Source organism: Trachurus japonicus, chromosome 14 (genome assembly GCF_045865225.1).
Source record: "Trachurus japonicus isolate A0001 chromosome 14, Traja_1.0".
Lineage (NCBI taxonomy): Eukaryota > Metazoa > Chordata > Actinopteri > Carangiformes > Carangidae > Trachurus > Trachurus japonicus.
Genome location: NC_140920.1, coordinates 9,868,252 through 10,112,044, shown reverse-complemented (window position 1 = coordinate 10,112,044; position 243,793 = coordinate 9,868,252). Strand labels below are relative to the sequence as shown.

General features: G+C 42.1%; 7 protein-coding genes across 18 annotated transcripts; 1 reads left to right on the top strand and 6 right to left on the bottom strand.

Annotated features, from left to right (window-relative positions):
• Window positions 1-648: 648 nt before the first annotated feature.
• srrm3 (serine/arginine repetitive matrix 3) lies at window positions 649-72,946 on the bottom strand. Of its 3 annotated transcripts, none has more exons than XM_085797369.1 (14): window positions 72,728-72,946; window positions 33,941-34,263; window positions 24,275-24,376; window positions 17,406-17,507; window positions 16,800-16,880; window positions 16,212-16,280; window positions 13,388-13,423; window positions 13,075-13,125; window positions 12,357-12,464; window positions 11,371-11,533; window positions 4,114-4,415; window positions 3,726-3,977; window positions 3,491-3,616; window positions 649-1,579 (listed from the first exon to the last, which is right to left on the bottom strand). In XM_085797369.1, exons 2-14 carry the CDS (start codon window positions 34,249-34,251, stop codon window positions 1,312-1,314), a joined length of 1,971 nt encoding a protein of 656 aa, XP_085653495.1. In that variant the 5' UTR covers window positions 34,252-34,263; window positions 72,728-72,946; the 3' UTR covers window positions 649-1,311. The 3 variants fall into 3 exon arrangements, with proteins under 3 accessions (XP_085653495.1, XP_085653496.1, XP_085653497.1); XM_085797370.1 differs by having other exon boundaries at window positions 4,114-4,412; window positions 72,728-72,855; XM_085797371.1 differs by lacking the exon at window positions 13,075-13,125 and having other exon boundaries at window positions 72,728-72,855.
• A 1,360-nt stretch (window positions 72,947-74,306) lies between these two features.
• On the bottom strand, window positions 74,307-90,896 carry mlxipl (MLX interacting protein like). 4 transcript variants are annotated; one of them, XR_015037598.1, is made up of 17 exons: window positions 90,392-90,896; window positions 88,806-88,912; window positions 88,545-88,627; window positions 88,304-88,393; window positions 87,864-87,905; window positions 84,668-84,842; window positions 83,523-83,603; window positions 80,642-80,793; window positions 79,899-80,517; window positions 79,723-79,796; window positions 78,672-78,936; window positions 77,574-77,689; window positions 77,266-77,388; window positions 76,946-77,073; window positions 76,386-76,509; window positions 74,961-75,085; window positions 74,307-74,837 (listed from the first exon to the last, which is right to left on the bottom strand). XR_015037598.1 is itself a non-coding variant. In XM_085797366.1 (17 exons), exons 1-17 carry the CDS (start codon window positions 90,745-90,747, stop codon window positions 74,668-74,670), a joined length of 2,838 nt encoding a protein of 945 aa, XP_085653492.1. In that variant the 5' UTR covers window positions 90,748-90,896; the 3' UTR covers window positions 74,307-74,667. The 4 variants fall into 4 exon arrangements, 2 of the variants coding, with proteins under 2 accessions (XP_085653492.1, XP_085653493.1); XM_085797366.1 differs by having other exon boundaries at window positions 74,961-75,090; window positions 78,672-78,939; XM_085797367.1 differs by having other exon boundaries at window positions 74,961-75,090.
• A 989-nt stretch (window positions 90,897-91,885) lies between these two features.
• c1qbp (complement component 1, q subcomponent binding protein) lies at window positions 91,886-94,463 on the bottom strand. The gene is made up of 6 exons (XM_085797387.1): window positions 94,112-94,463; window positions 93,429-93,579; window positions 93,249-93,342; window positions 92,992-93,087; window positions 92,779-92,904; window positions 91,886-92,631 (listed from the first exon to the last, which is right to left on the bottom strand). Exons 1-6 carry the CDS (start codon window positions 94,362-94,364, stop codon window positions 92,482-92,484), a joined length of 870 nt encoding a protein of 289 aa, XP_085653513.1. The 5' UTR covers window positions 94,365-94,463; the 3' UTR covers window positions 91,886-92,481.
• A 994-nt stretch (window positions 94,464-95,457) lies between these two features.
• On the bottom strand, window positions 95,458-104,263 carry dhx33 (DEAH (Asp-Glu-Ala-His) box polypeptide 33). The gene is made up of 12 exons (XM_085797368.1): window positions 103,893-104,263; window positions 103,226-103,386; window positions 102,119-102,346; window positions 101,731-101,901; window positions 101,237-101,422; window positions 100,629-100,740; window positions 99,805-99,964; window positions 99,583-99,671; window positions 99,366-99,493; window positions 99,010-99,213; window positions 98,839-98,925; window positions 95,458-97,310 (listed from the first exon to the last, which is right to left on the bottom strand). Exons 1-12 carry the CDS (start codon window positions 104,101-104,103, stop codon window positions 97,002-97,004), a joined length of 2,046 nt encoding a protein of 681 aa, XP_085653494.1. The 5' UTR covers window positions 104,104-104,263; the 3' UTR covers window positions 95,458-97,001.
• A 4,319-nt stretch (window positions 104,264-108,582) lies between these two features.
• On the top strand, window positions 108,583-122,618 carry p2rx1 (purinergic receptor P2X, ligand-gated ion channel, 1). 4 transcript variants are annotated; one of them, XM_085797381.1, is made up of 14 exons: window positions 108,583-108,908; window positions 112,436-112,580; window positions 114,908-114,979; window positions 115,346-115,403; window positions 116,678-116,765; window positions 116,950-117,030; window positions 118,095-118,236; window positions 118,349-118,494; window positions 119,340-119,430; window positions 119,515-119,580; window positions 119,663-119,758; window positions 120,134-120,223; window positions 120,351-120,395; window positions 120,482-121,107. In XM_085797381.1, the coding sequence occupies exons 1-14, from the start codon at window positions 108,772-108,774 to the stop codon at window positions 120,485-120,487; spliced, it is 1,263 nt and encodes a 420-aa protein (XP_085653507.1). In that variant the 5' UTR covers window positions 108,583-108,771; the 3' UTR covers window positions 120,488-121,107. The 4 variants fall into 4 exon arrangements, with proteins under 4 accessions (XP_085653507.1, XP_085653506.1, XP_085653510.1 ...); XM_085797380.1 differs by having other exon boundaries at window positions 115,346-115,415; window positions 120,482-121,103; XM_085797384.1 differs by lacking the exon at window positions 120,134-120,223 and having other exon boundaries at window positions 120,482-122,618.
• camkk1a (calcium/calmodulin-dependent protein kinase kinase 1, alpha a) lies at window positions 121,117-177,911 on the bottom strand. 3 transcript variants are annotated; one of them, XM_085797372.1, is made up of 17 exons: window positions 177,468-177,895; window positions 157,533-157,986; window positions 150,140-150,187; window positions 149,127-149,180; window positions 145,955-146,006; window positions 144,900-145,033; window positions 139,452-139,488; window positions 139,028-139,049; window positions 136,684-136,772; window positions 133,244-133,443; window positions 131,995-132,048; window positions 131,711-131,784; window positions 129,981-130,068; window positions 128,610-128,738; window positions 127,488-127,591; window positions 125,925-125,972; window positions 125,250-125,528 (listed from the first exon to the last, which is right to left on the bottom strand). In XM_085797372.1, the coding sequence occupies exons 2-17, from the start codon at window positions 157,863-157,865 to the stop codon at window positions 125,456-125,458; spliced, it is 1,539 nt and encodes a 512-aa protein (XP_085653498.1). In that variant the 5' UTR covers window positions 157,866-157,986; window positions 177,468-177,895; the 3' UTR covers window positions 125,250-125,455. The 3 variants fall into 3 exon arrangements, with proteins under 3 accessions (XP_085653501.1, XP_085653498.1, XP_085653500.1); XM_085797374.1 differs by lacking the exon at window positions 177,468-177,895 and adding an exon at window positions 166,661-166,796; XM_085797375.1 differs by lacking the exon at window positions 125,925-125,972 and having other exon boundaries at window positions 121,117-125,528; window positions 177,468-177,911.
• Window positions 177,912-183,673: 5,762 nt separating this feature from the next.
• atp2a3 (ATPase sarcoplasmic/endoplasmic reticulum Ca2+ transporting 3) lies at window positions 183,674-226,763 on the bottom strand. Of its 2 annotated transcripts, XM_085797365.1 has the most exons (22): window positions 226,356-226,763; window positions 215,261-215,278; window positions 214,822-214,904; window positions 210,238-210,342; window positions 209,709-209,847; window positions 205,148-205,228; window positions 204,841-204,926; window positions 204,090-204,554; window positions 198,813-198,901; window positions 197,789-197,891; window positions 196,946-197,077; window positions 194,893-195,009; window positions 194,564-194,782; window positions 193,509-193,844; window positions 192,350-192,570; window positions 192,052-192,254; window positions 191,178-191,263; window positions 190,672-190,805; window positions 189,781-189,898; window positions 187,973-188,090; window positions 187,760-187,794; window positions 187,240-187,637 (listed from the first exon to the last, which is right to left on the bottom strand). In XM_085797365.1, the coding sequence occupies exons 1-21, from the start codon at window positions 226,471-226,473 to the stop codon at window positions 187,790-187,792; spliced, it is 2,976 nt and encodes a 991-aa protein (XP_085653491.1). In that variant the 5' UTR covers window positions 226,474-226,763; the 3' UTR covers window positions 187,240-187,637; window positions 187,760-187,789. The 2 variants fall into 2 exon arrangements, with proteins under 2 accessions (XP_085653490.1, XP_085653491.1); XM_085797364.1 differs by lacking the exon at window positions 187,760-187,794 and having other exon boundaries at window positions 183,674-187,637.
• Between the last annotated feature and the right edge of the window lie 17,030 nt (window positions 226,764-243,793).

The following is a 243,793-nucleotide window of genomic DNA, read 5'->3' as shown; positions in this document are numbered from 1 at the left end:
AAATAACCCCAATAAATAAACTTATAAATACAGTAGATCCATAAATAGCTGTGGTCAACACAAATGTGTGCATGGAGGCTTTTTGCAGACAGTTTTTCCTGTACAGTACCATACAGTAGCCATAGACCCAGGCTACGGAGGATACACATGAACTATTACCTCACTGGTCATTGCAGAGGAGGTACACACACACACACACACACACACACACGCATACATACACACATACATACGGATGCAAGCACTCACACAGGCACCCATACACTCACTCAAAGAATTAGCAGAATCAACATAATCATTTAAACGGGGAAAAAGAGTAAAAGTACATAATTAATGTTTTCTCATCATCCCATTCTCCTCTGTATACAGGCGTCTGACATACTGTACAGGTCAGAGGTCAGAGGGAGCACAGATGCAGCCCGGCATCTTTCACTATGACGACGACGACGACTCTCTCTCCTACGAGCAGCAAGTCTCTCCTGATGCATCATGCTAATAAACAAACAAACCTCCTCAAACTATATGGAATATACAGTGCATAGTTTACAAAGCCAGAACTTAAAGGAGTTTACATCTATACAGACAAACCTATACAATACAATTTTCATCATAAAAAAAAGTTCCTGTTTTTTTTTCTCTTCTTCTTCCTTTTCTTTTCTTTTTTTTTTGCTTCCTTTTTCATCCACCGACTTTTCTTTTTCTTTTGTTCTCACGTCTGTTGATCTCTGTGCTTCAGTGAAATGGAAGTCTTTGGGGAGATGAGCACATGATAAGGGGGAAAAAAGTCTCTGAAATGTACAGTAAGCAAATGATGTGTCCTCTTTTTGTCTTCCACTCAGCTCCTATTTCTAGGATATCTATATATATATATATATATATATATGTATGTATATATACGTATATATTCATATAGTGTATAGTTTCTCATGATTTCATTTTTGGTTGTAATGTGGAAGAAGAGAAAGAAAGTGCTAACATACAGCAAGATTTGTTCTTTGGGCTCCACCAAATAATTTCTGACATGTGGTAACCAATTTCCTCAAATATGTTGGATATGTGAAGACATGAACAGTGACACCCAAATTCAAATGTGCTCTATCGAAATACGTCTCTCCTCTTTGATCCAGGCTCTGTCTGTGTTAGAGAGGGTTAATGGTCGTGGGTCGAGGAGTTTGAGCCCCCGAACTGTAACAGCAGTCAGCAGTGTGTGGCCGCTGACGAGAGCTCGTTAAAGATAACATGATAACTGGACTGGAGCACAGTCAAATAAACAGGACTTCTCATCTTGCTTGTGTCGGTTTCCCCCTCCATTCAGAAGCCGGGGCTGTCGTAGCTGCTGCGGCTGTAGTAACTGTGGTGACTGCGGGAGCGACTCCTGCTGCGGCTCCAGCTCCGGCTCTGGCTGCGGCTGCGGCTCCAGCTCCGGCTGCGGCTCCGGCTGTGGCTCCTGCTGTGGCTCCGGCTGCGGCTGTAGCTGCTGTAGCTGCGGCTGCGGCTGCGGCTGGACCGAGGCGGGCTGCTGTCGTAGCTGGACGAGGAAGGGCTGGGCCGGTAGTACGGGATCGGCCGCTTCCGAGCACTGGAAGCAGGAGGAGAGAGGCGGTAGAGGGAGCGTTAATGTCAGACAAAGACGACAGATTGACGAGTTAGTGTCGATGGGATTTTTAACAGATGTTAAATGTGCATCGGATGTGGATGTGAATCACACGAGAGCGAAAATCAGAAGGTTGGTAGACCTAAGATGACAGGATCTGAAAGAGAGCAGCTATAAGGGATTAAAAAAGCTGTTCAGCCACACACACACACACACACACACACACACACACACACACACACTCACACACACACACACTCACACACACGCACACACAGAAGAAGAAAAGCGTGATGTTAGTTTAAGCTAAAGCTTAGATTGCCTTGTTAATAGCCACTCTGGAGGTGCTTCCTGTAAGATAATTAGCTGTTAGCTCCCAAAACAACCTCCTTCTTCTCAGCGGACGCCAACAACACCCAGAAGAAATCAACAGTCAACAGTGCAGGGAGAGATAAACGCTATCAAGGTATCCCTGCTGCTACAAGGTGCGCTCCACCTTGTCATTTGAGCAGCCTGGAAGATAACTCTGCCTCAGCTTTTGTCTCCTGTATCTGCCATGGGAAATCCACAGCCTGTGTGCACTAGGGGGTATCCGCTTAAATAAACCTTGATAGCGTTTTAATCTCCGTGTCCCTGTGTTACAACATTAGTGCATAACCACAGTGGGGTGCGGCATTAGAGTTGGTGTGAGTTTCTCTGTGTGAATTTCAGGGGAAGCAGATGAAGGAGCAGAGAGAGAGAGAGAGAGACGACAGGGTTACTCAGGGGAGCTCTGACGGGTTTTTGCTGTTCAGCCGAGCTTCAGGGGTCAGAATAGAGGGGTCCTGCTGCACGGCAACTGTTACCAGGGTAACAAGCCTGCAACAGCTCAGATCAGCAGCCTCCCGTTGTCTTGGCATCGGGACCTTTAGGAGGGGAGTAAAAGATGACAAGGTACACACATTTCACACATGACTATTTACACTTGCATGAGAAAGTACAGAGGAGACGCTTGAACAAACATGTTGTCACCAGCAGAGGAAGAAACAAAATACAAAATACAAACATACGCTCAACATGGAGGAGATTTGTGAATGAGTACGAAGCAATTCATTAAAATCAAACAGATTAAATAAATCATCATCATCTGAGACCTCACCATTTGATTTATTCCTGCTTATCTTTGATCTTATGGCCAATATTGGGATGAACAGTTTTGCAGCTTTTTATTACTTCAGTACCTATAAAAACTTGTTTGTTGAATTTATACAAAATAAATATACTGTACATGCAAACACACATACACATACTGTATATATACAAAGATACACTTATCCAATATATATCTAATCTGTGTCGCTGCCAATCAAACCAAATCTGCCAACCAGACATCCGCATCATCACCATATCCATCCTTCAGTTCCTCATTCTAACTTAACACAAGGAGTTCAATACATCTGAAAGTGTTTTGTTTTTTTTTAATTTCTGTGTTTTAGTTAGAACTGGAGCAACTTCCCACATTTGATTCATTTTGCTTGTCATTTTAGTTATTTAAAAAGAGTTTAAAAAAAAACACAACTTCTTCACTAACATGAGAGTACTGTTAAAGTTGTACAGAAAAGAAAATTGAATTTGATTCCACTCTGGGTCATAAAATTAGTGTAATAACTCATCTATCAGACGATGTAGGCCGAACTTTGTGCAAAATTCTATTTTTGATTAACTCCGGGATGAAAGTGTGATATTTTCCTTACCTTTAAATTATGGGAAATATCTAAACCACAGAGAATAATAAACTGTATATGAAAGTGTGTCATGTGTAAGTGCAGTTCATTTTCACCTGATATAAAAATCACTGCAGCTTGTTGTGTATACTGTAAATCTACATCCACCTCTCAGTCTGGACCACTGTGTTACCTGGTGATCCTGCGAGCTTCCATGAAGCTGGGTGAATCTCTTCTCCTTTTACGAATGGGCGAGTAGCTGCGTGAGCGGCGGCGAGCTCGACTGTCGGTGTCAGAGCGGTTTGGGCTGTCCCTTTCTCTGCACGGCACACAGACACAACCACCAGGAGTCAGAACAAAAATGGAACAAATATATAATCTGACAGAGAAGTGGAACAGGCAGGGAGCAGAGCGCCGGTGTGTTTCACCTGGAGTTGTTCTGTCTGTTGTGTGGGGACTTGGCCTTGCTGGGGCCTCTGTCTCTGGACGCGGAGTGTGAGGACGACCGCCCGCTGCTCCAGGAGCTGCTGCGCTGTCGGAGGTTGGGTTTGCTCCGCGCCTCCTCTTTCTTCCTGCCTGACGTGTGCGAGTGTCGTCCAGGAGACGCTGACGGGCTCCGGTGGTGCGCCTGACCTCGACTGGAGCGGTGGTGGCGCTTGGAAGAGTGTCCTCCTTTTGTCCTGGGGGTAATTGGTGGTATAAAAGAAAAAAGAAAAAAAAATCAAATAATTTTCCTCTCTCAGTGGCAGATCTGAGGTTGAGCCTTCCAGCAGTGATAAGAGCCGGAGAGATGTCGGCTGCGTGAAGAATACTCACTTTCTCTGGTGCCGAGAGTTCCTCCCTTTGTGAGCGTGGTTGTGCTGGGAGTGGGTCGAGTCGCTGCTGTGGGCAGGGGAGTGGGAGCTCTTGTTCTGGCCTCTCTGGCTCCCTCTCCTCCCGGGCGTCTGGGTCACAGAGCTCCCTACAGCCGCGCTCCTGCCGTCCACACTCCCAGCCTCTGCTGCTGCTGCCGCGCACGTCGGCCCCGTTTGGCTCCTGCTGGGGGCGCTGTGGAGCTTGTGCTCTCGGAGCAGAGCGGGCTGGATGCTTGCAGCACTAGCGGTCAGGAGATGGAGCTTCTGTGGAGAAATGATGACCAACAAAGGAAAAAAAGAAAAAAAAGAAAAAGGACAAAAAGAGCATTAGAGTGTTTTCTGGCTGGTGATTGAGTGCTACGGTGTACTTGCCAAAAGAAGGTAAACATCTAAAAGAAAAAGATCTAGGTTTTCTCCATATGGCTTATAGATAGTCCTCTATGGTGCAGCGCATGCAATACTTGGCATGCAAAACCATAATGAGTTGAAGAAATCATAATCGCAAAAACAAACAAAAAAAACTAGGAAGAGGAGGAAGAGAGGGAAAAAGTAAAAACAAAACTGTGAACCAAATAAGTTAAAGAGCAGAGGCAGAGAGTACAGAGCTACAGATTTTGTAGAGTAGAAAAAGAGGACTTCTTCAGTTATTTTAGTAATGGTTGAAAAAATAAACAAAACAGAAAGAGAAGACAACTTGACAGAACATCACAGAAATGGAAGGAACAAAATAAAGATCACAATTATTGAATCAATCGAATCAGAAAACAAATCGTCTGCTACTCAATTTTCTCTTTCTGGATTTTTTTTCCTGAAGACAATTGCTGAGATGTGAACAGCGACCCATTTTCTTTGTTTTTTTTTTAATGGTTACTCTTGTTTAACTCCCTTCTGGTTAACATCCACTTACCAATAAAGTGGTATTCCCTCCTTTAGTAGGTAAGGTATGAAGAAAAGGGAAAAGTGGGGCAACATAAGTGCATCATTAGATTCACAAAATGCAAGAGAAAAAGACACAAAACCCTTCCCTGCCAGTGACTCATGAGACAATGCATGGAAATCAATGGAAAAGAACTCAAAAGCAAAGAGGAAAACCACAATGTGCAGGGCGTCCCTCACACAGAGAGTAAATCCTCTGGGCCCAGTCGCCTTCCTAAACATCAGAGAGCAACTGGCTGGTGAGAGTAAAAGGTATTTTCTTTACCTTTTTTTTTCTCTCTCTCCGTGTCGTATCTAGAACTGGGAAGGTGTTATTTTACTCCCTGACATGTTTACAGGATAACTACCTCTGCTTTAGTGGTTACAATCAGTGCTTGTGCTCGTGGACTCTTGATACCAGACACTTACAGTTATCACAGTTAGTTTCCAGTAATGTAGTTCCAGGGAGCTGCTGCTTCATAACAGCACAGTGTGTGAGGTTATTACTGAGACTGACTCAGGTTCAGCCACATTTTATGGCCATCAGAGGTTATTCTGGGGGGGAAAGTACTAACATAAGAGAACACCCAGAAACACTTGAAAGCCCAGTGAAACTGCATTTAACTTATAAACCAATAAGAGTGTGATCGGATCCTTTTTCTTTTCTTTTTTTTTTTTTTTTTTAAATATACGTGTCATGAATAGACTCAATTAGCTTGAAGCTTGAAAATGAGCAAGGCTGGAAATATTCTGTTTTTCTTGTTCTCAATAAATCCCATGAAAGACCAAAATCAGCAATGTACTGATTCTACTGTGATGATGATACAATAGATACCTTACAGTACAGTCAATACACCTCACTAACACAGAGCTCCATTGTTTCCAAAAAAGTGAGACATGCTTTTCACACTGTGACACATTCTTTCAATTATAAAGGTGCTGTACACTCTGGTTCTGTAAATAATTCACTATAGCACCAAATGTGTATCGGTTCCCCATTAGCAGCCCCCTAGTACTGTACATGCTGCATTATGGTTCTGGATGGAAACATCGGCCTGTCAGTCAGTCCACTGCTTTGGTCCAGACTGAAATCTCTCCTCCACTATGGATTGCCACGAACGTTGGAAGAGATGTGAGTTTGCCAGTCCTCACAATCGTTAAACTTAACTCACACATCGATATCTGCCTCAGAATAACATCTGCAAACTTTGGTTTTCCGGCACCTTTATGAGACCAGAATTCTAATTTCTTCAATTCCTGCAAAATGAAACACACTCTCATCAGCCTCAGTTGTATTTTATAATTCTGGCTAGCAGACATGAGCGTGCTATAGCTGGTTAACAACAAAACTTCCGAATGCTAAGTAACATTAACATTAACTCACAGCATGTCTGTATCTATTATAAGTACAGCCCCACAGAGCTCACTGGCTGCTGATGCTTGTTTAAACATGAAACTTGCCTTTTAAAATATTCCATCTGGGCACTGACACATTGTTGATTTAGGTCTTTGCAAGGGAATTATTAACAGTTAGAAAACAGAGTATTGTAAGCCTTATCCTTTACACTGTGTATGGTAGAGAGGGTCAAACCCTATTTTAAGCATTCGACCAAAAAAAAAGAAGAAAAAAAAAAGAAAAACTTGGCTGTGTGATAAAGCAGGAGTTTAGGGACTGAAATATGATGCACAGTTCTACACTGCTCGTTCCAAGCAGGTCAGAAAAAGAGAGGGTGAATGTCCAAAAGGCCTTTTATATGAAACCAAACACAGCTGGCTCTTCCACATGCATTATCATGTCTATCTGAACTGCTCTGTCATCTACGATACAGCAAAAGCGCCGACTGATCGTTGCAGAAAGAAGAGCCGTTCTCCACCTGGGAGAAGACAACTAAAGCGGTTTTGTAAGAAAAGACACAACCACTGGTGTTTATGACAGTTGTTAGAAAAGGTTGTGGAAATCAATATGGTGAAAATCATAAGACGGATGTACCAATTCACCAACAAACAGAGAGATGCTGGACAAACAGGAATGCATTCTACCAAAACAGAAAGAAAAAAGGAAAAAATGGAAAGAAATGGACCTGGATAATAGAGCGGGATATTGGACTTCAGAATGAAGTTAAGGAGGAAAGAGAAAAACCAGAGATCTACGTAATCCAATCTTTCAAGAGTCAAATCATAATTGATGAAGTCAAATTAATTTGGTTAAAGACCATTGGTAAACAACAGAAAGAGAGAGAGAAAGAGAAAGAGAGAGAGAAACATTGACGTCACTCAGGCTAGGGTGCTTGTCACATTCTCATCTGCATAAAGATCACGTGCGTAGGCAAAGCATTACCTACCTTCCATTTCAATCAGTGACACGTATGCAATATCAACAAAAAAAGGAAAGAAAGAAAAAAGAAAAAAGGGAGAAAGGAATGTTCTCCGCAGCGAAATGGGAAAAAGACAATGACCTCTTTTAGTATCAAAGCTACATATTAGTCCAGAGACTAAGGAGAACTAAACAAACCAAAAAGTGTAAAGAAAATAGAGGGGGGAGAAAAACAAAAAAAAAACAAAAAAAAAATCCACATGGAATTTAAAATTAAAGTAAAATTAGAAACAAAGGATGAAACTAAAAATTAAAAAAAACCTACATGATTTGCTTTGTCTTTTTCGCTTGTACAAATGCAGCCATATTTGTATCAAAACGGGGTGGGGGTGGGTGGGTCAGTGGGTGGGGGGAGTAAAGGTAAGCGGATAGAGTTAATTGTCATATTAGTGGACATCCATGTAGAGTAGAGTAGCTGAAGGGAGGAGGAGGAGGAGGAGGAGGAGGAGGGAGGGGGCATGCAGAGCTGGCAGATATAATATGAAAGATAAGTGGGAAGAAAAATGCCAGGACAACAAGAGTGAGACGTGAGTCACACAGGACACAGATGATGAACAGGTAGGAGAGGAGGAGACGAGGGCAAGAAGAGTGTTGGAGGGGGCAGTCACTGCTAAGATGGAACAACTAAAGAAGAGTAAAAGCACATTTGAAAGGGACCCCAGTCACATTTTGGCCTGGGTCTTCTTCAGCAGCAGCAGCAGCAGCACCACCACCACCTCTTTGTTTCATTTGTTACATCGACATAAACCACAGGTACGGTGAGAGGGAGCCTTAAGGAGCTTTGTCAAATCTGCTGTTTAAACTCTTTAACAAAAAATGAAGAGGAGCTTACATTCAAAATGGCTCGGGTCCCTTTAAAATAACAGTCACACTAACAAAAGGTGTGAGTTGTCGTACTGTAGCTATTTTTTTTTTCCAAGAGTCCGTGTGCTTGTGTTTCAAGTGTCTGAATAAATCTTTTAATAATGGGCATGAGGATGACTGGCCCCATTTGGCGCTATCTCAACAACTGCGTGGGAGACGGCCTCAGATGCTTCCCATAGACAAGCTCAGTCCTCATACTGGAAGCTTTGTCATACGGCCTCACAGGAAGTGGATAACTTCACTGGGAGTTTTTTTTTTTTACTTTTAAAACATGTACTTTCTTGCATTTTGCAGATATAAAACATTTGATTTCAATCCATCTCACTAACTCGTACTTCTCTGGTGTAATCCAGCCTTGAGTGGTTTGGTTAGACAAGTACAAGACAAGGCTGCTTCCCTAAGCTCGTCTATGGGGAGCATCCAGGACCGTCTCCCCCTGTAGTGGATGACACAGTCCCGAACGGGGCCAGGGGGACGACTACAGGAACACAAACTGAGCTGATAGATAAAGAACCAGAGCTGCTATACAAAAAACATTTGCTAAACCACACAACTGCTGCAGTCAAATCAGACTTCAGTTAGATCCAGGATCTGTCACACATGACCACCCTCCTGTGCAAAGACTGAGGATTAATATGACATGTTTTAGTCTTTGGTGTAGATTAACGAGAGCGTGGGAGGGAGGGGGCCGCAGCATCACCTTATGCTACAGTACAAAGATGCTGTTTAAAATAATCGAGCCAATTAAATGCTCCTCTTTCACTATGTCCCAACCTGAATGGCTGAAAAAAACACATGATCTAACAGAGATCCCTCGGCATTCTCCACTGGCCTGAACATATAGACTAGAAACAAGAACGTCAGGAACAGAACAGATACTGCCACCTAGGGGCAACATGCACATCGACATGGTAAAGTAAAGCAGTAAAAGAGGAGCATGTGTTTTAACCCCTGGTGCTTTTGCAGGAGCTGTTGGACGTCTGGAGGAGAAGAGGATCTATCACTGAGCAGAGCATGTGCTTGAGAAGAAAGACAACTGTATTGACAAAAAGAAACTATTTCACGTACCCTGTTAACCTACTTGGTCCAGTTCCAAAGCAATTGAGTGCTTTTTATATAAATGAGACAGAAAGATTTGGGCATTTATTCATTGGTAAATACCACTTAAATCGAGAAGGGAAAAAAAAAAGAATCAGTAATGACAGAGAAAAGAGAGAAAGAGAGAGAGAGAGAGAGATCAGATGAGACCTCATAGACACATGCAAGCTGGAGTGGAAAATAGGAGACATCAGTTCTCTGGAGGGAGTGTTTACAGGATGTCTGCAGCCCGTTTAGATGTTTATTCATCAGAAGAAGTCAGTTCCCTTTTGCCGAGGCGAAGTCTTTTGTTTTAATCCAGCATATTGGCTGTCATCCTGTAGCAGCTCTTCACTATTTACAGTACGGAAGTTGTTTTCATTAAGGCAGAAAGTCATGTAAACTCATCAGAGCGTCTTTTAGAGGCTGAGAAACAAACACGGAGCCGTTCATCTATGATTTGATTAAACTTATGGCTTTATGAGCATATTGTGAATCATGTACCGCTGCTTTCTTTTTCATTTTTTCTTGAAACCCTTTCAGTATAAAAGGTCCGCTCTGCTCCCAAGCTGTGACAGGACAGCTGATTGGCTTTCGTTTCGGCATGAAAACTAACAATGGTGCTTTCAAGGCCCGACTAAATCTATGAAAGACTTAAAATAATGAAATAAAAAAAACAAAACATCAAAGAAATTAGGTGAAACTTGATATGCTAATATTAGGTAAAAGCACAGTTGTCTAGCTTTTACGGTCTTTACACATTGAGACCTCTCTGTAGTGTAGTCAGTAGTCGTCACTTTAACGGCTGTGATTGTTTCTTATTTTTGCATGTATGATGCATCTCATGAGAACTATCTATGGTGGTTTGTACTGACAGGTCTATGCCGCACTTTCCTGAACAACACTGACATGCTGTAAACCTCGCTATCTTGATTTCTGTGTTGTGATTTGATTTAGGAGACATTTTTAAGTCCTAATCCCCTGTTGATCATCACTTTACTTCTAGTAGTTCTATCAAAATCTTTTTTTTAACTGTGAAACAACATCTTTAATAACTGGATGATGAGATCTAATTAGCTCCTTTGCAATTTGTTGATTTTCATCCCCTCCCTGAACTCCTCAATGCAGGAGACGATTACTGTAAATGTCACAATATCTCTGCAGGATAAACCACATTTTTCCATTCTTATTTAAATATATATCACATTGTGTTTTTGTTTTTGTTCATGTATTTAAATGTAACATACATCACAGCAGAATTACAATTCATTTTTTAAAGTTTTGGATTAGTCAGTTCAAGAAGCAGCTGTAAAATGTTACCACACGTGTTGCATACTTTGGCTAATTAGGACTTTATGAAGTTTTTATTCCTAGTTCTTTGATATTCTTGATGGGCATAGACCTGAGAGGGGGAGAAAATGTTTGAAGTAGACGTACCTGCACCTTGTTCAACTTTTTAAAAAATGTATTTGTCTTATTCTGTAGAACGCACCCGCTTGGAAGAAACAACAATCTTTTTGCTCATTCATTTGGAAACACTGTGCCAGTGTGGCTCATATTTCCATCCATGGTGCGGTATGCTAATGCTGCACTCTAGACTGAGAGGATGTGTGCTGAACAGAAACACTAGAGCCTTGGTTGTCTTTGCTCCCTCCCTCCGTTACCGGGAAACAACAAGAACAAACAAAAAACAAGATGGCGGAGGAGTCAAAGAGAGCCAGAAACAAAGCAGCAGGAGCGGCAAGTTTCACACAGGACAGGAAGTGTCTTTTACACGTCAGAAATAATGAGATTAATAATAAAGACTGTCCTGGAAGAACTAATAAAAGAACAAAAAAAATCTTTCAGTATCAAAGAGGATGAGAATTCATGTCAACCAACACAAAAGAGCAAGATAAAACTCATCAGTCAAGACTGTGGAAGATACCGTTGGGAGTGGGTGAGGGGGGAGGGTGGGGGTGTGGGAGCAAAATAGAGGAGATTACATACATCGTGCCCTTTCTCGCCCTCGGCGTGGTTGAGTCTGCTGGCTTTGCCGTTGCGGCTCCGCTGGGCGGGGTCCCCGTTGTGCCACGTGGCGGGACTGTTGGGGCCCGGGGACAGCAAGGTGCCGGACGCCTTTTGTCCGTCCATCTTGTGCTTGGAGTTCAGCCTGGAAGAGCAGAGAGAGAGACACGGCGACACATGAGGTGAAGCGCCGTCAGCCAGCCCACTCACTTCCTGAGGAACAACTTTGTAAAAGATGTTCATTGTGACTTTGTTGTCGGCAAAGTGCTTAAAGTGAAAATGTGTACTTGAAACTTGAGTTTTACTCCTACTCTTAAACTTACAATAATTCACTTCTTCTTTTTATTCTTAAAAGAAAAAAGCTATTCAGACCTCAGAACTCAATACCTTTAGAAGGTCATTTTAGTTGGTATAGAGCATTAACTTTAAGCTTTAAACAACATAGAAGAATCTAAAACATACTCAAAAGAGAAATACCTTTGTTCATGCTGAATGTTATGGCTAGTTTCAGCTTGGTGTGTCTACTTACAGATATAATATTTCACAATTTTTTGACTCTTAAAGATGGTTCAAAACATTTATAGAGAAAGAAAAATGTGAATCAGAAAATTACATCTGAGTTGTTAAACAATACTGTATGTTCGGCTCCTTAAATCGAAAAATATCGTGAATTGACTGTGTTTCTGTTGATTGTTTTTCCATCAGACTCTATCTAAGTGCAGAATGAGACTTCACATTCATTTAAGAGGGAGCAGAGCGGTGGGAATTATAAGACACGCTGTGTGGAGCCCCATTTGTAAACTAATCTTTTCCCTCGAGCTGAAAGGAAATGAGAGAGAAAGGGACTGACAGTCCAACACACTTGACAGTCAACAGAGCAACACCGGTGTGTGACCAAACGAAGCATGCGTGTGTGTCTGTGTGTGAGAGAATGTGTGTGTGTGTGTGTGCTGAGGAGGGAACAGTACCTGGCAGGAGATTTGGAGGTGCTGCGGGTGGACGACAGGGAGGCGCTGCGGGAGCTGCAGCAGCTGCCTTGTCGCTGTGAACTCCTACCTGGGGTCTCACCGGGGGACCTGAGGGATAACAACAAACGGACCAACACATCACACACACACACACACACACACACACACACACACACACATGCATACATATACATAAACAAACCATGTGTATGTATGCATACATCACAGGGAGACACGCATGCGGCAGTGAGCTCAGCAGTCGATCCACTGATGTGTAAAACAGTTCATGCACAGCCAAACTATTTCAATCTATATCTAATTAAGAAAGGTGTGGCGCTGCTACTGTGTTGACGTAAAGCTGTAAAGCTGTAAAGCTGAGAGATGCGCCCGGTGCTTTACGCTTGTTACCGTTCCCTGTGCGTCTGAGCCTGAGATAATGAGTGTAAAATACCAATATAAATTTATGAGGGACCGAATGTGATTCAGTGGTCGTCGGTGAGGACCGAGATGATTGTTCTCTGTTTGTTTTTACTATGTGCAGAGGACAAAATGTGCTGAAATTATTCTTTACGCATCACCTTCTATATCTGTACAGAACATCAGATAATGAATGTGACGCTTCATTTCACAGGGGAAAAGCAGACATATACTGTAGGACGGCGTCTGTCGGCTCAGCATTAACATGTAAATGGTATTAGAGGGATTCTGCGAGTCTCACCTCTTTTTCTGTTTATTCTTGTCTTTGTGTTTGTTCTTTGGGCTGCCCGATCTGAAACAGACGTCATGTGTAAGATAATGAAGCTGTTGCACTTTAAAGCAGTAAAGATTCCCTTTTTGTAAGAGCAGAACTCACTGTACGGCTCGCCAGTATGGATTTTTTGCCCCAAAAAGGGAACAGTGAATCAGGCAGCAAGGACAATAACACACCTTACATGAGAAAACTAATTTGCAGCGTTTGCTTCGCTGCGCACTTTCACACTCAGGGTTTGTTAACAGCGCTGTGGTTGTGTGTTCTCATCTCTCATACACACCTGTATCTCCTCTTTTTCCTGGAGCCAGAAGCAGATCTACGAAAAACAAAAACACCCACAATCATTATAAGGATGATAACATGACAGATATATGAGTGGTGCATTTACACTGGACGTTGGATGTTCCAGATTTTGATGGTGGTTCTGGGAAAAGTACTAAACCTGCTTCTTGGAATAGTTTCTAGGACAAGGTTGTATTTTGAACAAATGCTGGAGGCTGATCCCAAAAATCGAATCTCTGCTGTCATCAATCTGTGCAGCACCTTGATTATACTTCCCCTTTATTTCACATCATATTTTCAGGGTCATATTTTCACATTCACCCCCCAAGAATATTGAGACTACATGAAGCTGCGGTGTGAGCTGACCTTCAGTGTTTTTACACCGAGGAAACACATGCAATAGTACAATAGTTCATATTTTGCACAAGGTCATTTAAACTTTTGTGTAAATACGCCTCTACATGTGAATAGTGCTACAAATATAACAAACACGTAATATTTATTCACAAAATATGAACATGCTGAAGGCGCTGCAAATAAATACCAAAGATAATTCATATTTATGTGCCAACTTAGAAATGGAAATATTTCTGGATGTGTTTCTGCAGTTTTAACGTTCTGCACGTGACACCCCCCTCCCTGTGCAAGACAGTCTGAATCTAATGCATACATCTTTATGTGCAGAGATGTCACCAAGGGGGGTCTCACAGCAGGTTTTTCCAATTTGTATTCCACAGGTGCAGGACTTCACACTTATTTTATTTTTTTATTCTTGGCTGCTGCTGCTTCCTGCGAAAAGGCAGGAGTGAAAAAGAAAAACCCTGAGCTTCTGTGGCGCGGCTTCTTTTTTGACCATGTATTATAACATAATGATGGGGAGGCCAGCCATTCCTCAGTCCTCAGCAACTGACACATCACCTCCGTATCACTTTCACCCTCGTTGCAGTTTCCATGGTGATTAGTCAGACCGGGTCTGTGAGAGTTGTTGCTATTTTTCCTGAAGAGCCCTCCATCTCCTCTGCTGTTTTTACACACCTACAGCATGCAGCATGGAGTGGGAGGGAGCGGCAGCACAAAGTGTGTTGATTCACTGAAAGGGGAGTAATAAAGCTGTCACACGGTAATGTATGTGGCTGATGTGTGACTCAGAGAGCTGTGGCCCCGGTACGGTAGCAGCCCCTGTTTCCCCACTGGAGGGAGTCGTCTGGGGACCACTGAGTATGAAGGGATATTTCTGAAGGTTTATTATTCTTCTCCTCTCATACACACACACACACAGTCTGGTCATGGCTAAAATCCCTCACTGCTCCTTCAGACACAAGGACGTTGGTTGGTAGAAGATGAGAGACGAATATGCATCAAAGGCGGCAGCGGCCCAACCTGGAGCTATTACTTTACACTGGGCTGTATATTACAAACAGGCAGCGTTATGAATTTAAGCAGGACAGGATCGCAATGCCCCCCACCCCCTACTCTCTCCTCCACCTACTTAAGTGCACCTTAAAAAGGAGAATCAAAGGAGGCCGTCTCTGGGGGGGGAGAACCCTGCATGCTGCTCACCCCCTGCCTCATCTATACATTATTCATATAAAAACAGTACCTGCAATGCAGAGCAGCTTTGGAGGGAGGCGTGGAGAAGATGTTGGGGTGTGTGTGTGTGTGTGTGTGTGTGTGTGTGTGTGTGTGTGTGGGTGGGTGGGGGGGTTTGGGGCATGAGGGGGGAATTGGGATGTGCGTGGATGGATGAGAGGTGGGAAACAAGAGCGGGGCAGTGCAGTGATGCTCAGCAATTTGGTGAGAGGCTCATTTTTCTTGTGTTGTGCCCCCATACAGGCTGGGTTATTAGAGCAACGCCCCCCCCCCCCGAGTCAGGAGGAGCAGAGCAGAGAGCCAGAGGAACCGAGGGAGGGGGACGCTCCCCAATTGGTATTATAATAACCTGAGGCTGCACAGGTATCTGCTGATGAGCTCTTGTTCGTTTCCTATCTCTTCTTCTTTCCCCTTTATTGTCTTTTCAGTCCTCCCTTCTTTCTTGAACTATTTCATTATTTTCATCCTTTAGACATCCTATTTGTTTTTCCTTTCTCCTCCTCCTCCTCTTTCTTCCAATGTTTCTTACCTTCTCCTTTCTGTCTCTCTTTTTTCCTCTCTTTCTTTCTTTCTTTCTTTCTTTCTCATTCTTATTGTTTTATTTATCTTTCCACCTTAGCTTCCTTTTCCTTTTATACTGTACCAGCCTTTCTTCATTTAAGTTCTTTCTTTCTTTCTTTCTTTCTTTCTTTCTTTCTTTCTTTCTTTCTTTCTTTCTTTCTTTCTTTCTTTCTTTCTTTCTCATTCTTACTGTTTCATTTCTCTCTTTCCACCTTACCTTCCTTTTCCTTTTTCCTTTTTATACCAGCCTTTCTTCATTCAATTTCTTTCTTTCTTTCTTATTCTTACTGTCTTATTTCTCTCTTTCCACCTCACCTTCCTTTTCCTTTTTATACCAGCCTTTCTTCATTGAATATCTTTCTTTCTTCCTTCCTTCCTTCCTTCCTTCCTTCCTTCCTTCCTTCCTTCCTTCCTTCCTTCCTTTCTTCCTTTTGCTCCACAAATACGTTATATGGGCCATTCACATAATGACAGAAAAAGGGGCAACATCCCTCCCTTTAGCTCCTTCACTCTGCTTTTCCAGTAAGTGAAACATCAAACGCGTGACTCTATCTCTCTCTGAACATCCACCGCTATGATGGCAGCTGCTGACAAACCCTTGAGAAGTCAAAGTGTCTTTGTTGTGATGACAAATCACTGATGACTCTTGCGCATGTTATTTACACACTCACCTGTCTCGCTTGTGTTTCTTCCCACTCTTTTTCTTCTTCTCTCTGCGAGTGGGTGAGGAGCTGCCAAACCTATTGATGGAGAGACATCTTTTTCATGCCATGACTGTAAAATGCCTCAGATTGCTGCAAAATTCTGGCTTTTCACTTGTTCAAAGTGTTACATTAAATCTCATCTTTGTACAGAGGTGAACAGAGGTGTCATCCTATAGTAGCTCAGCTGACTCCTCTTACCGAGCCTCTTTGTGCTGAGCTGTATTCATGATCGTGCCTTTCTGCTTTTTATTCTTTATTCTTTCTGACCAGCAATCTACCTCCTCTTTCACACTTTCTCCTTCAGTCTCTCCTTTTGCTGACCTTGTCAAAAGAAAATGGAAGACGAGACTATGCTTTGCTAATCACTCACTACAGATTATTCCCCTCTTCACAACGTCAGTATCTGATGGCTTGTTTCAAATATTCACTGGAAAATAATTGAAATTCTGTGTCAACCAAAACCACAGTGTAATTACTTTGTCAACGAGGCTGGGGGAAAGAAAAAAAGAAAAGAAAAATCGAACAACTTCATCAGAGGAAGCCGTTTCCACTCACCGACTCCTTCGTCGGCCAGATTTCTTCTTCTTCCTTTTCTTCGGACGTGGGGATGGAGAGCTGCTTGATTTCCTCTTCACTCTGCCACGTAAAAGAGAGAATGAGAGGGCGATTGAGATGGAGAGCAAGACAGGCAGATATAATTTGCAAGTGATTGTTATAATAATCATTTTCAGAAGGAATAAATTTCTGATTATAGTTATTTGCTGCTGTGTCAATAACAAGACGTCTAAGTGTATACTTTCTCATTTCCTCAGTTCATTCTGCCATCACACACAATATTCATGCAATACATCTCACAATGGAAACAGGAAATTGCCTCGTGGAAATTACACTTAGTCCTATTGGAAAAGTGACACAAGCAGAAAGCGCAATCTAAATGACCGTCTGCATTATGGTTTTCAAACATCAGCAACATCAGCTATGATGGTAGATTGAAGAGCAGCTTGGTCCAATATCAGTTTTATGTTTATGGATATTATCACAGGAAACACCCAGAGGCCATGTGAAGGAGGTAATAGATGATTTAACTGCATCACTTGAGGGACGAGAGCTGGTCAACAGTGTGTGTGTGTGTGTGTGTGTGTGTGTTAACATGTGTTTTACCTGTTGTCACTGTGATAATCGTGGTCATAGTCTCCATCTTCATAACCAGCCAGCGCTGGGTCTTCTTCATACTGGTCAGGCTGATAGTGCAGGTGGTTAACCCTGTAAACAAAATGTGTTGAGGATCAGTAGATCATGAGGAAACCAGGTTTTTATCATCATCATCGTCATCATCGTCATGGTCAGTTCTCATCTTAAAGTCAAGTTCAACCTGTATCAATGCAATGTATGTCAACACATATGCAATTACAAATTATGTATATTATATATTGGTTAGTGTATACTGTATCTGCCTGGGTGGATTTAACAGTTTAGCTCTAACGCTAACATTTCCTAATTAGTACTAAATACAAGGAACAGTTGTGGCTATTTTTGTGTGTTTTTAGTTGAACAAATGAAAAGATTGACCTTGTAATGGTGCTGAAAGCAGGACAGTTAAATTCAGTCATAACCCACAGGGGTAATTTTAACCTCTGTTGTGAGATTGTGCTCTTGAGAAGATTGTAGTGTCGCTGAGATGCTCATTGTGAACTCTTCTAACTGGAGTTTGTCATTCAGAGCAAAGACGACGCTACGACCTTGTCCTCACTGCAGGTCGGTGGAGGATGCCGGTGGGGGAGGGGAGGGGGGCACTTGAGGCAGACTCTGTCCTGCTTCTGATGTGTGATTCATTTAAGAAGAACTAAGTCTGACTAGTTTCTTTACTCACAAACTAAACTTTTTTGTGTGACTGCAATGTGTCATCCCTTCGTCCGTCACCGCATCCGTGAGAAGATCAGGATTTTTCACACTCTGACAGTTCAGCTTTTGGGAGTCATAAATTGTTTTTCACACATACTGTGTTGTATATACAGGCAACAGCGGCATCCCAACTAATCCTACTTGCCCCACTGTCCGTTCTGCTCTTAGGTGCCCCCCCTCTGATCCACTAAATCCAACCTTGCTGAAAACCCCCATGAAACACAGATTTTATTTTTTACCCCCCTGCCGACCCATCTCTGACCTTGACAGTTTTGTTATAATCTCAGCAGGTCAAGTTCTGGGCTTTCTGGTAATTTTCACACAAGTATCCAGTACATATGAGTCCATGTGGAGGTGGGGAGGTTATTTGGATTAAAGTGACAATGGCTGAGGCCGTCCTTGATGACTATCCATGCAGGCTCAATTAGTTAGACTAAGATAAAAGAAGCAGGGGGAATGAGATGAAGAGGGCTGAAGTGCAGCACAAAAGCAGGTTAAAGCAAAAGATAGTGCGTCTGAAATTGGGAGATAAAAACCCATGGGGAAACACTATCAGAGCAAAATTTAACATCAGATCGGGATCGAGAGGAGGGGTGATGTTGAAAAAAGACAAAATGAACGGTGTAAAGTGTCTGGAAGGACAAAGTGGGGCGGCCTTGAGCAGGAAACAGGCCTGATGGTTTGTTAGAAGGAGACGAGGAAACAGAGAGTCTTTAATTGGCTCGGCACCAGTGGGCACAGCAGGGATCCCAAGCACCGGCAGAAATAACCTCACTTCCCAATGACAGCCCTTTTTGCACACATGCTCCGAAAGTTATTTGGATGAATACACAAACACACACTCACACACACACACACACACTGCAAAACTCAGTCTAATAAATACAACTTGCATTTAAAAAACAAAAAACAACTCTGAGGAGGACAGAGGGAAACAACTATCGGCCATGTGGGTGTGTGACAGAAAGTTAAAAACACATTAAGTCAGAAACTGCCGAACGAATGAATATTGACTAGATGTTATTTTAGATAAAGGATGCACTGCAAGATGATGGAACCAATTTTCTCACTATAAAAAGGAAAATTTGAAACTTGTGAATATTGCTCTAAGGGGAGGGAGACACACACAGCGCTCTGCAGTAGAAAATCTTCTACCCCCTACCTCTCTCTTTTTCAATAACAGCTACTCACTTAATTCTCTTGAAACTCTATCTTTTGGATTTTGCCTCTCAGCGTGCACAAAGGCTCGCCTGCAGATACAACTCAAGGTTATACAAAATACTTTTAAATCCTCTGCACCTCGCTGTTTTGAATAAACGATAATATATTTTTCAGTCATTTAGTTCTTCCAATAAAACGTCCAACTCGATAAAACATTAAATATGGCAGTAAAGGACAGTGACAATATTTATCTATCACATAGGAAAAGGTCTCTATCAACGAGAGCAACATGGGATATGAAGTAGAGTGTGTTAATAATGCAGCATTTACACTGCATTCCTAATGTGTTTCATTAGACTGCTGTTCATTTGTTTTCTACACTGATAAACTGAATGTGTAAAATGTCACTGATTGCATTCAATACATATTTTAAAATGTATTTTTGCCCTTTGCATTTGTAATACTTATTGAATTTATGTTTACAATCTCAGTTTGGCATTTTAAAAACCCAAAGAGGTTCATTTCTGCAGCTGTTTAGCCTTTTTGCCTGAGACTTGCGTCCCTGCAGGCCGGGAATGGAGCTGGCTGCCAAAAAGAGCAATTAACAACAATTGAAACTATCTAGTGGTTTCCATGCTTAGTCATTAATGATAAATCAACTAACTCCCCATCCTGTCTCTAATCCCTTAATTGATGCTATGCGTCAATATGCCGTTGACATCTGTCCAGCCTGGTCGTGATCAAGACAGCGTCCCCCGTTAGGCAGATGAGTGAGTGTCCCAATGCTTAATGGTGCCCTGGTGGGGCAGGAGACTCCCTAATTCAGCCACTGTCCGTGGGACCTGGCAGTGATGGACTACTGCCAAGGCCGTCCTCAGGGCTGCGGCGCAAAGTAGTGCAGCTCATTCGTATCCCCCCCCCCCTCAGACAGCCACTCTGCCATGGAAGGCTGGGATGTATTTCTATTGCTGTAGAGAGTCATGGTTTGTTATTCTGGGAGGAGGAATGTGGAGGTGGGATTGATTACTCCTCAGGATGAGGGTGGGGCGAATCTATTGGCTGCTTTATGTTGGTCATGTTACAATAAGATGACAGCTTGACTGGGCTGGGTTTGAGCTGAGCTGATCAATGCTGTGATATGTATGCGCCTAGATTAGATTAGGTGTATTAGGCATTACAGTCCTTTCTATTGAAATGAGATATATTTCTGTTTCATAATGAAGAAACTAAGTCTCAGGCTTTTCATTAGATATTGAACAACCATGTGAATGCCTGGCATCAGATTCCCCATTGATTCTACTCTGATGGGACAGTCTTGGTCTGTAATCCTGAACAGCTCTGGGAGGCTTTCACACACTGCATTCCTCCTCTCGCTTCATGTTCCCATCCATTCTGCAGGAAATCAATGAGAGACATTTGGTAAACAGAATTATGAGCTAGCACATCCATGCTCACTGCTGGCTGTTTATTGCTGGTGTGTAAGAGTATTAAGCTCCAGCTGAGGGGCCTAGTCTGTCAATAGTACCAGTCCCTGTGGACAAGATGGCATCTGAATGAAATCTCCCATCTGAGCAAACTCAAACACACTGAAGGCAACAGTACATGTCAGACTGGGATGAAGCCTCCGTTCCTTCAGCTAATCTGCAAATCAATGCAGCGTTATGTTGATGTACATCTTTTTTTTTTTAGCATAGCAAGAAATACAACAGAGAGAGGGCCAAGTTATTAAGGGGATAGTTCAACATTTTTGGCAATATTTTGGCAAAGGGATTGCCATAATCCCTATAGTCATAGCAGTAGGTTTGTTACCTTTATTTGTCAGTGCAAGCTGTTTTTAGAACGGTAGAGCAGAGCCGCGAGCTGCTCAGAGCTACAGAGGGTAATGGGATTTCTTGGTTTCCCTCATCAAACTCATCAAATACACAATCCAACAACTCCAAAACGCTTTTGTGACCTGCACATTCACCACGCTATGAGATAATAACAGAACGTTACGAGACCGAGTTGTTTTAGAGGTAAATGCAGAGACTGCTTGCCGAAAAACTGCCCCCGATAGGAACGCGCATCAGCGGTTTTGCATGATTTTACGTCGAAAACAATTAAAGGTAACGAACCTACTCCTAAAACTATAGGGATTATGGCAATGACCAATTTGCCAAAATGTGGAACTATCCCTTTAATATTAAATCGGTACAACGTCCGTGCTCACTGCTGTCTGTTAATTACAGTGACTGTAGGCCTCATAAAGCCACATTAACTGACATGTGAGCCCAGTGAGGAGTCAAGGTCCGTTAGGTCTTTTTCTACAGTTCTGACCAGTGAGACAAAGGACATCCTTTATATAATCATGCTGGACATTTTATAAGTTCACTTGAAAAAGTCACAATGTTGAGCTGAGGGACACACTGTGGATTTCACAGGGTGTGAGATTCAGTGTGTGTGTGTTTGGCCTGTCTGAGAATGGACGCTGTGGAGAAGTGGAGGGATAACAAGCCTGCAAATTACAACCTTCTTCAATTTTCCACATCAAGGCCTTTCTGCTAAGGGAAAAGTTGCAGAATTTGAGGCAGGTTGTGAAAATCCTAAATTGACCTGACTCAGAAGTGTCCTTCACTGTGAACTCATGTAAAAAAAAAAAATCAAAACAAACAGAACTTGCTCTGTCTTTATGCAAATCTGGACCATGATTGTTTATTATATTCATCCTCCTACATATACACATAACCTTCCTCCTTCCTCTGCAGCTCGCTCCTCCACCAGCTCTCCTCAGAGCGGTCTGGCTTAATGTCAGACACCAGCTGAGAGGTGGAGGTGCAGAGGAGGGAGAATCATTAGTCCTGTCTGTGAGACATTAAGCATCAACGTCATTACCAGTCATTAGTTCACAGACAGCGGGGTCACGTTGCCGCCACCATACGGCCTCGCTCAATCATTCACACATAGAGTATGAAGGACTGACTCTGAAGTGCCACCACACCCACATCCTGCTGTTGCAAACTCTCATGTTTTTCAGAACTGATGCAATGGCCTCTGTGTGTGTGTGTGAGAGTGTGTGTGCATCTTTTAGGGATCAACTATACATGTATCCATGCATTGTGATTACTTTGATTCCATCTGTGCTTCCCTCTGATGAGGCGTTCTCCCTCCCACCTCGTACTCAAAGCTGCACTGTGGCTTAATGCTACACAAATTGACAATTATCACGCCAATCTTCACCTCATTGGCCTCCAGCAGAGTTTGAAATAAACTTTAAAATGCTGCTGCTTGTTCTAAAAGCACTGGGGTTTAACAGTTCCCTGTGTACTCAGAAAGAGGCATTACCAGCAAAAAGCCAAGGATTCAAATGAAAATGTATTTCACCTTTACAATTACTGTACGATCCATATTCTTTGTAATTGAGTTCACTAAGATACTATTGGGCATTATATTCCCTCAAAAACAGTTTCTGTTTGCATTTGTTATTCTGTGCTCTCTAGTTTTAGTTCTTGTAAGCATTTTGCAATTAGATCCGATACAAACTCTTTGGGTTCCTACATGAATAAGATGAAAATAATGCAGTAAATAACCGGGGGGAGGCAGGGTGAATAACCGTACATGCACATTGGGGGTAAAAAAATAATATAAATACATTATTTGGATTTGCACAGATAACATGCTCTGGACAGATATGAAATTCATCTCCTTTTTTTCCTTAATAACCAGTCTTTTCCATTAGTTGTGCAGTGGATGAAGCGTGAGGGATGTTTCAGCTGTGTTATTTTCTACCTCGAGATCCCATTAAACTCTGGCTCCTTGACGGCAGACTGGAAACTGACAAGCTGGAGTCAGGGACCTTCTCTGCACTGCACTGACACTTCAAACACACTCTGCTTTCATCTGGTCCTCCTCCAATAATTTCTGACTTTTTCCACCGAACTGCTGCTGCTGTTTCCACCTTCACTTTTCACACTCACACAGGCTTTAATTAGACTCCCTTCTGACTTAGGAGGGACTGAGACAAACTATGTTTAATTTTTTGACTGATCTAGGTACATGGTTATGATTTTGGCAGCTGTATATAGATATACAGAGAACATGTGAGTAGGAAGATAGGAAGAACATTTCCCATCACTTTGCAGACAAATAACTCAACAAAAAATATAATACAGTATAATTAGGGTTGCAAAATTCCGGGAATTTTCAAAGTTGGAAACTTTCCATGGGAATTAACGGGAATATATGGGAATTAACAGGAATTAACGGGAATATATGGGAATACATCCGAAATTTACAAAATTGAAGGTTGGGAACTTAAATACTGTATAGTTGGGGAAAATTTCATTTTACTTTTTGATTGTTGTTGTTCAGTGAAAGAATTGATTGTTCATACAAGAATTAAAACTTGATAGTTCTACTCACAAATAAATCTGTTGAAATGTCATGTTTTTTAATTGTTAACCCAATTATTTTGCATGGATGTCTGCTTATGACAAAACTAAATATTTACATTTATGTTTGGACATTAACACCAGTTAATTCCCATAAATTCCCGATAATTCCCATAAATTCCCATAATTCCCATGGAAAGTTTCCAATTTGGAATATTTCCCAAATTCCCCAGCTTAACTTCCCATGGAAAGTTTCTGGAAATTTACCGGAAATCTTCCGCCCCTTTGCAACCCTACTGTAAGTGTAATACTACTCTGAGAATTGAATGTATCTGCAGTGCAATATTGCTACTTTTACTTCAATAAAACACTTGAGTATTTCCTCCACCACTGCACTACAGTTAAGCAATATATCACGACAGGCCGTGGTATATGCTCATTATACCACGGCTAAGGGGCGTTGTTCGGCCCGACGCGAAGCCAACCAATCAGATTGCGGGATTTCACCTTTCCGTTTTATAAATACAAATATACACACATAATCAGATAATTCCTAATGCACACATCACATTAAACCTGATACTGTATGTGGTGACTTACACTGGTTGTGTGTGTGAGCCTTCTCTGGTGATCACGCCCTCTTTGTCCATCAGCATTTGTCTGAATGTGCTCACTTTCTGTCGGATCTCTTCTTCTGTGTACCTGAGGACATGAAGGACACAACGGTTAGTGAAGGAACACAGACAGACGCTCACCGACAGCGATCATCTGCAGCTTCAGTGGAGCCCTGACAAGGGCGAAGTGAATTTTTCTCAGCGTTAACCAGAGACGGTGTGACGACCTGTGAAGCTCCTGCAAATTAAAGCAGCGGTTTTTAATGACGGGCCCGAATGCAGCGGGAGGCACCGGCCGAGCTAATTGTCATCCGTCATAACTGCCAGTCGCTCATGGAGGAGCCGTGTCATTCTCTGCTCTCACACAGAGTCTGAGCAAAATGTCAAAGACTGTCTCCTGACCGTGTCCCGACCAAACATTACACTCAGCCGAATGATGTATGTATGATGTTCTGATGACTCACTGTCAGCCTCTCCTGACCCGGGCTGGTTACTTGTTCGGGCTTGGACTGCATGTCATGTTTTATTCTGCAGGCAAGTGCTGTATAACTGGCTGAGCTGAGAGGACCTGGGGGGCAGAGTGAGGAGCTTTCAGCGAGCTGACACAGACAGAATACTGCCGACCGCCGCAGTGGCACACGAGAAATTACTGTCGGTGTCACATTATAGATTCATATCCATATTTTCAAACTGAAGAAAATCGTTTTTCTTCTTTTTTTTCTCTTGGGTTTATTGTGGATGCAGCAGGAGCATCACAATGAGCAATTATACTTTAATAAATGATGATTATACTCAGTGAAAAGCATGGTAAATGAATCTTTAAATTGTTTGGGCTACATCTTCCCTGTTTGTGAGCAACACAACCACCTCTGACCGTACGTCTGCCACTGGAGACACACTGACAGCTCTGCAGGGACAGAGCTATAATTCAAGCAGCCGGTCTGAACACGCACAGCAGAGGGACTGAAGTTGGTTCTGCCCTTTTCTATACAACAAATACTCAGAGGATCGCTGCAACTTTGTGACAGTACACGGCCCCTTTCAGTGCACCGTCCTCCAAGCTGAGCCTGGCGGAGGCTATTCATACCATTTTACACTATCACCACATTCTGCTCTGGCCCTGGTAATGAGCTGTAATGAGCTAGAGAGACACGGGAACATGAAGGGAGAGGGGAGGACTGAGGAGGGAGGGGAAAAGGCAGAGAATTAATAAAGCTGTGAGTGTGTGGCCAAGAGCCAGACATAACAGAGTTAGACTGACTGGAGGCCTCCGCCATTAATAATATACTGTGGTATTCAAATCAAATCCAACAAAAAGAGTTGTAGCTTCATATTTAGAGAATAGAAAGAGTGGTATCAATCTTTAAAGACAGTAAAGAAATACATTTTCCATACACTGAATATTATAAAAGCTTTAAAGCAGCAATATAGGTAACTATCTATCTCCACTACACATTAACCAATGTTTAACATGTAAGGACAGCTGCATATAATTACTGAACATTTCACTCCCTTGTGAGGACATTAAATCAACAGCCTCCTCTGGGCGTGTTGTCTTATCAACACATTCAGCAGTAGAGCTGCAGTAGAGGACGTGACACACGGAGGCAATTTATCCACCTGATGCAATTTACTATTAAAATTAGTCCTCAGTCAAATCTGAACACACATATATTATACACATCTATCTTAAGATCTGGTGCGACTTCCTGAGGACATTATTGATAGGATTATCTCTGTCGCCAGTATGTTTCCATCATCTGCACCTGAATAAATGCCTGTTTTGACCCAGTCTAGACCCACAAGTGCACAAATAACTCTTAGAAGTGCAATTACAGCTCCTATTAAGTAAGAATAAACATATCTGACTATTATAGGGGAGCTGTTCGTTGCTCAGTGCTAAAACTTAGACTTAGACTACATGACTACAGACTACAGATGACTACTGGATTGTAAATGAACCAGTGGCTCATTTCAGCGTGGAAATTGCATTAGTCTGAGGAGTGTTTACTTTTCCCAGATTAAATATAGCAGCCCCGTACTATATGTATCTTGAGCTGGGTGCTATCAGCGCATTGACGGTGCAAAAAATGAGATTAGGAGAAGCGTGATGGAGGGCTGTAATAGCTGGAAGATGGCCCAACAGAGACGGAGCCAGCCGGTGTGACAGCACCATCGGGTCCCGCTGTATGGCAATCTCTCAGCCCAGCGGCTGTCAGCTCTGCACAATGGAGGCCACAAACACACACTTTATATCCGGGGCTTTTCCGTGCACGGCGGAGGAGCCATCACCATACGTTAGCTGCTTCCTATGGCTGCTTTCTGACAACTCTGCGGCAGTCCCTGCATGCGTTCAGCTGTCTGTTGTGGATCAAAGGAGGCTGTACAATAGATAAAAGGAGTGAGGAGGCTCAGAGAGGATACCGGCTGTGAAAACGAATGCGTTCTGGCCAAACATGCTCCATGACTGTTGGGCTTTTTCCTTCACATTGTGCTGATGACAGTAAGAATGTTAGCCCCAGCAGCTTCCTCTGTTGACACTGCAGTCAAAGCAAGAAAAAAGGAAGGGGGTCACAACTTGTGGGGCTCAGGGGTCTGTTGACTCGTGGCCTTCAGAATCCGTTCCTCCTCTTCCCTGTGAACTGATCGACTCTGAAGCACAGCACAGCTTCACAGCATGAAGCAGCGCAAAGTTTGTTTCTTTTTGATCGGTTGAACTTCCAAAACAAAGTCAGAGATGCTGCTTCAAATATAGAGGCCCCCCCACCCTCTCAGAGCACCTGCAGGAACCTGGCGAATGGTTGGAAGGATCACCCACGGAGATTAACATGTATAGGGACAAAAAGAAGCCTGTGTTGATGTGAGACTGAATTTTTTTTTTTTTTTCCCATGATGGCTGAACTTTTGAGTTGCACTTAAAATAAGTGAGGAAAGAAAAATCCATAATGAGCTCCGAATCAATCTGTGTAAATGGCCACATATTGGACATTTGTCAGAAGCTATTAGCAGAAGTAGGCTAAAAAAACAACACATCTCTCTTCTGCACATTTTAATTAGCACTTCTTGCAGCTGTAAAGGTAGCGGCTCTCTGCCTAACGCGCCATCTGTTCTGCCCTGACACCACGCAGAGGAGGGAATGACTGGAGTGGCTGCTCTCAGGAATAGCCTGGGTAACACCGAATTCAAATTACGATGAATGTTAAACTGTACGGTGCACTTGTATATTTTCATTTGCATGTGTGTATGTGTATGTGTGTGTGTGTGTGTGTGTGAGGGGGGCACATCAGAGGTCCAGCGCTGGCCAAGTGGAGCCAAATGAAAGTCATTTAGCCCCGCCCCATTGCTTACAGCATGCAAAGTCCCAGTGATTTGGACAGAGAGAGACAGGGCACATCGATCAGAGCGAGGGGGGGTTCCCCACCACCCAGGCATGAAAAATCACCATGATTAAAGAAGTTGATTGGAGTAATTAGACAGCTCCGAGCACCCACAGATTTCGCCCATTAACTCGTGATGCGGGAAAATGAATATCTGCGGCCCAGAGACCATCCATGCGCTGATAGTCATCGATTTTGGTGAGGACATGTCTATGTGCAGGGGATCGTTCGTGTGTTTGTGTGTGTTTGTGTGTGTTTGTGCTCCTCCCGTCTGCCTGTGATGTCGTTGCATTTGGTACCCGAAGAGCCTTTTTCCACAAGTTGTCCCCAGGCGCTGCTGTACACCTATGAAACTCTGCAGCCATCAATCCTGCTGCAGAGAGCACAGAGAGGCAAAGTGACGCCAATGTAGTTAGTAAGATTGAATGGTGCTGGGAACACGGGAAGGCAAGCCCGAACACCCCCACATTTCTATTTCAGGGGCAGAATTAAAAAGACTTACCGAGTGCCACGGTGACGCTGCCACTGTGGTTTAGCTCTCATGTGGAGAGGATTTTCAATTGATGCTCACTGGATTCAGATTTTCTGGTTAGATAACGTACAGACCAGGCAAAGAGAAGCAAAGAAAGAGTCCACCTCTCTCTCGCTACATAAAGCTGCCCTCTTCACCTCCTTCACAGTGCAAGCAGATCAGTGTTCACGACACCACAATCCGCCGCATGCCTTCTGATTGCTCATCTTCGCACAGGCCCCTCTGTACTGTAGGCTTGGGAGCCCCACAGTGTAAAATGGGTCATTGTTCCTGAGATGCTTTCTCCTCCAATTTTCAGTCTTATAGGTCACAGGCTTATCGTCTTATGACGCAGGCTCTGGCTTGCAGAAAAAGCGCCATCAGTGCAGAGATCGTTATGTGGCTCTGGTCTTAGAGGCTCCGGGAGCAGCTCTCTTAATAAGATCCTATGGCTACTCATATCTCTTGTGTCACTGCAGATGTCACTAAAGCAATACAGTGGCACTGTAGTGGCCACAGTGCCGCATCACAGCTCCCAGGCCATGAATGAATTTAAACTGTGGCTCCTCTTTCCCCCCCGTGTAAATGTATAAATTCATTGAGACGTCACTGTGTCTTTTTATACTTGTGCCAGGTTACACCCCTCCACTCAGCTATAGATATTTAGTCTTTAATGCAAACTTGAGCATCTAATTTTTATGCTCTGCGAAGCGGGAACAACAATATTTTCTCTCTTCCTGTTTATTTACACTGCTCATACACACCATTTTATGTATGCATGAGACAGGCACACACTCTGTTTAATGAGTGCATGCATTGTGGAGATGCATATTCGGTGTGTGTGTTTAAAGGTAGCCTGCCGATTGGTGTGTGCGAGAGAGTGAGCGAGGAGGTCCTGTGTAGAGAGCTCATTAAAGAGCGGGAAAAAGGCTCCGACGCCACAGGAGTTTGAATCATGCACAATCATTATGGCTCAATTAGCATGGAAAAGTGTCCATGAAATAGAGTCTGCATCCTCGTATGCGGAAAAGGCAGAGTAGACCTTGAGCCTAATATAACTCAGTGAGTTATGTTATCGTTGGGTAGCCAGATTTGTTTAAAGGGATAGTTCAACATTTTGGCAAATTGGCCCATTTCCATAATCCCTATACTCATAGCAGTAGGTTCGTTACCTTTATTTGACGGTGCAAGCTATTTTCAGAATGGCAGAGCAGAGCCGTGGAGCTGCTCAGAGCTACGCTACGGAGGCTCATGGGATTTCTTGGTTTCCCTCATCAAACTCATCAAATACACAATCCAACAACTCCAAAATGCTCTCGTGGACAAGTTGTGACCTGCACATTCACCACGCTATGAGATAATAACGGAACGCAGAGTTGTTTAAGAGGCAAATTCATGCAAAACCGCTGATGCGCGTTCCCGTCGAGGGGCAGTTTTTTTGGCAAACAGTCTCTGTATTTGCCTTGAAAACAACAATGTCTCGTAACGTTCCGTTATTATCTCATAGCGTGGTGAATGTGCAGGTCACAACTTGTCCACGAGAGCGTTTTGGAGTTGTTGGATTGTGTATTTGATGAGTTTGATGAGGGAAACCAAGAAATCCCATTAGCCTCCGTAGCGTAGCTCTGAGCAGCTTGCGGCTCTGCTCCACTGTTCTATAAACATCTTGCACCGACAATTAAATGTAACGAACCTACACCCAAAACTATAAGGATTATGGCAATGGGCCAATTTGCCAAAATGTTGAACCATCCCTTTAGCAGTACAGTACACATTTAGCTTTTTTTTCTCCATCTCCTTAACGAGCTGTGCCCACAGCTCATGCCTCACGCTCCTCCAGACAGATGTCATGTATAAATGACCTCATGTTTGTGACCTCCAGCCCGGCTAATATACACAAAAAGCCAGTGTTCCCTGCAGCGGTGGAGCATTTAATGTGCCAGTGAACAGGAGATGCTGCCTGGTCTTGGATAGCTAAATGAACAGACTCCTTTAATGGCTGAGCTTGTCTAATTGGCTCCCAGAGTGAGGCCATCACTCATGACGGGCTATTTATCCTGGTCTTATCTCTGGAAAGAGAGCAGGGCAGGATTGGGGGGGCGGGGGTCGTCGTGTGTCAAAGAAAGGAGGGGGGCGTCCGCCCTGCTGGCAGGACTACAGAGAGAGGCAGACGGCCAACTCGCCCCCCAGCCTAATCCTCCACGAGGCCTCAGTCAGGACGGGGGCTCATGGGTGACGTAGCGGCTGTGCCCTCTGTCTCAAATCCACAATAAATGAAAACAGACTCCTGCCACCAACTTAATTGTGTCTAATGCCTGGCATTGCTCTCCCTCTCTACCCTTGCGTTTCATCCCCCCACTCTATCCCTTAATCCTGCACACATGCACACACACTCTCATTTAAAGAGGCACATTAGAAATTGGAGAGGCAGGGTGAGCTGTGCTGAGCCAAGCTGGCAAATGAGATTCTCCTTTTATTATAGCTTAACAAGATGAGTTGAGTCTGTCCAGAGTTTTAACACTCAGCTGAGTGGTTGCCGTCCTTCAAGTGCGACCGTCTGCCAGGCGAGCCGGTGCAGTCTGAGGAGTGTGTGGAGTTGCTCACTCTGGGCCTCTGGTCTGCTTGTATTCTGTCATCATTAGCCAAGCTGCTGCTGCCTGCTACTACGCTGCTCCACTAGACTCCATGGCTCTTTTACATCGCTGTCAAACCAGGGGCAACTATGTCCACTTCAGCCCAGCAGATGAGTGGACACTGACAGATGGCAACTGTGAACATCCCCTCTCCACGCGGACGCACCCACCCGACCCCCCTCCTTTTCAGCTGCTCCAGTTTGCCATAGCCTCAACCATTACCCTGCAGTCTTAATGAGCCCCAACTGCCTGACAAGCCCAGTCATGCTCAGGGAAGGAGGGTTAGGGTAAATGAGTGGGCAGACAATGAAAGGTTCATCCATCCATCTCCATCTTCTCAACCCCCCTCCTCCTTCCACTTCTCCACACTACAACGGAGCGATCGGCAGCAGAAGTGGTGGTTTTCTCAATTACTGCTTCTGAAGTGAACACAGGGAAAATAGGGCTAACCTTTCAAAATATAAACAACGCAGATCCCTCATCCTGACATTCAAGTTGGTGCCCATCACCACCTAAGGCTCATATCCTGCCTTTAAAAAAAACCCTCATTAATTAGCTTGCCCTTTTTTCAATTAATGCTCCCTAATCTATCAACTGGCCTTCTGTTATGACAAATGTGATGTGGATAAAATGTCACCAGGTATCAGTGGGGGAAGTGAGTTTCCACTGTATCAACACAAGATCCCAGAGCTTGTCATTAATTACAGTCTCAGTAAGCCTGAAGGTTGCCTGCAAGCTGTAGTTATTCAAGCAGCACTGGGTACTATGTACGTGTGTGTTTGTGTGTTTTTGTGTGTGTGTACAGATCAGCCGGGAGAGAAAAACCTCAGATTGTGGATTAGGAGCGACCGCAGTCACTATAATTTCCATGGACGCGCTTTAACGCAAACCGAGCTCTCATAACTTTGCGCTGGAGGACAGATATCATGCTAATGAAACAGACGACGCCGGGGTCGGCCTGCATTCTTATCGCAGCGCCTCTATGGCAACCTCACTAATAACTATTACTGGAGGACAAGGCCATTATTCAGAGTTCAAGTGTTGGCTGCAAACACGCAGAAACTTCAAGGATGAGTAATGCTGCATCTGAGACATAACCGAGAGACTGTGAAGCCCAATGGCTGCAGTCGGATGACGGGTGAAGCTTCATGGATCTTTGTAATGAAAGAATGGTTCAAGGGATTACCAGGATTTGTTGTTCCCACCTACTGAATCATCATCATTTTCATGGTTTTACCAAGCTGCACTCAACCACTTGAATTCCATAAGGCCAACTCTTTTTTTTTTACCATTAGATATTTCTGTTTTTAATTTCAAAGGTTGATTTCCCATTGCTCCGTGCTCTGGTACAGTAATTCCTGCCATAACTAACTCCCACTATTGGTTTGGGTGCAGTGTAGAGATCCCTGACGCACATACAGCTCTTCTCTCTGGCTGACACTGAAAACCTTCATCACCTCGCTGCTTCTCCGCAGACGCCCGTTGCCACCAGTCCAGTGAGAAGGACATGATGTTTTACTGGGTCGCTAATTGTGAACACTGTCAATTATATTATATGGAGCAGGTGGCCGAGGAGGATGTGAGCAGGTCTCTGCTGACTGCCTGGAGAGTCCCTCGCTTTGTACGAATTAGTTTCCTGTGCTGGGAAACAGACAGTTATCATAGCAGCAGAGCAGCCTCCCACATAAAGACATTTAGTTTAATGCATGGCAAACCTATCAGAGCATCCCAGCATGCACTGCTATAAAACAGGAATAAAAAAAAGTCCATTGGTGAGATCACAGACACTAAATTATATTATATTTCCATAGCATGGTGCTAAAAATAGCCATGTCACCAACACACAACCTCTCTGCACCATTTAGCAACAAAAACACAATGTCTTGTGTTTACTCTCCTCCTCTGCGGGGGTTTGTTTTTTCTTCTTCCCTGTGCCGCGATGAAAATGACTTTTGGCAGGTAACAGATTTTGAATGTAATGTTTTGGTGCAGCTTGTGAACTCAGCAGCCCTACAGGTACATACCTGTCAATGTCAAGCTCTCTACAGCACATACAATGTTTTCATCGGCGTGCGCTCCAGCCGGCAAGTGGATCGTAAAGAAAAGATAAACAACGGTTGTTTCAGTGGAAACAGTTTATGTCACTTGACATTAAATACCCACTACAACTGGAGCGCTCAGTTTCATGTTGAAACAACATTTATTCAGTGCAGCTTAAATGTGTGTTTGGTCAATACAAAGTTGGCATCATGAAAAAAAACAACAATTCTGAAGTCTTTTCCCTAAAACTCTAGTGATTGTGGTAAATTGCATGGCGCGCAGTACTGTATAAGTAGGGGTTGCTCCTAAATTACCTTCACAAAAGTGTCACCTGAGAATAAAATGTCAAAAACAAGAGATTGTTGTATTATAGGAATCATAACAGCTGCAGAATATCAATAGAGATGTAGACGGCATGTCAACAGAGCAGCACGGTTCTACGAGAGAATTACTGTGAAATGGTTTGACGTGAAGTCAGATTACTTCATATCTAAACAGTGTCATTCAGATTAAGGCCTTATCATCTAGGAAGTCAAACAGTTTTCCCATCTAGTATCTTTGGTATTTGTGCATGAGCCATGTGACTGACCTGGATCATTCAGGAGTTTTATTTACGTCTTCTAAACAGGAAACATTTCAGCCATAAGTTTCAGTCGTCAGTCTCACAAACCTCTGACAGAGCATCAATCCAGCTGTCTACACAGGCCGTGTAACAGCTGATGTTTCACCAACACTATGCAGCTGTTAATGGTGTCAGGTGTATTTTTATGAGTGAGGTCTATTTCCTTCTGAATCCTGAACGTAGCTACAGTGACTGCATTTAAAGTTAACTTTTTCCTCCGTTGCCTGTGGCAGCCGAAAGTGGGAAAAAATGAGAGCAAATGAGAGAACAGAGAGTCAGAATGATAGGTTGAGGGCTGAACAGTTTTACAATGAGCTGAAGCTCACGGAGCTCAGTGAAGCTGCAGAGTCTCTGTGGGTTCATCATGATCACCATCTTTTACATGATCAAATAATTATGTTATTATAACAATACTAATATCAACAGCTTTAGGTGTTATTGTTATCGGTTGCGTATCCTTTCCACTTACCCCTGCTCCTCCATCATCTCCTGCAGCTCCATACATTTCAGCTCTACCCTCCTCTTCCTCTCGTGGTCCAGGATCTCTCTGTGTGGCTTCTTCACCAGGATTGGCTCTGCTTTGGGTTCCTCATCCTCCTCTTCCTCCTCCTCCTCCTCGCCCACACCTGGCTGTCCGTCCTCAGCTTTAGCCTGTAGGACTGCGGTCGGCGTGGGCGCTCCCGATCCTGTGGCTGCTCCTGCTCCCGCTCCGGGGACCACTGGCTGGGCCATCCCATTAGCACCATCTTTAGGAGACGGCACCCTCGCTGCATCGTACATGATTACTGAGCTCTGTGGAGACACGGAGGATGGAGAGAAAACACATCAGGTAAAGGAGGAGAAGACAAATTGTCAGAGCAACATTAGGTATTGCAGTGGATTAGAAATCTTAGTTTCATTTCAGATAAATGATTTAATGTCCAATCTTCCCCAGAACCCCCATTTGGGAGGATTTTCATTGTTGCTGATTTATTACTGCACTGCATGGTGGTGAGAGTGAGTAATTCTTATACACATGGTGCATATTTAATAACACAGAATGTGAGTGAAGAATATTCGTCATTTTGCAGCATACAGCTCCGAGACGGAAACATTATTGTCCCCACAAGCCTGTTTGGCAGTTACGAAGCAGACAATTGATTGCAAATCACTTCTCACGTACACACACCCAAAACTTGTACGACAGCGACGAAACAATAAGCTACAAACGCTTTTGTTGAAAGGTGAGCTGTTTGTGGTTTGATGGAAACACATGCGGACAGGATGCAGCGTTTCTGCCTGAACTGAGTAGCGCACTTTGGAAATAGTCACACACATCAGCATACCGTTCTCTTACACACACACACACACACACACACACTGGATCTTGACTACATGTAGACATGCATTGCCAGCGACAGCACTGACAGCAACTTCTGCTCCATGAGTCAACAACCCATAGTGCCTTGAGGCGGGATGATGGGAAGGGGAGGAGGGGGGAGATAAATTCCTCTTAAAAACTCTGTGATCTCCTGGACCCAACTGAAGCTGTACAACAAGGACATGTACCACACACACACACAAACACACACTGTACTTTAGGTAGGAGAGGAGTAGCAGACTTAAAGGAATAGTTCACCAAAAAATGAAATTCAGTCATTATTGACTCACCCTCATGCTGATGAAAACTGAGCAGTTTTTTACTCCTCAATGTGCATCTGGAAACCTGGGAGGGCGGTTTGTAGTCCAACAAAATTCTTATATGAGAGTCAAATAGAGCCCGGCACAAAAAGGTCCATAAAACTACACAAAAACCTTGAAATATTCTTCCATACTGCTCGTCCGCTGCAATCCAACTGTCCTGAAGGGATATAGTCCAGAGTTTACTCGAAACAACGTAATTTAGGACATTTTTACAGCCTAAACAGTCCTGTATTGCGCTAGCGTGCCCCAGGCAAATTCAATACAGGACTGGATTGCAGTGGACGAGCAGTGTGGAGGAATATTACAAGGTTTTTGTGTAGTTTTATGGACGTTTTTGTGTTGGGCGCTATTATTCTAATATAAAGTTGCCGTTGGACTACGAACCGGCCTCCCGGGTCTCCAGATGCACTTTGAGGAATAAAAAAACTACTCCGGAGTATTCATCAGCATGAATTTCATTTTTTGGTGAACTGTTCCTTTAAAGCATGCAAGGGACTGTGAGTAGCAACAACACGTGTGACTCTGAAGAACATGTAAAGTATCGATTCATCCTTGATATAACCTGATTGATTTCATCGTATCGACCGTGAATGCACTCTTTATGCTTGACTTTTGCAACCTTTCTGTTTCTGGCTCGTTTACTCGTGAAATGATGAGCTTGTCATTTTGGTGAATAAAAAGTCGTCTGGTACAAGTGCTGCATGGACTGCGCTCTGATTAAGATGGATCGTCCTGTTAGGGCCGGTGTAGAACAAGAGCGGGAAGAGCGGGAAAGGCCTTCACGTGGCCACGAGCCCTGGCCGCCTCAGCGCCTCGCCTCCTCTCTTCGTGCGACTAATGGTTTCATTTTTCAGAGACGAGCCAAAGAAGCCCAGCTGAGGCACTTCATCACTGTCAGGCGCCGAGACAGAATGATACTGAGGCTGAGATGGACGAAGCTTCACCACTACATTAGCATCTTCTATCGACTCATCCCCCCCCAATCCCATCCAATCCCATCCCATTGTGAGAGCATGCAGACTGCAGGCAGGCGGCTCCCTCCGTTTGAGCTGATTCTGAAAGTCTTTGACTGGTTAATAGGGATGTGCTTGTTTTTGAAGTGCTGCGAGCTGGTAAACGAGCCGTGGATCTGTGTGCGGTGACACGGCTCTCGGCTGACAGAACAGGTGGCAGGACAGCAGGAGGTATTATCTCTGAATCTATTATACAGTAAATCAGCACTTGATATTCCATGACAGCGATCTCTCATCTGCGCACATCTTCTGCAGACATTTCTTGGGAGAAAAAGCTCTCATCTATCAAAAGGGACTTTAAAAAGAAATCCAGTAAGACAGGCGCAATCTCTGTACGAGCTCAGAAGAAGAAGTCTCTTTCTTTTTTTTCATATTTTACCTTATTGTTATGACAAAACCCAACGGCGCCGTGAGTCTTCAACTTCACCGGTAAAAAGACAGAAACTGAACAAACAAAAAGTCCAATAGAACAAAACAAACGCGCTCCACGTAAATCCAATTACCTCACATACATTTCAGAGGTTTGACAAAAGCATGTATCTCATTCTTGCATAAGACTAAACTCTGCACCATTCGCTTTTTATATAAAACCAAAATAAACAGGCTGTTAATGAGAAATTCAGTTTTAAAAGTTCACTCCAGCAGTGATACAGTTTTGGAAAGAATCAAAGTATTTAGATGGGACCCTAACCCCCAAATTGTTTATACAATCATTTCTTCATTGGCCATATACTGCTTATCCTCACACAGTCATGTTCAATCCCAGCTGACATTGGACAAGGGCGAGGTGCAGCCTGGACAGGTCGCCACAACTTACAGACTGACACCGGAAAACACTGACAGGCAATTTAGAGTCAACAAATAACCTGAGGTACATGCACATGTCCTGTGGGAGCACCAGGGGGAACAAACACGAAGAGGACATGCTAACACGCTGAAAGGCTCCATGCAGCACTCAGACCCATGCAGAACACTCTGCACCGGAGCAAACCACCACCACCACCAACGCGCTCCAGTTTGTTTCAATTCATTTTAATTAGAGCAGGTGTTCAGAGGCCGTGAAGCCTTGAACAGGTCTGTTCAGGTCTGGAGGGGGGAACACCACGGTTAATCCCAATTTGTGCTGGACATCGTGTTTTGGCCGGTGGGTTGCCCAACAACAATGTTATCCATATGCAACGAGAAGCTGTTCGATATCCAGCTGTAACTAGATTGAAATGAAGATGAAGATATCATGGCAGAAATCTCCAGAAAGAGGAACCTCCCATCACAAATGAGATTCTCCGCCATGCCAGATGTGTGGAGTCAGAAGCTGCGGGCCATGTCGCTGGTCTGTGTTAAACGACTGCTGCGATATCCAGCCATCTCATTAGACTAATGCATCATTCCACAGTCATCCCACTCTGTTCCCATGAGGGGGGCGGGGCCAGCACAAATCTGTTCTCTTTCAAGTTAAAACAACTAAATCATTGACATGTGTAATAAAAAAGAAAAGACTCAGAGCATAAAGGGAGAGTTGTAAGCGAGCTGATAAGAAAACAGAGCACACAGTTAATTTGTGCGAGTCCTCTACAGGGACTGAAGGTTATCTGCAGCTACTGTATTAACGGTGGCATCAGCCTCGTCTGCTATTATTGTGAGGGCGTGTAAGACTGTCACATCCCGACAAACACTGTGTAATTAGTCATTATGCTAAGTGAAGTTGTTTAGTCACATTCGCGGGGTGTCACCATCAGTTATTTCAAATCACAGAGATATAATGCGTCTTGACCGATTCAATATTCCAGTCTGGGGCAATGACTCTGATTGTGGATGGGAATTAAACAGCCGTTAGCTCACACCCTCCCTCCACTGCGAGAGAGAGAGGATTGCTTCTATTGTCTGCTCTTCACCTCTGCCCGTGGTTTCCTGTGCTGTCTGCTTGATTGGACGCCGCCACGGCCCGAGCGTCTGCTGCGTTGGCTCCGCAGCTCGTCGTCTTCTGCTGATATCACAACTTTTAGACGACAAAACGAGCCTCCGATGCCAAGAAACAGTCAGTCATAGTGGACGTGCAACGTTTTGTCGTCTGCTCGAGGATTCCTGTAATTTCCATCAAAGGGTGATCTCTCAATTACAGAGTCAGTGGTTGCCCATGGAGGGTGAAAACATACAGGAGACGGATCACATGCTTAAAGATCAATTAATAAGAATAACATTGTCAGTGGCCACGCACTGAAAAAATCTTGGTCTCATTAGCGACATAATGTTGCATTAGGCTAATGGGACATTAGAGAGGAAACCGCCTGGACTTGAACCACCATGTGATTATAGTGATTATTTTTTTCCCACAGGGGATTTTAACTAAATATATCATTATCAAAAAGCAAATGACATCACTTTTTTTTTCTTTTTTAACAGTCTGCAGCCCCTGTGAGCAGAATGTGTTGGAATATTTCATTACTTCTCCTGTTTGTTTATTTGGATGGATAAATTACCAGTTTACTCACACTTAAATTTTCTCCTTGACATTTCCATCCACTTTCATGAGCATTTCCAATTAGCATAAAAAAAGAGTCTTTGAAAAAGTCAAAATATTCCCCAAAAAGTACTTCAAAATCTAATTACATAGATAAACGAGCAAGGTAAACAGACCTCAGGGAGAAATCATGACATACATGAAGCACATGTACGTCTTCTTCAAAGACAAGACGAACAACCAGCCTCAATGTGCTTTCTGTTCAGTACTAACTGCTAAATAATGGTATACTTACAAACTAAACCAAAACAAATGCACGGTAAACATGACATCTGCTGCTTTACTGCAGCATGCGAGCAGCGTCAATGAAAGTATGTTGGCGTGATGCATTCAGCTGGAAGCAAGCAAACAACCACAGAGCTGCTAACCTTGGTCTTGTTCTCAATTGAATGAAGTGAAAACATCAACTATAAACCAATAACTGGATAAACCTTTGCGAGTGGGCATCAAAACACATATAAAGTCTACAGTATACACTTACAATCAACGTCAATGGTTTTGGGTATAAGGGAGTTTAGCAATGTCACACTGTCTTTTTCCATAATTTTTCCATACATGATGATTAGCTCCATCAAAGCTGGTGGAAAATATTCAGCTCTTCTCTTTCTTTATACAGCATGTTTGGTTTTTCTGGTTTGTTTTTTAACTTTCAGTATAGAGCATATGTATGGCCATCTGTGTGTTTAATGTTAATTGGCCTTATAATGTAAACACTGCAGACACTGCTCTGAATGTAAAGCTATACTAGGAAAGAGATACAGAGCAGCGGCTACACAGTAAGTATCTGAATTTTTCATTTTAATAGATACTCCTACTCCAGTAGCAGTTATAAATGAATGGGGGATTGTAGGCTGCATTCTACATTTAAACAGGGAAATTCATCAGGCATTGATTTGTTTTCCATCCATATCACTGACGTAAAATCAATACGGAGGGCAGAAATGTCTCCTAAGTACAATAACAAATCCAGCTTCTGCTTATTGTCTTATTGTTTCTTCTGGCTTTTATTTTGATGCCTAATTTAATTCTATTACAGGTAAATGGAGCTGACTTCACCATTAGAGTGGAAAATCATTAAAAGACAACAGCATGCAGCATAGGCCCCTTGTTTAAGTGGAGTGTGTTTCACCTGCCACACTCCAGAGAATAAAGCATGGGGGTGGGAATGGTCCGCTTGAGGCCATGATCCTCGCTAAAAGCCAACTCCTTCTCCCTTTCTAACCCTTCGCCACCTCTCTCATAGCACGGCAGGTCACTCCGTGTTGTGCACAAAGGCTTCGATGATTGGATCTCACTCAGCGGTGGCTGCACCTCATCCATGATTGCAGGGTGGCGGTAATAGGGGGCCTGACCTAAACTGAGACTGGCAGAGAGAGGCTGAAAAAACATCCAGGGTGGCTTTCACTCAAACTTCTTCTCTCCCATGTGAAATGAGAGAAATATTCCGAGTCGAGTCGAGGTAGGTGTGCTGGATGTACTTTGTGTGTGCACAGTGCACGCGGACTGTATTCCTCTCTCCGTGTGTCTCCTATCTCCTGCTTTCTATCGCACCTCTCCACCAAAATAATTTGCCCCTTGGCTGGAAGCTTGTGTTTTGTTTTCAGCACGTTGGCACCCAGAGGATGTGTTTAGCTTTCCCAAGGTCAGCTGTCTTCATTCCAGGCACGTTAGATTGCTGTTGGGTGCTGGGAAACAAGCACACTGAAGTTTTTTTTCTCTCTCTCTCTTTCTCCCTCTCTCATTTTTTAATCGTAGTTGGATGGAAGGTGCATACAGAACGAGCTGCAGAGGTCTCAGGGATGGAGAGAGAAAAGACGGAGAGACAGTCAAGCGGCACAGTGAATCTGTTTGACATTTAAATGGTGGATCAAAAGTTTTGACATGTGTAATTTCTTTTTCTCACTCCTGTTGTGAATTTTAACACGAGACACAATGAGAGCGGATAGATCGACTTGATTTGAGACGTTAACATCTTCTCTAAATTTGTTGAAATCGTGCCAAGGCGCAGACAGCACCACCCACCATTTATCTGGTTTTTATTAAAGAGACACCGGGTTCGACTGAGAATGAGTGTTTCATTCAGTTTTCCGTTTGTGCTCCGGGAGCTGCAGCGCAGAGTGACATAAGAGTGCGTCTTCGTTCGACTGTGGTTCAGAGACGTCTCTCCCCCCATCAGAGAGCTGACACCGAGGAGGCTGACGAGCTCCAACAGCATTTTAGAAATCACAAACACTCCTCTCTCAGATGTGTAAGAGCCGTTCTGCGCATCATTTGGAGCCGAGCAGACAACGCAAGCAAAATAAAAACAACTATAAACATGAACTAATGAGCAGTATGAGAAGCAGAGTCAGATGAAGCAGGACGTCAGCAGAAGAGGTTTGGACTTTGGTGGAGAAACAACCCCCAGAGACGAGAGTGTGACATAAATAAACCACCCACGTCCCATTTTTTATTTATTTATTTTTTTCCAACAGACAGATTTCTGCATGTCACCGCAGAGGAAGACGGGGAAGCTCTCTGTTTGGTGACATCTGGGCCCGTCCTGGCTCACGGTTCAACTGAGGGTTGACGCTCAGCCTCAGCTAAAAAAGGCCTTCGCTCATCGGAGATCAAACACTTTTTTTTTTTTTTTTTTTGAATCTCTCCCTCGGCTGGTGTGTGTATGTGTGTGCGTCTGCCGCAGCTGGCTTAACGCACAACCACATTCTGCTGCTGAAACTCAAACTGCTCCGTGTTGCCATGTGCAGCAGCGTCCCAGGGGAGAAATGATTAGCACAGGACTGCTTCTGATGCGATTAGCGGGGTCACCGGCGGGGGAAGAGATGGGCTCAGGTCTGGGAGCCTGAGTCACTCCCCCGGCCTGTCAGGACACGGCACGGCGCAACACATCACCTCACTTCAAACACAGAGTTTAACTTTAGAGAAGGGCAAATAAAACACAACCGCGCTGACCAATACAATGTGGGCTGAAGCTGCTGCCCCTTACACCTTCCTGCTTTACATAACGTAACATAATGTATGTCAGCAACCCTCTCACCACCAGCGCTTGTACTGTATCTCTGCGTTGTATCTTTCTATCAATATTTTTAACTAAATTACACATTTTTTATTCACTATCACAACTCATCCAGGGCTTCACACCTACGCACCCTTGGTCTAAGTTGATACAGACTCTTGGGTCTCTCTATACATCTGCCTCATTTATTTTCTTTATTTTTCTTTTTTCAACTCTCATTTATTTTATTCGTCTTTATCTTTTTTTCTTATTTTCTTCCCAGTTGAGCTTGATGCATTATTTGTAGTTGTTGTTTGCTACAGGATAGGTCTGGAGAATGTCTTAAATATTTTAACATGTATGTAATATTTGTATATGTATATGTGTATATATGTTTTCAGATTGAGCATATATATATATATATATATATATATATATATATTTTTTTTTTTTTTTTTTTTTTTTCAATTTCATATTGTAACGGGACCCCAGGAAGAATAGTTGTTGCTGAGGCAGTGACTAATGGGGATCCATAATAATAAACTAAACTAAATTCTCTCAGATTTCAAAATATTATGTTGTTGGACAGTTTTGTCTTTAGTACATGAGCATGAGACAGAATAGAGGTGGACAGGAAGCAAGGTAAGAGAGACAATGTTGCGGTAATGTATCTTAACCATTACTTTGTCAGGATGTCCAAGACTACAGACTTCCTGAGGATGATGCTAAATGCACTTTCAAAATGTTGAATATTTAACTGTCTGCAGGCTGAACTGTTGGTTATAAGCATGCATGTTGTAAATGAGACAAAATGTTTTTATTGTTCTGAATAAAAATGAATTTAAGCTCAAATTGAACGAAGCAGTTTCTTTAAGTTTCAGGAATAATGCACGTCATCTATTGTGAATGTCGTCCTGTCATCGTTTCTACATTGCACCTGTGTTGGGTAAGAAGAGAGAAGAGAGAATATGACGCGTCTTTGAGCCCGAGGAGATGAATATATTAGACAAGGAGAGTTAAAGCAGGATGATGATGACAGAAACCACACGGTCATCTGTGCAAGGTAATTGCATTTTATATCAAACATCCCATAACAAAGAGTTTCTGTGTTTCTAATGAAGGCAAAAACTTAAAAGGGACACACGCACTAATTTATAATCATTTCTAGGAGTCTTCAGCGACGACGCTTTTGGGAAACACCTAAAATTATACGTCCATTTATCAGATTAACCTTTAAAAAGCTTTCAAGGCATGAGGCTGTGGTCATTTCAGTCAGCGGTGATGAAATGTCTCGCCCTCTAAATCACAAATACATTTCCTGCCATCTGCTCATTGTCTTCATTCAATCACAACATGACACCGTGGCCTTTAACCAATCGCTGAGAAGACATCAAACTTTAAAAAGTTACAGTATCTCTCACTGCTGCCATTACAGTTTTAGGTTACAGGGACCCACCTCACCCCTCACATGTTGATCCCTAGCCCTCATCAGTTTTCCTCTCATTAGGACGTCCATTCCTCATCACCACCTGCACCATAAGGGTTTTGGCTCTGGGAGAAGTCTCCATCTTCATAGGAAGCACTGTACCCCATGATGATCCACTTCCTGTCCCCTAAGCACCAATGTCTATTTCTTCTATTCACAAAAAATTCAATTTTATTCAGTTTTTTCATATTCCTTCGTTCTTCGTATTAGTCTCTCCTGATTGAACTCTGAGCGTTATTAAGCTTCTTCATGTCTCCATCCTCTCTAATACCTACAGTATAAGACACTTGTCTCCAGTGTGTATGCACCAAACAGGTAGAAAATGTGAACAAAAAATACCCACATATTCAAAAACCAGAGATGGTTAATGAAGCTAACAACTGCAAAACTCAAAAGTCTAATAACATAAAGCAGCCATATGGAAGGCATGGAGAGCCGTACTGCATATTCAAACCAACACTTGTGCACAGAGGGTTTAACCCTCTACTCCATGGAGTTCAATTTACATCAAAACAAGCATCTCATTAAAAGTGCGGTGTGACATTTCCTCTCAGAGCCACGTGACAGAACTTCAATAAAACAAAAAGGTCGAGCTTTTCTCTGAGATATCAGTTCTGTATGGTCCACATGGGGGGCATTAATGGATTCAGCCTCTACAGTATCTTGTGTCCTTGCTGACTCAGCAGATACAACTTGAGTTGCATTTCGGCTTTCATCATCTGCCTTGGCCTCTGTTCCACGGCTGTGAGGCTCAACGTTGTTTCAGCCAGCGAAGCAGTTTCTCAGATACTTTGAGATTGAACGTAACACTGTATGGTTTTGAAAACCTCTTTCCAGACCCAGCTTGGAGTCTTATTGCATTTTGTGAATGAGCGGCAGAAAGAACTGAGGCAGTAAATTGCTCTCTTTCTTTCTGAAGTGCAACTCAATCTCAGGAGGACCAAATGACGTTAGAAAAACTTCAGTAGAACTTCTCCATGTGACTCATCTTACTCAGAGGGCAGCGGGGCTCCAACAGTGGAATTTATTATTTAAAAAATCACCTTCTCTTATCCAAGGATAGAGATAAGAGCAGTTTCCTAAACTGTGTCCTCCTGCTCCGTCTCTCTTCCTCTAGCTGAGTGTCAGAGAGTCATCTGGAGATAAGCTAGCCCCCTGCACTCTCCGTCCAAACCAAAACGTCCACTATAGAGTTTATCAAACGTCCAGCAGACATGCCAGGTCTAAATTAGCTCATCGCCAGGCCAGCCAGTGCTGTCAGTGGCTGATGTGTGATTCCCCTTAAATCATTATTAGTATTTTTCCCTTCCTGAGCTCAAATAATTCCCAGTGGATCAACTCACAACTTCAACATCCCATCAGCTACAATTATTCGCCCATAAATATTCCAGCGAATTATCATCATCCTGTGTGATAATGATCCAAATTAACTGCAGCTTCTCGCCTGACAGATCCAGAAAGCTTCAGTATATAGGAGGGAGGAAAGGGCGATCACTTCCACAGACGGCTTCAAAGGAGAAATTTAATTTTTAAAAAAGTTAGCAGGACCAGAACGCACTGGGTGTGTGTGTGTGTGTGTGGGGGGCTTAAAAAAGTGGTTGAGGTTCCTCTTCAAAAAAAAAAAGGTCACTGGGGAGTCACCGGGGTTCAGAATGAGCAGTGGAGTTTACAGCCCAGAGCAAAGATTTTCACACTTCAAAATACGAGTGAGGTGAAAGGAGGCAATTTAGTGCAGCAATTTGTGTCAAAGATTGAACTTCTGACTTCTGTCAAATGTAAGCACACAGACACGATTCATATTCATACATGTTCAGACTCAGAGTGACTCATGTTTCCTCGGGATATGGTTTTGCCTAATGTTCACTGACAGTAAATATCGGCTAGGAAATGATTGTCTTCCGGTGGCTGCAGTGCAAACAGCAGAATGATCTGTAACTTTTTCATGCTGAAGAAGTGTTGAGATGTGTTGACACTAGGGCTGGGACGATATGCTTTTCTCCCGATTCGATTCTTCTACGATTTTTTGAATGGCGATTCGATTTAAATTGCGATTCTACGATATTGCCGATTCTCTCGATTTTTAGTCTGCATTTTTAACATTTATCTGCACACAAATACTGTAGAAGCCTATAAATTAACATACTCCATTATAAAGTTAACTTAAACCCTTTTCAAAACCTGTACTCTCTGTATGTAAAAAAGGCTAACAAATGCACATTGCACAATATTTAAAAAAATTCAACAATTTTTTTTTTTTTTAAATCGATTTTTGAAAAAAAACCAATCGATTTAAAAATCGTCAAAAAGGATATCGCGATATTTATGTGAATCGATTTTTTCTCCCACCCCTAGTTGACACCAGTGGAGGATCAGAATGTTTTATGGACAGCTGTGAAACCGGCCTCCAGCTGTGCATGATGTACAATTTTTGCTACATTAAAAAAACCTGTGGGCGCTTTAAAATAATGCCCAGGGTGTAACGGTGCTGTTACCCCCCACCGTGCTGGGCTGCCCACAGTATCATTAGAGGAACATAACGCTTTAGGTTGAAAAGACACACATGCATTTTCATGCAGTGCAGAATTCACACACATTACTCCACACGGTGCTCCTCCATGTTCCAACACTGTGTGCTTTAAAGACCTCAGAAAACATGGTCTCGATATGGATGAAATCTTCCTCCTGTCCGGCTGCCTGCTGCGTCTGGGTGATTGAACCAGTCAAAGAGAGACTTGGGCTGAATACAGTCGGTGCCCAAAGCAATCTGAAAGCCAATCTCCAGACTGCTGCAGCACAGAAATGAGGCCGTCCTCTTTTCCAACCTGCCTGTGCTGCCGTGCCGCTCTTTAATTGACACACAGTCCTCTGGAGCGCAGAGCGATCAGCTTCCTGATACAAAGTGATGCCTGTCAGTTAGCGGCAGCCAGACGCTCATTCCCCCGACTGCAATCACCCCCTGGACAACGGGAACATCATCGTGCTCGCAAGCTTCTGCACAAAAGCGCCTTCCACTTCTGCCGGTGTTGCAGCCGCTTTCATCCCACATAACAACCACCTTCTACCGGTGATAGCAAAACAACAAGAGAAATAACAAATCTCTCAAAAACTTTCAGACAATGCCCCTCTTTTCATTTCCAACCTGAATAAAACTCTCTGGAGTTTACAGAGGTATTGTTTTGTTCGTCGCATGCAGCCACAGGGCTGATTTTAAATACAGGGTTTCTGCCTACACCTTTTCCAGGATTGTAATCACCGGTAGCCGGCGGCTCTGGACTGCCACACAGCTTTATGCAGAGCAGAAATCATGCAGGCTGATGAGTCACAAGCTCGAACCTCAGCTTAATTACACTGGGGACTCGGGCTCTCTGTCACTTAGCTTCGGGCCAATGAAGCAAATGATTTTGTTATTAGTTCCCTACCAGCTAACATCCCAATTTTGTTTGTTTTATTTCGCATGTTTCTGACTGATTAGTAAAAGCTGAAGAAACCAAAAAAGAAAATCCCTGACATTTCTCAATTAATCAGTAAACATTTAGCAGCTGATTAGCATAATGACTCCATCATCATCATCATCATCATCATCGTCAGGTATTTTCTTGCCTTTACAATAAAAAAATATTTTATTAGGTAAAAATTATATAATTACAGGGTTCAGCTTATTTTCATTCTGTTTTCATTTTTAACAATGAGCTCAGTGTTACTTTTATAGTGGTAAATATAATTACTTAGCATGAGTGCTTCAAATTACTGAGCATCCTTGTAGTATAATAACACCCCGCACACTCGCACTGAAATAGGAGAAGCAAGGACAGAGGAGGCACCGTGCCAAGAGACAGCTAGCTGTGTTTATTGGTTTTGCTTCAAAGCACTTTGACAACTAAAAACCTCAAACAGCAGACGTGTAAAGTGACAATCCAGGCTGATTTGTTGACTCTCGGCGCTGCTTTATGTTATATTATCTCTGTTTAGACTGAGCAGTTTTTACACATCACTTTCTTACACCAAGTCAAAATGCAGAGTGTTATCACTGGGAAAGCATCAGACCATGTAAACAGATCCATTATAGACACTTTGTGGATATGAGCTGCAATTATAGTTAATTTAAAGCTGTGGTGAAATGCTCCGGCAGCATCAAGTCCATTCATCTCCTTTTAATACTGAATCAGCTTTGGATTCCTGCAGTCTATACTGTATGTAACATATCTGATAGTTGTGCTTATTTTATTTATTCATTTTTAAAGCTTTTTACAATTTACACTTACTTGAACATCCACAGTGTTCAACAAGACAAGAGGAGTCACAGCTCTTTGTTGTGGCACTGCTCAAACTGATAGAAAAATATGATTTTTTTCAAAGGAATATTAATTATTAACATTAACACACTGAAGATACGGTATAATGTTCACCTTTGTTCATTAGCCTGCTTCTTGCCAATTAGCACACACAGGTGTTGTCGCCCTGATTCCTCCTCTGGTAACATGTCTATGGATATTCTCATTCATCCAAGTCATCGTTCTTTTCTGGGCAAATTGAATCGGAGGCAACTGGATTTGTATTTGTCTGGGAAGACGTTTCGCCTCTTATCCAAGGGGCTTCATCAGTTCGTACGCAACAAGTCTCACTAGTCCGCACTAGTAGGACTCAACTTGGATAAGAGGTGAAACGTCTTCCCAGACAAATACAAGTCCAGTTGCCTGCGATTCAATTTGCCAAGAAAGAAAACTCCTCTGGTAACCATGGATCTCTACCACCATATATCCTGATAATCCATTTAGCATATGTTTATATATTTCAGTTTGGACCTGCAGTAAGTGACAGTAACCGTCCCAGCCATTGTTAGTGCAGCCAAAACATTGCTGTGTTAGATCTTGCTGAGGCCGCTCTGTGTCTGATGCGCAGATGAAAGCTGGAGGTAAACTGATATCCATTCATCACTAACGGTTTTAAACATTCAGATCGGGGCCCCCTGCCTCTTGCGTGCTGCTCCCAGTTGACAGCAGGCGCATCCTCTTCCATTTCCTAGCAGACTAGTTAGACTGTAATACTCACATCTGCTGCTGGAGAACAGCATACGACTGTGAATGGAGCTGAGCCAACAATGCATTTCAGTCCTTATTAAATCTGGCATGTTGACTGAGATGCCGCGTTCTTATCTATAGCTAGAGTCTAAGTGGCATGTCCATATGTATCCACGGTCTCTTACACTGGATAATTAGATGGTTTCTTGCCCCTGTGACATGTTTACAAGCTGTGTTAATATCCCCTGAATGCGTGTGGGTTTTTCTTTTTTTTTTGTCTTTTCTAGTGTATTGTTCGGTCCACCATCAACATATATACGAAAATATCCAGTAATTCTCTTGACATCTTCCGCCTGGTGTATTCAGCAGATTTAAACCTGGTGGGAGCAAAATTAATGAAAACACAGTGCACAAAAATACATTATATGCTGTTTGAAACATAATCACAATCATCTAACCAGCGACTATATCTGACTTCCTCTGCTCCAGTTATAATTAGTGCAGCTGCTAGAGGTCATCTTACAGTAAAATGTAAATATGAGCAGTAATAAGCCATTATATACTCTGAGTTTGAATACCAGTATAATGACTAATCCATAAATGCCAACATGGATAGAGCTACGCTACGGAGGCTAATGGGATTTCTTGGTTTCCCTCATCAAACTCAAATTCACAGTCCAACAACTCCAAAACGCTCTCGTGGACAAGTTGTGGCCACCACGCTATGAGATAATAACAGAACGTAACAAGACAGAGTTGTTTTTCGGCAAACAGTCTCTGCATTTGCTTCTAAAACAACTCTGTCTCATAACGTTCCGTTATTATCTCATAGCGTGGTGAATGTGCAGGTCACAACTTGTCCACAAGAGCGTTTTGGAGTAGTTGGATTGTGTATTTGATGAGTTTGATGAGGGAAACCAAGAAATCCTATTAGCCTCTGTAGTGTAGCTCTGAGCAGCTCATGGCTCTGCTCCGCCGTTCTAGAAATAGCTTGCACTGGCAATTAAAGCTAACGAACCTACTCCTGAAACTATAGGGATTATGGCAATGGGCCAATTTGCCAAAATGTTGAACTATCCCTTTAATGATGCAACCTAAGCCTGGGATCATGACAGTAAAATCAACCTTTGTCCCTTTTCAAAGACGACCAAACTCTTATCAAGCCCCATTAGAGCAATCAGAGCCTTTTTATACTTAAGTCCTATTGAATTCCCCACTGTCAGTCAGCCCCGTCAGGTCACACAGACTATAATGTAGAACAATACGTCCGTCCGCTAAAGTGGACAATGCACCACAGCTTGAGCTTCAAATAGTCGGAGGGAGAAGAAAGAAAAATCAGCAGTGGATTTCAGGTCAGACAAGGTCAACTACACACCATTTATCAAGAGACGGTCAGTGAAGGAGTTGAGGAAGTGCCTTACCACTATTGTGAATGGTTTAAAAGAGGAGAGACTACTGTATGTCTCCATTTATGTCAGAAAAAAGACAATCAGGAGCTGTAGAAGACTGCAGCACTGACTTGATTAAACAGAGGGAGTGAACAAAGGTAAATATAATATCTCATGACAGTGTCTACACTGTTTATTACTATTATTAAATGTTATAATAATAGACATAATTACACTTTGTGTGTGAAGCTGGCTATTTATTTCTACAGTGTGGGTTTTTCCTGATGCTTAGGAATTAAATCTGTGCACTGGTTGCTATGGTAATAAAAATGAATGCATTGTAAGATGTATTGTCATCCAAGCACTACAAAGACAAATCAAATGATTTTCTTTTCAAACATTTTCTCTATTTCGCGTTTGGAGGAGGCTTCAAAAACCTTTCCCCCACGGCCATCAGGATATAGTCTTTGGAAGAAACTCGCTGAAACACTTGAAAAACAAACTTGCGTCGAGTAGGTAGGTAGGGGAGAGTGGGTGTAAGATTTTTTTTTTGCTTTTGTTAGTGTCAAGCTGCATTAATGTAACAGTCCTTTATTCAATCAATACAATGGATCTATCAAGCTCAAATCAGCCTCTATGAGGTTGGATTTAATCCTGCAATCCAGTAATTATTGAAATGTCATTTCATTACAGGCACACACACAGATCTCTTGATGGCCGCCGCCGCCACCGCCCTGCTCGGTAGTTGAATCAGAAGAGGAAAGAGCTGTTGGCTTGTTGTCTGAGACCTGGCATTCATAACTGTCGGCCCAAGGGCTCTTGAGCCATGAGGCTGCACACAAATCAGACGCGGTTTTCTTTTTTTCCTCAGCTCTCATGTAGAGACACAAAGAGGCAGCAAGATGCAAATAAAAGTGGCTATTTAGAGGATTAGAGACAGGTTGGCCGAGGATCTATAAACCTACTGGCTGTAGACACAAAGTTCAATTAGCAGGACATTAATGTATTATGTTTTTTTAAATATGCTGCTCCACATGAAGGAAAGAGAGGACAACGGGAAAAGGATCTAGTTGTATGCGCGAAACGAGACAAAACCACACATGGGAGAGAAGAACGACAAGATGAGATGGGTTTTCAAGGGTTACAGACGATGTAACTACTTAATGGGTAAAGGGAAAAAAGACATTGTCAGTGACTTTAAGGCACAATAAGGACTTTCTTATCCAATAAAACCTTCAGGGCGCAAGATTTATTGCTCTTTGCTGTTGTTAAAATTGTACTGACGTGAGTGGAAGTGGCTTTTTAAATGAACAGCCGTCACAGTTAAAGCGAACATGTGGAGAGCCAGTTTGCGTTGCCTTAATAGCTCCATTCGTTAGTGATACAACACACGGAGCTGGTGACAGCTACACAGGATGATCAGCAAGTCGGTGAAAGACTGCAACTACCTTGCGACATCTGCAACATCAGCACACAACTGTAGAAAGTCTGGACTGGTGTTTATATCCAACAAACTGAACTTGCATTTTCTCTTAATTGGAAGAAACATGTTCTTTTATTTTTCCCTTTTTTCTTTTAGCAGGAATGCCTGAGAGAGTGGTGTGATAAAGTATAAGAAAGAAGACGGCGACAATAAGCTCATTAGCTCATGAGAGCTACATGATTCATTAAGAAGTCTTTGATCAGCACATTGGGCAAGTGCAGCCAAAATTAATTCCTTTACCTTCCTAAAAAGCAACTGTTTGCAAACTGATCTTTGACTACAATTTTTGTGAACACAACATTTTACTGACCCTGATTTTCAAATAAATTGTTTGCCTTCAAGCCAATTTTCTCTCCCATCGGTTTCTGATCATTTCATCAGGATAAATCAAGGCGCTTTGACAACAATTAATGCAGACTCTGTGTTTTCTGTAAATGTAATCCATTACCCAACTCCAACGAGTGTTAAGATTCTAATGGATTTTCATGTCATATGAAAATTAATAGAAATTGAGGATCCCTGTGAATACCACTCAAATGTTTTGCAAATTGGTAACCTATAGAAAATACACATACTTTGAAATAAATAGGTCACAATGCCCAACAATGTGACATATTTTATCACATAATATGGCAAACTGGATATTGCACTTAGCCATAGGCTTTTGTGATTTTGATGCATTGTAGAGAATATAATCCATCCAGAGCTTACATTCCCTACAAAAACCTATTTCTTGTTGCTGCTGACTTGAATGGAAACATGATTTTTTTAAGAGACGGAAGTGCTTGTAAAATAGAGCGTGAGCTGTAAACACACATGCAGGCCTTGACAAATCAATGGCAGTGACAAGTCCCCAAACAATTTCCCTTCATTTTTCAGCCTCTTCACCGCAACGCCACAATGAAATGACTATTTCATTTCTTAAAACGCCGAGTTCGCCGTTCCTGTGACATCTCAGGTGAGTTACAATGGCAGGCCTCTGCTTCACTGTGTCTCCAAGGCAACCCCCTGACAGTCCATTTCAAATTAATTTGGACAGCAGAGCTTTTATAAATCGAGCGCACGGCGGAGGCTTCATTCCATCTGCGAGGGGAAGAAAGACACGGGGCAGAGTGTCAGCCTATTACAGCCTCTTGAAATCATCAGGAGGTTGTTTGAATGTCGCTGTGCAAACCGTAATTTGATTCATTGTGGTTGTTTGATGATTGCGGTGAGAATGCGGCGGTTATGTTTTCTGTTTCTTCGGGATGATAAGTAGAGTCTCGCTGTGCTTTGGTCAAACACTTGAAATAAACTAGCGGTGTATTCCCGCGTCCATTGAAATTCTCCGTAGATGACAAGCTCGACCTTGTAGCATGAAGGTTTCCATTTCACAGCTGGCTGCTTGTAGATGTAATTGTCTATGAGAATCAGCAGGGCTGTAATCTGCATGCATGCTCCAATTAGAGATGTTGGCTGGTGATATCTAAATTCAGACCCTGCTTCTGGCCGGCGCGACAATAATAGACCAGACACAGATATATGGAGGACAAGTGTCACTGGTGGAAGCTTTTCAGAGGGAGTACACTGTGTGTCGCCTGTCACACACTGCCCGTCTCCTCACCGAGATAAGTAACACACACATGAACACACACATAAATATACCTTTCCCCTACCGCCTCCTGATCTCGCAGTTCATTTAGGATTGTACGCTGCGCTCCCCCGGCTCTCTGCATCCATAGTTAGTGCATATATTGCTATTTGTGCTCTATGTGCAGAGACGGGGATGGCACGCAATCTCCTGTGTGTGTCAACTGGGACTGCACCGCAGATTGCTGACAGATCGGGAGCACCGTCTGATGCTGCGCCACAGGAGAGTGATTAGGGAAGGTTTTGTCATTTTTCCTGATATTTTTGGACACCGAGTCCCCCCCCCCCAACCTCCCCCCAACTCACTGACAGGTCCACTGGCTGTCACGATAAGGAAGCATTCTCTTCATAGCAAGGAGACACACGGTGATTAACTGGCGCTAGAGGACAGATAGCTTCAGCCGAATCAAGGTCAACCCGCAGAAAGCCTTATTTTGACAGGGTTTTTCTGTAATGGCTCCCGCTGACGAATGCAAAGCTTAAAATTGGACTTGCTTGTGTCGACAAACACATCAGACCAAGGAGCAGCTGAAGTCAAGCTCGGATGAGGACGAAATTAATCTGGCACCGATATTGACTCAAAGAAGAAACGGAGGAAAACTGAGAGGATGTCAGATGGGAGGGGGGAGGTGAAAGAGAAACTGATTGATTGAGTGATTGATGAGGGGCTGAGGGTGTGATCATCTCTGATCTCTGTGACTTCAAGCCCATCAAGGGACAAACAAATTCACAGAGAGAAGAAAAAAAAAACAGGATGAGAGAGGTGGAGACGAGGACACGCTGACGGACATGTCAGTGACAGTGATGATGACCATCTGTCATCAGCTCCTCACACACCTCACTGCCCTGCAGAGGCGCACACACACACACGGGTGCATGCGTGCGTGCGTACACGTACACACCCGTCAACCCTGTAGCGGAAGAACGATGAGATAAAAAAGAAAGAAAAAAAAAACGTTTTAGCAGCTTTTCGTTAACTGTCAAGGTGAGATCGGTCACTCCTCCTTCCTCCGCTTGTGTTGCTCCAACCCACCTGTGCTTTTATATCTTAATCTGCTCCCATACAGTATCAGCGGCCGGTGCATAAAGCGCCTGTGTTGTAGCAAAAAAAAAAGGGAGATAACATGAGACAAACCGTGATGCTACAATGGACATCCCACCTCTCCCCCTGCCTGCTCAGATTTCACATCTCCTCTGGTCATCTGTCAGAAAAGACTGCGTGCTAGTGGGCTGCCAAGCGGCAGATATTCAAGCATTAACGCACACCACACTGCCCCTGGAGATGACGCATGCATGTATGAATGCAGTTTAAGCCTTCTGCATTTTAGGAAGGCTGTATTTTTATTTATTTTTTGATGGTGATGGTGGGGGGGGTTTCCATAGCAGTGTTTGTGGGGTAATCAGCGCTGGAATGTGTTTACATGCCGGAGGAAGGAACTGATATTGAGTAAAATCTTCAAAAAGCATAGGCTTCTAATCTGCGAGCCGGGAGCAGGATTAAGGCACCTTTCAGAGGAGGCATCCTGCTATAATCCTCAGCCTCTGTACAAACAACACTTTGTATATTCATATATAGATAGGGAAGTGGAAGCAGCTGCAGATCACTTCTGTGCATGAACTGAGCTGATGAGCAGGGAAAACTTAATAAAACTTCTGTTGAATCTGTTGCTATAGCAGAAGTTATTTCAAAGTTATCTGAATAACATTTAGCACCATTGTTTTTTAAGTGTAGTGAGGTTAAAAATGGACTGTTACCAGGAAACCATCATGTATTGTAATTGGGCAATCAGTGACAGCCTCTAAGCGGCTAATTTCCTCACTTTTCCATCTCGGAGTTGTTAAATGTTGACCCTTGCGAGGAGTGCATTCATCTAACAAGCTGCACGGCTGTTATTATTACTGTGGCTTTTCATTTTATTCCTCCCAGGAACCTGCAGTGTTGCCTGTGACTGGAGGTCACCTTCATCTAGGCTTGGTTTGACATTTCAGCTCAGTAATAAAAGCATTAACTACACACCTGTAGTAGTTTTAACAAAATGAAAAAGACATTTAAAGCAGAAGTAAGCAGAATATTTGTGTTAATATAAGTCTTAAATAGTTATATCTTCCGACAGCAATCACTTACATAGAGTGTTTGGTCTGAAACAGGGGTCTGTCAGTCACTCTGCTCTGCTGTAAGCCGAGGAGAAAACTTTCCTTGTATGCTACAACCTTTATCCAATGAGGAGAGAGAACGGCATAAAGGGGCGGTCCTCTCTGTGTGTGCAGCCAAGGGATGCGCGTGAATGTGGTGACGTAGGGACGAGGGCGGGGACTGCTAACTCCATCGGCTGACAGGAAGTTAGCCAAAACGACCGGATCGCTTACTTCTGCTTTAAGTTTAACAGTGAGTCACATGGAAAATTTGAAAAATCACACCTGTTTCCTTTGGGTTTGAGAGGTTTGTCTCATGCACAGACACACACACAGCGTGACAGCCCAACAGAGAGTGTTGCCTGGCTTATTTGCACTCAAACTATCTATCTTCACTGTGTGAAAATCAAGCTGCACTGTCTGCTCCCCTCTGCCATCCCTGTTTGCAAGTCTATACCTGGAGACAGGCTAGCGGGGGCCAGCCGCTTCTCTGGGGAGCCGAGGACGGCAGCGGATCCAGCTCGTCAGCACTAGACACCGGCGTCGAGAGGAGCCAGCAGACTGAGGGATGGCTGCAGTGAGTGGTTGGGGTTGCAGGATGGGGGGTGGGGGTAGTAGGGGTGGTTGCTGTGAAAGCACTCATAAAGGTCAGTGGAGCTGGATGCTGCTCTTCCAGTGGGCTACCACTTGGCGCCTCAAAGGTTAGACAGACCTTCGGCTTCACCAGAGGTGATGAATACAAGAAATGTCACCAACACAGCTCCAGACAAAGTCAATACTGACACAGCAGCAGCACCACACAATGCTAGGGCCTTTTTTATTATTTGGAGAGGGACAATGTCCTTGCATGGAGGCAACCTTAGGAATAAAACTAGTCTTTCCTCTGTGCTTTTGTGTCAGTCATGCGCATGGCCTGATGAGCACCTGGAGACTTCTCAGTGGACCAAACCAAAGCCTTCACTCTGTCTCACTCTCTTCCTTTTTTTCCCTCCATGGCTCCATTACTTGAATGGTTACAGCTGCAACAGTAGCATGGTCCCCAAACATTAGAGAATCAAAGTGGGACAAAATGACTAACCAGTTAGTGTCTCACCCCCCACCCCCTCAGTGTCACATCCCCTCTGCAGCTCCCCATATGTGCAGCAGCTATGATGGGCTTATTAATCCCCTAGGAGGCAGGGGGACAGAGGATGAGTGTGTCCAGGCTTGCTGTAATATCCTCTGGCCAGGCGCTGTGTCTCACTGTGCAACCGCTCGCCCCCACTCCCTCCACCGGTGCCATCTGTTTCCTGCCCAGCTCTCTGGCTTAAGTCCCCTCTGAGCCTCCGTCTCTCCTGCTCCTCTCACACGGAAAGAATTGCCCCGGTCAGTCGTTATGACATTTCAGACGCTAACCAGAGTCTCTAAATGCATCATCTTCAGGTTAGAATATAAAAACGCTATATCGTTCAACAATGTAAAAGCAGTAACTCCCTTTCTGAGTCAATAAAAGCTACAGGTTTCTGTGTAAATCTTATCAGTTTGTTTTCTCATAGAAAATAGAAAAGTAAACACTTGAATTCCGTTTTTGTTTGTCAGATCAGGGTGAGATGATTCAGTTTTGATTTGATTCATTTTAACAGTTATCTAGATTTATGGATGTAATTTCCCAGCTTGGGATCAATAAAGTATATCTATCTATGTTGTATCTTTTTTCTTTTTTCAATAGAAAAATTGAAAACCTGAGTATGTTTCATTGTTCTTCATGCAATGGGAGTCCAGTCATGGCTGCTTACACGCTGCTGTCAGTATAAGCTACTGCTCATCATTCTTTCTGCAAAAAATGGATTTAATGTATTAGTCTGTATGGGAAAAAATAGTTTTTAATGGAAAAATGGCATGTAGTTTGCTTGTGTATTGTTATTATCCAATCCAAATCCTCCTCTCCCTCCTCCCACTTCTAATCCAGCATGTCGGGGGGGTCTGCTGTGGTTATTTCAGCTGCCTGACTGAGAAGCTCGATGCACACTGCAGATCTTCTCATCTCTACACAGAGCATATTCCTCAGCATCCGTCTGCAGTGAAGTGAATTTCAGTAAATGATCCGTCTGACTTGTGTTTTGGGATAGGAGTGCATTTGAGGAAAAAACCAAAACCAAAACCGACAATCGAAAGGCTGCAGAGGCGTTGAGCTTTTATCTTTGGGAGTGAGATGAGGACACTGATAACAACTCTTACGCTGTGAGCATGGCCCAGCTCTGTCAGATAGCAACAATATCCACCTACCGGCACCTTTAACGCTTATTTTAATCTGTACTAAAAGTGTAAAAATGATAATTTGCTGTTTTACGGGGATTATATGCCAGACTACTTCTTGGCTCAGAACGGAAACTTCTTGGAATCTCCTCTCGTTGCCTGGCAACATCTCTGCGCCAAGAAATAGTCTGGCACATAAACCCCCCAAAAAACGGCAAATGGTCATAATTACATTTTGGTTTTTGGACACATTTAACAAACCAGACGACATTAATTTGTGAGCTTTAGAGGTATTGATGAGTGGATTTTGTTACATTTGGACAGAGGCAGGTTAGCTCTTCCCTGCTTTGTCCTGTCTCTAAGCTCACAGCTGGTTACACCTTCATATTTATCGTGCAGATATGACAGCGGTATCGATCCGCTCATCCGATTCTAAAAAGCCAATAAGCCTGTTTCCTAAACTGTCAACCAATTCCTCAAAGTTAGTGACAGCTGGATGGAGCCTAACCGCAGCCTGCAGTGATGCAAGAAGCTGCAGCACGAACAGAAATCCAGAGTCAGATTCTAACACATTTACCCTGCTGATAACTCGATCACAGATCCATTTCTTGCTTCACTCACTCACTCTAATCCTGTCCATCTCTCACATTTTCCTCTTTCTGTTGGTAATCACATTTGATGCCACTGAATAAATGCCTAACATCCTGACAAACCCCTCCCTTTTAACAACCGTGCAGCTGCCAGAGCTCGAAGGCTACGCTCCGCTGCTTTGTATACACCTTAAACTGTACATGTATATATATATATTCAACACTGGGCTGCAGATGGGGTGAATAAAGAGCTCTTGTTTGCTTTTCATCGGTCTCTAGTGAGGTGCATGACCTCACTCGCTTTCTAATTCATAATGTCAGCTTTAAAGGAGTCTATAGGGTTCATGGTCCATCACTTTAGATGCATGCCCCCAAGGAGGTAGAATCTCCTGTTTCTCCCTAATGGAAAAGGCATTGGGCATGAAATTTCCCCGGACAGCTGACTCCTTTAAGCCCAGCAGAAGATCTGCTCTACACTTTGGGGTTAATCGATGAGGAGGGGGAGCTGAGAACAGAATACAGATGAGAGGGGATGTAAAGAAGAGAAAGGACACATTATCAAAAAAAAAAAAAGGCTATGAAGGCTCTGAGAATAAGATTTCAAGCTGTGTACCTCATCTTGAGCTTTGGGATTTCACATGTCCGTGTTAAATCTCTAAGCCCTAAAATAGATGTCTCCTACAGTGGAACAGAAAAGAAACTCACTTGGAAGAAACTGGCTGGACAGTGTGGTGCTGGCATTCACTTGGCCCCAGCCCGGCACCCAGGGGCCACTTGCCCTCACAAGGAAGAAAAGGTCAGACACTTTCCTGTAGCGCAGCTCTGGAGGAGAAACACCGAAATATTACATGGACTGTAGAATATCATGTGGAACATACTGTGCTTGGCTGCATTTGTTTTTAAAGAAAAAAAAAACATGTTGGATTTCTTTTTATTTCTTTTTCTTTTTTCACTTTTGAGAGGAGTTAAAGTGCTGTGCAGTATTTCCTGCTGTCAGGGCGACTTCATGTTTCAACCCTCCTGTTGTCCACCTGGGTCAAGGAAGGAAGGAAAGCAGGAAGGATGAAGGGAAAGAAGGAAGGAAAGAGGGAAGGGAAAAGGGAAGGAAAGATAGATGGAGGGAGGGAACAGATTGGGTCAAAAAGGAAGGAAGAAGGAAGGAAGGGAGGGAGGGAGGGAAAAAGGATTGTGGAAAGAAGGAAGGAAAGAAAGATGGAGGGAGGGAACAGATTTGTTCAAGGAAGGAAGAAGGGAAAATGGAAGGAAAGAAAGATGGAGGGTCAATTGGATCAAAAGAGAAAGGAAGAAGAAGTAAGGACAAAGGGAAGGAAGGAAGGAAGGAAGGAAGGAAGGAAGGAAGGAAGGAAGGAAGGAAGAACGGAGGGGAAAAGGGAAAGAAGGAAGGGAAAAGGAAGGAAAGAAAGATGGAGGGTCAATTGGATCAAAAGAGGAAGGAAGAAGAAGTAGGGATGAAGGGAAGGAAGAAAGGAAGGAAGGACAAAGGGAAAGAAGGGAGGAAAGAAAGAAGGGGAAAGAAAGGAAAGAAAGATGGAGGGTCAATTGGATCAAAAGAGGAAGGAAGAAGAAGTAAGGATGAAGGGAAGGAAGAAAGGAAGGACGGACAAAGGGAAAGAAGGGAGGAAAGAAAGAAGGGGAAAGGAAGGAAAGAAAGATGGAGGGTCAATTGGATCAAAAGAGGAAGGAAGAAGAAGTAAGGACGAAGGGAAGGAAGGAAGGAAGGAAGGAAGGAAGGAAGGAAGGAAGGAAGGAAGGAAGGAAGGAAGGAAGAAGGAAGAGAGAAAGGAAGGAAAGAAGGAAGGATGGAGGAAGGGAACAGAAGGACAACAGGGTTAAAAGATGTCCGGCTGCTAGTCTTTCCACCAAACCCTTTCTGCCAATCAGAGGCAACTCCTGACATAAAACCAACAGAAATCTATCCAACTAGAAAAAAGGGAATTATTGATAGATTAAAAATGTGCTTCAGTAAGAGACACTTCAATATTTCTTTCTAATCTTCCCTCGGCTCAGTGTCTTCTGGCCACACATCCTCCCGGCTACAAAACAATTATCAACCAATAACAGCGCTGCAGGATTACAGGACCGCAAGGTTTACTGCTGATGTAAGAAAGCGATAAAGCCTGTAACTACCTGGCATTCACACTAACTCCCATTCAAAATGTATGTTAACAAAAGCTCTTTTATGGCTATAGTGGGAGCCTCAGAGATAGAATTGCGTGTGTCTCGCTGTGTCTCTTTTATCAGATTGGTTAATATAAGTGGGTCCCTGTAGTAAATAGCAGCGTTATATTACCAGCAAAAAATGCTCTGACTCAAAGAAAATAGCAACAGTAAAATGTCCCACTTTATCTCCATCTTCTCAGTGAAGCGCCTGCCTGTTATCGCCGCCCGTGTGACTTAATGAGGGTGAAGCTGCAGCCTCGGAGGAGAGCAGAGCCTCAGCATCCACTCACCTCAAACCTCAGCGCCTGCCTCCGAGAACACAGCCGCCTCTAATTCTTCCAGCAAAGGTCCGCGGGGAGCAATGAAGCCAAACATTCTCCCAAAAAAGAAATTGGCAGCGAGGGTCCATAAATGTTCATTGGCTCTCTGCTGTGTGAATTGCTGCAGCCTGCTGCTGGTGTTTGGCCTTGCTCAGCTCCCCGAACAGCTCTGTTTCACGTCCTCTTTATGTGAACTGCAGTCTCTTTGTATTATCATCTCTAGTCGCCCAGCTCATTATGACTACTCTTTTTCTTTTTGCATTGTACTCTCTTGAGCCTAATGTTAGCGTGTATGCAGATAACGTGCGTTCTGCTCAACAATACATATTTCTGCTGTGACTGCTGCAGCCGTAACTGGAAACTGATTTCATCGACTTTAATCAGCCTTATTAGCATACGGCCCTGAAATGCCATAATTATACTTATGAGTGAAGTGTAAATTCCACTGATTGCAGAAGTTTAAGTTGGGAAACTTTGATAGTTGCGTGGAACAAAAATTCATTAAAAAGCAGCTGCTACGGTACGGCTGTGTGTGGGAGAGGAAGAGTGTATTTATAAACTGGAAAACATTTTAGATTTTCAGAGGTTTTGCAACAAGAATATTTATTTCACTTCTCTCTACGCTTTGCATTAATTTTGAAAAATGGGAAGATCAGACTTCTTTGGGCTGCCAATAGTTATTTAAATCAAATAACACGATGTTTAGAGGGGTAATATTTCCTTGACAACTCATCGACATCTGAAACACGATCAAAAGGCCCCAACCAGACACTGCTTCTGGGCCACCACTGGTTTAATGCTTAAAGGGATAGTTCAACATTTTGGCAAATTGGTCCATTGCCATAATCCCTGTAGTTTTAGGAGTAGATTTGTTACCTTTACTAATTGTCAGTGTAAGATATTTTTAGAACGGCGGAGCAGAGCCGCGAGCTGCTCAGAGCTACGGAGTCTTCTTGGTTTCCCTCATCAAACTCATCAAATACACAATCCAATAACTCCAAAACGCTCTGGTGGACAAGTTGTGACCTGCACATTCACCACGCTATGAGATAATAACGGAAGGTTAACGAGACAGAGTTGTTTTAGAGGCAAATGCAGAGACTGCTTACCGAATAACTGCCCCCAACCAGAGGTTTTGCATGAATTTACCTAAAAAACAACTCGTGGTGAATGTGCAGGTCACAACTTGTCCACCAGAGCGTTTTGGAGTTGTTGGATTGTGTATTTGATGAGTTTGATGAGGGAAACCAAGAAATTCCATCAGCCTCCGTAGCGTAGCTCTGAGCAGCTCATGGCTCTGCTCCACCGTTCTAAAAATAGCTTGCACCGATAATTAAAGGTAACAAACCTACTGCTATGACTATAGGGATTGTGGCAATGGGCCAATTTGCCCAAATGTTGGACTATCTCTTTGACAAAGCAACCATGTATAATGGCAGGACGGCTAAAATCTCCTCTCACAGATATTGATGATGGAACCTCCCATCCTGCCAGAGCTTTCATTCTGTATATTGGATACAATTAGTCTGAGTAATTGCTTGTAGTTGCTTAATTAAAGCGTTGACAGAGGTTTGGAGACATAAAAGGAGGTGACAGTGTTAGATGTTGTGAGGATGTCTTGAATTGACAGCGGTAATGTGTTACTTCACCATGCCTAATGTGCCACTCAGCAGAAAAGATGCTCACACATGTACTGCAGAATACCTACAGCGCATCTGACATCATTAGCTTTAACCAACCAGGCTGCACCGGAATTCAAACTCACACTAATTTCACATCTAACCTCCATGACAGAGTGCAGACATTGAAGTCAGAGCTTTAATCCCAACCAGACATTCGTGCACTGCATTCATTCCGGTGAAAGCTTCCTGGAATAAAAGCATTTAAACATCACAGTGTATTATTTATTAACCAGGCTGCAATTTACAGCAAATGCTTTTGTGTGATTACTTCTGTGCGGCGTTTAGAATAAAAACAGTGCAGCCAGCCTCACACCGGGCCTGTTTGTACTGCTTATGCTCAGAGATGGGTTGTTGATTTTCCACTGAGAGGATCTGTCGAGCTGCAGATAGAGGACTCCCTACTTGCATATCAGTCCAGTACCAGGTTTGAATTCACAGTCTGGGGCTGTGCCTGGCAGACGCTGTCTGATGGAGCTCCTAAATAATTCACAACCCACTATCCATGTCCATTACTGTACGTTCTCTCTTAGAAGAAGGTAGTTACCATAGATCCATACAGACTGCTCTGCTGTTCGAGAACTACATGTTAGGCTCTCTCGGTGTCGGGGCCCATGCTGTGGATGTGATTTGACATATTGGGTGTTCCCTTTGTCCTGTCTTCTCTTTATTATCACCGGCTTATTTTTTTTTTCTATGTAACTCATGCCTGCTGCCAGTTTAGTATTTGTAAGAAAGTTGGTAGAAATAATTTGGCACATTACATGAATATCCACACACAGCAGGACGTCTGAGTATTTAAAGGATCTGTCTGGCGCATTTGGAAAAACACCAGGGACACATTTGGAAAGTCACACAATATTGCAATGATAGTGACTAGATGTTCACTGACTGTACTCCTCTTTTCCACCCAAGATATCGTATCAGCTACAGCATCCACTTGTAGAGGCCACAGCCACAGGTACAGATTTTAACACATTTAAGATCTGGTGCTGATACATCGGCCTTTATTGGTTACAGTTATGAGCAGCCACATAGAGCACTTTGTTAAAATATAGGAAAGAAATTTGCAAGCACAGATTTTTTCATCAGATAATAATTAGGAAAATAAACCTTTCATTCCTGTTCTCAGACTTTTGAATAAATTAATTTCTTCAAAATTTTTGGAACGAGATGTTGACGTGTGTTTTGGAGCAACTGTGAAAAATATCATCGGTCATCATGAATAATCTGAGGCAGGACTGGGACAGTCTTTGCATACTATTTGCATTTGATTTAAAATTTTTGTTAGGATGCTGTTTTTTTATTATTATTATTATTTTCTGGGTGTAAACAACATGAAAAAGTTGGCACTGATTTAGCTTTCAGTCATTTTTCTGCACATCTTCACTGTCTGCACCTGTCATGGTGCTACTGGATTTCTGCTATGGCTCATGTGTTAGCACCAGAATTTCTCTCCTGCTCTGGTTTGTTTTTCTTTTTGTTTCCTATTCCTGTTATTTCCTGAGGCTCGATCTATTGTAATAAACTTTTTTTGTTTTGTTACATTGTTAATTCTGGTTAATTCTTAGAGGATATATTAAGAATTCCTTGATGGAAATAAAAAATAAAACAACGTGTGTGTGTTGTTTTTTGTAGGTTTTTTTTGTAAAGTGAACAGTTGGGCAGATACAGAACAAATTCACACCCTGCTGTGTGTGTGTGTGTGTGTGTGTGTGTGTGTGTGTTTCAGTTCGACTGACTCTGAACATCATCTGTTCTTCCTAAAAGCCTGTTTGTGTAAAAAAAAAAAAAAAAAAAAAAATAGTGTCCAGGTGGTGTCAAGTGGCCGAGTTACGACAGCAATTAACGGGTAAAGTAAAACTCAAGCTGCTGGAGAAGTAGCTTTGAATAATACACACACTCCTTCTCCGCTCTTTCTATTAAACTGGTTATTTATTATTTACAGGAGCCATTTACTCATAAGTCTGACTATACAGAGCCTGAGAGAGAGAGACATTCATCAGCTACCACATGCACTGACACACTTTTACATAATCAGAGGGAGAAAGAGAATGATTGATTCACCCCTCCCCCATAACAGCTGTATGAGTCCCTCTGACAGGGAGCAGCGAGCCAATGGGCTGATCTGAACACACATCAGTCTCAATGTACGACACAAAGACTGAAATAACGGCATAATTCAAAACCAAAGCACAGGTATAGATTTTACACTTCGGTCAATGCAGCAGTACATGAGCTCCAAAGCTTCCTATAAAGAGAACAAACTGTTATTTCAGCTCCGGCCTGCTCTAAATAGCAGAAGACGTTGCGAGGACTGCAGCAGGCAGAGCTGATATGAATTCCCAGCATGGTCCGCAAAGAAAAGATGGAAAAGGTCAGAGCCAGCATTCATCTTCTCAGCACAGTTTTTGCTCGCAGCATCACCTTTTCCTGCTTTTATGCCTCTGCGTCCTTGGCCTTTTTCCCATCTCCCTGGGGTAAATAGATGGGATTCTGCCACGCAGTGCAGCTCAGCACTGATGACATTTAGTCATCTGCTGGTTTCACTCGCTGTGAACGGTTGTCACTTATTTCACGCAAACAGTGATAAAGCAGTTATCCGAAGCAATTAAAATTGTGTTTATTTAAAAGGCCGTGTGTGATCCAAATAAATGTCACAAATATTCAGCATGACTTACACAGACCATGAAAAGTGCAAGCTGGGGCTAGCAGGGGATTATATTGGTTTACCCTCGTAAACATGGTTTTTAATGGCCGAAAGACCGGCGGCGAGTAATTCACCAAACGAGTCGTTAGCGAGTTTGTGTCTTATTTCTTCATGTGAGAGCTACTCCCTGAGTCACCATCTTATCTTTGCCTGATCCTCTCCACCACCTCACCCACTCAGGATTATGACAGCTGTGGATGGGCTGCTGAGAGGATCATTTATCCCACTCATTCTTCTGCTTTATCTACAGTATCTGTCGCCGCAGTGTGATTTAGTAGGCTTTCTGAGAAGTGCTAAGAAACACCAACAATCATTTCCTGTGCAACAAACACCTGTCTTCGCTGCGTGGCGACGCGCAATAACACACCATCATCAATAAAGTCTATGCTAAGTGTTTAAATCTCTCCATGAAGGAGAGCTCAAGTTCGGCTAATGAAAAACATTCCATCACTACACTGTTTGGGAACGAAAACACATCGAATCTTCCTTTGAAATCCATTAACCGGGGCTACAAGCCGAATGTTCAAGCTGAGAGACTCAGCTGACCTGTCTGTCCAAAACACCGAGGCCATCAGTCGACTGAAACACAGAGAGACTGATGGATTATTGCAGCCAGGCCAGGCAGGACATGATTTGAATAGGTAACAGCAGGTCCAAAGCCACAAAGATCGAAAGACCTTATTATTTCGGATGATCTGGAGATGGGAGAGCAAGAAAATCTGAGCTGCGACCCAACAGCAGCACAGTAAGTTGTATGTTAGTGATATGCGTATGCCCCGAGCGAGGCTGAGCTTCCTTTATCTGGGACACGTTCAATACTCTTCCCGCTCCCTGGAACCTGCTCCGCTGCTGCAGAGGAGCCGACTCTATGACGACCAGAACCTGGAGCTTGCAGCACATCTTACTGGCCTCCCTCCACTGGCTCCCGGTGCAAGCCAGAGCTGACTTTAAGGTGCTGTTACTCACATACAAGATAGTGAACGGTCTTGCACCTGCCTACTTGACTGATTTGGTTGTTCTTTATGAGCCTGCATGCTCCCTACGTTCCCAGGGGACCGGCCTTCTTAGCGTCCCGAAGGTTAATAAGAAAGGTTTTGGGGAGCGGGCCTTTTCTTTCCGCGCGCCAATACTTTGGAATAGTCTTCCACAAGACATTAGACTGGCATGCTCTGTTGATGTCTTCAAATCAAAACTGAAAACACATCTCTTCTCTGTTGTTTATTATTCTTAATTTGTATGTATTGTTTTGTCTAAATTGTTCTTATTTCTATTGCGATTGTTTTTAATGTAACTGATTGTGCTCCTTATTGTTTTTAACCTCTGTAAAGCACTTTGATCGAAAGTGCTCTACAAATAAATGTATTATTATTATTATTATCCTGCCTGGCTAAGTAGCAGCAGTGAGGTAGGGCCAGTGCCAGCGGTACAGGTGGTGGTGGCGGCGGCGGCGGAGCCACAGGCGGGTCATGTGTGTGAGCTATAGCTGAAATCCTGCAGGCTGGAAGCGAACAGGGCCAGCAGCCAGGTGACATCGCAGCAGCCGGCTCTGTTATGTCAGGTACAGGGGTGAGGCTCAGAGCAGCAGCACGAGGCAGTGGCCTGTCCCATCACCCAGAGGTGAGTGGAGCTGACCTTGAACGCCAACTGAAGTTCCCACAAGACCATCATCACCACAACCTGCCTACAGCTGGAGATGATGCTCCACTTCCACTGGCAGAGGGACTGGAGACCATGCAGCTTTGAGAGACAGAGAGAGAAAAACCAGTTTCCTTTACAAGCTATAGGTGGAGGGCATTCACCTAACCAATGGAAGTTACTTGGTTGTGAAAGACAATGCATGACTAAAAAGCAAGACTCCCGACAAACCTGCAGCCGCTGCAAATAAGGCACCATGCAACGTACAGTACGTCAGACAGAAAAGCTGAGCAGGTTCATCTACCTGTGCAAACATCCAGTCATTTGTTTCAATGGCTTTCACACCTTGGAGGTTATTTGCTCATATTTCTTCTTTCCTTTGCCACAATACTTTTGTTTTTAATATATGAGCTGTTGTTCTCACATTGTGCTGCAGTGGAAAGAATCTGAAATGCAATCATTTCTTCTTCTTCTTCCTTCTGTTTCAAATATTGACAGAAAATAATGTGTGAAACATATATATGTAATATAATGATATTGATAATAAATGTAAAATAAATGTTTCATACATTATTTTCTGTCAAAATTTGAAAAAAGAAGGAAGTAGAAGAAATGATTGCATTTCAGATTCTTTCCACTGCGCTATGTAATATAGGCTAATGATGTTGATAATAAATGTAAACTTTACTAAAAGATGCATTGTAATAACTGAGGATAGACAAATAAAAAAAAAGACAAATAGATGATGTAGTAGTGTTTTCTTCTCTGTCTGTATATGTTGTGTGTGTTTGCTAAAGAGAAAGCAAGGGAGGATGTGTGTGTGTGTTATTTCTCTGGAGTCAGCACGGCAGATGGTTTTGTGTTGAGGGTGTGTTGGGTGCAGCAGCTGCTCTCACTGCGCCTTTCTCCATTCTTCTCACCCTCACATCCACCCACCCACACACACACACACACACACACACACACACACACACACACACCCGTAAACACACAGAGCCCTCCTGAAAACTACACCAGGATCACCTGATGGAACTAGACACTGATCCCCTCCATTATTCATCAGCTGACCGAGAGCAGCGACATGACCACCCTAATATGCTATAAATTCCTAACACAGCGCTCGGCCTCTCTCTCTCTCTCTCTCTCTCTCTCTCTCTCTCTCTCTCTCTCTCTCTCTCTCTCCGTCCTGTGACTTCCTGCTCACCTCGGCGACACAGCCACAGTTTGTCATACAGTACAAAAAGCATTATGCAGACTATGACATCATTCTCAAATTACGAGGGGAAGAAAGCTCAGCGATGAGCGGAGAGAGTGCAGGAATAAAAATGAAGCATTTTCACTGCTCTCCCTCCCTCCCTCCCCCACCTCCTCCCTTTGTCTCAGCCCCCCCCCTTTCTCTCTCCTCTCTCCCCCCCCTCCCCTCGCCTTCACCTCTCCTCTCCTGAGGAGGAACTTCAAAGCAGCTCTGAAGTCAGTGGGATAGAGGAAGGGGATCCCTAGGGGGACAGTACCACACACACACACACACACACACACACACACACACACTGAGCCCAAAGATGGCTAACAAGCAGTCAAACCGTGCCCTTTGAGCAGTAACTGGGTGACGGCTTCAAACGGCCTGACTCAAAAAGAGCTTGGCCGTTTCTCATGACTGTATTGACTTCAATAACGCAGTCTCATATGGCTGTTATATCACACATCTCACACACATGCAGCAACGCTCACATGCATGGGTCTGATAGAAAGCACGTCTGTCTGGCAGAGAAGAATGTTCTGATATTAATGGATAATAAGGCAAATATTTTATTTGGCAATAATAGATCTGAAGAAACTAATGAATAAAACATTCTGTTATTTAACTGTTATCAGCGTCTAAAGGACAAAGTTCATTAGAAACATCCCCAAACTATGGGGGGAAAAAAAGAAAAGAAAAGTGAGGTTGAATTATTCAGTTCTTACTGCTTGATCAAAATTTTATCTAATGTTTTTCTGCCTCTTGATGAGGATGAATCTGGGGCTAAGCTCCCTTTGATCCGGAGATGAAGCAGGCATCCTCTTGATCTTCCAAGTTGCTTAAATACCTTCCACGATGGGAGGCTGACCTTGAACGTAAAGTTACATTACGTACGTATAGATTTCAAATCCAAACTATCGAAAAGAAAAACTTAATCACCTCTGAATGTCGAGTATATTTTCAAGCGGGATGTGAGAGGAGGGCCGGCTCTAGAAATACATTCTTATGCTAATCTTAGCATCTTTATCCCCATAAAGGAAATTCAGTGTGATTTGGTTATCAAAATGACTCATACTCTACAGTGGCACGGGCCCGCTCCAATATTTGTTGTGGATGCAGTGCAAACAGTACAAAAATAAGACAATCTCCCACAGAGATGAGTATTACAAATATACAAAACTAGAAATAAAACACACTATGATACATGTGCCGCTTCTGCAAGGTAGTGAGGAATCTGACGACACATCAAAAACAAACTCTAAGCAGAAGAAGCCAGTGAAAGATTGTCTGCTCTTGTTTGTGTGTATACACACAAAGGACGGGGATTAAAAATGGATGCGCCTTAACATGGGAAGAGTAGTGTGCTGTTTTGTCAGCCTGAGCGCTGTAACACAAGACCCACTGCAAAGCTGGCAGCCGGGTGGTGGTGGTGGTGGTGGTGGAGGTGGGTGGGGGCGATTATGGGGAGAATTCATCTCAGGTAACCTTAATGGAAGATGGGATGGTGCTGCGTTGTGCCGGGGAGCGGGACGCTGCAGGTTCTGATGACGACAACACAACACAACACACCACACCACAACAACAGCAACAATAGCAGCAGCACAGAGCTCATAACAGCTTCTCAAGGACCGCAGCCGGTGGAGTATTGATCTGTATCAGACCAGGGTCTCACAGCAGCTGCTAATAATTCTTCAAGTACAAGATGGCTGGAGGTTATAGGAACAGGAAATCTCCAGCAGGGTCATATAGGAGAAGAGGAGATGAACCATCAACTAAACCACTGAGATTATTTCAACTCCATTATAATAAATGTTTTTTTTATATATACTATTCTGTCTTTTCTTTTTCAAATAAAACAATAACACCCCATGATTTATCTAACTCAGCGTTTGGATGAACATTTAAATTCATTTTACACAGATTTGAAGGCGTCTTTTTAAGGCTCATATGAACAGGAAGAATGACACAGCAGCCAAAACCTGTTTAAATTATTTATAGCCACCTGACTATTGTTCTTGCACTTAAAACACAGTGAATCTAAGCTAGCGGCGATAAAATAAAAGATTTATAAAAAATATCCATTAAACTGTGGATCTACTTGTGGTTGGAATAAATTTAATAATCTCAGAATCCTGCACAGATTTTTACAGCTTGACTACATGACTTCCTACATGTAGTCAGTTTCATTAGATTTTCTACTACAGTAGGCTACATCTCTATTTGTTCATGTTGTCTTTGTTCAACTAAGGAGGGATCATAGCAGAAGAATTCTCATTGTGATAAACACACTATCCGCTTTGTTTGCGCATCTGTAAGAGATAATTTCCATCATGAGCACACTGTGACTAAATAATGAGAAATATAGACAGACAGCTAAGAAATTGCGGTGATGGGAATAAAACTGAATTTAACAAATTTAAACTTCTTATTAGCATTGAAATGTCTCAAAGAGCTTTAAACCCCCCTGATGAGTTCGCTTTCAAAATAAAACCCAACTTCTGGATGCTTCTCTGTCACCTCACTAAAATGACACAGCAGGAAAACGTCACTCCCGAGCTGGAAATACTCCCATAGTGCATTTGGACGTGAGACAGGAAGACAGACTGCCAGGCTCTGTAAATAAGGTATAATGTAATTACCCCTTGCAGAGATACCATACAGCCCAGCAGCTCCACCGTGGCCCTCACCCTGCCAGCCGGAGAGCAGCTTCAAGGAGAATCAGAGAGTATACCAGCCTGATTTTCATGTTTCTTGAGAATCCAAGTCTATTTGGTTTGGATTTCTTTGAATGAGCAGCAGAGAAGCTTCCTGCTGCGCTCCAACACACTGCCGCAATTTGTGTGTTTATTTTAACACATGGTACTTGCCTGAAATACTCGAGCCTGATAAGAACTCTGACCTTTTCCATCCTCCCCGTGCCACTGCCACTGCCCCCACCCCATCCCATCCCGTCTCTGGGCCAACAGCAGCTTCGCCCTTCAGGAGAGCCAAGGAAGAAGAGGAAGGAGGAAGTAGGACAGGAGGAGGAGCGGTGCGTGTCTGCCAGCAGCAGAATGAGAGGAGAGCGCAGGGAGGCATGCACTGATGGTGGCTGCATGTGGCGAGGAGGGACAGCGAGGAGAACCACTGAGATGCGGCAGAGTGGAGGGGCGGGAGGGGGTGGGTGGAGGGGTGGGGGGGGGGGGTGGTAGAGGGGGGTATCACTGCTCATCTTGGAACAATGTGAATGTAGAAGAGGCAGGAGACAGATGCTTTGTGGAGAGAGACAGACGGCAGAGGAAGATAGGGAGAGAGTGACTGACGTTTCTCTCACACCTCTATGAGCAGCCACATCCTAATACAAGCTAATCCCTCTATCAGCCTCTTACCTCACCTGGGCCTATCTCGCCGACGGCGGCGCAACCAGACAAAATGGAAGACTGCTCTCCCAAGATACACTCAGTATTTGAGTTTTTTTTTGGCCAGACAGTCACTGTGCCTGTGCCTGTGCCTGTGGGTCCCTGGTGGATGAAGCTGAGTCTCTGGTCAGCTGCACCGTCACCGTCCCTGTCACTCACCCGGCTCCTGCTGCTGCTGCTGCTGACGTTTTCCTTTTTAACCCGAGCGGCTTGTCACAAACTGAGCTCTGATTACTGATTCGCATGCAGGGAGTTCATAAGAACGGAGCCAAGCAGTCATTTGCTTTGTCGGCATGCGTGTGGACTGCAGCAGGCATTTCAATGAACATCTGAATTTTGTCACACAGCTGCCTGCCTGTCATCGAATAATCTGAAGCAGCACGGTGAGAGTTTTTTTGTCATAAACTAGAGCTGAGGCCAAACATTTCCACTCTCAATTAATCTGCTGTTTATCTTATCTGTTAGTCGGTGAATCATTTAATTTATAAATCATCACAGAAAAGGCAGATGTCCAGTAAGATCTTACGGTCCAAATTCAATCATATTTTGTTTACAGTGTTGTGAATCGACAAAACATTCAGTGCATTGAGAGTCAATTAAGAGCTACAACGATCACTACTTTATCTATCGGGACTAATGTGTACAATAATATATAGTGCGTTTGATTTTCACTCCCTTTGCATTATTATCTCTGTGAGATTCAAATACAACATTATATTTTGCTGATGCTTTGTGTTGATTTGTGCTCACTGTGAATCATTAAAATGTGATCAACATCTTTATGACTTCGTTTTTAACAAACAAATTAATCTAGGGCTGCAAATGACAGATATTTTAATTATTAATTGATGAGCAAATTATGCTTTATCTATAAAATATCTTCAAATGACAAAAGAAAACAAGCAAGCAAACAATAATAAAAAAAAACATCTGCTTGTCTAACCCTATTAATCCACTTGATTGCTGCAATCCCTAAAAATAAATAAATAAATCAGAAACTCAAATAATGGGCAAGCTGACTCAGCCTCATTTCCTCCGTGCACAGTTTTGTTCATCAGTGAACAAGTCAGACTGATCAGATCTGGACCAGCACTTGGAGGAGAGGATGCACAAGTCAGTCAGTCAGTCAGTCATCAGCTGCCTCTGCTATAAACAACACGGGGATCGACTTCCCCACAGATAAAGTGTCTCGTAAAGTCAATAAAAACAGCTATAATGCAATTTTAGGATCGACTTCACAATAACACAAAACAGTACAGGAGGAGCATACAACTCTTCAGTCTTTGTGTGTTTACAATAACTCATAATAAAGTGTTGTAGCCTACACTTTTTAACCAGACTCATGCAGCCTCTCGTGTTGCCCACTGCCCCGTGTTTCAGCACCAAACACTGGGTTTATTCCGCAAATGACCTCGGTGTGTAAACTGGGTGGAGGCGCTGGTTTAACAACACGATACGCCCTTCTTCCTCCAGTTCACAAAAACACCAACGTCGTCCACACGGTGTCGGTGGTGCTGTTAAATGCCCCTAGTAGCACGGCTATAGCTATAACACAGGGGGGAGGCAGGGAGGCAGGGAGGGAGAAGGTGAGGGGGCAAAGAAAGAAAGAAAGAGCAGCAGCTGGTCGCGGGTATACAGACAGCAGCCACGGACACGGACACGCACGACTTATAAAAGCCCCACCATCTGCAAAGCGAGCGGATCTGGCTGCCCAGCAAAAAAAAAAAACACACATCCCCATCCCCGTCCCCCGCCGGCTCAACTGTCCTCTCTTTATGACAAACTAGAGGTAAACACCGACTTAACGCAGCCATACAATATTTATGAACCAGGAAGGGAAGTGGAGCTGGTTTCTCTCCCGTGATGCCTGATATTATCATCATCCGCCAACTTGATCCTATTTGAGCTTCTTCGGGAACTCTTACCTTTATCGTGTGGTCCTCTGCTCCGTCGGTGTGGGGCGTTTCAGGCCAGGTTAGTGCTCGGTGTTTTCTGGTGTTTGGGTTTCTGGTCTGGTGTCGATGCTGCTGCTGCTGGTTGGTGCTGATGTTGAGCTGCGTCTCTTCGGTGTTAGCTTAAACCCTGCTGCTGTATCTGCTGCTGCTGCTGCCTCTGTCTGCTCGGCTTGTGGTGCTGAAGTGGACAGCGCACCGAGCAGCTCAGCTCAGCTCAGCTCTGGGAACAAAAAAAACCCCTCACACACACACACACTGCGCTTCTCCGGCGCCGCCCGCAGCACAGCGCCTTCTGCCGGCGCGGAGGAGCCACCGCCGCGGCACAGAGCTGCAGTGAGAGGGGGAGTCACGGTGGATCACACAGGAGGAGCGCCACCTAGTGTGGGGTTCAATCAGCGTTGCTTGAGTATGTAGGCTACAGTAGGTCCGTTCACTTTCTTATCTCTCTCTATTATAGACTACATCTCTTCCTCTCTTTTCTTCTCCAACCTGAGGTTTGTCCAATTTTTTCCCTGTTGAAAGGGTTTTCTTGGGAGTTTTTCCTCACTCGATAATAGGGTCTAAGGGCAGAGGATGTTGTTATGATGCTATGTAAATCCCTTTGAGACATAGCTGTTTGTAAAAAAAAAAAAGAAAAAAAAAGAGCTATACAAATAAAATTGCCTTGCCTTGCCTTGCCAACCCCACCGGTTTAAGCTCCCTGACTAGTTCTGCCTGAGGTTTGTGCCGCTTAAAAAGAAAGTGTTTCCTCGTCACTGTTGTTTCCATGTTTGCTTGCTCTTGGTGGAAATTGTTGGGTCTATGTAAATACTCTTATAAAAGAGAGGGTCTAGACCTACTCTGTTTGTAAAATTAGATCACTTCTGTTGCAAATTTGGCACTATATTAATACAAAATGCAATAATTTCTATCCTAAAAAATGCATTGCCTGTAAGAGAAGCACAGGTGTAAACAATTTAGCTGACTAATGATTAGGTCCATTTGCTGCTTCAGTTTTAAGGTCTGGATGTGTTACACTAGAATCATCAATGCTATTGGTAAAACATCAAGTCAAAATGTCTGCTTTATACCAGTTCGCTGAGGAGTAATGTTCTTTAAACTGTGCTGTGCTTTCATGTGGGTTTTTATATTCAGTCCATTGAATTGTAAATGTTCACATAATTCTAGGTTTGGTGAACTTATGGTCCTGAGGAATCAAATAAAAATGCTTCTTGATTACATTCCTGGAACAAAATGGCACATGGCTCTAAGCTGCCATCCTTAATTCTCATGCAATCAGTGGGTGGTATCAGTATAATGAGCCTGTGGTGGTCTACAGAGTCCACTATGAAAACCCTTGAATTTAATGTTCTTAAAATAATACAATTCATATTTCTTATTCTCCCTTAATACTTGCAGTGGTGTGTGGCATCCCATAGAGCTGAGGATGAATGGAGTTGTAGGAGGAGGGCATATAAACTCTGAGTAAAGGTCAATAATCGAGAGCAGTGCTACACAGAAAAGATAACCTGAGATGTCAACGTAATTGAGAATAAATGCAGCTGTCGACTGATGTTAACAAATTATTTCGACAAAATGAAGCCATTTATCACAGTCACAGTAACTTACATCTCCTTACACCCATCTGAACCACTGTTGTGCCAAAAAAAAAAAAAATCAGAGTCTGAGAAACAATCACAAATGTATATTTTAGCTGTGTTAAAACTGAATTAGAAGTCATTTTGGGGTGTACTGGGATACATTCTCTTCGCAGCTGGTGAGTTTTATTGGAATATGATTATTAACAGTCTTCTGGCTTAGTGTTGAGTCTTGAAAAGGTTTTAATCACTCTGGGCTCCCTATGACTTGTGGTCTCCTGCGCATTGTGTTGGGTTTCAGTTCAGTCCCATTGAGTCTTGAGTTCTTCAGGGTCACATGGGGTGCATATTGTCCCGGGTGACCGGCTGTAAGGAGTTGTCCAGGGCGGCAGCAGCGTGGTGGTCGCCCTGCGTGACTGCGAGGGTGGCCTGCTCCGGCAGCAGACTGGGGTCAGTCAGGATGGCTGTGGTGGTACTGAGGAGACGGAGTGAACGCAGAACCACTGAGGGGACAAAGGAAAGACAAACCGAAGTTACAGATAATAACATACGTATATGGCATGATAGTCAAACTGTGGATACTTCCCTGTAAAAAAAAAACAGGTTTTACATCCTACGGGACTCACTAGGTCTAAGGGCAGGCAGGGAGCAGTGCTGGTCCAGCCAGGACAGAGTGGATCGACACAGGTCCTCCACACTGGCAGTGGACACCATCCCATTATAGGACTCAAACAGCGGCTCGATGATGATACTGAACTGACACTGAGTTAAGGAAAGACATCTGGCTCATTGAAAATTTAGCACATGAATTCCTGAATTTTCTCCAGCAAAGTGTTTTATAGTGTTTAAAAGATAAATATAAGTCTATATATCAATAATTTTGGACTTCACACCCTCTCAATGTCACCCAGACAGAATTCATTGGCTCCTACTGCACACATTAATTCTTAAAACCTGTTCATTAAGATATTGTTTCATTAAAAACTGCTCAGTAATTCAGACCAAATGCATGTCATCAACTCAGAAATAAACAATCCCATATTCATGGCAATAAAGGAACAGAAAAATGCAGCCAGCTAATGTGTATTTGACAATAGAGCTCTATGGCACATGGGAATATGAAAGATGGGGCTCTGGATGCACACGCTGTGCTTGTTACTAGAATAAATATAGTGTCTGTTTTGGTTTTGTTGTTTTATTTCTTGACAGTAACAGCCCAATAAGAAGTATTAGAGGACACACCCAGTAAACACTGCTGTCTTCAATCTATGTAAAGAGAAAATATCCTCATGGGAAACCTGTGTTTTAATTTGGAATACTATCAGAGCAGATAAAGATAAAAGTGCAGTCTCTAGAGCAACCACTGAAAATACCTCAACATTCATGGAGATGGAACACCCTGAAGGTGTTTTTTGTGCAACACACAAGTATGATAAAATCGTTAATCTTCTTATCTCGCCTGCAAAATAAGGACAGCAGATTAGGTGATCATCAATGGAAGAGTAATGTGATAAATTTGCATACACAATTTTTTCAATACAACACACAGACATTTGTTTTCTCTGTCTGCTTACACTGACAGGCCAGAGATTGATTATGTACTTCTTCTGAATTAAAACTCCAGTGTTAAACTTAAAGCTTTACAAAACCCCTGTTTGGCCATTTACCATATGTGCTGGACCAAAGACTGAATTTCAGAGGATGTTTTTCCTGCCATACTTTAAAAACATTATCCTTATCACTATCTGTCCAGACTGGCATAATGCTTGGCGTAATTAGCTCATTTGGATTCAAAGAGAAAGGTTTTGGGAATGAAACATAATTTGAAATTCCTCCAAAGTCTGAAGAAGCCAAATGACGCTGGAGCCAAATACTGTAATGACACATGAGAAGCTCACACGGGAATAGATGGGTACATTTAGTGCACAACACTTAATTATAATCCAGGCATTTTTTTTTTTATATACAGATGAAGTAAGTTTTCTAAAGTCATGTCTGTGGCAGTGTGATGTTCTAATTAACCTCTGGCAGATCTACATTCATAAGGATACGATCCAGAATTTCCAGTTCTGCAGAGTTTGAGCCTGAACGTACTCTCTGAACTTCTGCCTCATGTGGTCGAAGCGTTGCCGCGTGATGGGCACGCCGGTGGCCGGTAGCTGCTGCTGGCACGCACTGCATGGACAGACACACTGAGTCAACAACAGTGCCCACTACTAGAACTGACAGCATACACATTACAATCAATTATTAGACAGACTGTAGCACTGCTGTACTTCGGTTTACAAACTGCAATCAGATCAAAAGTTATTACCAGCAACACGGATCTCTGCGTATGGTGACAGATTTACCACCGATGGAAAATAGAGGACATCTTTTGAATTTCATAATCAAATTTTGTAATCAGTAATAGGGATTTCACCCATTTATAATGCATAATATAATGCTTATGCATGCAGCTGTCTGCAATATTTAACAACTACAAACTATTGTAATTGTAGACAACTTGATGCACACTGCAGATAACGTATTTATCCTCTGGTGAAAACACTTCTCTGTATTGAATACACAGTGTTCACCAACACACACACACACTGGCTCAAGGTCTCACTTGATGGCAGAGTTGAGGACCTGGATTTCCTCTCTGAGTCTCTGAGCCTCCTCGTGGAGCTGAGCTCTCTCCTGCTGCATCTTACTGATGTACTCAGCCGTCTTCTGCAGTGTGGTGGCTTTGCTGATCTGTGCCAGCAGACAGAGGAATCACAACATCAGCCCCACACCACAACTATTATATACATTTCTATTATAATAAAAACAATAATAATAACAATAATTATTAAAGGTTTTTTTTCCTCTGTACTTCCAGTTAAGCTCTGCCTCAACCTTCTGTCACATCTATCAGTGAAGCAGCTGCACATCTTGTCACAGTACCTTTATGCTTGGCTGAGAGCTGAGTGTTGTCACAAGGTTATGTAAAGTGTCAAATCCCAGTTTGATGTTGAAACGTCTCTTCTGCTCGGCTGAGATGTGAGTTATCCTCCTGGTCTCTGTTTGCTGCAGATAACACGGCTCAGTAATGTGTTCATCGCACTGAGAGTGACCCGATGGGCCAACATTGACTTTTCTAGACTTTTCACATATCCAGCTCTCAACAACTCAAACTTGATGTATGTATATTTATTTAAAAAAAGTGCCACATTGTTCTGTTTGACCAGACTGAATGAGACAGTTTGTCCTACCTTACTTGATTCTATTTTTCCATGTCCTGAGAAGCCCGACTGTGGGGACTCGGGGTTGGAGATTTTGTCTAAAGGGTTGGGTGGTGACGTTCGACCAGGATGTTCTGGAAAATTCACTGAGACAAACAAAGATAATAACATTTACTTTAAACATTTCCAGGTAAACTACATGACATCCAGATCTTCACATCTTTATACACAAATAATTTACATGTACTTCAAAATCTCTCCAGGATGTGATTTGAATAACATCAGCCATGTCTGTATACTATGGTTTTGAATACCTTAAGTTAGATCCTGACAGAACTGATGAGAATAAAAAACAAAATAAAATCCAACCCCCCTATGTGTTGAATGATGTTCCCATTTTCACTCAGACACCATGCTGTGTGGCTGTGTGCTGTTTGATAAGTATGGAGCTTCGGAAGTCACAAAAAGTAGAAAATAATAAGACAAGCCAAAGAGGAACAAACAGCTATTTAATGTTCTTTAAACCTGCAATCAGTCGGTAAGAGCAGGGGAAAAAAGCTTTTTATTTTTCTATTGACCATACATTTTACAATTTTATTTTGGTCTTAGCAACAGCAACAGTCAGTTATTGATCTGTGTTACCCATCTCCCCTCTACACTTCACTACATTTGAATGAATCACCCTATTATTTTATTTTTGACTTCTCTGATAACTTGCCATTTCAGTCTTCCACAAATACATAGATAATAACAAACCACAAGCTTGGTCCTAATTACTAGTGTCTATGTTATGCCTGTAGACTAATAAACTTTAAAATGAACCATAATTTAACTGTTGAGGTTGTGTTGCACAAATATATTTTATTTTTTATGAGTGTGACTATTAAACACTTGTTCACTTCTCTTGTTGATGTTGTCAGTTTTTGCTGAACTATTAATTTACGCGACTAGAAGATGCCCTCTGAGGCTCAACACAGTGTATGCTGCAGTATCAGCATGGTGCACTACATACATGAATCATTTTTAACTTGCCAACATCCCTGAAATGTCCTCCAGTGTATTTCTTGATTAGATGCATTTGCAAAAGTGTGTAGCACAACCAGTTACATATAAAACGATTATCATTACCAGTTAGGGTGCTCCTGTCTGTGCCATAGAGCTGCACGGGAGATAGTTTCTCAGTCTTTGGAATGAGGAGAGTTGTGCCGGTGGGTGTGGAGCCATGGGCGAGTATGGTCGACACCGCCAAACCTCTGGAGGTGCTGGCGTGGGATCCGCTGTGCAGAGGTGTCAACACTGGGATCCCTGCAGGCCAGCCAGCTCCATGCTGCTGCTGCTGCTGCTGCTGCTGCTGTTGTGATGAAGCTCCTCCAATATGTGCACTGCTCCCTGACTGCTTAACAAAACACACCAACAAAAAGCATTTAGACATTTTTAGTTTGGTTTTAACTCTTTTCCTTGGAAAATCATTACATTTAATGAGTGAGTCTAACAGAACCTGTCAGAAAACCTTGAGATCACTTCATCACTGTTAATTTCTTTACTTCAAATCAGGTTAGTTGAACAGCAGAGGCTACTGGAGCACAGAAAATCAAGTTTTCAGCTTTAATAAACAAGCTTTTATGATTATCTTTAGCAATTACAGTAAAGCTGAAATGACAGTGAACCAAAGTTTTTTAAACCTGGTCTTTAATTTAGATTGTCTTAACCAAGGATCCCACAGGTCCTACTGCAAACTGTGTTAAAATGAAAAATGCTGCAAAATCATTTTCCCCCATTTAAATCTTTTTTTTTGTCTTCTGACCTTATTCAAACCTCACGATGATGTACATCCCTGTTAGATACAGCGAATTGAGAAATTTGCTGTAAATCCATATCTACACCACCCCACCCAGGTGTTGCCAGGGCAACTGAACCTGACTGGGACTTGTGCCTCAATTTCAATTGTGACTGTTGAAGTTTAAAAAACACTGAATAACAAATGTGTCTCAGCAGGTTCATCACTTTTTCATCATTTAATTGCCTAAAATTTCAATAGCAATAGATTTCAATAGTAAGAGTGAGTGCGACACAGAGAAGACAAAACTGTATGAAGCAAATGCCAATGGGTTGGGTTTAGATGCTGCGCCGAGCCAGTCACTGTTTCAGAACTTGTTGTGATACTAACTGACGGACTCACCGCAGAGCTGGGAGATGTTGACCTCTGACCTTTGGCCGTCCCTAGAGTGGTATCAAATCCCAGCGCCGGCTTCCCTGAAACCACAGAAAACAATAGTCCTATTCTGACAGAAGCACGACTCCACTCATCTCTGATTAGTAACTGATGTTAAAAGACAGAACAAGGGGAGAACTCACGTTCCCGAGCGCCGGAGGAGAGCAGCTTAGCGAGGCAGCTAGTGGGTGTGGGGGCAGGTGAGTGGGGGCCAGGCAGAGCTACAGAGGCACTAACTGTCCTCACCCCTCCTGTCTTTTGCTTGTGCTTCCCTCTGACTCCTGTGACAGCCACCTGCTCCGGGACTGAGAAGCAGTGAGACGCGGTGACGGAGGGCAGCGTTGCCTGAACCGGGTCGGACACGGCGGCTGGGTAACTGAGAGAGTGGAAGGGAATTTGGGAGTATGTGTCCCCCGTGTGAGGGAAGGCGTGGGAGGCCTGGTGCGCAGCAGAGCCCTGGGCCCCTGCGGTGGAGGCGGTGTGGGTGATGACAGACGAGGTCACATTGGTGGTTGTGTAGTAACCAAACTTGTGGCACGGCAGCGGGTACAGGAAAGGAACACTTGCGGAGGGCGGCTGCTCGATGCTGGTGGTGAACGCCAAGGAAACAGGTGGATCTGGGAACGACTGATGTCCGTACGGCATGGCTCCTGATATGATGCTGGTTGTGTGGTATTCGCTGCAGTCCTCACCTGGCCTGGTCGGGTCAGGCTGGGGGTTGGATGAGGAGGGCTGGGGTAAACTGTCAGACGACAGATTAGGCTGGAAAAGAAAGTTTCAGTCTATTTTAGGCCACTGATTAAAAATCTGTGCAATTAGTCGCTAATGAAATTCTTCCGCAGCGATGCGTCTCGCGAGCAGGAGGAGCTGTTAACAGCAGCAGTACCTGAGCCAGCTGGCTGTCGATCAGGAGCTGAGGAGCCGTTATGACGGGGGAGGGAGCTGGAGCGAACGCTGTGCTGGATGAGCTCTCAAAATAGCCACAGTCAGCGAAACCAGTCTGCTCAGAGGGCTGGGCCCTGTAGTTCATAAAGACATCTGAGAAAAGCACACGTGCTGTTAATCAAAGTGTCAGTTACAAAGGAACTCACAGCACTGACGCCGCTGGAAGGAAAGAGATGATTAAAAGTCTCAAACTCCATCAGGGTCTGTAAAAGAGGAATCCTGATGTGTAATGTTCCTATCTATAGAAGTGGCATCATCTCAGTACACAAAAAATACTGGAAAATCTACATAATTCATTCATACATTCATTTATGTAACCACTTTATATTTTCATATCAATCTATTAGTATAAACTTAAATCTTCAAACAAAAACAGAAAACAGTTTTGAAACTGTGATTAAATCATTATATAATCACATTGCTCATTTACTGAGGCTATTTTTACTGGGCTCTGACATCATGTAATTTATTGCAGTGGTTCTCAAAGAGGGGCCTGGGGCTCTCTGAGGTCCTTGAGGGGATTCCCAGCAAAAAGGAGAACAACCTATTTTCACTGTAATGAAATGTATATAATATAGTATATACTATATATAATGAAACTGTATACAAAGCAGTTTATGTTCTGTAATCATTACAGTCGGTCTACAGTTCGATCTCACACTCATGACGTCATTTTAGAAATTCAAAGCACTAAACAGCTAAACAGCAAAAATAATAAGAGTTTCTTGCTAAAACTTAGACGAAAAGGTTCACTGTTTGTTCAGTGTTGACTGTATTAAAATGAATTAGGTTTGCTCAAAAAATGTATACATAAATGCAGGTGATTCCACTTTTTGTGCCATTGTATGTTTACAGCTAACAGCTGGTTAGCGTAGCTTACCATGAATTATATACTGTACAAACAGCTGGACTGTGTAAACCTCTGGTATTATGGGAATTTTATTCGTGATATCCTCTCCTGCCTGTAATCTCACATTTAAAAGACAACTAGAGTAGCATTGATTATCTAGGCAAGAAAAGAAATAACTCTTTTTCCACATGAACCATTTCTTGATGAACAGTCACGACTTAATAGGCAAGAACTAAAGTCATTGCTATGAAAATAAAATGCATTTGTTTTAGATCTTCAAACTGTTTGGGTTTGATTTGATGAGACTTGATTTAAGACAAAAAAAAAATACAGAGATGAAAAAACATAACTCAAAAGTTTATGGTGTGACAATGAAATGTGTCTGTGGCCGGCTGCCGACTGTGATTCAAAACAGTTTCTCTACATCTGACGTTACTCAGTTCAAACCAGGTTTTGATCTTTGTGGAGCCGAGCACCAATCATTAACACGTATTCAGAATCCGGCACGAGACAAGCATTATATAAACAACACAGCACAATGTGTTGCACAACTTGCGAATACATACCAGGGTCGTGTATGTGTTTTCATCTCAGTAAGGAGAAACTACTGGCACAGCACGGCACGCTGCCTCAGACGAGTGATCTGTGATCTGGAGCGCTGAGGAAGACTCTGAATACATTTGATGCATGGCAGTGTGACTCTGACAGACACACACCAGCTCCCTGGACCTTGTGACCAAACGAGAGGCAGACAGCTGATCCCTCAGGACACTGCCAATGCTGTGTCCTGGAGCTACACACGCACACACACATATTACAACAGTGGGCAGCAGGTTGTTTGTGTGTTACAAAGGCTGACTTGTAGCCAGAGGGCTGCTGGATTGCTTCACTGAAAGTAACACACAGGCCAAAACAACCACAGTCATTATGCCCCTGAGCGAGGAACTAAACTCCAACCTGCTTGCTCCCTCCAGTGCGAGGCTTGTCTGCTGTCTGTGTCTGGCTGCGGGCTAGCTGTTTGCACTCGAGATGAGCAGCCTGAGGCAGAAAAATATTCCACTGTCTCTCACACTCCAAAGGATGTATCAACGAGTATTATCTTTTATGAGGATTCAGGAGTCACAGTGAATTATGCTGCGCCGAAACAAAACTTATTCCGAGTGGGTCTTTAGGACTCGATTAGATTAACGGTTGCTCTGTTTCTCATGAGTTTACTTCACCGAAACATTAAATTAATCCTGAATTCAGTCACTGTCGCTGTCACTGTAAGCGACCACTTTCATATTTCATATCGTCATTTCATGCATCATGGTAAAAAACCTGATTACAGCCGCTTGAATTAATAATCCTCACTTGAAAAGTCCACATGTTTCAGGACTCAAGCAGAGAGCCTCCAGTTTTTTACTTGAAGGAGGAAATTGTACCATCTCCCAGCCCATCACTTTGTTTTATCCTCTGGTTTCAGAGCCATGGCTCATGTTTAAACACATCCTCTTCCACTTCCCTTTTCTCCCAGCTCAAACCTGCCTTTGACCCCCCTCTAACCTCTGAGGACCAAATAATAAACTGCAAACACAGCACTAGATGTAGGAGTGCCTTGTTTGTTGCAATACCCATCAGGAACACATACAGTATATATATATATAGTAATGAAGTGAAATTTGTCTTTATTTTATTATTTGTTGCTGTGTCTGAGCGGGAAGAGAGTCTGTGAGGATAAGTGCCAAGAATTGTGAATTTTACACCAAGGCACAAACCTTGAGACGTCCTTGAGTTCAGACATTTTCTATCTGCCATAATTTCTAAACTGACCCAAGCACACGCGTATCACAGTGTTATTGAATAATTAACTATGGCAAACAAAGATTAGCTGATACCAGATGCAAAAGCAGCAACATCAATAGGAAATATTGATCTGCTGCCATTCTGACAATATGTGTAGAAGACAGACAGACAGACAAGAAGAGAGTACCTGGTATATCCATGAAATCATCGAGGTTGGGCTGCAGTGGAGTCAGGCCTGGCTGGATTATATCAGCATTGCTAGTGTACGCTGAGGAGGAAAAGAAGGAAGAGTGCACAATAAAGAAAAACGTGAGTGCATTTGTCAGTGTGTGTGTGTGCCTTTCGTCCTTGGGAATTTCCTTATTTGTAGGCTAGGTTCCTTTGGCTGACTGTCCAACCCATGTGACCACCAGTTACACCAAGTGATGAAAATGTGGCAGTGAAAAAAGACTTTCACTATGAGATTAAAGGAATATTTCAACATTTTACAATATACACGTATGATGATTCTGTTTCTTGCTGGGAGTTAGACAAAAAGGTCCACTGCTTGTTCAGTGACTGTAAATTATGTTTGCTCAGATAGATTTACTGTATACATAAATGCAGGTGATTCCACTTAACTTTTCGTGCCATTGTATGTTTACAGGCAGCTAAGAGCTGGTTAGCATAGTTTACCATGAATTATATACAAACAACTGTGTAAACCTCTGGTATTATGGAGGTATATTCCACATGAACCATTTCTTGATTCATAGTCACAATTTAGGCAAAAACGTCAAAGTCATTGCTATGAAAATAAAATGCATTTGTGTTAGATCTTTAAAACTGTATGGGTTCGATTTGATGAGACTTGATTTAAGAGAAACTCAAAATACAGAGATGAAAAAACTTAAATCAAAAGTTTATGGTGTGACAATGAAATTTGTAAAACTGGTTTTCAGGAGTTTTAAAACATTGAATATGACATATATCCAAACACTGGATTTTACATCTCATTATACTAGATTATACACATCAAATCCATAGATATAGGACTCATCTGTCTTATGTTGTATCAGATCAGACGCATATCTAATCATAGTATAAAGATGAGATTATAGATTTTAGTAGAGTATGGAGATAGGGATTAAGCTTCAGCCGAATGATGCATCCACATAATAAATTAAGACATGTCTTAATCATATCATGAAGCCCACAGACCACCAATTGTTTACCCTTACTCTCAACCACCTTTTGCCTTTTTGACCTGTATTTTTTTTTTTTTTTGCTCAGTTGATTTTGAGCCGTGCATCTGAAAGTCAATCTGCAGACTTCAAAGTGCAGACTACTCACTGTTGTGCCGGTCACTGGCCCAGGGACATGGCTTCTGAGTCATGGTGAACAGAGTGTCAGAGATGTCAGACAGAAGGCAGTCCAGGTCAAACATGTGGGCCTCCACCGGTGCAGCTTCAGGCTGCTGGTACATCTGATTGGACCATTTCTCCAGCTTGGCCTGGCACGACTGACCCTTGAGCGAAGCAGCCACAGATCAAAACACTTTACAGGACCAACTTCTCTAAAAGCAACAAACTGAGTCAATCCTTGATGTATCCATTAGAGGGCTCCCTACAAACAGCGCTGAAGAGGCCTGGATGGAAAGTGATGCATGGATGGCAGCTGATTTCCCTACATGTATACATCCAGAACTTAGGTCTGTAGCAACTAAATGCTACATGACACACTAAGATACTCAATAACTTCTTTGTCATGAGCAAAATGAAAATACAACTCAACTCAATGCCAAAGTTTTCCAAGTGTCCTTTCCTCCTTGAAACCTTGAAAGGGGGGAAAAAAAACTCACAGAAAATGAAGCTCTAGCCTTGGTCCTTTCCCTCCGTCTGAGATGCTTTACTTCACCCTGATCTTCTTTCTTTGCTCCTCCACTTCTAAGTGTGAAGCTACATTTATAGGGAAGCCCAGACCGAGCCGGAAACTGTTTTGATTACGTCTAAGCTCACGACATGCCCCTTTGTAATTTATTTATTTACCTCTTGATTTGTTTTTTTTTTGACAGAGAATATAAGTGAGTACAAGTAAAATGAGGTAAGATTGTTGTGTGCATATGCATATGTGTGTATGTGTTTGTGTGTGGTTAGAGTGCATGATGAAAAAGCACTTTGACATATTGTTCAAAAACACTAGCCCCTTACAGGTTATCATTATGTCGGCTTTGTTCACTTCGTTATTTTGATGTCTCATCATTTCAATAAGAGCAGCAGCCTTTTGTCCCTGACCTAATTCTGGCAGTCACATTCACGTGCAGGGAAACAGAAAGACCTGGGGCCACTGACAACCCAGAGCAACCGACCAACCAACCAAAACAACCACGAGTGCCTCCAAATTTCTCATTTCCGATAGGCATCATTTACATTTTTTGAGGGCTTTCCTGCAACTAGATGGCACACTGCATTAAATTTAACCTTGAATGCTTCAGTGTTGCAACGTGAGATAAGATGAGATGAGATGATAGTGACAAGATTATACAAGAATTAAAGGTCCCATATTTGAACTTTTTCATTCTTAAATAATTACATTTTATGTTGTGTTCTGATTCTCAAAACAATTTATTCATAGTTTAAAATACCAACAAGCATCTCTATGTAGTGTCTCGAGCTACGGTCTTGAGTGAGCCAAACAGAAGAGAGAAGTCTATGAGTCTCTCTTCTGATTGGTTGACTGTTAATTGAGTGATTAAATAAAAATAGTGCAGATTTCATTCAAAAGAATCCAAATCCTGGGAGGGTCCAGGTGGGTGGGGCTTGTTACAGTATCTCTGAGTGGTGTGACTGCTGTGTTGTGACATCACAAAGTTATAGAAATCCTGCCAGCTTGCTTTTATGCCTCTGAATACAGAAGAGCATTTTTCTGTTGACCATTGCACTGTGTTAATATAACACCTAGACCTAAAAGAAACATATGGGAATTGGGAACTAACGCCAATAAAGATTCTACTGTTTATCTTTAAAGCACTGACCACTTCACACATTTCACCCAATATCACCAAAAACTGAAGACTGAAGACCCAAGGGCCCAATTTATGCTGCAGCTTTTATAATCAATTGCAAATGACCTTATACAGTGACCTCTGTGTTTGTGCTGTGTGAATATAATTACTGACTGGATGATGGCACCAGATAAAAACTCGGGGAATCACCAATGTTCATCCCCTGGGAACCATGAATTTCTACACGAAACACCTTGACAACATCTCCAACAGTTGTTGGGATATTTCAGTCTGGATCAATCGACCAATCAACCGACAGGCCACTGGTGGCCTGGCTACTGTGCTCATTGGTTGCTCAGTCCACACCCCCCTGCTGGAGCACAGTTTCCTGCTCAGGCCTTTATTTATGACTTGATCAGGAGCCTGGCAACTTAGTTTCACTCCTGGGTTTTACGAGGGCTGACAGTATGTGATAGATTTGCACACAAACACACTTGTGAAATATGATGCCTGGAGTAAGTTGATGAATCTGCCCTAATCAGACTGTTAAAGATTTCTTGAAAATAAGGGAAAATGCTCAAATAATAAAGCCAGTTAAATTCTAAATGAGGCCTTGAGAGCTGGAAACCGTTATATGACATAAACAAACAGTACAATAACAACCTGGTAGTGAGGTGTTTTTTTCCTCAGCCACAATAAACTGTTAAGTCAGAGGCGAGATAAGACTTTAGGAACATTGAGCATAAAAAGCTGGTTTAGTGATCTTTGACCTGTCAGCTATGTGCTGATATGTGCCCTTTCAAGTGCCGCACAATACAATAAACAACCTGAGCAACAGACGGCCAGTCAGACACAGTCTTATCATTCCGGTGGTCTTCATTTTGACCTGTGAAAACGAGGCCTTGCAGTGACACAGAAAAGCTGAATAAAAACAGGTTAAAGCTGATGACAGAGGTGGCATGAGGAATAGTAGGCTGGCCCTGACTTGCAAGGCCACATTTCACATTCTGTGAATACTATCATGAATGAGGTGCTTCCCCAGAGTCCCACCTTCTCTTTCTGCCTTTCTCCTCTTTTGCTCCTGATCTTTTGTTTGTTTCTGCCTCCGTGACGTCACGCTCGACGCACAAAGTAGGTCAGATTTGATTAAATGACATTAAATTCTGCAGCTATTTCACTTGAATAAAGATAAAGCCTGGAGAGGAGTTAGAGGCGATGTCGCCACTGGCAACCAAAATGCGTCAGTTGCCGAAAACTGTCAGACCAAGTTGTTTCCTCTCTGTCCCTCTCTCGTTAACCAGGGGAGGCTAAATCAAGGCACTAAAAATAGTCACTTGGAAAACAATGATGATATTGAAATGCATTCAGGAGTAAACAATGCTAGCAGGTCACCAACACGCACACACACACTGAACGCTGGGTCAGTCAGTCAACTCCAGACTCAGGAGTCAAAATCAATACTTGTCTTCATTAGTGTTTTTTCAATTTGTATATACGAAGATAGACACTGTAATGCTGTTAGACAGGCACTTGTCTTTTTCTTACCTCTTGTAGCATTGATAGAATATCATCTTTCTTTTTCTGAAGCTAGAAAGAAAAGAAACGAAAAGAAAACGTGAAATTCATCTGAAAATCAACACGACTATATAGGAGTCATGCTAGCAGCAGTGCTGTTTATCATTTGATAACTAGTATGAAACACAAAATGCAACTGATGGTGTGGCTGGTTTTTCTAACATAAACTAATACTTGAGGATTGTAGATTCAATCTTATGATGATGGTGGAAATCAGCACAGTGATTTTACGGTTTATCCTCAGGAGCACAAGAATGTTCGGACCCAATCTAGGCCACATTTTACAGCAACCAACCGAAAACAGTTGCTGAGACATTATACTCCAAAGTCATTAGGATATATCATCTGGCAAAGGTGAAAAATATACCAAAAAAATGACATTTTGCATTATGTAAAATCTGAGTTCTCACCCTCTTCTTGTAGTAAATCCTCCACTTGTGATACTCCTTGATCACAACCTCAATTCTCCTCTTCCAGTAGCTGCCCTCTAATACAATCGCCTGTTTACACCAAGCAGGAATAACAAGCATGAGACAAATCGCACACATCAGCTTGAACTCAGCAACATAAACAATAATGTGTCAGGTAAATTTGAATAAATGTGCACCGCTTTGATTAAAAATTAATTCTCCTACAGCACAAATGACTCACTTCAGGCTTTCGATGCGCATCGGCCTCAGTGCCCTCCAGCGGGGTGACGAACCCGCACACTGAGCTCTTCCTCTTCTCCACATCTAAACACAGGAGACACAGAGCAAAACAAAGCTTTATGCTTGCTGCACGTCTTTATGAATGCAGTTATGATTTGTCTGTTATGTTTTTCCAGTTGCTGCTGCTGCATTATCCACTCATGTCTTTTTTCATCATGAGTGGAGAGATGTGAGTAGGAGCAGATGTAGAGCGGAGACTCACACTGAATGAACCATGCTCTCCAGATTGCATTGTTCAGACGGATCTTATCCCTCCACAGCAGCCGTAGACCCTTAAAAGACTTCCACTTTGGTGAGACTATCTTACCACTGCAAGACAGAAAAGGCAGGCATGGTTTTGTAGAGAAATCTACATATATTTGATTTCTTTATGGACAATGTGCGATTTTAAATAAAGGGACAGGCATGCAGAAGTGACAAGATACTCTCAAGAAGAAAAAAAGGACAAAGTGGAAAAAACAATTAGTGGCCTGACTGCCACCTTTGCTGGAAACCTGTCCTGATTTTGACGGATTGTGCCCAATCAGCTTATACTTTGACGGCCTGTTTGCGCTTTTTTCCAGTGTCCCTGGGCGTGCTGAGTGCTGAGAAGAGGCCTCACAATGTGAAGTGTTTGGGGAGTTGCTAGGAAGCCAGAGGGAATCACTTTCAACATGGTTTTAATGGAGTGATGTTGCTGCATGTCACACACTCAAAAACAGCAGCGACAGCATATCATTGACAAAACCTTGTCAGGAGACAAACTAATTAACGCATGTCTGGTTAATCACAAATCGCTGTTTGCACAAATATTTTCTACCTGGTCCACATAAAATTGTTTATGTTGTGCATGTAAAGCATTTAAATAACATTTTTTAAAGTCCTTTGCTGCATTCTCACATGATTCAGATGAAATCTATAAATGTAATGTTTTTATGTCATTAATGTAGAATGTGGAGGTCTGACTTTACTGGTAAACATCCTTGCCTCAGGGTTTATTGTGCAACTACCACAAAACTATAAAAAGTAAAATAACAAAAAAATTGGCACAAAGAGCCATGTCGGGAAAATATCAGTCAGGGCAAAGGTTGATGACAAACAAGTTGGTAAAGCAGATCTGATATTTTTCTTCCTTTGCAGGGTTTGCTCCAGAAATGTGTCAAAAAGACAAAAGAAACTGGGACTATTCTAATGTCAAACACCAATTTAAAAACAATAAAAGTAAATGGAAATTGACATGTTGTATATTTCCATTTACGATGTGTAATAATAGACTATAACAGAGGTTCAAATCTGAACTTTTTTCATAAAAATCTGGGGCATCATCTCAGGATCCTCTCTCCTCTACCTGAGTTACACTGTAATCTGTCCAGTGCGGCCAACTGGAATCAAAGTCCAGTTTTCGGTGAAGACTTTCCAAGCTGTTGCACAAGACTCTGCAAAATCACTCCTTTCAACCCATCCGCTCATTCACCAAACCTTAACTTAACCTCAATACTTTTGAAAGGGAAATCTGCTGAACGATTCCCTGATAGTTTAACATGGAGCTCTCTGAGTAAACACTTGTGTGGCTCTCAAAAAACACGTGTAACTGCGTGTATAGTACAGGGGAGGATCACAGCAGGGGAAAGTAGGCTACATATTCTTATCAATTATAGGTTTCAGACTGGTTTGTTAAATTAGTTTGTTGCTGTGAGTTTCACCCAATGTGCAGGTTCATTCCTACAAGTGAAAGGAGTAACCAGAAGTCACATTAAAAAGCAGCTAAAGTGAGCAGAGGTGGTTTTTAAACTGTGTGACAGGACCCACCTGTAGGCCAGGGACATACACTCAAACAGGCGGGTCAGAGTGGGGTCGATGCTCAGGCTTCCGGAGCTGAACGGCCCGTACCGGTAAGTCTGGCACCAGGTCCTGTTCACCGTGTCAAAGTCATATCTCCTCAGAGAGCCGCCGCTTTTCCTCCTGCGCTGCACCGAGTCGCTGTGGGGCGACGACACCATGAAGTGCCCGCTGTGGATCACCTGTTTGCCGGGGAAACAGCCGGCGAACGGTTCGGCGCCGCAGGCCGTCCGAGCGGGCTCTGCCTCCGGTTCAGAGTCCGAGTCCGAGGAGTCCTGGTGGAGCCGGCTCTGCCCGGCCGGACAAACTCCCCCTTTCCCCGCCATGCTGCGTTTTCATTCAGTATTGACTTTATCCTCCAGCAGCGGCACACGGTGAACTCTCTCCTCGGATGACTCCTCCCCTGCTTTCTTCAGATGGTCCAGTGTTTCTTCAGCCAAGCCGCTGTCTGCTCACATCTGGCAGCTGCTGAGACACACTGCCTCCTCCACACTCAACACAATATGTGGTGCGCACTGTTGTGTAATAGCTACTATCATTATGTCAACTGGCTGAGGACGCTAATTATTAATAGACCAATCCTAGTAGGAAAAATATGATATGAAAACAATGCACAGGGACTTTTATCCAAATATGCCATCAGGATTATTTAAATTTCCAATAATTGATAGTTTAGCAAAGTAATTACATTTTTCCTCAAGTAGGCCTACTGGAACACTTCAGACTTAAAATAGTATGGGTCAATATAGTCCACCATCTTCATTTCAGAATAGAAGTTACTTTTTTGAATATATTTAGCTCACAAAAAATCTGTTTACAAAGTGTGTGCATAGAATATTAAGATACAGTATACTTTTTAAAAAAAACACAAGGCGCTGTGCATAAGTATCTGGGACTTAAAACAAGAACAAGGGGTTCTGCAACAGATGGACCGGCCCAACAGAGCCATGTTGTCACCATCATGGAGTCAGTCTGGGATCACATTGATTGAGAACAACCTGCATTAATAGAAAAACTGTGGCAACTTCTCCTAGACGCCTCATACAACCTACCTGCAAAGTACTTGAAACAGTCCTGAAGAGAACTGACATTGTTTTAAAGGCAAAAGGTTGGCTGTTCGTTACATTTAGCAGGAAATTATAAATGAATCAAACATTAAATAAAATATTGACATTATTTTTCAGGGCATATGCCTGATACTGCATAAAATAGTCCTGAACAGGCCTGCCTAAGACACATGAAACTTGCACTAGAGACACACTGCTTGAGAGCTTTCATATATGAGCTAAATATACTTTTAAAATTTGATTTTAGTAAATTAAAGATCTCTATACTTGAATACCAGAGTTTCAAAATGTGTAAAAATCCATAGGTGATCCGTTTCTCGAAATTTGCCCAACTCTACAAACAGTTTTAGTAAAACATGATCTGATTTACTTTTTACAAAACATATTCATTCATTTATATCAAACTGTTTTAATGGACATAGAACTTCCATTCTCTGAACATACACCGATATATGCCATTCAAATACAGACTTCATGTGTTGTGGTCAGTCAACTGAATATTGGTCAACATGAGCTCCCTCAACGAGGCCAGACGTCAAACTCAGAGCAGGATGGCCAGAAGCTGTCATGTAAGTGAGGAGTGATTTTGTAAACCGTTTTGTTTTGGATGTTTTTGTTTTGAATCCATATCTCCATCAATTTATCCTGTAATTGGTTCGAGGAAAACTTAACATTGACAAATATTGACTGGACCATATTGTTATTATAATGAGAATTCTGGACATTATCATGATCTACATTATTTATGGCCTTTACATATTTAATTTAAACTATTTTGTTTAAGTTACAGAAAAATAAAGTCACATTTTACCAAAGGAAACACATTTGCACCCAAGTCTTGTTGACAGTTGCTGGCAACCAGGCTCACCGTCACAGACACCATCATCAGTCTCTTTAGAGCACCGAACAAATCGATCGTTCAGTGCTTTCGTTTGCTTTACTCTTACTGTATCATCACATCTCCAGCCGTGTCAGGATGTGTACTATCTAACATTAGTTACATTTGACAAAGCCTTGGAGGTCTTCCAGGAATTTGATGTACTCTTGATGCTCAATGGCAGTGCTCAGCTCCATCAGTTCATCAGCGAAGGTGTTGTCGACCCCACGGTCAGCCAGGAAGTCCATCAAGTGGTCATACAGGGCCTGAACACAACATGACAATGATTTAGTAATCATTCATTATCCTTTATGAAAGGATTTTAGCACTTTGGTCAACACCTGTTGTTTTTAAATGTGCTCTAGAAATGAAATAAAATTGACTTGACTCGACTTGTTGGTTATTTTTCTTACCCAGTCCAGAGAGTCTGTGTTGAGTGTGTAGCTGGTCTCCTTCCAGTCCGTGTCTCCCTCAGGCTGGAAACTGACCTCACGGATGGCAAAAATGTCGCTCTCATCTTCTCCTTCACCGTGACTCATCTACAAATGCAAATCCAGCTTTTATTAAAAACTTCAGAACATCCGACCCGTCCGTTTATGTCTGAATGGATTTAGTCAAAACTTTACCTCATCCTCTGGGAAATGGCAGTCAAACACCAGGGAATGTTTTGAAGCCTGTTTCGTTACTTCAACAACAAAGTTGGGCGGTGACACAATTTCTGGCTGTACACAGAAACAGAAACATAGTTATTTTAACATTCAAACCTGAATATTAAATTTAACATAACCGCTGACTGTGAATTCAGTGATGATAACAAGTCAGTTTATCTCTACACATACATGTCTTAAACAGTCAGGTTTCTAACAGGTGTATTGTGGCTCACCTCTTCCTCTGCTGCTGGCTTCTGTTGGCTCTGTTCTGCCTCTTCCTCAAAGTTGGGAGGGATGCTGTTGTTGACGTTGAATGTGACAGAGATTCTGTACAAAAGAGGACACACCACAAGCTTATTAATTTACTATTTTTTCTAGCAATCATTAGACAATGGTGTTACAACAACACTTACTTTTCCCCAGCGACAGATCTTGAGAGTTTCGCCTCTGTGCCGTTCATCTCCAGCTCCCATCCTCCTGACATCTTAGGAAGGGTTTTAGTTTTCTGGATCTTCTTCTCTTCTTTGATTTCATCATTCAGAAAATCACCAAACGCTTTGTCACCTGTTTAAAGTATAACACAGAGAGTACATATGAGGCTGCCGAGCTATCATTGACTTGCAGATTTTCTTTACTCTACCTTATTCCCTATCTATTTATTGTGTGTACTGTGTTTTTGTACTGTACCAGTATGCAAGCTGCTGAAACCAATTGCCCCTGGTGAGATTAATAAAGCTGTCTGAGTCTGAAACCGACCTGCATCTTATACACAGGATGATGATTAACTGGTTTTCCTACACCACACACCACATGTTATGGCCAATGACTGTCAAGGTGAATGTTTACTGTTACATGTTACAAGATGCTAACATTACTAGCTTACCTTAAAATAGGCACAATTAAATTGGATTTAATGGTAAAATGTAGCTTAAGGTCAAACAGTGGTTATGTTCAGTAACTTAATGTTTAAATTCAGGGTAAGGTTGTGTCTTGAAGCTTTCCAGCTTGTGCCATGCAATCTTGCCTCATGCTAAGTAGTTAGCTAGGTAGCTAAGCTTAAATAAGGCAGTCTCTCGTCTCCTAAATCAAACTTTACCTTCTGTGTGCAGTCCTCCACATCCACAAGACACCGTGGGCTGTAGCACCTTCGAGCTGAACAACTTGGGCCTGTATCCCGACGAGGCTCCGTTGCTGTTCAGCATCCACAGAGACCGGGTGAAGGGCCGGGTCGTGGCCGAACATGGTGAGCGCAGAGTCGGGCAACTGAGCGGCAGAGCTCGGGCTGTGGAGGTGGTGGCTGAAGAAATACGGACAGCAGCTCCCACCGCACGGACCACAGACTTTAGCATAGTGAAAATAATATTAAGACGTGTGACGACAGACCTAAGTTATCTTGACAGTTCACAAACACCGGCTGGCTCCCTGTTCCTCCTGCTGCTGGAAGATCATAGAAACACACGTGTGGAAGGACACATTGACCTACGTAACTACGACCTCTGCACCGGAAATGGTACTTCAACAGTGAAACAAGGAAAATAGGAATATTATTTTGTAATAAAATTCTTAAGAATCATATGATTTAAACGTTTTGTGAATATTATATTATAAATACAAAGAAATATATTTATTTTTACATTATATATTTTATGTTCCGATTGACCGGTAGCGCCCCCCTGCGGCTTGTTTCAGGAGTTCAATAAGCGAAATTGTGCTTTGACCTCAGTACTGTCTGCAAGGTTAAAGCTTGTGTGTTTGCCCATGAAAAAACAACTCCAAAATCCCTACATTTAAGTGTGAGTGAATACAGCATCTGTCCAAAAGAGATGAATGGATGGATATGGAGGACTAAATTAGATTAGTCCCATTAAAACAACGACCTGCTATCGAAAATCTGCTGCACCATCACATCCAGGACATAATCTCATGTCTGGACTGAACTGTACATTGAAGGTGGAGGGTTACATCCCTAAGGGGAAACTTGTGGGGAGTCTGTACAAGGGGAGTCAGTTGCATCATTTAGGTACCATCGTCCTGCGGCCAGAAGATGGAGCTGTTCTCCATCATGTAAGTCATCACTGTACATCATTGCATCTACTGTATGGTTGACCTTGCTACATGCTCAGAGTCAGATGCTCGTGGACATGTTGTCCAATATGTAATTTACACAAATTTTAATTTGAAACTAGAACCTACAATCATGAGATTTTCATCTCATACACAGAAAACAATTCCAAGCATTGTATTTTCGCATTTGTGTGAAACTGACTTGAACTCTGCCTCATGTTTTGAGCAACATCCCAAATATTTCAGTACTACATTTTAAAGACTTCCAGCTTTTGGAAAGACACTATCACATCTTTGGGATTATTACTGTCACAACCAAGTGATGGAAACATCCCACGTGTCTCTGAATATTTACTCCCCACATGTAGATTTATGACAGTGAGTTGATAATTTTTTTATTAGAAATAGTAACAACGGTGGTTATGTAAGACTAAAAGAAATCATGTACAATATGATCATCATAAACTTATCACAGGCGTGCATTTCATCTCATGAAGTTCATAACAGAACATGCAGGTCTTAAACAGTGTCCTTTACCTCTGTAAATGTAAAATTAATCATAAACCTCATGGACAGTATGACCTGTAAGAGATTCAATCACTGAACATACAACCTGTATGTGACAACAAGTCTGATGATTCTCTACAGGAAAACTAGATTTGGTGTTTGACAGTTTGTAAAACTATAAATAGTTAATGTCATTTATTTTCAGATTATGGTATTTATTATACAATCCTGAGTCCAGTATATAAAAAAAAAGACAAGAGGAGCATCCATCCTATCCCTCACCTGCTGGGATTTACATTCTGCAAAGTTTGAATGACCTGAGTGATCAGATCGTTAACTGTAATCTCCATGCATTGCATACATTTGTTGTCATCATACACCTGTGGTTCATCTGTGCAGGGTCTGATTGAGGATCTGTGCAACACAACAACAACAAAGTAGAACCTGGAGAATAAGGCATGCTGCTTCTCCTGACGTGCATGTATTTGGAAAAGTGGTGAAACAGTAAATGTGGGGAAAAAAGGTCATGCACTCACTAGCAAGACAAGTGCTGCATGTAGTAAAACCATTTCACTGTGACACATGAAAATCTCTTATTTTAACTCTAACTTTGGTATTTTTTCATTTTTTCTTATTATTACATAACCTCATAGATTAAGACAAAGCTACTGGCCTCATGTATAAAAACCCTCTTGGAACAGTTTGTATAAACCCGAAACTACATATTGGGAAAGTTTTAGAAGAAAATATTTTCTTAGCCTCTGAGAAGCTAACATTTTGTAATTCTGTGTCATTCAAAATAACACTGAAAAGAACTAATATGTTGGCTGTCTTTGTGTGAAGGTGCCATTCAATTTCCCCTCTAAGGGATTAATAAAGTACTTCTTACTTTATCCCTCTAGATGAGCTTTCTCAATTAACTTCATGGCAATAATTACCGTTAAGTTCAATAGTTTGTGAAATGAATTTGATTTTCAAGGCAAAAGGAACAGATAAATCATATCAGACCAGGACACGGCTTCTTTAAAGCACGGTGCTGCAGTGAGGCTGATAAAATGCATGCAAACATTGACAGAACTGAAGAAGAAAAAATCTCCTTTTTAGGTGTTACACATGTGGCCCAAATGACAAGATGAAATATCAGGCTGAAGAAACAGTTTATAAAATCTAAAATTCCAGTCTGGAGGAGGTCAATGTTGTGAGGCCTCAGTTTGCAGATTTCTGCTGCAGTGACACGTGCCAGATGCTTGTCATCTGAGAGGTAGTAAATTCCAGAGGAGTTAACTGCAAAGAAAATGTTTTCTTCTGATTTGCATCAAGTGTCTTTATCCAAATCCGGCTTTGCAAAGAGAATCCATGATTCCAGTATTATTGTCAGTGTGTGAGCGGAGGAAGGTGTCCCGTGTCTCTGTCCGTTAGCTCTTGGTAAGGTGGAGTTTGCGGCCAAAGTACTCTGGAGCTGCATCCAGCAGCCAGTCGGCATCCACCAGACAGAGGTCTCTCATGTAGCAGCGGGAGGTGTGCAGCAGCTCGTTGAAGATCACGTACGCCGGCTTGCCCTGGAAAAGGACAGAGGAGGGGTGGATGGCCACGGGCTGGTGTGTGTCCAGAGCTAAGTAGCTGCCGTCGGGTTGGATCTCCGCAGCGTTGACGAACATCCCGTGGGCGAGGCAGCGGCGAACGTTCCCCGTCTCTGCCCCACATGACTCCAGCTTCAAATTCAGCTGGTGACAAAAGAAACGGGATATTAATAATCTCCAATGGGCTGATGTCTCTACTGCTGCGACTTTAGACCAAAGTACACAAACAGTGAGCCGTTAGTGTTTGCTGAGGATTCATTTTATTGGTGAAGCCAGCACTGTTGGATCCCAGTGACGTCATTAACGACTGTGTGTCTCGTCCAACTCAAACATTGGGGTGCAGATCACAAAGAGCTGATACACGGAGAGAAGACGTCATGTCAGGTCATGTCGACACACTTTAGCCTCGGTCAACATGGTATAGGGAAGAAATTAAGCTGTATGTAAATACTGTCAGGAAACAGCGGCCACATCGTCTTAGGGATCAGTGGTCAGTCCAGAGGGGTGTGTGTGTGTGCATGTGTGCATGTGAGAGACAGTGTGGCTGCACTCGAGTAACACTTAAGCAGTAAAACATGAATATGTCACGTACAGCCTGTGAGGAAACTAATGTGAATGGCAGCTGAGTCAAGTGACGGTGTTCCTGGTATTGATGGTATTCTACCGTGCTGTTATAGAGAACATTTTATGTTATAGAATTTCTGCTTGGTTTGGTAATTTATCAGTTAAGTTAAGATCTCAAATAAGCAGACTGGTTCATTTTGCAATGAATTGGTAATGGGGGCGAAAGAGTACCCCACCCTCCAGATGCTTTTTGATAAAATCATTATCAGACAGGCTAAGGAAATCACCACTGACCCCCCTCATGTCCTACACAGTGAATACGAGCTGCTCCCATCCAGAGGACGCTATAGAGTTCCAGTTAAGAATAAAAAACGCTACCTCAATAGATACAGGAACTCCTTCATCCCACTTTCGGTGGGTGTATTGTGATTGTATTGACTGTGGTTTTTGTATTAATATTCGTAGACACTGTATTATGATGCACTTTAACTGTACATGCAATAATATCTTGTCAATGCACCATTGTACGTATATACTATGTAGCAGCCTGCATGTATGTCCAAGACAAATTTCCTATGGGACAAATAAATGTAACTAATTAACTACACCAGCCTATAGATTCCACTGATTCAGCATCACACTCCTTTAGCACTTTTGGACTCATGATGGATTTTTTCAAGGTAAAAAGTATGAAAATCAATGCAGCAGAACCAGAGATAATCACCACTATCACCTTCTTCCTTGTCAGAGCTCCAACAATTCACTTAGTGATTTGGATCATTTCACTGAGTGCATAAAAATAAACTGTATTCGTTTGTGCATACAACATTTGCAAATAACTCTAACCCTGTCCTTACAGACTTTCACTAAAAATAAATGGGAAAAAAGCAACATATCATCTTGTTTACAGTTTACCAATATACTGCAATATAATATATCGCCTCCCTTTTTCAAGATATGTATCGTATTGCCTGATTCTTGTCAATACACGGCCATAATATGCAGTCGCAATGTGATAATTAGTGTCAGGTGATATCACTCAGCCCTACACAGAACATTCACAGACACACAATACATTAAGATGTGGTGGAGATGTACGGATGTCTACCTTAAGGCAGATTTCTTTGAGTTGCGCTAGGACATCTTTGACCAGACCCATGTTCCTGCTGTTGACAAAGTTTTCTCGACACCACTCCTGTAACAGCAGACACACGCAGGTTTATACAGCAGCTCAGCAGTCGCGTGTTCCTTCGTTGGCTGCTCACCCAGATACACTCACCTTATTACCACTGACTTTCTTGAACGCTCTGTAGATGTTAAGAAGCGTCATGTGGTCTCCTTCACTGGAGGAGAATTTCTTGCGTGCTGCGAGCACCTCGTCGCGCCGGGCCGGAGGGTTGTACAGCACGGTGTCCACCGACAGCAGAGACACGATGGTCAAAATCTCCTCAGAACAGGAGTAATCCGGGGACAACAGGATCGTCTGGAAGATGCAGTACACAAGGCGGAAGGTGTTAAAACCAAATTCTGTCTGGGTTATAAGCATGTGACCTATGTGGAGCTGCAGGCTACAGGATGTCACTTCCCATCGTCTTTAACTTATATACAAGAATATCTGAGCAGAGCGCTCTTCACCTTGGCGTATCTTGGCTCCAGAGGGAAGCTCGCCATCTTCTTTCCCAGAGCGGTGAGGGAAACCAGCCCCTCCTTCTTCTCCACGGCTCCCAGCAGCTCTAAATGCTCCACAGCAGAGCGAACGGCCTCTGGGATAAACAAAAACAGCTGACGATGACCTACCGACCCTCCTGGATCACCAGAGGAGCACAGTGATTCATGATCGGGAGCGTCTTACCTGGAGAGGGCTTGGACATGAAATCAAAATTCATAACATCTGGAATCCCTAGAGCCATTAACTGCAGCATCACGCCTGCCAAGTTACACCTGCAGTGCACACACAAAAGCAATAGACAAACAGGCCAATCAATCACACTGACCTAAATATATCAACATGCAGGAGGAGAACATTGTACAGCAGCAAACACTGTACAGAGATGTTTAAAACCCGGCCTCCTACCTCTGGATCTCAGGCACAGTCATGGGGATGAGGTTGTCAAACTCCTGCTCGGTGTACAGACGGTAGCAGGATCCAGAATCCTCCCTGCCGGCCCGGCCCGCTCGCTGCCACGCCTGCGCTTTAGAAACCCGCTGCACTGCCAGCACCTCCAAACCGCTGTCTGAAAGTCACACAACGCAAGTGCAATCAGATGACAACACAACATCTGAAGGAAAAAACACATACCGGTACAAAGATACTGTTTGTGTTGTTATCAGCTTGTGGTTGCTCTTATGGTTTGGTGGATGTGGTTGTTACTTTGTTAGAGTAAAAGGGGGATTCATTTCTCAACACCAGGTCACAAATAGTGTTAAGTCATATAAATGGGAACAGCAAAGTGGGAACAGCAAAGTAAAGGAATTAGAAGACTATAATTACCATCATGTAATTAACAGCTTGATTCATCAAAGAAAGGCACTGTCAGTGGTGGAGGGATTCATATATTATCAGCTAAAGTACTTAGTGAAAAGAAAAACACTGTCACTGATATATTCTGATATAATTTAAATCAATTATAATCAAATTGTGAAAGCATCATTCTTTTGTTACATATACAATGAACTGTAGGAACGTAAAAGTGCTAAAGTAATAATGAATTATAATAATACATTTTATTTATAACACGCTTTTACAAGTGCTCAAAGACGCTTACAAAAAACAAGTAATACAAATTCATCTATTTTCCACCATTTACTACTTCTAAATGAAATATTGACCTGAATATTGATGTGTATGTGTGTGTGTGTGTGTATGTGTGTGTGTGTGTGTAGACTGAATCTTCTTACCAGGATTGAAACGTTTGGCCTTCACCATCCCTGTGTCTATGACATATTTGATCCCAGAGATTGTCACTGATGTCTCAGCAATGTTGGTTGACAGGATAACCTTCCTACTGCCCTACACAAAGACACAGGGGACAGATATTGTGCGTGAGTGTGAAATATAATAGAGCTTTGCAATGACAAGAAGGCCATACATGTAGTTTTTAAAGGACCTTAAAAGTTTCCACAGATCTCTCCGGAGCTCCATCCCCTCTGCTTCTCAGCCGACCTGCCCTCCCTGCTTATGGACCAGTCTGCCAACCAGTGTTCCCGTTAAGCTGGCCTGCTCTCCCTGTCTATGGCCCAGTCTGCCTTCATCAGCTCTTATTGACTGAACAACTCTGTTTCCATGTTTTCCCATATCCCATGTTGTAAACCGTTTTCTTGTCCGAACACAACATCTATTGCACATCTGCCCGTTTTCCTCATTCCTCATTAGTTGTGAGGGTCTAAGGGCAGAGGATGTTGTTATGATGCCATGTAAAGCCCTATACAAATAAACTTGCCTTGCCCTTTCTTTCTGCCCTGTCTGTATTTTTCATGTGTCACTGTTGTGTCATGTGTGCATTTACCTTCGGAGTCGGCTGGAAGACCCTGAGCTGCTGTGCTGGGGGCAGCGACGCGTACAAAGGGATAACTACCATGGGACTACAGCCGTCAGGCAAATGCTTGGCGATGTCCCGACACGTCCTCGCCAGAGCCTCGATTTCCTCCTGACCCGTCATGAAGACTAAGATATCATGGGACGGAGGTGCCTCCTACGTGCACACAACAAAACACTGCTGTACTCTGGTGTCACAAAGAATCATCACAGTCAATGAGCATGCACCCTCGAAGCCGATTACTCATAGGTTCGTCTTCCTTATAATATTCAATAAGAGAACTTATATTGTTTTGAAAGTACAATTTGTGAGTGATTAAAGGATCTTAATTCAATTCAATTCAATTTATTAAGGATATTAATTCAATCATAAAGATGCATTATATTAGCAGAAGTAAGACGTCACCAACCAGCTACAACAACCACTGCTGTTTTGCTGAAATCAAAGTAAATATTGAAGACTACCTGGTGGATCTGGAAGATGGACACGAGTGCAGCCTGCAGGTAGTCTGACTGGGGCTGCTTGGTGTAGTAGATCTGAATGGGATGCTGCCTCCCCTCCAGGTACAGTACAGGTGACTTGTTGAAGTATTCAGAGAACAAATCTACATCCATCGTGGCTGACATCACTATGATCTGCAGGGTTACAAAAAAAAAACAAGAAAAAAACTCATAAAAACTCATAAAAACTCATGTTTGAGCAGATCAACACAGTAGACACAGAAAATGAGCTTACAGGAATTAATGTAGAGCAAGCTTTTTCATCTTACAGGCAGTGAAAGGATTAGCTCAGTGTTTACTATGAGTGTTTAATACCTTATTGAAGCCAGAGCAGCCGCAACTGTCCTCCTACCTTCAGTGGAATCTTATTAAGTTCTCGGCGCCTGCGTTGAGCGGTTTTAACCACACCGAACAGCACATCGGTGTGCACGGTGCGCTCATGAGCCTCGTCCAGCACCACCACGGTGTAGCGCAGCAGTAACGGATCTCCGATGGCCTCGCGCAGCAGCATGCCGTCTGTCATGAACTTCAGCTTTGTCTCAGGGGAGGTGACATCCTCGAAACGCACTGTGTAACCGACCTGTGTAGGAAGTTTCAGTTAATTACTATCTACAGCTCAGTGAGACTGATATACTTACATTCACATATACATCCATCGACGCATGTAACAGGTTGATGAAAGCAACCAGGAAATGTTATTGTTAATTATTATGTGCTGTAGTAAAGAAGTAATTACAACATTAAACAGCATACATATGGTAATGGTTATGTTGTTATGGATATATTATGTAGTGGCTGTTCAGAGAGTGGAGCAGATTAGTGGTTCAATCCCCGGCTCCTCCAGTCCACATGTTGAAGCATCCTTGGGCAGAATACTGAACCCATAACTGTTAACATCAGTGTTTGAATGTGTATATGACAGATACATTATGGAGACAGAAATGCACAATGAATATGTAGGTAAAATTAATGTGTAAATGTAATAACTATAAGTGTACAATCTATTTTTTTTTTTTTTTTACCAAGGTAGAGTAGGTCATAGTAGGTCAGTGTGTTGCTGTATCACTTGGGCGGCCCACCTCTTATGGTTTTATGATATTTGTGACTTTGTGACTCTTCTATATTGTTTTGTGAAGCACTTTGTAAACTTGTGATTTTAAAGTTATTATTATTATTATTATATGTCAAAATGTCTCTGTTATGTTACCAAACCCTTGATTGCCTCTGATGGCTGTTCCATCAGTGTATAAATGTGTGTATGGGGGTTATGTGTGTGTGAAGAACTGTGAGGTGGCATAAGTGGTCTCTGAGACAAGAAAGCACTATAATACTTACATATAGTGCTGCTCTGGTCTTAAAGATTACTCAAGAGAGCACAATTTACTGTGCCGTTTATTGAGCCAGTGTTTAAAAGGCACAGACTAAGCAGTCATATAGGAAATGTATCTCCTGTCCTCACCAGCTTGCCAAGCTGAGTCCTCTTCTCCTCTGCCACCCTCCCTGCCAGTGAGATGGCAGCGACCCTGCGGGGCTGAGTGATGGCGATGATGCCCTGTCGTCCGATGCCAGCCTCATACAGATACTGTGGGATCTGAGTGGTCTTCCCAGAGCCAGTCTCACCTGGTGCATCACAGAGAGAATGGGCCAAGTTAGACATAAAGCAACGCCATGAAATAAGATAAGGTAAGATGATCCTTTAATTGTCCCACAATGGGGACATTTACAGGGTTGCAGCAGCAGACTACAGCAAAGAAATGTACAGCACAGATAATAAATAGCACATAACTATAGCAGTAAAAAGTATTTGTAATAGATTATGATTAAAATGAAAAAATATATGAGAACATATTGGATTTAATTTTTGTTTTTTGCTGAGAACAGCTCTTGTTGTGGAGTCTGACAGCTGCAGAAATGTAAAACTGGAACACATAAACTTAATTTTGGTATACAGGTGTTTATCAGAGTAAATTATTACATTATTTAAAATTACAAACGGAAATGGATGTGGCAATACTAGCACTGACAAAATAAATGAAGTTTTCAGCGGATCTTCCCTTTAACTTGAGTTGCATAGCAGCGGCTAACGATGTAGCAGCAGTGGCTACCAGTAGCTGTGGACACTTTACCTATCAGAATAGCATTGTGCAGCTGTCTCAGTTGGTTCAGCAGCTGGGGTTTGGCCTGGTAGATGGGAAGCTGTTTCCTCTGGACTTCTATCGGTGTGGTTGCATTTCCCTTTCTAGGCAGCAGCATTCCAGGTTTATTCTTATCGAGACGGAAAAAAACTGACCCCGGCTTGAATTTTTTAGCCGGAGGAGGGTCGGGGTCGTGGGGCATGTTCTAGAAAAAGTGGCCGTGATAGCAAAACCGCCGCGACTCTTTCTGCACAGTCCGTTTAAAGACGAAAAGAAAGAAAAAAGTTTTCTTCGTGCTCACTGACAAGACACGCAAGCGTCACTGCGGATGTTTTGCTCTCTCTGCAAAAACGTCCCCACGTGGTAAACCTCGGCGCACATGTTTGACGTCATCGAATGTGAGTAAAATTTAACCCGAGTAAGGACTGTCAGGTACAGTCGCTCAAACCACGGGCTACTGTATATTCATGTTTTAATTTATTTGTCATTGTGCACTGTGCTTCAGTGCATTCATTTAAGTGACATATATAGGCCTAGGTTTTTCATACATCGTGAAAATCAAATCTCAAGACTGTAAACAATAAGTGAAAAGATGTAGGCTATATTATGCCAATACAATAAGTAGAAAGCAGTTTCATACATTTTCAGTTTTTTTTTTTCAATTGATGTACAATCCACCCTTCTTATAGCCTAGAAATCTAGACGCAGCCTAGCGGCCGCAAACATATAATGATATAGTCTGGCTTGTCAGGCTACCCTTCTTACAAAAGTTTAAACAATACTAAGGCAGATGACTTCTAAGTTGTAATTGCAACAATACAAACTCAGACATATTCCATACCCTATAACCAACTAATTAAATAGTGAAAAAAACAAATATGGACACATCACAACCCCTGAAAATGAGAAAGTAGCTACAAGCGTAAAGGGAAACACACTCAAAACACAAAAACAACACCAGCATGAAAACAGACACAAGCGAATTACAAATTTGATACAAGAGTCATGAAGTGCTCTGAAAACGAACTTGGATAATCTTCAACGTTGCAAGATTGGTTGAACAGGTTCTTAATTAACCTTGACATTTACTGTGACGTTACAATGGTAGCCTATGTTCTGTTTCCCCTCCAGTTTTGCCTCCAGCAAGCCCTTTGGTAATCTGAAACAGGCTCCGATGTCATTGTTTGATTCCTGGGAAATGGAATCTGGTCTACCAAGTTGAGATTTGTTGTCTAAAACTAAAACTCAATGCTTTACAGTTTAACAACAGTGCTGCTTCAGTGACCTCACTACATTTGAGATCAATAGAAACAGAAACAGAAGCATTATGGTTTATTAGGCTCTAATTAGTGATATATAGGCCTACCTATCACAAAATAGATAATGGTGTAGGTACACTCACTGTTAGTATCAGAGCATAGCTGTCACTCCCATCACTCCCCCTGGCTACTTGTGGTGTAGTGTAGCATACAACCAACTCACAATTGAGTTACTACTGTAACATCCCATAACCCTTATGATGTGGATGCAACATTATCATCACTGACATGAAATAATGGCAGCCATGACCATGAAGACAGCCTCTCAACGGTGTGTTTTGACAGCTTATTAGTGTTAGTCAGTTCACTCAAACACACTGAGCTGTTTGAGGGGGCAGTATGCTAATGCTAATATATTGCCAAGGCAGATATCTACTGTAGAATTGCCTGAAGTGAGACTAAAGGATGCAAATTAGCATAGCATTACATTACTTTATCTTTATCTTCCACCATTAAAGCACTCAGTGTTCACAGCAAGCTGATACTCGCTGACTCTGACACTGCCAATTCTTAGAAAGTTCCTGTACGTTTTTATTTATTTAACCATGGCAAATTCAAATCACACATAAAAAAGAAAACATGATACAGTCACTTTATTTGTTTGAGTAGATTTTGTATCAAAGGATGTTAAATCCTCCTTAAAGCAGAAGTAAGTGGTCCGGTCGTTTTCGCTAATGCTGCGTTCCAGGCAGGCTTTTGAAATCGTAAATTACAGCTTCAAGTCACAACTTACGACTTTGTAGCGTTTCAGGCAACCCACTCGTGTTTTTCCGACCTGTTTTACCGGTGAAAGTCACTATAACGGCCACTCGTAACTTCCGACCCGTGAACTCGTACCAGATCGAACTGGTACCACTTCACAGTCGGAAAAATACGAGTTTCCTTGAACGCACCATAACAGTCCTCGTCCCTACGTCGCCACATTCACGGCGTCCCTTGGCTGCACACACAGCCCTGCATGCCGTTCTCTCTCCTCATTGGATAAAAACTGTAGGATACGATAAATGTTTTCTCCTCGGCTCAGAGCAGAGCAGAGTGACTGAGAGACCCGTGTTTCAGTCCAAACACTCTATGTAAGTGATTGCTGTCGGAAGATATAACTATTTAAGACTTATATTAACACAAATATATCACTTACTTCTGCTTTAATGTTAGTGACATGTTGGTGCTATGGACTCTACATTATTATTATTTATCTTTATTTTTTATTCAGCAGGTCCCATTGATAAACATATCAAGATTCCCAAAATCATAAACCTCCTGAACATTTCACTTTCATAAGCCACGTGCGAGAACATTTAAATTGTCAGGAAATTAGTGGGTCAGATTTAAAGCTGTTTTTTATGTGTAATTTTTCAGGTTCTTGAGCTTTACAGAGTTGAAATTTGACACATTTTGTGTAATCATGATTTATCTTCCTCTTTAATCATTAGCAATTAATCTTATTACTACCACCCTCTCCACCCTGTGTTCAGGGTGTCGACAGTTTTGATTTTGAGAAACAGCACTTACATTCAGAGCCGGAGGGAAGACACTGTCATCAGATAACTCAATATGCAACAGGGAAGAATGGGGCAACACACACCTGCATGGCATCATAAACATGACCTGCCGTTTCAAGACAAATCATTTCTTGAGAATTTCTGGTTCTCAACAAGAACCAACATGTTATGGATGCGTTGTTTGGCAACACACAGGATGTTATGCAAATTGCAGAGGAATTGAGACATCATGAGTTAAGTAATGTGATTGGTATATAGCAATAGTGCTGTTCTACAGAGGTCTGTTTGTTGCACAATGAGAGCCTTGATCACATAGCTGATGTTCCTTTTCTTGTGTATTTTAGCAGAAGCTGCATCTCCCACTGCAATAACTCCAATAATGCAGTTCTTCATTACAAATTTCAAATGTAATGAGTGACAGCTATGGACAACCTGTCAGCTTGATGCTGCACCGCTTGGACAACGTGAAAATAAATTAAGATAATCACCAACTTACTTGCTTCATTGATGCATCTAACACTCCATCAACATCGGCCTAAATCCCAAATTCACCACTTTGGTCTGAGATATAATCTCAACTCAGCAATCGGATGGATTTCAAATTTCTACAATAATGGCTAATGACTGCCCCATCGGCCTCAGCTGCATTTGGTGTTTCGTGCTAATTTGGAAGCATTATTATCTAAAATGGTGAATATGGTGGTTATCTCAAATCACTAAGTACAGCCTTACACGGCACAATAGCATAACTGTATGTTGTTGAATTATCCCATAGCTGCATTAAGTGCATTTGAAATCACTAGTATTAGTGCACTGCATTTACACTTTGCTGTTATAAGTGTGTAAATGTATCCATAACATTGGCCTAGTGCCCCAAAAATACTTTCCCCTCATAGTGATGAAACAAATAAAAAAAGATGATTAGTAAGTGTTTGAAATCATAATATACTGCTCGCTCCAGGTACGTAGGTGAGCAAAACAGTAATTTCAGACAGTTTTTTTTTGTTTGTTAGAGTGCAGACATGGCTATTTTATGACAATCTCCAATGTATATTCCTCTCTCTTCTGAAATGTGCTCAAACAGATTTAGATTTGGGTTTTAAACATGATTCAAAAATAAGATGTTCCATTCACTAATCTCTGCAGATTAGAAAACGCTGCACAAGTGAGAAAAACAGTTTTCAGACGGAAAAACCTTTTATGTAATATCCTTATATTTCAACGTATTCATACCGAAATGAAATGGTTCACTTTCATTTTAATTAGGAGTTCTCCACTTCTTCTCCTTCAGGAGTGGAGATTAGAAATGCAAAGCACCTCAGAGTATATGAAAGGGGAGAGTGAATTGTTGAGTGGGGTGAGAAACCTAAACTGTGCCCCCTCACACAAAATGACGATAAAACATAAGAAGGCTTAATGTCTGCATGTCTGGTGACATGAGAGTAGGCAAAACAAGCTGAACTGAGGTATAAGCACTGTGTGTTTATGCTGAGCTTATGTACTGTCTATCTCTGCCTAGCATGCAGGAAGAGAGTGTCAGAGGAGATGATAAGGTTTGATTGCACACACACACACATAGAGAGAGAGAGGGAGGTCCGGTGCTTGTATGGCAGCTGTTGAGCTATTTGAACTTGCAACTAAGTCCGGAGTAAATTCCTCAAAGTCCAAATTTAATGTTTAAGAACAGAGAGAAGAGAGGTTTAGGCTGCAGTGAAGAGGTGAATAGGAAGGTGCACAGTGACCCTGTGCATTGAGGGAAAGTGAGAGAGAGAAAAAAGAGAGGGAGGAGAGAGAGTAAGAGAGAGAGAGAGAGAGAGAGAGAGAGAAACATAAAGCAGCGGGGGAAGGAGGAAGTCCAACACTTCAGGACTTTTCATGAAACGCTTCAGACGTCACTTATGAGAGGAGGCAGAGGACCCTCGCCATCACCAGTGAGGAGCCACGCAGAGGCGACCAGGGGGCGAAGAGGAATTGGAGTCTGGGTGCTTATATGCGAGTGGGGTGAAGAGAGAGAGACCCTCCTGTCTGTGGGTCAGCTGGTGAGAGAAGATGAAGAGCCAAATCACCAACGCTCTCTCTGACTTCTTCTTTGAGTACGAGACCCCGCGCCAGGTGCTGGTGAGGAACAGGAGGGTGGGAGTGGTATGCCGTCTGATCCAGCTGGGGGTCCTGGCTTACATCATTGGGTAAGACTTTTACTTCTTTTTTTTTTTAAATGTTTGTTTTGCTGTTCATTGGGGCAACAGGGAGATTTGTTTGTGGAGAAGATATGCACGGTCTTACATGTTCCAGCTTGCTTGAAGGGACACAGGCTGATGCAGGCGCGACCCTGCAAATTCCAGCAACTTCTGGCCGGTTCATGTTGTAGTGCATTATAAACAACATTAGAAAAACATCTTATTTGGCCTTTGGAAGCTGCCAAGTTTGATACAATACAGGATACAGTAATTTTCCTGATAGTGTTACATAGAAATTGCAATTGCGAAATCTGGTTGACGTGATGGTGCAAAAGCATCATTTTTATAATCTGTCCTTCTCAAGTTGAGACAAAAAAGCAGCATGCTTGTTAGCTTACGTACAGTGACTCACTCTCTCATACCGTCCACTCCACTCACTACCTCCACACTCTTGCTTTGACATGTTGGAGTCAGTCACTGAGAAGTCCCTCCCAGAGAAGGAGGCATATCTTATCTCACTCCACAGCACAGAATCTAGGTTTATCTTTTTTTTTTTTTTTTTTTCCAGATCAGTCATAGGCTGTTTGTGCATGAGGATGAGTGTGTGCGTGTTTTGTCTTTTTTTGCGTCTCTGCACCTCTGAGCAGCAGAACCTGAGGAGCTGTGTGTGATGAACACGCTGAGGCATATGCTAACATAGATAACAATCAACCGCTGCCCAATTCACTGCCAAACAGCATACAGACGTGTTACCTTCTGCTGGTGATGTTGATGGTGACCAAAAATGTAACAGAGAAAGACAAATTTAAGACCATTCCCTCTTGCTAATGGCAAGGTTGTCTTTTTTTTCAGAGGAAACAGCTGTTGATTTAAACTGTTTTGAAATGTTGACTTGTCTTTGTGGTTCACGTTGCCCTAATCTCAACAAACTCCGAAGCCAGAAAAAGTTTGTTACGATCATCTCTTTAATTTCAAATGTAGAAAACTGCTCCTGCTGCGATAACTGTAATGTCTTTTTAATTTGAACTGTGCACTGACAACAGGGAAGAAAGGGAAGAGCCGCGGCGTGCTTTCAAACACTCTCTTTCTTCTGCTATCAAGGCTCTGTGAGCATGACAGAGCAGCCTCCTCTGCCTCCTGACCCCCCAACCCCACCATCACCTGCCTTTTTCAGCCATCAGGCCACATTAAGGTTGGGCAGTGATGGGCACGAGAAGAGATATGATTATAAAACTGTCCAGATTCTCCTCTTTGGGATGGAGGCAGGAGGCTGACAGGTGGGAGCAGCACTCAGACTGTGTCCCTAAAGGCAGTGAACCAGTGAACCACAGAATCACTGGTTGTCCTGTCAGTGATTGTACATTTCATTTCAACCATAGACTTGTCAAATACGCATGTATTATTTCAGTTTTTGTAATGTAAGTCAGTAAAATAAATTAAAAATTATTGTACACTAATTTTGTGCTAAAAAAAAAGAAAAGAAATCACATCAATGGCTTGAAAATATGTTATATATTAATTTAAAGTTAATCTCTTAATGAAGCCAAAAAGCTGACTGAGTTAATAGAGATGAGCAGCTTCAGGAAACCATAATGACTGTTATTCAATTCCCATCTTCCCACTTTTAAATTGGCAAAAATGCTGGTCCGCTGTTTGGGTTTTTCAGTGATTAGCTAGAGGTTGATTTTTGTCATTTTAATTTGTGTTCACAAAACGAACACTAATCTCAGCGCTACAATATGGTGGGAAGAAAAAGCCCTGCGCACATCAAGGAGCCTCCTCCCTGCCTCCCCATTCCCCTTCTCTCGGAGAAGATACAGATCTCACTTAGACTGCTGTTTCTGAACATCCCTGCATTATTTCATGCTGGTGGGTTTCTTTATTCTGCTAATGTGCTCTATTTTTCTCCACCTCCCCTTCAGTGTAAGCTCCAACTTACATAATTTGATTTTCTTAACTGATAGAAGTTGTGGCTCTTAGCTCATTGTGCACCTTACTTCACTCTGCAGTTTGAACAATGTCCCACTTCATGTGTTGCTGTAAGGTGCTTCCATTGTGTGCTGACAAATGTGCGCTGCAGTACATGTTGTCCTGTAGGCTTTCTGCCAGGGGATAATTGCTTTTCACACCCTACAGCATATAAAATATTTCACTGTGTGTGTGTACATTATCTGTCAAGTGCATACCAGCTGTTACCCATACCCCCTGGCCGAGCACACAGATTGAGTAATACAATGAGAAGCCTCATTCTGCACAAATCAAAAAGTACTGTGCCCGACTCTGAAGCTGCTTTCTGCTTGATGGGAATCCTTTTATGCGATGAAGGATTCAGGCACTTCTACTTAATTTAGTCAACTGCAGTTTTTTTTTGCCAGTACAAAGCTGGAATGTGTGATATTTTGGTGAATGATGCAAAATGTCTTAAAAGCAAGAGTTGCAGTAGCTCTCCATTGTATTACCACTTGTCAGACATATTCAGGTCCTTCTCTTATGTAAACATCTTGCATTTATAATCCATATAAATTTACAAGGATCTAATGTAAACACACTGTGTTAGAGATTGTGAATGCAGACACATGGAGCCTCATTTTACCACTACTGCCTTGATTATGTAATAAGAGGTCAATACAGGAGGATAAAACCACTTTGTAGACTCTGGGCAGGCTATACGCTACCAGTGACCTGATACTGGAAAGTGACAAGAGAGAGAGAGACTGGGCCAATGATAGCTGTTAGCAGTAGCCCTATGGCAAAACCTACAAATAACTAATTTGAACTGAATTCTATTTTTTTCTTTTGCTCCGTTGTGAAATGTTTTGTTTTTTATTGATAATTTGACATCTCCCAATGCAGTCATTTATTTAAATGAGAGAAATGAGGCAAACAAAAGACTGGGAGTGATTTCATATCTAACCATTAATTGTGTTTATTGTATTAGTCCAAATACCACCCTCGCATTCAAGTGAGTACATTTTCTTTTAAATTTGTACATGCAGTGTATCCGCCATTAATATGATCAACTATTTTGCAAGAGGATGCTTTTTTTTTTTAATGATGACCATGCATGGCTGATGGTCTGATTACTTAGAAATGCTATCTAGTAGCCTGTGCTACCATCTGTGAAACATGCACAGTGGCTCCACCACAACTGTGATCAGATATGTGATATTTCCACTTGAGCTAGTTTCTCTAGCTTAACAGACGTAAACAACAGTTCACTGCAGTCCTATATGCTTCTCCAGCATTAAAACTGGCAAGTTGCCATCTTTTAAAAAAATCTGTATATTATGTCTGCAAATTCAACATGTCCGATTTGTCCTAGTGATGATGAAGTACAACGGCCATCATGTTGCACAACCACAATCACATGCACATGTGTCCCTCCGAGGTGTGCTGCTGGCATGTGGGTTAGCTGTGCAAAATGTCAACATCACCCATATACATGCCCTTGCCTCAGGGGTTAGTGCTCGTTTGGGGCGGAGTGGAAGTCTGAGATGCTGACAGACCTGACAGGGTGCTTTGTGTTGCTCATACAGGTGGGTTTTCATCTACGAGAAGGGCTACCAGTCCACAGACGCAGCAGTCAGCTCCGTCTTCACCAAAATGAAAGGCGTGGGCTACACCAATGTGAATGGAACTGAGAGAGTCTGGGATGTGGCCGACTACGTCTTCCCTCCGCAGGTTGGTCACTGGTTAGCTGAAACCTCTCACGCATGCAGAAACGTTTATTATGCATGCCTCCTCTTTTGCAACTGGTACAAGTCACAGATCATTGCTGAATTTTTATTAAATCTGGGACAGACTACGATGTCATGAAGTCAACATCCACAGTCTATGATTCAAACTGTCAGAGTGAGTCAGGCTGAGTCAGACGAGAAACGTCAAAACACTTTGCTTCTTAAATAATGCTGCTCACTGGTCAGATTCTGACAAAGTTCAAGGTTTGGTCACACGGTGAAAACATCCGTGTTGGCTTTATTTGATGTCAGATCCAATCACAGAGGTAACTAGGAGTGGCATACACACAGGTTGAAAATTACCACAGCTTTTGACCCTGATGATAATAATATGGCTCTGTCAACATCAAGGTGTCCCTTTGACATCCAAAACTCATTGCGTGCATCTTGTAAAGAACTGAGCAAACAGTCTCCCAAAAGGATCGCTACCCAAATATATTTCTTTGTTTGCCTAAAATGTTACTGGGTCCTGTTATCTGCGGGGAAGAAATAAAGAATACACAATGACGGTTGCCATGTTTGCTTTGAGGTGTGGGTGTGGGCCTTGTTTGATTCGGAGTGGAATTAGCTCTTGGTTAGGGATGATAAACCCAACCAAGATGAAAAGGACACTTTGCTGTAATGACTTTCACTTTGATCAGGTGAGGTATTAATTCTGAAATTCATCCCTTTATCTGTGAAATTTCCTGAGATGGTAGTTATTGTGTTTTGGGTTTATCACTTAAACGGATGTTTTCATGTTATGGTTTATTTCGAGAGGCATCTATTCTAACATGCTGTAAATAGTAGCATATTGCCCTGATTCCTGAATATCAATATTACCTCACATTAGCTTTACAACAGTTGTAAAGGTAGTGTGAGTCCATATAAAAATGAACACGTGCCTTTAGCCATGAAATAAACTCCTGTCAAACATAACTTTATAGGTTCTGTTTTTTGAACAGATGAAATTGAGATATGAACAATAGTTGATCAGGGTTTGCTTCATGGCAGAGGTAGACAGGAACACTGATAATGTGTTCACAAGTATGTGGCTATAGGGAGCAGCATGTGTGGCACAAAGACTAGAAAGTGAGGTGGGTCTGGCTCTGTTTCACGGGGTATTAAACATCTGATAACTGCCCATAAAACATAAAGTTTTGTTCATGAGCTGGTATAAGATTAATGGCCAAACTACAAAAGCAGGGTCAGACTGATAATTGCAAGTGTCTGTGACTGACTGAGTGATAGAGTTGAGTGTTCAATAATCACCATGCGACTGTGTTGGACTTTCCCACATTGGCTGTTGCTCTGTCAAATTGAACTGACTTCTATACGGGGTCGTTTACAGCCTGCAGTGCTGCCAATGTAGCACATTTGTCATCATAGACTTAGAGACTGTTTTTTCTCAAAGTTAGAGACAAATATAGCGACTTTTTGAACAACCTTGGCTACTTATGGGAGAGAGTCGTCAGAAATGCCCCCTCTCTCTCCGTGTGTCTGCTCTGTTCAGTGAGTGGCACAGAAGCAGAGCAGCAGCTTGTTACCCAGCCAGAGGCTGTGAGAGACAAAATAAGAAAGATGTTCTGTCTCTTCCAACTTTCTCTCTGAGTGATCATACTACCAGTAAATATAGCAGAAATCTCAGCACAGTCTGTGTCTTTAATTTTTGTATGGTACTTGGAAATGGCTTGAAAATAAATAATGTCTGGTAAACCAAAGGCCAAGTCTCAGTCGCTGTTTTTCATGTGTTCCATCGCCTGACAACACAAACAGTAAAACATGCAAATAAGAATGGCATATTGGCAGATCGGCTGTATAGATAAACTGAATGCGTGAGCACAGAGAGTTAGAAAGAAAGAGATACTGTAAAGTCTGAAACCGGCTGACACTCGGCAGAATGCAAATAGGAAACAATGATGTCACTTGTTTATAGCAGCTTCAACGGTATCCTTAATTTGCACATTGACCACACGCAGTCCAGCCAAATATTAGGATTTGACCCTCTTGTTGTTCTCTCAGCCAGAACCAGCCGAGCGAGCAGTCTCCGGACTGTTGGTCAATACTTAGATATAAGCGGGTGGCATCAATCTTTATCCAAAGCTCAGGGAAGCAAAAGGGGGAAAAAAAACCTTTAGTTTTAAGGATAAAAAGTATTTGTGTGAGCAGAGTCATCAGTGAGAAACACACAGTGACTTCACATGTTGTATAATGTCAACTGTACTGTATGTCATTTGATGGTTTAAATACATAAAAAATAAAATTACACTTTATTTTCATCCTAAACCACAGGGGGACTCATCATTTGTGGTGATGACCAACTACATCATAACCGAAGGTCAGCATATGGGAAAATGTCCTGAGGTATGTGAAACTGCTCAAACTTCTTTCCTTTTCATCTTTCCTGCCGGCTGATTTTTTCCTTCCTCTCTGTTTTCTCTTTCTCCCACTGACCAATACACTTCCAAAAATAGTAAAACAAAGCGGAAACTGTGTCTCATTCCAAGACTGTTTGTGTAATTGGGTAAATGTCTCGCTGTCAAATTGCAGAAAGAAAGTCTTTTTAAACTTAATTGCTTCAAGATGACACAAACAGCAGTTTCTTTACGATGCAGAATAAATGCAAAACTGTACTGTACTGTACTTCACATTGTTGCTTTCGATTTCAAAAATGTTGTGATATCTTCACATCTCCAGTCCACTCTAACGCCAGTTTCTTGTTTATGACAGCTCAAAGGAAAGCACAACTGCACCTCACACACAGACTGTGAAGGAGGGAGTTTCAAACGTACGGGACATGGTAAATCCTTACAGTGTGTGACGTCACAGTCCACACTGACTAACCGTCTGTCTGCCTGTGGCCAAACTCAGCTCAGTTCAGATCTTTTGGATTTTCATTATTTTGCTTTGTTTTACCAGAAAGCCCCTTCTTAAACTTCTTACAGCCAGTGATTCGGCTGCAATGTACCAAGGGAGGTAGAGTATCATGCCAGGTTATGGCTATGGAGCAGTGTGTTTGCAAAATGGGTTGTGGTTAACACACACACACACACAGCAGAAACTAAAATACACCAGATCTGAATCATCTCTGTCACTACTAGGGTAAACATCTCAGATGTAATCCATACTTTGCTCTAGTCCAGCATGAAAAAAAGGAGATTAAAATCAACAATCCAAGTCTTAACAACCACACACACACACACACACATTGTGTGCGTATGTATTATGGGTTCTTCATCACTGTAACTAAGTAAAACCCTGCCTTCAGCAAGTACACACATGCATTTATGTATGTACTGTATTTATACATAAACACATGCTCAGATGATATATTAACTCTCGTGGATATGAGCTCACAAAATATAAGCACACAGAGACATTAAAATCAAATAACCTTCCAGACAAGCCTTTTTTTTTAATGTGTCCAAACAGTACTGAAGGCGAGTTCAAAGAGCACTTACATAAATTTATTGTCCTCCATCTGTCCCAGGGTTAAATCCCGAGCCTTTCAAGTCCTTTGTGTCCCACATCACCTTCAATAAGACCAGTGTCAGCCGAAGCTTTAGATCTGTCTGTTGTAGACCGGTCAAATTCACCTTGAGGTGCCAGAGTCCCTTTAGAGGCGACATACTGTCTCTATGCTTGTAGACAAGCAAACATAGGAGGGGGGGCCCTGTGGCTAAACACAGTGGTGGGCTCTGGTGAAAGGTCAGAGACTGAAGCAGAGTGACCAAGCGCCTGCTGGAGGAGTGTCTGTCGTATGCACATGATGAGAGAGACTGATACCCGCAAAACTAATCACATGGAGAGAAGTTCTATATGTTCGGATCACGGCAAGATAAAGGAAACAGCCATGTCAGCATTTGCTTTGCCTGACTTTTTGCTTGCTGCTTGTGATGCTAATTCAAGATAAGATGGAAAGTGGAGGCAGAACATGTTTAGAATCGCTTTCATGTTAAAGCTTGTGCTTTTTTTTTTTTGGCAGCTTGAAGCACTCCCGTTTCAAGTTGATCACAATGTTGAGAGACTGAACGATGAACTCTCTATATGTTTCTGTTCAAGGTGAAATGACAGGAGTCTGTGTGAATACCACACAAACCTGTGAGGTATTGGCCTGGTGCCCTGTTGAGGATGATCACAACATACCAGAGTATGTGGAGACTGAATTATTCATACTGCATGCCGGTACTGCTTTGTAATGCATGTGAGGACTGAATTTTTTAGCGATATGGTGCCGTTTGTGGGATTAAAATTATTTGTGATGATTTATGCTGAACATTTGTAGGAGGCTCTTTGACGTAACATGTTCGATTATTTTCTCTTTTTCATTCCAGTCCTCCTCTGTTGATGTCTGCAGAGAACTACACTCTGTTCATCAAAAACTCTGTAACCTTCCCCTTATTTCGCGTCACAAGGTGAGAAACCTCATTCATGTCAAAATACTGAGTTGTTAGCTTGGTAGATGTTACAGATGTGGTCACATCTAGATAAGTAAATACAAAAAAGGTTTTGTCAAAGTTGTTCTGACAAATATGGGTGGATAATTATGAATAAAACATTTTTTTAAACTCAAACAAAACAGAATAAATTACCAACACTTTCTAAATCTATTTAACCTTCGTCTTGTGTCAGCTTTCTGCTACCATCTATGGTGTTTGGGTCAGTTTTGACCCGTGTTTTAAATCAGCTGTAAAATACACTAAAAACTTCATCCAGTTTGTTTTTCTTCTCTTGGTAACATTGTTAGGATTCCTTATCCATGAAAATTTTGGTTTTAATATTTTTTGGTGCCCTGGGCCTTTTTTTGTCAGTATGACCCTTGGCTTCAATGTAGCTAACCTTCCTCTTGTCAGCTTTCTGCTACCATCTATGGTGTTAGGGCCAGTTTGGACCTGAGTCTTATCAGCTGTAAAACACACAAAAACTATTATTTATCATCCCATTTCTTTTCCATCTCTTGGTTATCTTGTTAGGCTTCTTTATCCATGAAAAGGTTTTTGCACTTATGATTCTGTTTGAACTCTCATTATCGTTCTTATCGTAATAACCAGGTCAAAATTGACCCTAACACCACAAATGTCATAATTTTAACTAGAGCATTTTAGAATGTTGTGGAAAAAAAGTTGTTTTGTTTTATTTTGTTTAAATTGAGGTTCCTGACAAAGTCAAAAAGTCTTTATGCTATAAACAAATTTATGTGGTACTTGTATGCATTCAAAACCTGAAAACGGGTCACTGGTGACCCGAACACCAGAGATGGGTTAAGTCATGCTGGGGGAAGGATAACGGACGACATTATGCCCTTTAGTGCAAAAAGCAGTGACTCCCAAATGGTGTCAGTCAACAATATTTTTGGAGACAGAGTTGCATGGCTTCAAGCTAAAGAAAAAAAGTGAATAATATTATTGCTATCCTTTTTATGTAAGAAAAGGCAGTGTTTCCCTGAACCTTTCTCTCTAACATCCAGTCATGTTTTCAGGAGTAATCTGGTGGAAGGTATCGATGCCCATTACATCAGCAAATGCCTTTATGATCCAGACAAAGCTCCACTGTGTCCAATATTCAATCTGGGAGACATAGTTAAATTATCTGGCTTTAATTTTGAGACAATAGCCCGAGTGGTAAGTTTAAACTTTCATCTTTCATTTGTGTTTTTGTATAGTCGTTTTGTTTCCTTTGTTTCTAATGCGGTAATGGGGACTTGTGTGATGTATTATGTGCTCGTCTCGACAGGGAGGGGCTATTGGCATTGTGGTCGACTGGACATGTAACTTTGATGTGGATGTGAAGCACTGTAAACCAACGTACAACTTCCATGGTTTGTATGGGAACCCGGATGAGACAGACAAAGCTAGAGCATCAGTGGGATACAACTTCAGGTGGGTGAATACATTGAATTAACACAGACTCAGGTGTTACACTGCAGGAAAGACTGTCTTCATTGATTGAAATGAAATTAACTGCTACCACTTAAACTGCTGGATGACTGGAAGTAGCTTCCTTAAACTCAGTTTTACAGGATGTTGTAACAGCATGAAACCACGTGTTGTTCTTCTAACATTTTAATCTGAGTGTTAAGTAGAGAGCTTTAGTGAACAGTTCCCTCATGTTAAACAATTTAGTTTGCCATTGTGCTTAGTTTTGTCTCTTGGGTGATGGGAAACTATCCTCAAATTGATATGCTGTCACTACAGTATATACAGTGGTGTGTAGCCTATTTTTTTACTCACTTAACCTCTCATTAAATGTTAACCCTGCTTCAAGTCTGTTGAGTTTTTGCTGAGTAGACTGCCTGACGTTTATAATGTTTACCCTCCCTCAGTAAAACTGCTTAACATGGCTGCCGAGATTCGTGAGATTCAAACAGTCACTTTGTTTAATGTGCTATGAGCACAGCTTGTTCTCTTTTGTTCACACAAACTGTAGACACACTCATTACCAGGCTATTATTTATATTATGCCAGTGTTAATTGTAGAATATAATTGCACGGGTTGCCTTGAATACTGTGCAGTCAGTATAACCATTCTTCATTAATAATTAGCAATTCATTCATTCTTTTCTAATTGGATGATTCACAGAGAGGATGTGGAACTTTTCTTTTGTTCTGCTTGCAGTCTAAAGATTTAAATGCCCTGATGTTTTGTGGAATTAGTGTTATTGTGCAGGTTTCCCAACAGATGATGTGGAAATTCTTTATCAAAATATTATTGTAATATATTTCAGGTATGCAAAGTATTACCTCGAGGACGGAGTTCAGAAAAGAACTCTTTTCAAAGTGTTTGGGATCAGAATCGATATCATTGTGCAATCACTGGTAAGAACTATATCTGGATATTTTTTATTTATATGAATTTCTCAGTAGAGAATTAGGGAGTAACTTACACACTGTCCTTCACAGGCAAGAAAGTTTGACATCATCCCAACATTGACAGCTATAGGTTCTGGAGTGGGCATATTTGGAGTGGTATGTTGAAGCCTGACTCATACGTACCTGCAATAATTGACTTTGTAAAACTAACTTTTTTCTTCTCTAAATATTTTTTCAGGCTACTGTAGTGTGTGACTTGGTCTTGCTCTATTTGCTGCCAAAAAGAGAGTTTTACAAGAACATGAAATTCAAATATACAGACACACAGACACAGGTAAGATCTATTTTTAAATGTAAATTCTGCTGTAAGCAGTCTAAACACAAGATGGAAGCAGAGAGACTTTTAGTAACACTGGTCCAGACAGACACAGTGCAGACACGAGGAAAGCTTTCTCTATCTGGACATCTCTTTGTTGGACTTAAGTTCTGCGACACAACAGAGCTAGAAATCATGCTAATACACACACAGGAGCGGTCAACTTCAGCTATCTATCAGATTAATGCTGTGTTTATTTCCATAACATTTGTGTGCACTGCAGAACCATGGTACGGTACAGCCATTTATCTGATAGATGATGAAATCTCCTACAGTATCTCATCCAGACAGTTTTCCTGTAACTGAAACAGGCAGAACATCTTGTATTTACAGCAAGACAACGAGTCGCTCGCTTTAGACACGAATGCCTATTACAACCTTGAAGCAAAGGCAAGACAAGTCCAAGGCCCTGACCTGGCCAACGTGAGTGCATGTAGAAGTTTAGATAGTGGAGTTTCTTTTATGTACTGTGATCTGTGGTGAAGTGAATCATTTGACAAACTACCAACTAAGCTTAACGGCTCCTGTCCTGTGGCTTTTGATTTTACAGGATCCTGATTCAGAAGCAGGCAGCATAGAGACTGAGTTGTCTAAAGTAAGAGATCTATAATTGTTTTGTATTTAAGAATAAAGCCCATTTGCTTTTGCGATGCCTAAACTATTTGTCTACTATTCTTATAGAAGTGACCTGAGGACAAACTTTCAACCCAGGCTGAACTGCGCTGGAGCAATACAGTGCAGAAGACCCTGCAAGACAACACACACACACACACAAACAGTAAATGGGCTGAAAAGCGATTGGGACTGAAAAAGGACAGCATCCAATGACATTGCTCTACATGCCCACTACTTCTTTTTTGATCTCCAGCAACATATTCTGCCAAGAACATCTTCCCACTCTTAAAACCAACCTGAGTTACTGTGACTCTTGCTATTGATGGTGTAGCTCAGACATACATATGTGTACTCTTTTGGGTGTAGCTCGGTTTGCTTTCTGTTCATACGCTCTGGGTGTATCCTCCACCTCTTAACTGTTTCCATATCAGGTGAAAGAAAAACAATTTCTGGCACTCGAGTGCTCTTGTGTGTACACAACTCATCCTTCAGTCATCCATTACCTCTGTCATTGTCTTTGTCAAAGCAAGATATACACACGACGTGTGGGCGTGCCACTGTTGGACTGATTCTTCCCTTGTGTGCACCTTGTGGTTGACAATTGAGTCCAATAAAATATGTACAGTGAGATTACTGCTCTTTCTTTTGTCTCATGGTGCAAGGAGTCAAAGACAAGAGACACACTATCAAAAGGACTCAAATTTTCTTTCTTTTTTATTGTCTCTGATTATGTGTAGGTGTACAAAAAGCATGCAAAAAATAGCTTCTTTTTATATATTGGTACATATTTACATTGTAACAACAGCATTCCATAGGGATGTGCCATGCGTTTGTTTTCATATGAGCGACTTATGCAGGCGAGTGAGTACATTCAGAGAAATGCACAGGACGACACGAGACTGACATCCAGAAACACAGAGACAGCAGGCACCTTCAACACGCACGTCAGGACAGTCACATAAGAAACACAGCAGCAAATCCAGTCATCCCTGACTTGTATTATGTACATGTCTCGCTCTCCCACAGTCCTCCTCCTCCTCCTCCTTTGGATGTATTAATGACCTGAAATCATGAGAAATTAGTCCTGTCACTCACTTCCTGTGCTGCAACTGAGACCCATTCATTTTCCTTCTGTGTTTCGCCGCTGTAACTAAGCTCGAAGCTAGAATGAATTTCAAGTGTGCAACCTCTGCCAATGCTGAACAATCCAGTGATATGTGATACTGGAGTTTTAGGTTTTTAAAAACAGCCAAAATGCATGTACCTTTTAGGACTTTTTACAAGGATGACTCATAACGTCATGACCATAAAAAACTAATGTGCTGCCACCAATTCATGTAATTTTGCAGGCTGCATCATCTGATTAATACAGTGTAGTAGTCCTCTTAAAGTGATGCAACTGCCTCATGCGTAGGTGTAGGACTGGAAACTATGAAAAACAAATAATAAGAAATTGCAAGTGTTTGAAAAATTACACTAAAACAGATATGTGATGCTGAAATAAAGAAAGAAAGGAATGACAGGACATGTCTATGTAGGTTGACCTTTGACTTGGTCTGGCACACACTGGACTATATACAGTACATCACTTCAGGGATTAGAAATTACAACACAAAAACACATCTTTATAAATGGGGGTGGTGGAAGAGTTCTTCATCTTCCACCAAATGTAATCCATGATCTCTGAGATAATAAATTAATACAAAATAGCTTTTAAATCGCTGTTGATTGGGCTCATGAAAAGACTGACCCTGTGCCCTGAACCTGGCTCATGATGAGATTTACAGTGTTTTAGCCTTATGGATCATTTCAGCAGTAAAACCCATGAGGTCTGCTGTCCCAGATACACAACATTCACAACTCTGTCATCATATAGATATGCGCAACAAAAACAGCTGTTCAAAACCAATGTGGTTGCTGCAGTTACAGCATTTTAAACACAGACAGGAGAATAAGTTACTGGTAAATGAGTTTTAGAAGTAAAAATGATCAAAAAACCAAGCAGCAGTTCTGTGACATGCAGAGCTACGACAATAAGGAACGCCTCAAAAAAAAAAAAGCACAGGAAATTGTGAGAACACACACAGTAAATATGGTCTTTTACAGGTGAACCACAGTTTCTCTCTTGATAATAAACTGTACAATGTGTCATAGCTGGCAGGTACCAGTTGTGTTATATGTAATCACAATAACGTATCGAAGTGGAAAAAGTGCAAATATTTAAATATAAGCAATGTTTTAGCTCGGATTTCAACAAGAACAACTAAAACACGCACACAGGGGTGATCGGCCCGAGTGCTCAGACAGCAGGGGAACGAGCCAGTAATGCACTGATGATTAAGACAACGACAATATATTGCACCTGTCACTGACAAAACGTCTCTGTACAAACACACATATACAAAGCTGGCAACACCTATACATTAAAAGTTAATTCCTTTAAGAATGAGTGTTATGCAGCTTTAAAGCAAATAAAATACAACACACCATTTCATACTTTTTGGTTCGATCAGCCCTTCACTGAAGGTTACTCTGCAAATCAGTACTTCACCTTCTTCACAGAGTTAACGACAAACACAAGCATCATCATCACCGGGATGTCCACAACTCTTGATTTTAGACAGCACGCACAGACATTTTTGGACATTTTGGGCAAAGATGTTCACTTATCTTAAACATTTCCTGAACAATACAATAAAAAATGACATACAGATATTCACCCACATGATAATAATGTTGACTTTCAAAGGATTTTGATGCCTCTGTGAACATAAACCCCTTAAACACAGAGGCTCAGTAGCAACGTGTGACATTATTTGCCACCAATCCATCTTCAGTCAGTGTCCTTCGCTGGAGGATACCGAGGGTACGATTAACAGAGGAAATGCAAAGCGCTGCACTCCCTGTTTCTAATCAGCCACACTGGGGACTGCACTGAAGTGGATGGGGATATGTTGTTGTTTTTGTTGTTGTTGTTGTTGGCAGCCTGGGCCTAATCATGACATTGAAATGCTCCTTTATACTGCGGTTCAAGTGATCAGAGCGCTCTGCCAGCCAAACACGCTTTCATTCACAGGATCAACGTGCCAGCCCAGCGTAACGGGAAGAAAGACTCCAAATGGAGTTAGTTATATAAACATGTATCTGAGGCAGAGCTGCTGTGGAGGCAGAAACACTCTCATCGAGTTGAGTTGAGTCGGCGAAAACAAAACAACCCATTGATTTGACTTTTTTCAAGTGAGCCGACCACTTTGACTAACACAACAGACTCATAACACGAAAAAATGCCCTTTCATTCATCTGTAATCTCAACATCACTCAGCTCTATAGGCTCACATGGCTAATTCAAACATCAAAAGGCAGTTGAGGCAAACTAATTATGGACTGTGCAAAAATGACTCGGGTGAGGAGGAACTTCAAATTGTAAAACTGCACGATTCTTTGCAGCATTTACATTCCATTTGCCTGAATTTGACTAAAACATATTTTGGGTTGGTCGAGCTTGTTCAACCATTTCTAAATAAAAACAGCAAAGCATCAACAAATGTAATATGGTGAAATGTAATTTATATCATTATCTGTTATCAACCTTGTGATAAACATACGTACATACTGTATGAGTAATTATTTTTCAGAGCCAGTTTTATATTATATATTATATATTTATTATTATTTTTTCTTTCTTTATTGCTATTGGAAATTAATTCCCCTCATTAAGATCATCATTTGTGACTTTCTTTCCAATCAATCCCACAAAAGATTCTTAAAATATAAATTTGGGTTGGAAAGAAAGAAAGAAATACCCAATGTCTGATCTCCGCTCCCATCCTAATAATTTGTGTACAGTCTGTTTGCCATTGATTCAATTTCATGTGCAAGAGCACACACTGATGTTCAGCTTGGACATTGAGATTATAAATGCCTTTAAATCAGCTCTGCATCCTTGAATCTTGTATAATAAGTTCTGATGTAGCACAGGCTGAAACGTGGACTTAGTTCATAATGCTTTTTTTTCAGTCTGATCCCACTGGCCATGAAACAGCATTCACTTTCTAAATGCACTATTTTCTGTCACAATGACCAAACAGTAGAGTATGATGTGGACAGAAAGAGACGGCGTTAGAGAACCAAAAGCATCATACAAACAACACATAACAGAGGAGGAGAAGAAGCATGAAATTACTTCTAACAAAAAAATAATAATTACACATCACACGGCGGTAAAGTCACTTTGAAATGAACTCGAGCATAACAAAGCTGTTGCCCTTTCTGTGTGATCGCCCTCAGAGAGCCGACTTCCTCTTCCCTCCCGTCAACGGAGTTCAACCAGGAAGGAGGAAGGACTTCGACCTTCATGACCTCGCTTCAAAAATAAAGCTACGGATGAATGGCACATGTACAATAGGGCTGTGCGACGATAGCAGTGGAGGCATCTATGTACAATATTAAAAAGACTGATCAGAAATCAAAAGCCCTCTTTTTCTCTAAAGAGATAATATAGTGTCATTCACATGCTGAAGTGTGTGACGAATATTAAAGAGAAGTTTCTTTTCTCGTCATCAGGCAGTCTCTGATTGACAGGTGGCTGTGGACGAGGATTAACTATTCACCATGCATATGGTTAAAGAAATCTGAGTTTGACAGGTTTTTTTTGCTCATTACAGTGTATAGTAATACAAGCTGGCAAACATATTCTTGTTGTCTTGCAAAACAATAACTTAAACTGTTAATGACCCAGAGAGTTCCTCTCACCGGTTCACTGATGTCAGTAAGTGGCTGAGCAGGTAAAACCAGCAACCATCCACATCAGAAACTGGGCCAAGAGAAGAAAGACTGGAAGCACAAATGAAAGCAAGCCTGAGCGTACAAGTCTGACTGTAAACACAAGCATCAGATTAAAAACCTCAGGAGTTTTGTCAGAAGCCTGTAGTGTGTAGCTCAACTGAAGGAGATGTGTGGATGAAGGGGTGAATGCACAGTTGTTCAAGCAAAGGGATGTAAAGGGTCAGAGTTTAAGACAAAGCTCTGTTGACTGGAGACTCAAGACGAGGGTTCGTCCTCATGCAGGTCCTCCAGCTCTCCTTCTCTTGGTCCGTCTCCCGTGCTGCACTTTCTGAGAGAGGAAATAAGAGAGAGAAGAATCAATATCCGTTTTTATTCAATGATTTCAAGCTGGACACCTGTCGTGAAGACAGACAACTGAACCATCACACTATTAAAAGCTTATGCTTTATCTCCAAAAGCAGCACAATCAGAGATTTTTTTTTCCTTTTTCCTCTGACATGATGAATGCAAAAGACACAAAATGCTTTATCCATGAAACACAGCGTTGTTAAATGGCAGCAGCAGGGTGAAGACAAAACGCTCTGAGATGACAGCTGGGGAGGGGCTGATCCATCACTTCTCATGATGGGGATAAGCAGGAGTTGAGGAGTAAGATGATGGCGGGGTGCAACGGCTGGTAGATACGGGACAGACAGCGAGGCGGACTGTACTGAGAGAGCGTTACCTGAGAGAGGGGTGAAGTTTTAAAGAAGGCCGGAAAGGCCACGAGTCCCTGCAGAAGAGTGGGAGAAAAGATGGAAAGGTCACAGATGGGGAGAGGTCACCTCGGGTCAGTGGTGGAGACGACCTGCGTCCTGCACAATCCACCGTCATGACATGAAGGTCACTTTTTCACATTTCAGTGGTAGTGCTGAGATTGCCAGCCAACAGTGATTAAATGCTCAAGGGACCAAGATGTCATTTAAAGGAATAACAAGTTCAAATCAGGCTCGCAGGGAAAAGTTATGATGTATACCGGTATGTATGTTATTGATATATTAGAATATATATTAGATATATTGAAATATTAGTCTCTGCTGCTTTGATTTTGTCCATTCATTTCTAAAACTGTCTCTTTATGAACCCCCCTTTATAGAGGTGTATTAATAAATCCATAGAATGCCCCTTTAAACACAGATGAGGATTCTAGCCATCAATCTATTGCAATTTCAATTTCAATTTCCTTTATTTGATCAAGAGGGACAATGCACATCAACAACACTCCAAGTGTGAATGTACTCAATTCTAGCCACACGGCTAATTTCCATTGATAGTCCCCCTATACTGAAATAAAAGCAACAGATTAAAGGAGACACAATATACCATTAAGTACAATATTTAAAACCATGGGGCATGTACCCTTTTTTTTAATAAAAAGGAAAAAAAGCAACAACAACAAAAAAAGGTAAAATGAAGACAAGACCTTTGTCTGGGAGGTTTTGTTGCATACTACTATGATAAAGAGAGTGCCACTTGTTAGTCTTTTTTCTTTCATTTGCCAGCAGGGGGCAGTGTTGCTTCAAATATACACATCCTCTGAAAACACCTTTACCTTAGACAGCAGCTCTCAGCTCTGACTGCCTAGACTGTTACAGGCAAAACCTCGACCTACATAGAGAAGAAATCATCAAAAAGAAAAAAAAAAGAAAAGAAAAAGCCCTCACAACAGGAGATTAGAGTCTGTTCCACAAAGCACTACAGTCGTCCATCTTCATGATAGTGTCTGCTGGACACATAACACAGATTACAGTCCCAAGGACACCAGCAGAACTGCAGGGAACAACTGTAGATGCTCCAGTCTGCCCGTGGCTGTATATGTTAAAACTGCACGATGGGACGGGACAATCGCTTTCAATCCATGCAGAAGAAAATCCGAGGTCAGCCCGAGGCACTGGTGGATCTGTATCATTATTTGTCCCTCTAAAAGCTGGAGGCAACACACAAAGAAACACTCAGAGAAGCTGTAGGCTCCACTGCATACAATGAAAGAATGAATTATGGTGCTATGGCAACACGAAGCAGCAGCTTCTGCCACACAGGAATGGGTGCCAGTTAACCTGATACAGCAGAAAGACGAGACAGGTGTGAAGAATCAATCCCTGGGGTAACAATCTGAGCAATAAGAACCTGTGGACACGTGTTGGTTTCAGTTTTAGTTTTCCTCTTCACGGATAAGATATGCAACTATTAAGTGTGCAAAAGAGGTGTGGACATGCCGGGCAGCTGGACTGAGTGTGTGCGTGCTTACATGAGCAGGCTGCCGGGTGCAGACATGGACCTCTCCTCTCTCCTGGTTGGACATTCAAAGGGGTTACTGAAGGAGCGCTTCCTCAGCATGGCTTTCACCAAGATCTGAAAAGTTCACAATCAAAAGGTTGTTTACCACTGGGAATTGTTTTGAGCTTGAGCTTGTGCTTGCATGCAGAGGGTAGAGGGATTTCCAAGGAATGTCACTGTGAGACGTGTGTTGTGCAGAGGCTGAAGCAAAACACAGTCTCTGAGATCTCATGGGGGGAATCAACAAGTTGTTTTTGTGCCAGGAACTTCAAAAGTAATGCATGGAAAAAAAGGGAAACCTCCCTGGCAGCTGAGCAGAGTTTATAAGTAACTATTTCGCATTTTAATAAGATGGTGGATGGTTTATACGGAAACTGCTGTGGAAGAAATACTTGTCTTGAGGTAAGATAACTCACACCTGTAGTGTGTTTACATCTGTTCAGTCAGTGCTTTTTATGATCGGCTGGATGTGTGTTTAGATCACCAGCGTGTGACCACCCATCCAGCTGGAGTTCATTCAAATTTATCAAGTTGTTACACTTCAAATATTAAAGAAAAAAAACAATCACAAATATGTGAACAGAGTCTCTTTGTAAGATCTGTAAGATCTCTCTTGTGCAGCTGATTTTGGAATATTTATTCATGTATCATGTATTCCATGTATTAATGTTGTTTGCCCACCTTTAAAATGTAATGTTACAGCAGTAACCTACAGCACAGATAATTTGCATGCATTCTCTTTTAATGTTTCAACAACATTATGGCATTTGCAGAGTCTGGTTTCCTTGCCTATGCCTTCAGGTTTGCAGTGTCAGTCATGGCCTCCAACTCATTTTTTGTTTAAGTTTTATCTTTTTTGTTCTGTAAAGATGAATTCAAAAAGGAAGATATTTATACTGAGGCACCAAAATGGCCTTTCTGGGCTTCGGTGCTCAACAATGAGGAGACACAACCTTGTCCTTTATGAAGGTAAACAAGACTGTGCGATTTTCTTGGTCTGTTTGCTTATTATTTTGTCACAATAATGGTTAACAGAGGAAGAGGCTACTCTGCGGTTGAAAGAAGAGGCCACAGATGATTGAGTGATTCTTACCACGGCAGAGAGGCTGGGAACAAACTTGACTGAATTCTGGATGTCCTCCTCCGTCACCTCCACCACGGAGCAGTGCTCCTCCTCCAGAGGCAAGGAGTCGGTACCACCCTGGGTCACCCACTGGTCCACCTGAACACATACACACACACAGAAATGACATATGACTGTGTCTGAACATAACAACCTGTCAAATAAATCTTGTTACCCACAGTACGTTTGCTTGCAAGTGGACATATCTGCATTGTTTCATATTTAAATTATTCAAAAGGGCAATGGCAGTTTTGAATTACACTCTACTGTAGCTCTTGTACTGGACACGATGCGACAGGATGGATTCATAAATAAGCACGGTCAAGTGGCCATGCTGCCGTCTGTTTTCATTTCTTTCATTATGCTCCAAAAATCCAAAACTTAAAAGCTGCTGTAAAACAGATGATCCATCAGACTGAACCAGGCTGAGTGGATTTTGTCAAAGTTCCTGCATTATTTATCTCATTGATTTGATTTGAGGGCTGCATATTTTCTAACCATCATCAAATCTGATGGAAAGTCAAAAAACAAGTGTCATTGTGTTTTCTGACATCCACAACCTGTCTGTCGGTTCTTTTCCAGCCTTTTCATTCCTACGGGAAACATACACAAACTGTCACGTGTTCATCAATCAATCAAATGTCCATAATCCAGGAAGACACCAGGAGATCTGCAAATGTTTCAAACCAGTGTGTATCAGTATGAATTAATTAGTAATGAAAGAGCAATGGACAGAGATTTAATTACAGTAGGGAGCGTGTTCATGTTAAAGAGTTGCCTACCTGAGGCAACCTTCAAATTCTCTTCAAATTGAATTTGAAATCCCTTAAGTATAGTGTGTTGTAATAATTTGACTATATTTTTCAGTGTATGACATGAACAACTTAACTTCCTGTAGTACTGCAACTTCTCACAACAATTTATTATCTCTACACAAACACAGTGTCTGGTGAGAAACCCACTCACTGACACATGATCAGACTGTGTCATGGAAACACAGTGGGCAACAAGGAATGTCATCTGTTCATGGCTCTGCTTCTGGACCTCCCTAGCCCTCCACTACTTGCTGACTCAGTATCACCCCTGTGCTCCACGGGGACAAACAGGTTTCGTCATGCCCTGCAGCAACACAACATGTATAATACAGTACAAACCCTGCTGTATGTATCACAGCGAGGTCAGAGTATGCCGAGCCACACGCTGCAGAGAGAAGGGCAGTCCTGTTGTTTCTAAATATCAGTAGCAAAATTCTCTTGTTATGGTCGTGTTCAACTGTCGTCCTGGACAATAAGTAACTAACCCCAGGGTCTTGTTACGCAGCTGCTTTGCCCTCTAAATTACCTTGATCTCAGGGATGGTGATCCTTGTGTCTGGGTTCTTATCCAGCATTCGTAAGATCAGAGTCCGCAGCTCTTCACTGATGTTTGGTCTGGATGAAAGAAGATAATAACGATTCAGAACAAGTTTTTGGAGCTCGCCTTAAGTGTTGAAATCAGTCATGTTCATGTTCTCACATAAACCAGGTTGATTCATGCATTTTAAATGTCTTGATTATATCAGCGTGTTGAATCTAATTTCTAGTTTCTCCCCAGTCTTATCTTAAAAAAGGAGCTAGGCCTATACTTCCAGTCACTGATCATATGCTGTCAGAATCCATGCTCTCCTGTTATGATGCTGTATTTGGGACAGAGGGAAATCAATCTGTCAGATACCGTTCCACTTGAGTTGAGTATGAAAGGAAAATCACAGAGCAGTCAAACTGATACCCTTGATTTGGAGCCAAGTAACAAGTAGTCGCTATGATTTTCATACAGAAATTCAGCACCAAAACAAGATGGGAACAGATTGTGAGGGCCGGAAATCTGGTCACCAGATATTGTATTGTTACCCCTGAGTTAATTTCATACTGTTATTTCCAAATTCAGCATCATAACAGTGGGAGGAAAGCTAAACTTGTTAAATCTTCAACATGAAACATTGAAATGTGCTGTGATTGTGTGTGAGAAAACTAGTTTAGTAGCAAACGAGCAATTAGAAACTAATAATGCATAGGCTACAGGTGGTTAGCTACATTTCATGAAACCTGAGGATAAACTTTTGAAACAGTTAGGTAATCAATGATGATAAAGGGTTAAAATAAGCAGTAAAAAATGTTTAGATGCTGGCTAAATATGTTTATGCTAAAGCTAGTGGTTAAACGGCTAAAAGAGTTAGCAACTCAATGAACAATACAACTAGTAAGCTTCTAGATAAACACTTAAAATATATAGTGTTTATTAGTATCTCAGTAAAATGTGTTTATACGTAGGAGCTCAGCCATTTCTCATAATGCCAGCAGCAACAATACCACCAAACCTCCAGTATAATCTCCCCATCAGAGCTGACAATACAAATAATAATACTACAGTATCTGCATTTCATTAGGTGGGGTGCTATTCTGTTCAGGGAGAGGTGGGGTTAATGAATGAGCTTTACACACATCCGTAGAGTCTCTTGAGCTCCCGGGGGGGAAGACACTTCCATTGCTGATATGACCCCTGCCCATACTGACACATCCTCCAACTGCCACTCATGGGCCCTTCACGGAGGCTGTGTTTGTACTTCATCAGACTATCACGACAGCCAGCCTCTTTCTGTCTTATTATCTCATGCTCTCTCTTTGTCTTTCCTGTATAATTCACCCAACAGGGCCTCTTTGTTTTTCTTTAACTGTTGGGAAGAAAGGAAGATAGGGGAAGCGCAGCAGCTTGTGTGTGTCCAGGCTGCTAGTGCAGTGCCCCCTTGCTTTTTTTGCTTTCTCAATGCTTGTTTTGATCACATGCGTCTGACATTTACTTTGTGCTGGCACTGAGTCTGACTGACTGCTGCGCGATGCCGTTCATATTTTTGTAGGTGCAATTTGTAACTGGAGAGGAGAATAAAATGGTTTTGCGATTGGAGATGCAGATTAGAAGACGGCAATCAGTGAAAACAATGACAGCAGCTGTGGACTGGAGGTGGCTGCTGGAGCATTACTGCTGTCTCTATTAATAAAGTGGAGGAGGGAGATGGGCGCAAAAAGATGGACTCACGTTTCTGAGAAATCCACAGGCTTGGTCCTTATCTTGTTGTGCAAAGCCAATATGTACTCGTCAATAAACGGGCACTGCAGGTGAAGCAGAAGAAAGCCGTGAAAAACACAAGAGAAGAACATTGAATTATCACTGTGCCAGGGAGAAACTGTATTCCTGAAGACAACTAAGAAAGAAAACACAACAGCAGCTTCTAGTAGGTGCCGTAATAACCATAACAAAACTCATGATACACAGTCCTGAAAGTGCCACTGTGGTCTGTGAGTTGAACGTTTTCCACTTGCCTTCCCATAGACAAAACAGTAGAGCGTAACCCCCATGGCCCACACGTCCAGCGCCTGCAAGAGAGGGAGAGCAGTGTTGTCAAATCCGACATAACAGTAAACAGAGTGCAAAATTATACTAATAGGAATACGGTGAAAAAAAAAATACCGTCATTACAGTGACCTAAATCAATACAGGCTGCCAATGGTGATTCATGGGACATTTAAAGCTTGTTTTCTGGGGATGTCTACCATCAGATGCCTTAGGGATGGATGTGTATGACAACAACTATCCATCAGGCTTGTAGTCTTCTTTCTCAAACTAATGCACTAATGGTGTGATGTACAACTGGGACTGAGCGAGTGTCAAATGTTAAATGTTTCACAGATGACTTGAAACTCAAAAATCACAAATGTTGGTGAATAGTGGACCCAGGGCTCTCTTTAAACAAATCCAAATCAGGATGAAAGTGAGAGTAATCAGAGAAAAAGTGGCCACTAAAAATGCATATATTTCTTGAAAGCTTGAAGAAACAGTGGGCAGAAACATTTCAATGGCTCTTAGTCCTGATAGTGTTTTGTCTGCAATCAGAGATTCTATTCTGAGCCCTCTTTCATAGATATGCGAGGTCCTGTCTGGAGCAAATTCATCAGCCCCCAGTGATTACCACCATGGAAAGGATCATGATCTGTGCCAATAAAGTTAGCTATGAATAGGATGACAAGGCTGACACCTGAAGTTTTGTTGTGACTTGTGACTGAGGCAGTAGGTACAGTAAGGCTGATTCACAGGCCTCCTTCATACTGCTAAACCTCTGGAGGAATAATGTCAATCAGCTCTTCCAGCTGTAATGAAAAATGAAAGCTTTGTGGTAAATTGGTTTGCAAATTATGAGGATTAGAGTAGAGTCCCAGCATTGTGGAAGAGTGGCAGCTTATACTTCACAATCATGACACATCATTGTTCAATCTTTAAGGCAGAAACTGTTCTGCATAATAATGCTAATCACTGCAAAATCTATATCATGTAAAAACCAATAGCCTTGGTCCAAACTGACAATGGCAATTAGCTCCTCAGATTAGCAGGCCAGCAAAGGTCTGAAATCTCATCTTGGCTTATTGGTTCTCATTTTCAAATCATGTTGTTTAGGCTCACGCCAGCACCTGCAGCTGCTGTAATCACATCAGTTCAAAGTCACACAATCACGTACACACACGCACACACTGATAAATCACTTTGTATTAATATATGAATAAGGAGTTTACTCACTTTTCCACTGAAGCTCTTGCGCTGATCTGACAGGGTCTCTGGCGCCATAAAGGCCGGAGTGCCAGCTGTGCTGGAGAGCAAGGCATCGTTGCCCTCAAACTGGTTGCTGACCCCAAAGTCTGCTATCTTCACGTGGCCATCGTCCCCCAGTAACAAATTAGACGGCTTGATGTCCCGATGGACAATTTTCTGGTAGTGCACTGAGGTCAAAGAGGAAGTCATTAGTCAATTTTTTAGAGCTACTATAATAAAGCCAGAAAAAATACACCCTGATGATTTTATTATTCTTGGACCGTTATCAGCATCGCAGCCGAAAATCTAAACTGTGGTGTTGCAGAAAACTGAAGCAGTATCTTGGGGGAAGATCGAGTGAATTCAGTAAATTTCACAGCAATCTGCCTCAGTGAGTTCGGTATTTCTCTGTCTTCTCAATCATTCTTTGGGAACCATAAAAAAAAAACTTTTATTACTGAAATACCTTATCATTGAGTAAGATGGTGTGAGTCAAAAAATGACAAGCATAAGAATAAATAAAAATATAGAAAGACAAATATAGCAGTATTTTTCATTTCTACACTTTACTGTTATTATATTATAGTTATTATATTATTGATGGTCAGGATGGCACTAGTTTTAACTTAGACCAGTATTTCCAAACAGATATGGGACAAAAAGTTACACAAAATGAAAATAAAAATGTGGGTTTCTTTTTGGCCCTTGCACTTAAATCTAAATGAAGCTATGTAAGAAGATCAGTTGATAAGACAAAGAGCTCCAACCAGGCACTACTGCTCACAGGCCAAAAACCTTGAGGACTGTTTTAATATTCATGAACATCTTGTATTGGATTCAGCTTATCTTTTTTTAACCAGTAACTATAGCTGATAGATAAATGTAATACAAACTACAATCTCTCCCTGAGAAAAAACAGGGGAGGAGTGACAGGACAAAGTAAAAGTAAATGGAAATACTCAAGTAATGTACTGGACATCCAGAATTCAGTCAAGTTTTTTGCACAATGTCACTTTTTTTACCGGTGCAGTTGTCCACATGCAGTACTCTAACATTTATATCATATTAAAATGAACTATGTGTAATATAGATGTACAAATAGCACGCACATCCCAAAAAATGTAATACTGCGTGCTGCACCAAAGGGTAAATATGAGATGAAGTATAGAGTCTGCACACCAGAAGCAGGTGCCCAAAACGTCACATTTATTAAATTTTCAAGGAGCAGCCTCTGGTGTGCTGACTCTATTCCTCATCTAATATAGATGTGGACAAAATTGTTTGCATCCTTTCATTTAAAGGACGAAAAACCCACAATTGTTGCACAACCTTTCGAGGCAATCACTGCAGTCAGGTGTTTTCTGTTACTCTGCACCTGTCAACAGGTATTTTGCCCCACCCTGCTCCCTCACAGGCAAACTGCTCCAGCTGTCTCAGGTTTGAAGGGTGCCTTCTCCAGGCTCTATGTTTCAGTTCCTTCCACAGATGTTCAATAGGATTTAGATCAGAGCTCAGCTCATAGAAGGCCACTTCAGAACAGTCCAGTGTTTTGTTCTCAGCCAGTCTTGGGTGTGTTTAGCTGTGTGTTTCACAGTAGGTACAGTGCTCTTTTCTTTGTATGCTTCATTTTTGCATCTGTGTACGGTGAGCTGATGTGACTCGCCAAAAAGCTTCAGTTTTGGATCAAAAAGCTCCGGTTTTGTCTCATCTGTCCACAAAGCTTCTGGAGGAAGGTCCTTTGGTCATTTACTTTTGTCAGTTTCAAGTTATTTCAGTGACAGTTGTGGGTTTTTCTTTCTTTAACAGAAGGGCACCAACAATTTTGTTCATGTCTGTATTTAGTTAAGCTGTGAGCAGAGCATCTATCTGGTCTGATCTGTAATTTTTCGACGTAACATGTAGTTAAGAAATGACTGTTTGATCTTTGCGTGATTGCTGCAGCGTCAGACTGATGTGAACACGGTGAACTTAACGTCACCTGGAGCTGAAAGTTAAGTACATCTCTGTGCCTTAACACTCGGTGGCTGTCTGGAGCTAAGCCCTGGACGCTTCACTGATTGGATAAGTGCTGCCTTCTTGTCTGAAGAGGTCTTACTTAAACCATGAGGCACTCAACTTATTAATGGCCTTGCCGATTAAACATCGTTAGCTCTAATAATACTCAAATTAAAACCACACAACATCAATGACCTACAGAAAGACCACTGTGATACCGTTCAAGCTATTTCATTTTCATAACACTTCAAGAGAGAAAAGAGAAAAGCCTCAGTTGCCTACTATGTCGGTTTGTTATGTAAACTCTATATCATTAAAAAGTAAATAGTTATAACATTGATATAATAACATTACTTAACATCCAATTAGTTTGAAATGCTCATTTTTCATTCTTGTTTTCATAATAGGATGTATAGTTTATTTTTATTTCATAATGTCATGACAGCAGTGTACAGACTTCTCACTTTTCAGCCCCGGGAGTCTAATACTGTTCCTCAGAGAGAGTCTGTGGTCACCTGAGCCGACAGGGGCTTTAACACAGGCTCCTCACTGTGAAGCTTCACAGGTCTAGTTACTTGGGGTGTTAAGTTTGTTCACAGAAGCTGAATTCAAAAATATATTGCTGTTTCTTTCTCCAGCCAACTGTCTTGTTAGTGTTGCTTCTTAACCACAATCACACAACAAAAACAAGTCATGCAGTACTCTATATGCAATAAAGCAGACTTTTGGTGAGGGCATTTCTAGTGTTTATAATGAAATAAAAATCTATTATAAAAATGGATGATAAATTATCACATCATAATGAGTTAAAGGCTTTAATAATTGTGTGTTTTTTATTATTATTAATTTGATATTGAACATGTCTGGGTCCCGAAGTTTGTAGCCACCAAAATTACTGAGAAAATCACTTTTCACTGGCTCTTACATGGTTAATCGGCCCTGCTGATATACCCTTCAGCAGGAAATGTAACCCATCTTAAAAAAATGTGACCTGATGTGACTCCTGAGGTCTATGTGGTGCAGCCACTAACCTTAAAAACAAACAAACAAAAAATACTGAAAGTATGTAATGAGTCTGTGGACTCAGAAAGAGGCAGCATTGATCACTAATCATTGGGCTCACGGCCCAGTGAAATGGACCCAGTGTGGCAAATGAGGCCACAGCTGGCAAAAAAAACCCATCTCACTGAACAGAGGTTCAGTGTTGATGAGGTGGACAGCGTACAACTGCAGCCAGACCCCGAGGGCATGGAAACAGAAAGCGAGGAACACTTTGTTCCTTAAGACAAAAAAGGAGTGCTATTGTATCTGTAGAGCACGAAAACAGCCAACAGCAGGATAGACACTGCACACATGCTTCTAATTTTGCATCATAATGCCCATCATAAAAGGGTATATGTTCAGAAAGTGGAGTGCTTTTATAGGATACTTACAGTACTCGATGCCCAGGATGACGTCTCTGAAGTATAACCTCGCCTGCTCCTCTGACAAAGGATTGTCTGTGGGCACTTCCATCACTGGACTACAAATCCAGCCAGGCAGGGAGTGGTGGTTGTGCAGAGGAGCCACAGATACACAGACAGAGAGGCAGAAAAATCCATAGATTATGTGCTATCTGTTGTTTCATTGACACTGGTATTTCACTCCAAATGTGAAATGTGAACATTCAAATGAGACGCCCATCCAAACAGACAAACACATCCTGATCAAACAGCACTGACACTCACAATCAAGGCCATTATTTGTTTTTCCTAAACCCAACTGAACAAAAAAGAGCCCAGTTGCTGTTTGACATAAATAAAGCACTTTGCCAAATGACTTCTCGGAAGATGTTATAACCGTGTTCACTATGCATTAATATAAACATTCTGCAAGGCTCCGCTTCAGCCCCTGGTTTAATCTGCCTTAAAGGGAATTAAATCCATACCAAACCTCCAGCTGACTCATGACAAATATATGAATGTAGAGGATCATATTGTTTGAATTAGAGATCAAATTTTCCAACACAATCCCATTTTGAACAGCATGAACGAATCAAACTGGATCCGCTCCAGCATATAACCATAAACCTCCACACGGGCCAAGGGCAAATATTTACAGTTGGGCCCCATTGACCTTCAACATACATGTCAGTCTCATTTATTTCCCAGACCCCCAGGAGTCAACCAGGACAATAAAGCTTGATTGGGGATGAAAATTTAATAGTTCTCATAATCGTCTAATTATTTCTAGGCAATAATTCCATATTTCTTAGCTTCTCATGTTTGATAACATTTGAAGATATTAACTTTGGTTTCAGGGAATAATAATAGACTTTTTTTCAATATACTCTGACATTTCATATATTAAATAATCAATTAATTAATTATCAAAATGATTATCAGAGCTTTTGATAACATATGTAATCAGTGGTTACAGCTTTACGGTTCTCCTGTGATGTGACATTACTACACTGCCTGAGGTTTCATGTGTGTTAATTAAAATTTGAAGCAATGTGGTGGAATAACTTCAGAGTAACTAAGCTCAATATAAAAAAAAATAAACCAAGGTAATAAAATAAGACAGGAAAAGCCTGTATGTTGGTATGGCATATAGCTACACAGTGTAAATTTGTATCAAAATTGAGATCAATCAAATTATGTAGAGCCTTCTGATACGTCACCATGGGGGTTAACCTCTTGATTATCTATCTATTATCTATTGTAATCCTACTGTTTAGCATTTATAAGCAGTACTCTATGTAAACAACAAATGCTTTATCATATTTTAAAACACAGCAGTGAAGCAGATATAATTTAAATGTTAATGTGACTTAAGTTTATCTATGGGTTGTAATAGAGCACTAAATACAATCGATTCTTGCGTCCTGATGTGGTTGGATGTAATTTATGTATGAATGATTCAATAATAGATGTGTATACATCAGCTAGACACAATTTTTTGTTACAACTAAAATGATGTGAATCTACTTAAGATGTTTATTTATAAATGAATGACATTAATTAATCTTGGGTTAGGGGTTAGATGATCTTGTCCATAAATATAGACCATTTAATATATTGTAAAATAGACGATGTCAAAGCAAATCCCATTTCAGACATTCCAGGAATTGTCAAGTGATAATAAAAATAATCATAGTGCTACTACTATTATCTCTTTCATTATAAGTCCTGTTTTTCGGAGGTGGTAAGAGAAGTTGTTGCATGGCAACACTTTTAGTTGCATTCCATGTATCAAAAAAGGAAAAGAAAGTTATTATTATAAGAAGCAGAGGACAGATTAGCAGCAGCTCTATTAATCAGCTCAGCTGTCTATCATCTTCCTCCTGGGGGCAACAAGAGAGAATTTCCCTGATTATGAAAAAGCCAACAAATAACAAATAGAGTGTATCTTATTTGACTTATTTATTTATCCGTAAATGTGAAATGATGCCTACTCCCTCCCACCTCCGTTTACTTACAATAGCAAAAGGTCTCAGATCATTAGATAATCACTAATTTTTATCGGTGTAGGAAGGAGCAGCTCATGCATCAGGGCCCGAAACGCTTACAGGGCTGACTGCCACTGGTAATAACTGTGAAAACCTAAGAACATTATCAATCCCTTTGAAGCCTGGGATGGAACAAACACCCGCACTGAGTCAGCTCGGAGTAATGAAGGAGAACATTGGTGAAACCAAGGCAGGGATGAAGGCAGGCAGAAATAAGGGGTGGATAGTAGTGGCACAGAAGGGACAGGCTTTACATTATTCAGAAAGAGGACATGTTCTCTACTCACCCCTTACGCATCAGCTCAAACACTGTCAGGAAAAGGGAGAGAGAAGGAAATGGGAACATGTCAGAGGACACAATTTATTCATCCCTTCATTCAGCTAGGTCTGACCACTGCTGCCACCGAGGCAACACCCCCAGCATCACATTCATTCTCCGTCATTTAATTAGCTGAATGTGCCACATTAAGCACAAAGAGGTTGAAGTTTTACATGAACAGGTGTCCTGACTGTAACCTAACCTGGCACTACTGATGGAGGGTTTCTGCATAATGTGAGAGCCCTGAGGTGGCGTGGAGGGAAGCTAGAGATGATCTGAATTATGAATAAGTTGTATGAATGCTCGTTGGTGCCATATGCCCCAAGTGCCAAAGGCTGAGAGGGAGGGGGGGAAAAAGAAAAAATAGAGAGAAAGATTTGGATTTAGCGTACCCATGTGAAGGTTGTCCTCCGCAGGATCGTCCAGCACCTGCAATATTAACATAATCACCATGAATGGAGATTTTACAGTTGGAAATCTGAAGGTCTTATACAGGTGTGTGTGTGTGTGTGAGTAATGGATAAATTAACATGTGAAGCGTATTCTCTGGATCATTAAGAAAATATGAATTCAGGACTGACACACTGCAGAAATGAGGAGTATTTTTCTCCCTAAAAAAGTAATGAGCAGCATTTCACTGTAAGAGGAACCTGTGATGACAATGCCCTTGATACTTTAACAGCTGGATGAAAATGACATTTTGACCTTTCCTTTGCTCTCATATAAAAACTGTTTGTCATTCACAAAACAGCACATCACAACAGTAGTGGGAGTTGTAATGTAAAACACCAGCGCTACATAATGAGTGCAAATTCACATTTCTGCACTTGACACTTGACCTGGTTCACGGCCAGATCCAGACTGCCGTGGGGAACCCCTTTAGGTCCAATTACTAACTCCATTTACTCTAGGTTTAATGTTCATCTCATATTTGTCATGCATTTTTTACTCTTAAATCCTCTAAGCATTTTGCGGCTACGGCTTTTGATATCCTTTTTTGCACCGTTACCATGGTTACAGGTGTCGATCACGAGGTATCCACACAGGCTCAGCAAATCCAGTTAGCATGTCGAATCTCTGTCAAAACCATTCTCTCTAATCTAGTATAGTTGTTCCTGCTAACGCGGCGTTACTGTACCTCTTCAAGGTATCTGAATGAAATCTTCCGTCCATCTATCTTAATGTTACCTTTAAATCTACAACACCTGACAGGTAAATAGCTTAGCTTTTGATACATGTTGATGTGCTGTCTGCATGTTTTGTGCGGTATATGAAATTGTTATGCGAATCTAGAGCTATACTGTATAGCAGGGGTACTCAAATACATTTGTCGAAGGGCCAGAAATTTTCTTAACAGACACCTTGGGGGCCGCACATTCAAATAGGCCTAGATTGAAATTAAATTCACCTTTTTCGTCTAATAATTTATTTTTATTTTACTTGTAAGCACATAATTTTTATTTATACACTTCATGGTGTTTTGTATGATATAAAATGAAAAATCTTGACATTGTCATATCATCATTTACATATCATGCTGGAGCTTTACACTGCTGACTTGTATCCTCAGACATGCCCTGTGATTTTCAACTTAAATATGACCTGGCCATCACAGGACGTCTGACTCTGTTCTGAGGATACAAGTCATTGGTCCTGAAATGTGTGTTTCTCTTCTATAACACACATTCTACATCTCGAAGGCGACGTCTTTCCACACATGGGCTTCCTTCACCTTTCAAACGAGGCAGAGCTCAGTGGGAAACAGTAGGAGACACAGACCGATGGAACCGGGACACAACACCGGGGGAGAAGCAGGTCGTGCAGCTGTGCGCCGCAGGTGTGCACGGAAAAACAATTGCGTCTCATCAAATGCGTGCGGCTTCACGCTTCATCTGAACGGCCCCCCATGCATGATGCACACACAGTTGAACCAAGACAGCGGTCAAAATCACCCACGGTCTCTGCAGACAGGCAGGGAAAACCCTGCAGTCCAGCCCGCTCCCCAAACACTCGCGCATGGTGATTTGGGTTCGTCGGCGTTTCTGTATCCCAGTGCAGCGCCTCACAGGCACACACAAACGCTCCGCACGTGTTTCCATGTCCCAGCGCTTTGACTTACAGGCGCACGGAGCCCGAGAAATACAGTATACAGTAATATGTAAACTAGTAGAACTCAGTCGCGGGTCTGATTGGAAGGTTCGGCGGGCCGGATGCGGCCCGCGGGCCGCCTATTGAGTACCGCTGCTGTATAGTGTGTGAGCCCTGCAGATGCTTTCAGGTAGCTAAATAACACTATGTTCAGTCGTTGTGTTTCCTTTTAATTTTTTGATAAAAATGTAATTTAGATGATTACTTATTACTTTTTATTCCACTGTGGAAAATAAAATAAAAATATTTTTGTTATCTTCATATTTGAAAATGAGAAAAATTGGGGTTAGGGTTATGAAGGCCGCCCCTCTTACCTGCTCGAAACTGACTAGACGCTGTTTTATTTATTTTTATGTTACAGGGGTACAATGATAAAACAAAACAATGAAGACTTTTTCTAAGTGACAATAAAAGTAGAGCCTGCCTTGAAGCACATCCTGTGAGTTAATATTATGCTTCAGTGGTGATTTTTCTTTCTTTTTTTTCTTTTACAAATGCTAAATTAGATTAAAACAAATGAAGCATAGAGCCTTGGAGGCGCTCGGAGCTCTGGGGCCGTTGCCTGTTTGCTGGTCGATAATGCAGCCACTGCCAGGTTAGTGAAAATAGGTGTTCCCACAGGACTACTTGGCCTATATGCTGTGCTATTGCAAGGCAACTGCTCACAGCTCAAAAACAACACACACACAGTCCATAAGGAGCAATACAACATGTTGGTGAATTTAAATGGCCACAGCGAAGCTAAGGTCTGCCAAGGACACAGTAGTGGAAAAACAGGGGCAGGAACTCACCTCGAAAAAACAACAGGAATACTATTTACACATGACACTCTCATGGTGTGAAAGAGTCAATAGTTGAAAGTTTGCTCAGATCGTCTTGTATGTGTTTCCTTAGATAAATAGTGTACTGCATAACTCATTGTTTTTCCTCCCTTTGCTCCGAGGAAAGGCACAAAAAGCCATACACAGCAACAGAGCTGTTGTTGTGTGCAGTGCAAACCATTAGTAGCCTTGTCTTGGTACAGTACTTGTAGTTGTTAAACATTGCTAAGATGCATAAAAACTGTATCTTGATTTATGAGGAAATTACATAAAGTGAGCTCCAGATCTCAGCTCTCGTAACAACTGCACGCCTTTGCAAGTATGGAGCCGGTTTCTCTGTCTCTTTCCAACCATCTGTGACAAATGACCATATCTCTTTCATCAGTTTTAATCTGTTCCACTCGGCGTGGGCTTTAATGTTTCAAAACGAGTGAAAATGTCTCTTAATAATTAGATGGACTGGACTGCAGTCTCACAGGAATCAGTTGGATATCCATAATGATTCAAGCACAACCCATTTAAACTGATGAACAGAGAGAGATGGCGAGTGGGAGAGAGCAAGTCTTCCTGTTGCCTACGTATGCCCATTATGCAAGTGAGGGCGGCCAAAGATTGGAGGAGATGAGTGTGTGTGTGTGTGTGTGTGTGTGTGTGTGTGTGTGTGTGTGTGTGTGTCTTTGTTGGAGCAAGCACACAGGAGCACAAAGTGTTCAACTTTCAGGTAAAAAAAAAACTCCATATCTCTGGCAAACTCTCCACTTGAACAAGCCAGACAGCTTTCCCACCGACTCCTCCAGCTTAACTCCCCGTCACAGAGATGCTGCCCGAGCCATCTGGCCAAGATTGAAAAATGCTCTGATAATATCGCAAGGGAGCGGCGGACATCTTGAATCACATCTTCAAAGTCGGCTATCATATTTCATAAACAGCCGCCTCTGTAGAAACTGGAATCAATCCATCTTCAAAATTTCCCAACTCGGTTTGAGAGCTTTGGCTGGTGTAAATATTAGAATCTATTTACAGAGTGGAAGCCAGAATATGTCACCTAAATGTCATAAAGGTCCAGTGATATTAGTGTGATAGATGTGCTGCGGGGTAAACAGCCTCTTATTTTCCACCTGTTTCCTGGCAGCACATGGTTTTATCCACCTTTTCTGTCTGACATAACCTGACATGACATAAATACAAAAGCATGAGTCAGGGGCACACGGCACAAAAAGGTTATCTGGCGATACAGTGCTAAAGGATAATCCTCCACTAAAACATCCAGCAAAAGATGGAAGAAACACGTAACAACAGCTATAAATGGCGCAGCTGCATTTTCCATCTGCTGGTGGTGGAGCTGAGCTCTCAGAAGAGATGAGTCTTCAAGATTTTCCTGAAGCGAGAGCGAGAGAGAGAGGGATGCTCCTGCTCTGATAGCGTTCAGTAGCTTTTTCTGCCATCAGGGAACGGCAGTCGAGAACAGGCTGAACTTTGATCGCCTTGTTTTCAGGGACAGAAACGCCAGACAATATTCCCTGGAGGGACAAAGTGGCTGAGACGACGAGTATGAGGCTGTATCACTGAGTTCAAGTAGACGGTGCAGACCCAGAAGTCAGTCTGAGGGCAGCGCTGGTTCCTTGGTGGCCATGCATAGTCAGGGAGGGTAGATCTATGAGTAACCAAGTGACATCTGACCTTTTGGAGTGATTAAACACCAGGCAGGCTGCAGGATTCTGCACCATCTACATTTTATTTTACTGTTCCTGAAGGGAGTACTCCCATAAAAAATTGTAGTTGGGGTTTGTATCTTTTTCAGTCTTTCATTTCTCCTTTGAATCGTTTTTACTTCGTATGTTGCATTTCTTTTTAGTCATTTATTTTTGTATCTTGTCATTTCACCTGTTTTCCAACAAGAAAATGTTAACATCCATGATTCTAACAAGCCGGCTACCTATTACCTTGTGCCTGTGGTAGACACACACACACACACACACACACACACAAACACAAACGCATATTTTCATCCATGCGTTAGAAACATGCTGAGCCTCATTTGTGAGAGGTGCCAGCGTGACAGCCAGTGTCTGCTCTCACTGCATGCAGAGCGCACACAGATCAGAGGAGTCATTTCTGGACACAGCTTCTGAGTAAATTAACATAATACAAGTCCTTTTCATGTTGCCATGGTGTTTTGCTGTTGATAGACAACGTTATGTTACTGATTTAGTCTCAAATGGGTCATAACTGTGCAAGTGGTGGAGAGGGCCACCACGTTGTTTATTTCAGTGGGCTATAGTTGTCAGTCATGAATACTTACACCGTGTTTATGAATAGTAATGTAAAGCAGTTTGTGGTAATCTGCTATAATATTTAGTATTTTGTGTGCAACGACTTTAACACCTGCTTCTATTCAAAGCTAGGCATTTACACATTGCAATAAATTAAAGGGCAACATTTAACAGCTGCATGGTATTGCGTATTAATTTAGATTTGTTGTATATATTTTTTTTTTCTAGGATGCAACATATTGCTCGCGGCGTGGATGTCTCTGTACTCTCGCTCTTCCTAAAACAAAGCTGCTGACCTTGATCGTCTTTCCTGCCCACAGTCTTTCAGTGGAGCCACGTCTCAGTTTGCTAAAGGTCAGACCCTCCGTTGCACCATCTAATAATTCAGTCTGGACCAAAGTGGTGGACCTACCCACTCACATTACCATTCGCAGAAGTTTGCAACTAATGTGGCTAAATACTGCAGACGGCACATTCTCATCTCAATGTGTTTTTTCAGCTTTTTCATTCAGTGAAAAAAAAAAAAAAAAAAATCAGTCTTCTCCATTAATGCAAATGAAAACATGTCATTAACCATTTCCTGCTGAGAGACTCTTACCTCCACCAGCTTGACGATGTTGATGTGGTCTAGTTTTTTGAGGATGGCAATCTCTTGGTAGACCCTCTCCAGGGGTCCTAATATTTTGGGCTGCTCTCCCTGGGCGGCTTTGGGTCCTCTTGGGGGTGGGCGACCTGCCAGACAGACCCACATAAACCACAAACACAACTTCACTTAAATGATTCATTTGATCACGATTAGTCATGACAGGGAAATCAGATACAAAGATTTCTCTACTGTGAACAACAACAAAAAATACAAGAGCAAATACTTTTCAGCTGAAAACAACTTTTTTTCTCACTGTCAGGGACATTGAGATTTCAATGGCTGTCGGAGAAACTGTGAATGGATAAGATGAAAGCAAAGATTTCACATTTTTTTCCTAATTTTTCTACCACAACAGGTGAGCAGTTTCATCAACTTTATATACTAACTCTAACAAGATTTTGTGGATTTGTTTTCTAAATATGAATAGACCAAACATAAGCTGTTACAAGTTCACTTTTTTCCACTGGCAGCAAAATAATACCTCCAGAAAAAGAGATCTTAACTTTAAGTGGCAAACACTGCCATTAAGCCGAGTGGTAATTAGCAGTATTTGTCACCCTCCTACATTCTCATCCATCCATCACGCTGTTCCTCTTTCGCTATGAAATGTGCCTGTTGTTTGTCTCTTGGTGTTTACTGTCTGTCACTGTGTTGAAACCTGGATTTCTTCACACAATCATTCGCAATGCTCCAGACCTCTCTTATAACTGATGTATGTTTTTTTTTTTTCAACCACCATAGCACTACATGTAATTGAGATGTTATGTCAGAGCGAGCAGTCTTTCTGAACACTGCAGGGAACTGTGTGTGAATGTGTTGTGTGTTGTTCGTGGTTGTGGCCCTGTGTCTATTCACGTTCAGGAACCTGTGATGCTGTTTTCAGACAACAGACATGAGATCTGGTCTAAAGACATGGGTGCAGCCACGTAATTGTCTATTGGTTACTTCCTTCAAGCTCGTCACTTGCTTGATTTTGTGTGGATATGATAGAAGAGAGCAGGACTTACGTGGAAAACCACACTGTTTCATCAGCTTCTTCTTGGACACCACCTTCATGGCCTAAGAAAGTGAAAAATAATTTATCTCATACAGTGTGGTCACATATAGTTATTATACAAAGTGAGGGGAGCCAAAATCAGTATTCATTTACAATAATTTATGTGAACTAAAACAAGCAAGTATCAAATAAATGTACCTATCAATGGAAATGGCTCCTTTAAGACATTAAACAAAGAAACGTCAGTGCTAAACAACTTTTAACTGCTGGATTTGTTATCTATCTGTCTGAGGCAAAAGAATTAACAACAATGTGCTGCTTCTGGAGATAGAGGTGAAGAAACAAACATTATTCCACATTTCAGTGAGCATAATACAGTCTTAAAATCAAAACACTCCTACAATAAAGGAGAGGGAAATGGAGCAGATCCTGTTTGCAAATCAACATGCCACAACCTGATGCGTCGGCAACATCGTGCTTTTTGACACTTTTCAACTCAGAGATTGGATAAACTTTAAGTCATAATGACATTGCTTTAATGAGGAAGCCGATCATGCATTGGAAGAGGGGATAAAGTAAATGACATTCACTGCATGTTGGGATATTTATCTAAGAATACCAGAACCTCGAGGTCGTAAAGATGTCGATGGGATTTCAGCGTTCATTAATTCAAGGTGAGGTGGCACATTTTCTATCATTTCACCACCAAGTGTTTTAGTTTCGCTAATATACACATCTGAAACTTCTCTTCTGTTTTTTTAAACCGTGCTTGCCATCACAATGACAGTGCAGACACGAGCAAGAAAGCAGAACATCCCCTGTACAGTTTACATGGTTTACTGAGTGTATGTCTGTGTGTGTTTGTGCAGACTTGTGAGCGGGTAGTTAATGTGGGTAAATAAACAGAGATAAACAGAGATGGCACAACTGAGAAACTGCAGTAGAAGGGCCCGGGTAACAGAGGTGATTGATCAAGTCACTGGCTGAGCTCCAGAGATCCTGTGTGAAGATGTGAGGAACCATGACTGCAGCACTTCACCGATCTGGGCTTCATGGCACGAGCAGCCGGACAGAGACGCACCTCAGTTGAAGTTGACAAAAAAAAAGCACCTGAGGGACCCTCAGAGAAGTTTCTCTTGACTGTTGAAACAAAGATTTAATTGTTTTGTCCTCCACCTCCACACAGGATCTCAGAGGAGCTCAGACAGAGTGAGTATCAGATTCCCAATCACCTCCATTACCAAAGCCAGTCGTCTGCTGATTATGAGCTCTTTAAATTACTGTCTCCTCCAATCTGAAATGAGCTGTGATCAATTAGTTTTACTTTCACCCCCTGTGGCTGATAAATGGCATCATCACGATTGGACGTCTGCCAGTCAAGCAGTGAGGAGGGTAATTGTGTGAAACAAGACACCACAACAAACGCATGTATGATTCATGGACCTTTACTCATCTGCTGTTATGCTGAACAATAAAGCCCCAACTACAATACAAAAATGATTGTGAAGAAATAATCAATACTTTATACTTTATGTTTATCCCAACAAAGTCATTGCCATCCAAAAAAACTGCCCCCGACGGGAACGGGCATCAGCAGTTTTGCATGAATTTACGAATACAACTCTGTCTTGTAACGTTCTGCTATTATCTCATAGCGTGGTGAATGTGCAGGTCACAACTTGTCCATATTTGTATATTTGATGAGTTTGATGAGGGAAACCAAGAAATCCCATTAGCCTCCGTAGTGTAGCTCTGAGCAGCTCACGGCTCTGTTCCGCCGTTCTAAAAATAGCTTGCACCGACAATTAAAGGTAACGGACCTACTCCTAAGACTACAGGAATTATGGCAATGGGCCAATTTGCCAAATTGTTGAACTATCCCTTTAAGTACAAGAGTCGATAGTAGCTTGTTTGGAGTGATATTATCTTTCCTGTGTATGGTACTGTACTGTAGCTGTATGTGTATGTCTGTGTGTATTGAGTCAGGTCTACATGAAACGAATAGGCAGGAAATAAGACCACCCTGTCACGGTCCCATTACTCATCTGTTCCACTCCTGATTCCTGTCGGTGTTATTACAGATGAGGCTGTTACTTGAGCTGGACTGCAATAACCTGCAGCCTGGCCCGGTCTATCAGTGTCAGCAGAAAGAATCAAATACAAGAGCAATTCCATATATAACCAGAAGCGAAAAGACAGAAGCTACAAAATCTAAATGGAGACACGAGCTCACTCTACTTTAGATGGGAAAGAAAGAATGAGCTCAATCTCAGACTTCAGACTGGGTGAGTCTCTGAGGATGGATTCTCTCATACTGCAACACTGTCTCACCATAAAATACATTTCTGCTGAAATTTGCAGGAAATAGGTGTAATTTAGAGAAGGGCTGCATCCTGCTGCACGTCTGACCAGCTCTGTAGACAGGCATTGTTGGAGTTTTCATTTTTCATTCCTCTCCATGATTTAAAGTTTATTCCCTTGTAATAATATTTCACTTGTCTTGTAGGCCTTGTCCGTGTCCTTACACAAACTCCTGCTGTTTACTGTTGGAGCGGCACATTTACAAGCTCCCATTTTAATATTTGGTTGTGTTTTGCTCTGAGCTCTCACTGGCTCCAGTTCAAAAATACATCTTAAACCCATCCAGAGTTGGCAGCTTAAGTCTACATGACTCATGCAAACACTTTCATTGTTGCTACTGTACGGGGAAGCTTATGTATGTGAAGACATAAAACAGCTTACATGTGGAGAGCCCGAGGTTGCCGAAGCTTTTACGGGAACAAACCACCTTGATGGAAACAGCTGAAATGACCTCATGTCACAGCATCGCACATATCCAGATTCTCCCCGAGGAGCTGACCTGCAAGCAGTAACCTGAGCTACAGAGCTACAGTAGAGCTGCTTTGAAGATAATAAAGTCTTGGATGCACCTTAAGTGGGACCAGAAGTCACTCTCATTTACACATTTCCTCTTGAGGCGACTGATGCAATTTGAGTGGATGGAACTTACAGCTAAGCTACAAGGTGGAAAGTAAGGGGGGAAAAAAATCAATAGCTCTGCTGAGATGAGTGCAAAGCTCCTCTGTCTAGACAATAGATGCAGAGAGAATGGATGAAAGCTCAAAGGAGAGCTGTGGCTGATCAGAGAAAAGCTGAAATGTAAAATGATTGCTCGGACTTACATAATGTTTCTCGTCATCCTCATTGTAGGCAAGCTTGACCACGCCGTAGGAGCCCTGCAGTGCAACAACAAAGAGACTCATTTTCATATGGACAACCAGTTCACAACAGCAATACATATTATTAAACATATTTATTAAAACTAAACTCTTCCTTGTTAAAGATTAATTTCTTTTTAGCATATTTCATTACAGACATGGCATGTAATCACTAAAAATCTAAGAAAAAAAAGGTGATAAAGGCGTATTTCATAATGAAAAATGAATCATATGAAATTGAACTGTATTAGGAAAATAAGAGGGATGAAAGGACATTTCATATAAATTGAGTCATTTATTTAATATTTTAATATTTTTTTAATAAACCCAAGTAGCTGATGCACTGAAGTGATGAAGATTGAGATTCTGCTCAGATTCCTAATGCATCACTTTGAGAACAGACGGCAGCACCATACTGACACAGCGTTTTGAAGACTGCACTGTTTCAACTCAAAAACAACATTTTATTCTTTGGCAGCACAGAATGGCTCCGCCTACACACACATAGACAATAGACAATACACACAGACACACACACACACACTGCCACGGGATATGATCTTACCATTATCGCCCAGTTTTCCCCCTTGGTTTCCTCTTGGTAAGAACAAACAAGAACCATAACTACTTGAACTACTGATTAATTAAATAAATTGAGTTATATCACTTTTGATGTCTTCCACAGCCAGAATTGCCAGCTGGCTGCACATAAATGACTCAGGATTTAGTCGTTCCTTAGAACAAAAATTTCTTCTACTTTATGGACAGACTTAGATCTATTTGTAGATTTTAGTCAACACTTGGTCAGAGTGTTAATTCTTCCAAGCGTTACTTAATATTCTCTATGTTTTCCAATAACGATGGTCTGACACTCTCGTTTTTACTCTTGTTTCTTTTGTTAATGAGTTCTTTTAATGCCTTTTCCTAAAGATGCCTGCATATATTTGAGTTAAATGGCAGAAACTGAACAAACTCACCTTTCCAATCTCACTCTTCAGTTTATACTGGTTCAACTGGATACAGTCCTGTGAGGGGAGAGAGAAAACATGAAGACATGAGGAGCTAAATCATCAATATAAACACAATCAGCGCCAGAGTGAGACTGAGTGGTTTGCATCTTCTAAAGCAAAGAGAAGCAGGACTGTCTTTGGTACAGGAACAAAATGTTCCCACTGCGTGTGTGCGTGTGTTGAAAGTCATTTATTTCTGAGATGTAGGTAACGATGCAGACTCTAGTTTCTGTTTACTGTCTTCAAATCCATTAGAGTGCTACCGCTTAAATGGCTGATTTGCAGTTCCATAGCAACCACCAGCTACAGCACAGAGTCAGCCAGGGGCAGAGGAGAGGAGACCACAGCAGGACAGAGAGGAGGGAGGGCATTTCACAGGTGGGGTGGGGGGTAGGGGGGCAGACAGCAAAGTCAATAAGCCCAAAGTGAGCAGTGATTTAAGTGCAAAAACAACAAGGATGGAGCGGTGGAGAAAGCGGATTTAAAAAGTGGTTGTTTCATTACAGTTGGCTTGGGGTGGGGGTAGGGGGGGCTTAGTGCGAACCAGAACATACTGGAACATGTCTAAAGGATGAGAGGCAGTAGCAGAACACAGATGTTACAAAACAGCACCAACTCATGGTGTAGGACAGGACCTCACTCACCATCCGGCAAGGTATTTTAGAAAATATGGCATTATATCGTCGGTTACATAACGCGCTGGTTATGTAGCTTGTGCTGAAATGTTCCTGCTGGTGCTGCAGGAGATGCGAGGAGGGTTATGCACTCTAGCTATGATGGTGTGAAGTACTGTGGGCAGGGATTATGACAAAGGGCGAGAGATGGAACAGAAGATTTGCTTTTGTGAGGTGAAGCACACAAGCGCAACTAAGAAAAGAATCACTGTGATTTGTTGAAGAGAGGGATAAAGAGAGCGGAGAAATATAGAGCGATGGAGGATAAAGGGAAAGGCAAATGAGGAGAGTCCGAAGAAAAGAGCAGCAGGAGGGATTGTCAGAGAGGACTTCCATTGGGTTCACAGTTTGCCGGCACATGCTCAGTGGGCGCTGCACTGCAGTTAATGCTCTGTCAGGGCTGATGGATAAAGAGGGCCAGGCAGAGAGCCTTAAATACATCTGTCACAAGCACACACACACAAATTAAACTCAAATGCTCCACTGGGCCATGATATATCTTCCACAGCTTTTTCCTTAAGCATTGTCACATTAGACTGCTGCTTTACATCGACAGTGCAGCCCTTCCCTCGGTATGTAAACACCCTTTTTGTCCCGAACTCTCTACATCCCTCCATCCATTACTCAACTACTGATCAATATCAGTGCATAACAAATAGATCGGTGCCAGTGTACCATTAAGAACTAATGACTGCGCATTTCATTCTCATGATGAATAACGTGTGGGTCTGCCTGCAGGAAGTGTGTAATAAAAAAAGGGAACTTGTGTTTGATCGTATTTAAAGCCTGTAAGTGTAAAATGACTTCCCCATTCTGTCATTTTAAAAATCGATAGATTGGTGGAACAGCTGTGGCAGAATGAGATCACTGCAGAGTAAGGTGTGCAAAGTGCACATGGTTTAAAAAAGAACTGACTTGTGGCACAGTGAAGGAGCATCAGCTAAAACAGGAAAGACAAAACATTATCAAATATTTAACCAGCACACAAACTCTACCGTGCATGAGTCCACCATCAACCACTGCTTTGCTCAACACGAACAGAGGTAACCACATCGTTGACTGTGTTAATGTGCTGTGGAGATATGATGATGGACATTCATTATTGCTCAAGGGGATGCCAAAGTTGACATCTCTTTTGCTGATAACTTTAACACACAGTCATTCAGACATGACAGATACACAGCAAAAAAGGCTTTGTCACCTTTCCAGAAGAAAATTCTAGAGAGAGACCGATCTGAATCTGATAAGATATTTTAGTCCTTTTATTTTGACGTATGCTGCAACTGCAGGCCGTTCATACAAAGCTGCTGTGAATATAAATTACAAACAGAAGAGAGACTCATCTGTAAAGCTGCAAAAGCCTACTTTACAAAATGACCCTGAGAGTCCTCACAGCACTCTGCAGCACAGTACAGTATTTAATCTTAATTTGCCAACTCCCACCATCCATCTGACAGCACTGTAATGACAGTTCTTGCCTTGTCAAACCCATCACAGTATGTCCATTTGTTTTCTATAAAGGACAGATTGTCATTTTTTCAAGTCTTGCCTGGAAAACAACACACACACACACACCTACCTTTTGTACATTTAAATAATGACTTGTTATTGTAACAGGTTCTCCTGCGATTAAGTGTAAGTGAAGGGGGGTCAAAACCTACTGTACGGTCATATCTCTGTGCAGATTAACTTCAAAATTCAGCAAAAGCTATTGAGGCTTTAGTACTCTGAGGAAAAGGACTGTGGATTGCATCTCCATCACTTCAATTGAACACTATCCTTTTGAAATAAATGGGGTTGGGGATACCCATGGGCATCATTTTCATTTCTTTCATAATGTGGTGTTATGGATCCTTATGAATAATGAAGTTTAGTCACATCTTGTTTTGCTTTTGACTTCTTATTGCTAAGTTTTAGTCACATAACAGAGAAGTCATTGCATTATAATTATAGACACCATGTGCACAAAGCAGAACAACACACAACGTGATGAGAAAGTCAGGGGTGAGAATTCTACGAAGTTTCCTGCAACAAAGAGAAAACAAAAGCACTGAGAGGCATCTGTTGTTTAGTTAAACGATTATATAAACAGTATTTCCTCATAGGGCTTGGTGCTGGACTTCCTGCATTGTAGAGGAAGGGCAGATATGAAAACATGTATGTGTAAGAAGTAATCCGTGTTCACTGTCCCACTGCAGTAAATGCTGCTACCTGCCTGACAGCAGAGATGGAAGAACTGAAATTCCAAACATGTCAGCTACAACTAAAAAACAAAAACCTTTGCTGCTGCTCATTGCCTGGTATGCATTCCTAACAGGTCTTATGAAATGTCAGTCATTACTGATGTTTGTGCAAGAAAGAAATGTCTCTCTCTCTCTCTCTCTCTGTTGTGGCGTATTGTGCAGCCGGCGAGTGCAGGGAAATACGAGCAACATGAATCCTTTTTATGGTTCAGTGCGAGAGCTGCAACTCCATTTTCAGATAGGAAAGGACACAATGACAGGTCTGCGAGTCTGTGGCAGCAGTCTGCTAAATTCAGAGGGGTTCCACATCCTGGCAGATGTCATGAATTTTTAATGTTCATTCTGAATTAGAAAGAAAGTCAGAGAAAAATGGAAATTCAGGAGTGACCCACTCCCACATGATACTCCTACTACTACTTCCCGAGTGTTGGCACAATAACACTGATGTTACATGTTTTCAAATGCATGTGCTCTGAAAATAAATATGCAACCGCCTCTGGAGGTATAGATTAAAAGCAACATTATGCAACTATTTACACTGACTTGTAATGGAGAGAATGGCAAGTCTTTCATTCCCACTCCACACAGTGAATGGCTGTTACTGCTCAATGTAAACTGTTACTTTCAGTGACTTTAATGTTTGTGAAAAATGCATTATGTTGCACAGTCCCCCACCTGATGACCCTGATGAAGTCTTCAGCCCATCCACTCGATATCAAGAAAGTGCCTAATCCTGGGATTGTAATATCAAGTCCTATAAACTCAACTCTTGACTGGTTAGCTCAGCTTATCAAAGAGGGAATAGGATCTTAAAAAAGGAAGGAGTTCCACCGCACCGACACAAAGGGGTCGTATAAACACTTATTTATTTATTTATTTAAAAAGTCAAGCAGCAACGCGTTTCACCCGTGTGGGCTTCATCAGGCTGATGAATGCGGTGGAACTCATTCCTTTTTTTGGACTTTATTCCTGACACCACCGGCACCATTGTGAGGTTCTGATCTGTGCTGTGCAAGGCAATCTCCTCCTTCTCAGGGAATAGGATCTTGTTTGTTTATTCTGATTAAAGGCCTAAAATAAAAACAAAACTTTGAGGTTTTGTGGAGGCAGTTAGATGACATGTTGGTGGGACTGTCTGTGAGTGTACGTGATTCAAGAGTTGTCCTACTGCGCTGCATTTTCTGCTTTCAGCTGCTGGCCAGCCCCAAATAACATCTAAACATCATCATCAGGCATGTGGACATTCCCTGGTGCCAAGCCAACCACTACCCCAGATATGGGTCAAACAGCTCCCAGTGAGACTCCAGGCCACTTCCAAAATTGTTAGGTTTCTGTAACAAGTCAGTAAACCTCTGAAAAAGGCAAAAGCCTTGATCAGATGGACAATGAGACAACGATAGATCTGACCTGGACCAACTTGATTTATGAGCAAAGACTGACTTCTAAAGTGTGGAGGAGGTACCCAGTCACACTCCTTTTATCCTTCAAGGTTATCTGGGATGCAGGCCTCTAATGACTGGAGGCAGAGTGTGATCTTTCCTTGGAGGAACAAAGATATTTTCCCTCCCCTTGGACAAATCATTTGGCAATATAACATTTATTTCCACTGTTACGCAGACGATACCCAGTTATACCTTTTATTAAAGCCGCATGAACTGAAAAGTTTCACCATAATGAACTCCTGCTTATCCAGTGTCAAGGACTGGATGGCAGCCAATTTCCTCCCAATTCAACAGCAGCAAAACTGAGGTTTTGATTTTGGGCCCAGAACATCACAAACAACAGACACAGTCCTCTCTTGGTTCACTCACTGACAATGTTAAACTTTTTGCAAAGAACCTTGGTATAATTTTTGACAGTAATTTATCATTTGAACACCATATCAGAAAGAACACCCAAGCTTGTTTTTATCAGTTAGGATCAGAAACATGCTCAGCTACAATGACACAGAAAAAGTTGTTCACACTTTTATACCATCACACTTGGACTATTGTAATTCCCTCTTCATCTGCCTAAACTCTCACTCAGTTTCACACCTACAGCCTATCCAAAATTCAGCAGCTAGATTACTAACAAAATCAAGAGGGTCCTGTCACATCACACCAATTTCAGCATCACTGCACTGGTTACCCATTCATTTTAGAATGCATTTTAAAATTGTATTAATCACTTACAAGGCAATCCATGGTCTGGCCCCAGAATATATTGAGGAACATTTAACTTGGTACTCTCCAGCCAGACCCTTGAGATCAGGGGAGCAAAACCTTTTAACAGTTACACCTGACTGGAAATGAAGGGCGACCGTGCTTTTTCAGTGATAGCACCCCAATTATGGGACAGCCTCCCCCTCTGCATAGGGTCAGCAGACTCCATCACAACTTTTAAGAGCCTTCTTATAACACACCTTTACAAAAGTGCTTCATAAATAAAAGTATTATTATCATTATTTTATTACTATTATTATCATTTATGAGCAAAGACTACCTTCCAAAGTGTGGAGGAGAAGCCATGGTAACCCAGTCACACTCCTTTTATTCTTCGAGGTCATCTGGGATGCAGGTCTCTAATGACTGGAGGCAGAGTGTGAACTTTCCTTTCTGAAGGAACAAGGATGCCGAAAGATCAACCCACAAACTACTGGGGCACTGAGGGTTTATGTTTGCTTACATGGTGTTGGCATATCAACCTCACTGGGTAGAAAGAGCAGAGGTGGCAGCAAGGCAGCCCTCTGTCCAGGTGGTTAAACTGCAGACAGACTTAGACAGCTCTAATAACCACTGCATCAACCACTGGAAAGCACAACAGGTAATACACCAATACCAGGTCCTGTGTGGAGTCGACAGGGACCTTCGCCCTTTAATCACTCCTGAAATCAGGAGTGGGGTCCAACAGCCTAGTCTTATTTGTCCTACTTCATGCTGAAGATTTAGTTTGTCCTTGGACCTGGAAAGATGTCTTGATGCACTGATGCATAGAAGTGGTACCTTGGGGTTACAATGCCTGACTGCATCACCAGTTTCACTGGTCATCAGGGCTGGATAGTTACAGCTGTTTGGCCACAACACCTGCTACAATTCACCCATGAAATCTTTCTTTCTAGTCTGTGTGTGACATTTTTGTTACTTTTGTTACAAGAAAGCTTTAACTATATCCGCTATAATGCTGGATAACTCATGTAAAGTGCTACAGGAGTGACGCAAAAGCTCTTTACCCCCAAGCAAATTTTAAGCTAATATAACACAATGTAGTTAATCACGAGTCAAAAAGCTTTGACTGTTTCTAAGTAACTGTAACTGTTGAAACATGCACTGATGTAAACATGCATCATGTATGTATGCATGTATGTATGGTGTATACACACTGTGTATGTATGTACTGTATAACATTTGGAGGCTATCGGCTGCTCCTCCAGTTCTGATCTGGTCTGTGCACTAGTGTGGGTTCGTCACCTCACTCCATCCTCACAGAAACTCAAGGAAGCAGGAAATGGAGCTTGCATTTTCATTTTGACAGGGTGAATTTCTTTTCTGAAGTATGTGTAAAGTAGAATGCAGTAAAAATGCCAAAAATGCAACAGGTATGTAGAGGTTCCTGTATAACAGCCACTGAGGGAAAAGCATTCATCAAAGCTGCAGAGCTGATCATGTAACAACCTGATCAGGCTGCATCTACAACTACAGTGTGTGAAATACATCAAAAAAGGTGTAAGCTGTCACTGAAGTTGTATCATATTCAATGCAATATATACACACAAACACATGAAGTGTGACATGTGTAACCATGGCAAATCATCAGATGCTCTCGCTCACCACCGCTCACTTCACTATCAAACACCCAGCAGCACAACACTGGCCTGAACGCACACGAGTCGCGTACGTCTAATGAAACAGTCAAAAGAGCTCTTGTCAAAGCGGAACACAATGCTCTCACATGTCATTACCACACACACGTGCTAATGTACTGGGCAAGCTGTATTATATAGGCTGCCTGCCCATGACAGAAGCAGGGCTAATGATGTGTTAACATAAATCAGCTAATACACATTGGCATGTTGCGATGATGATGTGCGCTAATGGGGAAATTTAGTGTGCGCACTTTTCTCTTGCATCCCTCTGCCTGTCATGTTCCGTGCTGACCTCTTTCTCCTCATCCTTTGATGAAGATATGACGAGATATATGCAGCTTGTATAGTGAGGACACATAAACACAGTGGGGCTGCGTTCTCTGTTTGCGTGTCGCTCCCTGCTATGCTGCCACCTGTCACACCCAACTGCAGAAATTCATGTCCACAATTACAAATCAGAGGAGCGAAATGTGAAGAGAAGATGAATTTCTAGGTGCAAGATTCTCTGCTTTTTCTGTCAGAGTAAATGGAAAATCTAATTCAGCTCAAGTCTTAACAATTTAATGATTATCAATTTTAATAAGATGTAAATTCCTCACCTGAGTGTCTGATATAGACACACGTTTAGACTCCACTGTGGGCCTTCGAGCCACACGGGGAGAGATGTGCGTGTAGCCCCCTGCAGAGCCTGACGACAGATAAGTGCCTCTCTCCTGCAGCGACAACTTTCTTCCAGTCAGGTGAGGCCGCGTCGTATGAGTCTTCTTGGCCTGAGCCCCGTCCTGCTGAGCCCCTCCGTTCCTCAAGCCGTTGGCGGCAGAGCCGTCCGAGTCTTTCGTCGTCATGGCAGCCATGATGTCCGTGAGACTGCTGGTCTGTTTGTCAGAGTCAGGGTCCAGCCTCTCGCAGCCGGGGTCACTGCTCGTAGCCATGGCGGGTGGGGAGATGGGAGCGGTGCAGGAGCAGGTGGCGAGGAGAGTACTGGGGGTCGCCCACCAGCATCAACGTGACCTGGGCCAGCCTGTGGTCGCTTTATTCAAGGTCTCGCCAGAGCTGGAACAGAGGGAAAGGGCCATGAGCTCAGTCAGATGCAGAAAGACAAGCTGGTCTACACAATATGCACATATGGATCGAATGGAAAAACAAATTACATTGATGATGTTAATATACTCATGTTTAGCAGGTGTATCTACAAGGTTTGTCACTTAATTAAGTGTTAGTGAACACCAGTCAAATATAAATCACCATTGAAGATGTTGTAGGTGTACTGAACTGAATGAAATAACAAGTGTGTGCATCTTCTCTCCCACGTCTGACACTAAACCCACACTGTCGGGCAGCAGGAGACACCTGGGAACCAAAAACGTCTGTACACAATTTCATGGTAATCCATTTGAAATAGTCTTGACCAAAGTGATGGACTGATTCCTGGAACTGCTAGTGTGTGACTTTGTCTGTTGTGAGGACATTTATGATTTGTCTGACTAAACCTCAGTCCCCCCATAGTTTTCTAACTCTACTCAGAGGCTCTCATTTTGTGAACTGTGTCTTTCTCTTTGATCGAATATAACAGAATTAGACAGTATAATGGATACTCTGATACCAGACTTAATGATGTGAGCGTATGAGGCTGGTGTTTATAGATAAAGATATTTTCTGAGCTGATTTAGCTCAATAACATCTGCCTTAACTCGCTTATCTTGATCATCTCCACAATTTAAGTTTTCGTTCTTGCCAGAAGCTGCTCGTCACCCAGAATATTGTCACTTCATGACAAACACACACATTGATGAGACTGTGAAGTTAGAGTTTGTCTATACTTCCAGCCCCAATCAATGTCATTTTATTTTCCATGTGTAATTTAGTCCCTTGACTTATATCTGGTTTTCCACATATTGAAGCAAGAGCAGCTGTGAGAACTAAGTTTAATCAAGCAGACGGATCAAAGAAAAATGTCATGTGTGTTTGTGTGTGTGTGTGTGTGGGTGGTCTGGAGGGTCAAGTTACCGACGGTAGACATGCGCTCATGAATTGAAATAAATCCCCCTGATGAAACCTTACCCAAAAAGCTGCAAACCTAATTATGCTTTATTCCTTTGGTCATGGCTCTTTGTATCCTCATCAAATGCTTGTGGCTGGGCACACACACACAAAGAGATACGCACATAAAAAAGACTGAAGGTATTGTGTACGTTCAGCGTGTGTGCACATATACCCAGACATTTAGCGGGATTTGTTTATTGTGCTTTTTTTTTTTTAACCCCCTTTCATCTATAATGAAAATCAAGTCAGCGGCAGATTGCCACAGAGAGGGAGAATCAAAGCTCTTTCGTGTGCGAGGTTCAGGTTTTGTTCTGCAGGTGGAAGAACACAGATATGCAAAGTGCATCTTGCACAGTCATCCAAGGAAAAGGGCACTTAAATCTCCACTCAAACAGTATACCCGCCGACTGGATGTAGCGGCAGGAATCAAGAGGTTGTTTTCACCACAAAGGGAGCCATCTGGGTTTGTATATGTGTCATAAAGAGATGCAGCAGACTGAAGAAAAAGTAACACAGTCATACACAAAGTCAGTTCAGTCTGTATTACACAAGAGGTATATGGGCCATGTTATGCTATTCCTGAAGTGTGTCAGGTAGACAGAGCTTCACATTCAAAAATAGGCAAACTGTTCTACTTCGTCCAGGTCGGTCACAGTCACTCATGTGTGACTTTGTCCGACAGTCGGTCCGTCACCTTGGTCATGACTTACTGTAATGTTCCTTCATGAAAACATTTTGATTAAAAAAAATCCATAACTCTGGAAAACAGTGGATACTTCTACTTCGAATCTACTTTGTATAAAGTGTTTATTTTAACATCAGTATTGTCACTGTGCCGACGCTTCAACTCAAAAACTGCTAGTACCCCACTGACGGTAGAAAGCAGCAGGAACAATTTACCCCATTCATGACTTGCAAAGCATTGTGGGATTTCAGTCAACAGGGGATGCAACAGTGTGACAGAAATGAATATCTGTGGTAGTTCATCCATCTCTATACTGTATATAAATTCTAGAAAACATTTTCCTCACATATCATCATTACAGTCCACATCTGTGACAGCAAACACTGTTGGTCTTCTCCTACATTTGTCTTTTCTACATTGTGGTTTTATATTTGTAAGCTGCAAAACATTTTTGATGAATGTGCCAGTTTTCATTCATTTTACACACCGATGACAGACGGGGGGAAAAAATCTGAAGTTGCTTTCCCTCCGGTGAACAACATGCTCTACCTGCTGAACCGCAGCCACCACGAATCTGTGTTGTAATATAATGGCCTGTCATGAACGTCGCATTATGTCACACTCACATGCACACACACAGTCATCATTTGCCCACTGCCATTTGCATATTTCAGATGACTGTTATTCAAACTAAATTCAGACTGCAGGAAAAAGCTTTTCATTGTCAATGTGAGGGGAAGTGTATTGTTTGACTGCTGAATCATTTGAGCAAAAACAAAGAGGGACTGTCATATTTTGCTAATTCTTATCACAACTAGTGATTATGTGTCTCTTGAAACTGGTTTCTCTCTACTGTAGCAGCGTCCAGCCCACTATGTGTGAGCAATATCCTGCTGGAAGTGGGCGGCAGGGGAGCAGCAGTGGACTGGTTATTAATTTAAGCTGCACTGAGACTTTTATTTTGTTTACAGAGGCAGGTAGCCACACAATTTCATTACGGAGGACAAATTTTATATTAGGTTTAATATTTTCTTTCACATCTAACCTTATTAGTTTCCACTGCCTCCATCCATCTTTTCATAGAAGTAACAGAGATGAAATTAAACACTAGTCTCGGTTTACACATGGTGTGACTGTTAAATGTCTTAGTGTTAAAGCTGCAAAACAGTCGCCACACATTTCCCTGAAAGACCCTGTCCTTATTTTCACTGTGTCATTTCTTAGAGCTGGGGAAAGAACCACAGGTTATTTTAGTTTAGTTAACGCTTTCACACTTTTAGTTCTCTTGTATTGGTTTTTGGTTAGGTGGCTGAAATAACAGCCTCTTAGCACTAGCTCAATACATTTTTATGTTTTCTTTTCATGTCTTTTTCATGTCAGTATCCCATTCATTCTTTCCTTAAGGTTTTTACACGTCTTAAAAAAGGTTGGTTGCTAAGAAGTGGCTTAATGAGACTACAGAGGTCAGGTGTCAAGGATGTTAAACATCTTTACAGAATTGATGACTTAAGACTACTTTTGCGAACAACTGTATTATTAACTTAATAAATAGAAAGACTCTTGTAGAAGAGGTTATAATCACAAGTCTTTACTTTAGTCTATACCTAAACATTAATAACAATAACCTGAATCCTTTTATTGATTGTACTAAGTCTTGAAAATCATATAATGGTTAATTGGTGGAGGTTATCATGCTAAACAAAACATGTATGTATATGTATCATAAACTTGTGTTTGTCACAGAACTTATCTTTTGAATGTATTATTATTATTATTATTATTATTATTATTCTCCCAAAACTAAATGTAAAAATCCTGACTTTTTGATGAGGGAACCAGGGTACTTATTTTTCAACTCTGCCAGCATTGTTCAAATTGACAGAAGTGCTGAATAGCTTATCTAATATGATCACTTTTTAGCTTATTAGCAGCTGCTCAGAATGTTGTTTATAAAAGCCATTAAGCCTTTCTATCTTCTGGGCTTTCTATCAACCAAATGTGCTGCTGCAGTGACAAATTTAAACATCTGAAGCTCATAAAGCCGCAACAGATTTCTTTAATTAGGTAAACAAACCGAGGAAAAATGAAATGGACATGTGAAACATTAAACAACCTTGAGAGCTGCATCTGAATATGAAGTGCTTTCAATAGCTGCTATTTTTCCAACTAGTTCAGATGGAAAGAAGCTTCAGCAGAGCCAATTACAGTAAGAGGAAAGAGAGAGAAAGGGAGCGGGGTCACAGGGGCTGAGCAAATGAATCAATTTGGCTCCATTAGAAAACCATTTTCACCCCTAACCTGGTTTCTGTTTGCCTCCATCATCGTTCTGTTGTGTGTAAGCAGGGACAACCAAGGCCAAAGAAAATCATTCATCAAGTGGTTATTCCTTTATTGCCCTAGCGTATTTTGATGTTTATTTAGATGTTTCTTTACCTCCTCTGAGGTCCTTGACAAAGCAGAATTGCAGAATCTACAGATTATATTAAAGAGAGAGCAGAGAGGCCCATGGTCTGACCTTGCAACCTGCTTTATAAAAATGAAAAAAATACAGTGTTTACTCATGTAGCTGCAGCAGAGAGAGCAGGGAGCATGGTGGTGTGTTAGCAGCATTTGGTTGACAGTGACACTTTTTTACTTCTATAGGAAGCAGTAATACATTTCTTTCTTTCTTTCTTTCTTTCTTTCTTTCTTTCTTTCTTTCTTTCTTACAATTTTATTTTATTTTCAAAGTAGTCTCCCACTGTGAAAGTGAATATTTTAAGTGGGGTGCAGCCACCCACCTTGTCCAGCAGGATCCAAAGCAATCAACACTGATTGCTCTCTGATTACAAAGATGTGGTGAGAAGACAATCTGTATAACAGATTTATTTGCATGGAAAATGCTTTTTCACATTTGCTCTGTTGTAATATCCGAGGCTTTTGCTTGTGTGATACTCGTGACAGACTGAATTCCTCAGGTGGAACGGAGCACATATTGATGTGCAATATACACAACATTAACCCCAGGACGGATCAGATATTGTGCAATATCTGAAGGTAACCACAGTGCACTGCAGCCAGAGCCACCCTGTAATCATCCTGATATTGTTTAGTGACAGAAAATTCCTTCAGTGCTCTCGGAGCCTGTCCAGGCCTTGGTAATGTGGGTACTCTCCTTCAGAGACCAGTGTGGAGACGTGCGGCCATGAGGATGGTTTGATCGACCAAAATCTTTATTAAATGTGTGAATGCTTTTCAGGATTACATTTTTTTAAACATGTAATGTTCTTCAGGCACTGCGTCTCTGCACATTCAATTTGTAATACAATAATGTATGCTACACTTGGCTACTAAATCCTTCTTGGGTAACTTTGTGTAGTACTTTCAACTTTTGTACACACACAGGAGAGCTCAAATATGTCAATATGGGGACCACAGAGGTGACCAGGCATAGAAAGAGGATAATAAAAGGAGGTAAGAGAGGTCAAAGGCTGCTGGTGTGCCAAATTCAGTTGGGCACATCGTAAAAGGTTCGTGCAGGTGAACTAGAAAAAAGTGAAAGGACCTGGCAGAGGATGGTGAAGAATAACCTTTTTATGGCAGCACAGCGAGTCAAGAATGCTCTCCAGGATGTGGGCGCATACGCTTCCTTCAACGATGAAGAGACGGCCCTCTCTATCAACCTCAATCAAAGTGATGGGAAGAGAAAAGTGCGGAGAACAAAAAAGAACAGTTCATGACCTGGAGCCATCACCTCATCCATCAAACATAGCTGAAATGGAATTGGCACACTGTCATTTATTGACAATTTCACAGCCAATGGAAGCAACAGGATGAATGCAGAGGTCGACAGGAGAGAGTCAGTGCTCAGATTCAGCCAAATGCATCAAAACCCATTGTACGGTATTTCATCATTCACCAGTACAATGTTCACAAACATACACACAAGGTCATCAGAGCCTTTTGGACTAAAGACAGAGAGAAAGACAGCCGCCAAGACTTAGAGGAGGCTGCATGAAGGTCTGAGTAAGAATCAGCTATAAGTGTGTGTTGATGTTTGCAGTTCTGAACGTTTGCCACGACATCTAAAACTGACTATGCCTCCCTGTTATTTCCATATTGATGCAAACCTGCTTAAATCAAAGCTGAGACCTGCACAGCGCATCACTGTTCGAGGCAGACCAGAGGAGCACGCTGCCACGTAATCTCGCAGTACAAAGTAAATGTCAGCTGATCAAAAGAAATGAAATAGGCTGGGTCTTATCTCGCGTTTGGAAGTACAAGCTCAATCTTTGAGCTTTGATCCCTCCTGTGCCGTACAGAAAAGGGCAAATTGTAAACATTTACAGTGCCGCTGGAGGAACTGCGCAGCTATTACCCCGATGGATCTCTGTGTATAACCTGAGACTCTGCCGGATGCCACTTGCATCTTACTCCTGATCAGATTTTAACATCAATTCCAGGTCCATTATAGACTTCCCTCCAGTGGAAGTGCACAGATTCATCTCCAATATAAGTCTAATTATAGGGCACTGTAATCACATTAATTCAAATTATAGGGATACACTTTAATGGACAGTTTACAGATACAAAATCTTGTCTTAATGTGCAGCCATTTTGATGTCAAGCCAATCGTAAAATAACAAGGAACCAGTGCTCTCCGTCCATCCAGTATTAGTAGTCTTGGCCGAGTGGGAGCAACGTTTATGTAGTTAAGCCATAATAAAAATCTCTTCTAATAAAGATCTTGAAGGCAGTGAGCATCTTGTTAAAAGGTCATAAAAGAAAACGCTATTTTATGTCAGAGTTTTACAGACTTAGACACACACCACTCCCATCCATATTCAATAACAGGCCACAATCAGCCCAAACTAACACATCCCCTTTGAGCTTCTTGATATCAAATCAGAGCTCTTGTACATTTTCCCTCCCTGCTGCTCCACTCTCCCCGGGCCCACAGGTTGATTAGGGCTTCTCTCCTGGTGCCTTCTCCTGCCACATTTCATCCTACTCAAAGGGATAGGTCACATTAACTACTGAGAAAATAAATGCAGGAAAAAGACGAGAGGAAATCCCAGCAGGGACGTTACCTAGCTGCTCCTGGAGCATGATAGAGTGAGTCTGGGGAACAGCTTGGATTTGCATGGCTTTTGTATGCATGCACACACACGCATGCACGCACCTGCCCACAGAAATAAACCCAAACACACACAATGATTTTTTTTTCTAAAAAGGATTAAGGGAGACATTTCATCCCCCTATACACACACACACACATACACACGCACGCACTTGAGAATTAGCTTTTCCTCCTGTTGTGGTAGCAAACAGTTGGCAGTGATTATGCTTCATCATCTTTGACTGAGTGAGCCTCATTCATATGGAGCAGAGTGTACAGCTTCTTCAAGGCCTCTGGAAACAGTGAGAGAGCATAATAATCAGCTATGTACTGTGATCAAGGGAAACTGACAGCACCATGAATGTTGATGAATATATCTAATGTCATAGACAATGTATTCTTTGAGTCAATAACAGATGCCGAATGATGAGTAAATGTCTACAATGCATAAATGTTGGAGTGGCATTCACTGCACCGCACCAGTCATGGTCCAAAGTGACGGGCTGACCAACACTGCCATCCCAGATCTGTCCCAAAAACTGTAACCATGCACACAATTACCAAGCATGGCACTAATAGCTCAGCATTTAAGATATTTATTGTCATACTATATACTATAACTACTATATAGTTGGCATAAGAGTGAGTTTGAGACACTTTAGCTGGTTAGGGTTAGCTTTTATCAAGCTTGCAGTAAAGTCAGGGAGGCATCCGATTGATTCTGACCTAATTCTGCAGCATGACGACCTCGAACACGCAGCATAGTCACGAAGAACTATCTTCAGAGACAACAAGCAGAAGGAGTCCTGCAACAGATGGTCTGGCAGCCACAGAGACCTGATCTCAGCATCACGGAGTCACTCTGGGTTCACATGAAGAGACAGAAGACACTACGACAGAAGAGACTACGACTTCAGCAGTTGAAGCCTTAAATGGTACAAGGAAGGATTAGGTGAAGTCGACGAGGGTTTCAATGTCAATGTAAACAACTGCTACTTGGTTGATGACTTACAAACCTTGGTATTGTGGGGGACATACTGTACTGTGTCACTAGATCGTCTGATACTGTGTTAGGATAAAGCTCTGCTGCAGGAGCTAGAGCAGTATGTTGTGTCAACCTGGATAGAAAACAAGGTGCTGACAAATAACAAAGACAAGATAAAGAGCCGAGACATTAGAAGAAAAGAAGAAATGTCGACTATAGGAAGAACATGTCAAAAATCTTGACTGGATTTATTATCTATTTGTTCTAATCTTTATTTTCAGAGACACTAAGATATTGGATGTCACCTTCACAAACAACAGGAAAACATTGGGATTCCCTAAAAGATTGATATTATATCAACAGTTTAATACCCAAAGCACAAAAACAGCTCAGACTGACTCCCATAGGGACTCAACTTTTCACATGACTGATGATAAACAATTAGAACTGGCAGCACAGAAAGTTGATGTCCATCAGCAAAAGCAGCTCCACAAAATCAATCTTTAAACACAGGAACAAACACTGTAATTGCTATAATTTTCTCTGTGTAGCAGGTCACAGACTAATCCCTGGAACTCTTTAATTCAATCCACAGGATTAGCAGGCACCTGCATGAAACACAACTAGCTGTAAATGTAAACCTGTTTAACACATTCTTGTGCAGCCAATCAATGCGAGGTGCTAGACAAAACAGGCAGCAGCTCTTCTCCCGCGGCTACAAACGGGACGCGGGGCTGCATGAGCAGCAGCAATCAATCTGACTGGACAGAAATAAACTCTGGGACAATCTCAACCAAATCCAGGGCCACCCCCCTCTGAGGTTGGCCGCCTCAAGCAATAATAAGCCCAGGATTACACAGGATATAAGAGTGCAAACTGGCAACTTGGATGAGCCAATTATTTCTCCTCTACTCACACTGACAATGAGGCTTTGGCTTCCAGCGTGACTGACCTTCCAGGAATTTTAAAAATGTCGCCTCGCAAGGGTCCGTCTAACGAGGACAGACCAGCCCAGGATCAGCCCCCCACCCGCCCACCTCCGGGCAACTGGCAGATGAAAACTGCTCTGCTCATCTATGATGAGGAACCACTATGTATCCAGGTTGGGCGGGCCTTGACGGTGGCCCCACCCTCCGTCCTTGTGACACTACTCAGGCTGCCTGGCTGATGGACCTGCTACTACTTCATAATCTATATTTAGAAAGAGTTAGTAGCTCTGGACTCTGGCTGGATGGGATAGCAAGAGAGGGTGAAAGAGTTGATATATAATCATTTATAATTAAAAAAAAAATCCCATTCAAGCCTTTTCATATCAGAACGCAGGAAAACTGCAATGATGTGAACCTGAAGAGGATTAATCTGTTGCAGCTGAAAATGAGAAGCCATCTATCTTTTCCACAGGGAGTCGTACTCAGCGCCCTCTAAATCCCCCAGAGGGGCAGAATATCCCTGTGATCTCTATCCCTTCCCGCTGCAGTCAGAATAACGTGTGGTCAGGTGGCGGGCACGCTTCCAGGTCAGTCCTGATGCACAAATGCTGGTGCTCTCTGCAGTTTACTGTCATCTAACTGATCAACACGGTGCCCACCAAGCTGTGAGCTGCAGGCAGGAAACCAGCTCTCTCTACTCAGCACAGACAGAGCAATGAATCTCTGATGTCAGGACATTGATGTTCCTTAATTTTTACATATGGACATGGACAACAGGGCAATTTTATACACAAGATTTACACTCAGCAATCTTATCCATTGACAGTGACTACATTTACATGCACAACAATACTCCAATATTATAAGATCATACTCCAAATAAGACATTGGTAATTGTTTTAAGACATGTCCTGGTCACAATATTGAGACATTTATACACTTCTAAATTGCACCAAATATTTCCACTATTGTTTTCGCAGCATTTTTCAGCAGTTGCCAGATTGTTGTTGAAGCATGCCCTGGTTTATGGCTGTTAAACTATCATCTGTAAACTAATCGAACCACAGCTACCTCTAAAGAAATATTCTCTTCAGTCTGAATTTGTGAACTCTACCATCACTGCTCTTTCCCAGCAGTCCTGGCTGTGAAAATTTCATCCACACTCTCCGGGGTTATAGGCATAAATGGCAATCCATCATGTCTCATGGCTCTACTTGCTATTTCCTCTCATTCTCATCTGCTTTGTTGAGCATGTGAATGGGAAGTATAATAGCTTAAAATAAAGAAAAAATACAACGCTAAAGTAAGAGTGTTCATTTACATAATAATACGTCATGATGTCAGACTGTTAGAGCTCTTACCGCTGCTACCATATTCAGAATATGCTGGATCACATGTAAACTCCTGTAGCTGACGCACATGTAAACACATTATTCTGACTACTGCCTTAACCAGCATATGGAAAATAAAATACTGATTATTTGGAATAAAGTGGTCAAACTAAAGACTAGGAATCATTAAAAAGTAATAGTCCAAACTCCATCTCCTCTGATTGATCTTTTTCTGTTTTTTATTATAGCAAGTTTAATAGTCTCTGTACTCATTCATGCACATAAAAGTATGGCAGAAAGTATTGTAAACACACTGAGTGTTTTACTGTTTCATATTACACTGTTGTTGTTGAGTTGTTGGCCCAAAAGGAGAAAATTAGAATCTTACTTGGTAAAGATTTTATTGAGAAATCTGTTATGCAGGTATTTTCATCAATTAAAATATTTTAGACACTGAAAATGTTGACCTGGTGATGGCACAGCAGTCACTGGTCCTCATGACAAATCTACATCACCATGGCAGGCAGGACTAAAAACACAAATGAAGTCATATATGTATATGTGGAAGGTGTTGAGCTGATTTGATATATTCTGAGAAAACACAAGCAGGTGCCATTGTTGTCCTAACACAAATAGTTGTAGTTGTTTTTTTGCCCCCAGGGTGTTTTTCTGCATGTGTGTGGATGTATTTGTGGTCCAACAAGTGTTACCTGATTGCATGAATGTATGTGAAGTGCAAGGTCTGAAAAGTCAGCATGAACAAAAAGGTGATGTTCACTGCCTCTCACTGTGGATAATGATCTCATCTGATAAACTCAGTCATTAGCATAATTACACTTGTCAAGTAATGACCAGTTATCTTACATGAGCAAAGACTAGTCAGTGGTAACACGACATAATTAAGTGGTTTGTTAGTGACTTGTTTGACTCATGACTCTCTGAGCTGCTCCTGCGTTGCATTTCAACACTTCAAAAGAGATTGAGGCACTTTTTCAAGCTAATCTTCTATCATTCTATCATGCTACTTAAAATATCAAAACAATGCAGTAATTTCTTTAAGCTCTTATCTCTCTGGATCAGGTTCCTAAATATGCGTTTGAATTTGTCAACAAAATAAACTTGAGAAGTTGCAGAAACAAAACCAGACTTGAGGCTGTGCTGTGCTCGGGGAAAGGTCACGAGCAGAGGAGCATCGCCAGCAACAAGCTGCTGGTATCACAGATGAAGCAAATGTTTAGCCCTGCAAACCTTTGATGACTCATCCTAATAACATTACTCCCCTCGAGACAGAGAATGATTATTTACATATTTTACAGTTCACTGGATTTAAAATGCTCATTTACATGTTTGATTGTGAAATTGAACATGTGCAGCTGTGACACTGACTGAAATTAAGCTTTTTTTCCCCCATGATTGACAGAAGTTTAAGAGACAAAGTCAAATCAAAGACAAAGGTCTTTAACTCCTGCACTGATCAATTACCTAATCATCAATTATTATTTTGAGGAACAGTTAATCATCGCTTTCTATGTTTTATGCATATACTACATATCATTGGTTTTTAGGATGGTAGATTTTTTGGATATGTGCAACTGTTCTCTAACTTTTTTATAGATTGAACAGTTAAAATCAATGAGACAATTATTTTGTCCTCTCAGTGCTACTGGACATAAATCTTCTACAATTGAGCAACACTTTATTTTCCGCAGTCAAAAAAAGACTTGAAACCTAATCCACTGAACTCAATCTCTGCATTTTAGAAGCTGGCTTTTTACTTTTATAGAGCAATTTCTGACTTCTCTCAGAAATCGTCTGATGTGTCAGTTATGTTTTTCTTCCTACAGCGGGAGGGACAGAGAAATGCAAGAATTTCAGGACTCTGGGCTACGAGCCTCTTTCTCCTCTCATCAATAATGTTGGAAGCAGCATTGAAGAGTCTCTTATTCTCCACCCTGGTGCAAGCTACAAAGAGAAATTTAGATGTAGGAGCCAGGAGAGTGGATTCGAGGTTGGTCGATTCTTGAAAACTGGAATGGATTTGAGGAATGGTTTGCTCACAAAAATAGGTTGTTTTCTCAAAAGGAGAGCACCGGTTGTCAGCTGGCCCAGGGTCAGGTTCTGACTCTCATACTCCTCCAGGATTTCAGCAGAAAAGACAACCAGCTCTTTCTCCTCCATCATCAACACAGAGGAATATTTCTGCAGTGTAGAAATGCTAAAGCGTGTCATATAGAGAAGCTGAAGAAGGGAGTACTTAGCAGAGGTTTAAGCTCCTTCTTTCACTGGCAGTTCTCACTGAAATCACAAACCTGTCTTTGGAGGCGATTCCTCCCCCAGTAACACTGCCACTGCTAAGACAACCTGCCAGTTCCTCCTACACCGCCACTGCCTACATACTTCATACAGGCAGCTAAGGAAACTTTTCTCTTTCATGTATTAATTAGTGATTTTCATATTGTCATTGCAGATGGAGAAATGTTCCTACATCTGGTGGAATACACACAATGATAGGCCTCTTCAGTTACACTGCAGTGTATGTTGAGAGTCAACACTGATGACACCACTCAAAAAGAAGTGGGCGCCACTTGGACCCAGGTGAATCAAACTTGTTTCCTGCAGAGCAACTGAGCAAATACCCCTGCATTGATCATTCACAGGTTTCAGTGCATGTAAGTCAGTAATATAGACCCAGACAGAAACTAAACCCAGACACCTCAGAGATGAAAGCTGTCCCTCACTGTCCATCACAGCCTCCATAAAGGAATTATGCACAACACCTGCAGCATGCCACCTAACCGCACTGATGTTTCCTCCCCTTCTCCTGGCATCTGTCACCAACTCAGTTTGTATCAGACTTACCTTCTTGACAATGATGGCAGGAGAATGTATACAGTAATTGGATGTAGCACATGGTCATAAAGGAAAGTAGTGGACAAAATGAAGTTTTGATGAGATGACGGCACTCGATGAAAAGCTATCACAATTATTGTCCTGAGGGGAAAATAAATGTCTGAAGCAAAATTTCATAGCAATCCGTTGAGTAATTTCTGATGGCGAGCTTATCCCTGTATGAGGCGCTTGAGGAGATCTAAAGCCATTAGATGATTCATCCTCTGAGGACCATAAATGTCAATATAAACTGTAATGGCAGGCCATAAAATAGTTGTTTAGATATTTTTGGCATGCTCTGCCAGACTGTTGAGAGCCAGGAGCTACAGTAGAGTGTGTCACACACCCCCTGTTGTGTGCAATACACACCTGGTCATAATACAAAAACAATTAACAAATCCACCCATGTATCACTCTGATCAGATGTAAACAAAGAAAATACCATCTGTTGATGCATATTTCAACACTATTATAAGTAACAGATCATTGCAACACGTGGGTTGAGTGGTAAACTACAGTACAAAGGCCTCTGTGAGTGTGTGGGCATTCACTTGAATTCACATAATTAAAAATAGACAACACTGTACTACTGTATGCATCATCAAAGCTAAAATCAATAACTTTGTGTGCAACTGCGCATTCAAACTGAGTCCATCCAAACAGAAATGAAATGATGCGTGTAACAGAGACTAACCTGCAGACCAAGCGAGCCTGTGGCTGTGTACACTATACCCACTGGAGTTTTCTGTGACAAGTGGCAGCAGGGGGAAAAGCTGGTGTCAAGGTTTGAGAAGGAGTTTCGGACAGCACACAGACAAGCCTCTCTGGAGGGCAGACACAGATTCAACCAGCCTTCAGTTATTCCAGTTAGCTCACCAGCCGTAGGGAAATAACAGCAGAACTCTGGGGACATGCAATCAAATAACATCTGGAGCTCCCAGGAGATTTAGATATTAAAAAATAATTTAGAAATACAATTGAAAGATATTTAAGATTACTTGTCTTTTCTAAAATTGCACAAAAACTGCTACAGTGTCAATTCACAGGCATATACCAAAGGTTGGGCAACCAACTCAAAGCTCTGAAGCAAGTCTAAGAACTCCAAAAAAACAAACAAAAACATTAGGAACAGATTAATGAGCACTTCATTTAATTTGGTTTTACTTTTACCGCCTCATGCGCCTCCTCAATGTGTTCCAATAACAGACAAAACTGGTGGAGGCTACACCAGTTGGTGGCTCCTCCATGCTGGTGCCTCATACACAGACTAATGAGAATGGGAGAGAAGTGCAAGTGGGGTGGAGAGCAGGCTAGCACTTGGACGAGGTTAACTAGAAGATCTGAGAACCCCCAGAGTCCTTACTGCTCGTGCTTTGAATAATTAAGGCTAATATGCAGATGCGATTGTGCGCCTGGCACAGGAAAAAACTAATGAGGACCTGTAAATGTATTCATGTATCCACTCTCAACAAAACATCCAAAAACATTTGTAACCGACTCAGCGCACTTCAACAATGATGTCTCTTTTAGTGACAAGAGTTACACAGGGAATATACTGTAATGAGAGTGTGAAAGATGACTTTCAATCACAGCAGAATGCCTACTCATCAAAATCACTATTTTATGTTTTATCCACTAGGAAACAAAATATCTGTACCATCATCCAGAAGATGTTGAGATTCACACAGGTTTAAATTAATATTCTGACTTGTGTCTGTCTATATTTACTGGAAAGGTCAGAGGATCATCCAGGATTCATCCTCTGGGGACAAAGAACAAGCTTGTTATCCAACAGGAGCTGCATGATTCCTATCTTATCATCATTAAACACTCTTTTGGTGACATCCATCTTTTCACCTACAGTTAAATGAGAGGGTTGCTTTCAGCAGAGTGCTGCCCTGGATCCCTGACACAGCTCACAGTAAGCATCACTGTTTATACAGTATAAACAACTCAGAAATCTTACAGGATGACAGCATGATCCGTTTAATTGTGGATATTTAAACCTGTAACATGCTCAGTTCCTGATGACTTAGTCAAATCTGCAAAACCTAAAAAAAAAAAAACAGGCAAAATACAGGCTTAACATGCATGAGCTGATTACCACTTATTTTGAGGTATTTAATTCAGCACTAATGATGCATCATGTTTCTGATCCTGCCCGTCCTCAGACTATTAAGCACCTGTCAGTACTTTCTCTGTGCAGTGTTTGTCGTCTTTACTTCAATAGGTTGATGTTTGGTTTTGTGCTGCTCTGTGAGCATGAGAGGACACACTGATGCTGCAACAGTAAAATAGGAAAATACTGGATTTAGTACAGGAGAAAATCTGCCAAGCACCGCAAAAGCCAGTGTGAATCCTGCATAAATAAGCATGAGAACACACAGATAAAAATGCAGCCTCACTCTCAGCACAGGTAGGTAGCTTGAGGTGAATTATTTTATTTTGAACATACATATGCATAATGTGTCCAATTGTCTGTGTCACTGATTTCTCATGGCCGATTATGTTTAACAGCTCCTCTAAACACTCAGGTGACGTGAAGAAAACCAATCCTTCTTAAATCCTTCAAATTCATTGTTTGTATTGGAATAACAACAAAATAATGTATCCACAAGAGAGTAAAAATGAAGATGTTAAAAATCACTTTTATCAGATTTCCACTGTGTTTGACTTCAGCCCTCAGGGGGGCTGTAGCACGCCCCCGTCCCCACTCTAATGGTGCTGACTTATCAAGCCTAAATGATGAGAGTTGCATGCAACTGCAACTTGTCTGATCCTGCAAACAGAGTCTCGATCTCTGTGCATCAGCATTCCTCCACTCCATCAACAATGTGGAGAATGCGGAGGAGCTTCGACTGCCACTTCCTGCGACACTCACAAGCATGAAGCAATGAGAACTGTGTGGAGTCAACCCCAGCCATGCCAATCCCCTCTCGACTCTTTGCGTTTCCTGCCCTCGCTCTGAGGGGAATAGGAGATTGTCACAACTCCCCGAGAGTCTCCTCACACAGCAGGGACCTGACATTATTAGCTGTTGCTCAGTACCATCTGTGATTTCAGCACCCTGGGCATTTTTCCGTAATAATGTACATTCCTTGCGCGTCATCATCAGCTAACATTAGGAGCAATGAGGTGACAGGACGACCTGTTTCTGTGACCTCTGACAGTCTGCTCACCACCATCCCCCAGACTGAACCCATGAGACTGTGCTAATGCTAGCCAGACAGCCCCTCTCTGTGTGATTCAAGTTGGCTCAAAACAAACATTAGCTAAGAGTTTGCAGGTATAATGTTCACCAGGATGTCATTTAAAGTCATGGGACCAGCAGAGCTTTAAGAAATTCAACCTGAGGGAAACATAAACTAGGCAAAGGCAATACTATTTGTATAGCCCATTTTTACAAACAGCTTGTCTCAAAGGGCTTTACACACAATCATTACAACATCCTCTAACCTTAGACCCTCACATCGACTGAGGAAAACTCCCAAGAAAACTCTTTTAACAGGGAAAAAATTGGGAGAAACCTCAGGGAGAGCAACAGATCCATCGACCATGACGGGCAGACGTGCAATAGATGTTGTACACAGACAAGGAAAACTACACATCAGTCCATCCAATAGCTGTTGAAAGATTTCAACCTGGAGCTAAATGGCTAAAGGGAAACTGATGGGAATTTCCCCAGGCTCTAGATTGGGTGAAGACTGAAAGACGCCTACATTTTCTTCCATCAGACTTGATACCAATTCGTAGCCTGGCTTTCTGTTATTTATCATTGCTGAGATAACTCCGGTGACATCATCAGGGTTATCTCCACAGGTGATGGAAATCTCCACGAAGAGCCAGAAAAGATTTATTATACAACAATTTTCTTTATGCAAGTGGAGAGTTCAAGGATTAAATATAAACCTCAAACTGAGGACTGAGGCCAGATTTGAAAACAGCTTCAGATCACTGATGCGTTGCTCTGTGCACTTTTGACAAGCAATTCACAGAGATCAGGAATGTTGACTTGATGGAGAAATTGCTGGATAATGCTGTGTGAGCGTCAGCCCCCCCTGCAACATGGAGCAAGCACACACACGCACACACACACACTTTTGATTGATTCCATTACAGTGGAAGTCGACAAACACACCTCAAGAGCTTCCAGGAACTGGAGGCAGATTCCAGCGAGGAGGTGGCAGATGAAGCACTAACATTACAAACAGAAACACCGGAGTTACGGCTGCTACTCTTTTCTCACAGCTGTAACATGAAAGCCCGTTAGACATCAAATAAACAGCACTTCACTGCAGATTCCACAGGGCCGCGTGTCTGAACTACACAGACTTTAAAACAATTGAGTCACACACATTACTAGTTAAGTCTCAAATCTTATATCTCAGAGGGAAACCAAGTGTCCACACTGCTCTCCTGCAAATGTGTTGTCAAAATGACTCATTAAGATTGCTGTGTTCAGTGACATTTTACTTTAATTATAGGCTGTCTTTTAGTGCTGCATCTGTGGAAATTATAACCTGTGGTTTTAATGGATGCAAGACAAAGCTTCAAACACAACCACAGCTTAATCCCCCTAGATCAAGGTCACACAGAAGACCTCTACTTCCATCCATTTGTGTCTGTAAATGTGTCTTTGTGGCCAGCTACAAACACACCAACACACACACACACACACACACACACACACACACACGGACACAGACAGATGCATTCAGAGGAGCAGCTCTCTGATGATGATCACTTTATGATAAATTAGGATTTTAAATCAGACAAATATAAGAGTCTTTTGGTTGCCATCTATGATTTAGGAGTATTATCAATTGATATGAAAGCTGAAAATTGTTGCATTAGGAGAGACAGCAGTGAACAGCGGTGTTCACCAACCAGCACAGACCAACCACGGAGCAGAGACGCTCCCTCTTCAGTCTCCGATCTTCAGAGTGAAGCTCGACATAATATGGGTGAATGATGTCCAGGCCTCTATGTGAAATTGTTCAGGAGGACATTTATTAAAGACACTAATATAGTTAGAAGAACAATATACACATAAATTCGCACAAGGGCATGTGCACACTACACACTACTGATTTCTGTCATGACAAGTCTTGTTCAAATGATTTCCCAGAGGGGCTGGAGGAGCTGGGAGCTGTTGACATGTCCTCTTTGTCAGTGGCTGGGTCGTAGCTCTGGTGCGATTACCAAAGCCCACAAGAAGAAGTGTTAAGGGGGTTATTACAGCCGTCAGCACATTCAGCAGTGCAAAGTGTCTCAGAGAAACAGAAGTGATACTGATAGTGTTGCTAATATACACAAAGCAACACAGTCGTCTTGAGCAGGAAACATAAACCATAAAGTCAGAAATATCAAAGTAATATTTTCAGTCATGTTCTTATGTTCTCACAGAGGCAGCCACATGGGTGGGTTAAGATTAGAAAAACCTCTTTCTCTTGAACCTAATACAGCACTGTTATGATTTCATATTTCTGGTATTTAATGCTCATAAAGTTGCATACAGTATGACCTCACAAGAGGAAAGGGAATGAAAATGCAGCACTGGATAAAGCCTCTGGCTGTTTCAGCTGAATATTTTAAAATCACTACACTATAAACAAGCCAAAATTGGAACTGGTTTTCTCTTTGCTGACAAACACTATGCAGACAAATTCATTAGGCAGAGTTAAGAGGAGGGGGAGGAAGAGGTGGAGATGCTGCAGTAATTTGTTGCATGTCATTCCACTACTTGCTGATTGTTTTTCAAGGTGCGGTACTGGAGGAGTCGATTCAATTTCAAGTCATCCTTCAAGTCACTTCAAAGGACAGATTGAGCCCTGTGCCTCGCAAGTGAGGATTAAAAACAACCTGTGAACAGGGTAAAATAAGAAGCACTTCAGGCTGACATGAAGCCATTGTTTTAAAAAAGACACCAAGTTGCACTGGATCAGTGAAAGCCACCGAGGAAAACACTCTTTTTTTGGTGGATTTTAAACAGAGTTAGACTGATCTGAATGAGATCAAAATCATTTGTTGAACTGTATTGAAAATCTTCTTATAACATTTAATTTGCATTTCTTAAATTCAAAGATATTTTATTTAGAACCGATTTGAAACCAGATTTACCTGGACAAATTCCTAAAGAGCACACTCCAACTGGGAGCACCTTATTTCTTTCAGAGGTCAGTGGTGACCCCAGAGCCCATGTGAGTGTCAAGCACCACAGGTAAATGCCCCATAGACTGGGAGGCATCATCATTTCATGTCAGTTGCATGACACAGATCGATGGCACATTTCTGTTGTGCATGCATGCGTGCTACTGTACATTTCAGTGCAGCTTCCAATCCCACGGTGCAAAGTGCACACCGGTATGTAAAGTGGTTAAAAAAAATCCAGTGCAACAAATTGCAGAGGATGCACTATCCTATTGTAGGCTACCCGCCGCTGCAATTCACTGAGTGTCAATAAAACACGTGCAGTGGGATCCATCTGCATTGCACAAGAGCATTTTCACGTCCACTTGACACAGCACCACTTGGCATGCACTCGAATTGAGATAATCTTCAAAGTTTCACTTACCCAAATGAGCGCTCGGGCGTGTTTGAGCCCCTTTAAACCTTTCAGTCACAAAAAAGGAGGGGGGGGTCGGTAGGGATGTCCCGTTTGGACGCGCGGCGCCTGTTCGCTTCACTTTGCCCACAGCTGATCATTCACACACACTGAAAGAGAGAGACGCGTCTAGCAGGGACTGCCTCCGGTTAGATGTGTGGCAGGATCAGCCGCTGACCTGAGATGTGTCCCATGTTTCACACCCTCTCTTCCGGAAAACACGGGCAGCAGACCAGCCCACACTCACAGTGAAGCCACGCAGAGTGTAGACACCCAGCGGCTGAGTGTGTTCGCACAGCCCCTACACTAACACAGCAGCCTATTGTTGCAGCGCTGCAATGTGCACGGAGCAGCAGAGGGGCTGGCCACAAACACTCCTAACACACATTTGACTGACTGCTTTGGTCGCACGTCGTCAGCTCACAGATAACCCCAACTTTTATTATTCGACAAAGAATCAATCCACGGGGTCCTAAGATCCGCCATGTTCCTGCACCATGACCAATATCCTGCCATGCCTGCACTGTCAGCTACTGTACTATTTTATATTATAAAATAATCTGTAGCATAGCCTGTGTGATAAAGTGTAACATTACACCTGTACTGACTTGGATTACACCTATGACACAGCTGGAGTGATTCTGCTCCCCCATTACAGACTGGACTGACCACAAAGTGAATTTTAGAGAGGAGGGATGTGTCGGCAGCGCCTCTACAGGCCGTTTTTATACTGTTTTATCCAATTGACAAAATTCACCTGGGCGTCTCAGTGATTAGTGAATCAGTGATCTCATTACTCAGGCACCATTTTAGCCCTCTGAATATGCAGCAGGCAACAAATTCATCATCCACAGCTATTAAAATAAATCTGTTAACCTTTATTTCCTATGGGAATAATTTGCTGAGCCTGCACCTAGCTCCTAGTCACATTTACATCTTAGGCCTGAGCCCAGATGTTGTCTAATACTGTGAGACACCGAGGGGCTACAGACTTAGATTTAGACAGGTATGCTCAGGAATTTCAAATACATATATATTAGATATATACTATAGTGCAAAATGAAGGACCTTCTCCGTGTCATACATCGTTGGGATCAGATATGAGCTGTTGAAGCATTGAAGGAAAATCATATAAATGACAAACATTGTAAGATGGCATATTTTGTGTGCTACACTCAAAAAAAACTCCTTTGTTAAAAAAAGGTCCAACTGTATCCCTACTACTGTGAAACAGAGCATTTAACCCAAGATGATGCTCAATTTCTTGGTAACAGCTGCAAGCATATACAGTACATTATTAAATGTGCATTTTAATGACATTCGACAACATTTCTGCCCGTTATCATGCATGAATATAAATGATACAAACATAACAAACAATACACTTTATACTAGAGAAACTCCCAGGTGGGGATGCACTGCTTGCTGTAATTGATGGAGAGAGCCTTGAAACAAACATCTACAACCCAGTGAAGAGTCTTTTCCATTAGCGTAGCCTGAAATAACGATGAAGTGCTGGCACGTCATCATCTCTTCCCCAAGGCACAAAATGTACTGGAACGTTTGACTGGTCTCTGCATTTCTACAGACTCTGCTGTGTTGATTCCTGCCTGTTAATTACACATAGCCACTAAATGTCGCAGTATATGTGACATTTAAGTTTTCAAGCTTATTTTGTGGAAATAGACCACTGATTACAAATATTTACATTTCAAAATATGACCAAATGCAAAGATATGAGCAATTTTCATATGATTTTTCAGGTTAATTTTGTTATTTAAGTCATACACACCAGAACCAGATCATAATATTTTTGTTACTCAGATTTGGTTTTGTATGTACTGCTGAAATGTATCATTTGTAGACTTTCACAATTTGGTATTTTTGTCTTTGAAACATTGTGGCTCTAATTGACCTTCATACTGTAGGCTACTTATCAAGTATATCACATACTACAAACATCCATTGAAGTAGACAAACTAAAGTTGCTCTAGACTGAATGTCGATAAACAGCCTGTGGGACTCCTCAGTGGAGTTTTCCTTCTCTCCTGCAGATGGATGGAAGAAAACGAGTTGGCAGGGCCATCAGCAAAATACCTTCAGCAAACAATTCCTGCATTATACACTGTCCTGCATTGATATTTAAATAGTATTTTATACTGGTATTTCTGACCTCTCTGCCCTGGTGTTGATAAAATACTGCTAGTAATGCTGAGTAGACCTGTCCAGGCTGACAATAAAGTTATATCTACCAACTGATTCTTTGTTGGAAAAGTCTGAAATACAGTACCTCAAAAGTATCTAAACAGATTACTATTTCAAGTCTGTCACTACTAGCAGCCCAGTTTTCAACAAGCTTTGACATTGCCTCAGGATAAAGCTGCTGGATGTGCAACTCACACACATAAGTGTCTGGGAAAAAAATGATAAGGTTCTTGCAGGAAGACCCTGAATACTAAGAAAATACTGACTTATAGTTAACGGCCAATTGAGAAGCTATATGACATTTTATCATGTTGCATCCACTTTATGTTGTTATTTTATTTATCTATTTTACTTATCCTTAATTTATTTAGTTGGCACACTAAAGGGTAATGTAACTGTTACTGTTTCATCCATACAGTATTAATGAATCATTGAGTGTTTTGTTTTGTTTGTACTTTTGCTCTCCTCGTGAGGGAAATTTTGTTTTGTATTTTGATTATCCTCATAGAGAACGCCTTTTGTTTGATTGACTTTTTCCTGCCTAAATAAATACCTTTTTGTTATATCTGTGTTGTGCATTTGAGTTCACCAGTTTGGTGTCTGAAGTCATTACATAACTGAATTAACAGCAAACTCTAAAACCATTTAGACCTGGTGAACTTACCAGCTAAGGTCACTGACATTTTACCATTTTACGATCACTTTATTTATCATTGAGTGTGTGTGTTCTTTTATAGCTGTCATATATAAATGTGGTTCAGTACTTCCCTTTAAAATGCTGATGTATGAAGTAGCATGAAAAAACAGCACTCAGTAAAAAAAATACCTGTGTTTGAGTAAAGTACATGTGTACAGTAATTTTTACTGATGTCCTTGAGCCACAGCACTGTAAACACTTCCCAGTGTATGAGACTATTAATCAGCAGTAAAACTGCAGAAACTGCTGGACCAAGCGTGTCGTGGTTTTTATGGGTGCTGTAGCCTTTGAGAGTTGTCTCTCCTCCCTCCAGCAGCCGTGGGGGAAGTTCATAGCAAGTTCATTTAGTTTCTTGGCAACAGCTTCAGCCACAGAGCACAACACAGGCTGACACCATGGGATAAGGGGCAGAATGTCCTCCCTCTCAGCACAATCCCCCCGAAACAACCCACAGATTTTAAATGTTTTCCAGCCTTTTCTGTCTTGAGGTGCTCATCTAGACATGTGACCTCAGACGGCCCTCTGCACAGCGAGCAGCCTCTGCTTGTTCTCATATGAGTCATCATGCAAATCAGCCACAGCCAAAGCCTTGTATGTGCATAGTAAGAGTGGACGCAGCAGGCCAGTATGATGTCTGCATGACCCAGATCATGACCTGATCATTCTCAGAGATCTGTGACCCCAGTTCGTGTCAGAGCTTCATCCTGGTTCAACAGTAGTGCTGTTTTAATGAAACCAAGTGGGAACACAAAGTTCTTCCATGTTTTCTTTTGCTAAGATAAGCAGTTTATAATTAACAGTGGTCGTGGTTAGTTTTGGGAAAACATGGCACAGCTAAAGATAGGAAAAAAATGGAGAACGGTCATTTAAATCCTCATTTAATCTCCTCTCCATTTTTGCATTGATTTTATTTGTCATTTTAAATGTTGCAACAGCTCAGAGGGTCCTGTTATTTAATCTGCACAAAATCCAGAGTGTTGTTTTTTTTTCTTTTTACATGACTTTCATCTCTGTAGAATTATATTTAAAAAATACTTGTTGGCAAATAATACTCATCACAGGCACTTTTCACGCTTTGTGCTTTTGGAGTGCCACTCATACAGTATGTTCCTGTGACTTTAGCAGAGCCTCCAGTTTAATCAGAGGAAATCTTGCACCCTATTGTTACAGGCGGTGTTCATGCTGGTGTAGAATTAGCAGCAGAAAAAGACACAGAATCCACTTCAATTAAGATTTAGACAGAAAAAGAAAGCACCTCCTCTCCTCCAACACTCTTGTCCCTGTGTGTGACCTTTCCATTGGTTTCACTATTGCATTAAGTTTTTATTTTTTTCCCCCAGCAGCTCCCTGGCTTGTGTGTTTCACTGGGACACCAACCCTGCTGAGTCTCCTGCATCCTCCTGAGGCTCAGGGTGGAAATAATGGCCTAGTACTAATGAGATGCTTTTTTATTCTCCCTGCAGCCCTTTGCATCCCACCTTCACTCCAGGAACTTCCCCCGGAGAGGGCGTGTGTCATTCTCACATTTGAGGAAGCATGAACATAGCATAAGCAAGAACAAGTGGTTATGCTGTGTTGGTAATTTGTATGCAGACAGGCAGGTGCAGGTGCATGTAAACAACGTTGAGGCTGCCAATTAAAAAGCTCCATGCAGACCAAGTGCTGTCTCTCTGGTTCATGGAGGAATCATAGAGAAAAACTCCATATAGCCTATTTGATTTCATTTCCACTTGAGCTGATCTGTTTGTGTTGACATTGTGTGAGCTAATACAAACAGTTCACACTTCTTGTAAAGGATGAATGCACATTTCCTACCTTGTCACAGCTGGACACTTTCTAGCTATACTGTACATGGAGGAAAGATGGTGCATAGCTCCACCTGCTGGTCTAAAAGGTTCAGTGCACACAGACACGGTGTTAAAGTGATTTCATACACTTCTGCCAACGTTGTTCTTTAACTGCAAATTAAGTGATGCAGTGATCACAGCTTTAAGGCATGCATGCAAATTCGAATTACTTCAGTTTTTTTGTTTACAGAGAGGAATGTCAGGCTTAAAAACATTTCAAATAGTCAAATATATGCATGGGTGAGACTCCATATGATGGAAAACTGCACTAAACAATGTAAAACACACGGTAAAACTGTTTAGACGGTCATGGTAGTTTTATTTTAGCCTGATTTTAGCCAATTTGATCCTGACCGCTTGGTTGCTACCTTTTTATTTAACTTTTTTTTTTTTTTTACATGAAGTGCAAAACTGTTCACTTGTGTTCAGAGTGGATCACAAAAGAGGAATGGCTATATACTTAACACTAAAAACAGTGTTTTATTGTGCTGAACATGAGTTAAAAGTATAGAAAAGTAACAGTTTTGTAAAGTCACACTTTCAGGTAGTTCAGTTTGGTTGTCTTGGTAAAAAATCTAAAGCGATATTCTGAGTATTTAACACATTTAGCTTCTGTGTCCTCTGATTTGCAAACCAATTGCAAGGGGATTTTTTTGTTATTGATTATCCTACCTACATTATTTACTATTTGTGATACTTTGTGTATTTCTATGTTCTCTTTTTGTAGTGTCTTATTATTATTATTAACGTTGCATGGAAGTTATTTAACCATAATGTAATATTAACATTGTAAAATTATACAGTATGTGAGTTTGGTGTGTTTGTGTTAGTAAAACTGTTTTTTGGGTGTTCGTACTTGTCTAAACACTTACTGATAAGTAATACATTAATCCTGTGATCAGTTTTTTTTATGGATGATTAGTTACCTTTGACTGAATCTTAACTATAACAGATCTGATATTATTTATAAAGCCTCAGTTTGTTTTCTGATCTCACACCAGTGGAAGTCCTTTGTTTCTGTCCTGCACTGTCATCCGAAAGGCAGTGTGCCATTTTGAGAACACAGCACCTTTTGGAGCATGTATTGATGTTTTTGGGTCACCTATTGTCAAAACCGGATGTTTTGTTTCCCACATTGAATCAAAATATGTATAACCCCATTCCCTCTAACAAAAACCTGCGCCTCGTGGTGTCGAGCTATGCAGATCATTTTATCTTGTGTGCCCAGTTTTCAGTTATCACGCTCTGAATCCCCTGAATTCAGTCTGGGTTCCTCAAAATTACATTGGGAAAACAATTTGCAGGTTACTCCGGATAATCCACAAAACCTCACTGTCAACAATTCTCCCTGAAAGTAGTTCCACATAAAGGTGTTTACACAGAGAGGGAGAGAGACAATGCTGCATAAAAATCAGACGACCACTGAATAAATAACAAGATAAATAATCTTTATTTCCACGTCTTTGTCATTTATAAAATTATGTGTCCACAATTAATATTAACAAGGCAATACAGAGAATCCTTTAATTTCTCAGAGGTGGGACTCAGGCTCTAGAGACTGTTCACTTGTCTTTACAGACAATGAAGAAAGGAACCACTGGTCAAACATTATTGATATGAAACTGATCACTCCTTCACCGTTTGGAAGGGGAGGTTTGTTTTTAAAGATGGCAGATGACACCGAGAACCACGCTGGATTGTCACGCGTCTCTAGAGCCTGGATCCTCACCAAGCCCTTCAATATACAGTCAGAAAACTTCATAAGCCAGGATTCATCACTGCTTATCGCTCAGTGTAAACCAGACACAGTTCATTCACAAATTCTTGAACATTCTCACACCGACTATCACTGACATGATCAGCGTCATCATCATTAATTAGCGTAAGCATGACTCTTGTCTATCTTTAAAGTGATAACGTCATATTCTTTTCCCTACAGTAAAAGACACCCCAGTAACTGTGAAAACCAAACGGGAACAATGAAGAAACAACCTTTCTATTCTACAAAAGGAAAAACAAAATGTGCTCAAAAGAAACATAAAAAAAACATTTTTTTTTTCGCAAGTCTGTCTGTTGTTGGTAAGTAGATTTAACTGATGTAAGTTATCAAAAATTAAATATTATATACTGTATAGGTTATTATTACAGTAACAAGGTTCCATGCGATCGTATTCTCCTCTTCTGTACAGAGTTGAGGAGTCAGTAGTAAATAACAAGGCTATACAGACCTATAGTGCCCGGTGGCCAGAGTGCCAGCATGTTACAGAGCCATGGAGCCCTGGGTCGGGGACAGGTGGTCTGCTGGTCTGGACAGAGGTGCCACATTGTTTTTGTCATGGAGGTGAATAAAAAAAAACCTTAATATCACTGGACGTGAATGGCTTTTTATGTCAAGTACAATCAAAATCAAGCTGTTGGGATAAAATTAAAGGAACGGTCCACCCTTAAATCACTGTGTGATGTTCAAAGCATGTTGTTTCTGGTGATATGTTATTGTCTTTTTAGTGTACTTCCCTTTAATTATCATCAATTTCTATTGGAGGGATTTCCTCCAGTACTTTACCAGCCATGACCCCAGAGAGCATGTGGAAGTGGAAATAATCTGGACTCAATGATGTCATGTTGTCTAAGTTTGGCTGGTTTTCCTCTTGGGTAAAAGAAAAACATCACCAAGCAACAAAATAGATGAATACAACAACAGAGAGTACGGTAAGCAACGGCAGAGTGGATGCTGGAGATTTTAAGGATGGATCTACCTTTAGATTCTAAACCATGCTCTTTGTCGCACTGCAGAAACCTGTCCTGCTTGTTGAGATAACGTCAGGAAGCAAGAAAAGGGAGGAGAGAGAATAAAGATCTGCACATTGTGTCAGTTTAAGATTTAAAAACAATCTGCATGGATCAAAACAACACTTTCATATTTTCTCAGTTGATCAGTTTGTTTATAATACATCTGAAAACAGTGAAACATTACATTATCCATCTCTAAATGTCTTGTACCAAATACTAAAAATATTCATTTTATAATGATGTGAGAAGTTAATTACAGTAATTGTCACTTTACACCAACTGTCTAATGTTTGCAGCTCTAACTTGAATATAACATACAATTAAATTTGCTTGATTAAATTGATTAGATGCAGTTGACACAATGTGGAGATGTTATTCCTGTTTCTGAAAAAGCACCGTTTTTTTTAAAAATGTGCACACTCTCTTCTCTCCTGTGTGGAAGCAACAAGAGACCAAAAACACCCCTGACCCAGTCCCCAGAGCACCAGGGCCCCCGACACAAAACCCATGATTAAGACTTAGAGACACGATCCACTACCCCACCCCCCCGCGGGTTCATTCAGTCAAATACATTATTATTTAGTCATTATAAAACAATACCCAAATGAGTCGCTAAAGCACTGAAAGAGCAGTTGGAGCTGAGGGAGCAGGGCGCGAAGCACAACAACAACAACAACAACAACAACAACAAAAAAAAGGGGGTTTCCTATTCAACATGCCTCAGAACCAGGTGGACATTCAGAGTCTGTAAGACCTCGAGTGATCAGAGTCATCATCACTGTTAGGGCACATAGGAGAGAGTGGTGGTGGTGGGCGAGAAGGTCATTAAAGGCGAGCAGAAACACATTCATTTGAACCACATATTCCATGTGGAGGTGCAGTGGGCTGTATAAGGCATGGATGTTAAATGTAATCTAATATATAAAGAATGACCAAGCATGACAATCAAGCGGTTTACTTGCCAATCCTTAACTTACTTTAACTACATCTTCTGTGCGATTCAGTGACTGAAATGTCTTATCAAGTCAAATTAGACGAATTAATTCAAGTAAGGCTACGTAAAAGCACACATATCTTAGCACTGGAGTGGGGTTAGAAATAACAAGATAAATTAAATTAAAGGCAGATTGAAAGCCACTGCATGGAGCGTCAACTTGTTGTTTGGATCTACCTTTAATTTAGATATTTGACAGCTAAAACTCCAATGGCAGTGCAGCAGACTGAAATTAAAGTGAGGCTAAACAGGACCAGCTGGGTGGACTGGCTGACAACTATATTACTTATTATGCTGGTTTGGTTGCTGTTTGACATTTTTATTTCTTTTCTTTTCTTTGTTTTTGTTTTTGTTTTAGCCAAGTCTGTGAGCTGACCTCAGCTCGTCGAATCAAGAGCTGAAGCAAGCGGCCAAGCAGCGTAAAGCTATTCACACCTTTAGGTGGAGCGACACCTCCACACACACACACCCCCCCGACTCAAGAGCCCGATAACTTCACCCCAGGGGGCCCACAGCTGCCTCCTCGACAGAGAGCAAGAAAGAGAGACAGAGACGGACAGAGAGAGAGAGAGAGAGAAAAAGAGAGAGAGAGAGCAAGACAGGAAAAGGAGAGTAGAATTTGACCAGCAGGAGTTTGTTTGTATGTGGTGAGAGCGAAGACAAAGAGCGGTGAAGGAGCAGAGATGCAATTGTGCTGATGAGGCCGTGCTCCTGCAGAGCTGGCTGCAAGTCACTGCCAGTAGTGTGGGTGCCAGAAGTCTGGGCAGTACCTCAAGATAATGCTGTTGTGGACACACACAGGTACGATGGTTCTCTGCATTAGTCTAATACACACTCACAGACACACACTCACACACACGCAAGTATGTCGCCTTCTTGCTGATGCTCTTCTCTTGCCAGCATGAAACTCCAGTCTCTTCTTCTCCACGACAGGCTTCTCCCTCTCCTCTCCTCTCCTCTCCTCTCCTCTCCTCTCCTCTCCTCTCCTCTCCTCTCCTCTCCTCTCCTCTCCTCTCCTCTCCTCTCCTCCATCTCTCTTTCGGTCTCTGTGCTGTTTTCAAATCTGCCCCCTCCCCTCCCACCCCGGTTAATGTCAACCTCTGTTCCCCTGTCCTCCCTCTCCCTCCCTCCCCAAAGTCCAGGTACCGCACCACTATGTTTTTACTGCGCAGTCAAAAAAAAAAACAAAAAAAAAACAATGAGCAGAAATCTTTAAAAAGCAGAGCCCCGGGCAGTTTTATCCTTTTTTTCTGCAGTTGTTTCTCGCTCTCGCAACTATAAAGAGCAGATAAAGCATCTGCCTGTTCACACACACGCACTCGCACACAATGGTATTCATCCACTCACACATTCATACAAAGCCATACTTGCAGGAACACACATGCTCTCTTTCTTGCGCACCCATACTCATGCAAGCCCTGCTCATTGCTAGTGGTGCTAGTGGTGGTTTGTTGGACATGCAGGAGTGGGGGATGAGGACAGGGGAGAGAAAAGGCTCCTAACTCATAAAGGGAAGAGGGTAGGCGTGTGTCTAAACTGTGTGAGCATATTGAGGGAGAGGTCTTAGTTCAGCTGCCATCTCCTCCGATATTTCTTCTCCTCATCACCTGCCAGAGGAAACAAACAAGAAAAAACACACGATTAAACCTCAGCACTGTAGAAACTAGCATGGTTAGTCTACGAGTTTCTACTGGAGAGAGAAGACGTGAAGAGGTTGGAAATCGAGTACCTTTTTTACAGAAGGTGAGATAAAAAGTATTTAGGCTGAATTGAATGAAAAGGCAGAAGAGAGAGAAAAAGAGCAGAGCGGGCTCATTAGTAAAATCTGACTTTTCAACATCATGGTTCATCACATTTATTGATTTTAATAAGCTACACCAACTTTAAGTATTTCAGAGCAGGTTCATTTTTCACAGGAAAAGTCAAAGAAAGAGGAACATACCTTCTAGATGGTTCCTGGAGATATATTTCAGTGCCTCGTCCAGGAGGATGACTGGGATGGAGATCTTCAGGACCACAATCCACTGGGACCAGCGCAGGGGGGTCACCTGGAAGATCAACTGTAGGACAGAGGTGAAATAGAGGTTACACAGAGAAGATAGTGTGCACTGAGGCCTTTTCTATAGTGGCTCTGGGATGTCATCGTACTGCAATGTAATGACACACACTGGCAAAAAGAAGCCCAAATAAAAGAAGCCCAAATAAACAACAACACATGCACAGCACTTAGACAAAAATGATGTAAAGTCAGCAAACACAAGCAACTACTGAAAAACAACCAAATATAGAAAACAGAACCAAATATTGAACCCTGTTGCAAATACTAACTAAACACAGAAACACACTGCAAACACAGAAAACACAACCAAATATAGAAATGCTTCAGTTGCCCAGAGCTCAACAGGAATGAGTTACAGAACAACACATTTCCTGGGGACACTAAAAAGTGACGAGCGTGCTACAGTATATATCCATATATAGGCCCATTCCCAATGGCACCTTCCCTATGAGTCCATGAGGGATTAAAACTGTTCTTCTGTCAAAGCATCGAGGACATGAGGGCTCTCACACGACACTCTCAGCCCTCTATGCAATACTTTCCATATGTTCGCATTTTTTGCAGACTGTGCCTGAGGGAATAAGTTCATTATTGCGTTGTGACATCCTGATTACACGCAATGTTGTCATGGCAACGGCAGTGGTCAACAACAACCACCACAAAAGGAAGAAGAGAAAAGAAGTTAAAAATGAACAGCATAAACACTGCTGATTCAAGGCCAAACAGTGCGTAGTTCGATTAGAGATCTAATATAACTATTCAGTTTGGAAACAGGGAGCAAAGGAAGGGAATAGAAAATGTAAAATCAAATGTCCCAAACCTTAGATTATATGTATTATGTTTCGCCATTGTTAGAGATAATGTGAACTACTGTCCTATTCCTCTTTTGAGCATTTTGATCCCTTGCAGCCTTTCACATTTGAGCTGTGATATCAGATACTGTACAGTAGCTCTGTGAGACCTCAGAGGGGATACTGGGAGTCCGTGTTTAAGACCCCTGGAAACTCTGAATCCAAATGTCCACTCTCTGGACCGTGAAGGTGAGGAAATGCTTCGTGACATGAGACTTTTACAACTTCATGTGTTTCCACTGATCCAAACTGACTTGGACGTTTTTTCTTCTCCTGAATGGTTCTCAACGGTATTCATATTAATTTATATGCACGATATATGATCAGAAGAGATCTGGTCAGACTGTGCAGTAAACTATTCCCTTTTTATATGAGCTGCCAAAAACAATGTTATATCAACAACACTGAGCACTCTGAGGATCCTCTAAACACAGATGGACAAAAAACAACATTTGCTTGAACAGTTTTGGAGACTTGAGTAATGACAAAATGTTCAGCCACTTCATATTCTGCATGTGTCGTATGAAACCTCACTAAAATTATAAAGTTATATCAGAAAAACGAAGAGAAAATGTCTTTGTTAAAATGGTGAGCAATATTGTTATCTATTTATTCTATACGGTCATAGTTTTGCTGTTTAGTCCACCATAACTCATATTCTGGTTGTCTGGTTGTGTTTTTGTAGTTGTTACAGTATGAGTTGAACCTTCAGGGCCACCACACATTTCCTCTATATTTCTTGTCTTCAGAAACAACAGTCATATCAACATGCAGTCATGAATTTGTATCATGAGTATCATCAGTATTATGTAAATGAGGCTCAGTGTCCTGTGCACTCACCGGCAGAGGCTCAATATAGAGGATTAAGAAGTGGAGAGACAGCGAGAGGATGATGGCTCCCAGCAGCCAGATGTTGACCCATGGAGGCATCCTGACCAGGGACTGGTTCTCAGACAAACTGTCAGGGAGAAGTTTTAATATATCAAAACATGTTGACATTTTAGCTGCTCAACTTGACATCAGGGACTTCCATAGACGTCATTCCATCATGTTGCAGAGATCAAACTAGACGTTTCTGGGAAGCTCACAGACTAAGATAATTACCGCTAGTCTACATCACAGTCAAATACACAAAGAGCTGACATTATAAGAGCCTCTTTGCAACTAAATACGCCATAACAACAATTCCCCCTCCTGCTAGCAACTGTGTAAACACGTCCCCTCTTGGTTCTGGACAACTTGCACTCTCATTGGTCAGACAGCCTTTTATTTTAACCTTCCCTTTCTCAGATTCTTTCCAAAATGAGACATTAGCATTTGTTTCTATAGGGAGCTACTGACAGACTTGCTCCATGAGCAATCCTGGCAAAAACACACAGCACAGTTTTTCCTTCATACTACTGTTCCCTTTTATTTTCTGTCTCCTTTAAAAAGAGCATTATTCCATTTCTTAAAATCTGTGGCTGCGTCTGAGTCTTTTGCCACATTCACCATATTGCCGTTATAAACAGCAACATTAAGTCCTTTTGCTGTGAATAGAACTGATGTTGTGATGGATGTGTTTTTCTGACATGGAAAGTATGCCGTTATCCATCAGACGCCTCTGTAAATATTTCTCGGAGGCATGGCAGTATTTTGTTGGATGACAGTGTCTCTTCTTTTTCATAAAAATCTGACAGCTGTGACATTTGAGGTGTGTTTACCTCCACATCATAACAGAAGATGACTGACCTGTTGAGTGCGTTGAACATTTCGATGGTGACCAGCACAGACAGGGCCATGGTTGTGGGGTAGCGGGACTCAAACACCTCACAGTCTATGTTCTGGAACATGGGGTTCTCCTCAGTGCACTGCATGAAATGTCTCTGTAGAGAGAGAGAGAGAGATAGACAGGAGTTAGTGTGTGTGTGGGTGTGTGTATGTGTGTGTCACCAGGAACCCTGTGACCTGGTTTGATGGAGCTGAGATGTGATGGGGCAACAGCTGCAGCACCTTGGCCTTGTTCCTACCCAGTGTGCATTCAAACCACATGGGTCTCACTTTCCTTTCTATTCCTGTACACTGCTGGGATCACCAAACATCACTGTGTCCAACAGCAGGGAATGTAAAGGAGACATGCAGGGTGCTGCATATCAAAACACAACAGTAAATAAAACCCTCTCCTCTGAGGACGGGGACGTGCTGCAGCAAACACAATGAGGCAGACTCAGCACTCTGAACAATGCTTTGTAACTTACCAGCTGATAGAAAGTCACTTGTGGGCCTTCTTCATCAAACAGGTACCACCATGTGGCAGCACCCACTGTTCCCAGACCCACGTATCCTACAGGAAAAACAGATACCAGAGAAAAAATGGAGTCAAATATTGTTGACATTTGCTGACATTTACTTGTCAGTCTGTTGCCTCAGGAGCTAAACTTGTTCCTGCAGTTTACTGTTTGGTTTCCAAACAATGTTGTTGTAATAGTCACATGCAGGGTTTGAACTTGAGACTTAGAGTTTAAGAAACATTGTTATGCATGATTAGATATCCGTTCTATTAACTTGTGAAACAGGATTGTCATGTATGCCACCGTGGAAAGATGAAAAGCTTCTCAAACTTCCCAGCTAGCAAACTTATTCAAGCAAACACATCTTGGCAAAATGTTGCATCTCCTCTAGCTCAAGATGTACAGTACCGTATGTGCATTGGCCAAAGTCTGGCCCATATGCAGCATGACAGATGCTGCTTCCACATCTGGACCAATTCTGGCACACAAACAGAAAATCTTCCTGGCTATCAGCCACCACTGGAGAAGAACAGCTGGCATCAATCCAGAGATGGACGCACTGTACATTGGCCAAACATGGGCCCAAAGCCTGGGTATACATTGGGCCTGAAATTTCACTTTGCTACCTAGGTTCTTGTAGTTTTACTACAATAGCTGCCATTTCCCTTTGAATCATGAATCACCTTACCTATCTAAAGCCAACACCTGTAAAGTAAATGTAAATTTGCCTTCTTGCATGTTTTATGATTTCTAGACAACAGCCATGTCTATGGAAGAGCTGCAGTGACATTATATTTTCATGAGTTTTCTACATTCAAGCTGCTGAAAGAGCTTATTTTACCTCCAATGGCCAGGTATCTGAAAAAGAGCCAGCCAGAGATGAGAGGCTCCTTGGGGTTGCGGGGAGGTTTGTCCATGATGTCCAGGTCTGGGGGGTTAAAGCCCAGGGCAGTGGCCGGCAGGCCGTCAGTCACCAGATTAACCCACAGCAGCTGCACAGGAATCAAAGCCTCTGGGAGACCCAAGATGGCCGTCAGGAAGATGCTGAAGGACGGAGACATAGAAAAAATGTCAGCTGAATGAGGGTGGAGATAGACAGCATGGTGGCTTTATCTCTGTGTGCTTTCCTGTTCTCTCACCAGACGACCTCTCCCACGTTGGAGGAGATGAGGTATCTGATGAACTGCTTCATGTTGTTGTAGATGGCTCTGCCCTCCTCCACAGCAGCCACGATGGTGGAGAAGTTATCATCAGACAGCACCATCTCAGATGCCGACTTGGCCACTGCGGTTCCGGAGCCCATAGCGATGCCGATCTCTGCTTTCTTCAAGGCCGGGGCGTCGTTCACACCGTCTCCTGTCTGGGACAAGGACAGATTACTTAGTCAAAAAGAATTAAAATCAAACCCAAAAAACATAAGCTACATTCATTTGCAAAAATCAAGACTTGTTATTTGTTTCAGAAATATTATATGAGGCTGTAACATTAACTAAACAGTGAGGCATTTTGTAGACAAGAGTAACTTTCAAAGAACAGGGGAAGGTTTCTAAGGATAAGAAAGTTGGCTAAGAACAAAAGCTGAAATAATTTCTAAGCTGTTAATAAACCGGTGTCATGTGGTGTCATTACTCCTCAAATGTGAGTCATTCACTCTTTAAATATTGAGCCTGCATGACATTTTTTTTTAGAAGATTATGCTTTAAACAGCGATGACTTTAACAAACTAACAGTGATTGGAGACAAACTGCTGTCTCATTATGTAAAGTCTCATTATCGTCTCAGATCCAGACGGGATTAAGCCAAAGCTGAGCAAGAGAGAGATGTTTATCTGCGGTAGCTTGGCCTAAAGCCGCTTTATACTAGAATGAATGGTGAAGTCTGTCTGACAGGCAAATGGTGATATTGTTGTCTCCCTCCCTCTCTTCCTCCCTCCTTCCCTTCAGATCAACCGCTCTTCTGAGACGCATGTCAGATAGGAAGCAGCAGAGCGGGCAGCAGATGACAGCTTTAGATAGCAGTGTCTGAGGGAGCAGCGTCAGAGAGACCAGAAACATGTCAGGCCTCACTGGCCTCTTCTCATGCATCCTCGACAAATCATTCACGTAACGCACAGCACAGCAGAGGGAAGGAGAAAACGCTTTTTTTTTTTTACTCTTGCTAGAGACATAAGGGGATCCAGAGAGACAGCACACAGTTTTGTAGGAAGCAGAGAAAAGTTTATGTAAGCTGAAGCAGAGTGTGTGGGTGCCAGCGCCAGTAAGAGTCATTAGAGCAAGTTGCATCATCCCCTCTCCTCACCATGGCAGTAATCTCATCAAACGACTGCAGGTATCCCACGATTTTAGACTTGTGAGCCGGCTCCACGCGGGCGAAGCACCTGGCCCGTTTGACGGCTTCTCTCTGCGCCTCCTGTGGAAGATCGTCAAACTCGCGGCCCGTGTAGGCTTTGCCCATCACGTCCTCCTCCTCCCCGAAGATGCCGATCCGTCTGCAGATGGCCACGGCCGTGCCCTTGTTGTCTCCGGTGATCATGATGACGCGGATGCCGGCCTCGTTGCACAGTTTAATCGAACCGATCACCTCCTTCCTGGGCGGGTCGAGCATGCCCACACAGCCGACGAAGGTGAGACCCAGCTAAATGGAGAAGAAAGGTGGAGAGACGGGTGCTGAAAACAAGGAAGGAGCTGTTCCAGCAGACAGGACAGAGGTGTAAAGGATTCCTTTTTTTAAGTGGAAAGAGGTTTAATGGCTACTGTGATTCAAACAAAAGAGAGTTGTTAACTGCAAAGTTAACAATGGTACATGACGGTACATAATGGCACAGCTTTTGATAATTATTTTATTATTATTATTTATTATTTTTATTATGTCTCTATTTTAAAATGTTGTTTTTTTTTTTTATTATCTTGCACTGTTTTTACATTTTACATTGTGTTCTTTTATCTTGTGTTGCACAGTGGCCCTGTGGGAGCACCCTAATTTTCGTTGTACTGTACCTTGTCTATCTATCTATCGTATCTATCGTATCTATCGTATCTATCGTATCTATCGTATCTATCTATCTATATCTATCTATCTATCTATCTATCTATCTATCTATCTATCTATCTATATCTATCTCTATCTATCTATCTATCTATCTATCTATCTATCTATCTATCTATCTATCTATCTATCTATCTATCTATCGTATCTATAGGAGAAGTTTGCCTTTGCCTTACTAAGTAATATACAAGGCTCTGGGTGGTTTATAACACCTCAGTTTTACATTGCCAGGTTAGCCAGGATTTTGTTTAAACCCTGAAAATGTGAGTGTCCTGAGCCGAATAAGATGTGTAACTTAGGTCCTCTACCTCATACTCTGCAAACTTGCTGGCGTTCTCCAGGTCCATGTCCTCTTTGCGTGGTGGGGTGTCATGAGTGGCCAGAGCCAGGCAGCGCAGGGTGTCCCTGCCTGTCCCCCAGTCCCTGATCTTAGACAGCAGCTGGTCACGCAAGGCCGGGGTCAGCGTCACCTTCGCTGTTCCCACACGGAGGTACTGACACCGCTCGATCACACTCTCTGGAGCGCCCTGAAGGGACGGATTGTAATTGACACAAACAATGGTGAAAATGGAGTTCAAATGGAAGTGATCAAAAGTATATTTTTCTGTGTGTTTGTGATCGTGTCTTTGGTTCGTGCCTTGATGAACATCTTGCTCTGGGAGCCCGGCTTGACGGGGGTGCAGTAGACAGACATGGACTTGCGATCGCGAGAGAACTCCAGGGTGAACTCCTTCTTCATCAACTGTCTGATCACCTGTTGGATGAGAGGGAGGAAGAAAACAGCGAGAAATGACAGAGGAGGAGGAGGAGGAAGAGGAGAAAAAAGCAGAAGAGAGTAGGAGGTGGAGAGAGAAAGCGTCAGAGCTTGAGCTAAGTGGCTGCGTTCGTAGGCAGCTGTCAGGCCAGCAGCCGTGGGTGACTGAGAGGTTCGGCCGAGCTAGTGACAGCTGAAGGGTGACACTTTAAATCAGCACTTAACCACCTTGTCTGGATGTCTGGCTGCTTCCAGATGTCTGTGTCCAACAGCACTTAAAGTTTGTGTGGACCTGCTCGGGGACAATTACCAGTAACAACTGGAAGTACATGTACATGGCACAGTAACAAAAAAGCTCATGAATAAGCCAGATCATAACAGGTTTCATATAGGAACAGAGCCTATAATCAACCCTTTCCCTTCCATATGGTCTGTATGTATTGTCAGGTCTTGTTCTACCAGTAGGTGTCCCTCTAGTTCAGAGTCTATGCTGTGTCCTCGTACACAATGATGATGCTCAGTGTGTGATGTACACACACACACACACCCTGTCAGGGGGACTCTGAACATCTGATAGATGTACTGAAATCTGTCAACGTGACAAACTTGTCTTCTCTATCAAGCAGAGGAAGCAGTGGGAGTTTGTCTTGGCATGCTTGGAAAATTCTGTGCACCCCGAAGAGATTTAGAAATTTAACAGCACCTCTGTTCATCTAATTATTTATCTATCTCTGAATTTATGCACTGGGCAATAAGGTGGTCGGAGTCAGTTGGTTCCATTAAGTCTCTACTTAGAACACATGTCTTTCATTTAGCAATCCTTTTACCTGAGTTGCTGATTTTCCCTGTTTCCCACTGTCATTTACCTGTTTGTTTCTATACAGCCCTGCCAGTTTTATTGTCATTTTAATGTTTTAGTGTTTAATCATATTCCCTGTGATTTTATTTTCTTGTTTTAACTGTTATCATTATTTTTCTATTAAGCACTTTTCATTTGATAAATGCTCTATAAATAAAACTTATTATTATATTATTATTATATTCAGAGGATTAAAATAAACTTGAGAAAGCATTCATTGAGACTTTATCATAATTTAATCTCCAGAGAAAGTTTCTGTTGCTGAACTTTGTTCTTCCTGAAAGTAAGAGCAGAGGTTTCAAGCCGCAGCCACAAGTCAAACTACTGCAGCAGGCAGGCCTGCTGTCTTTACTGTGGCTGTAAATTAATTTTGAAATATTGTTACGGCTGACATCTTAAACAAAACAATCACGTGCTCACACCCTGAAGTCAAACACATCTGTCCGTCGTCTATCAACAGCCATGTGCTTCATTAAATAGTCCTTGAGCCGCACACTGAACCCTGACCTGCTGACTGACTGTAAGTCACTCCGGATAAGAGCCACAACGAAATGCTTAAATGCAAATATCATCTCACACAACTAAGTACAAGAGGGGCCACGCTAGGTCATGATGTCGCCCCCTGTGCAGCGTGTAACCAGGGAAGAGTACAGTATGGTATAATGAGGGCAGTAATTGCAGTCTCAGTGGCACATTCCTGCTGAGAAGTGCAGAGCCTGCAGCACATCCACCACTTACAGAAGGAAACAATGTTCTCACTCCAGCTGAATGAATGAATGAATGAGCATTAATATTACACAGACATCCAAACATTTAATACTCCACATACAGTACGACACAGATTTAACATTGTGGACACCAAATATAGACATATCACCTTTTTTATTTCACAACTTCTTCCTCAATGTATCTATTGTTCAATGCATACGTCACCCATAATGCAACTTCACCAGTGACAATTAAGTTTGAAAGTCAGGTGCATCTTATTTAGCCTGGACTCTCTTGCCTCAAGCAAAGCTGAGGAGCAATCTCCTCCACACACACACACACACACACACATTACCACATGTAGCTTACCGAGTTGCAGGCTCCAGCACGCTCCACCTTGCTGAGTCCATTTACGTCAGTCTTGAAGACGTTCATCTTCTCCACCAAGGTGGTAAGGGCCGTCTCTGTGGCTTCACCCACCTTCTCATAAACCCCTTTGGCCTATGAGAGCAGAACAGAACACAGGGAGGAAATTGAAAGAAGAAATGAGAGCCGTGTGATACATTATTATGAGTACTTTTTAATGAAGTCATTAAAAACAACTGCAAAGGAAGCATGTTATGAGCAAATCTGCGGGTCATTCATCTCTGCCTCCACAAACTTTGAGTCACACACGCGAAGTGGCTTTAAACGTGTTCCCTCGGCAGGTAAGAAGTAGAGAGGGTGATATGAGGCGGTAATAGCGAACCACACATCATTTGTTTGTGTGAGCAACCATAGACAGCACTAAAACACCTCACACCTCTGCAGAGCTCTCTATCACTTTGATCTCACACCGATTTTATTCAGAAATGTACACAGTTGGTGACAAAACAACCATTTACGAGGACACAAACAGTTAGTCTAGGGAGGATACTGTACGTGGAAGCTGAGAGGAGCCGTTTCCCTGGCCTCTCTGCTCAGCGCGGTTACCATGATAACATGGTGATAACAAAGAGGTGAGAAAGAAATCCAAACCAGAGAAAACCATAGAGTAAAATTAGCTCAGCTGAACATGAGGAAGCTTTTTCTGGCATGTGAGTGTGTGTGTGTGCATTTCAGTGCTCTCTTTCATGAAGTCTTTGCATTTACTCCAAGTGTTACAGGTTCATTTGGCATAAAAACATAGAAATTACACCTCTGTGCATATGTATGTGTGCGTGTGTTAATGACCTCATTGTAGTCCAGTGAAGAGTCATTGCACATGGAGCACACAGTGGCCAACTCCAGAAGTCCATCATAGTCTCCACACTGGACGGGCTTCTCTCCTTTCAGTCTAGAAGGAAAACAGACACATAAACACAAACACACTCGTCACTCACAACAGCTGCACACGAGGGAAAAGCGCTTCACAGTTCGCTACACCTCAGACACAGTAACCTCATCCATATTTATGAGCAGGGAAGATGTTCAGTTGTTTAGCTTCCCAGCGTTGACTGGTGAAACAGCGGTTGTAGGGTGGTTGACAGTGTACTTGTGCGTGTGTGTGTGTGTGTGTGCGCACGCGCTCGTGTGTGTGCGTGTTCCTGACAAGCACCGTTGATTGCATGACAACCATGGATCCCTTCCCAGTAGAGACTGCAAACGGTTGCTAGTGAAGCTCCCACACAATAACCCACACTCTGCTGTTATGAAATCGACAGGTTCACGCAGAGTCAGAGTGCTGTACTCACCAAACAGCCAAATAAACAACATGCATACGCAATGAACCGCACAAACCCTTCTCCTACATGATGACCAGCCACCTACCTACAGTATTTTCCTCCACAAATCCTGATTTACTGAAATAGAGGAATCTTTCTGACATGGCAAAAAATCAGAGCAACCGCGTTCCCTAAATTCACTCTGCACTTAACTATAACCGAAAAAGTATGTAATTCATTAAGACATTAGGAATACAATCCAGCTGAGGCTTAAAAGTGACAACAAAAACTTAGGTTTAACCAACCACATCCCTAGTTATCACTGAAATATGCATAGTAACTCATAAAAGCACAGCTAAACACATTTTAGGAAATCATTAGCAGTGATGTAATACATCCTGGACCACAGACCCGATCACAGGTTCCTTGACAACATCTATTTGTGTTTTTTACTTGATGTCAACCAGGGGAACACCCCTTTAATCTAATGAGGCATTTAAAGTGGACAGATGTTCCCAAATAGAAGAAACACATGTTTAAATGGTGACACTTACATTTGACCCTCTGGGGCATAAGTAGAACCAGTTATAGAGAACTCATGAAGGGAGCAGTTTGAATCTTCCACCTTGTCTGCGACGAACATCTGGAGAGGAAAAAAAGACAAAACACAAACAGAGGCGGTAGTTAGGTAATTAGTGAGAGCTGTGGTTGGTCCTTGTGTTGCTGTGGCTGCCCACCGCTGTTAAACAGTTAGGATGGATCAAATAAAGAAATCTGTGTCAGTCTTTCTACCCTAACCCTGTAAAAAAAAAAAAATTTAGTTGCAGTGGTGAAGGAGAAAAGTAAAGACAAACTGACTCTGCTGTGGACTGAGAAGTAGCTTAACCAACATGAGAGTCACGGTCATTACAGAATTGATCGTGAGTGAGACTTTGACTTGAGTTTCCATCAAGTCAAACTATTTTCATTCTACATATAAAAACATTAACCTGGAATTACAATACAAATGTAAATCTTGTTCATCTTGATCTAATTATGTCACCTAATAAACTATTTAGTTAGCCTACTGTTAAGTATCAACCTACAAATAGGTGATACTTTGTGGGTCTTCATCACTTCACAGGTTATTTGAACTGTCAAAGTGTGACTTTGGTATTTAATGTGACAATAAGTAACTATTCTGGAATAAAATGAAATATTAAAACTGAATGAGCAGTACCCAGTCTCAACAAAGGCTGTAGCAGAAGAACCCCTTGGTGTATTCAAAATGAACAAAGGTGTGTTTTATTGGTGATAAATTCTGACAAATTGCATGTCCTTGTGTTGTGTGGCTCACACAGGTAATAATAAAATACCTTGGTTATCTCAATAAGCCAATGGGAAATGTTGCTAAATCTTAAACGGCTGAATCTCCAAGTGATTCACAGCGACTGCATTATCAGTTTCCAGTTCACACATTACTCCATGGTGTCAAAACACACTTTGTAAACAATGAAGGCTGCATCTTGTGTAAATACTGAGAAGAAGGAGGCAGCTAACAAAGACCAATTACTCTTGCCTTTCCTCCTCATCTGCTTTGGATAAAAAGAAAAAAGGTTATAAGTCATTATGACAATCAAACAGCGGCTGTAAACAGGAAGTACTCTGCCAAGTGGCACAATGGTCCGTGAATGGGTGGAGTTCAAACTATGAACAATGACTGAATTTGGGCAAGAAGACTTTTTCCATCCCCTGACAACCTGTGCGTGTGCAGCCGTCACCTCCATCCCTATTGATTCCAAACACGCAGGCAGGCAACACGGGAGTTGCACCACTCCTGTCTTGATGTAAAAACTTCATCAGTCAATCACAATCTCACACTACCATGTTCGCTCCAGTCAACTGCAGAAAAACACAGCAAGAGTTAGAGGAAGTGGGAGAAGGAGCTGGAGTCCCAGAGCTGTCCAAAGGATTTGCTTTGTTGGCTGCTTTGTTGGCAAATCTTCTTCCTGAAAGTCCCTCAGGAAGGGCAGTTCACTATGTACCGCTAATACTAATATATCGATAAAAACAAGGAGGCAGTGCTGTGGCTGGTTGTTTATAAGACTGGGACACACTCTCTGCATCCAAACACCCCCTAAATAAATTACATTGATTCACAACTGGCCGACAGCCTGCCCTTGATCTCCATTCCTTTGTCAATATTCACTTTTTTAATGACCTGACACTCCAGTTCAGCAAAAAGTAAACAGTCATATAAACACAGTGGGAAAACACCCTGGTAACTTAGCTCAGCTCAGTTTGAGACTCCATTACGTCCAGCTGATTGAAGAGTTAATGAGGCAGATATTTTGTTAAATGTGATTTCCCTCTCGATTCTTCTTTAAAGTGTGTGTGTGTGCATGCGTGTGTGTGTCACTGACTTAACAGCACCCATCCATTTAAAAAGAAACACAAAATTAATGATAGACCTGAGATGAGGGGCAGCTGGGGTCCCCGCAGCATAGGAGCCTAAAAGGTACGTCGCAGCCTCTTAATGGGGTAATTATTCCTCAACATCTCTCTGTGGCAACAGCGTTAACTACATTTAGTCTACTGCTGTAGTCTAGTTTGGACAAGATGAAACGCAGTTATAAATAGCTGTCATACTGAATCATGATTATAGACTCTGAGATTATAGCTTTTGTGAGAACATGCAATTTTGCAATTGTAATTTTTGACATCAACAGTGTTGACGTTTTCCTTAAACAGTGGCAGAAGTGAGAGGGGGATTCAAAGCTGTAGCTGCATCTGAGTTTCACCCACCTGTGTGTGCACCTCTAAGAGTGAATCAAAAACAATACAGGTTTGAGGAAACAATGTGATTTGTTGTCTTTCTGTTGCATTTCTATAGCTGCTTACTCTTTCCTGTTGTATTCATCCACACTTGCTCTACCACTAATAACCTTTGGTGTCACCAGAGAAACCAGGACAGAGTATGAATATCTGTAAGGTCAAAGTTGTTTTCTTGTTTCTTTCTTTGCTTTTACATATTACAACAAAAGATTAGCAGACATTAGCAGGTTAACATGTTTGTGTATGCAGGTTTAAGCTCCATGCATGTGTTTGTCTTATGTCAGCTGAGAGCTTGGAGCTGGGTAAACCGGAACATTCAACTTGTTTTTTGTACTGTTCTACATTTAAGCTCCATAAATAAACTTTGGAAAAAAAAGAAAAAGCCACATTAGACACATCAGGTTGACTAGATTAGTGGTGGTCCGTTAGGCTTTTGATTGCTCTATTCAATCAAAAAACCTGCAGCTGCAAAGAGGGACTGGGTAATGTAGTGCTATTTCCTGCCCCGCTATTCCCTGGGTTTTCATTCACTAATTTCTCATTTTTCATCTTGATGTACTGTCTCTTTAAGGATTTTTTAAATTGCCTCACCCTTCCTCTCAATTCTTAATTTGACAAAGGTCATCAGGCTCACTCCTCTCTGTTCCACAATGCTATAACAAATCACTAGTCTGCGTCAAGAGTGCCACACAAAGTAGAGCCTGAGGAATACAATAAGGTTGCTCTTTCATCCATGGTTAGTTTCCCTCGCCATCTGATCCGCTGTGGTCTCCAAGGAAACAGGGCACAGTGTGATCCATGTGACTCAGTGGTAGTGGCGCAAGTTTGTATTTTTCTACACCCCTCCACCGAGTTTGTGCGGAGATGAATGGTGAGTAACCCTTTTCATGTCTGCGTGTTTGTGTGCGTCTGCATGTGTGACAGGAAGAGGGAAGTACAGTGTCAGGATACAGAAGGGAATCCCTGGAAATCCTGCCGATACGGGGATACCCCCGAAGCAAGGGAGACACATGGCCCTATCGCAGCCACTGGCTGGAAACCCGTCCAAGAATAAGCACAGATGGATAAGCCTGGGCAAACATTTGTGTAGGCATTAAACCTTGACACACAAAAAACCATAAAAACAGAGTAGACCCAGGATGGAATAAGTGCAGGTTCAACAGCCACGATAATGACTATCTCCAGGAAACACAATGATAAAAAGAAAACTGCAAAGAGGAAGTTTGATTTGTCTTTGCCCTGTAATTGTCATATGTAGCCACAGTGAACATTGTTGTGCTAAACTGTGGGTTCCCACCTCGGCTCCACTCTGGCTCAGGCTCCATGTCACTGCCCAAATGCTGCTTTTCTTTTGGCTTTGAACTATCAACAGCAAGACCTGACCTTGATTAAAGCTCCAGGCCTCATGTCTGTGTGGTTAATATGTCTGATACCCACATGGATCCAAATGGAACCAAGAAAACCCAGTATCAGCCTCGATCATGTGGTGTGTCGTCATCATAGCACAAGAAAAATACTGCAAGTGCTGCTGATGAATTACATTTAATAATAATTATTATCATTAGGATTGTCTGTTGGCTACAGCTCATCACTGATGAGGGAGAACTTAAAACTATTTCTAGAAATCAGTCTTTGAGTTGCATAATCAAAAAAGATTATTGTAATTTGCTTCTATGACTTTATTCTAACATTACTATATTATATTATTATATTATATTGTAAACAAAGCTCTTTTTGACCACAGCTGCTTGTTAACTGACGCAGCTGTGGTGTTGGTCTGCTCAGTTCTGTTCAGATAATTTCCCTGTTGAAAACTTATTTTTTCATGTTTTGGATCGAGTGGGTTTTCCATGGCTCTGATTCAGTTCCTGTAAAGTCTTGAAAAATGATGCCAAACACACTAGGCTGATGTTTTCTAAAGACTGTGGTAAATTCTAATACTGTTAATGAATAATGAACAGCTAACAACAACAACTAACCAGATTCCAATAATTAACCTTTGGGTAATCTATAAACTACCTCCGTCTCGATCTTCTAGTGGGAATCTCTAAATGAGCTGCCAACACTGTCCTCTTGAGAGCAGGTTTGTGTGGATACGACTCCAGTGCAGCTGAGTAACTCTGAGGTCATTAGAGCTGAGAGGTGAAGAAGACAAGAAGTGTTAACTGAAATTAGGCGTGTGTGTGTATGTGTGTGTGTGTGAGTGTGTGTGTGTGGTGGCAGAACTCCTAACAGGAGCCAAGACAAACACCACGTTGGCATTTACTCTGTGCTTGGAGCAAAGATGACTGGTAACACATACACACACACACACACTGACAGACACAAAGGAAAGGGTGAGGCCGTGAGCTAGAGAACACATATGAATACCTGAGGATAAGATCTTTATGTTTGTTGTGTAATTTCATTAAATATGCACCATTTATACCCTGAAATCTGCAGGACAGTTCAGGATGTGGATAACTGTATTGTGACTGTGCTGTATTGTGACTGTATTGTGTTTGTTCAAGCGACGTGACCTTTTGAAAACCTTCACTGTGTGTGCATGTGTGTGTGTGTGTTGATCTGTAGCTGATATACCGTAGTGTTCAGGGCGCTGCTGGGTCATGCCAGGAAAAAAAAAAAAAAAAGTACTGCTGTAGTACTGCACCAGCAGCTATCTCATACCTGCCAAGTGGAGGTAAACATTACAACACCACAAAGATTTTCCATCCCACTTTAAGCTCCCATTGCACGAAAAGAAAGATAGAAGTGCACACACAAGGGGAAAAAAAGAAGAAGTCTCAGAGATGGATGAACTGTGGAGACTTGGCATCAATAATGAACTGCACACGCTTGTAAAAATGTCACCACAACTTTTTCAAAGGGAGTTCCCAGAAGCTTCTTTAGAAGTGTCAATCAAATTATAGGATGTGGAAATTAAATGATTAGCCTCTCCTCTGGAACAATTTAGCTGCGTGTCTGCGTGTCAAACAGTCGACAATAAGCGTGTTTTCAGTTTCCTGGCCGCCACTTACTCTGCACACGGACATCTGGTTGGTGGTCAGCGTGCCCGTCTTATCTGAGCAGATAACAGAGGTGCAGCCCAGGGTTTCCACGGAGGGCAGGCTGCGAACAATGGCATTTTTCTTGGCCATGCGACGCGTGCCAAGGGCCAGGCAGGTGGTGATGACAGCGGGCAGGCCCTCGGGGATGGCGGCCACAGCCAGGGCCACGGCGATCTTGAAGTAGTAGATGGCCCCTCTGACCCAGGAGCCGCCGTGGACGGGGTCTCCGAAGTGGCCGATGTTGATGACCCACACGGCGACGCAGATCAGGGAGATGACCTTGGAGAGCTGCTGCCCGAACTCGTCCAGCTTCTGCTGCAGCGGGGTCTTCTCCTGCTCCGTGGCCGCCATCTGATTACGGATCTTACCGATTTCTGTGCTCACGCCTGTAGCCACGACGACACCTATGGCCCGGCCTGCAGCAATGTTGGTGCCCTAAGAAAAAAAAAAGAAAAGAAAAAAAAAGAGTGAAGGGAAGTGAAGCAGAACAACAGATCTCTCAGTTACAGAATTAGTCATATTGCCAAAAAAAGGGAAGAGTTTCCTCCGAAATGAGCGATGAATCATACACATACTCACATCTAGCAATCTCAATAACCAGTAAAGTGATATAACCTACAGTGATATTCAATGACGTGGCTAAAAGTCAGTGTTATATCAATTCCTGTTATGAAGCCAGAAAGTAAACATGACTCAGGGAGCTGCAGGGGTATGTTCTTACAGAAAACAGCATGTTCTTTTTGTCCTGGTTGACAGCTCTGGGATCAGGAACAGGGTCAGTGTGTTTGATGACGGAAACGGACTCCCCTTAAGAAAAGAAAACGACACAGTTGTACATGATTAGATCTGCAAGCGTGACAGGTGATAAGTTATTAGACCAACATTGTTACAGTCACAGACTGAAGGGTAGAAACCACTACCACAGAAAGTTCATGCAATAAAAAGGTGCAATAAAGGGGAGAGTGTACTCGGTCCGAGTTATGGGAAAGCCTTTAAGCAGGATTTGTTCAGGGAGAGAAGAGAAATACCTGTGAGGATGGACTGGTCCACTCGGAGGGTGGTGGACTTTATAGAGGTCACTCTGATGTCAGCGGGAACCTTGTCACCAACTAATGGAAAGAAGGGGAAAAAAAGGTTAAAAGTTTACAGCTTTCTACATTTCAGTACTGCCATTTAGCAGGTTTAAACATGTTCACTGACTTTGGATAGCCTGTTAACATGCTAAGCTGCTCTGATAAGTGCTAATCACAGAGAATGAGGCTCATGGGAATGTCATCAGTTGTGCAGGTATTGGACGAGCTGAAATTTTGACGCCCTGAGAGACGAGGAGACCATCAGGTTATTGGATATTGAATATTATTAAGCTGGATGGAGTCAGAGGATTAGTATTACAACACATCATCTGAGAACCATGAATGTTTGTACAACCAAAACTGCCTTGCCAAAGAGGATGCTGTTAGCATACAGACACCAAGATCATCCAATGGGAGCCAACGTGCCCACCTTATACAAACAATATACAGAAAACAGGATGATTGAGGAGGACACTGTCCGTCTGATAGGTGTGACCTTCGGCCTGTGTTGAATTCCTCAGAGGAGTCTATACGAGTGCAGGTGCAGATGAACACTTAGTGACACGCCATCAAGAGTCTGTGTTCAAACACTAAATCCCTGAGCAAAGAAACATCAGTGAGTTCAGTTGCAACTAAAGAGCGGCTCAATACAGCCTCAATGGAGCCACGTTGCTGTTTTGAAATGATTGATTATTTCGCCTCCTGTTTGTTCTTTGCTCTCTAGATACACACAATGTCCTCAAACATGTCAGACATACAGTACACTGTAGACGAAGCCGGCACTAAATTCACAAGATGCCTGCATGTTGTCTTCTTATAATCTGTTTATCAGGGCTGCATATTAAACTCGTACTTCTTAGCCAGAGCAAAGTATCTAATGCCCCCAAAACAAAATGGTTGTGTTATTACTTCCTCTTTGTCGGAGCCCTACGATGAACACTTAATGAAAATATTTTCATAAAAGCAGGGCAGAGCAGGCCTGTGAAAAATTGATCATTTGAGGTAGTCAATGGCAATCATCCCAGAGCTCAGGAGAGGGAAATGACTCAAAACGCCAAAGACAGAATATTCTTCACGTGTTTCTTTCCAGCAAGAGCGAAAAAAGGAAAAAGACTTGATCATTATTGTGAAATAAAGTGTCTCATTAATGCCAACTCCCTCAGTCCTCAGCCGTCAGTGCTTCTCAACATTAATCACGACCAAAACAAGCTCTCCCTGTGAGTCTATTAGTGTTTTTCAACGAGAGAAAGCTTGGACATCTTTTTTCATTTTCTCCTGTTCCTCCTCGCTCATGAGCTGAAAAACACTCAACAGGCAGTATGTCTTCTATCGCAAACTGGCGTCGTGCCGATACGTTCCTGAGCGTTTGTTTCATGCTTTCTTCATTTCTCTCCATCATCTCCTTCTGAAATTCGGAGCTCTGAGACTGAAAGGAATTTTTCTTTCTCCTGACGGGACGGAGATGAAAAGAGCTAGAGAGAGAGAGAAACGAAGAGGCCGTACTATGTGCAGCTCGATTGCCTGCACTTCCATTTCTGTATTTCTCTACCTTTCTCTGTCTGACAGCCATGGGTTGTGAGAGAACAACAGTGGGAGAGGCGGAGGGGGAGAGAAGTGTGTGGTTTGTTTGTGTGGGAGGTGGCTGGGGGCTACAGGTTCACTGTAGCAGGACCGGCTGAGGGCAGAAAAGAGAGGCTTTTCAAACGCCTACCCACAGACTCCTGCTCCCCTATCAAACCTTCACTCTGCCACGGCCTCCCACAGACACTCTCCATCTGCTAGAGGAGAAATCTAAATCCTAATACAGCCACATTGAGCTCAGATAAGCACCGTTATAAATATTAGAAAGATCTGAAATTCGTCTGGCTGTTATTAATAGTGATTTGGGTTTAAAAGCTAGAAAGAAAATATTTTAAATCATCATTATCGTGCACAACTGAAATATAACACATGATCAAAGTCAGCTGGTTTAAACAGTCAGAGCTCCTTTTCCATTTGCTAAAACTGGACTCCAAACAAAATCTGAGTGTCTTGCATAATGTACTGGCGAAGAGGTCTTCCTTCACGTGCAGGATAACCGTGACTGGTTACTGGGAACGGCTTGGTGTGGAGCAGCTTTCAGGTCCTGTGTAAACCCTCTAGAAGTTCCTGACAACCCGACCGCTGCATCACTCACATCGAAGAAAAAAACCTAAAAGAAAAAACCCAGGAAAGTTCCAGTGGAGGCGCAAAACACAACTGTGTCGTAACCGTGGCTGGCATCGCTGGAGAGTACCTACAAGAAGGCAGGCGGGCAGTGGCGCTGGAAACTTGAGTAAATATATTTATGTTCTTTTCTCTCCTCAAAGGCACTTGTGGTCAACAGTGTCCTTTTCCGAGACCTCCATACAGTTTATTTTACCCCCTAACATCAAGTTCCCATGGAACAACCACGGGCTAATCTGAAGCACAGGAAAGCCTGGGAAATCAATGTAGGAAAGGAAAATATTAATTTGCTTTCTTTGTCACAGTATCCCTGCATATTTCAGTCAGGAGGGTGTGCGTTAAGATCCCTGACACACATATTTTCAAGTGAGAGGAGCGTGTGGTGCGGTACCTACCTCAGCTGTTTACCCCTGTTTAAAAGTGCTTAGCAACAACGTTATGTCAGACTGAACCCAGCGCTGAATAAATGACTGTGTATATTTGACAAAAAAATGCAGCAGAGTGCATTATACCGCTATCAAGCCTCCTCCTAAAGTAAACTTTGACAGTAAAAAGCATTCAGTATTTAAACTGGAGTTGATAAGTGCCTCATCTTCTGCAGAGTTTATATCCTCTACTGTACATACAGCACTTGATGAATGGTGAAGTCAAATAAATAGAGTTGGGGGAGAAAACCAGCAAAATAAACAGAATGAATTGTGTTTTCTAATATAAAGTAAGATGTAAACTGAGCTCATGACACTTTTTAAATGTCCGATTTTGTTTGATCATTGATCAACAGAAGATGATCTAGCCTTGGGACCGGGTCTGTTATCCTCTGTCCTTGGCCACTCCCCACAATGGGACAAACCAACATGGCTCCACTCACAGCTGCTGACAGCCGGCAATAATATCAGATCCCTTGTTCAAACAGCAGCTGCTTCATTTGAAGTCATATCTGTCTCCTCGCTCCTCGCTGTCATCACAGGTGTCGTTAAACCTCAACCCCTTGTGAACTTCAGCGACACGGGGAGATGAGCCCCCACGGCGCACGAGGCGTTGCCACGGCGACGCCACCGGTGTTGACAGCGATGGCGATGGTATAGTGGCGGTAGATGGGGGTTGAGTGGAGTCATTTTTGGTACTTGTGCTAATACCTGTGTGGACTTGTCTGCGTCTAGCTGTGTGCGCACGGATGTGTGATCCAGGACGCCGGCTGTAACAAGCCCAAAATTCCAGGCAAGTGCTATCTGTCACACACAAACACACACACACACACACAGAGGGAGGGGTGCGCCTTTCTCATGCAAGTAATGCAAATTAGACGCTGTAAACAACAAGAGAAACAATTCACTAGATTTGATTTAATTTTCTACGAGCAGAAAATATGCAACTCTGACTTGTGTGTGGGAGCCGGGCTGAGAACCCCTCAGTGATCGTTACTTGGATGGATGATTTAATTTTCATTTTTGAAACCTTGTGCTTAAATCAAATTGAGCCAAGGCTTCCCTGTAACCAGCGCAGCGTGAATAATCCCTCTCCTTGCCTCTCTGTGCTGCGCTTATGAATGAACGCTGTGATCTTTCATACACTTCCTGAGCTCTGCCTCCTTTCCAACGCACACACACACACACACACACACACCACTGCGACCGTCTGAGACAAATCACTAGTTGTGCAATTGCAGAAGATTACCCTCCTCAAGCCAGTCGTGTCGACGGTGAAGTGATCAGCTCGGTGCTGCGTGTGTGTGCACGTTAACTCTGGCACACACGCACAGATGTTCTGGAACCAGAGTGACAACAAGACTATTTTTAGCGAAGGCTGCCCACACATGGGCGAGTATGCACTGCAGCAGGGGGATTTGTGTGTGTGCATGTAACGTGGAGGAGAGGAGAAGTGAGTGAGTGAGGAGCTGACAAATATCCAGCAGTGTCCAGGTGGCGAGACTGACAGCATGGAAAGCAAAGGGGAAAGGGGGGAAAGCTGTGGAAAATTAAACTGGGCCTTAAATATAAGGGGTGACCACAGCCACTTACACAGAACCTCACACACACACACAAATAGACACAACTGGATAACGGCCCTGGCACCTGCACATCCAGAGAGAAGACTCTTATGTAATCTAGTCTGAGATATTCCAACGTTGCTTCCAGAGTCATGAATCGGTGGCATAGGCTGAGCGAGTGTGTGTTTCTGTGCTTGGCAGCGGCAAACACACACACACAGGCAGCTGGGTGACAGCAGCAGCGCGAGTCCACCGGAGGTTGACAAAGCATAAATTAGTCTCAGTGAGTGACAGTTTCGCTGGATGCAGGCACACACAGCTTACCTGCCACCTCCACTATGTCCCCCGGGACGATGTCTCTGGCTTTGATCCTCTGGACGGCCTTGCGATTCATGCGGTACACCTTCCCCATCTCCGGCTCGTACTCTTTCAGGGCCTCGATGGCATTCTCAGCGTTGCGCTCCTGTGTCCAAGTCACATCAATTTGTTAGTAAATCAGGGTTTTCTGTTTTACAGCATCATGAAAACAAAGTCTGGTGGGCAAAAGAAGGAAGTCAAATTTACCATTCATAAATATACAATACAATACAAATGAATCAAGATGTTCTCTTGCATGATTTGTTTATGCTTTGACATGATGCACAGGCGTGGACATGCAGCTGTAAATAAAAGGTGTCAGATTGAATTTAGTACATGGATGATCCTGCAGCAGCCGGTAGACTGGGTAATTTATTTATCTTTCTTGCACCATCTACTTGGCCATTGTTAGCCCTTGTAACCATGAGAACACCAGCTGAAAAGAAACATTACACATACAGTATGCAGAGAAACGGAGATGAAGAGGGTATCTCACCTGCCAGACCCCAATAACAGCGTTGGCAATGAGGATAAGAAGAATAACAATGGGCTCCACAAAGGCCGTGGTTGTCTCCTCTCCCTCCTCAAACAGAGCCAACACCTAGATGAACATAAGAGAAGACACAACCTGAGTTGACAGATGTATCACACTGCTGCAACTCCTTAGCTCAAAAACATTTTCAAGGACAGCTTTCTGTGAAATACGTTTTGGGAGGAAAAAATGTCAGACTGGTGGTGCAGGAAAATCTGGAGACAGAAAATCTGACTGAAATAGTATTTTGGACAGAGGCTGCTCAGTTCCAGTAAGTGTGTGCTGCTACAGCCGAGGTTCCCAAGTTTTGTTTTTCTTTTTTGTGTGTGTGTGTGTGTGTGATGTATCCCCACAGCTGTGTCAGATAGATTTAAGGAACCCTTCACTGACTCATGTTTCATGTTCATTTTAATACATGTTGTTAAAAACTAATTGGTTGCATTTGCATTCATATCACACCTTGTCCTGACAGCAGCTGGATACAACTTTTATCTATTCAAACTGTTCTACTCATTTATCCGTTACCATTTGCTTTTAGTTTAGTATTTCAACTTATTTATCCTTTTACTTCTACCCATCCTTTCATTTGCTAAAAACCTTTTCATGGACAAATTCCATTAGTTCAGGTGTTTAAACCGATATTTCCATTGCAAAATGATGATACTGTGATAATGATGATATGAGCTACTACATACAGTACAGTAACCCCTGGCAACTACAGAAATAACTCTGATTGGTGATCAAGTGTGGCTCAAATCACATACTGATTTAGTCACAACTATACTGAAAACACAAAGGCTGCAAAATGACCACAGAGTCCAGGCCTGTCCTGTTGGAGGCTGTGAGCATCTCAGACTGGAAATCACAGAAACAGCATGACACTGCAGAGCAAAGTGAACATTTCCATCGTCAAGCAGGAAAAGCTGCTGCTTTTCTCCTGCAACAGTGGCTGAGGGCATTCAAAGTAAATGTGATAAAATAACTGGTCTAATTTGTATTTGTCGATCTACTCAGTCAACTGTGTAATACATTTTAGTTCACTTTAGTTTAATTTTGAAAGTTCATTAATACTCATAAAATGGTCAAAGATTTTTAAATAAATGAAAACAAATGAAGGGTGTGTTTAATAAATCATTCTGAATAAAATGTCACATCTTTCACAAACACACGCACACACACACACACACACACACACATACATAAGTAATGACAAAAGCAATAAAAGTTTAATTTCAAAAATTAAATCTTGCAGGAAATTAGATCTGTGGGGAAATAAAATCATCGGGATTCCACTGAATGAACTGAGCAAATCGAAAACAGTGTTTTTTCTTTTGAAGCAGTTAAAGACGTTTTGCAGGACCATGTTCTGGAGCCCAGACTGGTACCAGTACATCAAAGCTCTTGGATGGTAGGGGGGGAAAAAAATCACACACAAATGAATATTTACATACAGTAAGGATTTTGTGAGTTCTTATTTTTCCTGTGGTGCTCTGTCTTTCAGTGTGACGGCGTACCGGAGCCTGAGCCATGTGCAGTTTGAATGATGCAACAGGCACCAGCTAAAATAGTGAGAATAATATGAGTTTTAATGAATCAAATGCTCTTTCACCCGCAGGACAGAGACAAGCATATCGGCCGCCTTCCACATGTTGAATAACTTTCCTACTGGTTTTCCCTGCAGATTTAAAATAACTTCTCAAAAAGGAGAGATGTGAGACAAGATGCAACTAATGATGCAACAACATACGGGTGTGACAACATCAATGTCTGAATGGTGAAATATTAAAAGTGTGTGCACTCTTATAATACTGTCTGACCTTGTACAGTGTCTGTTTTTCTGTTTTAGCTCCACTTTGTTTGTAATGTGAAGGCTTCAGTCTTTCAGGCGATCTCCTCCACTGTGAGGTTGGTTACTTCTGTGTTTTCAGCTCCTAATACATATTCTGTAGAGGTGATGTTAAGAACTCACTGATATTATATATTACAAGCAGAGTGGCTGAAGTGACCAAACAGCCTGCAGGACTGTGAGCCAGAATGGATTTAAAGTAAGAGAAACTAGGCTATTTTATATTGGGTATTATGTGTACACATTCATTTTTTTTATTTTTATTAGTAAAATGCATAATACCAAAGGACTGGAGGATATTTTACAAGGATATGTTACATACTTATTTATTTATTCAGATTATAGCTGCTTTATGGCCATGCCTAAAAATTTCTACAGCCTCCCAAGGAACCTAGGTTGCGGTTCACAAGTTGAACCAACTAAAAGATCAACAATCAAGTTGCTCAGTATCTATAATATACTATTGAATCACTTTTATGTTACTATTCTTTTTCTACTTCTCTGTAGCCAGATGTAATATGGAAACTGAATACTAATGCACTCTGCCGAGCAGTCGGAGATGGTTGTTAGTCTATGGTAGCAATTATAATGAGCAACAAAATACATCTTCACAATATTGTCAACAGAAAAAAAAAGCTCCCGACTGCAACACAGAAATGACTTTATGTTTCCATTATTTTCTGAATGGCAGAGACAGAGCTTGAAATGACTGCTCAGAAGAAGGAGCAAAGAGAAAAGAAGAGATGAAGTGGATCTATGTTTCAATGATCTGATGGGGCTTATCGAATGATAAAAGAGTATATTCTCCACAGAGTATTGAGCAGCAGCGTGTAAGTTACGGCAGCCTGAGCCCGGTCGATAGCTCATCATTCCCCATCATTTGGGACGGTAAATCTCCCTTCTGCCTGAGCTGAGATTGGAGGGCAACGGTGTCAGGCCTCTCAGAGAGGTCCGACACTTCACACAATCAGCTCACATTCAGAGAGCAGGCTGAATACCTCACTCCTACTTTCAGATGAATGGGGTTTCTTTTGGCTCTTAGAGATTAATGAGAAAATTTAGTTGCTTATTTTCTGTAATCTGCAACAGCTCCTGCACTGTGTGTGGAAATCAAAACTTTATCAAAATAAAACCCCCACTCCCTTTGTAGCTTTAAAAAAAATGCACTCTTCACACCCCACATGCATAACTCAACGCCAAGACACATGCCAACAGATGGCCCATTATACCCGAGCGTATCCAGGGTTTTGGAACATTGCACAGTGATAAGAGGGGGAGAAAAAAATGGAAAAACACATTTTATTCATATCAAATTGATCATAAGGTCATCTATTAAAAAAACATGCCGTAAACAAAGGAGGTTTGAGATACGATTCAACTGTCAGTTGACTTTTGACGTCCGTTCCTGCACTTTCTTGGAACTCCTCAGCATTAACTCCACTTCATGTTGTGGAAAAACAAATAAAAGATCAGCCGTCTTTCTTCCCTGAAACTCAAAGGGAGGAAGTGCACTGATTGTTTCAGGTGGCCACGGTGGTTTTCTGTGTGGCTCTGCACTGCACGGCTAAACCTGCCACAGAGCTGCACATCAGCTTTTTGCTTCAGTAAAATGAAAACGGATACATTTTTAAGCAACAAAGATAGATGGTTTGATAAATTGAGGGGCAATTAAAAGTCTAGCCAGCTTTTTGCTGCACAGTTGGTGACATACGATAAAGTGGCTTAAACCCTGACCTACTTTGTCTAGTAAAACTATTGTTGTTTTGACAAAAGGAAGCAGGAGAGTCTCACCGTCTCAATCTGATATTCAGAAGAATAAACAACAAATGATTCCCAGGTTAAGGTTTAAATTTCATTTCCTGGAGATCAGATTTGTGTGGTTATTTTTTTAAAAAGCACTGCACTGGAGTGAATAATATTTTTGATTTAAAGTCAGATCAGGTCACATGGAACTTTACTTTAGTCACTCAGCTGAAACCTCTCCATGCAGCGATGACACTGTGAAGCATTAGGGCCTGTGCGGCAGTGGAACAGGGGGCCGTGCTCCACTATAAACAAGCCTTTTAAAGTAAGGAAAGCTTCATTTACATGAGGAAAAGTGAACCCACGCTGCAAAAGTCCTGCAGTTCCAGCCCACGCCGGCACTCAGAGCCTCTCTCCAACACGGGGAAACGGCTCGAGAAGATATATTGTGTCATATACATTTTTAGAGCAATTTTCCTACTTTCAGAAATAGAAGCAGCAATTCCATCCCGAGACACCGGGGACGTGCTGTAATAGATGGAAAAGTTATTATGCAGTCAGGATTCCCCAACTCCACCCCTCGTCGACCTTCACCGCCCTCGGAGGGCAACCGGGGTCACAGTTGGAGGCGCTGCAGCGAAGGGAGGGAGGTTTTTGATTGATAGTTTTGTTTCCAGTTCTGATGAAGTGCTGTTCCCTTCACTGAAACCATATCAACACTGACTGGAAAAGCCAGTAATGCACAAGTTTCCACATGAAAAGGGACCACAAAGTAGGTTGAACAGCCTTTAACAGGGGAATAAAGCTGCCTAAAGCTAATGGAGCAGTTTATTAGGTGGCAATTTCCTGGCCAATGTCCAATTTGGGTCTCAGCTCCCATAAGGGTCCATTTGGGAATCAAGATCACGAACAAATACAATGGGAGCCACTGGCATTTTAATTAGCTGGGTCGTACTTACAAAAGAGACGCAGGCAGCTAGCAGCAGGATCCTGACTAGGAGGTCTTCAAACTGCTCCACCACCAGCTCCCACAGGGACTTGCCTGAAATATACATAGACAAATGACCATCATACACCTGAATGCACCACAAAGGAGTGAGTCCTCCACTGTAAAGGACTAAAAGTGTGACTTTATACTTGAGGGTGGAAAAGGAAGGATCTACAGTATATAATGTATCAACACTAGCTATCTCGTGTTCTCTGGCAGCTGTGAGGCAAGACAATCCTTGTATTTACAGAAGAGAGGTGGTGTGCGTCTATGGGTGCAAAGCTGCAGCAGAGTATATACTCCCAAAGTTTACCCCTCAGTCTACACAGAAGAAAAGATCCTGGCTCAAGACACTTAATCAGGTAGTAAAGGGAGGAGGATTGCAGCTCGCTGGAAAAATCAATATTTACCTTCTTCAGCCGGGAGCTCTGTGGATGTCACACCACGCCAGTTGTAAAAGAATCGAATCGGTGGAGCCGGAGAAGATGGAGAGAGAGAGAGAGAAAACACAGTTAATACATTTAGTTAAACACATCTGATTAACTCAGCCTGACTTTTCAGATGCAGGTATACGTGTGCAAAGTGCTCTGCAGAGTCGTGCCGCTTGGTTATGATGATTAAATGCTGCAGCACTGTTGTTTTTTCAGGCTGCAGTCTAACTGTGATGACGACTAACATCTAAACGCCAAGATAAGAAACAAATAATCCTTCATGGACTCTTAACACAGGATGTTTTAAATTCCACCTTCAGTGCAGCTTCGGGCCAGAATCAACTCGGCTGTATAATGAGTCAACACAGACATTGTCATAACAAACAGCTTCTTAACCTTCTTAACAAGGCTGTTGATCCAGTATGAGTGGTGCTCTTGCAAGACAGAAGTGAGATCGTCGAGGGTCTGTCTGCCCACAAATCATTTCAGATCAGTAGGAAAGGGCTCAATGCGTCTTTGGTGAAGTTCTTGTGAAATTAATCACAGTTCGTCAAAACTACCCTCAGTTCCTTTTAGTCCATTCATATTTCTTTTTATACACAAGTGCAGGGCTGCACGTTTCTAAAGTTAACATTTGATTCAATAAATGTCAAAACTGTTTAAAAGAAAATAAAATCCCTGGTGATGGAATATATAAATACGCTAGTAATTTCTCTCGTTTTAGCTCTAAAATCATCACCATCCAGAGTTATTCATTTTTCAGGTACTTGAACTTTTATTTTTTTGAGTGTTTCCATTTCCATTTTCACAATTTTATAACTTTAATCAACTGCAATTATTTGAGAACTGAAATCAATGTTATCTACTTTTCAGGTCCGGAGTAATATTACAAAATATATTTAACAATTAAATGATGAAGATAAAACTTTATTAACCTTTTGTGGAAATTCCCATCAGTAAATTAATTAAATAATCCCTATCTTTACTGTAGCAGCACTATTACATTGATGTACACATTAACCCATGTAATAGTACAATAGTGGAACACAGAATATATAATTTAAAATTGGCCATTCTGCATGATGAGCTTTTTACTTTTGGTAGTTTAGTACATTTTTGATGCTTTAAGGTAATTTCTTTTAAACATAAATGTTGAACATTCATTGGCTCCAACTTCTCAATGGTGAGAATTGAAAACATTTGGGTTTGAACTGTTAGTCACAACAAGCTGTTTGTCATTACTATTCAATCAATGCCATGTCATCTTCAATTAACTGAAAGAAATAATTGAGAAGATGGAAACAAAAATAGTTGGCGGTCGGTGCTGTGTCTGAAATGACTTTCAGAAAAAAAAGGTCTAGGCAGCATTTAATCACAACTGTGGTGGTCATTGACATTCATAATGCAGCCTCAGTCTGTTAACTGCTAGAGTTTATTTTCAGTCGTAGCGGTCACTGCCGAAGCTTCCTGCACCAATTCCCCCCACTCCCCCTCTTTCTTTCTTTTTCTTTTTTGCATCAGTCTGTGTGAAAGTTCCCACGAAAACAAACCCAAGAATAAAAATGCATTGCTCTTTTTGTTCACATTGTCTTTTTATTTTTTCAACAGCCATTTACAAAGAATAGCTGCAGTTATTTTCTCCTTTTTTTGCATTTTGAGACAAGCCACTCTGATTTGATTACCAGAACACAACACCCACCACACACATGAGTCACTGGTGAGAGTAGAAAACACATCAGTCATATTCTAAAAACATTTGAAATGACAAGTACTGTTGATCAGTGTCACCATAATGAGACACAGGCGTGCTTAGTCACCGCGTTTGTCAGGTCCTCATCAAGTCCAACGCAAAGCTACGACCGAACAGGTCCAATGTAACAAACAACATCCGTCACATCTGAAGAACGTGATGATAATGTCTGATTGGCTTATTTTCAGCTCAATTTTCTGCTTCGCAAACGTCTTTGTGTTTTGTTAGGATTTCTCTCAGGAAAAGTGGGTTTTCATACATCCTGACAACACAGAATAAACAACATTATTATTCATTGTTCTTTGTTGCATAAGACCATATTCAGTAAGAAAAAATAAAAGCTGTGAGGGAACTTGAATTACAGCATGTATTATAAAATGATCGAGGGAAAGCAGCTATATTTAGGATGCAGTGGGCTGTAACCCTAAATGACAGCAGTGTTCTCAGCGAGCAGTGGAAACCTCGTGTTTCCCTGCATGTTTTGACCAGACCGTGCTACACGAGTATCAAACGTGACCCTGTGGAGAAAGGGGCTGGAAAGAGGAAGGCCCATGACGTGAGCCCAGAGACTCCTTCCAAAAACAAAACGCTTGCAGGCACTCACATTACACACGCCACTGGCAGAAAGAGAAATTATTTCACATCATGACTGTTGGAGTCAAATGTGTTTCGGAAAGAAATATGGAATTTTTTTTTAGCCCAATGAGATGAAAAGGTTTGATAATTTCTGGTGGAATAATTTACTTTATTTTTGAAAGAGGGGGGTTAAAGTGATCGCTGCTGTGCAAACAGGTTTTTCAGAACTCAAACTTTCTTTATTTTACTAAAGCCAAGAACTTAGATCCAACACCGTCTTTTAGTCTATTTTAGCATCCTGCGAGGACTGTCCCTTGTGCGGAGGTCATCTCACAGCTCAATGAATGACCACCCTCGGCCTGTGTAACGTAGCTGATGAGTCATTGTGAATTAACTTGCTTGCTGTCTGGAGGGTTTTCAGAGTTCAGGTTGGACACAGTCACAGGGGACTTTTGGCTGCACTCTGCCAGCAGCAGCAGAAATGTGGAGAAGTGGGTTCTGCTGTTTTCCATGCTCCACCAGTCTGACATAAGCCTGTTTCCCCATTACTGTGCCTCCCTGGTTGTATAATGTTTTTTATGGCAGACAGGCTGGCTGCAGCTCGGGGGCAGGAGACAAAGACAGACTGACTGAAGGGACAAGGGAGACGAGAGGGGAAAGAGAGAGACAGAGAGCAAGAGAGCGAAGGAGGGAGGGTTAGGGCTGGAGGTGTTGAGCGGGGTTCCCCCGCTTCCCTCTGCCAAGGATTCCCTCACAGTCATCTGGGCTGTGTCAACCCGAGGCTTGCCCAGGCACATTCCTGAATACTGACTTCACCTCTCTCTCTCTCTCCCTCCCTCCCTCTCTGTCCCCACAGCACCTCCCCACCTCTCCCCTCCACCCTCCTGGCCCAGACAATGAATAAAAGAGCTTGTTTACACACAGCAGAAAATCCAGCAACGCAGAGTAGAGGGGAGACACTTCCTGGAGACAGTTGCCAACAACAGCAAGGAGCTGGTTTCTGTGTCCAGAGAGTCAGGAATCAAAGCAGGAAACCGGTCATGCATCTACATATACCTATCAGCACCACAAACCGTTCAGATAGACGAGCTTTCACTGCAAAAAGCTGCTCTTCTCTGTCTCGTCTGACTGAGTCCATTAACAAATTACAGCCTGGATTATTAGGACCCCCAGTAAACCTCACATCTGAGTGTGGTTAAGCTGTAACAAGCTAGAGTTCAGGCTGTCTTGTGTAAACTACAAACACGAGAAAAGGTTTAGCAGTTACCATGACAACACGGATCACGAAGGATACTCGAAAACAAGCAGAGTAATGTGCCGGGGTCTGTCAAAATTTACCAAGAATAAATGTTATGTAATCAGCAGGGCCTCGATGCAGCACGCTCTGAATTAAAACGTCCGCACATGCTGATGTGAACGAGGGGTTGTTCTGGCCACCGCCGGCTGGTAGTAGGCCTACATACAGTACACAGTTGCCATGAGCGATAACATGCAGACAAGCAGACACACCTCCAAAGAAACAGCCAGCTGAAGTGTTACATGCAGTACAGCTGCATGGAGGTATAGAGTTGTGCTGCTTCAGTAAGTGGCTGCAGCTCCGGGATCCCACTGACCACCAGAGAGTAAAACAGGCCTATAAATACCATGATGGTAACTCCTAATGACACAGTCTACTATGGCTGCATATATCCGCTCACTCTCCTAATGTATTCTCCCACCGGAAAAGGTCTGAATGCATTAACCACATCAAATGTGAATTAGAAATGTACCCTATTCTCCTCCCTAACCTTATTATCTCTCTCACACACAGAGGCCATCACAGGTAAACGCAGAGGAGACGTCTGCGCCCTGACAGAGTCAATGTTTCCTTCATTTACATAAATGTCAATGGAGGGTTTCCCTTTCCAAAGGAAGTCATACACAGTCGTGTCAAGTGGGTGAGTGTCATCAGCAGCTATCTTTAGGCGCCCCGCCGCCCTCGGAGAAGCCTCTCTGAGGATCAGTGCTGGAGCAGAGGAGGAAGTGGTACCAAGTCACTAATCGCTCCTCTGCAGCATAATGAAACAAGGACATGGAGCAGAGACATGCAGCTACTCTTCAATCACTATCAGCCCTGAGTAAAAGCTGCTGTTTTCAAATACTTCACTCAAACAGAGCACGCCCATCATGCAGTACAATGGTACTTTGAGCTAGAATGCGAACATGGTCACAGTGACAGTGCTAATATGAAAATGTTTGTTTAGCAGGTATCATGTGAATGACAGCAGCCATCTTTGTTTGGCATGCCACTGCCATGCTAGACTTTCCCTACAAGCACAACGGGGAAAAAACACAGCTGATGAATTGGGCTGACATCAGGTATGTCGCCATAAACCAAACTATTGGGCAAACTGAAATGTGTACCATAAATAAAAAAGAGTTCATCTTAAAAGGGGAGAGAATGAATGTGTTTACACAGTTTCATAGCAATCTGTCCATTAGATGCAGGGATATTTCACTAATAGAAGGGTTTACCCTGTGAAGATGCTACAGAAAACATCACTGGATCATCACATTCAATGTGATCCATCTTCTGAGAGCCATGAATGTCAGCGTTGAAGGTGGTGCCAATCCATGCACTACTAGATGCTGAGATATTTAAAAGAGAAGTTATCTGGTGGCACTAAGAGATGAACCAGTGTCATCTTCTGGAGACCATGAACGTCATGGAGATATATGCATATACAGCTGTTTATTTCTGTCAAATTCAAATTAACATTTAGCAGCTATTCAAAACTGACAAGTACACTCCCAAGCTGATATGACATTGACTTTTGTGTGCACAAATGCTGCAGACACAAAGAGGAAATACCACCAACTGTCAAAGTTACACTTAGATTATCTCTTCTGAGGCTCATCTCTGAAAGATTAAATGTCAGAAAAGGAAAATAAGTATCAAAGTTTAGATTTGATCTCTTCTTGCCAATTAAGATGGTGAAAATTACGAGATTCAACTTCATGGCTGCGGCTGCCCATTGGCTGGACGGTTTCTGAAAAAAAGAGACTACCGGTACTATATTATCTGAAATCAGATTTTGGTCAATCTGATCGGGAAATTTCATTTTCCACAAACACTCAGATGCTTCAGATACCAAGAGCTGTTATGGGGTGCTGGAGATTATTTAAGATAAGACATCTATGTTTATGCAATGGCTACTGCTTGTTGTACAGATTCAGGTTTAAGCAAGCGCACAAAAATGATCGTCTTGTTTCAACACAATACTAAAGTATGATGAGTACTGGCAAGTTGAAGAGGAAAAGGAAAAGGGCCTGTCAACTGAGCAGGACATGCATGAGGTGATTAGCACAGAGCTGATATCTCTTCAGGGCTCAGAGCTTCCTCTTTAGGGTCACAGCTGTGGAAAGAAGCATTTTTTGAACGTGTGAACAGGCCAATGACAAGAATGTCACCTGGCCATCCAGTCGCCAAATGAAGAAACTAAATGCTGCAAAAGATATTCGCCATATCCCCAAATGGGCTGATATATCTGTGTTAACACTGCGCTATTTATAGGCTTTATTCTAGGTTTAGAAACCAGAGCGATACTTCTATCCAATCAAATGCCCTGCTATTGAACAACTTCACTGATCCAAGCCCTGAAGCAATGGAGGCCAAAAGAACGAGTGACAATTTCAGATGTTGAAAAATTAAATATAGAAAACCCTACCAATGCTGAATGTATGTCACTGTACAGAATGACCCAAATTATACTTTAGTATAAATCTGATATATATCATTCAATAAATCCTGTGAAAAGACCAAAACCAGCAATGGATTGATGCTATGAGTAAATAACCAAAGCCTGAGTCTGAACCGTGACCAACCACGGTCCATCACATGTGCAAAAACTGAACTAAACAACATCAGTGAGCCACACAAGGTAACATGATAATAAAGAACAAACCTAGGTACTGATTCAGCTCCATACACACTGAATTGCTGCTGTAAAAAACTAATTTGTGCAAAAAAAAAAGCTCAACTGGAAATTCTCCCCATCAGTCCTTCTTTGAGTAAAATACTGAAAAAACAGTGTTTTGGTATATCATTGAAAAAAAAAACTACTTCGGTTGGAACAAATGGGTTTACAGCTGAGTGCCACAGGCAGCGTGGGGAAGATGTCAAATTGTAAGACACAAGCTAAAACAGTTTTTATTTTAATCTTTTAATGAGATTTTTTCACAGTATCAAAAATATAAAATCTCTTCCACTGTACACTGTAAATCCTTGTAACTCTGACACCTTCAATTTTGCCATCTTATCTTGCAAAGTCAGAAATGGATCTGTTGAAAATTAATTTAAAAAAGTGCCAGCAAGGCATCTGAAAAAGATTAAAATGAACAAATCAGGAATTGATCAAAAGTTTGTGTCTGGTTGGAGTTCGCCACAAAGACTGACATTTAAAATGTAGAAGAGTTTGGACATAAAACTACTTTTTATGTTGGAAAGGAAAAAAAGTATTAATAGCATTCAAGTATATTCCTAATAATGAATTAACCAACAGGAAGAAGAAAAAAAACATTTTCTTCCCGACAGCTTGTTTTCTTTTAGCTAAACCTGTCCAAGTGAGGTGAAACAGGTTTATCCATCTGATCCAGGCACATGACTTTTCTAGTATTTACCTATTTTTTCCAGACACACAACATACAAGTAATTCGGCTACACAGACAGCTCATCTCCGTGTGAGTGCCTTCAGGTTCAAGGTTCAAGGTTCAAGAGTCTTTATTATCCCCAAGGGGCAATTTGTTTCACAGCGAGTAGCAACATACAACAAACACATCCAAAAAAAAAACATTCAACATAGATCTGTTCACTTTATGGTATACGCTGAAAGCAGACACATACTGTACACAACATATGCTCCCACTTCTTGGAACACAAACACATCTCCACAGTGGACCGGACGGTGTTGTAGCACAGCGTCAGAGCAGCAGAAGGCAGCAGCAGCAGCAGCGCGTTAGGCATCGGTGACTCAATATCATCTTACTATGAGGGCATGATGATGACTGACAGATGAAGAGGTGGGAGAGAAGAAGGCAAGACAAGTGACAGGCCAGGACAGGATCACAGTTCCTCTGAAGACAGCTGGGCAGGCACGCACACAGCCTGAGGATGTGACTCAAACGACTTTTCTAAAAACTTAACTCTCCTTTCTCAACCCACGTTACTTCCAAAACTGTTACCACACCGCACTTTAACTCTCAACTGGACAGTTTTCCAAGTGACAGTGAAGTGGAAGCCAGCAACCCCTGATTGAGGAGTACACCGCAATATGTCATCAAGAGTGTGTTGGTGTGGAGGAGGAGGAGCAGGAAGCAGTCGAACGTCTCTCGTATTTCAAACGCGGGAGCGAGTAAGTCTGGCTGCTTTTATGTTGCAGAACAGGAAGAGAAACAACACTGCACATGAGATCCCACTAGAGGAAGTTGTAATTATTCGTAGCAAAGCCCAGGGTGAGGAAAGTGCAACACCATTGCATAATTTACCAGTGATGGTATCATCTACTGGTCGCTAGCAACAAAGCACTGCAGCAGTCACAGAGACCAAAACGCTCTCAGGGTTACTGAATGTCCATCTTTGAGAAATATAATAAAATCAATGACAAGAATTGAGCTTGTGAGTGAATCAACAGAGAATTAATTTTATTTCCATCAGCAGGTATTGGATATTGGCTATGTTGTTGGCTCTAAGTCTCAAACGCTGGACACTGTAACATGATAGTACAATGATATGCGGTTCTATGTTGTTTAACCTGAATATGTTGCGTAATTGTGCTTCTCTCCTGCAGGGTGTGTCAAGTTTTTAGAACCATGACTATTTTTTTCAGCAGTGCAGCACAATTTGAAGTCATATAGGCCTACACTTCTTCATCCAACCTTCAGTCCTTCAAAGTTTAATCTTTTGGTGCCTGCTACTGGAGTTCCCAGATTAAAGTGCAAAATTTTCCAAAAATGTTAGAAGAGGAATCAATAAACTAACATCTCCTTTTCCCTGGACACACCTGGAGTGTCAGCGCCTGTGAACCCCTCCTCAAAAAGAAGAAAAAAGTTGATTGCTCATGGGGACAATGCGCCCTTTTACTGACACTTTCTAAAAATGAGCACACCGTGCCTTTGAAATCGAGGTTGTGAGGCCACAGAATACAATCATCGAGCACCACAAGCTGTAACAGCACAAACATTGTTTGTGCACCCACACACTGAGCATGTGTGTCTGTGTGTGTCTGAGAGAGGGAGAGAAAGACAGACAGACAGACAGACAGACAGACAGACAGACAGACAGAGCGACAGAGAGAGGCCTGTAACTTCCTCTATTAGAAACACATCTCAACCTTGAAAGTGTCAAACCGTAGTGAACTGCGGTGTTTGACAGTAAATTAGCAAGATTCCTGTAATGTGTGTGTGTGTGTGTCTGTGAATGTGGTCGCAAATAAGAAGGAGCTGCCAGTGGACCATAAATGGCAGGTGTGAAGGAAAGGTTTGCCGCCACCTCTCTGCAGCGGAGAACGTCCAGATGTGGCAGCTACGCTCATTTTTACATCTTAAAAAGGGATCAGAAAGCCTCATGTTTTGTCAGTGAGGTTTCTCTGTCACAGTACATGAAAGTGCCAACATAAAGCCAGACGCCTGGACACCACTTGCCTGTTTCAACTTATAGTGTCGCCTTGAAAAAACACAAATTTTATGTGTTTATCATAACAGACAAGAATATATACACTCTACTTGAGGTTGCCATATGTTAAAAATAATAATCCTATACCAAGACTTCAAAAATGTTTCCACCACATTAGTTATCTAGAGAGGAAATGAGGCGGGACAAACTCACAACATGTGTTAATTGTGGGGTTGAGGGGCCAGATAATGTATCTGGAAACCAGCGGTGTTTAAACTCCCTCATCCACCACAGAGATCAAGCAACAAATCGAGTGTGAAAAACCTGTCCCATCCCACGGACGAGTGTTACATCTGAGTTAAACGTGTCGCGCTGTCCTCCCTGCATGTTGACACCTCCTGCAGACACTTGATGGTGAAATTAGAAAAGATTGAGCCACTTATATCTCCTGTTAACCTTGTCGTGCAAAGTGACACACAAATGCTCACACAGAGCTCCGACGCACTGTGGAGAGTTTGTTTGTGGACATGTTGCTTTAGGTTAATGATCCTTCTGATAATCAGATCCTGCTAACCATTATGCAGAGTGAAACAAAGTGCATGCATGTCAGCAGGAGCAAGTTAATCGTACCACCCGCAAACTGCTTTGAACAAACGCTCCCTGGAACAAAACACCAAAAGCTCACACAGAGTCCTTGCAGTCGACTACAAAGTCTGCGGTTTGTGTGCAGAGGGGAAGGAGCCGTTCAGCAGCTGTACATCACTCTGCAAATGACATGCACTAAAATAGCAAACAGACCAAAGCCAATTTAATGCCATTTTTCCCCTTTTTTGGCATGTGGAGGAGCAGCTGGAGCGGATAACCCCCGTGCAACCGGCCCCAAAAAAGGAAAAAGGGTATTCCCTCCCTCCATTTATCTGCAACACGCTCGTATAAGACAGGAAGTTCACAGCTAAAAGCGAAAGAGATGTTATCTGTGGCAAGACGTTGCTTTTTTCCATGAAGTCATCACGAGCCCCTGGGTAGAGTGGCTAGCTGCAACAAAAGGGCTTCTGTTTGACTGGCACAATGTGCGGCTCTACTCCACAGCTTGGCCACACATGCAAATGACAGGCCAGGAGGGAAAGGTGTGGTGATGTCAGGTCCGAGCTGAACAAGAATATACTCTCCAAACACCAGCTGAGTGTAAAAGATGGTGAGGAATGAGATGGTCATATGTATGAAATGATCCACACTCACAGAAACTAGATTATCACCTCAAACACACCTGATTAGTAGTAATTCTACTTGCTCGGTTACAGCTTTGAGAGCAAAAGTGAGTGTCTTTTTGTGATCATTATCACCCCGTCTATTTTAAATGATGTTGCAAAGCCACTTCCCTCCTGTGATCTTGTAATCTGAACTGGAAAGTATAAACCATGTGTAGAACAACTGCTGAAAGTGAAAACAGGTTGATCAAGATTTTCTGTTTCATTATCTTCAGCTCCTCATCCTTTTCCAGCTCAGTAGACTGAGCCTGCCTGCCTGCCCTGCACTTCCTGGTCCCTGCATGACAGCAAGGGATGTCTTGTCTTCACACACTCGAGCGCGCACACACGCGCTTTGGACACAGAGACACAAGCAGCAGCAACAGCACATTCTGTGTCAATACTTGGTCAGGGAGAACTACAGTTCTGTTGTTCGATAAGCTTTTCTTTGGAACCACACTTGACATACTTTCAAACCAGCCCTGACATGCGGTGACCTCGGGGGACTGGTTCAATGGAAAAAAAAACTCGCTGTGGCTGAATTTAAAACAATCGATCAAAGTTTCTTTGCACTGATATCCTCCCCGTCCAAATGTCTCCCGAACCTGTGCGACGTTGCGCGCTGAATGATTTCAACACGGGCATGTGCATCAGTAAAAATGTGCCACTTACATTTCCACTGACTGACTGTGCGCCAGAGGGATTTTTTTTTCTTTTTACGCGCACGAACAGCCTGAAACACAACAGCGGCAGGTTGGATTTCCTGGCCAATGAACCCATATAAACTGTAACACGCGCCAGGTATGAAGTGAAATGAAGAAAAAAAAAATGTAAATATACAAAACTACTCACCGTTCGGTCCATATTTCTCCAAATGGACTTTGACTTGTTCCTGAGTCAGCCCAGTGTTTTCGTTCACACCGAAGTTGTCTAAAACTTCAGTCGCTGATTTAGTGTGCGCATTTTCCATCTTGTTTGGACGGGGCTTCAGATGATCAGACTGAAATGCATGTAGTATCGAAATGCATGTATTGTGGCGATCTGAGGGCGTGTGCGTGCGTGTGTGTGTGAGTGAGGGAGGGGGGTGAAACGGCAGTATAATTTCCACCGATGGACGCTGAAGCGGCTGGGTGTCTCGGGCGGTTTGCTCTGTCACCTGTCCACCCCTGAAGAAAACCTCCGGATCCGCGGTAGAGACGCTGTTGTTTCTCTTTTGATCGACTGCCGCTGCTACTTCATCTCCATCTGAAGGTGTGCTGTGTCTGTGCCGGGGCGGACCGCCTCTTCGCTGTTGAGCACTCCCTCCCGCGCTCCCATTGGCTGCGCGTACCTGAGCGGAGGGTTCAGCTGCTTCATGCAAACACTTGTGACTTCATCTTCCTTAAAAACAGAATCCGTATCGCTGGCGGTGCTCGTGTTTTTGTGACACAGAACAGGATAATAAAGGTTATAGTTTGTGTTCATTGCAGGGAAACTGTTGCTGCTGCTGCTGCTGCTGCTGCTGCGTGGCGCCAGTGCAGACTTTGCAGTGCTGGTTGCATGAACTGCACCGTGTGGGCCAGGTGCACAGATATCATGTTCACTCAGTCAGTTAGACCAGATTTTGATTTGCCGTGAAACTAGTAAGATGAAAGTCAAACAGGAATAATTACGGTTCATTATGAACTTCAAACTACAGCAGTGCCCCCAGGCAACTTTCCACAGTGACGTTATCCTCATGACTGACAAGAGAGAGGGAAACATGGCTTCTAATTTGTGGTTTGGTGAAGACCAGGCAAGGTAATAAAGTTTCTGTTGAACACATTTAATCAAGCAAATAAGTGTTTTTCTTTTATATATATATATATTATATTACTAATTAGGTATGTTTTTAGTTTGAAAAATATTTTGATAATGTCATATAGATTTAGTCAACACACAGAGAGAGGAAACTTGATTCAGGCCATTGGTTATTTTCAAGCAATATGATGGTAGTTACAAACAATATACAAGTAACATACTGCTGGACCATACACATGCATGCACACTCACACACACTTACACTGCATACTGTAAAGTAGTAAAGCATCACCTATGGGAATTATTTGTGCATTGCAGTATTTGTTGATGTGAATCAGGATGCAACAACTACAGTATCTGAAGGACCAAGAGTAGCTGTGGCACAGATGATGATACTGGTCAGCTGTTGTTGAGGTTGATGGCCCCGGGGCTGGTAGTTCTGGTGTTCAGGATCTTGTTATGCCTGCTAGAGAAGGTTTTCTGGACTGGGTGGGTGTAATAATCTGAAATGATCTTCCCTGCCAGTTTTCTGGTTCTTGAAGAGTCTGAGTCCTTGTGTGTGGGAAGGGGATGCTTTTTTTCTACTGTATTTGTGTGGGGCATGAATTTGATGACTGGGGTGTAGAACTGGACCAACAGCTCCTGTGCATTGCCAGGTGTCTTTATTTGCTGTAGAAAGTAAACCCACTGCGTCTTGAAACCTTATTCGAGGAGTTCTCAACGGTCTCTCAACGGAGGTCTTAGGGGAAATTGAAGTTCACAGCAACTTGAGGGCTTTTGGAGGTTGTCATAAGGAGCACTGCTGAGATCTGTCTCCAAAAATCCACTGTTTTCTCCATGGTATTGAATGTGTCCTACTGCAGGTTATCCCTCACTGCACCAGTGCATTTTTTGCACAACATCGTGTAGACTCATCACCTTCACCATTTTGGATGAGTCTGATGATTGTAGTGCTGTCTACAAACTTTCACTGAGGGTCAGAGCATCCCTGAGGAACAGTATAGCAGAAGTGACTTCAGCCTCACTTGTTGTTTCCCACCTGTCAGGGAGCTGCTGATCCTCTTCTGTGAGCTGCAAGAGTTAGAGGATTGCGGAGCTGAACACCACAAACATAATCCTGGGGTATGAGTCTGGGTCCTCAAAGTGCTGCATGATGTACTGCAGTTCTATGACTGGTGGGTAAATTGCAGGGGGTCCAGCAGGTGTTCTGTGATGTTCTTCAGACGGGCAAACACCACTCATTCAAAGGACGTCATGACCGCAGGCGTAAGAGTAACAGGCCTGTCATTCAGTGCTGTGATGGAGGGATGATGGAGGAGCATTTGAAGCAGGAGGCGACTTCACACAGCTCCAGAGATCTGATGAAGATCTGTTGGAAGATTGGAGCTGCAGTGTCTGCAATTAGAAAGGCTTTGTGTTGCCATTGAATTACTGAAGCTGTTTGGTGTTTACCCAGAGACCATTTGTTAGATTTGACATTATCAAAGTCAACACCCATGAAAGTTACTCCTGACATCACACAAGTTATTGCGCAGTTGAGAGCAGATGGGACAATCCAAGTTTAGTGCGTTGTTTTTTTTATTATTTCAAGTAATTGGTGAGCTTATCTACTGAGGGAGAAAAGGGGAAAGAAACCAGCATCATTCAGTAATTGCTGGATCTGTGCATGTACAAGCAGCAGCTAATTGGAAAGAGGGCTCAGACATTTGTGAGAGCAGGCTTGTAGCCAGTGTTAGTTTTAATGATCAGAGTAAGATGAAGGGTGAGTCTGTGCTTTGTTTGGTAGTTAAGAGTGTCCTTGAGTCTGGCTCAGACAGGCCAGAGAAATCAAAAGGTGTAAATAAAATGTTAGTAGTTTTTAGTTTTTATGGTAGTTTGTTTCCTTTATTTACAGGATACAGCACTTTTGCAAGCAGGAAATCACATTTTAAACAACATGAACACACAAATTAAAAAATTGGATCGTACAATATCAACATCAGCAGCAGACATGTTACACAAACACGGCAAAATATGATGATGTTGGTGTTGTTTTTCCACGGGGAGATGACCTGAGAGTTAAATGTTGCACAACAGCAGCTAAACAGCTGGTCACACACTATGACAGCTGTGTTCCTCGTCCTTGAAGTCTTATCAGACTGTCCTCCCAAGGACGTCTTCCACAAGTCCAGTCCTCACTGTCCTGGTTCTGAGAAACAGCGTCCTCAGGACCATGGTGCTTGGGATGTTTGCCAAGTCCAGGTAGAGGACAATGTTTAGTCGAAACCAAAATAAAACGTTATTATTGATAGCGCATAAATGCACCATATAAAATACACACCAAGACTCAGAAAGTAATAGTTAACTATTGCAGTTACATCACGTAGTAACAGCACACATAACATTTTCTTTTACTTGAGACACCATGACTGTGGGTGAGGTGACCGAAATTAATCACTTTTATGACTCTATAATTTATGACAGATTATTTTTGCACAAAGTCACTCTCCTTGTTTACTGTGATCTAACACATTCACTGTGGCCTATTCTAACACCTTACACCAAATAGAAATACACAGACAGTGTGCAGCAGCACATCAAACTGCTCTCTGCCTGTCACTTGAAGTAGCTCACATCCTGTGAAAAACTGATCTCTCACAGCATCAGAAACTCGTTGAAAACTACTCTCATTGTACACATTACTTTGCATAACATTTACGAAGACCCTGTGGGACTCGAACTTCCTGGAAAACTGTCACTTCCTGGAAAACAGAAAAGGTGACCTCATGCAACATGAACAGTAGGTGTTAACCTAAACCTCCAGCCAATAAAACCAGCAGCTAAAGTCTGATGCGCCCTGCCCCGTCTGTGTCTGCAATCAAATCAAACCCCCTGTATCTGTCACACTGACGTCCTATTGGTTGAAACATTTGAATGATATCTAACTTTGTTTTGTCCTGTTTGGCTTCTTCTTTTTTCTTCACCCCTGTGTTATCATGATAGATAGACATCTAGCTGACATCAATCTGTTATGCATGCCATACATATAAAACCAGAGTTTACAGAGTTTAATGAAATCTGGCCATTCATTGTTGACGGAGGAAGAATCAGCCAACTACATGCAAGTAGGGAAACTGGTGCTCCAGATTTCCCTTCCATCACTCTATCCTGAGTGTAAGGTTACTGCAGCACGATCTCCCCACAGTATGCAGATGCTGAAATGGGTCTACTGTTGGAGATCACAGGAACTGGACTGGGACCTCGTTGGGCACAAAGTATAAAAGGAACAAGGTGCTCCAATTCTGTCCTCACTCACAGCTGGCCTCCTCTCTCACTGTGAAAAACCATGTATTTATATCTGGGGCTTACATAACTTCCAGAGCTGCTGTCTGGAGGATGGTACTGTAGCTGGCTACATGAAGTTCTTGGATGCTAAGTGCCTACAAGTGCCCTCTCACTTGCTTTGGAGGTTGTGTCTTTGCCTCTGCGTCAATATTCAGATCCAAAGATTTCTATTTTTAAATCCAGACCTCACTACAGTTATCCTCAGATCCCCAGCAGACACTTGCTACAATCACAGGCTCCACTTCTTCTGCTCGCTGCCCACTCACATGCACAGTCAGTGAGATGATTGTTAGTCATCAGCGGTATCAACTAACAAGTTTTCTTTAAACTTGTGTTTGTGTTATGTGTGTGTGTGAGTGTTTCTGCGCTTGCATCCGCCCTCACTGTGACATAAATTTCGCGAGAACCCCTTCGATGCCAGAGCTCTTATGAAAAGGAAATCCCCACCCCGACCCCCCTCTCTGGCTCGCTCCCTCTTTCCCCTCAGTGGCACACACTGGGGGACTGTGCTGGTCTCAGCGCCAGTCACACAACATTTTCCACACTGCACTGTCAGCCTTCCAATAGCATTTGCCTTGCTCTCCTCTCACTTGCAGATTTCATTTGCATGAGGGAAATGAGCTGAGGCCTCCCAAGCATAAAAAAAGAGATATTTCCCTCCACCTTGCACGTGATGGCTCATAAACCTACTGTGCATCTAAGACAAGACAGGTCATTCTCTGTGCACCTGATGTGAATTCAGGTTTTTTTTTTTTTTTTTTGAAAGAGAAACACTCAAAGAAGCACATCTGATTTTTTTTTCTACAGAGCCTGGTACATCTGACATCTTTATGCTGCCTGTACAAAGGACCAGAGTGCCGGGGACACACAGCTGCTGCTGCCATTGACTTTGAATCAAGGAGATGTGATGTGAGTCAAAAAGCAGTCTGGAGCAGCTGCACTTGACAACAAGCCCAAGTGGCAAGTTAATCGTGCCCGGCCGCCTCGCCATTAATAAACCTCCCCCCCCCCTTTCCCTCGTTTCTCCCCTCGTCTCTTCCCCATTCAGGGGCTCTGCACATCTGTGAGAAAGTCATCATTTCACAGTCTGGTGCAGCAGGATACCATGCCGCCTGTCAGCCCCAGGAAGAGAAGGGAAATGTTTTATATCAGGGGAGAACCGTCTGCTTTTATGCTGTCTTAATACCAGTGTAATATTTTTAATACAACCCTGGAGAGACGTTTGAAACAGCAGTGCATGCCAATATCAAATATCCAGTAATAAAGAGGCAATGCATTTTTAAGCATACAAGGTACTTTTCAATGGATATAGACTCTTTTTCCCCTCACATGGAGCTCAAAATACCCTCCAACTTCTGTCGTGTGGCATTAAAAAAAACATGTTACAAGTTGCCTACTTAAATCATCTGGCACAGAAGGTGGGATATTTTTATGTGGTTTACACCTTTAATTGGCCTTAATGAGGTAAATTGTCTCATGGCTTGCAGTAGAATCATTTCAGAGAGAATTGTCTAGGAAATACAGAGTTAAAGTGCTTTTGTGGGTCAGTTGGGGGATGGGGTGTAGTAGTGGGTGGGGGGGGGCACCATTATGGCTGCCAGACACCAAACATCTAGTCAGAATTGGCACATCCTGTTTGGACGCAGCTCAGTGGTCAGTGCACCACCTGGATATCATGTCAAAGAGATGCAGCCATGCGATGCAGACGAGCCGTAGATATTATCTTCCTTTATTCCACACATTTATCTTCCTTGACAAAACTTGGCGCCCACATAACCCACAAAGCCACTAGACTGCTAGGTCTATAATGCTAACGGTGGCTATGTTAGCCTAAGTGGTAAGCCTGCAGAGAAATGCAGAGAATTTTTTACTTGCAGTCTTCAGCTACTGACAGTGGCATCACTTGTAGAAATGAACCAGACTTCACTCAGCGTCACAAAAAGGCTTTAATACAACTTTGTCACATATGTAGCTAGTTGACGGCCCAAGACTGTGTTTGGAGGGAATTGCAGTGCAGAACATTTGTCTCTAGTGTGCGATTACCAGTGGTTTTTAATAGATCTGATATTTTGTCAACTATTCTTGATCTGTTGAATCAATGAGGCCTTTTCTATTGGTCTTTATTAATGTTGATACGTGTTTTTAACATAATTAAACTGCACAACCTTTGATGGCCCACTGTCTACACTTGTCACCATTCATTTTCCTCAAAGCCAACGCTTAAATCACATGCACACAAACACACAAACATACATACACACACATGCATGCACACATACACACACTGTCATCATCGACGCGTCCAGGCAGGCTGACTATTTGCTACTCAATCATTTTTGTGCAGGGTGAGTCACAGTGCGATGACGGGGATCATCCTGTCAATCAACCTGTCTGTGATAGAATCAAACGCTGCATATGAAGCAATTATCCAAGTCACTGAAGATGTGTGTTTAATAGGCAGCCCATCCCAGGCCCGTGCTGAAACCACATACACGCACATGCACACACACACAAAGGGAGGATGGAAACTATGACTTTCACCTATTAATACAAGATATCACTTGTTCCTCCCACCTGATGCTGAATGATTTTGTGGTTATCAAATAACCAATTAACTCAAATTGAACTAGGTTGACAATGATGGCCATTTAATACATATTCATGCATCTTTAATCATAGTACAGTAACAATGTATTAAATGACAATGTGAACACACTGTGAGAGTGTGAAAGGCGTCACTTGTAGTGACACACCAGCTGAGAGTTATTTTACATAGCTACTTCAACTAACATGTTTGCACATTCCTCTTATACCTAATAAATCACCCTTTGTCTTTGTAGATTCATATCTCATATTCTCATATTTGTTTTATTGTAATACTTTTAAGACATTTTAGTACCTTCATCCTAAAGTGAAGGGGCTGACATCTACATCACCTTGTCATTATTCCCGTATCTGTGCTTTAGTGCTCACCTTACAATCCTGTGAGCTCATAATCACATCATTGGTCTCTCAAGCAAAACCTTGTGTGCGGTCAGTCAATATAGATGCTGCATTTTGAGAAAAAGAAAAAGAGAGGACAAGATATATCATGTTAGAGGGAAATATTTCAGTCAGCTTTTTCAGAAAAAAGGAAAACACTGCCACATGTATTGATGGACCAATTACACTTTGTCCTATTAGTTTTTAAGGATCAATAGTGTAGACGCTCATCCAACTCACTTACCCAAAATCTGGCTTCTTTTTCTCGTGTTTTTCTCCAAATCTATCATGTGTTTGGACACCCTTGAAATGATGCTTAATCTTCTCACCTTCACTGCAACCTGTGCTGACTACTTAAGACGTGACAGAATTGATTAACTGGGACTGACGTGTTTAATCAATAACGATGAATCTGAGCAGCTTCTGCTTTTAGTTAGAGGGCAAACAACAGAGTTTAATGTTCTCATGTCACAAAGATGTACAGCTTTGGACTGAGCCCGAACATTACAAATGACAGAATGACTTTGTGTATCAGAAAGTACATTTACACTGAAAAGTGCTTGATTTTCAAGCAATCTGATCTAAAACATATGGATCTAATACTCTACCGCTTTTCACGTCACCTCTCTGAATCCCTTGTCACAACTATACGGCTGTAAATCAACAGCAGCGCCGCTTGAAAGGCAGGACGAGGGGAGAGACAGCGAGTTCACAAATATAAAATAACTGAACTGTCCTCAGGCAAAGTCAACACTGAATAATAAATGTTGGTGCTATCCCCCTGTCTGGATGATGGATTGAATTTTGCATTCAGGATTTGCTCTTCTCGCTTGTCTTATGGCGATACTATTAATAGCATTGATGATCAACCTCTAAAGGCTGCGTCTAACTGCTCCTGAGCTCCACACAGCATTAGCCAGAGGCTGCTGGTTTGACAGGTCATCTACACCAATTAACTCCAGTACGAAATGCTGTCAACAGGTGCAATGGTTTCAGAACTTCGGGCTTTGACGTGACATTTCAGCTTTTGGTGTAACTGTCCAGACAAAACAGTGATGATGAACACACTCACAAGTCAGTTTGTGTGCTGAAGGATGTCACTGCTTCTGTAGCGGGGATGTTGCTGAAACAGTTTTAAGAGCAATTTTATGATAAATTAAAGAAAAAAGAAATGAGGTTTGAAGAATTACACTCTTCCATGCAATGATAATTGTTTCTTGAGAGTCAGTTCAGAAGTGTGGTCTCCCCTGCTGCTTCCAATCATTTCTCCACACTGATCATCACAGAGGACAGACTAGGCCATTAAAGAGGATCAAGTGCCGGGTCGCTCATTCCCCCCAAGGGTTTTTATGTAAATTACCAATGAACACGCTTCTCCACATCACAACAGACAGAGCACAACAACAAGAGAGGCTGTCACTTCCTGTCAGACAGCTCTAATTACCAATCAGTGACCTGGGAAATAGACGGTGCAATGGTGGGGAGGTGGGCGGTGGGGGTGAGGGACAGAGAGGAGCAGATGATGCACAAAGCAATAACGGGAAGAGTCAAATGAATGAGGACACCGGGAGCTGCTAACAAACAGACTCTATGTAGGTGGCAATTGCTCCTCACTTCGTCCCCGCATGTGTCAGCCTGCAAGCGCTTTTCATTGTGTGTCAGTGTCAGTGTCGGCGTCATTTCTCCAGTTTAGTGACTGCCTGGGTGAGTGTTATTCCAAATATTAGCCTCAATTGACATGCACATACTAATTACAGCTAAATGTTCCATTATGTTCACCAGCTAGTTGCTAACTTTGTCTGTTTGTTGACTGGTGCTGGGCGTGTGGTCCACAGACAGTTTTAAGAGCTTTTCTTGGTGAAAGCAGCAGTTACAGAGAACCAACACAGTAAACCAAGACCAATAAAAAAAACAGTAAAGCAAAAACAATTCATTAATTAATTAGATCTGGGCTGAAGAAGGAAATTCTGTCAGGTGGTTACTAAGTTTTGTTTACTGTTTGATGTTGGGCAGGCAGGAGGACACAGAGCATGAAGTAATGCCTATAGATGAACTATTATGGACCTGAAAACCAAGACAATGAGCTGAAAGCTGCTGATGAAAGACCATTGAGTGTATAGGAGTGTGTGTTCATTGCTATGGCTGACTTTCATATTGCACACACATTTCATCCACATTCATTAAAGTGATATCAGTTACAGACACTTAAAAAACCACAGAGGTCGTTTTTTTTTTCTTTCTTTTTTTTTTAACCATCTTATATGACCCATACAATTCCTGAAATACCACACTTATACCGCCATGCCCGGACATAATGGACCTCAATTGTCATGGTTACTATAATAAACAGAGCAACTGTTGGTCACTAAAATAATAGTCAGGCTATTTTTAGGTTTAAGCACTAAAAGTACTTAAGCGATCTCGATTTTTCGTAACGTCATTCTCCCGCATGTCCTGTGTTTGACTGTCACGCACACTACTATGATCGCTAGATGTTACCTTAAAAAAAACCTAACTATGTGCCATGAAATGCTGTTGAACGTGGACCTTTTTTTTTAAAATTTTTTTTTTTACTTGGGGACACTCTTATTTAACGAGACTTTAAATATCTTTAGATGACAGTATTTATCTGTACTGTAAACAGCTGGGTTACTTTTTGCCCCAGAGAGTACTACAGTAAAAGCAGCTGCGTTCAAATAAACCTGCAATGTCACCCTACACATACAGATGAAACCTATGCACGATGCAAATCACACACACTTTGTCCTGTGAGACAGAAACCAGTGCTGTTGGTCACATTTCCTGACATGTACTGTTTCAGCTTTCTGGCAGGAAAGAAAATCTTATTAGTCTTTCTGTACTCAAAGTTGCCATGGCTCATCATTTTGTGTGTGTGTGTGTGAGAGAGAGAGGGAGTATGTGTGCATGGATACCTGTCTGAATGAGGGTGCTGCTGTGTCCAATGGTGACATTGCTCTTCCCTCCCTCTGATTGTTTTTAATGAGGCACAGATGGCTCCTCACTGTCAGCATCTCTTCCATTCATCATCTTTTCATCAGTCTACAGTGTAACAACACAACATAGAGGACAAAAAAAGCGCTGGTGGCAAAGTGCGCAGGCCCTTCACACAGGGACTTCCTTCCCTAGTGAAAGTAAAGGGGTGTTGTTTAGTTTCCACTCAGAAATGAGTCTGGGTTTTTTTTCTCGCTCAGACACAACATCACAAACACTGTCAGGTGGAACAGATGGGCGAGGATAGTAACTCGTCAGTTTGAATATCAACACTTCCCCTTTTAGAATTAATGTGCGACTTCATTCAAATGAGCTGAGACAGTCACACTTCCTCTGTTTGAGTCCTGCCCCCCCTGTCACCAGAGTGATGTTAGAAGAGCAAGAGCCACAGTGGGACAGGTTTCAGTTCAGTTCAGACTAGTCCTGCAGCAGCAACATCGCAGTTCAAGAGTTCGCTGGATCTGATTACATTCGCACAGCACAATAAACAATAAGAACAAGTTTCTCTGTCAGTTTAACCTCCTGAACCTCATGAAACACTAGACACAGAGGAGGAAAAGGTAATTTATTTTAATCTTAGTAAACCAACACATGCTGCAAAAGAATTATATGGAGATCTGTTTGCATTAATTAGCAATTTTTTTTTTTAAATCTAACATTTTTGCCCTTATTTATGCAGGATAGTGGAGGTATGATGGGAAATGGGGAGAGTGACATGATCACAACATACAGTACTGTGTTTTGTTTCATTGTTCAGAAGTATTATCAGCAAGTGTAATGTGAGATTGTAGTAGGCTATAGCGGCGCTGAGGGCTCAACACATGCAGCTGGATAGGTGAGTGGGTAATCCCATTGATTTTGGATCAATGGTCCGGGCTATATGGACATATGGCTATATTGCCTGGGTCAGCAGGCAATATACTAGAGAAGAGTTTATTCTACGGCCTCGCCACTGTCTCTCTTCGGAGAATGGAGACTGGCAGCAGCTTCAACCATCCGTCAGCTTAGGCCAATGTTTGGCTTCTTTGGGTTTGGTCTGGGTTGTGTCTCGTCGTGCAACATGGCTCTGCATATTAGAAAGTGTTTTGAGAGAAAATAGTATGGTGGAACCAGATACATAGGTCAGTGGGTAACGCCATTGATTTTGTAGTGAGAGGCTGGCTAGTATGTTGTAATAATGTCCATCAACTACTTCATAGATGTCTCCTGTATGAGAATGGTCACCTGCTGTCAAAGTTTGTGCACAACTGACAGATGTTTCCTGGGAACAAGTTGTGAACACAACATGAACATACAGTATTACCACCTCTTACACTTATAAAGCAAGCCCTAACACTAACCCTGCATAGGAAATAAGTGGATTTGATCAAACATCTCAAACAGTCCCCAGGCTAAACAATTTTTATCTCATGCAACTGACATCTAATAAATACTGACATGCAAAGACACAGTACAGCACGTGTCTTTTCAGCAGCAGTTGTAATTTTTAACCACACTTGTGAGGTTTGTTTGCTTCTAGTCATGTCTAGAGAGTTACAGTAAGGGAAAGAATAACAGGAAGGGGAGGAGCGACGCTTGAAGGCAGGTGCATCCAAGATGCAACAGACAAAAACTGTTGGAAAATACAGACCAGTTCTTAGATAAATACTGAAGTGAACAGAGATGTTTTGTCACAAAAGGTCTGCTGGAAGATCCAAGAACATCTTGTTAAATTACAGCATGTTTAATATCATGGTGGTATGGTTCAGGAAGTACACAGCATGTAGAAATCAACAGCAAACAAATCAGTATTTGTAGGATTGATCGTTATGTCTAAGATCTAAATGTCGCCAAATGTAAATGCACTGCACATAAACAACCACATAAACAAAATTACGCCTTCTTGGACAAACATGCAAATCAAGCTGACGACAGCCCGCTCTCACATTAGTGCAGTCAAGTGTTCGGCCAGCTTGTAGCAAAACCAAAACACTAATATAGCAAAGGGAAAATTACTTTAGCCACAACTATGTGAAGGAAATGAAAGTCCAGTATGAATGTGCACACCAGAGAAGTATTTAATGACAAAAGTGACAGTGCAGCCTTGTGACTGTGACAACTGGCCTACCAGACTAGAAGCCACAGCATGTTGATTAATTTAACACCTGTTTGCATGCTCATAACTTAGTGGCTCAGGCAGTATGTTGGTTGGACTGAATGCTACAAGCATGCTAGTGGTATCCCATTTTGACCTGTTCCTTGTCCTAAGACAGGATGAAAAATTCAGGAAAGATTTCTTAAATAAACCAAGACTTCTAACCAAGGCCGAGCGGTAAGACTGGTGGAGCCTGATAGATATACTTCGACCGAGCAGGAATTCCTATGAAGTCACCATTCAAGCCTGTTGGGCCAGCCACTCCAAGCAGATATTATGCAGAGTCAGGTCAAGCCTGCGAGTGTCTGCTCTTTGCTTGGCTGACTGGAGAATTTAAAGACAGCCTCGGGGAGTGCTAGGACAGGGTTAGAGAGAATGGTGTGGCCTCTTACAGCGCCCAGTAGATTTATGATTGCACACCCTGAAACCCACTCCAGAGCCTGCATGGTGACATTTTATATGAATGGTACTAGGAGGAGCGTCCATCCAATACATAATACAGTGGACTGCAGTTTCCCTAATAAAGTAAATGCCCCTGAAAATTCCAGGTTTTATCTAAACAACTCAAATTTCCAATAACGTGTGGGTAGAAAATGGTTTATCTGCCTGTTATTTGATAGGGCCACTTAAAATTCCGCCATGGAAGCCATTGAAGCTATATCCTGTGATTGACAGGAAAGAAATCTGACCGCTATATAGGCAAGAGCACACCTGACAGACAAGCCAGCAGCATGCTCATTATGTTGTGGATTATAAAAACTGCAGAATGAATTTAAATAGTTTGTATTTAAGCATTTTGGATATGAATTACAAATAAATGGGCTTTTATTAAAATAAATGCCTCTTGCATTGTTGAGGCAAATAAAACTTTTGTCACATCAGCATTAGTCATCAGCTTTAATTCATTATTCCTATTTGTTTCCAACCTTTCTGGAAATTATTTTGCACTCCTCTCATTCAGATAATTTGTATGTTTTTGCAAGTCTCTAATGTAAATAAATGATTTGCCTCTGCAGATATTTTTCTTAAGCATTCAGCTGCTTCTGCCATCATCTCTTCTCTGAAAACTGTAGCGTACTTATTCTACAACCTCACTTTTACTATCCAAGTTCTCCTGTGAAAAGACACTTTTCATCACTTTGTCATGTCCCCGTGTTGCTGTTGTATATTACACTTTTTTTTTCTCAGCACACAATGATGTAGTACACTCTGGAGCTGCTCCATTCAAGATGACAAGGACATTAACTCCATAAACACTTTGCCAGACTAATTCAGCTCTAAATCAAAAAGTCATTAATTTATGGCGCTGCCATTCTTTCCAAATGAGAAAATACAGCCTTTAACACAGAAAATACCATCAAGTGCTTTTACAGTCCTCTTTTTCACCTTTTTTTCTTACAGTCAGATCTGTGTGGAGCTGCACAGCAGAGTGAAAACACAGCTCAGGGGTGGAAAAAGCGTCCTCCCCTGCCTTGTTCTGGCCAGAGACACGAGTGTGAGTTTGTACCTGCTTGGTGCTTGCCCAGTCTTACTCAGACTCATCGTCCGAGGGATGCTTCCCCTCATCAGAGGCCTTGCTACTGAATTTAAACAGATAAAGAGGGAGACAGAGCAGAATGGGCAGCCTTGTAACGCTTTAATGAGCTGTCACGCCATCAGACTCAGACAGATAATTAGCCTTGATAATTTGTCATGTCATGATATCACTGGGCGGTTCATCTGCGCGCCTCTCTGTGGACTCATCGCTGATGATCTCAGGCTCTCCAGCGGACATCTGCTTGTCTTCTGGCTGCAGGTTCAAGGAGATGGAGGAGAGGGAGAAGAGGGAGAAGAGGAAGAGAGGGGGAGTGATTGTGATGGGTCAGAGATTAAGCAAACGGATGTTGATACCTCGGGGATTGCTTGTCCTCTGGGAAGTCTCACTCTTTTTATAGTCTCACTGCATGGTCGACTGGAAATGCCAGTGAGATCCCACACAGTCCACATGACACCTCATTTCTTCGCCTTGAAAAGGAACCCGACGCAGCGCTCATGTTTGCATTTTAAGTGCCGAGAACTTCCCATGACTTTCCCCCAACAGTGTCCAGATTTTTCAAACAAACATGTACCGACTCTCAGGAGGAGGCAGCTTGAGAGAGTCACTGTTTATCTTGCCGTTATCAGGGATTAATAGCATTCATGACGCATCCCTTGAGATTTATGCAGTGAAGAAGATATCGAGAGAAAGTCCACAAGAGAAACACGCAGTCATTGGTTATGTAAAGAATTTCACAAATGCAATGTGAGAAAAGCAGCGAGCATACCCACAAGCACCCGTGTGAACCGTGTGTGTGTATATGTGTGTGCATACGGTACAAACACACACACAGAGGCATAGTGCTGCACAAGCTACGAGGAAGATGAGAGGCTGCATCTTGTCTGTGGGTGGGACAAGATGAGCAGACAGTCCATGAGCTTAACAAGCTGTGAGCTGAGCTGGAGCTTTCAAAACTCCGGCCGAGCTCCGAAGAGGAGGAGGAGGAGGAGGAGGAGGAGGAGGAGGAGGAGGAGGAGGAGGAGGAGGATCAGGGGAGGCAGCACGGAAACATGGACATACTCCTCTCCTCTTTTTTTATTTTTTTATTTTACAGTTCACCTCGTGTCCATCTGTGTATCTCATTCTCTGTCAAACACAAACACATTTATTAACACAGTGGGTTTCCATTAAATGAAATTACATCCAGCTCTTATTTGTCCTAACGTTTTTGTTGGCTGCACATTCCAAACTGGGAGTCACAAGTTTTATTACTAGAGAGGCATGCACACCATGAGCTGAAGTACTTGTAGTTCATCATGTTTTTGCTTTTGTGTCCTTATAAGCTCCTCTTCCCTGGTACTAATGCTCCTCATTATCAGTGGTAGAATCGGACTTACTCATTTGGGAACACTGCTACTTAGGAATATATATATTATAAATCTTTTTCCTTTTTTTTTGAAAGTTGATTAATTCTACTCGTACACTACATTTCAGAGACAAATGTTTTTCTACTCTACTTTATTAAATACAAAATGATAGAGGAATATGCAGCACCTTGGAATATTAATGAAGTCACTATATTAAAATACAGCTCAGACATTAATGTATAGTAGTAAAAAATATTCCAGAAATATATCAAATGATCTTACATTAATAAATGGAATCTTGCATAATGAATAACCTGTGTAACATTTTGTAGGAGACTTTTTGCATCGTGGTATTGTTCTGAATACTTCTTCCATTGTTCATTGTATGAGATAGATCCTGCTGGCCACCAAAGGTCACTCGTCATAAAATTGGTGGCTGATGTTGACAAAATGGGCTGGTCAGCAGAGTTTCAGGAGGTCTCAGGAAACATGTCCTGTTCTCTGTGTTAACATTGGTGAAAGACAAAGGACATGATTCTGTACGTGTCACACAGTGGATCTGTCTGTCTTGATCTTAAACCGTTTTTAACCCTTCAGTTTCCACAGTACCCCTCCACTGCCGTCTGACACGCTTTCTTTCATAAGATTAACACTTTACAATAAGGGTCCCTTAATTAACATTGGTTAGTACATTATTAAGCATTAATATATAAACTAATGTGTTAATTAATGCTGAGTAATCCATACATAAGGATAACTAATGACATTATTCAACTTTTAATTTATTGATTAACTTTGAACATTAATTCACTGCTTACTAATACGCTACATTAATTAATGTGTTTCCTAACCGTAAGTAATACATAATAATGATTGTTAAAAATGTCTGTAAACAGTTAATTAATGCTTAATAATGTACTAACTAATGTTAATTAAGGGACCCATGAGGCTCAATTAACTTTTTAAAAGATAGGTGAAACTACAACCATTGATTTATTTTCATTGAAAATCTACATCTACATGTGCAAACGTTAGCAACTGCACACAAGATTTTTCCTACTTAAAGTCGGTTCTCAGTGCACTGGAGATTTTAAGTTTCCACATCACTTGTCGGCTGCAGGGACCGTTTTCAAACCAGTTGTCATGTCGTCACTTGCATGTCCACATCCTTCACAGTGAAGAGAGACTTTAACCCCCATTAACAGATCAATATGAAAACAATCTCCTGGTGACAAACTGTGCACATGTATCAGTCTGCTGCACTGTGAGGCTCACGCATCCAAGAGGCCAGATCTGGTTTTCTTACTGTAATATGCTGCTTCCTTTCTGTAGTTAGTGATTTGCCCAAACATCCAATGGAGTAAATGGAGTTTCTTTTCATGTGTCCAGAAAGATTAAAGTAAAATTACTGTTTTCACAGGAACATAGCTGAAGGTCCATTTTACAAAATGTGAGAGGAAATGACACCTGAGACACCTCGAAGAGAAAGAAACAGGCTGGGCTATAAATAACACCACGATCTGCAGCACAAACATACAATTAAAATATGAAGTGCACATTTTCCTCTATTGTTGCTATTGATGTACTGACAATACACTCTAATATTTTATACTCACCAGAGGAGCCTTGCAAAATAAAAGATGAATATCACAGATTAAACAGAGCTGTGGATGTTGTTTTATTATGCTTGTTCAGTATGGGATCATGATGAGATTATCATCAACAGGTGCAGAAAAACGTATTTTAGGCCCCACTTGCACAATTTTATTTCAATATGAAAAACAAATATATTAAAGAATAACAGGCTATTCATTTGATGTGCAGTTGACAGCACACCTCAAATAGTACACATGGAAACCAAACAAAACACTGAACATGGCACCTTCAACTTTTGGACACAGCAACTTTTGCGAACATGAGCACCACAGATCCCAAAACTGTAATTTTGTCATGAAATGAAATCAGATTTCACATAACTCAAAACAAGACAGTGTTGCAATACACAGAGGAATCCTTTTCTAATCACACAAATGATATTTATTGGACACTGTCCTTCAGCTATAGCCGGTGAAATCATCTCAGGCAAAACAACAAAGCAAAAAAATCAGTGGAGTAGAGAATATCCTGGCAATGAGAGGACGTTGCTGATGACAGAGTTAACAAGCAGAACAGCAGC

Coding starts and splice junctions, on each gene's coding strand:
- srrm3 (XM_085797369.1), bottom strand. CDS start 34,251: ATGTACGATGCAGCGAGGGTGCCGTCTCCTAAAGATGGTGCTAATGGG. Junction 13,424..16,211: donor AAGAAACACAAGCGAGACAG/GTGAGTGTGTAA, acceptor TGTTTTTCGTAG/ATCTGCTTCTGGCTCCAGGA. Junction 3,978..4,113: donor AACTCTCGGCACCAGAGAAA/GTGAGTATTCTT, acceptor AATTACCCCCAG/GACAAAAGGAGGACACTCTT.
- mlxipl (XM_085797366.1), bottom strand. CDS start 90,747: ATGGCGGGGAAAGGGGGAGTTTGTCCGGCCGGGCAGAGCCGGCTCCAC. Junction 88,913..90,391: donor TGTATGTCCCTGGCCTACAG/GTGGGTCCTGTC, acceptor TCTGTCTTGCAG/TGGTAAGATAGTCTCACCAA. Junction 77,389..77,573: donor GAAAAATAGAATCAAGTAAG/GTAGGACAAACT, acceptor TGTTATCTGCAG/CAAACAGAGACCAGGAGGAT.
- c1qbp (XM_085797387.1), bottom strand. CDS start 94,364: ATGCTAAAGTCTGTGGTCCGTGCGGTGGGAGCTGCTGTCCGTATTTCT. Junction 93,343..93,428: donor AGATCTGTCGCTGGGGAAAA/GTAAGTGTTGTT, acceptor TCTTTTGTACAG/AATCTCTGTCACATTCAACG. Junction 93,088..93,248: donor AGCCAGCAGCAGAGGAAGAG/GTGAGCCACAAT, acceptor TTCTGTGTACAG/CCAGAAATTGTGTCACCGCC.
- dhx33 (XM_085797368.1), bottom strand. CDS start 104,103: ATGCCCCACGACCCCGACCCTCCTCCGGCTAAAAAATTCAAGCCGGGG. Junction 103,387..103,892: donor GCACAATGCTATTCTGATAG/GTAAAGTGTCCA, acceptor GTGATGCACCAG/GTGAGACTGGCTCTGGGAAG. Junction 101,902..102,118: donor TTAATAAGATTCCACTGAAG/GTAGGAGGACAG, acceptor GTAACCCTGCAG/ATCATAGTGATGTCAGCCAC.
- p2rx1 (XM_085797380.1), top strand. CDS start 108,772: ATGAAGAGCCAAATCACCAACGCTCTCTCTGACTTCTTCTTTGAGTAC. Junction 116,766..116,949: donor GATGATCACAACATACCAGA/GTATGTGGAGAC, acceptor TTTTCATTCCAG/TCCTCCTCTGTTGATGTCTG. Junction 119,581..119,662: donor GAGTGGGCATATTTGGAGTG/GTATGTTGAAGC, acceptor ATATTTTTTCAG/GCTACTGTAGTGTGTGACTT.
- camkk1a (XM_085797372.1), bottom strand. CDS start 157,865: ATGGCTACGAGCAGTGACCCCGGCTGCGAGAGGCTGGACCCTGACTCT. Junction 132,049..133,243: donor GCAAGAGCTTCAGTGGAAAA/GTGAGTAAACTC, acceptor CCTCTCTTGCAG/GCGCTGGACGTGTGGGCCAT. Junction 128,739..129,980: donor TCACCATCCCTGAGATCAAG/GTAATTTAGAGG, acceptor GTATGTGTTCAG/GTGGACCAGTGGGTGACCCA.
- atp2a3 (XM_085797364.1), bottom strand. CDS start 226,473: ATGGAAAATGCGCACACTAAATCAGCGACTGAAGTTTTAGACAACTTC. Junction 210,343..214,821: donor TAGCTGCCTGCGTCTCTTTT/GTAAGTACGACC, acceptor ATGTTCATCTAG/GTGTTGGCTCTGTTTGAGGA. Junction 204,555..204,840: donor AAAAGAACATGCTGTTTTCT/GTAAGAACATAC, acceptor TTTTTTTCTTAG/GGCACCAACATTGCTGCAGG.